Here is a 288,358-nt window from a genome sequence, read left to right as displayed (position 1 = left end):
GATGCTTAGCGTTCCACGATCGTACGATACAAGCCTGTACATTGATGAGAACGAATTGAATACCGGAGAACTATATCCCAGCTGCCCTTCCTGGCCGCGCTGAGCGAGCACAGCTCAAAAGAATGGCAACCTCGTATTCTACAACCGTGGAATGCTTAATTACCTCGAAATGTCGTGCGTTCCCCTCCGAAACAGAGTTACGAACTTCGATTGCCCGTAGGGGTGCAATTACTTCTAGTGGACATCTTTATCAAGGCAATAGCAGACAACGGACTCGATCAGGAACATGGTAAGCTGGCCTCAGAAATGGTAAGCAGCTAATCCCACTTGCATACCTGCGGAGAAATGAGCGGTTTGGTTGCGTATGTGCATTCTGGAAAAAAAAAATCACAGCAAAGCGAACACAATATTTCACAAAGACACGAAGACAGAATAAAAGGATGTCACCAACTGAACTCTTCAACTCGTTATGCGAACGGAGCTGAGGACATCCAGTCCTCGTTTGTCTGACTCCTCTCTCTGTTAAATTTGTGTCATTTTTTTTTCACAACTAAATGTCCTGTTTAACTAAGCGCTGGCTTAAGCCAATAAGCTACTTTATTGGACAGCTCTTTATCTGGCGTCTCTTCGACTATCGGGAGTGGACAGCCAGTGGAAGGTCGTCGACCGTGAGCCGATTATGCACATTAATCAGGTGACCACCTGTGTCACGTCATCTTCAGTCCTCCTCACACAGACTATTGCATTTTGCCAAACTTTCAATGAAATCAAACACACACTATGACGCATGTGAAATGAAAGACTACTATTACATTGCTTACGTTTAAGATTTCGAACGAGAGATGGGAGCTAGCTGGTGGCGCCACTGATGGCATCACCCACGACTTCCACTGCACCGAACTTTCACATAGCAAAAAGAAGTCAAATCTCGCAGCAGCCTATGAATAATTGAGTGGATTCGTAATCCAGTCCGAATTCGGTTCAGTATACGAGTATATTAACGAAGGTGTCCTTCAACCTGGACTGAAGCACATAGCACCAATCGTAAGTTGCCGTGGGATGGTCGTGCCCGAGCCTGCAGCTTTATACCTATGTATACATAAGTGTATATAGTTCGAATGAGACATGCACGTTACTAGGCTGATTTGGGATAATAGCACTAACACTACCAGTGTCATGTTGACTTAGGCCAGTGCTAAGTAACACTGGCGCATACAAAGCTACAGCTATTGTCTTTCGAATTAATGAGCAAATCAGTCTTATGCGCAGAGCGGAAATATAGAGCAGTGTCACGAGTAACGAATACCCTCATTGACAAGCTGACCGGGTATATGGTAACATGTACTCGTATATATATATATATATATATATATATATATATATATATATATTGTCACGTGCCACGGGGCGTCAGAAAGCAAAAGGAAGCTGGGGAGAAGAAGAAGAAACAGAAGACACAGTGGTGCGTGCTGGTGTTCCTTGGGGGACTCGCAGCACCCCCCCCCCCCCCACTCCAATATTTATATATATATATATATATTGTTAAAACACCAGACGCAATATTCGGAGACCGTGAGTTCGGTTCCCATTACAGTGGCCATTTCAGTGCTATGCAGTCTATGTGTAGCGCGGAATGAGGGCAGTGAGTGGACTGCGATTTCACACGCAAAATATATGCAGCGAAGCGAGTGCTGGGCGCATACGCAGATATGTGCTTTCAAGTACCACAATGTTGATTTAATAGATTTTGAACCAGCGGTTTACCTTCTGGTTATGCACGGTCCGGATCCTGAAAACCTCCCGGCGCTCAAAACCTCTGGGCTCTGAACACAACCTCTCTCCTGGCCGCTAGGGACCTTTATACGGATAATTAGTAGGGCTGCTGTTAATGAACCGTCAGCGCGTCTTATCAGCAGAAAATGTTTTTAGAGTACTCTGCGGAGGAGATACGTAATTTTCGCTATACGGGAGCGACGGTGGTCAAACGATGAATCCGGGAACTGAATTAATGGCTTGCTCAGTACTTATCCACCAATATGAACAATTACTCCCCCCTATTGCAAAACCCAGTGCCACTGGGTGCCAGCGCCCCAGCGCCATACCTGATTATGATCCCAGTATGACGCTGACGCTGGAAACTGGGCGCACTGGGACGCGGCATACTGGGACGCTCTGCACTGGCGACACTGTTCGCCCGGAGAAAAAAAGGCGTGGGATAAAAATTAAAAAGTAAAAAGTAACGAAACAAGTTAGGTACATAAAAAAAAACGAAAATTAGTGCACCAAGCCCGCCTGGAACTAAGTCCCTAGGCACATATCAATCACAAGCTCAGCACGCTAACCACTCGGCCACGCCGAGAACTGGATTTCTTTGAAACATTTTTGCATTTTATATCATGACCCGCACGCACAAAGTTGGGACTTCATGATTCGCAGTCTACAGACCCCCCCCCCCCCCCCCCCCCCATTGCTACTGCTCTAACAATTACAACTTTTTGATCATGGAGCTTGCTGTCCGCTCTCATGACTTGCAACTAATGTTCTGGGTGCCTATGCGCGCTATTTTGTGCACTGGAATCATTTTAACATGTGGAGTTTGACATCACTGGCAAATTTACCAACGCCGGCTCTTGGGTGGTGCTCTGCTACCATGGGCGTAATTTTCGCTGAACACAGAGCTTTAGTAGAAGCCGTCAAGGAAAAAAGTGCGACCAAGCTTCAATGCCGGCAAGCGCCGCAGCGATGACCCTAATTGCGTGTAACTAAACCTTATTTGTATGTAAACATTGCGGGAAGCGTTGCGATGACCGAGGGCTCGGCTGCTTGATACGCAGAGTAAGAAGGAGCGCAAAAGCTTGAAAAACACGTCAAATATTATGTATTACAAGCGCTGTATGTTGTTGCTTTTTCTCTCATGGGCCCATCGCTCGGTAAACTACTCTCTTCCTGGTTTTAGTTTTTCTTTCTGCTGTTTATACTGGGCCGTGGTGCAGGCTACGCTCGCCTGCGATTGAGCCCGCATTGAACATTTTGGCAGTAATCATTGTGTTAGAGTGCCCTTAAGATCAGCTGTGAAGTTGGTTATGCATGGTAGCCCACATTATTCAATTCCAGCTTTAGTTGTGCGTTAATCGCCAGTGTGTCATGAGATCGAGGCGCGGCGGTCGTTGTCTCTCTCGAAACACTCGAAACGACCTATGGAAACATAGAAACTCTAGAAAAAAGATACTGTCTTTGTTTTCTTACAAATGCGCAACGACTTCGCAGCAAAAAGCGCTTGCTTGAACCATATTTTTCATATGCCCCCGATGGTCGATTGAAAGTACGCTGTTGCCCTGTTGGCCCCTGAGGGATGCTACTCCGGCTGACGACGCAGGCCGCACCGGCTATACTGAAACACTGGGACCAGCGCGGCCCCAGCGCACATACAGCGCTTCTCCCAGTGCATCGCGGATGCCAGCGACACACCCAGCGTCAAAAGGCTAATCCCAGCTTTTTCTCCCATCGCGCCAGTGCAGCCAGTGTCTTCCCGTTACTGCTCCAGTGAATATCGCACACCTCCAGCGTGCCCAGCAGATCCAGTGCAAAACCAGCGCGAAAATCTTACTGGTTTCGCACTGGAGACGCTGGTTTTTGAAATAGGATATCAGGCTATCTCCTCCACACAACGAAGACATCAAGCGTTTTACGCTCTAGAAACTTTTTCGGGCCGCCTATATAGAAGCGCTTTTACTGTCAAGCCGAAATTCGAAGGTAACAGCGCATGTTGGTCACATCAGCGCTCCTCTGTGTGGGCATTTCGCGCGTTTCACGGGTCGACGTGAAAAGCCTACAAGGATTTTAAGAATTTGGTCTCTTAACAAACCCACATTACAGTCCTCAGTAATACCACACAAAGTGTAGTCGTTTGACGGTTTTGTTTTGGCACGTTGCTCACATATAAGTGCAAAAGCATAAAATTGCTTACTGCTCACCCGAAATGTCTACTACAGCATAATACCGAACCGAGCCCAGTTAAGAAGTAGGCGTCGAAATAAAAGAAAATAAGGAAAAAGAATGTACATCCTAGGCGCACTTGGAGACAAGAATAAAAAGAGAATGGCAAATAAAAAACGCACATACACACATATTTACCGACACGTCAAGAGAGCGTATAGTCACGAGGCTCGATTATTCCGCAAGGCAAGCACGGCGGAATGAAATTCAGTCACGATGTGGCTCCGCTTTCACGAAATGCGCTAGAGCCCGTTTCCGGGACAGCGGAGGTCTTCAATGCCAAGGTCTCGCGTTGGCGAGCTGAGCACACGGAGCCGTTTGCAACGCTTTCGCCTGGCACTAAAGCGACCATCCCTCGCACATTACGAGCAGGCGAAGAAGCCGACAATGCTGAGCAGACATTTCCTGATATTCTATCTCGCGATTATATCAGCTGATTCCTCCGAATATGACTCAACTATTGAAGTTTCGTCAAGCCACGCAAATCACTTAAAGAAAAGTAAAAACTGTAGAAAGAACGAGGAAGGATTACAGAGCAGCGACCACTATGAAGCAACCATTTCGCGCCTTGGGAAGCCCAACGGTCGCCACGAAGGAAATTCACTGCTGGATCACATGACGGTGCGAATGGCTTCCTGATTGTTGCAACCATTGACGCATCCTGAGTGCACGGCATCCAAACCACGATTTAACGTTCTGGCTTTCAAAGGGAGCTTTGTGAACGTCATTGATGGTTCGCTGAAACGTGCGTTGTAGAAAGGCATTTCGCGCTTATGTGCTTTTGATAGGCACCTGCTATTCAGAATACGAATACACTTAAGATGCAAGTCTGACAAAGTGAAGAAGAAAAGCAGTAGGCAGTACGATTGGGGCAGAAAACCTGAATTTGCACATATCATTAGTAAAGCAATGGGGCACACTACGGAGATGATTAAGAATCATGTTTTGTGACGCGCGCTTCTCTTCAATACGTCACTGTATGCCGCGCTATAAGGTGCTTGTGGTGATGATAAGGACAAATGGGCTCCTAGAAATGATGCATGATTGCGCAACACTAGGCACGCAATACGTGCTCCGTGAAATCCAGGCACTTGTGATCTTGATAATATAGTATTTCATGACAATTAGTAAGTAGCATTTGTCGTGAAAAAGTAATCACTTTATTGTCAGTTTGAGTCTAAGTAATAAACGAAATAAAGTACAGGTGTAGACACCACAGGCAATATGCGGCAAACCTTAAAACGGTTCCCAGAGCATGTTTTCTGCTGTCATTCACTTATAAGACGGTCATCACGCGCTGTACATATCAGCCTTGTCATCAGAAGTTTGCTCGGGGAGCGTGAAAAACATGCACCCAAGAGGGGCGTTCATAAAGCTCGTATTACTGGCCCATGGATAACGAAAACCAATCCACTTGTTGAAACGTTGGCTCAGCTTGCTAACTAGGCTCCCCCTCAGATCTTGTTCAGCGATATTTGTTACTCTGCAACCATCTGCTTTCTCCATCCCTACCCTGACATAAAGAAGGCAGATACAATAATGCGTCTTGAGAGAGAGTTCATTATCTGCCCAAGGCTGCGCACTTGTGCTATTGATGGACGAGCTGGCGCAGATCATCGCTATCTTCATTATCTGTGTTCTGGAAGAGCATTCACTTGAAAAATCAATTCCCCGTCACCGTGAAAGTGTGCCCCTTATTGAGGTCTACACAAAAACGCAGAGAAAGAAGTTATTTCCCGTGAGGTCGAGTTAATTTGGAGGGTAATTAAATATTTCGCAGCCTAAGGCGGCTGCGTGTGTGACCATCACCTACGCTGAGTAAAGCGGTGAATTTTCATGGAGCAGGAAAATGATTTTCGCAAGCGCTAAACAACCTTCATCTTGTGTATACAGATTGCTATATGGTGGTGAGCACTAATTCTGCACTCGCGGTATCTTTTTCACTATTTATACGCAGGCTATCCAGCGGTTAGATAGCGTTCCGCTCCCAACGCAATTGCTGGTACAGCAGCCAGGGACGGTCGGAACCTCTATTTTTGCTTGTCCAGGCTGATTTAAGTGACCTAAAACCTTCATTTACCAATAGTGTTGTAGGCTTGAACATTATCGTTATACAACGCCAGTAGCTGAGTATGAATCATCTCTGGATGGCCGCCATTCAAATAGAGAAATCTGATCATTGCGATTGAATCAGTTTCCCGACGGGTGCTGCCATTTTTAGTTTGATGTCATAGCTGCATTCTGTTGTGCTACATAGGACAGAGTTTTTACATTCCTAAATGTAAAACGATGTGCGTTCATTTTGATGGCTCTCATGTGCGACGTTTTTTAAATTTATGGTACTGAAAATATGAACTTTATGAACGCCCCTAGTATATTTAAATTACGGTTTCTCAGAAACAAATGCGTCGTTATTTTCTACAAAACAAACAAAACCTTAGCTACAAAAAGCCAAGCAATGAATTCTTCATTAAGAACAGAAGTTTTTGCGGGTGTGTCCCTCATGTCGCCTGGACTACAGCACGGTTTGCACCTCTGTGGCGAGCGCAGCAGAAAAGCAATTGTATGCGTTTTAGCATACAAAATAAGGAAGAAAGCTGTCATATAGACTATGGTAAAACATGACCCCGGCCCTTAATTACACAATAGTCATGCTATATCTAATCCCGGCGGAATACCTCTGAGGCAGTCAACAAAAATAGCGCACAGACAAAACAAGGAACAAGCAAGGACACACACGAGCGCTAACTTCCAACAGTTTATAACGAAACCCAGGGCGGTAAATATATATGGCGTGGCAATGCATTGCACAGACGCAGCACGCAAACAAGAGGAGCAACAATTTTCAATGGTTTCTCAGATAATTTAGTTCTTTCTGCAATAAATCTACAGATGGTTTTGCAATGCACATGTCACCAAAGCTATCTATGGCTTCAGCTTCGACGATTTCGCGGGTAAGTTTGCTAAGGAAGGTTGCTGGGATTGAAAGGGCTGCTCCGCAGAGGCGAGCAACGTATGGCCGGGGTTAAGCAAGAAAATTAAAAGACAGTCATTTGTGATAGTAGCCCGGGTCATGGTACGTGAGTTACCCAAAAAGTTTTGTGAAGTACGATGCCTTGAGATCGTTCGTATCTGCTGGTCACAACGGCCCCGCGAGAAGCACAACAACCTGAGTAGTGTCTTATTATGCGTCTGTAGGTTGCACGTGAGCATTGCCGGACTCTATAGTGGAGGACTGGGGACTAAATTAGGCCACCTAGGCTTCATTCACGTGCGTGTCACGTCGCCGCTTTCACACGAGCCACAACCTTTGCAACCGCTGTGCTCAGCCGCCGATTATTGCACCTACTAAGCCACTATAGTGGGTCTGATGGGTTCTTTATAATTATTCATATTACCGCACGTGCACATGTTCCCCCCACTTCCACCATAATAATTTCACTGGTTGCTCAACGCACGAGGGAAGTAATCAAATAAATCAGGATTGTGCAGAAAAGTGATGCATTCATCAGTGTTGGCTGCAACTCACTTCGCAGCAAGCAACAGCCATGCCTATCCGACGATTTGTAATTGCGAGTTATATGCGCGTTTTTATTTGTGTTACGTACGTTTGCTTTTGCTCGACGTCGATATACCGGAGCCGAGCTGAAAGTTGCAAGCGGCGTATATCGGGATTGTGCTTGTTCCCTTCTTGAGAGTAGTCCTGTGTATTGCTTTCATACAGTTAATTAAACACGTGACAGCCAGCAACAAATCATCTCGTCACGTCGAATACGGTTCATGTTGGCGAACCCTCACTTGAGAAGTGAGGTGAATTTGCAAAGGGGAGGTCGATTGAAAGACCATCCTGCTGCTCTCAACTAGAATAGGAGGTGGTAAAGTTTCCACTGCTCCTACGGGCCTGCGCGGTAGAGGAATCCTGCGTTATCATTTTTTTTTTCATTTCCATCGCTCTATAAAGCATTTATCCGGCACGGCCAATATCCACGTTCGAAGCTGGTGGCGCCCTGAAGAAAGAGTTGGGTGTATGTTCGTACTTCCTGCTGGCTCCACTGACCACCAGCGGAGTCCATTATGGCATGCCCTTTGCCATTGGCAAAAGCAAGCCCGACTCGATTCCTCCGCCTCGATCTTCTCCGTTGCGCTCACTTTCTGCTCGCGAATCGGCAGTCGATGAACACAGGAAACGCGCTCGGGGATATCCAACCTACATACAAGTTTCGCTTCTTGAGACATTTATGCTCACATCTGAAAACTGCTTTGGCACGACCCATGCTTGTTGCGTTGGGGACGAGCTTGCATACAGCGTGCAAAGCGCGCCACGGAAATGCTTTATGGCTGTCGGCAGAGCGGGTGCCCCGCTTGTTTTGTGTATGGGATGAGCTATACGCCTGTTCGCAAGCGGGGTAGTACGGATGTGTGTGATCAATGCCGGATAGCGTCGCTGTATGTTCTGGAATTTTTTTCCCGAAAGACATAAGAAATAACGCAGGTATCAAATATGGTTTGGTTTTGTTTCTGTAGTTAACGTCCCAAAGCAACTCAGGTTATGAGAGACGCTGTAGTGGATGTCTCCGGAAATTTCAACCACCTGAGGTTCTTTAACATGCACTGACATTGCAGAGCACACGGGCGCCTTACTTTTTGCCTCCATCGAAAAGCAGTTGCCACGGCTGGGATTCGATCCCGCATCCTTGAACGCAGAAGTCGAGCGCCAACAACTGCACCGCTGCGGCGGTCAGTTATCAAATACGGACGAGGCGATATGCTAAGCTACAAAACCCTTCGATAAGGGTGTACGCCTAATATGATGTTACACGGACATGGGTGCTTGAAATGGCGCAACGTCGCGATAGCGGTTGTTTGACGTGAGGCAGGTTGATTCAAATTTGTAAAGATTCGAAAGGAACCACGTGCTTTTCCGTATTTTGTACTAGCTGTTGGTAATTAAAATTCATTATCCCTCACAAACCTTCTTGCTTGATTAGCATTCAATGAGGGTCTTCATCTTGATTGTATTTGAGGGTACGTTAGTTTGCACACTTTTGATGGGAAATATGCACGAAAGATGAAGCGATTGAGAAAATGGTATGATCGTGAAACTGCAATAGCGCATTAGTGAGCGTATAAATTGTAAGATGGTATCAGTACAGCTAGCTTCCACGATGTTGAAATAGACTTAAATGCGTTAGGTCCGTGCTTTTTCCACATAATGTGGAGCAATAAGTAAAGTGAGTGACTGTATATACCAGCCGGCCGGCCCAAGTGGTTTTTTTTTTTTAACATTTTATCAATCGTTATTTTAAACGCTGGAAGAGATAAGTCGGTGCAGTCTCCACAGGTGGATTCTACATCAAGGCGGGCGTTATGTGTTACGTGATAGGGCTCAGTGATGAAACGAATAATTTAACTATAATTTAGGTAATCAACATTTTTACTCCTAATTTCAGACACTGAAGGCCATCACCGTAAAAGCTGACTACAGTTTTTAAAATTTCTTTACCGGCTATAAATCCGACATACTTAACGTCAAAAATGCGCGTTTTTAGAGCTTAAATCTAGCTTCCGCAATGCACATTTTAAAAATCACATCGCTTGCATTTGTAATACTGCATATATGAAATAAATTTGGCAATTTTATGACGTACAAGCTGTTAACATATTGCCACGAGAATAGTACTCCAATACAAACTTTTAAAGAAAAAAAATGGCACTGCAGGCAGCCAACATTGCGTTAAAACGCGTATTTTTGACGTTAAATATTTCGAAATTCTTTGCCAATAAAGAATGCTTTAAAACGGCAATTTGCTTTTATGTCGAAGTCCTCCAATTTCTTAATATAGTGTTAGTCTCCAAAATTAAAAGTAGCCTTGGTTTGATATATAGGGTTTAACACCCCAAAACGACTCGTGCGATTGGAGACATCGTAGAGGGGGGCTCTGGAAAGTGCGACCACCTAGGGTATTTTGATGTTGGCTGGCATCGCAGAACACGCGGGCGCCTTGCTTTTCGTCTGCATCGAAAAGCGGCCGCCGCGGCTGAGATTCGATTCTGTATCCTTGAGTGCAGCAGTGGAACGCCCTAGCCACTGCGCAACCGCGTCATGGCCAAAATTAAAAGTAAAAAAGTTATTAGTAAATTTTAGTACATTACCCGCTTTATAATATGAGCTTTGTCATGTACTCAATTCCTGCCTTGATACACAACCCGCCTGCACAGGCCACATTAATTTATCTCTCGCAGGGTTTAACACAATAATCTGTAAACACTAAAAAGAAAAACAAAAAACAAAACAAGACACTCGGTATATGAATGCACGTGTAGCAAGCAGATATCAAATTATCTCAGTTGAGGAAATGGCCCGAGTTTAGCGCAGGTCTAATGCTTAGGGCACATTTTTATTGCGTAAGCAATACTACGCCAGGCTTCAGCGCGTTGCGTAAACCCTGCCGGTAGCATCGTTTGACCCTTAGAGCGACCGCAGATGGGGCCCCTCTTCAAGCCGTCGGGTAAACCCGGTCGGTAGCCGCGCCGCGCCGCATAAGAAGAAGAAAAGAAGAAAAAGGAAAAGAAAAAGTTGCCGACGATTACGTTACTTCCCAGCGTAATAAGGAAGCAAACAGTGCTTGAAGATTGCATTGGCTACGACATTTTTGTTGCTGTCGTGCTGCTGGAGAAAGGCGCATGCCCTTGTTGCGGACTGGTCACACGTCTGATAACAAGCGTGTTTCGTTGCCTTTTCTTACCTACAAGAACTGGTTTATTTCCCTCGATGAAATCATACCCAGTCAGTGCTTCTCTCGGCTCTCCCTAACAATATGCACCTCATAGCTTAATGAAAAACCAATGCACAACAAGGAAGCAAACAAATAAATTAACAAAATTTAAAAGAGGCTTAATTTGGTCTGCCAATAGCAGAGTGTTTTTCTGAGAAACATTGGATTGTCTGATGGTTTATGTCAATTGGTCAAAACCAATGTCAGGTCCTCGTCTGCCAGGCGACTGGCTGTCAGTTATTGGTCAACCATAGGATAAGCTATGCCGGCCTTAGGTTGAACTTCACGAGTGAGGCCACGTGCTTGTGATGTCACCAACAGCTTAGCCGCACACAGCGATGGCACACGATGGCCGAAGGTGGTCGGTTTCCATGCCCCCTCCTCCATTTGGAAGGAACTCCCCGAGAGCTCATTTCAACTCAATAATGCCATCTTCTCCCGTCACGTCAGACAATTCGCTGACCAATGGGTACAAGGCCTTGTCACCTGTCAACTGACTGCCCCGGCCCTGCCAGATACATGCTCAAACGTTGCAGATGCTGATAGTTTCAAGCGGGGTTGCTAGTTTCCCGATATTTGTTAGGTTTCTATGACGATGGCTGATGACGTCATTCTCATTAATGATATCATGAAACAGCTTAGCCAATCAGAGAGATGGCACACACAATTCCGAGGCTGGGCTTGGATGGTTCACGAGAGCACTTCTCATCACACTAAAAATGACCATGCCGCAGCAATTCCTAGATCATGATATGCTGCAGCTCTCATCACAGGCGCAAAACATACTCCAGGTTATGCTGCGTGCGGAATGACAGGTAGTATATCTAATGATTTATAATTATTGACAAAATCATTTCCTTACGTGTGCAATGGAATCGCACACCTATGCAAGGGCATACGCACATAAACGAATGCCTAGAACACTTCAAAATTCTGTAATGAGGTTCAGAGTCATGCAAATATAGCTTATTAGTCTCTGTATATCTGACAGCTGAGTATATGGTTATCTTAGCAGTATTTTTCTGTTGCGATACTCGTAGCATCATCAGCCGTACTGAGTTCATCGCTACTCACAAACTTATTCCAGCGACAGCATTCTTTTAATTTTTTATCATCTATCTACTCTTAGTTAGAACCAAAATATACTGCGTCCTACGCCGAGCTATATTCTGGCACACAACCACATTCTCTGAACAAAGCGACACGTGTATGAAAGATGCAAAAACCTCCAGAAAGTCCTCATTGGGGCATTAATATGTCAATCAAATCCCTTCGAGCAGAGATGGCAATAACAGCGCAAGCAATAATCCTGCTCCCCACGGTGCCAAAGAATAAGCTACTGTGTCGTATTGCCTGTCCTCTTGAAAACGCCGTGCAGCGTTTTACCGCAGTAATAATTTGGGTAATAATGCGTATTAACAAGACGAAAGCCAACAGTCACGGAGAGGAAAGAAAGCAGAGGGGATATTTTCTTTCTTATTTTCAGTTCGTGGTGCTACTGAACGAGAATTCAGCTGTGTAAAAGGTGCTTAATACCCCCGTGACCAAAACAAATCGAAAAATATGCATAGAAACACTCATGTTAGTTGTTCGAGCCTCTCAATGCCTTGTCCTTCGGCGCTGGTGCCCAGTAAATATGAGCATTGTAATATCAGATCGTGCGTGTTCGCTCAACCTTGAGTAAATTTATGTTAAAACAGCGCTAGAACGCGGACAGATAGATAGAGATCAACAAACATTTTTTCTGCCTGTCTGTGTTCTAGCGCTGTTTTAACATAATGTTCAACCAACACCTCTAACAAGGCACTCTCGGTCTTGGTTCGAAAGCTACAAGGCGGCATCCTACCAGTATAATGAAGCAGTTGGGGAGAAATAAATTTGGCCGCCGTCAACTCCGTTACAATGAGGTTAAAGACGTAAGCGGCGAGTGGCACAAGCCGCTCCCTCCTCCTTTTCTCCTCCTAGTTTTATTGTTATTGTTATTTTGCAGCGAGTGCAGGATACGCGCAGAATGGTGACTCACCACCATCTCCCGCGGCGCACCGTCGTAAGGTCGCCAGTGGATGCCGTCGCTTCCGGAGCCGTCGGTGAGCTGGACGCAGACACGACTGTCGCTCGGTGCGTCCCTGACCTCAGGAGGGTCAGCCACAATGAGTGCGAGCTCTTCGGCCGCCTGTTGCTCGGAGCCAGACATGTCGATCTCGATGACCACTCGCAAATTCCGCGAATGATGGCGGACGGCGCAGCTGACGCTGAGACTGTAGGGTGCGTTGCAGTAGCAGCACTTGCAGCGACAGCCAGCGTCCGCCGGTGCGGCCACAGCTCTCCACCTGTGTCGACGCACTGTCACGCCCTGGTGCTGCTCCCCGCTTCACCCGATCACACACCGGTTGTGCCCTCGAAGAGGTTTGGTTCCCCGCGTGCAACACTGGTAATCTAGAAAGGCGACACCGGAGTTTTACCTGGGGCCCGCTAGTCCTGGTCTGGTTTGGCCAAGCTTCGGACCTACCTAAGCAGGTCCACTTGGATCTAGAAGCGCACGAGAAATTAGCCTAAATTCAGCGGTATTTCGGCTCGCTGTTAATGTCTCCGCATTGGCAGTATGTATAGGCCTTCGGTATGGGCGATGGGATACTAGTGTCTTTTACAGTTATTGTCGTTGTTTTTTAGACCTGAAAAAAAAAGAAGAGCTAGAATCCAATTTTTACGAGAGGTTGTGTACCTAGTGCACAAGTTTGAAAACTTTACCTCTGCTGCCCCCTTAACCTTCAGCGTTGACAAGCTTATCAAATTTGCTTTCTGCCCTCAAGCCTTACTTCAGTGACCATGCCTATCGTATGCCTGCCTGATACCCCTCGTGCTGCAATACTTCCTCTACGGGGTAAGAAAGAACTGGTGCTTTTGGTACGACTCTGCTGGGTCGATCCAAAATATGCACACTGCTTGCAAGAATACGTCAAGAAAACTCGTGGTTTAGTCTCACCGCTTAGCAGCCGCTTAGACCAACCAGCAAGAAACTTTGCCTTATTTTCTCAGCATGCTGCGTAGGTAACCATTATAAAATTATATACGGACAGGCTGTATAAAACTACCCCTACAGCTTACAAAAGCGCATGAGGGAATTACTGCTCTGTCTGCTTCCAAGAAAAGGTGCAAAAGTAGACCTTAATGGGGAGAGAGCGCAACGTGTTTTTCACTACTTCAAGGGGTTTTAATCCAACGATACTCCAAGCTTATGCCCGTTCTCCGCCGAGCCACGAACTTGATGAAGCCTGATAGAAACGGTGGAAAGAGAAGGTGCTAAATCATAGTCCTGTGGCCCGAGTGCTGAGATTAACAATGATCTGACCTAATTTACTGAGTGCTTCTCCTCTAGCGATGCGGAAACTGGAAGGCCCACAAAATGTGTCCTGATAGCCGAAACGTGTCTTTGCGGACGTTTATCGCCCACAGTTCTCAAACCGGTGCCCCAGCAATGAGGCTGCGTTGCGGATCGCAGATCTCTTTAGAAGAAAATGCTGGTCACGCACACTGTTGCAGTAGAGGTCTCGATTGTTCAACACTGTATGATGCAATGGTGAAGGGGCTGGCTAAGGTGTTGATCACTGCACACAGAATTTCCAGGAACAATATATATCTGTATGCCGACCACTTCTAGCCATCCGCAGCCAGCAGAAACAAGCACAGTTCTTGCCGTTGTCTGGGACACTCACACCAAGAACGAGCACACAGATGTTTTGTGGGAGCGCCTGCAGCGACACAAGCAGCGCACCTGGGCAGGAACGTTCTTAAGAGCGGATATGGGATCCGTCCAGAAGCGAGCAGAATCAATTAACCTGCGGTCCGCATCCTAGAAACTCAACTCTACGAACACCGAGTGGAATGGCAACTAGCGACCGCTGGTATCACAGATGAAAAGCCTGGTCACCACCTTGATGTTGAGAAACTGAATTATCCGGGTGTTCCACAGTCGGTTGGGATGCGGTCACCTCCGCCGGCGTCGTCGCTGTGTGGCGCCGAGAACGCTGGCGGCGTTAGGACTCCTTGGCGTACACGCGTTGTCTTGGCGCCTCGTCGTGCGCGACCGTGGACACTCGCGTGCGAGGCGCGACGGATGTGGCATTCACGACTCGACTCGGACCGCCGCCGTGCTGGCTGCCGCAGCAGCTACACGACGGGGAGAGGACGAGAGGGAGGAGAGACATGCTATGCCGACCGTCGTTGCACGCTGCGGCCGCAAAAGGTCGCCGTCATCATAACGCTGCTTTTGTTTGGCAGCGTCGGCGGAACGGAGATTTCGGTTTCCCTCTCGCCGCCGTTTCAAAAAAGGGCGAGGGCGAAGTGGAGGTGGGGGCAACAAGGTTTGTGGGAGAGACGGAGACCCCGTTGAGACGACAATGACGAGGAGGAAAGTAGGAAAGGGCTTTGAGAGAAAGGTGTACCATCATAAAGAGAACAAGAGACGTGCAGGCGTTGGACACGCCAGTTAACCGCTGTTATTGTTAGTGCGCCCGAGTCGTGAAGCTCTAACGACGATGGGCTACTCTAATGGAGCGTCATTAAAGGCCCGTGAAGGGTGCTTGCTGGTGGGTGTGCCCCTATGCGGACGATTAACGCAACAGATGCGTGGATTGGCCTCTGAGCGTTGCACCTGTTCTATGCACCGGGCATCTTGAGCGTCGTGACTCCCTAGTCAGAGCACAGTCGTAGCGTAAAGGAAGTGAAGCAAGTCATTTCGAAAGAAGCGATAGGTGCGAAGATATTGCGCAGCACTTTGGCCCTCATCAATTGGAGATACGTTCCTAGCTTCTGCCAGCCGGTTATATCTTGCAGTACGAAAGCATAGATGAGAAATCTGGTGTGACGAAGAGACATAAACAATTCGTTTGCATATGTAGGGGAACTATCGACATTTTTCGCACATTAATAACACACATACATGCCGCAAAACTTCTTCATTCTGACTTGATAGATGAGGAGGTATAAGAAGCGCTATGGTAAAGGAAAGAGTACACGTTTGAGAGCACATGCAGTAACGCACTAGACAAAAAGAAGTAAACTGACAGAACAAATGATTTGCGCTGCTCTCTAAAGCAGTATGAAGCAAGCAGTGGATGCGTGAACTGATGCCCAGAGTTATTCCCACCGGAAGTGCCGATGCGTGTGGCCGAATGATTGCGTTCCGATTTTGTAACAGTAAATGCCTTCCCTACCCATTGTCTTCTCACTCGCTGAACGCAATCACAACTGCAGCAGTACCAGATACAAACAAAAAGCGGAGTTCTAATTTTCAGCACTACTTGAATGAAGGACGTGTGGATATTCGCACATCTATAAGCGTGACACAAATTTCTACGAAGCGGGTGCTTACAGCCATCGCTCGTCATACAGTGAGGGAAGCATAGCCTCCAGAATTTGTGTTCATAGTATTAATTGCAGTTGCATTCTTATTTAGCGTTCTTCACAAAACTACAAAAGTGTGGCGACCTGAGGAAAGCATGCTTTCTGATGTGCTTATTTTGATGGAATGCTACAACATGCGTGCGCACATGTCGTGCAGTAGCAACTGATTCGTTTATGCCCCCTCCGACGCATGACGCCATGCTGACTCGCGCCAATCTACAGGCAAACCGAGTGGAGCTAGACAGTCGAGAAAAGAAGTTTATGACAAAAGGACTGTTGATCAGCGCGCTAACGCTAAAGCCCCCACTTTCAAATTCCGCCGGTGTTTCTGCCTGAGCTGCCTTCCCGACTTTGAAACTTGACAAAATTGTTGGGTTTCGAGTGTGCGGCGGCGCGAGCGCATCATATTTGCTGGCCACTGCATTAGTCCTTTACAATATCATCGTAGTCGTCATCCACACAACCTGCGCCTTCACTGCCGGCCTCCCGCGCTGTGTTCTGCATGTTAACATTTTCATCAACTTCCATATGTGCGCCGGGAATTAAAAATACATCACAATTGCACTGAACGTCTTAGGGGGCCTTAAGAGGTACCACAATTATATACAGTGCTGCTCCGCTACTGTCCGCGCAGTAACTGATTTCGGCAATATCTGCATAAAACGTCCTTGACCTTCAGAAACGAGTCTCGAACCGAAACCTGAGCAAAACCCGACATTCTGGCTCTCCAATTCTAATTTGATCTAACTAGGCTGAATCGCCCGTATATTTATTCATTTTTTTACTGAGACATTTTCTGTATAGGGAAGGCCTAATATTAAACAAAGAAATAATGGCAAAAATACAATGCCTGCTTGTAACCTGTTCCAATCTTTTGATAATCAATATAGAAATAATGAATGATAAAAGGAAATCGGTCCTACAATTTCACGTATTTTCCGCTGACGATTTTAAACCGCTGACCGAAATAAAATAAAAAGAGGTAAAAAGATGATCTCTTCATTCTCGGCTTTTGAAAATAAATGCGTAACCTTTAAACTGACCTAATGTAATTTCAGTATTTAAATAAGGGATTCCAACCAAGCTGATCTTTAAGATTCTTAGGAGACCTGGCAGTGGTTTACAGTTGGAGTCGCTGGGCTCAAATCTGGCACCACAGTTTTTTGTGCGTTAAAATATCTGAAATATAGACGTACACAAGGAGTCTGGTACTAAACAGACGTGTGCAAGAACAGGTCGTACGGGATTGAAACCGAAGATTGTTTGCATTATATATAGGGCACGTAACTGAAAGAGCCATTTGCAATTTGTTTGGATATAAAGCCATTTAGTAGAGTCAGTGAATTCAGTAGGTTTGTTGTATAGCATACAGGCAATTAGGGGCATCGCCGGAACCAATAACATCCGATTGTGCACCGAGGAGAAGCATACTTTTTTTTTCAGCAAACCGGCATCCAGTAAACGTTTTTTTCGGTGTTTGCAAATGTTGAGATGATGGCTGTTCGGCCGTTCGCTCAATCTCGGCAGAAGGTCAAGCTATATAAACCGGCGAACCGCTTGCAGGTGACCTGGCCTTGCTGGCAGAGGTTCGAATTTCGATGGAATGCCAAGCATTCAGGACATATGACAACTCGAATGGCACTCTCGTTTGTCTTGAGCGCGGCTCTGTATTTAATTCAGCTTTCAACGAATAGTGACTGCGTAGCGCGGCGCCATTCTTAGCGCACCGGTGATGCCGGCGGGTAAAATGATGGGCAGGACCTTCCTCGACCCCTTCTATACAACCTGATAATCAAAAGGCGACAACATACTCTGCGGGCCTGACTGAAGAGTACGGCCGTCAAGGTTTTCGCAATTTTGTGAGATAAGATTTGTCAGGAATTAGGCTAGAGTGTTAGCTCTACTGCGTTAATTTGCAAATTTCGCGTTATTCCTGGACCTAATACCTCATACGTTCCACAGATGGTGCCACGTACTCGAGCGCCACATGTTGCTTCGACTCGCGCGGCGCAGCAAACATCATCTTCAAGACGTTTCCTACGCGCCGCGTCTTCATTTAGCCAGCGCCTCTTATAGGAGGCGCTTATTTAGCCTCGCTACATACGACGTACACATAAGCCATCTCGCCAAAGACAGACACCGCATCGTGGCAGACAGGTTGCTGATACCATCGAAGCCAGACTAGCCCGTTGCTTAGACGCTTAACCTAGCGCAGAGGGGAGTCAAGATCGATAGTGCAACATTGACTGCGGCTGCGCCTGACCTCTAACGCGCGTGAAACACTGCCCATGCATAATTAAGCCTCTACAGTTTAAATTGAATACCCTTGCACACCCTGAATACTCGGGTGTGCCTAGAGGTAGGAGGGGGAGGGCGGCATGTGTAAAGAAGCGCCACAATGCAAACATGAAAGTACAGCAAGCAGAATCTTGCATGATAAAGAAAACTATAACTAATGCTATTGAAAAGCAAAACAAATGGATGGGTTGCAAGGATCAAAATATGGGATGGCTGTTTGTTTGTTTTGCAAGGTTTAACGTCCCAACGCAACTCAGGCTATGAGAGACGCCATAGTGGGGGGTTCCGGAAATTTCGACCATCTGAGCCTCTTTGACGTGCACTGACATCGCACAGCACACGGGTGCCTTGCTTTTCGCCTCCATCGAAAGTGGCCGCCACGGCCGGCATTCGATCCCATATTGTTGGGCACAGTAGAGAGCGCCCTGACCACAGTAGTAGAGCGCTTTAACACGGCGAGGCAAAGTGCCGGAAAGCTGCAGCACGCAAAATTGACGTGCTGAAAAAAGCAACATCATACAAATTAAGGAATAAGAGATCAACTATTCTCGCTACACATTTGCCGCTTATCTTAAGCGGGATGAAGACGGCGGCTCTGAAAGGGCGAAAGCACTTGTGTCCATAAGGCAGGCGCGTGCATGCATAAATATTTACAGACTGCTTTCGTGTGATGATCGCTGCTTACATGAATGCGTGAACAGCATTCCTCCGCGCACATTCCACGACGCTATGTTTTGCATGCACCAGTTCGAAAAAGGAAGCGCATGTGACAATGATCGTGTGAGGTGCTCAGACGCGGGATTTGTGTTCAAGAGAGCATGCCCTGCTCTTTCGTGGGCATCTCCCGAAGGAATGAACCAATCTGCTTTGAATGCCAAGGCGGCGGCAGCTAAGTTTTTGAGCCCTCGTATAAATTGAAAGTTCAAGACAACTTTATTGCCATCGATGTAGAGGCCCCTCAGTAAGACCCTAGGGGGCCTCCAAAGGAGAGGGAGCCCCGAAGGGGGACGTTTTTCGCAAAGCGTCTCGTGCCAGACGGATTACTCGAGCTTGCTGCTCCTGAAGGGGGCATCCCAGGTTCTTTCTCTCCGATTCTCTCAATATGCCCCGGAGAATTGGGGCATTCCCAAATGGAGATGATCCTGATTGGCTATTACCCTGCATTTGGTGCAGAACTTTTGAGGTTCCTCTCCCTCCCCGTATAGATAAGATGGAAAGAATCGCTTTGTCTGTACGTTTCTCCAGTCTCTGCGCTTTTTATGTGTGAGAGACCGATCTGGAGGTTGGAGGTCTAACCTTTCATTCCTGTGTGCAGCCGTGATTTTCGTGTACGTGATGAGCGGATCCTTCGACCCGGGCAAATTGATTCCACGGCAGCCCGGGTGTAAATATCTCTGGCGAAACTGTTAGCAGCCTCACTGCCTGGAATCCCCCCGTGAGCCGGGGCCCACATGATGGAAATCTCCCTATACAATACCGATTGTCCAAGTATCCTAACTGCTTCTTTCGAAACGATCCCCTTATTAAAATTTCTTACTGCTGTCTTGCTGTCGCAAAGTATGAATTTGACTTTTGTGCTCCTGCAGGTGAACGCTAGAGCAGCCTCTTCTGCTGTGAGCGAGTTTCTAGTGTTGAGGTATCCGGTCTCCATCGATTACTGCCATTACAGTCGCCCCTTCTAGGCCGCAGGCCGCATCGCAATACGCAATTTCGGTAGCTTTATTTGTATGTTAGGGGTTTGAAATTCCCGCGCGAAGTGAGCTAATTTTGACGTCACGAGGCTGCTGACCAATCTAGATTTTGTTTAGACCACCTCCTACTGTGGCGATGGCTTTTTGTCGAAATGAGCTCTGTACCCAATCGCATAAAATGAAGAAGCTCACAAGTGTATTGCACATCGCAGTTGCAAGCGCCGATCGAGTACGGCGCAGGGGCGCCAAATGAGGGCCTGAAAAAGCTGCGGTCGCTTGACAAGTCATCTCCATACATCTGACAGTGGTTGGGAAGCACCTTATTGGGAAATGCTAAAATATAAAGCTATTGGCATTTAATCCGGCGAAGTAAAATCAGGCGAACAATTTACCTCATGTCACTAAAACATCACTGCACAATAAAAAAAAAAAAAAGAAAAAACTTCATACTCAAAAGTTTGGGCATCTATTTCGGATTATTATTTATGCATAATATTTGTTGTCATTTTCACTTTCTTTATGAGTGTTGTCTGCACACTCTGAGGCCTTGCCCTTGAGGGCTTGACAAAGGAAAAGCATGCGACCATCAAGTTTCGTGCTGATGGGCAGGCGCGTGCTCGCCATGAACGCAACGAGTTGCCGGCGAAACCCGACGCCGTTGTTTTGAAGAGCGGGTGACGTTGAAAGGCTTATTGGGGAGGCCGAATGGCAGTCGGCTCCGCCGACGACAACTGAGCCAGCTCATCCCAGTGCCGCGCGCGTGTCTGTTTTTCGCTGGTGACGCTTTGCTTTCTATCTCCCTTGCACGCCTATTGCAAAACGGCAGCGGCCTCAAAGAGCGCTTCGTGTTCTCTCGAAAGGGTGCAAACACACAAAAGGTTGTACCGTATCAACGCGGCAAGTTGAGACACCCTGGTTTTCATTGGGGCTTTCTTCGGTCACGATTCATGTTTCAAGGGGAAGACCATTCCGTTTCTTAGCCTCATGTCCTGTTTCATTGCACTGTGTTGATCTGTGAAAAAAAAAAAAAAAAAAAAAAGGAATGGTCGTGTACAGGCGCCAGAACGCCGCGGGGGCAGATTAGTTAGGGCACTCGACTACTTAGCCGATGCACCCGGGTTCGAACTCGACCTCAGGGGCCACGTTTAGAAGGGGGAAACATGTAGGGAGCGCGTGTACTGTGTGATGCCAGTGCATGGTAAAGAACCACAACCGGTCGAATTATAAGGTGCCTTATACCACGGCGTACTTCATAGCCTGAGTCATTTCTGGGAGTTTAACCACGCAAGCCTAAGCAAGTCTATTCACTAGTACCCTAGTACAAGCTAGAAGACAAAAAAAAAATGCAATTAATTCCAAACCCTCGATTACGACGTTGATAATATAAACAGTTGTCACAATGGCAGGCAAAGATCAGTCGATGAGACTATGAACAGTCGATGACTCAGTCAATCACCCACTCACCTCAATCAATCACGACTCAATCATACGATCACTCAATAAAATGTCAAATAAATAATCAAAAAACAAGTTATTCACTCAAATGCTCGACGTTGGAATAAATAAGTTATAGGAAAGAATTTTCAAAGAAAATAGCCCTAAATGTCGCGGCCCCCCGGGAATACATCACTTCTTCATTTTCATTCCCACGAGTCCGCATTATTTACGCGGCTCTTCAACGTTCAACGCACTTAAAGTAATGCTTTAACCGGAGTGAACGCGGTACTCGTGATCTTGTGATGAAACGAGGGTGACGAGAGTGTAGAGGAAACTGTGGGTATCGATTTCGGCCCGTCGATTGTACGGGCGCTCCTCTTCCTGTTGCGCGGCACTCCCTTATTTACAGTCAAACACGAGCGCAGGGGCTGCCGATGCGTCACACTCGTCGGGGACGGGGAGGATGGCGGTGCTGGTTTCGGCGTCGCGGTTGAGTACGATGTTGCAACCGGCTCGGTAAACTCAAACGGCGTCCCCGCCCTGCTCCTCACGAACCGAAACGTGACAGAAGAAGGTGTGAGCGATTTGCATGGGAAGCGTTGTTTGCAGACAATGCACATACGAAGTGCTTGGCTAATAATTCAGACACGTTATAACAAGTGCGACTATGTTTAGGTAATACTGGTGCGTAGCAGGGGGCCCTTTAAGTGCAAAGAGAGAGGGAGCAAGCGTTAATGGAGAAAATGAGGAGAGAGGATGAGACATGCAGGTGAATGGCGGCATCTGCTTGGTCCGTGTCTCTAGTCCGGGATGCCGCAATATCTCGCCGCCTCGCGAGCCCGTTGCGTGCGAGGGCAGCTGGTGCCGCGTCGCGCTGCAATACACGAGGAGGAAGTTCTCCCAGGCCTCTCTAGTAGTGGGGTGGGGAAAGAAGTGGAGACTGTGTTCACAGGGCTATGCGGGCTCGAGAACAGAGCTCGTTGCAGTTTCTCACATTCAGGTTATGCTAAACTAGGAGGGGAGGAACGGAAAGGAAAGGCAATTACTGATCGAAGGGACCAAGGCCACGAAGGCTGAAAGAAGACATGTAGAACGAAAAAAGAAACAGTGTAAAAAGAAACAGTTCAACGCGTACAACTGCAGCCTGAAGTATCACTGTGGTCAGAGTCGCCTGGTGCGGTGGCACAGGGAGTCTTACCCATGCACCATATGCTCATGCACTGCTTCGTAATGGAAGAGGAGGAAAACTTTTATTTTGTTTCTCCTCCTCCTCAGTGGAGCCCATCTCTCTTGATCAGTCGGTGCTGACTGGCACACGTTGTTACAAATGGCGGCGGCTATGCGTTTCGGCTTTGACATTCGGGAGAAATGGCGCCAGGAGCGCGCGCCGCTAGAGCAGCACACTGCCCCGGCAGTGGAGCTGCTTACGAGGTACAACGACGACGATGAGAAACGCCTTAAAACGCCTCCTACCATTTCGCTTCCAAATTGTCATGTATCTGCTAGCCCAGTTAGCGATATGAATTCGAATTGAGCGAGTTATTGCGCCTCCAACTGCGTGCCCTAATCCCTTCGCTACACCGCAAAACGTAGAGTAGCGGTAGAGGAAGAAGAGCAGAGAGGGCGCCGTCATAGGATGGGGAGCAGGAAGAAGGCGTTTTGACAGAAGTGGAAAGGGCACAAAGGCATCACGTTACCAGTCGCTCGGTGGCGCACACCGCAGAAGGAACCGACAAAGCATGGGAATCGTGCGTCGCTGCGCGAGATAGCTTTCGCTTTCCTACACGCGTAGATGGTCCTAATGTCATGACTGTTTTTACAGCGGCCAAGATGTAACAGTCATGAAGCAGAACACACAACACTCAGGCGTTGTGTACCCTACGGCTGCACCTGTAACCGCAATCATAACTTAGTGGCTTGGGCGCTCGTCTCGGCTGCGGAAGGTGGTTGGTCCGAAACCCACCGCCGGACACTCACCGGTAAAAACAGGCCTAAGCGGCCCCCGGCGTGGCGCCCGACTCTCAAAGAGGCGTCCACTTGGAAGAGGCTCCGCAATCTCTACTGCGCCCTCTCGGGGCGAAAACCAGTTTCGCACACTACAGCATACAAAGGTGATTCGAGTTACCTGTTACAAGGGAGTCAAAACTCAGAGGTGACGCTTTGTTTCCGTGGAGGTTTATCAAGCGCGCCTATGCAGGACACAAAGATCATTGCTGCATCCTATGAAAGACTGATAAATCGGACTAAAATTTGTATTGCTAAAAGTAAAAAAGGAGGGTAAGTGCCCGACTTCTCGATGGGAGGGGGGGGGGGGGAGGGATAGAGAAATAGGGTGAGGGGACAAGAGCCTCTAGAGCCCAGCAGCTCGGATAATGCTGAACATGATTCACCCTGTATCGCGAAGTATAGGGTACTAATGTGCACCAAGACACCGGATCAATGTCGGTGAACTTCCATAGTCAACTCCAGAGACCTGCAGCCACCTAGCCCCCCTCCCCTTTGATTGCGGTCAATGCATGCTGATCCGCTCCGCGGCATCGTCCGCTTTTCATTCTCTAGTGTGTAAGCATGCTTCTAAAACCTCAGTTTCAATTTAGTTTATTTACCAGTAAATCTGGAATGCTTTCAGTCTTAAAGCTGCTCTGGGAAGCTTGGTGTGAAAATCGTATTAAGGATGAGGGATCAAATCCCGGACGCGGGGGCCACTTTTTGATGGAGGCGAAAAGCAAGACGTCCATGTGATCTGTAATGTCAGTGCATTGTGAAAGAATCCCAGATGGTCGAAATTTCCAGAGTCCTTGACTACGGCGTCTCTCATAGCCTTAGTCACTTTCGGATGTTAAACCCCACAAACCAATCGTAATTTTTAATTGAAGAATACATTCTACGGTCTTTGGAGAGCGCTAAGAACCTACGGAGTTGGCTTAGACGTATCGCGGGACTTGTAGTGCATCCTTTTACATTTCGAACTCCCCGAGTGAGCAGATGGTGGTTTTGATATTTAAATGGACGCCAGCTATTATGAGAACACTCCACGCGGCCACCCGGGAATTCGCAGCATCAGAACCACCCAGGACGCAGCGGGGTGGTGTTGCATGTCGGCAGCGTTGGCAGCAGCTGTTCCAGTTTGTCTCCGGGGACCCAGATGTGCTAACGAATTCGTCGAAGAGCGTAAGCGCCTGTTTGTAAACAGAGCACAGCTATGCCTGCGTGTTAGAGCCGAAGATAGAGCGTGTCATCTCTGTAGTAGGATGGCCATTTGGGCTAGTTGGTGTACATATTGGTGTGGGACGCTGTGCCCGCCTAGAGATAGACACAAAAGAACGGAGGACACCTGGCAAACACCTCTTGCCCCGGCGCTCTTCCTTTGTTCTCTAACCCTCGCGCTGGCGCCGCGCGCTCGTCTCGCGCTCGTCTCGCGCCTCTTCTTTTTCTGGCGCAGCGCTTCTCGGCGCGCTCCGTAACATCTTTTTTCCACCATGGGGGGGGGGGGGGGGGGGGAAGTGTCGGTGAGCTGCTGCAGGCTCTCCACTTATAGGGCGGCATTTCGTGGGGAAGGCAATGAGGCAGCAGGCGACGACAGTTGTGGTGATGACCCGGTATCCAAGTCGGATTCAATGCTGGCGCCGTTGACATATCGCTTCATGTTTGACACATACTCCGGGAAAATGTGGGTCACACCGCATGGTCGATACTCGGGGAGGTCTTCGAGGCGGTATGTCACGGGGCCGAGCCGTTCAACGTCACGGTAAGGGCCGCGGTATCGGGGCATGAGCTTCGTGGCACGGCCAGTCGCGCGAATGGTGCAGCGAACGAGGACCAAGTCACCGGACCGGAAGGAGGGAAGTGGTGGTGCTGCCGCATTGGCCACTTGCACACGCGCATGAGCCGTAAGAAGGTTGCGTTGAGCGTCGAGGCGGGCGTAACGAAGTTGTTGGGCGGAGTCAATTGGTGACGCAGACTGATGGGGAAGGCCCAACTGTGCGTCGAGAGGGATGGAGGGTGTTCTGCCATAGACGACTGAGAACGGTGTGACATGCATTGTTTCTTGCCTCGCAGTGTTGAGTGCAAAAGCTGCCGCAGAAACAAAACGATCCCAGTTTCTGTGGGACGGAGCCACGTAAGAGGCGAGTATATTCGTGAGGGTTCAGTTAACACGCTCCACGAGGCCATTGCACTGGGGATGATTGACGGATGTATAGTGGAATGCGCAATGCCGCAGGAGCGGAGGGCTTGTTCAAATTCATGGGACCTAAAGCAGCTCCCACGGTCCGTGATGAGGCGTCGGGGCACACCATGCCGAAGAACGAGATGCTGTTCCACAAACAAAACGGCATGAGCGCAAGAGGTGTCTGGAACTGGCAGTGCTTCGACCCACTTGGAAAAGTAGTAGATCGCAACCAGAATATACCTGCTTCCGGCTGGCGTCTTCGGGAATGAGCCCAAATGGTCCAGTCCAACCAGTTCGGAAGGTGAACTCGGCGGCGAAAAAGCCTGCGGGGGTGGCTTGGTTATTCCTGTGGACGATTTTCGGTATTGGCACGTCTGGCAGGACGCAACATGTTCTTAGACGTCTCTGGACATATTAGGCCACCAAAAGCGCTCCGACACTCGTGTGTAGGTCTTGCCGCGACCAAGGTGGCCAGCTGTGGGAGCGTCGTGTAGGCCGCGCAAGACTTGCGACCGCAATGTTGCTGGCACCACTGGCAACCACACGCGTGGTAGATCACGGAGCCGCCTCACATGACACAAGAGATTATCTTTAATTCTATAGACCCGGCGCAGTTTACGGATACCTGCGCCGGCGGCGGTGCAAAGGGATTGGACTATGGCCGCATTGTCGGGATCGTGCGTTTGTGCAGTCCTGAAATCCATCAAAGCCGTCACGGGACAAGGGTGGCGAGAAAGGAAATCGGCATCTTGATGGGCAGAACCGCGCCGATGCACTATGGTGAAATGGTACTCTTGAAGGTGCAGTGACCAGCGTGCAATCTTGGCATTTAAGTGTTTGGCAGACTGCAGCCAAGTGAGAGCGCTTTTGTCCGTGACTATGGTAAAATGACAGCCGTACAGGTAGGGACGGAACTTCTCGACAGCCAAGACAACGGCGAGACACTCGAGTTCTGAAGAGTGGCGGCGGCGCTCTACGTCGGAAAGCTGGTGGCTGCCATAAGCTAGAACTTTGTGGTCACCAGACTCGTCTTCCTGCTGAAGGACAGCGCCGAGCCCATCTTGGCTGGCATCCGTGTGGAGGACGATGGGGGCCGATTCGTCGTAGTGGGCCAATGTGGGAGGCTTGAGGAGGGCGTGCTTGACATCAAAGAACGTGAGCTGTTGGACCGGCGTCCAACTACACGCTGCATTCTTCTTCAGCAGGGCGGCCAACCGAGCACTTCGCTTGGCAAAGTCCGGAATGAAACGACGGAAATAAGAAGCAAATCCAAGGAAACTTTTGAGCTCCTTGGCGGTGGTGGGAGCTTCGTAAGATAAGCGCTTTTAGTTTTTTAGGGTCGGGACGGATGCCATGCCGCCTCACAACGTGACCCAAGTACGTCACCTCTGCAAAACCGAAGAAACATTTCTTTGGCTTTAAGCGAAGCCCAGCAGAGGTAAGGGCTTCGAGAACGAGTTTGAGTCGCGTTTGGTGTTCTTCAAACGTAGCCGCGTATACAATAACGACGTCCAGGTAGACCAACGCCGTAGTCCATTTCATATTGCCTAAGACGCGGTCCATGAGGCACTGAAAGGTAGCTGGAGCATTCGAGAGACCGAAGGGCATACGGTTGAACTGGTAAAGGCCGTTCGGGGTCACGAAAGCCGTCTTTTTCGCATCATCGGGGTGAACAGGCACCTGCTAGTAACCCGAGAGCAGATCTAGGGTGGAAAAATAACGGGCCCCCTTCAGGCGATCAAGTGCATCGTCGAGGCGGGGAATCGGGTACACGTCGAGGTGAGTAATAGCATTTAACTTGCGATAATCAACGCAGAAGCGAAGTGTTCCATCCTTCTTGCGCACAAGGACTACAGGTTAGGACCAAGGGCTACAAGACGGGGCAATGATTATCTGGTCAAGAATGTCGCATACGTGCTGCTGGATGACTCTCCGCTCGGCTGGCGCTACACGGCAAGGTTGGTGATGAATGGGCCCGCGGTTTTCGGTGTTGATTCGGTGTTGGGCCCAGGAAGTGCACCCGAGTTCACCGGCGCTTAGAGCAAAGCAACTGCGATGTTCGAGCAGCAAGGCCTTGAGAGAGCAAGCTCCGCGTCGGTGAGGGTGGGGCCAAAGTTAAATGTTTCCCATGGTAGGACCGCCGGCGCTGGAGGGTGCTGAGGCGGTGCTTCAGGTTGCAGAGACGCAACCGGTAATCCGGAGTTCAGGATTGAGGCTGTACCCAATTGAGTGCCAGGAGTAAGCACGATAGGTGCGCGGCTGATGTTAAGCATAAATACGTGGGCCTCTCCTTTGAGCACAGGCAGAAGGCTTCGAGGGGAGGTCATCTCACGGGCTGGAGCTGAACACCGGATGAGTTTGAAAAGCACTTCCGCTTTGATCGGACTGTCAAGCTTGGCATACACCTACATTGCCGCACCCGGTGGCAGAGTCGTGGCGGACACTACAGTCACGGTAGTGACGTCGATCGGCTTGACTCGACGTGGCCACTTCGTTGCGAGGTAACGCACAGATTCTGAGGCACGCTTGGTCGCCGACACCAGGGACTGCCGTAGGGCGACACCGAGACTGGAAATCCGGCTAAGCCAACCCGGCCCACGCAGAGTTAGGCTCGCCCGTGGTTCTGTTGTGGTAAAATTAAGGACGACTCCGACTCGCTGGCACCACCCGCACCCGAGGACCACTGGCCAAATATGGCTGTCTGCTACAACAATCTGGGTGGAGAGGGTCTTTCCGAGCGCTGTCAGATTGACGATGACACGTCCGACTTGCTCCACCGGGGCGCCGTTAAAAGCTAAGAGCCGGGTTTTGGCGGCTGGAAGAAGCCGGTGGGGCTCGTTAACAATAAACGATTTCTCCAGCACATTGACGGCCGCTCCGGTGTCGACCAAGGCCTCTACGTGCCGGTCAAGCAGAGCGACGTCGACGAGTACGTAGGGAGCTTCAGTCGTTATCGAAGCCGATGAAAGGAGGGGACAAGGAGAAGGAAGGAGTGTGGGGACGGACTTTATTTGGCGGAACGGTGCCCTCTGAGTTCCGCCAAATCGTTTTCCGACGTCGGAAGGCTAGTACAGTCTCTCTCGTAGTGCCCCCTCAGGCCGCAGCGGAAGCAGGTCGTGCGGGTGTCGTTACGCCCGCGTCAGTTAAAGGCCACTGTAGGGACTGTCAATCGAGGAGTCTGCACCGAGACGGTGCGCGCGGCAGACGGTGGCGACCCCCGCGTGGCCAACAAAGTGAATACCGCCTCGATGGCGAGCGCCATGGCGGCGCGGACGGACTCAGGACGCCCAAAACGGACCAAGCGCTGCACCTCAGGGAGTCGGATGGCGTCGACAAACGCCTCGGTGCCGACCAGGGCCACGACGTTCTGAGGTGCCCCCGGCAGCGACTGCAAAACCAGGCGCTCAATAGCGGCGGCGATGTCCTGGTATGTCTCCCCGGGCTCTTGACGGCGGGCTCGCAGGCGGTGGTACTGCGCACAGGATTGACCTGAAGCACTGTAGTGGTCGGACAGGAGGCCCACCAGGGCGGTGTAAGAGCCCAGCTGGTCTGGCGGCACGTTCTGCAGCGACTCAGTTGCGCGGCCTCTCAGTTTGGAGACGAGCATCCATGCCTTCATTTGCTCGTCCCAGCCTCTCGCCGTCGCAATACCTTCCAGTTGGATGCGGTAAGCATCCCACGTAATAGTGCCGTCAAATGTGGGTAATTCCACTACGTCCAATTATGTACCCGCGCCGAGCACGATATTGGCGGCTACGACAGCAGGCCGGCAGGGCTGGAGGCAGCGGTGGCGGTGACGCCTAAAGACTCATGACCTGCGTTCGGCTCGGCTGGAACAAGGCGATGGAAGTCGCGCCGTAGAGCTTCCATCTCCACAGCCTGGGCAGTCCGACGGGCCTCCCATGCGTCCATCCGCTGAGTAGCTATATCCAGGAGGCGCTCAATACCACCATCCAGCTGCTGCGAAAGACCGAGCCCCTCTGAGTGTCTAGGTCTAGCTGCGTCAGCCGCTGCGTCGTCGGTTCTATCGCCTGGTGGCAGAGTCCTGTCGTCTGGCACGTCGTGTCCTTGACTTTGGGAGTGGGTGAGCGGCATGATCCCACCGCTGCCACCAAATTGTTGTGGGACGCTGTGCCCGCCTAGAGATAGACACAGAAGAACGGAACCCCGCCGGAGTGGTGCAGTTGTTACGGCGCTCGACTACTGTTCCCAAGGACGCGGGATCGAATCCCGGTCTCGCAGGCAGCTTTTCGATGGAGACGAAAAGCAAGGCGCCCGTGTGCTGTGCGATCTCAGTGCACGTTAAAGAACACCAGGTGGTCGAAATTTCCGGAGTCCTCCACTACGGCGTCTCTCATAGCCTGAGTTGCTTTCGGACGTTAAACCCCACAAACCAAACCAAACCAAACAGAAGAACGGAGGACACCACGCAAACACCACTTGCCCCAGCACTCTTCTTTTGTTCTCTAACCCTCGCGCTGGCGCCGTGCGCTCGTCTCGCGCTCGTCCCGCGCCTCTTCTTTTTCTGGCGCAGCGCTCCTCGGCGCGCGCCCTAACAATGTATATGGGGAAGGGAAGAGCACAGCGCCACGGTACGACGGAGAGAGCACCAAGATGCACGCATAGACGCGCTATCTTCGTCCCTTTGCTCTGTGTTTTGCGCAGTACGTGTCATCTCTCCCCCCTTCCCCCCACCTCCCCACACCGCGTGGAGAAGAGAGGTCACTGGATTCCCTTCTCGCGGAGTGATCCTGCGCGAAGGGTGGGTGTGGGTCGCGCACGGTTTTCGGCCTTGGGCAGCCACCGAACCTCCTTATGGACCCCCATGCCTGTCATCACCCGGCAGAGTTGCCATATCGTGCCGTAAGAGTAGAAAACGTGTGCTGGGAGGATGTCTCTAGAGAGGTTCCCTAAATGTGGGCGTGTGACGAACTTCAGAGTGATTGGACTTGACAACAAAACTAAATTCCCCAACTAGGGATTTGGGGACAAGAAACCCTATTAAAAGAGAACTCGAGTGGTCACTTGAGAGCGAATTTTGTAATCATGTAAATAAACCTTCGTTAAGTTCTCTCTGATAATCAGCCCTTCTCTGTTTGGGCTACCACCGCCCGACGTTCAAATGCGTGCTGCCCGCCCGACGTCTGATTCGGCTCCTCGCTACCCGTCGCTACCGGACCAGACAAACACGCAACAGCTTGTTGCCAGCGTCGGGATGAACTCCGCTGTAATCATAGCACGTGAGTTGAAAGTGTGTAACGGAAACAGTTTTGTAAAAGGAAGAAATTTCAGCACACGACGCAACTATGAATTTGAAAGTTTTGAAAAATCTGCTTTTGCTGGAGTTGGCCAAAAGTTTGGGCTTAGATTTTGAAGACTGAACGACAAAGCTAGCTATTATTGAGGCTATTGAGGCACTTGATGCAGATGACGATAAGCACTTGGAATGTCTGCAGCTGACTGCATAAATAGAGAAAAATCAGAAGGAAGCAGAAGGCAAAACTGGGAAATGCATGGCTGAAGAGAGCAAGAGACCACTTCGAAGAGACCTTATTGAAAAGACGATGGCATTGGTCGGTTATTGGTGAACTTTGAACGTACGTGCGAGAAGGCAGGGTTTAACAAAGCAACATGACCACTGTGCTTGCTGACGCTGTTCTGATGTGAGGACGTTGATGAGATAGCCCGCTTGACTAAATAAGGCGCAGACGATTATGAAAAGATTAAGTCTAGTCTCTTGAAAAAGTACAGAATGTCAGCAGAAGCTTTCCGGCAAAAATTTCCCAAACGTAAAAAAAAAACAGACATTTGCGTTGTATCCGGAGTTCGCGTACAAGCTCATGGCTAACTTATGGGAATGGCTCAAATAAGCTAAGGCATACGATGAATGCGAAAGAATGATGCCATGATTCGGGCTCGAGCAATTTTACCCTTGCATGACTGCAGATGTAAGGCAAGCAAGGGTAAAAGAATGACATGTGAGAAGTTAAGACCGTTCCGAAGGCAGCAGAGTTGGTTGAAGAGTTTGTCTCGCGACGCGCGCTGGACCGAAAGGGAGGCCTTGAGAAAGAATGTCAGAATAGAAAAGCAGCTGGGCGGAGAGGGTAGCCTGTAAAAAGAAACAGGAACCACGAGGTGTAGACATCTCAGAAAAAAGTGCGATTGTAAGAGAGGAAGTACCTGAAGTAGAAGTCTGCCAAAAGAAAACTTTGTAAAAGAAGCAGCAATTGGTGTGTTACAACTGCCAAAGACCGGGACAGGTAGCGGCAAAGGGTCTGCGTGGATGGAGCAAGGTTTTGGACCTTATGCAGCCACCAAACCTCCTTTCGGACTCCCATACCTGTAATCACCCAGCTGAGTCACCATTACGCCGAAAGGGTGGAAAGGGTGTACGGGTTGGTGGTTCCCGAAATGTGTCGACGTGATGAACTCGGAAAAAATTCGATTTGACAAAAAGAACCGACTTTTCCAACTAGGAACTTAGGGACAAGGAACCTATTAAAAGGTGAACCCAACTGCTCATTCGGATGTGTCTTCTCTGATATAACAGTGTAAATAAACCTTCGTCAAGTTCTCTCTCATTCTCAGCCTGCCTCTGCATAGGCGACCAACCACCCTCGATGTTCCAGTGCCGAAAGCCCGACTTCTGACTCGTCTCCTAATTATCTGTGGATTGGCACGTGGATGCGCTATCGGAGCAGACGCAACGCAACACCCCTTCCCCTCCCCCTCCCCCTCATTCGAACCTTCATAAAGTAAGATGATCTCTGGCCCTGGTCCCCCATGTGGATGGGACTTCCACGAATGCAGGGCCACTGGTTGCTTCAGAATCAATCTACCTGGGCTGTAAACCTTTGATTGAGGACTGTACCTTCAAACTCTTGTGTTTTCACATCCTGCATAATGTTTTTTCTGCGCACTGCAGATTCCGTATACTAGCAAAAAGAAAAATGATCACTTGATTGGTTCTGCGAATTCATGTAGTATCGTGCAAAAGCTTCCAAATCTCTACGATCTATTCGTGTTTAGGGACTTCGCGCTAAACGTTTGCTTAGGCCATTCAAATTTCGGAGGTCGGCAAAGATTTGTTTCTATCTGGGGGCGCTACCAAATCGTTCGTGAATGAGAGTCAACTCAAGTTTCGTACTGTACAAGTAAATTTCAAATATAAATTTTTATTTACGTCATGCATATACGTTAGGGAGCAAACAAAAAGCTTATACTGTAGCTTCATTGTGTGCCTGCGCCCTCGTAGAAGGGTTCAAGTATTGGTGCTTAGCTGATATATTTAGAAAACGTAACAAAGTAATACAATTTGAGGAGACAATGAGCGAGACACTGTGGGCCATTTAAAATTGGGGTGAGCCAATCCTATTTGGGAAACCGTCTCTCACCTTCAATGCACCTTATGAAGGCTGTGCGAAAGCAGTGTGCTTGGATCCATTGTGCATCTATAAAAGGTGGAATAAGACTATGGCACCGCGCAGGAGAGTGGCAGTAAAACACGCGGGCTGATCGGCTACTGCGACAGGTACGAGGTTCCGTGCTCCCATCCCGCGATAAATTCCTGGGTTCTTTTATGTTCTGATCTCGCGGTTATTTTTACAGCGATAGTTCTAATTCTGCCGTGCCAGCCTTGCAGGTCATCTGGCTGGATGATATGACCTTCAAATGGGAGGAGCGCCCTTATTAGTCACATGACGCACCACGGGCCAGCTGTTCGTCTCGCCGCTATGAGGAGGAGTACTGAGGCGAGTGCTTTATGTTCTCCTCACAACTGCAACTGCAGCTGCGTTGGAAGATGTAGTATGTAACAATGCACGGTGAATAATCACGTGATAACGCCGTTTGGCATGAATATAAGGCATGGGCTGCCTAGCTCCTTCAGAAATCCATGGAGGTGGCGCCGGGTGCCAGGCCGCATCGCAGATCTGGGCTGTTTCAGACGATCCTTACGATAGAGAGCGGCCCGAAGCTGAGTTGGCGAAAAAAAAGGCAAGGCTCATGTCGCTGCTTAAACGTATGTGCTTCATCATTTGCTCAGGTTGCTGGGCAAGTAAAGTCTAGCCATGCTGAGCAATAAAGTTTAATAGTCCAGCCAAACCATTCATAAACATGTCAACCGAGATATCGGTCGTCACATTACAGATTCAGCCGAGTGTAATCCAAGAGATGTTTTCCCTGAGCTCGGCAGAGGCTTCCAACAAGATTCATGATTGGGTTTCACCATGGTAAGTAGGGTTCTCGCACTAAAAGTATGGATTTATTAAACCTCTACTTGGTCATGCATGTGAGCGCGTAGAAGAAAGAGGGGATGGTTTATAGGATTGTTTACCTTATCAAAGTAAACATCACCCCATTTCCCTTCCTAGCTAGAATAAACCGGAAAACGAGAGTGAGCCCCGGAATAAGTTGTTCTGTGCAGCAGTTGAGTAGAGTAATTGGCATGTGCATTAAAAAAATGGTTTCACCGCCCGTTTAAAAGCCTTTCTATATCAAGTATTCTCGTTGAGAAGCAAAGGCCGTCAGCTTTTCATCATATGCGTGGCATTCATAAGATACTTTCATCCACTGAGTGCCCCATCAACCTGCTAGTTTCCACTCGATAAGTATACGCTTCGCCTAACGATAGTGAACTTAATTTGTGTGCACATTTGTACCGACCAGTTTTGCACACAGTTCTCTCTCGCATGCTTTGATAACATATGACAGCATTGTGCTATAACCGGAGAATAACAGTCGGCTTTGTTTCCAACTAGCAAAGATTACAACAAAGAGGAAGTCCCTCTTTCCGCTATTTACTTACATCAATTACGTGTTTGCAATGTGTATAACAGCGTAAGTAAACTACTGGTCATAAAAATAGAAACGACCCCAGAGAAGCCGTAATAACTCCAGCGCTTGTCTCTGCTTCTTCTATCGACATCCCGTCGCTCTTAAGCGGTCACATAAAAACAGTGCACTTGTTTACTTCTCTAGCGCGGTTTAATGAGATGACACCAGTGCACGTGAACAGCTACGGAATATATTTCCTACGGGCTCTATATAATAAAGCTATGTCATTTAAGTGATAAAACATAAAACCAGCGTTTTCGCGCCGTTTCCTATCGCGTTACTGGTGTGCAGAAGTTTTTACCATCGCCTGCGTTTCCTGAGATTCCCTTTACGCAGCGATTGAAGCCGCATTTCGCTGCGAGTTCCTCTACAAGGCGAAGACGTCACCGCGAAAGTCTAATGCGGAGAGACAAACAGTAGCCACGTACAACAGCAGCACCGTCATTTTACACACCTCGCCGAGCGACGAGCTTATGTCACTTTCAGGTCGCGGCCACCATACAAGTTTGCCGCTGGCCCCGGATGCCTGAGCTCTACGCGGAAGCCCTCGCTTTAATCTGTCGAGAAGGAAGTGCAGTCAGCTCTTTCCCCCGGATATGCGCGTCCGTGCCGAGCTTTGTAGCGCTGTTATATGCGGAGGTCATTATTTCAGGATTCTGTTCTTTATTAAATTTTCCACCTTTACCGCCGGATGTAAGCGCCCCACTGTGGTGACCACATAGAGATGGCTCAACGGCGCTACTTCCGTAGGCTGAGTCCTTATCGTCTCTTTCTACTATCTGTTCCCCTCCTGGGAAATTTATTTACTGCCATGAAGCCAGAAACACTATCTCACTTGCGTTGTGCTGATTTCGACCATCCAGTCAAAAGCTTCGAACTGCATTGAGCATGAAATACGCTCCTATATTATACTGATATTCGACTGAATTGTGCATTCGGAAACCGAAATAAAAACAACAAGTGCAAAACGTGAATTATTCTTGAGGGAGGCAGTTGTTCGACCCAGAGAAACACCTTGAAAATGCACTACGCTGTAAATGCAGTGTCATTCGGGAAGAAGCAATCCACAATGTGCTATAGCAAAGAGAAAGGTATATAAAGGATATTGAAGTTTCTTTGGTTTTAATAAACACCATATTTTCTTCCGACCAACGTGCAATCTCCCCTTACCCTTCCCGTGACAACAGAGAGCACATACGGGTCACGTGGCACCTCATCACAGGATAAGCCGCTAATACGGGTACCATTTAGAGCAATTAACAGCTGAGTCAAAATCAGCTGCATCTTGAGGGCACGGCGTTACTATACCCAGCACAACTGGACAGTGCTCAGGGAGGAAGAATCGTGAGGATATGTTTGGATACGGTGTACCACAACGAAGAAAATGGCGTTTTGCCAGAAATAAACTTCTTGTGAAAATACGCAAAAATAAACAAAATATTTATATATGACATGCCATATTAATTTTTCTTTTTTTGCCAGCGTTTCAGCTTTTTTCCCGTGTGCAGGTGAAAAGATGGACTCTGACCGAGTGGCAAAGCAGGAGAGGAGCACACTGGTGATTAGGCAGTGGGTAAATTGGCTTAATGGCTGTAGATATAGTCGACAGTTGAGTTCGAGCAACACGTTAATTTTCCAATCATGAATACTTTCTTCAGAAAACGGAACAATGGAAAGCGGGCATAGCCCGGCATTGACGACGGCACGGAGGAAGCAATGCCTGAATACTGCTTCCTTTTCTGCAGGTTAGTCCTGGGACAGTCTTTCTAGAACCGTATCGTAGTTTTTGTCGTCGTTATTGACAAGTGGTTAAAAGGTGTTAAAGTCCGGCTGGGATTGTGAAAGGTCTGGCAAAGATAAATGAAGAAATAATAGTTTGCCCAGTTAAAGGAAGGTTTTCAGCAGGAAATAAAAATTGTCCGCATTTCGTTAGAAAGGGATACACGAAGTGGTATGCGAAAGCTTCGCAATGAACAAAAAAAAAAAAACATTGTCATAGAGCCTTGATTTTGCGCATGCAGAAATTGAAACGCTGAAAGAGTACCTCGCTAAAGAAGTAGGCAAAAATGCGAAACTGAGCTCTGAGAAAGCTAATGCTGAGGAAAAGTATGCGTTACTGGAAAAAACAAATGAAGGTCTTGAAAAACGAGTAGGTCTATTAGAAACAGTACTTGAGGAATGCAAATCTAGAGATTCATGGAGTTGTGCAGGAAGCTGAAAAAAGCTTACGGCTATTTTTTCCAGAATTGGAAATACTTAAATGAAGAAATCACTGAGAATGACATTGAAAGATATCACCGCACCCTACCCGTAACGACCGCAAAAAAGAGAACATAGTCATCCAATTTAAGCCCCGCTCTAAGCGTGACAGCGCACTCGCGAAAGCCAGAAGAATAAACTGACGAACAAAGATATTGGGATTGATATTAGTGAAACAGTGTATATTAATAAGCACATTTGCCCTGTCATGAAAACGTTGCTTAGCTTGGATACAAAACAGAAAAAAAAATATGACTAAAAATTTCTGAATGATCGTAATGAAAAGTATTCACTCGGAAACATGAACCATATAAAGTCGTTCCTGTGCAATGTGAAGACGGCATTAAATCAATACAGTAGGGCTAAAGAATGTTTTGAATGTACATCTCATCATTCAAAATGGCTTCAAAATCTGCTGAGATAAACGATTGTATAAAAGCTAGGAACGTCAAAAGGTCTCAAGTGTTTTCACTTGAACACACATTCAAGCTGTAACAAAACAGATACGCATCACTTTTTCTTGCAAATATTACCTTCACGTTTGATGTCATCTTGTTAACGGAAGCATGGTCTAAGCCACAACTGACGTAAGCTATAAGGCAGTTTAAAGTTTTAAACTTCACAAACGTTCCGGGTGGAGGAATACATCTGAACGTCAAAAAATCCACCCAGTCTGGCATACTAGAGCAATTTCCGTGATTAATGACTGCATTAAATGTCCTGCTGTTGCAAATAAGCCCTATGACCTGACTGTACCGTCTATATTCACTTGCATTCTATTACTGTACTCAGAATTGTACAATTGGAAAAGTGATGTGTGAATTATTTTATTGGGTTTGATTTGTGTGATTTAAAATATTGTTTTATACTGTACATGTAAATCAGCTCGCTGTTAAAGTACAGCCATGTTGTTACCGTATGCAATGTAAAGGGGGCTCGAACGCGATCAAGTGATCTTGTTTCAATTTTTTGTTCGAGCCCCTTTCGTAGTTTTTACAGAAATAAACTGAATTTGAATAAATTTTATTCAGGATTGGGATAGAGCGCATTTCGCAAGCACTCACAGATTATGACTAGCAGCATACCGGTATCGCTCAAGAGGAAAGTATACAACAGTTGCGTCTTACCTGTACTCACCTATGGGGCTGAAACGTGGAGGCCCGCCAAGAGGGTTCTACTCAAGTGGAAGACAACGCAGAGGGTTATGGAACGAAAAATGGTAGGGGTAACATTAAGAGGAAGCGGGCAGATTGGGTCAGAGAGATAACTCGTTACTGAAATTCTAGTGGAAATATGGAAGAAGAAATGGGCATGGGCAGGACATGTAGTGCGAAGAGAGGATAACCGATGGTCGCTTAGGGTAACAAACTGGATTCCAAGGGAAGGAAAGCGTAACAGGGGGCGGCAGAAAGTTAGGTGGGCGGACGAGGTTAAGAAGTTCGCAGGGGTCAAGTGGATGCAGCTAGCACTGAACCGGGTTAGTTGGAGAAATATGGGAGGGGCCTTCTCCCTGCACTGGGTATAGTCAGGCTGATGATGATAATTTGAATAGGGAGATTAAAAATGAAGAGATTTCATAATTTTCTCGAACTCTGGCATTTTGCAAGGTGTAGAGGCAATCGAAAAGGTGCAGTGATCATAGGATGCTAATGTCTCGCATTAGTCTAAATTTGATAAGTGAATGGAACAAGCTAGCAATCAAGAAGCCTATTAACGAATTAGCGCCCAGAGCTGTAGCAGAGGAGTTCAGTCTCCCTACAGAATAGGTATTAAGCTTCAATAAGGTATGACGAACTTAGTGCATAAGCATTTTCCAATAATTTCAGTTATATCACAGCTGTGTGCGCAGTGGAACTAGGCGGTTCGATGGTTAGAAAAGATACCGATAAATCCTCTGCGCAGAAGAAAGATCTGTTTAAAAACGCCAGAGGTTGAAGCCTCCAAACCGATAAAACTGGCAGAGCTATCACAGATCACTAACAAGTGTAAAGTGTCCGACATTAGAAAGTACAATATGGATGGAATCAAGCATGCTCTAAAGAACGGTGGCAGTCTAAAATCGATGAAGAGGAAAATAGGCATAGTGAAAAATTATATGTATGCCCTAGGACACAAGGCGGGTAATAAATTGGCCAAGCAGACTTACACTGATCTATACAATAACCGAGGTAATCAGGGTGATTACGGGAATGGCAGTAGTGCAGATCACATTCCGCCGGTAGCGAAAAACGAACAAAAAAGAAGTTTAGAAGATATGAAAACTGGAAACGGCTGGGGAGCATCAAGTGACTACCAATTTTTAAAGGTGTTGGAGAAATTGTGCTGCAAAAACTGTCCAGCCAGTACACGTAATGCCTCATCACATCGACTATATCGGAATCTTGGAAGAACGCTAGGTTACCTTAATTCATAAAATAAAGTACACGTATAAAGTACAACATTATACCCATCAGCTTACTTTTCGTTACATAGGAGGTATTTGCTAACGTAATCGTTAAAAGAATCAGGGCAACCTTAGACTTCGTTCAACCAAAAGGATTAAGTAGGTTTTCTTAAAGGATATTCGAAAGTACATCATATCCACACTATATCAACCAGGTTAAATAAAAATTCATGGAATTTAATCAACCCGTCATACATAGCATTCATCCAATAAAAAAAAAATCAACTAAGGGAATTGAAACCTCATCAGTGATGCAGCTATTGTGAAATCAGGGTGTGGATGTGTCATATGTGAACGCACTGGAAGATATCTATAGTGGCTGAGCAACAACTATCGTAATCGGTAAAGAAATGGTACTTAGTTAAGAAAGGTTGTTAGGCAAGGAAGTTTCCGCATGTGGGTTCAATGCACACTGTGAAATTACGGACCGATTTCTTCAGGGCCCTTGCTCTCTGCAGTGGCTGCCGCCAAGAGCAACTTTTAATATGAACTGAGCAGCGCTTAGACCGGGACCACTTGGCACCAGCAGGAAGTAAAAGGCGACATCGAAGCACGCTATGTTCTGCCGCAGGTTATCATTTAAGCCCTAGTGTGTTGCTGCTTCTTCTTTTAAATTGTCTAACTGCTGCTGCCAACTGTGCATTTCCTCAGTTGTCCATTTTTCTCAGTGAGCTGCTGATGCTCAAGAATTTTATCATCACCCGGACTATACTCACTGAAGGCCGAAAGCATCCTCCCATACTCCTCGAATTAACCCGGTTCTACCATGCGCTTCCTGCCTTCACTTGAATCTTGCAAACTTCTCAAGGAGGAATGAGGGGCTGAAATTAGTTTTCACTTAAAACAAAAACATGTTTTAACGTCGTTCTTGTTTTAGACTGTGCATTTATGAAAGAAGCTTCTCAGCACGCTTGGTTGTCATCTGCACAGTAGAAAAAGTTAATAAAATAGTTTTTTTTTTATTATTTTGCGAAATGGGGTGCACTCACCACCGAAAGTGCCTATGTACGCTCATTTCAAGACGCAGCTGCAATTCGAGCAAAATACTGAACTCGAGGTGTATCCGCAACTTAAACCTTGTTTTTCGCGCTCTCTGGCAAAAAAAAGCACCTGCTGTCGAGAGTACAGCAGATAGCTAAAACGAAAAACAGGAAGGAAAGAGAAATTTTGGGCCGCGGCAACAGCGGATTGGCTGGTAAATAGAAATAGAAGCTTGGATTGACTAAAACGCAGCACGTATCCTTCGAGAGCTCTTTTCTAACCACTGGGAGTCTGGATAACTAAAGGGCTGAACAACCTGGAGATAGAATATGGAGACCAGACGAAGAGGCTCGTCCAGAAGGCAACCAAGGAACGCATTTCACGAGCGCCTACAAAAGGTGCGGGATAGCTGTAAAGCTCAAAAATAGAGGTAGCGCTTAACGATCGCCAAAGAGCAGAGTCGTGTTGAAAAGGACGGCCCAATGTATACACCAAACTACTTTGATTGATTGATTTATGCCATCAATTTGAATAGCATGTTCTGAAATATTTTAACTCATTTTTTTTTTCAGTTTACACTTTTTGCAAGATCACAACGGTTAGGAAAACTACCATTTCCAAGCCCTTTCTCCAAAGTCCGATTTCAAGGCGGTTTCTGGACTAACACTTTGATGAGAAGAAGATAAGGTACTTCGATTTCTAATTATTCTCTAAGATAAACAGTGTCGAATATGTGACATACAATAGCAACAAAAACAAAAATGAAGCTCGTTTTAAAATCGTTCAGATTTTTACAAAAATCTAAAGAACCCGCAACTGACCTTATCCTGCACAATGAACTGGTTAGGCTATCTAAACACAAGCGGTTTGTAAATTTTCAAGATATTTCATTGAAATGATAATTTTTACTAAGCTGATACACCTAATTGCTCATTATGATAGTTGCAAAATTTTTTATGGGCTAAGATGCTAAGATAATATATGCTAATAAGAAGAAAATACACCATCCCTGAAAATTTTGTCGAAATTGGCGCAACAGCTCAAAAGTTTGCCCTTCAACACCATATCACCCCGTAACCTCAACATCCCACCTGACCTCCCACCTGACATGCCCTCTCCATGCCCATTTCTTCGGCTTGATTTCCAGTAGACTGTCATTAACGATCCAGTTATTTCTCTGACCAACTCTGCAAACGTACCCAGCACCTCCACCAGATGTCACGGTGTGAAGTCTCTGATCAGAAGTCACCGCGGGACACAGGAGTAACAGAAGTCACAGTGCGGCAGGAAACTAGCAGGCCCGCTTCGACAGAAGAACTTCAGTTTCTTCGGATGAGATCAAGAAGTTCGCAGGGGTCAAGTGGATGCAGCTAGCACAGAACCGGGTTATGTGGAGAAATATGGGAGAGGCCTTCGCCCTGCAGTGGGTATAATCAGGCTGATGATGATGATGATGATGATGACCACAATACTTTTGCTTGGACTCTTTAATCAGTACCTTACATTCCTGGCTAAGCGCAGTTTTCTGTGCTTGGCGTTCGTCGGTATTTCGTTTTACATCTTCCTAACTTTCTTTTCACGTGTAGAATGTTTCTTGTGATCCAAGGATTCAGAATACGTTTTGTTCTAATGTTTTCCGGAACGTAACGAGATATGCATTTTTGAACCAAGGTTTTGAACACGCCGAGAGAGCCCTTGGAGTCCTTCGAGTCCTTAATGTCCCTTTAACCAGAGCCGCTCCTGCACTCTGGTGTCGTCCACGTAAAAAGCGACTCGAACGTCATTCGCCCCGCACCTCGTTACCATTGTAAAGGCTGAGGCCAACATGTGTGGCGATCATCCACCGACGTAGCCAGGTGAAAGTCTGATAGCCTTCAATGGAGGACTCCTCCGAACAGCCCTGCCCGCTTCAGTAACCGCTATATAGAACGACCTCGCCCGGGATGCGGCCTCTGGTCAGTGCACTCGACGTGACTTAACCGGACCAGCAGCGGTGAGAGAGAAAGCCTCGCGGATCGGGCAGCATGCGGTACAAAGAGAAACTTGCCCCCACACGAGCCGCCACTTAGCCATTGGATTTGGTAATTTGCGTCCGGCCGTGATGACTCGCTGTCGTGACAGCCGAACAAGACGAATGCCGAGTCGTGGCTCGAAGAGAGAGGTGCGTCCGCCTGTGTGCGGACTGCTCGCTCGGCCCTATGCACACTCTTTCTCCGCCTCTTTCTTGCATCCACGTCTAGTACCGCCCGTTCTGCGGCAGCTTCGGTGAAGGTGCGTGTATAGCTTTCTTGCTTGCTTGTAGCTTCATGAGTCCGTGTACGTGAGTCTGTGCATGGCCGGGACAGAGAGGATGATCTGCCGTGTCGCGCCGTGTCGCTACATGCAGCGGCTTGCGTGGCAGGAAGCGTATAGAAATGCAGGGAAAAGAAACAAGTTGTATCCCCCCATAACGAATCGACATCCGCACGCCCCTGGAAGGACGAACGGCGACGTAATTTCCTGGTTCCGTGTGTGCAGACGTGAGGCGCGCTTCGCGCGCAGCCATCAATCGATCCGTCGTGTCTTTTCAAAAGGTCAAGGATCTGCATGGGCCACACCGAATTCCAGCAAATATCCATATTAAATTTCTTTCTTCTTCTCGGATCGAATACTAGTACAGATGAAGCACTGACAGTCCAGAGAAAGAGAGACGACCCCAAAACTGATAATCCACCGAATAACTTTGAGGGCTTCGCCCGGCGGCGTTTTCACTGCGCATGCGCGATAACAAGGAAATCTCTTCCGACATAGCTTGGTCAGATATTAGACACTCTAGCTGGGCCTACATGGCTACTCTGCAACTAACAAATGCGCATGCGCCGAGCACTATGCGCTTCTGCGAACGCTACTAATACGTAGCGTACTTACGTTACGAGCACGTCACGGAATACAGTTTTCGTTGGGTGTACGCAGAAGTCCACATACGCAACGTTCATTGCTAATTTCAGCTCTGTAATGCGGAAGCGCTTCTTGGCTCTTGAATGGCGTAGACAGAGCCTGTCGGCAGAAGTGTTCGCACGAACTGTCAATCGTCCACTGTATATGTATTGTCTCATTAGTGACGTCATCAGAGTGGTCTAATCTAATTCGAGCATGACTAATTCGGTGGTGAGCTCCAAATTGGGATGGGCCACCCCCAAAACATACCCTTCCTGCACACCCGAAATTTATTTTCGTGTGAATTTGACCGATAGGAACGGCAACTAAGCAACGGTACTGAGTGATGAAACGCGAAACTGGTAACGGAACTACGCATGAAACTGGCAATGCTTCCGGATTTCTGTACGTGAGCAGACTTAAGTGCACCGCTGTAATTCTGCAGTCGTCAACTTTAATTGTGAGGCAGCTGTTCAATATTGCACGATGATATTTTGAAAATATTTAAGAGAATTATCATTCCATGCGATGCAGTTTTTCTTTTTCCTTTGTCCTCCGCTCGCATCGAGTAGCTAATACTGTCCTAAAAAAACTAATAAGGAATGTTTCTGTCAGTAACGACAACGTTTATAACAAAAAGCTACGAGCCTCCTGATAGGTCATCTGTAGATATATTTATTGTACTGTACAATTTTGCGATGCGCGAAACAATCGCTCTCACGAACAAGTAGCCGTTCAAAAATAAGCTTGTCCAGAATTTCTGGGAATAGTTGCGCGCGCTGTAGACGGCGCAAACCAGACACTCTGTTTGTTGTTCCGTCGCATCCCTCCAGTGCACATAGTGGCGCCATCTCCTGACAAGACGTCAATGCAGATAAACGCTGGGTTGAAAAATATTTTATCCGTAATTATTGATGGTTAGGACGGTTACTTTAATTATTAGCCTTTTTTGTCGTTTTTCAAAGAAGAAAAAGTATGCGAACTGAATAAAATGTGAACGCCGGGTATAAAGTGACACTGAAAAGGTTTAACCTTACTTAAATCTTAGACCGTTTTCAGAGAGCAGTTCCACTCTCTCAAGCAAGTGGCGACACTAGGATGACCGTCATTTTTATCCTTAGAAACGCATCGGTGCGCAGTGCGGACTGCTGCTGCACAGTTTGTGCGAGAATGGCGACTCACTTTTAAACACCGCTTCTTTGTCTTGTCAAAGGAATCTGCGGGGAAGTAGAGCCTATGATCTTGTGGTTTAATGGCGGAAAAGTAGACGACGATTTCTACATATGGTGCACATCATTCTTAAGCCGCCGTTTTTCTCGGAGGTACATCACAAGTTCATGTTTCGGTTATGGGAAGAGAGCCGCCGTGTGTTGATGTGAAAGTACTGTCACAAACTTCATGCTTCTGTCCATTTCAGTGCCGGCAGCAGCTGCGTAAGGGTAAGAAAGACCATTATATTTCCGCTGGAGATCTTTTATACTGATGCCGAATCTTTTCGTAGGTGTTGAAAAGTATCATGGTGTGATGTCTGCGCATTCATAACGAATGCATTTTGTAGAGAGGGAATTTAGTGTACTCATATTTGTGAACCTACTTACTTTAGACAAGTACTGATACAATACATTTATAAGCGCTGCTTTTATTGAACTAATGCACGCACCAATGGTGAAATTTACCTGACTAGATTTTTTATATTTCCGCTCGTTCTGGCTAGCGGCATCTGTTGGTGCTCAACTCTGGTGCAGTTTTCAGTCTTTCTTCTCCCGGGCGCAGACGAACGTCGTTGAGCGCCTGACGCGGCCTTTGAGAAGCTTAATTCTTTCTAAGCCACGATGTTTACGGGAGGTAAAATAACGTCTGGCCAATTGTCGGGGGTCTGTATGATCATCGATATTCAATAGTAAATATTGTGCAGAATACTGAACGCTGAACATTCTTAATACATCTCAAACCACATGGTCTGAACACGCTTTCGCCTTTTAGGCAAGAGTATTGAAAAGGAAGTTTTTAGGCGATATTCGGCTTGTAATAGATTGTTGACAGTAAACTATGTTTTTCGCCAAGAGCTTAGAGATGCAATTAAGTAAAAAAAAAAAAAAATCTCGCCGACGGCCGGCGGGTTTGTTCGCACGTTCTAGCCGATGCAGGCAGTCAGAAGGACGCAGTAAATGAAATAGGTGGTTAAACCACACTTTTGAAGTACCTACAAATACTGTGCGCATTCACATGACGTTTCTGTGCTATCTACCAGCTAGTTGCCCCTAGCGATAGCGGGCACGCCGCACCTTTTAGCCGGGCGCCGGCGCGCCTTTAGCCTTCGAAACCAGAAGGCCCGAATGGCAACGATGGCGGAAGTGCCACATGACCGAATATTGCAGGGCCCATGCTCTCGTACTGTAAAGCGTCTTCATATGCCGTGTTGTTTCACTGTTCCTCCTAATATATTGGTTCGACTGGGCCTTGGTTCGGAAGATGGCCTACTTGCGCAGGGGAGAATGAGAAGGTGCCGCTGCCGCGCGGCCAGTTTGCTAGGCTCTGAAGTTCCGTTAGTACTTTCGCACTAAAATCGAGTGCGACTCTTCAAGTGTATTGATTCTGGGATATGCTGAGATAAAGATTAAGACAAGTATCTATAACACTTTAAAGAGGAAAATGACCGGGCGCCAGCGCGAGACGCGAGCAGCAGCATGGACAATCCCAGACCGCATGATGCCATTCACGTATACCGGTAGGAAGATCGAGGGGTTTTAGTAAGCTCCTCTGAGTAGCGTCGCCTACAGGGAAAGAAAATAGCAGAAATATTGTAAACCCGTATAGGAGTGCAATTAATCCAGCCGTTTCCGTTGCTTCTGCGGTGCACTGAGTTAACGCTGTATATCTGGAGGTCCGACTCCATTTCTTACAATTCTTCTTCTGTAGTTAACTTTTTTTTCCTTTCATTTTGCAACAGTGTATTATATTACCAGCCAATTATCTGCGGGTCTGTTCCCCTTTAGGTTGCTTCATGTGATGTTCTTTAATCTAAATAACCATAAGAAAAGTCATGAACACAGCTAGTTGTTGGGGTATTTCAGTGCTCGCACAATGCAATAATATTCACCTAATTTTGTTACACGTTCCATGGATGTGTGCTTTAGGTTGTGTTCAGACACACTTCCGAGCCGAGATTACCGTTCAACTCACTAAAAGAAAACCAGCAACGAGAAAGAAGTTGTGGGACCCTAGCACTGAGAAGGCCAAGATTTTCAGCAAGAAATGATTTCTCAAGTTAAAGCTTTGCAGCATCTGGGTGTCATTATGAGGATATTTTGACTTGGAGGGTTCACATCGGCTATGTTGAAGCAGCAGGGGCGCGTGCTGCGGGTATGTTGCGCAGGTTAAGCAATTACCTCTCTGGAATTCGGAGAGATGCGCTTTTAATTGTTCATTTAGTGTATGTCCGACTAATTTTAGAATTTGGATCTGTGTTATTTTGTGGTTCACCTGCAAACGAAATTGGCCCGCTCGTTCTCTTGAAGCGGGAAGCGCTTAGGTTGTGCCTTGGGCTCCCCATATGTACGGATAACAATATGTGCTTTACCTAGAAGCCCGTATTCCACCATTGTTAGATAGATTACAGCTTTTGACTGTCCAGACGTATCTGAAGATACACGAATCACATTTTCCATCACTCCCTGTCAGTGTTTTGGCCTAGATTTCATACCCTGCAGTGTGTACTGGTTCAAATTTTACTAGAACTGTTAAATGTACTCCTCTCTAACATCTTTTCTACAAAAATCAGTTTCTACAAAAATCAGTGAATCTTCGCTTCAAATTGTATATGATGGCATTTTCCCCAATAAAGCAAAACATTTATCCCCTCGCAATTTACATGAATTATTAGAAGACCACTACAAAGTCTTCCAACTAGCATAATGATAGAAACTGATGCTTCTCAATGTCATGAAAAGGCAGGCGTTGGAATATTGTTGCGTAAAGGAGGCCCCTCGTAGATGCGTCCGAGGCAGGGTTCAGAATCAAGAAAACAGCAAACAGCGTTCTAGCTCAGTCTAAGAGCTAGCACGCTTCTCGCCGTCACCACATGCTGTCCCCTTCTTGACTGGGCTTTTTGCTTTGTTTTACTTTCGTATCTCACCCTAATTTTCCAGGCGGAGTTTCTGGTAGTGGTGCTTGTTCTGCTCAAACTATACCCACCCAGCAGTGGCTGCAATTACAGACTCTTATTTCTTGCGCTCTTCGCTTTCTTCGAATATGGACGCTCCAAAGTTAAACACTTTTCTATCATTGCTCCCTTCACGTTTGAGCCTGATACATATGGTGTGGGTACAAGGCTAAGTAGTCTTTCAATGGCACCGTGTTGCCTATCCACCCGGCTACAGCGTACATAACCGCAGCGCGGTATCGTAGGCGCACCTTATTAAGCATGCAAAGTGGGTTCATTTTGAAACATCCGATGACTACCTGCATCTAAGGTATTCGTGGAGCAGGAGGCCATAGGGCCATTTTTTTTAACTTACACCAGCTACACTAGTGTAGAACATCTCCTATACTTCCAATGGCTTTCTGCTACACTAGTGTAGGTGGTGTAGGTTAAAAAAATGGCCCTCATGTCAATCGCGGCAGGTGGAGATTTCTCTAACACGGCTGCGCTGCCGTATCCCACCCCAAAATTTCTATATGCACAGGTCGTGTTTGGCGCTTTCTCCCGTACGCGCATTCTGCGGGGAACCCAAATCAATACAACATTTCTTTCTGTTTTGGCGCTGTTTCACCATGATGAGAAGACAGTATTTGGAGAAGCCGTTGCAACAGCTTGGAGTTAATTTGAGCAGTCAGGTCCTATGGTCGTTTGGTGCCACCATCCTTGGGTACAGCCACAGGTCTGTTTTCAACGCCATTCAAAACTTTTAATGGAGTCTAACGTCTGCCTTGCTAATATGCCATCAATTTACACAACTCACAGTGTTTACCTCCTGCATGCGTTATGATTTCTCCTTTTTATTTCGGTGTTTCATATTTTAGTTTATTTCTTCCCTAGTAATCTTTTTTGTCCTTGGCGATGTAATCATACATCTCAAAAACAGATATCTCTGCACCCCAATTATCGGCCCATCCCCCTGTGTGCGTATGTGCCAGCAATTCAGCGAACAACAGCATTGCAGATTTTCCTGGGCCTTCCTAGTTTCGTGGCAGTAAACGTCCTGCACTGTGAGGCTGGAACACTTCCTTTGGATTGCCGATTTCAACAACTTACGGTGCAGTTCATCCTAAAATTATGTATTTATTTCCCATCCTATTCACAAACATTTTTCATTATTTCACCTTATTTATTTTGTAGCGAGGACTCCACAGTCTCGCCATTTCGCCGTGCCTGTCCGTGCCTGTCCGGCGCCTGTCCGGCGCCTGTCCGGCGCCTGTCCGAAGAGCGAAGAAGAAGGAGAAGTAGTGGCAGTAGTAGTAGCAGTAGTAGTAGCAGTAGTAGTAGTAGTAGTAGTAGTAGTAGTAGTAGTAGTAGTAGTAGTAGTAGTAGTAGTAGTAGTAGTAGCAATAGTAGTAGTAGTAGTAGTAGTAGTAGTATTAGCAGCAGTAGTAGTATCAGTAGTAGTAGTAGTAATAGTAGTAGTAGCAGTAGTAGTAGTAGTAGAAGTAGTAGTAGTAGAAGTAGTAGTAGTAGTAGTACTAATAGTTTGATAGTTTATTTGGTTTCTTTCCTATACAGAAAAAAGCGAAGGGAAGGCTAAAGGCTGTTAGCCTGACGAGGCCTTCCCTCCGCATACAGTTTTGGCAGCATTATAGTGGGACACTTTTAAAATACAATCAAAAACACTTCTCTGTCATGCAGACTTTCGTCATGGGTATAATACAAATACAAGACTTATCGCCGTACAGGTGTTAAAAAAAAAAAAACACCAGAAGGATGAACACAGATGCAAAGCTCAGTCATCTGGACAGACGTGTGCAGATAAAACAAAAAGTACGAAAAGGTAACATCAAAATTCAGGGAAAAAAAAAATACGGTTTTACAGAGGTCATGCAAGAATGGCAAGTAAAAGTCACTGGTGTCGAATTTGTTTCTCCATAACCAGTGCTTTTACATATTTTTTTTCTTCATTTGTTTGCTCAAATAGACATCATGTGGCAGTTTATTCAAAAGGAGTGGAATTTGGTAATCTAAATGTTGCTTACCATAATTTGTGCGCATTCGAGGCTTTCTGTGCACTTGTCTGCGAAGGGTGAGCGTGTGTGTATGGGCAGGATTACCAGTTACGTGGAGTTTATGTTTTTGCACGTGCTGAAATAACCTGAAATAATAAACTTCATCAGCTCTTAGCAAAGAGTACTTTGCAAACAGGGAACCTGTTGACAAGTCTTGTGTGTGTCCAACATACCTTTCAATTAACCGAAGTACGCGCTTCTGTAATTTTAGTAACCGGAGGTAATTTGTACTATTTGTTGTGCCCCACGCCAAAATGCAGTACGAAAGTCTGGAATAAAAGAGAGTATAATACAGAGATTTTCAACCACAAAGGTATCATCATCATCATCATCATCATCATCAGCCTGACTATACCCACTGCAGGGCGAAGGCCTCTCCCATATTTCTCCACTTACCCCGGTTCTGTGCTAGCTGCATCCACTTGACCCCTGCGAACTTCTTATCTCATCCGCCCACCTAACTTTCTGCCGCCCCCTGCTACGCTTTCCTTCCCTTGGAATCCAGTCTGTTACCCTAAGCGACCATCGGTTATCCTCTCTTCGCACTACATGTCCTGCCCATGCCCATTTCTTCTTCTGAATTTCCACTAGTCGGTAACCTGAGTTATTTCTCTGACCCACTCTGCACGCTTCCTATCTCTTAATGTTACCCTTACCATTTTTCGTTCCATAGCCTTCTGGGTTGTCCTCAACTTAAGTAGAACTCTCTTGGTTAGCCTCCACGTTTCAGCCCCATAGGTGAGTACAGGTAAGATGCAACTATTATATCCTTTCCTCTTTAGCGATACCGGTAAGCTGCTAGTCATAACCTGCGAGTGCTTGCCAAATGCGCTCCATCCCAATCTTATTCTTCTTGTTATTTCCTTTTTATGGTCCGGACCAGCGGTTACTACCTGTCCTAAGCAGACATATTCGCCTAATACATCCAGTGCTTCGCTACCTAACGTAAACCGTTGTTCCTTCCCGAGGCTGTTGAACATTACCTTAGTCTTCTGCAAATTGATTTTAAAGCCTACCTTTCTACTTTTCCTGTCTAGGTCATCAATAATTATTTGCAGTTCATCCCACGGGTTGCTTAGCAAGGCAATGTCATCAGCACATCGCAGATTACTAAGGTATTCTCCATCTAGCCTTATCCCTAACTGCTCCCATTCCAAGTCTCTGAATACTTTCTCTAAGCAAGCTGTGAATAGTACTGGGGAGATTGTGTCTCCTTGCCTAACACCTTTCTTTATGGGAATTTTGTTACTTTCTTTATGCAGAACTATGGTTGCTGTGCAGCTACTATATATATCTTCCAGCACTTTCACGTACGGCTCGTATACCCCATGATTTCGCAATGCCTGCATCATCGCCGAGGTTTCAACTGAGTCAAATGCTTTTTCGTAATCAATGAATGCTATGTATAAGGGCTGGTTATATTCCGAGCATTTTTCTATCACCTGATGATGGTATGGATATGATAGATAGTAGCGTACCGTTTCCGAAAACCTGCTTGATCCCTTGCTTGATTGCAGTCTAAAGTTGTCCTAATTCTATTAGCGATTACCTTAGTAAATACCTTATACGTAACAGACAGTAAGCTGATTGGTCTGTAATTTTTAAGGTCCTTAGAGTCCCCTTTCTTATGAATGAGGATAATGTTTGCATTCTTCCATGGTTCCGGTACCGTCGATGACACCAGGCACTGCGTATACAGGGTGGCCAGCTTTTCTAACATGATATCCCCTCCGTCCTTCAGCAAATCTGTAGTTATCTGATCCTCTCCAGCTGATTTCCCCCTTTTCATAGCTTCTAATGCTTTCTTGACCTCGTCTTTCGGACTGTTTTTCCCTACCGCCAATCTCCTTACGGTCCTGACTACTTTGGTTACTGTAGAGATCTGTATAGAACTCCTCGGCTACTTTGACTATCTTGTCCATATTCGTGATGACGTTGCCCTCCTTGTCCCTTATCGCATGCATCTAGTTTTTGCCTGTGCCCAATTTCCTCTTTACCGCTTTAAGGCTTCCCCCGTTCTTTATAGCATGCTCAATTTTCTCCATGTTATACTTCCTTATATACCACCTTGCGCTTATTGATTAGCTTTGGCACCTCGGCCAATTGAATCTGGTCTGTTGGATTGGAAGCTTTCGGGCTCTGGCGTTTCTTAATCAAATCTTTCGTCTCCTTAGACAGCTTACCGGTATCCTCTCTAACTATCCTACCGCCTACTTCTACCGCACATTCAGTAATAACATCTCTGAAATTATTGTTGATTGCTTGTAGGGTAATATCGCCATTCTCGTTTAGAGCTTAATATCTATTCTGTAGTGAGATCCTGAACTCTTCTGCCCTCCCCCTCACCTCCAATTCGTTGATGGCCGGGTTTCTTTCTTACTGATTTGTTGCGTTCCTTCTTCAGATTTAGGCTAATTCAGGACCACCATCCTGTGGTCACTGCATCGCACTTTCCCGATTACCTCTACATCTTGCATAATGGCGGGCGTTGAACACATTATGAAGTCAATTTCATCTTGAGTCTCCCCGTTAGGACTTTTCCATGCCCATTTCCGGTTCTTCCGTTTGCTGAAGAAGGTGTTCATGAATCTTAAGTAATTGCACTCTGAAAACTAAACTAGTAACTCCCCCCTGCTATTCCTAGAACAATTGCCATAGTCACCTACTGCCTGGTCACCTGCCTGCATTTTCCCTACCTTGGCATTTAAGTCGCCCATTAGTACAGTATACTGCGTCTTTACTTTTCGCATTGCCGATTCTACATCTTCGTAGAAGCTTTCAACCTCCCGGTCATCATAACTACCTGTAGGTGCGTAGGCCTGTACAACCTTCAGTCTATATCGCTTATTAAGCCTAATAACGATGCCTGCCACCTTCTCATTAATACTATAGAACTCATCTATATTACCCGCTATATACTTATTGACAAAGAAACCTACTCCTTCGCCTCTCTGGTAAACCTCGATAACATGCCCATCCTTCAGTGCAGTATATGCCTCATTCGGCCTCCTAGCCTCACTAAGCCCTATGATATCCCATTTCATACCCTCTAGTTCCTCTAACAGCACTGCTAAACTAGCTTCACTAGCTAGGGTTCTAGCGTTAAACGTTGCCAGGGTCAGTTTCCAATGGCGGCCTGTCCAGCGGAGCCAGGTATTTTTAGCACCCCCTGCTGCGTCACAGGTCTGACCGCCGCCGTTGTCAGTTGTTCCGCAGCCGCTGGTGACTGAGGGTCGGGGTTTTATGGAACTTATAAGAGGTTGAGGCCAATTACTGCACCAGGGTGGCCAACTCCTGTTCTGGTGAGGGAGTGCGTTGCCGGAGGTGTTCACCAGCATCAGGTCGCGCCTCAACCCAATTCCATCGACACGCACATTTTTTTTTTTTTTTTATCCGGTGGAGAATTGCGCGGCACCGGGATTTGAGCCCCGGTCCTCTTGCACGCGAGGCAGCAGCGGTAGCTGGCTGCTGACATGACCTAGCACTAGCTGGACGTAGGGTTTCCTGACATTGTGGGATTGACGGACGTCTCCATCAGTGGAGAGCAAGCTACTTGAGGATGTGGGCAGTTTACATGGCTTCAGATCATCCTGTCACTGGTGATGTCCTTCAGGGAGGAGTGCTGAGTTCCATATTAGTTAATCTTGTGCTCGTCGGCTAATTCCAAGAACTACCCATCACACCTTCCGTAACTGCGTACGCTGACGACATCTGCATATGGGCATTCGGTGTCACGCGTCCCCAAGTACAAGCGAGATTGCAGCGTTCAGAGTCAATTGTGTCGGCGCACTTGTGTCGTCAGGGGCTTGGTCTATCGCCAACAAAAAGCGTCAACTTCGCTTTTACACGCAAGTTGATGGTGTGGTACCCTGTGACAATTGATAGTCAAGCCATATTACTTACGTGACACATCATAAATTCCTGGGTATCGCTATAGACCATGACCTGTCATGGTCGGAGCACATCTGTTTGCTGCGAAGGAAACTGGACAGTTTTACACAGGCAAATCCTGGGGTCCATCTGAGCGATCTTTACTTCGCCTGTACCAGGTGCTTGTGATTGGATATCTAATATACAGTTCGCCAGTTTTTACGGTGATGCGACTGAATGCCCTGCGAACACTGAAAAGCACTCAGGGACGTACATTAAGGGTGTGCTTGGGTGTGCTCGGGTGTACCCTGCAAGAATTCGCCGTGGGGCACATTTTATGAGGCCCGAGTCCGCCCTGCCGGCATTTATGTCAAACATGAGCCACTACGGGTGCATTTGCGACACATAACTCATAATCACCACTTCCTGACCAAGATTAGTAGCTTGCGTCCATATGCATCCTATTCAAAAGCTATCAGGACGCAATGGAAATGTAATACCTACAAACTGCATGACACACCAAATTTCGGCAGTGCCATTATGGACAAATCCAAGACCTAACGTGCGTGATCATAATCCAGGTATACCAAAAACGTCGCACATCACTACAGTTCGACTCCAACACTTGGCACTGTCGTATATCTCATCTATGCATGGTGACTCAGTGCATGGTTTTGTCGACGGCTTAGTGACAACTACCTCTTCAGCAGCGGCGTTCGTAGAGCATGGAAGAGCATACAACCACCGCTTTATACTTATGCATAAAACGTCGTCCACGGCAACTGAATTAGCAGGCATAAAAAAGGCCATCCGATACATTGGTCAGCAGAACGCAAACCGCGGAACAATATTCAGCGACTCGATACCTGCACTACAGACTACAAAAACGTGCGTAAAACCAAGTACATATGAGCAATGAGTCGGGCAAATTGTTTTTATTCTTGGTGAGGTCTTCCAGCGTAGCCACGTGGCCAAGTTTCAATCGATCTACAGCCATTGCGGTATCGCAGGCAATGAAAGTGCTGATGCGGAAGTTAAGTTAGCTCATGAAGACCAGGCTTCCATACACCTCTCATTCTCAAGAAGTGACGCCGCAGCCTTACTGGCTCATTCAATGCAGTCTGCTATGCGTCTACACTGAGACGATGCGAGCTATCAGCAGGACCACATCTTTTGGCTAGATGCAGGCTCGCGACTTCACGTGCCATCTAAAGTTATGTGATATCAGGAATCTACTCCATCGGTTACGGCTTGGAGTATTTCAAAGGCTACCTCCGGCCACAAGATTGGAGTTGAAGCAAACCCGAACTGCGCGAACGGCAACATTCCAGAGACAATTTTTCATATTATTTGTTAGTGCCCTCACTATAGTAACGCTAGGAGGGCCTTAGAAAATACTCTCAAGCAGTTGGACAGCCTCTGTCTCTCTGAAGAAACAACTCTAGGTGCCAGGGCGAAACAAACGTGTAACTGGAGCATGATGAAATCCCTGTTCAATTTTTTAAGTGAAACGGACCTATATTTCCTCCTGTGACATTTGCGTGTGCTGTGAAGTTAGTGAGTATCACACGTGCATACGCGCTGGTGCTGAAATATGTGTCAGTGCATTTTGAGCTTTTTCTGCTGAAGTGCTTCGTGTGCGTGCTTCCGCGTTTGTGTCGGCATGTGTGTTTAGTGACAAGTGGCGCGTGCCCAAGACACATGTGGCACGTTGTGTCCTACGAGTGTGCATGGCCTCCAAAAGTGCGCGAGTACCACACGTGTATGTGGTACTTGAGGTTTTCTGGTGCGTGTTCCTGCGTTCGTGCTGCCATGTGAGAGTGTTGAGTTATTTGCAATTGTGGCGTTGTTTGTTCAATGACAAGTGGTTTGTGTCCAAGATATATGCGGCATGTTGCGTTCCACGAGTTCGTTAAGTGTGTTCATGGGCTCCTCAATAACTCGGACCATAAGTGAAACCTCCCTGTACTATGACATCATCACCTTCATTCACACCCTAACTCTCCTCAAACTTCCTTTTCCTCCCTTCCCCAGTATGCAGTAGTAGGCCAGGGTCTCTATATATACTGCCGGCCGACCTCTCCACCTTTCTTCTCATTAAATTACTATCTCTCTACCTCTCTCTTGGCAGGAGCTGCCAACTCGAGCCTCTCCTTTCATATGGGAGGGTGATATCGTGATGAAGAAGACATTAGCGTTCCTGCTGACAGACGACGACGCTGAAGTGTGTGCAGTTAAGTGCAGCTGTGCTGTGCTGTGTCTCGCAGTTCTAGATAAGGCAGACTGGGTGAACTGGCCATATCAAGGCCCTCCGTAACATCTTGGTGGAGGCTGCAATTCGAACCCCTTACCCTACGCTGGACCTCCGCAGCTGTCGTCCCATTGGAACCATCAACATGTCTACTGCCGCCGACCCAGCAGCTACCGCTTCCTCTTCAACGGCCCTACAAGCCATCGTCATGGTCCAGCCTCGCAACCCTAGCCCATTCAGTGGCATTGACGACAACGTGGACGTAGACGACTGGCTCGACCTGTATGAGCGCGCCAGCGCGAATAATCGATGGGATGCCATTCTGATGGCAGCTAACCTTATCTTCTTTCTGACTGGTACGGCGCGCAAGTTGTACGTCACGCACGAGCCCGAACTAACTTCATGGGAAATATATACGCAAATATTGCATTATCTGTTCGGTAAGCCCATTAGGAACCTGCTCGCCGCCAAGAAACATCTGTCGTCAAGTGCACAAACTACGACGGAACCGCACGTTGCCTACATACAAAATGTCCTCGCTTTGTGCCGCACGGTTGACAAGGATATGACTGAAGAAGACAAAATAGGTCATATCCTCAAAGGTGTTGCCGACCAGCCTTGAATCTTCCATTATGTAAAGACAGTTTAACCGTCGATGCCGTGTTGCAGACTTGTCGGATTTTAGAACAAGCTAAACCTCGTGGAATATCACCTCGTTTTGACCGGCTACCAAACACTGCTGCTAGTTCCACCTGCGCTGATTCAGCGCAGGTGGAACTAGCAGCCGTCTGCAACAGATAATTCCATGCGCATTGTGCGCTGATAATTAGAGGCACTGGCACCTGTGGTACCCACTGCTCCTCCTGTACCTTCTGACTACGCTGCTACAGTTTCCTTGAAAAAAGTCGTCTGTTAAGAGGTTGTTAATATGGGGATCTCCACCTCCCACACCATGACCGAACGCGGCAGTGTTCCCGAACCTTCTGGTATTGCCTCTACCACTCCCCAGAATGGTTTCTACCTTCAATACGGCTTTCGAAATAAAGCGGAATGACGTACTTCTGACGACCGTCCCATATCATTTTTCTGTCATCGCGGCGGACATATCCACCACCACTGCCGTACCGCTAGCCGTTGGCACTCAGCACCCCGCTTCTTCAACAACCGGTACGAATATTACCTACCACGCCATTATAAATCGCATCCGTCTCCACCATCCGAGTAAGGCCCTCCCGCACCGCCCCGAAGTAGCTCACCATCGCCGCAATCCCGCCGCTCCCGCTCTCCCGTTCCTCGTCGCAGCTCGTCACCTTCCTACACCGGCCACTACGCGGAAAACTAGAAAAGGCAGCTCCCGGAGGTGACGCTGCATTCTCGACCCGGACTGCAAATCCTCTACCGACCTCTCCTGTACCAAGTAACGTGATCATTTTTTCTGTGGATGGTGTTTCAGTTTCTGCTCTTATGGACGCTGGTGCCCGGATATCTGATATGAGCTCCTCTTTTCGCCGTCGCCTTAAGAAAGAAATGATCCCAGCCGCGACATCCACCGTCCGCGTAGCCGACGGCAGTTGTTCTGCTGTAGCCGGAATGTGTACTGCCCGTGTAAGTGTCGCTGATCATCATACGTCTGTTCTTTTCACTGTTCTGCACAGCTGTCTTCAAAACATAATTCTTGGGCTCGACTTATCTGCTCATACCACCCTCAACGACTGTCCTGCTGGTCTTCTGCTCCTCGACCTGCCTATCTGCTCTGATGACCTATCAAGCCCACTTCGCCTTCACTCCACCACATTCTGCCGCCCAGTTCATGCTCCGGGGAGAAATCCTGTATCACCGCAATCACCGCCCGGATGGCTCCCAGTTCTTGTTGGTTGTGCCTCACCATCTTCACTTCACCGTCCTAGAACAAATGCATGCTGCACTCACAATTGACCACCTGGATGTTACCCGTACCTATGACAACGTACGTCGGTGTTTCTTCTCGTCTGGACTCTACCGATCTGTGTGGCGCCATATAGCAAGCGCTATATAGCTATATAGCTGTGTCAACGAATGAAGAAGCCCTTCGTATATCCCTCCGGCACTCTTCAACCCATTCCCATCCCGTCCACTCCATTTTCGTGCGTTGGTGCTGGCCTGCTCGGACCTTTTACAGTTTCTTTAATTAAGAAAGAAATGATTTGCTGTTGCAACGGAATATACGACGCGCTACGCAATCACCCGAGCCATAACAAGCTGTGCGACAGACATTGCCAACTTCCTGCTGAATGACTCATCCTGCACCATGGTGCTCCCCGACAGATGATAACCGACCATGGTCCCCGTTTCCTGGCAAGAGTGGTCCCCGTTTCCTGGCAATCTTTCATTCATGCTATGTTCGTCATAACTTCAGTATAGCTTACCACCCCAAGACTAACGGCCTCGCGGTACACTTCAACCGCACGCTCACGGAGATGCTCTTTATGTACGTCTCCGATTATCATCGCGATTGGGATGTGAGTCTACCTTTTGTGACCTTTGCATATAACTCCACTCGTCACGATACCGCTGGATACTCTCCTTTCTATCTTCTTTTTGGGCGAAATCCAGTGCTTCCCTTTGCCTCGGTCTTCCCTGCTCCAGATGCTGTCAGCCGTTACACCCGTGATACAATTGTCCGGGCTGAAGCTGCCCGTCGAATTGCCCGCAGCCGACTTTCTGCTTCTCAGGAAGCTCAGAAAAGCCGTTACGGCAGCCACCATCTTGACGTCAAATATGCACCTGGCTCCCTTGTTTTACTGCGGCTCCCGTCCCGTCGTGTCGGCCTAAGTGAAAAGCTCTTGCGACGGTACAAAGAGCCTTACCATGCTGTTCGCCAACTCACAGATGTTACTTAAGAGATCGAACCTTTGGAACCCAATTCCTCCCCACCCTCAGCACCATCTGAGATCGTTTACGTGACCCGCATCAAGCCCTACGAGCCGCCTTCCCCATTTCCGCCGTAGCAAGCACCGGGACGGTGCTTTAAAGAAGGAAAGGGGGGGGGGGGGGGGGGGGTACATGTGACAAAAAAGAAAAGAGCGTTCCTGCTGACAGACGATGACGCTGAAGTGTATGCAGTTAAGTGGTGCTTTGCTGTGCCCCGCTATGCTAGATAAGGCAGACTGTGTGAACTGTCCATATCAAGGCCCTCCGTAACAGTATCACAATCGGCCTGCCAAAGCCGTTGCATTCACGTTATTCCTATAGGCCACGCAGGCACGTTCATGTGGCTCGGTTAAGCAGGGCTTTACATGTTGTCTGGTAACTTGCTTTATCGCGTCATCGCGAAGGTGGGAGTGAGAACAGAGAGAAAGAGGGGCCGTAGTGGAGGGCTTCGGGCCACTGCACGATAGAGGCTTTCGCCTCATCGCACTTTAGTGGTCAAAAGTGCAGCTGTGGAATAAAGTTGAAACCATAGAGTAAACTACTATGCTTGAAAGTAAAGCCATGTCTTTACTTTGAAGCCAAGCCTAAGCGTAGCCGTGCAGATAGCGCTCGCGTAACTCTAGGGTTAACCACAAGCTAGCTAATTTTTTTTCACACTAACTGGTCTCGCTATCACAGACTATAGGTCATATATGTGGACTCCCCCCCCCCTCTCCTTCTCCTAGCTCCTCGCGTTTTAAGAACCGATCGAATCGTAACTTCTTTTTTACCTCCTCTGTTATCATGGTTTGCTTTGAAGTCAAGTTCACTCTGCACCCAACCACGCAGTGCTAGTGAAGGGGCATTTATTTCCTTTTTCTTTTTAACACTTAGCCGTAGCGATCGTGCCCCACGTGCGACTGATCATTTAGCAAAACATCACATCAAAAGCACACAACTCTGACAAAGGCACAAGCACCAGCACGTGTAAGTTGCGAGGAAATTCACGGAGCAAGAAGCTTAAGAAAGGTGATTGCCCAGGATGAGACCGCAAGAATAAGGAGTTCACAGAAAAACGCTATTTCAGCTCACTCTATAACCGGGCCCGTTCCTTAATACTTTCAATGCCAAGCGTTGTAGTTAGGTACCCGGCAGAGCTTCACATGCCACATATGCATATGTGAAAGCCTCTTACTTTGAGTTCTCTAGATTTAACTTTTCTTCTCTCCTTTTCTCCGAAAGGTGCAAGTTGACTTCTGCATCCAGACTGCAAAATTACCAACGCGCATTGATGTCATACCAACAGAAAAAATTAAGCGCAAAATGGCTTTTTGGAGCTGGGAGACGATGGACGTCTCCTGGCTCATTTCCTTTTCTTTTAACGCTTTCAGTTGCGTTTCTCATTTTAAAAATAATTTTGCCTTTTTCAGAGAAAAAATGGAAGAACTGCATAATCACTACGTGAGCACTCTTGGGTACATTCAATCTCAATTCCTCTTTGAAAGCACCTGGCCTTGCTAAAGGTGCCCTCCTCATTTTTTAGTTTCAAGTCAGCGCGTAGTGATCAGACTTGCCATCCCCTGAGCAACAGGCATTCCGTGCCTTTCGACGTTTTTAAAGTGTGAGGCGGATGTGTGACTGGGCCGAGGAGCGAAAAAGACACAGGAGATAAATGAACAAGTCAAAAGACTGCTGGAGAGATACTGCTTTTGGCAATGGAGCCAAAGCTACGGATCCGAAATACGTCATCTTCCTACGCAGCTGAATATAGTTCCTAGCTACATGAGCAATTTCTGCAAAAACAAATTGAAATTATAGCGCTCATTATTTACGGTATATTTTCATCATGGAACCGATTTTCTGAAATGAAGCTGTTATGCCTAAAACACTTTTCTTGGTTCCACCTGCTTTTCTCGTCTGATGTCTGTTGCGAGTTTTCGAGATGCACCGACTTTACAGACAAGATGGCGAGAGCCGCCTGTTCGGGTTGTTCCGGTTGTTCTGGTCGTCCACTCCACAAGGCTTGGAAGCGTTTTCACCAGACAAGATTCGAGTCAAGTTCAAGAGATGCGGGCTGTCGAAGCAATGAAGGAAATAACCTGCAACGTCAATGGAGACTGAAAGCCGCGCGGTCGAAATACATGGCGGAGTGACATGTTTAAAGACGCCCAGCCTCCCTACCTTTGCACCCATTGCCAAAAAAAGGAGAGTGATGTGCACATAAACAAGAAGAGGCGAAGCGGCGGCGCAGCCGCAGGTGGGAGTCGCCTAAAACGCTCCCGCGTAGGGGTTTCCGATGGGTATCGGGTTAATGCTGGTCTTTCAGCGCCGTAGTGATCAGACTTGCCACTCCACTGAGTAGCATGCATTTAGAGCACTCCGCCGTTTTGAAAGTGTGAGGAGGTTGTGTGACTTGACCAAGGGATGAGAAAGGCACAGGAGATAGACAAACAAGACAAAACACTACCGGAGGGCACTGCCAGCGGTCCTCGCTTGGGAAAGGAGAGTGAACTGCACATGCACGAAAAGAGGTCTTGCGGCGGGGCGGCCGCCGACGGGTGTCGTCTAGCTCTCGCGCAGGGGCTAGCCGACTCGCATAGGAGTGTCGCCAAATTTCCCTGATTCGCACGACTTAAACCCCTTCCCACTAGAAACACCGCCGCGACGACCATCATACGTTACACATATGGCACCCTTGACGCCCTCACCTGATCGCCGCCGACGCGGCCGAGAGACTGCCCACGCCCATCGCCTGAAGCAATACTACGACCCTGCCATCTTGCCTACGCCGTAAGTCGCCAGAGTGGCTCCTCGTCTCTCCAGGGGCCCTTGTAAAGATGAATATATACGTGCAAAGGTGGCAAAGAAGATTCCGCGCGCTCTCTTCAGTGGCATCACTATCGATGTGTATCGGTATTGGTTTGGTGGTACGCGGACGGTTCTTCCGTTGCTGCCATACCTCTAAAAAACCCCATCCTGAAATATATAGTATAAAGCGTAGACGTGTTCGGTTGCTAAATGTATGAACACGTAAAACATGCTTCATACTGCTTCTTGTTTAAGTTCTATTATTTCGTCGACGTTTCGGCAGGGCCCCGCCCGTCAACTAAAAATAAAACCTAAATAAGAAGCAGTACTCCCCAGTACTATTCACAGCTTGCTTAGAGGAAGTATTGAGACACTTGGAATGGGAGCCGTCAGGAGATGGAGAATACCTCAGTAATCTGCTATTTGCTGATGACATTGCCTTGCTAAGTAACTCAGGAGATGAACTGCAAAGAATGATTGATGACCTAGAGAGGAAAAGTAGAAATTTAGGCTTCAAAATCAATATGACAATGGCAATATTCAACAGCCTCGGGAAGCAATAGAAGTTTACGTTACGTAGCGAAGCACTGGAAGTAGTAGGCGAATATGTCTACTTAGGACAGGTAGTAACCGCAGATCCGGACCATGAAAGGGAAATAACAAGAAGAATAAGGTTGGGATGGAGCGCATTTGGTAAGCACTCGCAGATTATGACTAGCAGCTTACCGGTATCGCTCAAGAGGAAAGTATACAACAGTTGCATCTTACCTGTACACACCTATGGGGCTGAAACTTGAGGGCTAACCAAGAGGGTTCTACTTAAGTTGAGGACAACTCAGAGGGCTATAGAACGAAAAATGGAGGGGTAACTTTAAGAGATAGGAAGCGTGCAAAGTGGGTCAGAGAAATAACTCAAGTTACTGACATTCTAGTGGAAATTAAGAAGAAATGGGCATGGGCAGGACATGTAGTGCGAAGAGAGGATAACCGATGGTCGCTTAGGGTAACAAACTGGATTCCAAGGGAAGGAAAGCGTAGTAGGGGGCGGCAGAAAGTTAGGTGGGCGGATAAGGTTAAGACGTTCGCAGGGGTCAAGTGGATGCAGCTAGCACAGAACCGGGTTAATGGAGAAATATGGGAGAGGTCTTCGCCCTGCAGTGAATATAGTAAGGCTGATGATGATGAAGAAGAAGCAGTATGAAGCATATTTTACACACACACACACACACACACACACACACACACACACACACACACACACACACACACATATATATATATATATATATATATATATATATATATATATATATATATATATATATATATGTATGTATATATGTGCGTGTGTACAAACTATATATATATATATATATATATATATATATATATATATATATATATATATACATATATTGTCACGTACACGGTGTTTCAGGATACCTAGGATAGTAGACGGTTAGCCCAGACACAACGGCAGCAAGCAGCACAGACGCAAAACGCGCAAGCGACACTTCGTCGTCCTTTTAACTTCGTCTTCCTTCACTCAGGCCTGCGCCACCCGGCAACGCTAGATGGCATTACCCCCCACCCCTTCCGAAAAAAAAAATTGAAAATAAATGAAGACGGCTGGTAAGAACTGTGTGAAAGTTTGTGTAGTAGATTTGGCAGTCCACACTGAACCCTTGGCCAATCCCCCTTCGTGGGCATGTGCCATATATCAAGGCAGAAGAAGTACGAGCTATACAACATGTACTGGAGGGCTAGTTGGTCTGACATCTTCAAGTGGTGCAGCGCAACGGCATGAAGCCTAGAGAGGCTTCGTGCCGTTGCGCTGCACCACTTGAAGAAGTAAGAGATTGTAACAGGGGGTGGCCGTATGTTATCATTGGTAGTACGGCTTCAGCCGCAGGATGTGCACAATGTCTGAGCTGGGCTTTCGAAGTTTTGGGAGTGTGGCACAGTCTGGAATAATTTCATAACTGAGGTCACTCACACGACGCAAAACTTCGTACAGCCCGAAGTAGCGAGAAAGGAGTTTCTCTGACAAGCCTGGACGGCGAACTGGTGTCCACGCCTAGACTTGGTACCCAGGTTTGTAGTCAACCTGGCGGTACCGGAGGTTGTAGGGGTGTGCGTCAGAGGTCCGCTGCTGCCCGATGTGCACACGGGCGAGCTGGAGGGCTTCTTCAGCGTGGATAGCATATTGCTGGGGATCTGGGGAAAGCTGGTCATCGCCCCCACCGGGGTACAGTGGTTACTGCGTTCGACTACTGTTCCCAAGGAAGCAGGATCGAATGCCGGCCTCGGTGGCCGCTTTTCGATGGCAGCGAAAAGCAAGGCGCCCGTGTGCTGTGCGATGTCAGCGCACGTTAAAGAACCCCAGGTAGTCAAAATTTCCGGAGTACTTTTACTACGGAATCTCTCATAGCCTGAGTCGCTTTGGGACGTTAAAACCCAGAAACAAAAGCTGGTCATCATCTGGGCACGGGAAGAAGGAATCGAGCATGCTCTGAATTTCACGTCCGTAAACAAGTAGAAATGGTGTGGAGTGCGTTGTTTCTTGTAAGGCTGTATTATACGCAAATGTGACGTACGGCAGCACCTCGTCCCAGGTCTTGGGCTGCACACCGACGTATATTGACAACATGACCGCAATCGTCTTATTCAACTTTTCGGTAAGACCATTGCTCCGACGGACGGTGCGGCTCCAACTCGTTCACCGCCCGCAACAAAAGCAGCGCGCGTTGCAGCCCAACGCAGCAAAAAACTCCCATCTCTTCCTCCAGAAGCATTTCGTGTGATTTTCCGCCCACGCGGTGAGCTTCAATTAGATCGGATCCCAGGCATCAAAATACGAAACGCTATCCAGGAACAGCTGACGACTCTGCTTCCCTCAGATGCCTTCCTCCAGGTCCACCCTACCAACCACACATTCACGGTGGCCACCTCACAGACAGAACTTGCTCTGCGTCTCTCTCATATCACCACCTTTAATATTGATGGCAAACAACATCCCTGTGCGGCGTACATAGTCATCCCTCCTGGAGCCACCCGTGGCGTCATCTCATAGGCTTACTGCCAAGAAACGCCCGCGGAAGTCTACCACCACATCGTACAAGGCAACCCCAACTGCAAGATCTTGGCCGCTAGGCGGATGGCGAAGACTAGCTCTATACTCATTGCATTTGAAGAATATTACGTCCCTTATTGCGTCAACTACATGAGCAAAATATACCGCTGCACGCCCTACAGAGGCAGCCCGGACGCCTGTACCAACTGCAGGCAACCTTGACACAGATATGACGTCTGCCATCTGCCCAAGTTGAACCTCTGCCCGCGGTGCGGAAAAAGTCACCCCGTCCAAGACCCCCCCTGCATTCCCAAATGCATCTTGTGTGAAGGCCCACATCTAACTGGCACAGGCTCATGCAAGGCACGTTAAACTCTCTACATCCCGCAAACTGGCTCAAGAAAACAAACTGTGAAACCCATCAACTCTCAGTCCACAGGACTGGCCCGCACTACCTCCCCCGCAAGGCCCTCGCTTCCAGTCACAAACCTGGGCCCATGCAGCTGCTCAATCCAACGGCTGCCCATCACCACCATGCCACCATTCGCCCACTTTGTTCCAGTTCCGCCACGCCAAGACAACCTCAGCGCGGAAAACGCCCTACTACGCCAACGGATTGCGCAGTTGGAAGCCCCGATAAGTGCCACCTCTGGTGTAACTTACCCTTCCCAACCCACCATCTCCACACTGCCCACCACAGCTAACGCACTAAATGACCCCCTTTCACTCATTAGTGCTCTTAGCCCATCTGTTTTCTCTCATTTCGCTTCCAAGGAAACAGAAACAGATTCACCACAATATCACTGTTAAGTTAAAACAGCTCGCCCGAACTCACCTTTAACTGAAGCTGACCTGTAAATCCTTGTCGAAAAGTTAGAAGTTACCATAACAGAGAGGCTAGAAAGAAAGATAATCGAACGGTTTGAGACCAAGCTGGTAGAACGCTTAGAATCTGTCTTATGCGTAGGGCATGCTAACACATGTAGTCAATGTATTCAGCAGGCGCCTAGACGCCACAGAAGAGCAAACAACGCGACGCTTTGAGAATCTAGAGGAGCGTATTACTACAATCGACACTCACCAGTACAGATGTCGAAAGGCAAAAGCTCCGGAGAATCACAACACACCTCCCACTCCTGCTGCACAAGAACACCCCATTCCCACTCAAGACATACTCCATATTCCCACTGTACAGGATCATCCTCCTCCTGTTGCATATTTCTTTATGCCTATAATCCATAATGGCAAAACATAGCTCAGTGATAACTGTCTGGCAGTGGAACTGCCGGAGTTTTGTCCAAGAATGCAAAGTACTTCAACAACTTCATTGCGCAACCGGCCCTGGCGTCCTGGCTCTGCAGAAACCCACCAATCCTATAATCCTCCCAGGTTTTGTCCCATTACTTCCTCAATAAGCCACGCTATCCAAAGTTGCCTTTCTAATTAGACGCTCACCCCCTACTATAACTCATACGTTAACCATATCAGACCTCGACCATCTCCTCCTGGAATTGGTCCCTCAGCATTAGGGGCCAAGAGCCTTTTCATTCTCAATGTATAGTCACCCAAAACATCTACATACCAACTTCGAGCGTCTCTTCACGCTGGCGAAAAAAACTCAACAAGTGTCCTCTCCTGATTGTGGGTGATTTTAACGCACCGCATAGCATGGGGATACTCAAGTGATTCTCTAAAAGGCTGCAGAGTATGGCTAGCTGCGCAACAGGCAGGGCTCTCTCTCAGCACTGATCCGACTTACCCCACACGTATCGGCAATAGTGTGCGTAAAGACACCACACCAGATCTTACCTTCACTTGCCGGCTCCCAAAAGCTACTAGGTGCCACACCAGAGTGCTTAGGTAGTGATCACTAAATCCTTGAAATCCTTCTTAACACTCACCTCCCTCACCACCCACCTAGGGGATCCACTCTCACCAAGTGAGATTCATTTCGGAAATGCAGATCTAGCAGGACAGCTGCTCCAATCACCGAATTCGCTGCTTGTACTACATAATTACAGAATAATGTCCAGGCAGTCACACGAAAACTTCCGATTGACTGCCCCAGTGACACTGTTGATGCTCGCCTCCTACATCTCTGGGAAGCTAAAGCCAGTCTTGAAAGACGCTGGCAATATCAAAGATGGAACAGGACCCTCCGCCGCAGGCTGAGCCGACTAAACACAGAAACACGCAGCTACGCTTTCGAGGCAAAACTGGGAATCCATGTGCAATCGTCTTGATGGTAACATGAGCCTGCCTCAAACATGGAACCTCTTCGGACATCTCATAGACCCCTCAATCCATGACACCCTAGAGACATAACACAAAACTGATTCACACTTCCCGCATACCGCCATTACAGCTACTTGAGAACCTGAAGGATACATACTTTAAACCTTACCAACCAATGTTCCATCCGGAATATAAAGGGCTCCCTAATGACCTTTTAAGTCTTCCTATCACTGAAGTAGAAGTAATGACAGAACTTCAGAACCTAAATACCTCCTCAGCTCCCGGGTTAGACGGTATAACCAATAAAACTCTGCGCAACTTAGACATCCCCTCCATAACAGCCTTAACCAATTACTTTAATGAATGCTGGCAACAAGGAACTTTACCGGCCGAGTGGAAGGATGCAAAAGTGGTATTTATACCAAAACCAGGCAAACCGCTTCTCCCCACCAATCTTTGATATATTTCCCTGACTTCTTGTGTCGGAAAATTAATGGAGCATATCATTCATACACGACTAAGCAACTTTCTGGAGGACCGAGAGCTCCTGCCCAACTACATGTTTGGTTTCCGTCCGGGTCTGGCCACTTAAGATGTTTTCCTACAGCTAAAGCACCATATCCTTGATTCAAAAACTCGCGATACATGCGCCATTCTCGGAGTGGACCTCACTAAAGCATTAAATAATGTAACACACTCTGCCATTCTTAATAATCTACAAACGCTACAAGTAGGCTGCCACATGTATAACTACATAAGGGCCTTCCTCAGCAACCAAACAGCGACTCTCACACTGGGCCCTTATACGCTTCCAAACATTAAGCTCGGTGCTCGGGGAACACCTCAAGGAGCGGTCCTTTCACCGACACTCCTTAACATTGCCCTTATTCATCTCCCAAAAACACTTTCCAGACATACATTTTGCCCTTTATGCGGATGACATTACTGTCTGGGCATGTCGAGGTAGTGACGCCACCATAGAGACTCACCTCCAAACAGCCCTTAATACTATTGACAACTACGTGAAGGAGAGAGGCCTATCATGCTCACCGTCTAAATCTCAACTCTTCCTTTACCGACCCAAACCCACACATATTGATAGCCCACCTATCACTCTGACACTCGGAACACAACCGATTCCCATAGTAACTCAAATTAGAGTTCTACGAATGGCTCTCTACTCACCTGGAGCACATGGAGATGTAATCAAGGCAGTCCAGACTCATGCTCATCAAACTACTCGGCACATCCGTCGTGTAGCACCTCGGAAAACAGGTCTTCATGAAAGAAATACACTTCGCCTTACACAAGCACACGTTACCAGCAGAGTCGCATACGCTCTTCCATACTTACCCCTCACTAGCAAGGAACGTGATCGAGTGAACGCTTTACTCCGCAGTTGTAAAAAAAACAGCCCTGCGCCTTCCTCCCAGCACCTCAATACTCCGCTTCCTAAAACTTGGGGCCCATAATACGTATGAAGAACTCCGTGAAGCCACACTGACAGCCCAGACGGCTCGCCTTTTGCGTACAACAGCAGTCGCGCACTGCTCTCTTCTCTACACATATCCCCAATAGGACTCCCATCTAAAGACACCCCATTACCTCCTGCAATTCGCTCCAAAATTTTGATACCCTCCTCCCTTCTCAAAAACATGAACCCAGAACGGGATGGGAAACGTAGAACAGCCAGGGCGGAAGCCTTACACAGACAGTATGGAGAAGACCGCAGTGTTGCATATGTAGATGCAGCCACCTATGCAAACACCCATCGTAAGGTACTAGCAGTTACTAACAATCATGCAAAACTTCTCTCTGCTTGCTCAATTCTCACCCATTCTACAACAGAGGCTGAGGAGGCAGCCATTGCGCTAGCCGTGACATCCACACCCACTGCGAAAATAATTTCGGATTCCAAAACAGCTATCCTGAACTTTGCCAATGGTTTAGTGTCATCCAACACCCACCGCCTTTTGCGTTTTTGGCTACCCAGACAATCTGTCACCCTTATTTGGACACCCGTGCATGCGGGCCTTCCCGGTAATGAGGAGGCTCACTCCCTGGCCCGAGGTCTCACTTTCCAGGCTGGGGAGGAACAGTATTCCTCAGATGCCGGGGAGTGCCTGCTGTCCTTTCGTGACATCCTTACCAATCACCGCGAAAATAGGAGGACTTACGCACCCCCTGCCCCGAATCTTATAATGACACAAGCTGCCCATTGGCGCAAGCTACAAACGTGCACAGCCCCATACCCCATCCTTCTCCACGCCCGCTTTCCTGACCAGTTTTCTTCTTCCTGCAAGCTCCGTGGCAAACCTGGCGACTTTCTACACATATTACTCACCTGCCCCTCATTCCCTCATCCTGCTTCACCAGAGGGGGCCCTAGATTACTGGGAAAAGCTACTCACCAGTACCTTCTATAAGGACCAGCGCAAGATAATTACATGCGCTCTCGCTCGGATAGCCCTCCAAGGGCTTTCTATTGTTTTGTAAGAGGGCCCTCCATAGATGAAGAGGGCTCTCAAATGCCAAGAAGGGGGCAGCACCCCCACCCTTCGTAATATTGGCAGTGAATGTTTCTACCATCACCTGCGGATGGTATGCTGTGGTCTTGCGGTGGGTCGTGTAGCTCAGCTCAAATATGTGGTCAATGAGCTGCGAAGTGAAAGCTGTCCCTCTTCGGCAATGACGTACGAAGGGGAGCCATGGCGCAAGGCTGCGTTGTGCATGAAAAACTCAGCTACTTCGGAAGCTGTGGCATGAGGGATTGTCTTTGTCTCAGCGTATCGAGTCAAGTAGTCAGTAGCGACTACTATCCATTTGCTTCCCGCCTGAGACAAAGGGAAGGGGCCAAGGAGATCCATGCCGATTTGGTCGAACGGAATACGTGGTGCTCCAACGGGTTTGAGAAATCCGGCAGGCTTCAGGGGTGGTGTTTTACGGCGCTGGCATTCGCGACAGCTTCTTACATAGCGTGTCACAGTTGCGGAAAGTCCTGGCCAGTAATACATGTTGCGCCCTCGAGCAAGCGTTCATGAGAAACCCAAATGACCAGATGTCGGTTCGTCGTGACAAGCAAAAAGAATATCCGCACGGAGCTCGCATGGCACTACCAGAAGGTAAGCTCTTTCTTGGCCTCGGGAGTTCCTTTTATACAAGACGCCTCGCTGCATACAGAAGGAACCAAGGTGCCAAGATAGGTGTCGAGGGAGGGAGGGACAACTACGTTGTCAAAGTACACAAGAGAGATCTGCCGCTTGAGGCCAGTAAAAACGGTGTCCATCATCCTTTGGAATGTGGCTGGGGCAGAGCACAATCCAAATGGGAGTACTTTGAATTCATATAGGCCATTGGAGTGGCAAATGCGGTTTTTTCTCGGTCTATTTCGTCTACTTCGATGTGCCAACAGCCGCTTTTCAAATCAATAGATGAAAAATATTTAGCACGTCGCAATCTGTCCAGTGAGTCATCGATGCGCGCACCAACGGGTATACATCTCTCTTTGTCATATTATTCAGTTTCCAGTAGTCGACACAAAATCGGAGAGTGCCGTCCTTCTTCTTGACCAGGACTACTGGTGAAGACCACGGACTTTGTGAAAGCTGCAGAACACCATCATCCAGCATCTCCTGAACTTGCATCTGGATCATTTCCCGATCTATGGCAGACACACAATAAGGCTGCTGTCGTATTGGGCGAGCGCCGTCATAAGTAATGATGCGATGTTGCGTGATGGGCATTTGACGAGCCTTCCAGGAAGAAGCAAAACAGTGCTTGAAGTCCAGAAACAGTTGCTCTAAAGCCCGCCGTTTGTCCTTCGATTTGTGGCAGTTAATGTCGATGTTGTCAAGAGATGGCTCGTTAGTTTCGACTGCCGTGGATGCAAAACAGACCGGATCATGCGTATCAGGGTCAGCGAAATCGATAGCAGTTCGCGGAAACAAGTGCCGGTGTTCATTACAAAAATTTGTGACCAGGAGTGCAGCCCGGCCATTGTGAAGCGACAATAAACTTCGAGCAGCGCAGATGCCTTGAGTAAGCAGGAGTGAATAGTTCGCTTCCGCTACAGCATCGCCGTCACGGAAATTGTCACAGGTAACTTCCAAAAGAACACTGCTTCACGGCGGCAGCGAGACGCTCTCGGCGGAAACGCGAAGTGCGGCATTGAAATGACTGTTACTATCTTGTTCGGGAGATTGTCCCATCGAAAATGTGACAAGTTTATTTCGCAGGTAGATACCTGCTCCGTACTCCCGCAGAAAGTCAATGCCGAGGATAAGGTCACGGGAGCAGTCACTCAAAACGACGCAACTAACGACGAACGTACATCCGTTAATCTGAATACGAATCGTGCACATCCCCTTTGGAGCCAATATATGACGGCCGGCGGTTCGAAGGTACACATCTGGCCAAGTAGTGAGCACTTTCCACAAAACAGTCGCCATGCGACCACTCAAATTCGAATAATCGCACCGGTGTCCACTGATGCATTGACTGTAGTGCGACCGTTTAAAATAACAGGAATGTCCAGAGAAACGCTTTTGGCTTCTCTGGGCGACGGTACCAACAGCTCTCGGTCGAATCGAAGCGGGGATGACGGTAGGTCTTCAAAGTAGCGACTACCAGCGGCCACGCCCCCGAAGGTCGCTGTTTTCAGTTTTTCCGACGGAGGCTAGACGAGCGGCCTTGCCCCTCTCGCGAGGAATCGTGGGTGGACCTCGAGGAGCGCCTTGGAGAAGGGGAGCGGGACTGATGCTGCGAACGAGATGAAGAACGCTGCTCCGCCAGGTACTCTTCAATAACTCGGTGTCATTGATCAAATCGGGGAGGAGGCGAGTCGATGCGGAAGCCGTGAAGATCGAGGCGTCGATACCGACAATCCCGGTAGAGATGGCCTGGTTCACTGCAGTGGAAGCAGAGCGGACGGTGGTCAGGCGCGTGCCTAATGTCGGCCTTGCGTCGGGACAGGGGACGATCGTCGAAATACTGCACTGGCTGCACCGAGGGCAGCGGAACTGTAGGCGGCGTTGAAGGGGGAGCCTGACTCTGCAGAACTTCCGCATATGTTGGACGGTTTTCGGTCCCCGGCAGCAATGACGGGCTCGTAACTACAGGCGAGAGAGGGCTCTTGAGCGCGTGTCGCACCTCCTTCCGCACTATAGCAGAAACGGAAGCTGGCAATGGCTGCAGAGGGTTGCAGAACTTGCTGAGGTCTTCGCACCCGACGCTGCGAATCAGTTCGCGCAGAGCATCAGGATGCCGCTCAGAAGATACAAATGATTCCGCGATGGTGCCAGTATGGAAAGGTCAGTCATAAGTCACCTCAGCAAGGAATTCGTTTACAGTCGACGGTGGGTTGCGTACAAGGCCTGCGAACAGCTGCTCTTTCAAACCCCTCATCAAGTGCCTGACCTTTTTGTCCTCGGGCATGACGGAATCGGCTCGTCTGAAGAGGCGCGTCATGTCCTCGACGTACGCTTGGACACTCTCATTCGGCAACTGGAAGCAAGAGTGAATATCACGTTCTGTGTGTTCACGACGATCCACGCTAGTGTAAGCCTCGAGCAGTTGACGACGGAATTCCCGCCACGATGTTAACTCTTGCTCTCGGTTCTCAAACCAGGTACGGGCGCCATCCTCAAGGCTGAAGTAGACGTTCCTTAGTTTGGCAGCATCGTCCCACTGGTTACAAGCAGCGACACACTGAAGGAACCAGTCCTCCACATTTTCAAAGAGGTCCACATTTACTTGCTGCGCTGAAGCACCGGATGTCATGGTGGCCGCTAATGGCATGAAGCTCCGGAGACAATCCCTGGAGCTGTATACTGGAGCGATGCACTGGGTTGTCCAATGGCACAGGGCTGGCGCGACGTCTTTGAGATGGAGACGGTTGCATAGGTGATCGTTTTTCCCAGCACCTCCACCAGAATGTCACGTACACGGTGATTCAGGATATCAAGGGTAGCAGAAGGTTAGCCCAGACACAACGGCCGCAGGCAGCACAGACGCAAAACGCGCAAGCGACACTTCGTCATCCTTTTAACTTCGTCTTCCTTCACTCAGTCCTGCACCACCTGACAAAGCTCGGTGGCTATATATATATATATATATATATATATATATATATATATATATATATATAGTCACGCACTTTCCGCGGTCTTGTATAGGAAGATGATGAGGTATGAGGTTTGGCGGAATAAGCAGAAGAGGACGAGGAAGCTGGGTCTTTCCGCTCTGGTGTGCTAAACTCCAGCGCATCCTAACATCTGTGTAAATAAACCTCGTAACAAGTTCGTGATATGCTGCATAAGGGCATCATTCAGGAATCGTCTAGTCCGTGGGCTGCCCCTGTGATACTCGTCAAAAAGAAAGATGGCACATATTTTGTGTTGATTATCGACGGCTGAATACTGTTACCAAGAAAGCCGTGTATCCCCTGCCACGTATTGATGACGCCATTGATTTCTTACATTCGGCCTCCTATTTTTCCTCAGTTGACCTGCGATCAGGCTATTGGCAGATTCCCATGCACCCGAAAGATAAAAGAAAGACAGCATTTATCACCGAGACGGGCTGTATGAATTTAATGTGATGCCATTTGGATTATGTAACGCTCCAGCCACGTTCAAAAGATTAATGGATACAGTTTTGCGCGGACTGAAGTGGCATTTGTATGTGTTATTTGGATGATGTAGTAATATTCAAGACTACTTTTCGTGAACATAACAGTCGATTAGAGATTGTCTTGGAGTGTATTGACAAAGCTGGTCTGGTACTCAATTCCAAGAAATATTGTTTTGGAGAACGTCAGAAAGTGGTGCTTGGGCATCTCGTAGACAAGGATGGAGTCAGGCCTGATCCGAAAAAGATTGAAGCTGTCACTTGTTTTACACCGCCGAAATCGTTAAAACAGCTCAGGAGTTTTTTGGGGCTTTGCTCCTATTTCCGGTGTTTTGTTCCAAAGTTTGCTGACCTAGCGTATCCTGCAAAAAGATATGCATTTCAAGTGGACTGCCGATTGTAACTCCGCCTTTCGTCAGTTAAAATTTATTTTGACATCAGGACCTGTACTGCGCCAATTCTGTCCATCAGCTCCAACAGAACTTTGCACTGACGCCAGCGCAGCTGGAGGTGGTGCTGTGCTCGTACAGCGCCACAATGACGATGAACATGTTGCATATGCAAGCCATTCTTTGAGCAAGGCTTAGCGTAATTGCACTGTAACTGAACAGGAATGCTTAGTTGTATTTGGCGTCCAACGGTTTAGGTCATATCTCTATGGATGTGCATTTAAAATTGTGACGTACCATCATTCCTTATGTTAGCTTGTAAACTTTCGTGACCACTGTGGACGCCTTGCGCGGTGGATTTTGCGCCTTCAAGAATTCAATTTTACTGGGTCTTTTAAGAGTGATCGTAAGCTCGGTGGGGCTGACTGCCTGTCATGGTTGCCATTGAAACTACTGGTTGCGACAATGAGATCTTGGATTAATATATAGCTGCTACCTCTACAAGTTTCCTCGATGTTGGTGAATTCAAGATTGCGCAGTGGAACGACAACGAGTTGGTGCCGCTTCTTGGTGCAGCAAGATCCCGGAACCCTACGACCTAACTCTGCGTTCGTGACGGTCTACTATACAGGAAGAACTCCTCGTGAGTAGGTGCGCGGCTTCTTCTGTAGTTCTTACAACTCTTAGGTGTCAGGTTCTTCGGGTAATTCACGACGATACCACAGCTGGTCACTTGGGTTTCGTCAGGACATTGCAGAGGACGAAAGAATGTTTTTATTGGCCGAAGATGAGTCAAACTACTCAACGTTATGTGGCCAGCTGCCTCCAGTGCCAGCGTTTCAAGCACTTAACCTGCTCACCGCCGGATCATCTTCACCCTATAACACCTCCACGAACCCCATTCGAACAGGCGGGAATTGACCTTCTAGGACCGTTTCCCCGTTCCTCCAACGGAAACCGTTGGGTCATAGTGTGCGTAGACTACCTTACGCGGTACTGGGAAACAACTGCCATACCGTTAGCCACTGCTTCTGATGTCTCGGCTTTCCTCCTACGGTCCATCATTCTTCGACATGGGCCTCCTCGTGTTTAATAAGCAACCGTGGCCGACAGTTTACGGCAGAAGTTGTAGAAGGACTTCTTCGCCTCTGCTCATCCCACTTTACCATTCAAGTCCTTACCACCCACAAACAAACGGTCGTACCGAACGTACCAATCGGACGGCTCGGAATGTATGTCGACTCCCGCCACAAAACCTGGGATGAAGTGCTTCCGTTTATACATACGCATTTGACACTGCTAAGCACGAAACGACAGGCTACAGTCCTTTTTTTTCTTCTTTATGCACGACCTCCACGAAGCACTCTGAACACGTTTTTGCCTTTCTCACTCCCTGCTGAAACCTCACTAGCGCATACTACCTCTTTGGCTGAAGAAGCTCGTCGACTCGCTAGACTTCGCACTCTATAGCCTCCCAGGAACGCACAAGCAACGCTACGACAAGCATCCGTCATCAAGATGTTAATTATGTCCCTGGTGACTCGGTGTGGGTTTTGACGCTGTTGCGTAAGCGCGGCTCGTCCTAGAAACTGCTGCACCATTATACTGGCCCATTAGTTGTGCCGAAACGCCTCAGCGCAGTAAACTGTAGTCTCTCGCCTGACCACCAAGGGCGTCGTTCTCGGAAGACTCAGGTAGTCCACGTGGCCCGCATGAAGCCCTTCTATACACGTTGACAACCTTGACTCGCTCAGCAGGCATCGTCTGCGAAGGGGGCAGTGCCACACACTTCCCGCGGTCCTTTATTGGAGGAAGATGAGGTTTGGCGGGGTAAGCAGAAGAGTACGAGGAAGCTGGGTCTGTCCGCTCTTGCGTGCTAACCTCCAGCGCATCCTAACATCTGTGTAAATAAACCTCGTAACAATGTATATATATATATATATATATATATATATATATATATATATATATATATATATATATATATATTGTTACGTAGTGAGACGTAAGAAGACGGCACAACGTGACAACAGAATGAACGATGATTTAATGGCAGGACTAGCGAGAGGGCTCCTCTCGCGCCATGTGACGGTGAGGATGTTCAAGAAAAGATAGAAGAGAATGAGCGCTTGCCACCACGATGACGATGACCACGATGATTCTTAGGTGATCCGCCTCCCCTGGAGCTCTTCAGCCAGCCACCACCAAAGCATCCATGAGACCGATGGCTCGAGGTCGCGTCGGGCGGCTGGGCGGGGCGGGTTGCGTGTTTGTATCTTTCGGTTCTTAGGGTCCGTCGGGTCTTTTCTCCGATGTGGTCTCTGGTCAGTTCGTGTGTGCGCCTTTCCTCCAGATCCAGGCTGGGGGCCGGGCGGCAGTAGTTACGGGTGGTCCGGTCTGGGCAAGAAGGGCGGGGACGAAGCTGCGCGGCAATATCCCAGGGCTCTCGGTCGATGGTCGCGGCATAGGGACGGCGTCGATGCTCCAAAGCTAGGATGGGGATGACGCACCCCGCACCTCCACCAAAATGTTACGTGGTGACAAGGAAGAAGACGGCACAACATGGTGACAGGATGAACGATGATGTAATGGCTGGCTTAGCGCAAGGGCTCCTCTCGCGCCACTGCCGATCTTCTTCGCAACAATTTATATATATATATATATATATATATATATATATATATATATATATATATATATATATATATATATATATATATATATAATGAGAGAGAGCAGATAAATGAAGGGGAAATGAGGGTGCTCGTTATAATACATGAAGGAAAAAAGCCAACAGTCGGCGAGGCCAAGGAAAGCATTCGGGATTGTACTTCGTGTTTTTTTTTCTTGAGAGTGTTCACCAGCGCCACCATCAACCATAGCGGCGGACGTGGAACGTCTTGTATTACCGCCAGCGTCACATAGAACGTGACCAAGAGCGATCACTCTCAAGGTTCATATACAGGCAACATTAATACCCAAGAAAGTAGCAGGGGGGACAGCGGCCGATGTAGCTCAGTTGGAAGAGCACCGGACGCGATATTCGGAGGTCGTGGGTTCGGTTTCCCCCATCGGCACGTTGTTGTTTCTTCTACGTCGTGTTTAATTATCTTTCCGCTAAACTGACTGCATTACTAATTTATGTCATTATCGAAGTAAACATTAAAAAAAACATAACGTACAATCCCCAATGCTTTCCTTTGCCTCGCCGACTGTTGCCTTCTTCGCGTCGGCTTGGGAGGTCGCGCCGGGGTGCAGGACGACGTAATGCAGCAGCATAGTTCATCGCTGCTGATTCACGCACTGGAGCCGTCGGAGTCGTCGCTTGAGGAACGCCTAGTGCCTGCAGGACTTCTTCACGCACGACGTCCGCGAGCGTCGCCACCTGGGATTGTTGTGAAGATGGACAATCGGCGGAGGTCCACTAGTACGATCTCCCGGATGAGGTCCCGCAGATTCTCTCCGCTTGCAGATGCGCTGGGGTACTGACTTGAGTAATCTGGTTGAAGTGGTCGCTCGTAGTGGCGCATCCGGGAGTCGAACGTCTTCTTGACGGTAGACGCTTCCGTTTCAAATTCCGCCACGGTTTTTGGCGGATTTTGGACAAGGCCTGCAAAAAGCGATTCTTTAACGCGTCGAATTAAAAATTTGACTCTCTCACCTTCGGTCATGTTAGGGTCGGCGCGGCGAAAGAGGCGCTTCATCTCCTCAACCTATGCCAGGACAGGCTGGTTAGAGAGTTGAAGTCTTGACTGAAGGAGGGCCTGGGCTCTTTCTTTTCGGACGACGCTTGAAAATGCAGTCAAAAACATTTCCTTGAAAGCCTCCCAATCCTTCATAGTTGCCTCATGATTTTCGAACAAAGTAGACTTGCCTGAGTTTCGGGGCGTCGTTCCAGCCGGTGAAGTCTGCCACATGGTCGAAAAAGTCGATCCAGTCTTCCGCATCTTCACTGGGCAGTCCTTGGAATATGGGGGGCTCCCTGGGCTGCACGAAGACGACTGATGCTGTTGGCTGAGCCATTTCCAAAGTTGATGCCTTCCGGAGTCGAACGGGGTCAGACATCAGACCGTGTTCGCGTTGTAGGCCTTGGAGTCGGCGGCTGGCTCGGTGACCAGTAGGCTGGTCTTCCAGGGTGACAGGAACAAGGCTGAGGTCTTCGCTTGAAGGATCAAAGGCAGCACCTCCACCAGAGGTCACGTAGTGGTGACAAGGCCGTTGACACTAAAAGAAGACACAGGTTTGATGGTATAAAAATCAACTCATTATTGGGCTGACTTGCGCCCGCAAAACAACTAAGCAACTCGGCGGCGGCGATAGCAACAAACGTGCTTGTCAACCGTCGAACAAAGAACGCCCGTCGCGCTCGTCAACGCTCAATTAAAAGATGCTCCGAACAATCTAGATAACGTCGCAAATTGCTACTAGCACAACCCGGAACATTGTAGAAGCATACGCAAATGATCGGAATCTTCGAGACAGATCTCGGCGCATTGTTCGTGACAAAGCAAATGATAACGCGTCCTATCGCGACAACGAGTATGAACAAACACGGGATACAGAATTGATACGCGTGCCAGAATCACAGTGATAAGGCCGCATGCCAGCGGCTGTCAAAAAACAACAAATACAGTTTTGAAGGTTTTGCGGCAATATATATATATACTTGCAGGAAATTTGCAGGAAACGCTGAGAACGCCATGTTCCTGTACAGTGCAGCAGTCAACTGTGAAGCGGGCCGCGCGAAGTGTCAAAGCGATCTTATAGTGTGTGGTCGTGGGCTGTAATAGCCGAACAAAGACTGAAGGGCAAAATGTGATGTTCGGACAATACGACGGCGGGTTTTTAAAAATAACGAAGCTACGCTTGCACGAATGCGACAAGACCGGGAGCGATCGGAACTTCGCATACCGCGGAACGTCGCGGAACGTCTTGCGCGCTTTAATAGACGTGGCATTTAAAACAGTCCTGACAAATATAGAGTGTGTGCACGTCATTTTGTGTCAGCATAGCAGTCATCAAAACGTTTAGATGGTTGACCTGCAAAATGAACACGTGAAGCTAGATTGGTGAGCTCCTGCAGCAATCCGCGCCTCAATGTACGACATTCGAAGTCCACGCATAAGCCCCTCCCGTATGTATGTATGTATGTATGTATGTATGTATGTATGTATGTATGTATGTATGTATGTATGTATGTATGTATGTATGTATGTATGTATGTATGTATGTATGTATGTATGTATGTATGTATGTATGTATGTATGTATGTATGTATGTATGTATGTATGTATGTATGTATGTATGTATGTATGTATGTATGTATGTATGTATGTATGTATGTATGTATGTATGTATGTATGTATGTATGTATGTATGTATGTATGTATGTATGTATGTATGTATGTATGTATGTATGTATGTATGTATGTATGTATGTATGTATGTATGTATGTATGTATAACTATAAAGATGCCGGCAAACGACTGTTTAAAGCGTTCCAATCGCTAGTCTTGTCGTATTCGTGCAACCGCACCTTCGGTATTTTGAAAAACCCGCAGTCGTACTGTCCGGACTTCATAATTTGCCCTTCAGTCTGTGTTCGGCTATTACAGTCTACGACCACACAGTAGACCATCGCTTTGACACTATTTGCGCGGCCCGCTCCACGGTCGACTACGGCAATGTACAGGAAAATGGCGCTCTCAGTGCGTCGTACAAGCTCCCTATATATATATATATATATATATATATATATATATATATATATATATATATATATATATATATATATATATATATATATATATGTATATATATATATATTGATACAAACTATAGTCGACGATGAAGCGGAGACAATCAGAGGCTAGGTGGCGTAGACGATGAAGGGGTTGCTGGTTGGCGTGGAGGACGAAGTTGGTTTCCTGGAGCCGCGCTCAGACCGCTTCTCGGACCGCTCTCGGACTTCGGCAGTCCTCTAAGCTCAGGGCGTTGCCTGGACGTTTGGCGCAATACCCGCTACAGTCTGGTGAAGGTGCTGGGTGCGCTTTCCCACCTTTACACGCTTCACGACGGATCTGACTCAGGTCCACCAGCGACTCAGTCACCGCCTCCGCAGACAGTCGCCTGAGGTTGGGCCCCTTTCCACCCCTACGAGGATCACGCAGCCGCAACTCTCGAGCCACCTCGACATGGCCACTGATCCCAGGCTCTCAGCTCCGATCCTCTGCCACCCGCCGCGAACACCACCATCTTTTCACTGCGACGTCTTCGAAGACGCTGAGGATTGGCTGGCGACCTTCGAGCGAGTGGCTCGGTAAAACAGCTGGAGTGACGAGCGTAAGCTCAATAATGTTTACTTTGCCCTAGAAAAGTCAGCGCGTACGTTGGTCGAAAACCACGATAGCGTCCTTACCACCTGACAAGCGTTTTGTCGGGAACTTCTTACCACTTTCCCCAACGCCGACCGCCGCGAGAAAGCTGAAGCTGCACTTCAGTCCAGAAACCAGCGGCCAAATGAAAGTGCGCGCATGTACTGTGAAGACATGGCCCGTCTTTTCCAGCGCGCAGACTCCAATATTACAGAGAAGAAGCTTCGCCACCTCATGCGTGGAGTTAAGCAGGAGCTGTTTGTGGGCCTTGTTCGCAGTCCACCGCGTACCGTTGCTGAATTCCTCGCGGAGGCAACGACCATGGAAACGACGCTTCAACAACGGGCCCGGCAGTACAACCGAGATGTTAGCAGCCCGGCTGCAGATGTTTTTTCGTCGTGCCATGAAGGCGGTGCGGACGCCTTTCGTGACCTCATTCGGTTGGTTGTTCGGGAGGAACTCCAACGTTTCTGTCTGCCTCAGAGTGCGCCAGTGACATCACTGACGAAGTCGTCAGAGATGAAGTATGCCAGGCTGCTCATGAATTCCCAGTCACCAACATACTGCAGCGCGTCGATGAAATACCCAAACACACCTCCGTTGTTCGTCAGGCAGCTGCCTACGATACTGTCGCTACCATGCCTCCACGGGTCGACGACAAACGAACGTACGCGTCCGTTGCACGTCAGCTGCCTGTGGTCCTATTGACCCGACGCCTGTGGTAAGGCACATCAGTTCGTATGATGCATCGGCTCAAGCTGTGGCGCCTGTTCTACGCCCTCGCAAGTCGGACGTGTGGCGTACGCGGGACCGCAGGCCAATCTGCTACCACTGCGGGGAGGCCGGTCACCTTTACCGTGCATGCCCGTATCGCCGAGTGGGACTACGCGGCTTCGGACCCGATGCACCCTGTCCACGGAACGGCGAACGGCCGCTCGAAATCGAAGCTCATCTGTCGGCCCGTCAGAGGCCTGGTAGATACAGACGCTATGACTCAGGATCGTCATCTCCGCTGCGGCACCGTTCCCCAAGCCCTCGCAGAGACGCCAGCTATACTGAGCGGTGTTCTCCCAGTCCACGCCGGGAAAACTGATTCCAGCGGTCTCCGGAGGCAAGACCGCTGCTGTCGGAAAAATTGAAGATCCTCCGCCGCCGATACACTGATACGCTGATTTTTCACGGGGGAAGGGTAGCGACAGCATCCGACGCGCTACTTCTGATTTGTGCGTGACACTTGACAGAACTGACACGATCGCTTTACTTGACACCGGTGCAGACTATTCAGTGATGAGCCACGCCCTCGCCCAGGAATTGAGCAAAGTTGTGACGCCATGGTTGAGCCCCAGCATTTGCACGGCTGGAGGTCACCTCATTAGCCCGGCCGGAAGGTGCGAAGCCCGAATTGGCATCCGCGGTTTCGTCTACGTCGGGGAATTCGTCGTCTTGCGCGAATGTTTGAGAGATTTGATCCTGAGGCTCGACATTCTTGAGACAAACGGTGCTGTGATCAATCTACACGAAGCACGAGTCACATTCTCGACTAAACGGGCAGTGGCACGCTTCGACACCCGCGATCACTGTAGCCGTCCTCTGCGTATTGTGGAGGATGACGTCATGGTGCCACCACGGTGCAGTGTCGTAATGCGCGTGCAGAATGACCTACTTCATGACTTTGAGGGCATGGCGGAGGGTCATATCCCGCTGCTGCTTGATAAGTGTCTCATTGTTGCCCGAGGTCTCATCCACTCACGGGATGGCTGCACTACCATTCTGCTCACCAACTTTTCGAACGAATTTCAGCCCCTCGTCAAAGGCACGGTGATCTCTTTCCTCCAAGACGTCGCGGAGTGTCCACATTTGTGCACTGTGGAAGGAGCCCTTCAAGACGATACTGGACCTCGTCACGTTCTGCCACCTGCCGAAATAAACACCGAGTTATCACAGGCTCAGAAGGATCTGCTTTCGGCTGTCTTGGCAGACTATGCAGAAAGCTTGGTTGGTTTGTGGGGTTTAACGTCCCAAAGCGACTCAGGCTATGAGAGACGCCGTAGTGGAGGACTCCGGAAATTTTGACCACCTGGGGTTCTTTAACGTGCACTGACATCGCAAAGCACACGGGCGCCTTGCTTTTCGCCTCCATCGAAAAGCGGCCGCCGAGGCCAGGATATAGTGCTCTAGAAGATTGGGCAGTGTGACGACCGGCGCCGGAGAGCGGGCCGCTTTTGCGATGACAGGAACCGACTCCCGCGAGAGGGCGCGACCTGCAACAGGGGTGCCACGTTCGGCGCTCGGCGCGTAGCCGCTGCGGGGACAGCGGAGGTACAGATGAGCGGTGCGGTTCTGTTTGGAGCTATTTTCCAACGCTTCGCCATTGGTGCAGTATTTAATTAATAGGCTACTTATTCCAGGGGCTTAAACTGATCCATGCAATTCCTTTACATCTCTGTGGAGACGCCTTGCACGCTTTGGTATTCCTTCAGAGCTGCGTGCGATGTTTGAATCGCTATTTGAAACTCTTTCAACGTTTTTTATTCCTGCGGACAGCCACAAATCGTGAGATGAGATATTTGTACGCATTATTTCCAACGAAGCGTAGACTTTTGTATTCGTTCTTCCCGTAAGGAGCGGTATTATACGCGGAGGAAAACAGTATACGTGAGAATCAATGTTTAATTGAGCTTTATGAGGGCTCTTTGCGAATCTTTTACGAACACCTGCTTATATTTTGCAGCTTGCGCTTATCAATATATGACTGAACAATTATCTTAAATCATCAGCAATCTGTAATTTATCTCCTTAATTGGTGTTCTTTCTGCACCTTAATCACCGCTTACACAAATTACAGTGCGCGAGCAAAATATATTTATTCTTAACCATATGAATTGAAGCATTGCACTGGGTACCGGCGAAAATAAACGAACATATACGCCACTCAAGGATTTATTTTTTGTTAGCGATTAACAAATATATATGTCACGGACAATTGTTTACGTGCCGCTCACGAAAGGGTGAAACAGTTGTACAGATAAAAAAAAAAAGTCAAGTACAGCTAGGGCAATGCTTCAAATAAAATACGAAAAATTAAACCAGTCACTTACGAAGGAATGCGGTTGTAGTGGGCACTTGAGTGTGGACGTTTAATAGCATATCAATGGTAGATGTACAGAGCAAATAAAAAAAAAACACTTATAATTGCGTGCCACCTTGGCAAGTACTGCGGTTCTTGTCGCGCACCGAGAGAAAACGGAAAACTGCGAAACAAATGAGGAGCACCTAATAAGCAAGTAATTAATATAAGGTTAAATTCAAATTCGGACACTAATGCGTTTATTTTCGAGTGTGTGGTACGAAATATGAGTAATCGAATGTATTAGTTAAAGGACTATAATGGGGCGACTTGGCGACTACTCTTTACAGAACTAATCAGGCTATAATTGTTTCCCTAAGAAAATTATAACAAGGTTGATATTACACGTGAAATACTTCCAAGGAAATTTAATTATATTTTCCTTTGGGAACTGTTGTCGCGTTTCTTTGACTTCGCAAAAAGCGAAGCCGCAAAAGCACATGAAATTTCATTACTTCAAGTGTGAGCTTTCTGTTCCAAGCAGATAAAATGTTTCAGCTTCAACACTCTACAGGAATGTTGCAAAATATGAATTGCGCAGGAGTCCAGAAAGACCACCCGAGTCAAATTGTTGGGCAAACTGTGGCCTAGCTTCGAGCCTATTGCGCAGCTTTTGTTCATGGTGAGAAACCGAGTGCCGGTCTTACAACCTCTCTTTCGCAGCGTGTTAAAAGCTGATCGAAAATCCCGCCATATAGTAAACCAAACGTTTTGACGTTATAATAATGGTCTAGCGGCAGCGAATTACGCGCATAATATAGCATCTGCGTCTTCTATGCGTCGTTTTTTTTTTTTCAAAGCTATTCTTTTTCATTTTGTATGTGCACCAAAACATCCCTAGAGCGATTTTCTGGGAGTAAGAATCACTTGCATATTGCCTGTTGCTTGAGCACGCAGAATAAAAAAAAAACTACTTAGAATGAAAACATTTTCTGGGACAATTGAGTTACCGTCAAGCTATAACGCATTGAGATTAAATGTCTTAAGTAAACACGCAACTCCGGGTATTTAAAGCCATCCGTTACTAGAAATTCCAGTTTATTGAAAGAAAAAAAAAAGGTTTGTCCTTAGATTAACGTACACGTTCACTAAGTTGTTGACTCCTAAATATCGACAGTCATACCTCTACACGCGTTCAATTGCACGCCCGAATTGTAGCTTAATTGTTTGTGCACTGCTTTCGTCTTCCCATGACTTCAATTGGTTTTTAAGCTCGGCTGTTTCCGTTTTTCTTTATTGCCTTTCATATGTCTCTATATTTAATTGTCCCCTTTCTGAGTCGTACGTTTGCCGTGCCGCACAAAAATTTCAACCCTTTTTTCACCTTCACGGTCGCTCTATTCACGATGCCGCATGCCTCCCACACACCCCTTTCTCTCTCCCTGTTAGGCGACACTTTTTTTTTTTTTGCAGTCTTTACCTCCTACTTCTTCCACATTTCCAGACCCACTGTGTTCTGTTATTCAAATAGCCTGTTTACCTGCTTGTCGTTCGTTTTTCATCTCCTTGCTATCATCTACCTTCAGCGGGATACTCTATATTTAATTCAATCGATCTGCAATGCCGACTTTTCTAGTGTTTTCAGGTGACGCAATGTAGTCGGCATGGTTTGCATGTCAATCAACGGAATATACCATTTTGGACTTAATAATTGGTTACTGATGACCAGCTGTATTTATTCAGCGCTCGAACGCATGTGTTGCACGTTTTGACTTCTTCATACATCCTGGCTCCACACCGCCCTCTTTTCAAAACGACTACATTCTAAAACGCGAATTAGGTGTTTTAGGAATGCTAACTCAAGCTGTACGGCGAATGAACCGTGCTGTGCGAGTCTGAATTCGTGCGCGCGCCCCTCTCCAAGCTGTTTTCTTCGGAGCCCAAGAGCACTATAGCCCAACTACTGTCATGTTGCTTCTCCGAGGCGTTGCCGACGGCCAAAATGGAAAATATATTAGATGAGCGCTAACAGTACTGAGCCCCGTTAGTCGGCATATTTGTAAAATGTTGACACTAGCAGATCGAGACGAGGCACAAGCGAAAAAGAACGTACTGATCCGCCCCGCCGCGCAGCGCGCATACGCGGGCGCTCGGACGGCTGACACACCAGTTGCTGGTGGCGCCCTCTGCGCTGCGGCGCCTCCTTCATCGCAAAAGCGGCCCCCCGCTCCCATGCATTTCGCGCGCGGTCGTCACACTGCCCAATATTCTAGAGCACTATAGCCGGGATTCGATCTCGCGTCCTTGGGAACAGTAGTCGAGCGCCGTAACCACTGCGCCACCCCGGTGGGGCCTATGCAAACTGCTTCGCCACGTATTCCAAAGTGGGCCGAACTCCGGTAGCCAAGCACCGTATAATAACAGACGAGACCACGCGCCCCGTATGCCAACGCCCATAACGCGTTTCTCCAACGGAACGAGCAGTGATTCAGAGACAGGTCACCGAAATACTTGCCGGCGATGTCATTCAGCCGTCTACAAGCCCGTGGGCTTCGCCAGTTGTTCTCGTCAGAAAGAAGGACAAGACTCTGCGGTTCTGTGTCGATTACAGAAAACGTAATCTCGTCACTAAAAAGGACGTTTACCCACTTCTCCGCATAGACGCACTGGATCGACTGCGAGATGCCCGATACTTCTCATCGCTAGACTTAAAAGGTGGGTACTGGCAAATAGAGGTGGATGAGAGAGACCGGGAGAAGGCGGTTTTCGTGACTCCCGATGGCTTGTATGAGTTTAAGGTGCTACCGTTCGGCATAAGTTCGGCCCGGCCATGTTCCAACGCATGATGGATACCATTCTGTCCGGTTTGAAGTGGGAGTCCTGTTTGGTTTACCTGGACGATGTCGTCATATTTTCGACCACCTTCGACCAACACCTAGAAAGGTTACGCCTTGTGTTACGCCGTGTGGGCGTGGACACCTGTTCGTCTTCGCGGCCTATCTGAAAAGTTACTACGCCGATACCTCGGCCCTTACGAGGTTGTTCGCCGTATCAGTGACGTCACCTACGCCGTTGTTCCCGTAGCTTCAGCTCGATCCCGAAGGCCACAGCGTCCTGAAGTCGTGCACGTGGTTCGGCTGAAGCCCTATCATGATCGTGCATGACTGAACTTTTCGTCAACGCCGCTGGGTCCTTGTGACACTTTTGTGCACCATTTCGCTAACTTCTTCCTAGTAGCACCGCGTTGCATCGAGTCGATGCTACAGAAGAGGGGGACAGTGATACAAGCTATAGTCGACGACGAAGCGGAGACAATCAGTGGCTAGTTGGCGTAGACGACGAAGTGGTTGCTGGTAGAGGTAGACGACGAAGTTGGTTGCCTGGAACCACGCTCAGACCGCTCTCGGACTTCGGCAGTCCTCTAGGCTCAGGGCGCTGCCTGGACGCTTGGCGCAAATACTTGTTACAATATATATATATATATATATATATATATATATATATATATATATATATATATATATATATATATATATATATATATATATATATATATAGCGTAGCTTCGTTATTTTTAAAACCCCGCCGTCGTATTGTCCGAACATCACAATTTGCCCTTCAGTCTTTGTTCGGCTATTACAGCCCACGACCGCACACTATACTATAGCTTTGACACTTCGCGCGGCCCGCTTCACAGTCGACTGCTGCACTGTACAGGAACATGGCGCTCTCAGCGTTTCCTGCAAATTTCCTGCAAGTATATATTGCCACACCGCTGACCATCTTCTGGCGCCACCAAGTGGCCGAATGTCTTGGCACGTGGCTAAGCGTCATCCTCGTCTCTCTCGAGTTTTCGCTTGATTAAAAAGGGCCAGCTCGGTTGTTGTGCTGCTTGCTATGTGTGCTGGTGACATTTGGTGGATTGTGCAGGATAAGATCCCATGTACGTTGCCCCCGAAGACGTCAGTGACGCTGCTCATCAACGCGTGGACGCGACTCCTGTCCATAAAGCCAGCCGTCGCCTGCGAGGCCTACAACCTGAGTTTGAACCGCTGTCCACCCCGCTACGAACCATGACATCCACGACGAGCAGCCAGACAAGCCAGCCTTCCAGCAACGCCTCACCGTTCGTTCTTCTCGCACCGCGATCACCGCCATCATTTCATGGTGACCGGTTAGAGGATGTGGAAGACCGGCTGGCCAGTTTTGACCGTGTGGCTGCATTTAACCAATGGGACGACGAGCGGAAGCTAATGAATGTGTACTTCGCGCTGCAAGACTCGGCTAAGACGTTGTTCGAGAACCCCGAGGCGACCTTTGTCAACTGGGCAGCCTTTCGCCGTGAGTTACTTACAACATTCAGCTCGAGTGCACGCAAAGAAAATGCAGAGATTGCAATTCGTTCAAGGTCTCAACAGTCAAATGAGAGTGTGGCCATGTTTGTCGAGGACATGACGCGGCTTTTCAGTCGGGCCGACCTTACCATGCCTGAGGCAACGAAGGTACGGCACCTTATGCGCGGGGTGAAGGAGCAGTTGTTCGCTGACCTCATTCGCGACCCCCCAAGAACTGTCGCAGATTTCGCGAGAGAAGCTACCAGCATGGAACGTTCCCTGCAGGAACGGAGTACCCAATACGGCCGCCAGGCAAGCGTAGCGGCCACACCCTGCTGCGCGTCCGTGTCAGCATCCAGCGACGAGACATTGCGGGAGCTTGTGAGGAGCATTGTCCGCGAAGAGCTGCAAAACCTCCACTTGAATGCTCCCTCTGCAAATAATTATTCTACCGTGGACGTCATCCGTGATGAAATTCGGCGAGCGGTGCAGCCCCCACCACCAGCACCGCAACCGGAGCCATGCATCATGACTTATAGTGATGTCTTACGTCGACCTGCTCCCGAGCCAAATCCATTCCGTCCCGTTGTCGGACCACCGCCTCGCTACATGCGCCCCGTCGAGCAGCAACAAGATCTGCGCCCCGTCGAGCCACAGCAATACCAGCGTCCCGCTATCAGCAAGGCGCACTTGTGGCGCACGCCCAACAGACGGCCGCTCTGTTATCACTGCGGCGAACCTGGTCACATTCTTCGCAATTGCCCATACCGGAGAATAGGCTTGAGAGGATTTCCACCAAACGCGCCTCGGCCCCGCTATGGCGAAAGACTACAGGAGATTGAGGAGTACCTGGCTGCTAACGAGATGCAGCCAACGTCACCACAACGGTGGTCGCGATCGACATCTCCGAAGCGTTTCGCTTCGCCCAGTCGGTACTCTTCCTCTGGGCAATTCAGAGGCACGTCCCCTCACCGGGAAAACTAAACACGGCGACCTCCGGGGGTGGGGCCGCCGCTACGTTTCAGATTAAACAGCCTTCACCCGATGATTTGACGCGACGGCCCGAGCGGCGACGACCCGATCCGATGAACTTACCGACGTGCTGCGAACGCATTATTTCCGGGGAAATTTTTGTAACCGCCGACAGTTGTGATGTGACCGCACTTGTGGATACCGGCGCCGATTTCTCCGTCATGAGCAGCCAGCTAGCCACGGCACTCCGTAACGTTCTGACGCCTTGGTCTGGGCCAATGATGCGTTCCGCCGATGCTCATGTAATGACGCCGATTGGCATGTGCACTTGCCGCATAGAGATCTGCGGTTTTACTTTCACTGGCACATTTGCCGTATTACAAGAGTGCTGCAAAGATTGATTCTCGGCATGGATTTTCTTCAAGAGTATGGTGCGGTTATAGACCTTTGGGAGCAGCTCATGGTATCGTTTTCAACCAAGCGAGCCGTTGATAGCAACACGGACTTCCGGAAAACGATGTTGCGCGTCTGTGACGACCACATAACGATCCCTCCGCGTGCGAGCAAGTTCGTCACAGTCGAATGTGATCATAGCACCGGCACGAGTGGCATTGCTGAGGCTAACATGTCACTGCTTCTAACTCGACAAGATTGTGTAGCTCGGGGCCTTGTCGAACTTGTCCGTGGCCAAGCCAACGTGCTAGTGACAAACTTCACATGTGAACCCCAACATTTGACGGCGAACACGGCGGTCGCTTATTTTGAAGAACTTGGAGAATGTACAGGCCAGTACGCTTTAACCAACACGTCAGACCCCGACAATGCGACGCCTACAGCCATTCAGACTGATGTGAACTCGCACCTCTCGCCCAGTGAGAAACGCTGCATAGAGAATCTTGTCAATTCGTTTCCGAGATTGTTTTGCATCAACCTCCAAGGTCTGACAGACGCCACTAACGAAGCACCGAATTATAGTTGCCGATGACCAACGTCCACTATGTCAGCGTCCTTACCGGGTGTCTTCAAAAGAACGTGATGCCATCCGCCGCCAAGTAACAGAAATGCTCCAGGACGACGTTATCCAACCGTCGACGAGCCCCTGGTCTTCGCCTGTTGTCCTCGTCGCAAAGAAGGATGGAACCTTGAGGTTTTGCGTGGATTACAGACGCATCAACAACGTCACGAAAAAGGATGTGTACCCCCTGCCACGCATAGACGATTCCCTCGATCGCCTTCGCCATGCCACTTACTTTTCGTCCCTTGACCTCCGCAGTGGATATTGACAAATAGAGGTTGACGAGCGAGACCGTGAGAAGACCGCTTTTATTACGCCAGACGGTTTGTATGAATTTAAAGTGCTACCGTTTGGCCTGTGTTCGGCCCCTGCCACACTTCAGCGAATGATGGACACTGTACACTCTTGCCTGAAGTGGCAGTCATGCCTCGTATATCTCGACGACGTTGTGGTTTTCTCGGACACGTTCGACGAGCACCTGAAACGTTTGCGCGCAGTCTTCGAGGCCATCTGATCTGCCGGTCTCTCTCTAAAACCCGAAAAATGCCACTTTGCTTTTAACGAGCTGAAATTTCTCGGCCACATTGTCAGCGCTCGAGGTGTTAGCCCAGACCCAGAGAAGACGGCCGCTGTCGCTTCATTCCCCAAACCAGCGGATAAACGAAGCTTGCGTCGATTTCTCGGCCTCTGCGCGTACTATTGTCGCTTTCTTAACAATTTCTCCAAGATCGCTGAGCCTCTGACCCGCCTGACAAAAGACGCCGAGCCGTTCTTTTGGGGCCCCGACCAGGAAAACGCTTTCACGGAACTCAAGTCCCGTCTCCAATGTAGCCAATGTACGCCAATACTTGGCCACTTCGACGAAGAGGCGTACACGGAACTGCACACGGATGCCAGTAACGTTGGCCTCGGTGCGGTTCTTGTTCAGTGGCAGGACGGTGGAGAACGTGTCATTGCTTACGCCAGTCGCACTTTGTCCCGTTCCGAAGTTAATTATTCAACTACCGAAAAGGAGTGCCTCGCTGTTGTGTGGGCAGTCATGAAATTTCGTCCGTATTTGTACGGTCGTACGTTTCGTATCGTGAGCGACCATCACTCTCTGTGTTGGCTGGCAAACCTGAAAGATCCATCGGTTCGGCTTGCTCGATGGAGCCTTCGGTTGCAAGAATTTGACGTTACAATCGTGCACAAGTCCGGCAAGAAACACAGTGATGCTGACTGTCTGTCCCGCGCCCCTACTGCCTGCCACGCGGACGGCTCCGACGACGATTCCGTTTTTCTTGGTGTTATCGCGACGTCCACCTTATCCCGAAAGCAGCGGGCTGACTCTGAATTTTTGCCCCTCATTGAATACCTCGAAGGAACCGTGTCATCTCCTCCTCAGCTCTTCAGGCGCGGACTGTCGTCATTTTGCCTGCGTGATGGTGTGCTCTACAAGAAGAACTACGGTCCAACAGAAACTGCTTATCTGCTTGTAGTACCCACAACGCTACATGACGAAGTTCTTCGTGCGTGCCACGATGACCTTTCTTCCGGCCATATCGGGTTTTCTCGCACATTGGCACGGATACGCCGAAAGTACTACTGGCCCAGGCTAGCTGCCATTGTGCACCGCTACGTCCGTACCTGCCGTGAGTGCCAGCGGCGGAAAACACCACCCATTAAACCAGTTGGGCTCTTACAGCCTATCGATCCCCCGAAATTCCCATTTCAACAGGTCGGCATGGACTTACTGGGCCCATTTCCGAAGTCCTCCATGGGTAACAGGTATATAGCGGTTGCCACTGACTACCTTAGCCGCTACTGTGAGACCAAGGCCATTCCCCGTGGTACCGCAGATGAAGTTGCGCATTTCTTCATTCACAGCATTGTACTCCGTCATGGTGCGCCAACAGTCGTCTTAACTGACAGAGGAACCGCGTTTACGTCGGCACTCATGAGTGAGGTACTTCGACTTAGTGGCACCACCCACCGCAAGACAACAGCCTATCATCCTCAAACTAATGGACTGACTGAGCGGCTTAACAAGACAATTGCCGATATGATTTCTATGTATGTAGACGATGATCATGGGAACTGGGACCGAATTCTGCCGTACATCACGTTCTCATACAACACTGCACTCCAGGAAACAACACGCTTCACTCCATTTCATTTGGTTCATGGACGCGAACCCTTGACTATGCTGGATGCCATGCTTCTTCCAGATTCTGCTCCCTCCACTGTCGTGGGGGCTGACCAATTTATTCGTGACGCAGAAGCTGCACGCCAGCTTGCCCGACAGCGAATTTGGCACCAACAAGTACACGACGCCCAGCGCTACAACCTGCGACACCGAGAGGTGACTTACACGCCCGGCGACCAAGTCTGGGTATGGAGCCCAATGCGGTTGCGAGGGCGCTCTGAAAAGCTTCTGCGGCGATACTTTGGACCTTACGAGGTGCTCCGCCGCCTCAGCGCGGTGAACTACGAGGAGCTGGCACTGTACGCTCCTCTCGGCAGCCGAAATCTGAAATAGTTCACGTTGCCAGAATGAAGCTCTATTACAATCGGTAAACCAATTCAGGGTCCAAACCAGAGCCAGAGACTTTCCCGTATAACTTGCCCCGATTTCCGACTATTCCCCTACGCCTGTGGCATCGGGTCGATGCCCCTTGGAAGGGGGGCAATACCACACCGCTGACCATCTTCTGACGCCACCAAGTGGCCGAATGTCTTGGCACGTGGCTAAGCGTCATCCTCGTCTCTCTCGAGTTTTCGCTTGATTAAAAAGGGCCAGCTCGGTTGTTGTGCTGCTTGCTACGTGTGTTGGTGACAATATATATATATATATATATATATATATATATATATATATATATATATTGCCGCGAAGCTTTCAAAACTGTATTTGTTGTTTTTTGACAGCCGCTGGCATGCGGCCTTATCACTGTGATTCTGGCACACGTATCAATTCTGTACCCCGTTTTTGTTCATACTCGTTGTCGCGATAGGATGCGTTATTTTCTTTGTCACGAACGATGCGCCGAGATGTCTCGAAGATTCCGATCACTTGCGTATGCCTCTACAATGTTCCAGGTTGTGCTAGTAGCAATTTGCGACGTTATCTAGATTGTTCGGAGCAGCTTTTAATTGAGCGTAGATGAGTGCGACGGGCGTTCTTTGTTCGACGATCGACAAGCACGTTTGTTGCTATCGCCGCCGCCGAGTTGCTTAGTTCTTTTGCGGAAGTCAGCCCAATAAAGAGTTTAATTTCTATACCATCAAGCCTGTGTCTTCATTTAGTGTCAACAGCCTTGTCATTACTACGTGACCTCTGGTGGAGGTGCTGCCTTTGATCCTTCAAGCGAAGACCTCAGCCTTGTTCCTGTCACCCTGGAAGACCAGCCTACTGGTCACCGAGCCAGCCGCCGACTCCAAGGCCTACAACCCGAACACGGTCTGATGTCTGACCCCGTTCGACTCCGGAAGGCATCAACTTTGGAAATGGCTCAGCCAACAGCATCAGTCGTCTTCGTGCAGCCCAGGGAGCCCCCCATATTCCAAGAACTGCCCAGTGAAGATGCGGAAGACTGTATCGACTTTTTCGACCATATGGCAGACTTCACCGGCTGGAACGACGCCGCGAAACTCAGGCAAGTCTACTTTGTTCGAAAATCATGAGGCAACTATGAAGGATTGGAAGACTTTCAAGGAAGCGTTTTTGACTGCCTTTTCAAGCGTCGTCCAAAAGGAAAGAGCCCAGGCCCTCCTTCAGTCAAGACTTCAACTCTCTAACCAGCCTGTCCTGGCGTACGTGAAGGAGATGAAGCGCCTCTTTCGCCGCGCCTACCCTAACATGACCGAAGGTGAGTCAGATTTTTAATTCGACGCGTTAAAGAATCGCTTTTTGCAGGTCTTGTCCAAAATCCGCCAAATACCGTGGCGGAATTAGAAATGGAAGCGTCTACCGTCGAGAAGACGTTCGACACCCGGATGCGCCACTACGAGCGACCACTTCAACCGGACTACTCAAGCCACTACCCCAGCGCATCTGCAAGCGGAGAGAATCTGCGAGACCTCATCCGGGAGACCGTGCGAGTGGAGCTCCGTCGATTGCTGTCATATTCACAACAACCCCAGGTGGCGACGCTCGCGGACGTCGTACGTCAAGAAGTCCAGCAGGCACTAGGCGCTCCACAAGCGACGACTCCGACGGCTCCAGTGCATGAATCAGCAGCGATGAACTATGCTGCTGCATTACGTCGTCCTGCACCTCGGTGAGACCGCCCAAGCCGACGCGACCTCCCAAGCCGTCGTCGCTACCATCCTGCCCCCGAAAGCCGCCCCTTGGCCCCCGACCGCCAAGTCTACCAATGATCTCCAAGCCCCAGGAAATGCGACGCCTGGAGGACATCTAACAACCGACCGCTCGGCTTCTATTGCGGTGAGGCAGGATACATTCTCCGTCACTGCCCGTACAGGCGGATCGGCCCTCGTGGTTTCGATGTCGAGGCCCCACGGCCCCGTCCTGGCGAGCGATCACAGAAACTAAACGACTTCCTGCGCTGCGGAGAGCACTCGTCGCCAAGGCGTCTGTCACGCTCCCCATCGCCGTACAATGCACGATTTGCGTCGCCGGGCCGCGGTTACTTGCAAGGACGGTCTCCTAGCCCCCGTAGGGGAAACTAAAGGCAGCAACCTTTGAAGGTGAGGTTGCTCAACGGCGAAAAGACGAAGCTCCTCGGCCGCCAACGACCACTAACAACGACGCAACCATTTCATTGCCGCTCCACACGACGACATCGACGACAACACGACCAGAGTACAAGCCGACACCGCCGCCCAGCGAAGTAACAGCGGTATGCCCCGGCCATGACCTGAAGAAACGACGGAGCCAAGATCGACCCCCAAGGCCCACGTGCAATGCGAGGACGCGAACAAGCGACCTTGAAGTTGATGTCGACGGTCGCAGGGTCACTGGCCAAGTAGACACCGGAGCTGACTATTCATTCATCAGTGGACCGTTAGCCTCTCAGCTCAGGAAAGCTATACGACTGCTTGGGATGGCCCGCTGATTCGCACCGCAGATGGCAACCTGATTACTCCATCGGAACGATGCACTACAAGAGTAACCGTAATGGGCGTACTTACCTCACCAGCTTTGTGGTCTTGAGCAGTGCTCCGGAGACGTGATTTTAAGCATGGACTTCCTAAATGAACATAGGGCTATCATCGACCTCTGATCCAAGCTCATCAAGCTCTCTGCAGACAAAGCCATACCTGCTACGACGACTTCGATGAAACACGTCGCTCTGAACGTCCTCGACGGAGAATTGACCGTGCCGCTCCGATCGAGCGTCGCAGTCAGCGTAGGTAGCGCAGACATAGAAACCGCTGAAGGCATCGTCGAAGGAAATATCAAATTGCTCTTGAAACGAGGTGTCAGCATCGCAAGAGGCATCGCGAAATTCCGGAGAGGACAAGCTCAGGTGTTGGTTACAAACTTCACCGAAGAATATCGGCATCTCAACAAGGGCACAACGATCGCTTTTCTCGACGAATTAGCGGACTTCAAAGACGTATTCGCCCTCCACGACCAACCACTGGAAGACGCACCAGACCAATTCCGTCAGCCCAAATTTGGCATTAACCCGGCATTGATCCACAGCAGGAAAGACCAGATTCAGTCTTCTTCGAAGCTACAGGGAGTGCTTCATCATGGAAGGTACACCACTCGCCAAGCACCGCATTATAACGGACGAACACGCCCGACCTCTGCGCCAAAGCCTCTATCGTGTATCGCCGCGAGAACACCAGGCCATACGCGATCAACTTGAGGAAATGCTGCGTAATGACGTAATCCAGCCATCGAACAGCCCCTGGGCGGCACCAGTCGTTTTGGTGAAAGAAAGACGGCACACTACGCTTCTACGTTGATTACCGCCGCTTGAATAGCATAACTAAGAAGGATGTCTACCCGCTTCCCCGCATCAACGACACTCTCGACCGGCTCTTTAATGCAAGGTACTTCTCATCGATGGACCTGAAGAGCGGATATTGGCAAATTGAGATCGATGAAAGAGATCGCGAGAAGACCGCATTCATCACACCGGACGGCCTTTTTGAGTTCAAAGTGATGCCATTGGCCTCTGCTTCGCACCAGCCATGTTTCAACAAGTAATGGACACAGTCCTGGCAGGCTTGAAGTGGCAAATTTGTTTGGTATATTTGGACGACGTTGCTGTCTTCTCGTCAAGCTTTGAAGACCACCTAAAACGACTGCAGATAGTGCTGGAAGCCATCAAGTCATCGGAACTAACGCTAAAAGCAGAGAAGTGCCACTTCGCCTACGAAGAACTGCGGTTCCTAGGTCACATCGTTAGTAAGGATGGTGTTCGCTCAGACCCGGAGAAAACAGCTGCAATTACACAATTCCCACCGCCTGTCGACAAGAAAGCTGTGCGCCGATTCCTTGCTTGTGCGCTTATTATCGACGATTTGTCAGAAACTTTTCGCGCATCGCCGAACTGTTGACGCAGCTTACAAAGGCTGACATACCTTTTAAATGGGAAGCGCCGCAAGGAGAAGCCTTTGATAAACTCAAGCGCCGCCTGCAGTGCCCTCCTGTACTTGGCTACTTTGATGAAAACGCCGAGACCGGAATTCACACCGACGCGAGTAGTGTGGGCCTAGGAGCCGTTCTCGTCCAGAAGAGTGCCGGACAGGAGAACGTAATCGCCTTCGCTAGCAGGTCCCTCACAAAAGCCAAAGTCAATGACTCGACGACCGAGAAGGAGTGCGTCGCGATCATCTGTGCCGCTTCTAAGTTTCGTCCATACCTATACGGCCGATTATTCAAGGTGGTAGGCGACCATCACGGGCTCTGCTGGCTGGCTAATTTGAAAGATCCCTGCGGTCGCTTTGCCAGATGGATAAGTCGGCAATATATATATTGCCGACTTATCCCTGGCAAAGATCCCTGCGGTCGCTTTGCCAGATGGATAAGTCGGCAATATATATATATATATATATATATTGCCGACTTATCCATCTGGCAAAGCGACCGCAGGGATCTTTCAAACTAGCCAGCCAGCAGAGCCCGTATATATATATATATATATATATATATATATATATATGTATATATTGTCACGCACTTCCCGCGGTTGTATTTGCTCACCCAATTGTAGTGGGTGAGCCAGTCATCCACGTCTTCCCCGGGCTTGCCATAGAAGTGCCGGGGTTCCCGATAAGGCTGTGCGGTGGTCGGATGAGCTGCTGGTGTGGGCTGCGTTGAACCATCTGCTTGCGCCATCTCCGTCCGAAGGGGGGGTAGCCCACCAATTCTTCTGCTCCGGCGAAGTAGGAGAGGTTCCGTGGTGATCTGTAACCCGCAAACTCCACCACACTTTACGACGTTTATTTACACAGATGGTAGGATACGCTGGAGATTAGCACACCACAGCGGACAGACCCAGCTTCCTCGTCCTCTTCTGCTTATTCCACCAAACCTCATCTTCCTTCAATAAGGACCGCGGGAAGTGCGTGACAATATATATATATATATATATATATATATTTCCAGTACGTGACAATATATATACAAACTTGTATAAGGATAATAAATGAAGTTATAACGAGGAAAGAATAAATTAACCGACGGGGTATACGTCATGACCGGAGAAGCAAGCTAACACTGAAGCCACAAAATAAGATTTGTTACACACATGTGAGATGGTATGGCTTAAACTTTCAAATTTTGTGCAGAAAGCAAGGGAACATGAAAAATGATATTTGAAGATGTGTATAAATGGATGCAAAATGTGCTATGAATTTATACATTGTCTTGTCAGCGGTATATGTAATACCAGTAAGGGTAAGCATAAAACACAATCCTTAGCCATGCATGTGACTGTTAATTAAATTCTTTGAATGGGCAGTTACTGCAAAGCACCGGTCACACAACACCCCATCGCTGAAGGCAGTCCCGCATCAGCAACACATCCCATTCCATGTGTCACGAAATCAGGTGGGTTCCCCGGAAGGAAAGACACTGTCAATAGCAACTATGCGATAACTCGGCCCGCCTTCACCACTCTGGAGGCAACAAAGGCCTGAGAACCATGTCCACAGGTTCCACCTTTGTTCGCTGTGATCTGAACTCATTGGGGATTGTGATGATGAAACGCCACAGAGTAGCATATAACGGGCGATCGAAAAAATTGTGGACTTTATTAAGTCTAAGTTCCTGAGCCTTGTTATTTAATAAAATCGAAGGCAAATCATCCTCCCGCAATAAACGATGGCAACAGAGAACTACAACATGCAGTAGGTAGACACAGAAGGCAAGGCGGGCCCTGTCCTTGAAAGTGGCTGCTCAAGTGCCGCACGGCACACCTGCTCTGCGTCCCTAGCTCCCCCCGCCTTCCTGAAGAAGGAAATTACGATCGGGAAAATCGGAGAGACGGTTGCACTTTAATATAATAAAGGCAGCATAGCCGACAAAAACAACAACAAAGAAAAAGCGAGTAGTGCATCTAACAGCTCTCCAATATGGATACATTAAAGTCAATGGCCATCGCAAAAGTAGCATCGCACTTCGTCTAGGAGCTAGTCTCGCATTCAAGCTGCCCCAGTGCAAGAGTTGTATTCAATTCCCAGATTGCGTTTACTATTGTATACGTCCAGTTTGCAAAGCCCTACTGAGCCATTCATCAGGTCCGCCAGTAATCGGATGTTTGTTTTAGAGCGACCTACTCAAAGAATAAGCCGAGTTTCATGTCGTGCGGGGAATTTCACCTTCAGCCCACCTCAGTGTCCAACCTTCAAAGTCGAATTATGTGAGTGTTGGCTAATGACCTTAGCCTTTGACATTTGACCTTAAGTGCCAGAGATGCCTGCTACGTAGCAGTTGACAGATGACATGGCACACTAACCATAGTGCTGCATAAAGAAAGTAACAAAATTCCCATAAAGAAAGGTGTTACGCAAGGGGACACAATCTCCCCAGTACTATTCACAGCTTGCTTAGAGGAAATTCAGAGACTTGGAATGGGAGCAGTTAGGGATAAGGGTAGATGGAGAATACCTCAGTAATCTGCGATTTCCTGATGACATTGCCTTGCTAAGCAACTCGGGGGATGAACTGCAAATAGTGATTGATGACCTAGACAGGAAAAGTAGTAAGGTAGGCTTGAAAATCAATATGCAGAAGACTAAGGTAATGTTCAACAGCTTCGGGAAGGAACAGCAGTTTACATTAGGTAGCGAAATACTGGAAGTAGTCGGCGAATATATCTACTTAGGACAAGTAGTAACCGCAGATCCGGACCATGAAAAGGAAATAACAAGAAGAATAAGATTGGGGGGGAGCGCATTTGGCAAGCACTCGCAGATTATGACTAGCAGCTTGCCGGTATCGCTCAAGAGGAAAGTAAGCAACAGTTGCATCTTACCTGTACTCACCTATGGGGCTGAAACGTGGAGGCTAACCAAGAGGGTTCTACGTAAGTTGAGGACGACTCAGTGGGCTATGGAACGAAAAATGGTAGGAGTAACATTAAGAGATGGGAGCTGTGCAGAGTGGGTCAGAGAAATAACTCAAGTTACTGACATTCTAGTGGAAATTAAGAAGAAGAAATGGGCATGGGCAGGACATGTAGTGCGAAGAGAGGATAACTGATGGTCGCTGAGGCAAACCGGATTCCAAGGGAAGGAAAGCGTAGCAAGGGGCGGCAGAAAGTTAGGTGGCCGGATGAGGTTAAGAAGTTCGCAGGGGTCAAGTGGATGCAGCTAGCCCAGAACCGGGTTAAGTGGAGAAATAAGGAAGAGGCCTTCGCCCTGCAGTGGGTATAGTCAGGTTAATGATGATGATGATGGTGGAACACTGCTCAGTCAACGGGTTGGCCGACGTAACAATGCATGCTGTCACAAAATTAGGAAGAGCTGCCAACTCGGATTGCTCATTTGAGGTGCGAGGGTGGGATAGGGATCAACCTTTCGGAGATCTTGGGGCACGCTAATCCTATAGGGCACACCGGCGTGTTTGTACGGTTTGGTTAATGCGACACATAATATCCTTGCCGAATGGCTGCTTACGACTCGTAGCTGCAAGATAACGTGGGAGCTGATGACTGTATACGCTAACGCAAAAAGATCCCGTGACCAGATTGAATGATTGAATAATGAAGGTGCCGAGCACCAGTCAAGAATCAGAAGCCGAGCACGCCGAATTGTGAAGCTCACATTGGTGCTAATTGTCAACGTCACCAACTAATGACGTAAGGAGATCACCCAGCGGATAAAGCTCGTCGAGAAAACAAATTTTGGCGAAGCAATGACAGCGAAATCAAGCCGACAGGGAAAACAACCAAAGCGCATAACTTTCCTATCAGCTAATAGTCTCGAACCAGACTTCTCGATGGGAAAGTTGGACTTTAGCTTTTTCATGTGTGCTAGAGAAATAAGGCGATAATTCGTTTACATAGTGCCTATAGTCCAGAATAGGCAAATGTACGCTCTAGAGACGTTTGTCCCCGATAGTACTTTCTTGCTAGGTACTGCTGAGCATGCCTGTTTTCAGCTAACGAGATAGGCCCTTTCCAAAAGCTGACAGGAAAATCGGGAGGCTCAAAGCATGCAGTGAATAACACCGGTGAGAACAGGACCTACAACACACACCCAAGAACCTCAAATAGGCAGCCCACCGGCTTAGGCATTGGCCCAAGCTTCAATAAATCTAGAGCAGCTCCGCCCTTCTGTATAAAGACAATGTCCTGTAAAAAACTGCCCACATTACTCCTGTGTCGACCGCCCTACATCTACTGTATGCGGTATCTGAACATGCCAGTGCCTTGAACAGTGCCTGAAGACGCAAGCAGCCACGAAATTAAAAGGCCGCAGTAAAAAGGCTGGCTGCCTCGTCATAGCGCTGCACATCAGGGTGTGCACAGGGGACGCACATATATATGCCGCGCTTGGTCACAGGGCAAAAAAATGCGAAGTTTTAACCAGGTTCACCCTATATAGGTATCTCAACGTAAGAGACATTAAGTATGGCTACACGGAAACACTGACGTTTCTGATCTATGCGAGCTTCTCGCTCTCCGTCGCTTTCCCTTCGTTGCTGTTTTTCGGCGAGCTATATCGACTCGACAATCAGACAGCCTGCGCCGAAGCTTTTACTGACTCAGACTGGCACTCCATGGCAAGACTGAGCAACCAAGCTACAGTGAACGAGAGAGTCTCACAAGACTTTCTAGTTCACTTACAACTCTTACAAGACAAGGAAATTAGAAAGTAGATGCAAGAAAATCTAGTTCATCACATAAGCAAGCGCAGGCTAAGCACTTGCCAAGCCCCGCCTAGTCATGCAGTATCACAGCGGACAGCCTCCGCGTCCACGGTGCTCGGTGGCCTCGGGTAGTGCTGCAGACAAGGAAGACGAAGAAGCGGACTGGGGTTTACTCGCTCTAAACTAAAGTCACTACTCCATCCTCCTCGAGCAACGAGGAGATAAACATGACGGAGATTTCTACTTTTATGGAGAGTCGCCTCGTGACGCTGGAGACCGGGGTGACCGCGATTGAAACACAATTGGCTGATCTTCCCGTAATTATTCATGGCGCCATCGAGCGTCAGATGAAGTGTCTCAGGTGGCGCAAGCTGTAGCTCACATTATTCAAAATAGATACAAGAAATACCGGGTGTCCTTAAACATATATATATATAGGCACCATGAAATACGTTAACCGAGCCTCAAAATTTAACAGTGCCATTCCCGATGAGTTCAACTTCTCTGAAGACTCCTGCATGTCGGCGTCGGGCACCCTCCGTCTCCGACCACTGCCTCAAACGGCAAGCCGGGAGCCAGAATAACTTAGCCGCTTACACTAACAAAGTGGAACTGCAGAGGTCTGAAGAAGAACAAGAAGCGGGCTGAACTCTGCCTTTACCTTGAAACCTTTAAGTTCGTCGTGGTCGTGGTGGCTCTTCAGGAACCTGGCGCAGGCGTCAAGCTCACAAACACACTCAACACAGCCCGCTGACATGTATACCAGTTCACAAGCAAAATTCGAGGACGCTTAGGCGACTAAAGGGATGAAAAGCGAAAACCTAAGTGCTGCCTTCTGCTACGCGACTGTTGCGCATGTATCGATGAATGCTGCTGCGAGCGACTACTCTTTCACATTCTGCGAGTGAATTTATTCAGTGAATTCTGCTTGGCAGCGACGAGATCGCGCTCCTTGTATCTTCGCAGTTGTTCAACGTTTACTGTTGTGTGGTTGATTTTAGCAGGTGCGCGGCAATAATTAGTCAATAATTACGCAAGTGTCACTAATGGGTAATTATTGATTAATTCGTAAATAAGTAGTAATTATTAGTTCATTAGTAATTTCTTATTAGCCATTGATTAGTAATTGCCCATTGATTGGCATATGGACATATAAGGAACGCATTCGCGCATACTGTGGGGGTGCTCTATGATTGGTCGAGACCTCCAAGACGTTATCGCGTCTCGACCAATCAGAGCCGCCGCAAAAGCGTGACACTTTTACTGACATTGATGAGGCAATCAAAGGCTTTCGCCTATATACTGCGCAAGCGGCCACACTCCCCATCACCATTCATACGCGGTGCTGTCGGTAGTGCCTCTAAAGCGGTCTGACCTACCTATTCGCATTATAAACATTTACTACCCTCTCCCCTCTAAACCTAAGAACGTATACGTTCAGCGAAATGTTCACATAAGCTTTATGCAGGTGGGGAGAAGGGACCGCCTCTGATTGTCATGATTCCAACGCTCCGAACAGGTGTGGGGGAACCCCCGGGAGGACACACGTGGGAGCAAGAATTGCGGAACTTCTTTTCACATTTGGGCTTCCCGTCCACACTGGCCCGGGCAATCTAACAAAGCGTCGGAAATTCGATTTAGCAAAACATTTGCATGGACCTCAAATTTACAGGCAATATACGCCCTGCCGACTGGCTATAGTACAGAGGAAACTCTCGGTAGTGATCACTGTATAATGAACACACACACACCACCACGTGTATACATGCGTCCGCTGAAACGCGCACAACCACAAGCGTGTGTCCCGATCTGGGGGATTTTTCGTATCTCCCTATTCATCGTATACCCTCTGCATTCGGGATATGACACCTGGTACAAATCACTCATGTGTGCATTTGAGACAACACGAAAAACAGATATCGATCACAGAAACTAAAATGAACGTGGACTATAGCAATAACTAATATAACAGACACCGAACACGCTGACAAAATTTCAACACGTGAGCAGCACGGCTACAATCTTTTCGTTATATAAAATGGCAAAAAAAGGCGTTTTTCACCTGTGCTGGTATACGACTTTTTTTTTTTTTTTTTTACGAAAATTGTGGCGAATCTTGCAAAACTCCCATAAGATATAAAAGTTTTATTGAAAACAAGAAATGACCTCGATTACCTTTCTTTTCTGAGCGCGCACGCACGCACGCACGCACGCACGCACGCACACACACACACACACACACACACACACACACACACACACACACACACACACACACACACACACACACACACACACACACACACACACACACACACACACACACACACACACACACACACACAAACGCATTTCCGTGAACAATGCACCTGTAGAGGGCAAGAACTTGGCCATCACCATTCTTGAATACAGTTTTGATGGTTTCGCGGCAATATATATATGCTGGCTTTGCATTGTGTTAATTGGGTTATCCCTTTTTCTTTCAACCTGTGCGTAGCTCTGATGATGTTTTGTATACTGTACCGTCTAGAATTTGGATAAACGTGCTGTGGTTCTGAAAATCACACTCACATTTTGGAATTTTTGAAAGGACAGAGAAATTTTCCAACCACCCCCGGGAAAAAAAAAAAAAAAAAAACGTTCTTCTGTTTCGCATTCATGCTTGCATTCATGGAGGTTCGCATTCGCATTCATGGAGGTTGGTCTGGGACCCTTTTGCCTCTCCCTCCCCCACTCTTGACTTTTTTACCACTGAGGAGAAAACTTTATTGAGGAGAAATTGGTGTGCTCTTTCTTTGTGAGAGGACGCTTCTCCTCAAGCCGTCCCAGGGGTGGTCTTCGCTCGATGGAGCTCGAAGACCTCCTTGGCCCAGGACGTGATAGCGTGTTGCGGCCTGGATCAGAGCTAAGCAATGCGGGCTCTCACTGTTCCGAATTTGTAATCTGCAGGCCCTCCGGCGGTTGCATGCTTTCACATTTAAACATGATGTGTTTTAGATCTGCCCTTTGATCACCGCAAAGGGAGCATGAGGGGCTGTATTCGCCTGGAAAGCATTGTGCTAATTTATGCGGATTAAAGCAATTAAAGCACGTATTTGTCTGAAGTTTTCTGAGAAGTGTTGGTTGGGATTTTCTGAGTGTAAGGTGGGGGGTTCTGGACATTTCAGCATGTTGTTTTTGTACCAATTCGGAATTCCTCTTTTCGTGGAGTTTCTCTCGCGAGCCGATCTTCTTCTTCTTCTTCTTCTTCTTCCTTGATATTTGGCACATACCCACGAAGGGGGATTGGCCAGGGTTCAGTGTGGACTGCCAAATGTCCTACACAAACTGAATTAATGTAATAAAGTAATTGACAACTAAACAAAAACAAAAGGTTTTAGATCACAAAAGTTATTCAATGAAAAAATATGATGCAAAAATTTGTAGTTTTGTAAATTTGGAATGCAATTAGCAGGGGAATCTGTCCGTAGCTGTTATGTAGTTATGTAAGTACTGACAAATTTCAGGCGACGCAAATCCTTTCGCACTCGCACCGAAGGAGAGTAGAAGCGGGACCGATAACGTAAATCCCAAGCGTGCAATTGGACTTTCTAAATGCACCCTCCTCTGATTTGAAAACCTTCGGCAAGCGAGAAGGAAGTGATCGATATTTTCAATTTCACCGCAAGCCTCACAAAGGTTTGTGGGGATGATCCCGCATCTACATAAATAAAGATTTAAGCGAGGAATCCTGCATCTCAGAAGAGTCATCGTAACCTCACACTGCCGTGATTTACATGCTCGAACTTTCCATGAGTATATGAGATGCTGGTATTCGGCTGTAGATAGCAAAGAATCATTGCATGTAGCGGCTAGGTATTGATATCGCTGGAAACGGGACATTCCAAAAATGGTGATATTAGGAATGGTACAAGAAACAGATGCATCAAGAGCTGATTTAGCCAGGAAATCTGCAGTTTCGTTATGAAAAATACCGCTGTGTCCGGGGACCCAGATGAAGCGTATTTCTTTCACCCACCCCGGTATGAAATACTTTAGTGAGCGGTTCAACTGAGCATCCCGTGCTGACTCCAGTGACAACAAAACAGAAAGAGAGTCTGATAGAAAAATTATTTTTGATTGACTGCAGGGAACTTTTAGTAGCGCTAGCCCAATTGCCATAAACTCTGCTAGAAATATCGGTGTGTAATCCGGGACACGCACCGAATAACTCCAGGAAAGAGACTCCGAAAAAATTCCAATCGCAGCTTTGTGCGCAATCACAGACGCATCAGTGGCAATTACAGCGTGATCAGGGAACTTTTCAAGGTGTTCACATAGGAGACTGGATATTAAATTTGATGGCAAGTGCTTCACATTAGATGGAAATATAGAATCATAATTTATATCCACAAAGGACGTTGAGCAACCAATAGGACATATAGAAGCAAGGTCCACACCAATGTTTGTTAAAATGCTCTGCGTATAAACAACCTGGGGCTTGCAGACCCTTGGCCACTGGTGAGTGAGAAAGAGGGCGGGGTTTGACACAAAAATAGGTATAGCCACACCGGGAGTAGTCTCAAATGATCGCAAGAATGATCTGACAGTTAGAAGGTGGAAACGGGAGTTAAGGTCCGGAATGCGGGCCTCCAAGTACAGAACGGTGGTAGAGACTGACTGTGGAAGCCCTAGGCAGAGGCGCAGCGCCCGTCTTTCTAAAAGCAGCAAAGGATGTAGCTTATATTTTGGACACCCAGAAAAAAGAATGCAGCCGAATTCCAGAATCGGTCTCACATAGGCTTTGTACAAAAGTAGAAGGGTATCTCGACGCATACCAAATTTCCTGTTACTTATCCGTGTCAGCCTACCAAGGGCACGTTCACCTTTCCGAACATTAGACTTAATGTGAAGCCTCCAATCCATACTAGCATCATACGTAATGCCTAAATACCGCACAGATTCCACTTGAGGTACGACATCTGAGCGGTAGTTTAACGAAACATATAAGGGGGTTACGGTTTTAAAAACTAGCACACTACTTTTGGACACATTTAAAACCAATTTAATTTTGTCAAACCAGACCTCAAGTGCATTTAGGTAAGCCTGTAGTGAACGATATAGGTCATGAATATCTTTTGCCGAGGCGAAGAATGCTATGTCATCTGCATATACATATACAGTGACATCAGGATGAACCGGAATATCGCACATTAATATATTAAAAAGGAGTGGGGAGAGCACAGAACCCTGAGGCACCCCTCTTGTCTGTGCATAGGTGTCTGAGGTTAATGTGCCATAAGTGCAAAAAAATTCTCGTCCTTTCAAAAATTCCCTGATCCACGCATAAATGTAGAACTGAGGACGTAATAATGACAACTTGTTTAGTAGAATGGAATGTTCAATGCTGTCATAGGCCTTAGCAATATCGAGCGTCACTAACGCTGATACCTCCTTGTTGTACATTGCAAGGCGAATCCTACTTTCTAAATCTACATGTGCAGACCATATTGAGCATCCATTGCGGAAGCCTATTTGGGAAGAACTCAAAGCATTAACCTCTGAGATATGCTTTGAGAGGCGGCCATGCACAATTCTTTCTATTAATTTTACTAGATTCGAAGTCAAAGCTATCGGCCGAATGTTTTCAACATGAAATCCTTTACCAGGGTCTTTCAAGAGCAATATAATTTTCGCCACTTTCCAGACGTGAGGCAGCCATGCAGATTCTAATGATTCATTAACCAGATCCAGGAGATCCTGAGTGAAATCATTTGCTAAAATTTTGACCATACCTACCGTAACCCCGTCCCAACCTGGAGCCGAGTTTTTCATGGAAGAAATCACAGATAGTAATTCTGACCTATCAACCTCAACATACTCTGAGCAGGAAATGGGAGCGTGCAAGGGAACTCTGCACTGCTCCTGGAAACGTAATGCAAGTCCTTGCGCAATTTGTTCTAACTCATCCTTTGCCTCCTGTGGGGATAACACTACTGAACTTAATGACTGTGAAAGGTGCGAGTTTCTATTTTGTTCCATGAAACGATACAAAGCCTTCCTGTGCCTAGGGTTTGACAAATAAGTATTTAAATTTTCGTTGTACTCGTCCTTTGCCTGCGCTATGGCTCTTTTGAATGACGCCGAACAAAATTTGTAGTTTATCCAGTTTACAGGGCTCTGGTTATAAGAGAGGCTTTTCCATGCTGCTTTTCTACGGCGGAAGGCTTTCTCACACGCGTCATTCCACCATGGGGATGGCGACTTATTGTTTACTGTAGACCGCACAGTGAACTGGGAATCTACAGTAGCATTCGCGATTGAGGAAAATACCTTTTGTGCTTTGTCGGTCCTACATGAACAAAGGTTTGATTTGAGGGAGGAGCGTAGCGAAGCTGCATATTTGGCGTTGTTTACTAGTTTACGGTCCAAAGTTCTATCTCGTGTTGTGCTCATCATGATGGTAAATGTTATTGGAAAGTGGTCGCTAGACGTACCACTATCTACTGTGGACCATCCTCCTATACCTATCCCACCTGCTGCCAGGGATAAATCGACGACAGATTGTGAATTTCCGCGCATGAAGGTTATAGCCCGAGAATTGCAGCAGCGCACAGCATTTGACGACATCCACGTCCATAACAGCTGTCCACATGCGTCGGAGTAGTTATCCCAAAGAGTATGATGCGAGTTAAAATCACCTGCAATAACTACCCTATTAGAATTTGTAAGTAATCTGTCAAAATAGTCTGTGCTACGTACACCTGTGGGGCAGTAGACGTTAGCGACTGTGACAGGGCCACAATGCGGCAATGTGATATCTACAGCCAAAATCTCACACTCAGGATTCATTACTGTTTTGCTTATTTTTGCCCGGTGACATAATTTTGACGATATCAAAGTTAATAAACCACCGCCCCTACCGTTTACACGATCGGCGCGGAAAACATGATATTTCTTTAAGGTAAATGACTTTGCGGGGGAGAGCCAAGTTTCTTGCAAAAGCACTATGTCTGGTTTATGTGTTGAAAGGAGAAGATATAAATCTTGAAGTGAAGATATAATAGAGCGACAATTCCACTGCAGAACTTGTACACCTGCCATGATTACTTATCTAAAATTGAGGCCGCAATAGCCTCTTTTAACACATCGGTTTGCTGTGAAACTTTGGAAGGTCCTTTTTTAGTTTTGGTCTGAGAAATGGAGGACTTAGAGGGTGAGCTAGAAGCACGGCGCTTTTGAGTAGGGCAAGCCATTTCAACATCATTAGAGCAAAAACTTTTGCGAGAAATGCCTACAGGGACACTGTCGATTGTGTGCACTTGAGCCAGCACTAGAGGAGAATCTGCATTTGAACTTTCAGTACAGGTTTGAGATGAAATAGATGCTGGAGTCAGCACAGGTTGAGGTGGGCAAAGTGACTGGCTACCAACAATACTAGACAAAGCTTCAGTAAAGCTGGTAAGCATACGGTCAACCACGACAGAAAGGGCTTTTTCAACCGTTTTCACAATTGCGGTAGACAACGAGGTCTCAAAGTCTGGAGTAGAAGGGCGCACACAGTTGGCATAAGTGTGCCTTTTCCGATCAAGAAGGGCATAAGCATCTGCTCGAGAGCAACGATTCTCTTGAATTAATTCTAGTAACGCTTGCTCCTGGGATCGTTTCTCACAACTGGGGTCATCAGCCGAGTGCTCGTTACTGCACAGGCAACAGCTAGGTCTTGCAGCGGTACAGCTATTAGAAGAGTGTCCTTCCCCACACACCCTGCATCTTGTCGCAGACTTACACGCTCGTCCACTGTGTCCAAATCGCCAACAGTTGGTACATTGAAGGGGGCGAGGACGTAGCGGGTCAATGCGATAAATAATTGGCCAAATTTTTAACTCAGATGGCCACATGAGACCGGCAAAGGTTGTTATAACTGACTCTGTAGCAACACGCACCCCGGCCACTATGCGAGAGCAGCGATACACTGAAAGAACACCAGTTCCTGCGTCCTGAAATTCCTCCAAAATTTCTTGAGCAGTAGATGCAGGATCCACTCCACGCACAATACCCTTAGTGCAAGCCAGCTGTTCAGGAATAAAAGCTTTTACAGGAATCGATGTAAAAGAACTGCAGCGTAGCAGATCTGACACACAATTAATGTTTGCAGATTTGCAAACTATACCTCTTCTCCCGAAAGGTCGCACCTCAGAGATATCAAGGTAGTGATCCGTCAGAGTTTTGAGTTGCTGCTGAATAGCTTTCGGATTTTTCATTTTCAGCAGTCCATCGCCTATCGGTATGAGTGCGACAGGAATCACATCGACGCCATTTTTTGCAAATGATTCCAGAGGCAAGCTTTCATTCGGCAGGCTGGCGAACCAATCTGCCGAGCCCCCTCCCGGGGTGGTAAAAGACATGCCTGTGCGCAAGGTAATGACACCTTTACATTACCAAATCCTATAAAGCTAGCCTGAACCCTGATCAAAACCCCCCTGAACGTGGAAAGGCCTCACCACGAAGAAGCTCAGGCACCGAACACCTTGAGGACTCCCAGGACAGGCAGATCAGAAATCGATCAACTTCAACCTAGGTGGTGAAGATCGCTTTCCTTTCCTTTTCTATCCTTTTCCCAGATGAGGAAAAACGCGAACGTCGATAGGAGCGCGCTTTACTGGAAACATCTTTCCGGTCCTTCGTTTATTCGCTTCAAAAGCGCGCCGTACCCTTAGTTGAGCGCTCCGCCGACAGTGGTCAGGGCAGTCGCAGTCGTGTAAAGTCGTACCCGTCTCCGCGTCATTTTCCATGCAGCAACACTTGACAGATTTAAAAAATAATTCTTCTTACTTCCTTGTTTTAGCGTATTAAAGAAAAAGCAAATTGTATGTAAAATCTACGTTTTCAAAACAAGAACTGAAACAAAGAGTTATGCTTAATTATTTTGAAACAAAAAATAGATATGTAAAACATAAAATATTATGTGTATTTTTATGCAGGTATATTTAAAACATTGTTTGAAAGCGCAATCAAAAATTAATATTAGCGGATTGTTTGGTGCGGGGCTATAGTGTTCTAGCAGAGCGGCAGAGCCCTTGGCAGAGCTACGCAAGAGCCATTGCAGGGCTAGCAGAGCTACACAAACATCGAAAATGGCGTCTAAGAACAGCAGCTTTTTGGATACGAGAGCTGAACTCGCTGAACTTGTGAAGCGCAAGGCTGAAATTGCGGTGCGTAAGTCTGCTTAGTTTTGTACCAACTGTTGCTCTACCACTTTTTCATGCACAGATTGCCAAAGGTTTTGTGAGGTGGGAACAATCATTCGATCTTTCCCCTCTTTCAAAATGGCGCTAGCACTGGTGCAACATGGGGCTGCTACATGTGTGTAGCAGACCGCACGTGTTTTTGTTTACGTTTTGCCAACACGACTTTACTGCACTTATATTGCCGCTGGTATCACTTCGGTTGCATTTAAGTTTTTACTGCTTTCAAGCTGCTGTGCCGTGCTTGTGCTTACGACACAGTTGCTTTCAGAAACCATTTTTTCAAATACCCATTGCACATTTCGGCGCGAACTTACCATTATACTTCTCGTTTACAGGATACGTTAGCAAATCTCGAGCGACAGATTTATGCATTCGAAGGAAGTTACCTGGAAGACACACAGCTGTATGGAAACATTATACGTGGCTGGGATCGGTACCTGGCTCCGAACAAGTAAGTAATATCTGCTCGCGCTCTGTGCTCGTCGATCGGCTGCGAATTTCGATGAGGTTTCTGGGTGGGGTAATTGGAAATCAAAGAAGTGTCGCAAGCAGATATCTTCTTTCTCCTTCGACATGTCACAGTTTCTAGGTCTGACTTGTCAAAAAACATACACTCGTCAAAGGTGCGAGTGTATGTTTTTTGACAAGTGTGAATTTCCCTCGCCAAAAGGGATTCCGTCGAACCCCAAACCTCAGTTTCTAGATCTGTTAAGCAATGCTTTTCTACTGCCTGCATGGAACACGATTGCACTGTCGAATATTCGCATTTCACATTGGAGTTGGCTCAACTTTCTTCTATACAATAGTGAGTTGCACATCTTTCTTTTCTTTTTTTTTTTTTTTACTTAAGTGTGCGTTTTCACTCCACATGCATTTTTTAATATACGGTAGTTTTGTCTTCACTTGAGATTTGCTAATAAATTCAGAAAAAAAAAAAGCTAATTATGCAAGCAGCATGTGCGGGCGGCTGCACGTCTAGAACATGTCGCAATTGAAATGAGCACATATGTCTGGCCTTGCAAGCAATGAGGTTGACAGACTGTTGACTTGCTGCGGGCATTGTTGCAAAAGTGCAAGTCTCATGAGAGCAAACAAGCTGTTGACCAGAACGTATGGCTGTCCGCATAAGGATCAGTTGAGAATTAGCATTATTGAATAAAGTCTTATACTTCTGTCACACGGGCAAGTCCCAACTCCCTCGAACTTCTTTTCCATAAAGGACCACGCAGGGAGTTCAGCCCCAAAGGAGTTGTCACCGTGTCACATGGCTTAGAACGAGCTACTCAAAGACGCTGTCAGGGTCCCATTAGGCACTATTCGTTTTGTGGATGCATATAAAATAATCAAGTTAGAAACATGTAAAGTAATTTTTATCTGCTTTCTTTTCAACAGTTTGAATTGAATATAAAATATAAATGTTCCTTCATTCATATGAAAGGAATGCGCTGTTATACTGCTGTCACACGGGCACGGCTGAACTCCTTTTAACTCCCTTCAACCCAGGTAGTCTTTATCTCAATGGAGATACGCACCGTGCCACACGGCAGTCCTTTAGGAAAGGAAGTTCCTAGCGTAGGGAGTTCCAATCATCTCCCTCGAGCAGGTAAAGGGAGTTAAATATTTTAAGCTTCCGTGTCACAGGGCACTTTTTTAGGAAAGGAAGTTTAAGGAAGTTCCTAGTGTAAGGAGTTCTGATTATCTCCCTCGAGCAGGTAAAGGGAGTACTCTGGTTCCCTGTGAGCTTCAGTGCAGGTGTTAAAAAAAGCATAAGCATTAATTTTGAGTTTTTAACTAATTTTAATACTGTAGCACAACGCAAAGCATGGAAAAAAAAGTAAATGTGCAAATATCCAAGTATGCACGCAAGAATTTCGCAAGCACACTGTGGCCAGCAGAACAGACAAACCCGATATGCTAGTAAAAGTAACAGCGTATTCCTTTCACATGAATGGAGATACATTTATATTTTAAAGTCAATTCAAACTGTTGAAAAGAAAGCAGTTAACTTATTTTACATGTTTTTACCTTGATTATTTTATATGTATACACAAAATGAACAGCGCCTAATGGGACCCTGAAGGCGTCTCGGAGAAGCTGGTTCTTAGCCGTCTGACACGGTGACAACTCCTTTAGGGCTGAACTCCCTTTGTGGTCCTTTATGGAAAAGAAGTTCGAGGGAGTTGGGACTTGCCCATGTGACAGAAGTATTAGTCCCTCATCATTGAAGGTAGTTGGCAACCTTAGAAAAAACATTGTGATTGAAACTGCATGCTTCAGTCACAATACTTTGCTTACATCTATGGTTTACAGTTCACGCTTGGAAAGTGCACATGCCATTGAGTCGCAATTTTTTTAATAAAGTGTTTTCTTAATGGCTGCTTTTGATACAGCTCGAGGCTAGCACGGCTCAAGCCATCCCTATTTCATCCTGTGAGGATAGATGTAAACAGCCCAACCATGACTTGTTACTGTTAGTGTTTTACATGATTTGGCCCAAGGCAAGTAGGGCCGTTAGCCTATACATTTGTTTTATTTTGGCAAGATAGGTGTGTACCTAGCAATAAACACTAAGAGGCAATTGAAGGGCATATATTTGCAAGTGTAACTATGCTAAAAACATACATTGTCATTTGACAAGAAGTGCAAGAAAAGAAACACTAGAACAAGACAAGGACAGACAGATTAACAACTGGATTTATTCTGAAAAAAAAAAAAAAAAAGAAAGTGGGTAGTAAATAAAAATTCTACCACATGGTCGCATGATGATGATTATCATCTTAGATCATAGGCCGACGGAATCACTCACAGGCTGACTCTTGTGCTCATTCTCACTTAAATCTGAGTTGTGAGTGATTAGGGATTCCAGGCTCTTGTTCATGTGATCAGAGTCACGAGTGGTGGAACTTACATTCGGATCATGAAGCAAGTTGCAAGCCTGGACTCAAATACAGATCATGATCTCAGTCATGCGCCCGGCATCACGCTGAGATAATGGTCTTTGTCTTCCTGATAACAGTGTGTACCTTTTCTTTTCGTCATTTGCTGACATAGGAGGGAAAGACAGGTTTAAAAGAAAGATAAAGGATGTTTGAGGGTGCGGTAGCTTGGTACCATCTGTCGGCAAAACTGCTTTTGGTAATCGACATATGATATTAAACTTTGATTGTGCATAATGACAGAGTTAAAAATCACACGCAACACTTAACATACAGTATAAAAAGCGATCAGCCGTTTGAAGTACAAAAAAACAGCCTCCTACCTTGAAGGGACACTAAAGAGAGAAAGGAAGTGGGTTTGCATCGATAGAATGCCAGTTCCTGATTACAAAAAGACCACTCTTACTGAAAACAGAGCTCTTATAAGGTAGTAAAGAAGAATAACAGAAATACAAGTATCGCCACCACAGCCAAACGGCCGAGGCTCGCAACTACAAATCACGTGACGCGCTAGGGATCCCGGAGGCTGACAAATGCGAATTACGTTGCATGTTTGAATGCGGTAGTACGTTTTTTATTAAACATGATAACACGCTTTTTTCATATGTAAACGACGGCGAAAAGACAACGTAAACGTTGCAAGGCAAATACAAAAATATACTTGGAGACGCCACAGGCGCCCACTTCAGTTTCGGTTATGTTTCGGCTCAGGCATTTCGTGCGCACTCGGATAGTTTGTTTGAACCTGCAGCGCCTGAAGTACGAGCTTGGAGCAGCAGATGCGCCTTGATGGTTCCCATTTTAGCATTCGGAGGCACGAGCGAGCGAAATTCGCTACCGCCGACACACTCCTTCGTTCACACTTCTGCGCCAACAAATCGCCGCCATTGCCGCTTCGACTGCGACCTGACTGCTTGACTGCAGCTACGTACGCCACGAAAAGCATACATATGCTAAGTACCGAAGGAAAAATACATAATCATTCAATTGTTCACTAAATCATGGCACATCTGACCAACATATACTGCGTCAATAAGACCTTCAACGTGCTATTTGCAGGCGTCGTAAACAAAAGGGGCATACTTGCCGCTCATACCAAGGAGAGCGTCGATATATTGCGCTCGTCGCCCGGCAAAAAAAAGGGCCTGGGGTAAAAAGTAAAAACTAAAAATAACGAAGCACCAGAAATTCATTACAAAAGGTTAAAAAAAATCAATTTGTAAAAAAAAAAAAAAGGCCGCCAGAAGCGGTAAGACTCGAACTCACTACTGCTTGCTCCGTAACGTTCGGCGCTAACCGCTCGGCTACGCCGCGCCACAAATAACTTGGAAATATTTCTAGTTTTTATGTCATGGCCCCATTTACAATAAAGTGTTTCTGCTGCCGGTCTAAAAATTACAACTTCTTGATCATCGGCGCATGCTGCCTGCTCTCACGTCTTGCAACTAATGTTCTGGATGCCTATGCACACTATATTGTGCACTGGATCCATTTTAACATGTGGAATTTCACAGCGCTGGCAAATGTAGTGGCGCCGGCACTTCGGTCATGTTCTGCTACCGTGGACGTAATTTTCGCTGAACACGGAGCTGTAGCACAAATCTTGAAGGAAAAAAGTGCGACGAAGCTTCAAAACTGACAAGCGCAGCAGCGAGGACACTATTTTGCGGGTAACTAAATCTTATTTGTATGTAAACATGTCGGGAAGCGTTGCGATGACCAAGGGCTCGGTTTGTTTATACACAGTGCAAGGAGCGCAAAAGCTTGAGAAACATGTAAAGTATTGTGCATTACAAGCGCTCTATGCTTTTTTTTTCTTCCTTTATGGGCCCATCGCTCGGTAAATTACTCTCTTCATCGTTTTATTTATTTCGGCTGAGGCCGTCATTGCGAGTACGCTGTTGCCAAGTTGGCCCTTGAGGGATGCGACACCGCGGGCCGCGCCGGCTCGCTAGCTATCACGGAGTCTCCGCTTACGTCATAGTGTGCGTCACTCAACTCCAACTACGTAGTTGGAGGCTACAGTTTGAATTCGACCGGCGGGAACAAGAAAAAACCTCAACTTCTTATCGCAATATCTCAGTAATTATTCGATTTTTTGCTGCCGGATATGCGGCGACAGTGTCACCAAATGTAGTTTATTAGATTTTCATACCATCTTTGGCTGTCTTTAGTGTCCCTTTAAGACAACTGCCTTTGTCAGGCCACTGGGCTAAAGGAAGTGCTCAGCTTGATGAGAGCTCGAATGACTGGTGAGTCGAGATGAGCGAGTCCAAATGAGTTGTGAGCTGAGACGAGTGAGCGGGCCCAGGGGAGTCATGTGTTCAGATCAATGAGTCAATTGAGATGAGTCGTGAGTCAAAACGAATGTGTCCAGTCTAGATGCGTCGCAAGTCAAAATAAGTGAGTCAGCCCAGGTGGATTGTGAGTCGCAACGAGTGGTTGACGCCAGATGAGTCTTAAGTCGGAGTGAGTTATGAGTTTAAATGAGTTTCTGAGTCCAATGAGCCTGAGTTTGAGGGAGCCCGTAGGTTAACTGAAATTTGTGAGTGAGCCTGAGTGAGCACACTGAGTTCTGCTGATGTATGTTTTGCTTCTCTTTTGCCGAGGGCCCATCGAACAGCCTTGTTGAAAGGGTACTGCCCGGCAAGGCAAAAGGAGCTTAGTATGTGCCTGTAAAAGCCTTGCTTCCATATACATTGCATAGCATTTGGTGTTGCCACCTGATCACATGGTAAACAGGCATTTAAGAAAAAGTTCACTTGCACAGCACACCGAGTAGGCACAGGTCACTTGGGAAATGATAAGGAGCATCACTGTATGTTACAAAGCGACTTAGTGTTCCTTATTATAGCAAAAAGGCAGGTATTAGCGAGTTATATAGCAGAAGTGGCTTTACTTGCACTTGATTGTATCATATGTTTTTTTGCATTAGAGGCCATTTCGAATAATTCTTAATACTAATTTAACATTCCTGGAAATTTGTAATCATTTGTTGTGCCTGTGAGCTGTTAGCCCTTCTTGTAATGCATGCTCCTTCCCCGAGTTCATAACCACATTATGGATGTTTGTTTTCAGCAAGGAAACCATGTTACTCATGATTTGTTTTTGGAGTATATGCAGTAGTATTTTTGACAAAGCAATTAGTTTTATAGAAGATATCTTGTGTATGTTCAGTTTTCATGTGATATGCATTTCGTCATAGGGAGGATACATGTTTGTCAAACACTGCTGCCTTATGGTGAGAAACATGTTGCCTTTTCCTTTGCTTTAAACCTGTCATGAAATCAAGGAATTGTGCTTAGTTTGCTAGGTATTGTTGCAGATTTCAATCTGTTGGACATTTTAATTCAGATCGATCGATGAATTTTGGCTGGCAGTGGCTTGGTACAATATTTTCAGTAACCACAGCCTTTGATTTGTAATTCACCTGACTCTTTGTCTGGCAAGCTTTGCCTCCTGGTTATTGCGATGGAACGATAGCAAAGCCAACTTGTAAATACATAAAAAATCCTTTTCTAAGAGGTTGTAATGTGGAGAGAATTCCACGTTCACTGGATTCGCTTGCTGGCATCTTTTCTATACTTGGCCTGAACGTCTAAAAGTAATGAAACTGCCCATCTCGTGCACTTATCATTCCCAAGAGAAGACGCATTTTGTTGAGTGGAATCTTTTTGTAGTGCTCAGGGGAGGTAGGTGCCATTCTGTATTTTGTCTGAAATTCATGTATTCTAATTAGGCACCAATCTCGTGCGGGTCGAGCGTTTGTCACGACCATTTCCTACTGTTGCCGGTGCGAGGGGCTTCACTGTCGCGTAAGTGGACCCTGCATTTGGCGCTGTCATTATGTGCGTTGCATCTGCATTTCGCAGGAACACAAATAGCAAGGCGGACAAGCGGAACCGCAAATTCAAGGAAGCAGAGCGTCTTTTTTCCAAATCATCCATCACTTCCATGGCTGTAAGTGTGGCTTTGCAGCGCCATTCAGGCCCTCAACTCTTATCCTTTGCATTTTATTCTCGTACTACCATTTGGCAATTTGGGTCTTGTTGGGAACACCTGGCATGGCTGCTCTCTGCTTTAAACCGAATTAAGCTTAATTTTTTTTTTATCTTGTTTATGAGCGTATTTATGTTCTGTGTCAAGATATTTTTGTTCATTGACTTGCATTCTCTGAGTGCATGTTTGTTTTGCATTGTTTCTTTGCTCGTGGGAAGACCTTTCAAGGGCTGGTGGTATCAGTGAATGCATGCACTGATTAGCAAAATAATGCCCAATGTGCATTACTTTGTTTAACTAGTAGAGATTGCTTGTTAATAGTGGCATTCATTATGTGCTACTGCTCCCATTAAGCACGTTGCAGAAGGCTTAGATAATTCTAACTGGTTGTACTGTTGCGTCACCATGAATGAAGTTCTTGAGCCTGAGAGATAAGACACTGTGGCAGGCTTAGCCCTTTCAGTGTTGCATTTTTCGATTAGGGAGCTCTTTCAGGAATCTGGAAAGTAAAAATGGCATCTTGCGAGAGCAACATGAAAGAGCAGTGTAAAGGCCTTTGTTCGCTTCCCACTGGTAGTTATGAGCAAGACTGCGAAGAGGCAGCAGTGCGTGCTCCATCGTGAACTTTATAGGGCGTGGCGTGCATGGTAAGAGAATGATAAAACTTGCGCAAATTCACATTAGGAGGCTGAACCACCCTCGTGAATGTTTGAACGAGTAAGTTCAAGCATAAGGTCATTTGCACGTTGAGAAGCTTCCACTCCTTTTGAAAGTGATGTGTGCAGAGCTAGTAACCATGCCACTGGGAGGGAAAGGTGGTTGCCATGGCTCCCAGGCGCAGAATTTTGTGAATCGCTCTTGGAAGGGGAAGTTGGCTACAGAAGGGAAGGAGTGGGGAGCACTCCCATTAGGACCACGTATCTTTTGGACTTGGCCGGTAGAAGATAAATGGGCTTCAGTCGTGGTTTTCTGTAAAATTTTTGGCTTCAGCAATAGCCGGGCCATCCCCTCCTCCACTTAAATTTGCCCAGGGTGTTGCTCTATGGCATCTGCGTCCTTCAGCTGGCAGAGTCAGTGTGGAAGGATAGTACGTGCTTTGGCAAAGAGGCTACGAATGGTGGCATCATTCCCAGCTAGCCAGCTTTCAGTATCGGCGTGGATTTTTGATTGGGAGTAGAGAATGTGTCGGTAATTCATTAACACGGAAAGGGTTAAGAAACCAAACTTTGTGGGTGCCTGAGTGGTATCTGCTGTGATGTGAAAGATGTTGTATACTGTAGGCAGAGTTTATTGAAAGCAAACCAAAGGGCATTACGAAGTCTAACTGCGCTGGTAGGCCAGCCTTGCATGATAACAAATATATCGCTGCTTCTGAAAGAGTGCACTGATAAGCTGCAAAACAGCGTAAAATGAAGTACATATGTGTAACAGTACCACCCAGGGCATTACGAAGTCTAACTGCGCTGGTAGGCCAGCCTTGCATGATAACAAATATATCGCTGCTTCTGAAAGAGTGCACTGATAAGCTGCAAAACAGCGTAAAGTGAAGTACATATGTGTAACAGTACCACCCGTGGACTCCTTTAACTACATATGGTGAGACTATTTCTCCATCGGTCAAGATTGATTTACCACACTCTTGTGCTGTGCGATTTCAATGGCACCGGGCTAGTACCGTTGAAGGATTTTGTTAAACACTGCTGTGAAAAAGCTGGACATACCAGTAAGCAACGGCACCTTAATATGCGACTTCTCAGGGAATGCAGGTTTGTGCATTGTGTCCCATGGAACTAGTGGCCATGATGTACAGGTGATGTTAATTTTTTTTTTTTTTCGGTACAAACTCGTTAGCCTGGTGAAGTGGGCTGATGAAGTGGTGAACAGTTGTGATAATACATTGCCATAGCTCTACTGGCTCCGGAACAATTTTATTTAACCACTACATTGGAACCTCTATTATACGACTTTGAAGGGACCACGCGAAACCGTTGTATAATCTGGGCGTCATATAATCGAAAAATGTCAACAATTATTTTTAAAATGTCAACACTCGAGCATTTGTTTGGAGGAACTGTGAGCGACCCTTTATTCTCACCTTTAAAAGAAATCCGTTATGTTTTTCTGGACATTTGCCCAGCCATGACGCATTAGCTTTCTTTGAAGATTTGCGACATCTGACAACAGGTCGCAGTCTTCGTCGTGAGCGCAAACAAACCGCCGAATGTTGTTGATGCTGCGCAACACATCTGCGTAGGTTGGAACAGACACGCTGGCTTCCGTAGAATCGTCCGCTCCCTCCTCATCGAAGGTACCTGCAGCATCAGCACACACACACTGTCGATGATTTCGTCCAGCGACACTGCGCTACACACAGCGACATCGTCGTCGGCACCAATGTAATCAGCAAAGGTCACTGGCAGCTGTAGAGCGCCAAACTCGGGCTCTTCATTGACCGACGCGGCAGCTTCAATCATTGAGGCATCGCATCTCTTGAGTCCACAGTGCCAAAAGGAATTCGCGATCGTGTCTGAGGAGATCGCGTCACAAGCACTAGCTATGTAGTGCATAGCATCCAGGACAGATAGCTTCCTGTCTGCCTGGCCCCGGTCCATGCCCGCCAGCCGACGCTGCACCAAAAACTTGCGGTACTTCTGCTTCACGCACTTGATGATTCCGCCATCAAGTGGCTGCAGCTGGATGGTGCAAGTTGGCGGCAAGAACATTACTTCTACATTCCTCAACTGGGCAGTGTCCAATGGATGGCACGACGCATTGTCCAGCACAAGAATCTTCCAGTTCCTGGCGCCCATCCTTGAATCGAGCTGCCGCAGAAATGAAGAAAATATAGCAGAAGTCATCCAAGCCTTTCTGTTGAAATTGTATTGGCACGGCAGCCTCTTCAAATTCTTGAAGCACCGCGGCTTCTCAAATTTTTCAATTACAAGGGGAGCGAGTTTTTCTGAACCGTCTTTATTGGCGCAGAACAGCACGGTGAGACGCTCTTTGCTCCGCTTGCCGCCATGGCAGCTCTCTCCTTTAAATGTCAATGTCTGCTCGGGCTGCAGGTTATAGAAAAAACCCGTTTCGTCCGCGTTAAATACGTTGGACGGCTTGTACGTTCGTATCGATTCCGGCAACGATGCAGTCCACTCTGCAACGGTGGAGGGGCTGACCGAAGCGCTTTCTCCACAGCAGCGGCTGTAAACAATCCCATTACGTTTCTTAAAACATTCTAACCAGCCATTCGACATGCTGAAATCATCCATGTTGAAGCGCAGTGCAACTGCCAACGCCTTTTCTTTCAAGATTGCGCCATCCACGGCAATCCCCGAACTGCGTGCCTGGCGCAACCACTCCACGAGGGCGTTCTCCATGGCAACAAACTTTCCGTCCTTCGCAGCTTTTCTCTTGAGGCCGAACTTGCTTGCGTTGTGCAGAATGGCGTCCTTCTTGGCAAGGAGGGTTTTCAAAGACGACTCGGGAATATTGAGGTCACGGGCAATGCTGGCTTTCGTAGCTCCCTTCCGCTTTTCAGCTTCTTCTATTATTCGAAGTTTTTCTCCCAAGTTTAGTGGCTTTCGACTCCGCAACATCATGAGCCGCACCGGTCGCAGCCGAAAATACGCCAAATATACCACGCAGACCAAGAAGGAACACACGTTACCGGACCGGAATACTGTGCAGCACAAAAGAGAAGCAGCGGCCCATGCCGGATAAAGCAAGTGGTGGCGCATTCAGTCCATGTGTCAGTTTCGTACCTGATAATAATGTCTGTTTCGTATTTAATTTTTACTATTTGTAATATAATTTACTAAGGCGGTGATAAAGGTCCTTGCAGGATACATTTCTGACATCATAGATTTGATCCCACCTTTTTTTTTTTTTTTCTTTCATTTTTTCGTAGCTGAAATGCAGTAGTACAACATTCTTGCCGCCAGAGGTCTTGCCCTAAAAAAAAAATGAGAAAAGAAAAAAAAATTGGCCACGATGCGCGACAGCAGCTGCCGCTGTGGTTGACGGAAGCCGCCTTTCCGAGCGCCTTTGCTTCCTTTGGGAGATTACATGCTTCCCATTCATTATCAGCGGGCTACAATGTGCCTACGGGACAGCCTGCGTCTGCTCAGATTTTTTATTTTTTTTTCTGTGCTGTACCAGTGCCGTCGTACGAAGCGAGGTCGGCATAAAATTGCGTCGTATAATCGAGGATTTTAATACATTGTCTCTATGGTAGTTTTGCTGGGACCAAACCGATTCGGCGTAAAATGCGGGTCGCCGCGTAACCGAGGGACGTATAATCGAGGTTCCACTGTATGCCTGTTAAGGAATTGATAATTGATATTCATTTACAACTCCTGTGAATTCATTACCAAGAAATTGGCACAAGAAATATGGCGCGTTGACCGCAGTGCAAGGAGCCATGGAATTTATCCGCCAGAAAACAGGATGCATATTCTGTAAAAGGTGCATGAATTTCCTCTCCACAATGAATGGACTAGCGTGGCATACTCTTTGCATATATACATAGCAGCATTCACAATTCATGATTTCTTATTCTGGTTCACAAGAACATGTAATGGGCTGCAGTTTCTTTTCGAGTAGTACATATCCTCTTTATGAGTTCTTTTATCTTGCTAGCTGTATCATTGTCAAACATATTGCACAGAAATCTTTTTGCATGATCCACGTGTGCATTTTGCTAGCAGTCATGGTCGCCTTAGATCCATGCATGCATGTTCATGATCCCTTTGCACTGTGTTGTGCCATTCAGATGTGCCTTAGGTAATTCATTGCAGAGAGTGGGATGGTAAGAGAGTCAGATTTTTGGCTGCATTCTTCTTTGTCATGATTCATAAGACCTGGATCATCACAGGGTACTCATTTGTGAACACTAAATGATTGGATTTCTTCTCTCATGCTCTTTCAGTTTCAACATCCAAGTGATGATGGTGACACAGAAGTTCAGTACTGGTCACGTAAGGCACGAAAAAACAGTGACACAGTCTCTGTTTCGTCGTTTTAATTAGCAGCAATGCCTGTGAGGACTAAAATGGCAGTGAATGAAGAAGTAGCGATTGCACTGATGCGCAATCCTATGTTGTTTTTTGACGTCAGGGCCATCAGTGAGCTTTCTAAAATGAAACCACATCAGAAGATGAAATTAAACTGTACACATATTTACAGTAAAATCTTGTTAATTCGAATAATAAGGGCACGATCCCGGTTAATGTTCATGTAAATCTATGGCAGCAGACGCTCGTTCATTTGGACATGAGCGGGGCTCGCTCCTGTTAATTTGGACAGGGGATCACGTCCAGGTATGGTCGACGCAGCCAGTGCGGTCACTGAAGTAGACATCCCCGAGCCTCTGCTGTATGGAACATAGGAGTGGCCTTGTACTTTGTGCATGCTATGGCAGGCACAGTGACTATCAAAAGGTTCGTCTTTCCAGAAGGAAGCTGAGTCGCATAGTTTCGGTTTTGCTTTCTGTAACTTCATGCCATCTTGTCTGCAATTGGGCGCACGCATCGGTTAATCGGGCAGTTTGGAATTGTGCTTGCCACATCTGTGTGCTTTTATTTTCATTTTACAATGGTGTCATGGTTTTCTAATGCATGTGCATATATACCTTGCATGCATTCATGAATGTGCTGCCTCTGGTGTGCCGAAACTATGTCCTAGGCGCGTTCTATTTCATCGCTATGCTACACCACGTAGACTTTGCAGTCAAGCGTCCTCAATACGCGGCAGAGCAGTCCTGTGAAGGGCCCACCGTATAAACTGTAAATTCAACGTGTAGAACAATGCAAACAACTTGACACAACTCATCTCAAATGCAGTCTACCATCATGCAGGTATTCATTAGATAAAATTACGTGATGCATAGTGATCAGAGGTTTTTCCACGCCCATTCAATAATTAGAACTTTCAGTTAATTCGAACATTTCTCCCGACTCCTTGAAGGCCGAAATAATAAGAGTACACTGTATTGAGTGCTTGTGAGCGAATATTGCATGGTGGTCCATGTACACCGATGTTCTACCCGACGTTACATACATGAAAACATGTAAATGAATTTTAGTTTCTCTACTCTTTTGGCCAGCCTGTTTGAAGAAGCAAACACGAGGTAGCTTTGTTCGAATGTTTTGGTTTCTTGTTTGATGTACGTGAAAGCCGTAAGTGAACGGAGTTAAGTATCCAGTTATTCCTGTGAGTAGCAGTGTAAAAACAACTAACTTTATTGGAATGTAATTGCAGTTCTGACCACACAAACTGCTAAACATGCTTGTTCATGTTTAGAAGACTAGTTCCTGCTGGAGGGCGCTTGTTATAACAGGTATTGCACGGCGCTTTGTGCTGGATTTGCCCACCTTTTCAACATGCAGTGAACGTATGGAAACGCTACCGAGCATCAGTTGCATGCTTCTTGAAAAGTCTGTGGCCTTAATTTTAAGATAGGTGAACAAAAATTGCACTCTTTGTGGAGTTTAACCACTTTCAAAATATTTTCTCTTAGTGCATGAGCACTAGAGCTGTCATTCCACCATCAGCCGTCATCTGAAGTCTCTAGGCTCATGCAATAGCAACGCTCGTTTTACACGCTTGTCACAAAACAGTGCATGCTTGTGCAACTTCTGGTCATCGTAGTAAGCATGATAGAGCATTGTGGAATGGTTTTCCTTGTCTGTAGCGCTCCACTGTGTACAGTACAGTCCACTGTTAAAGGGAACATGAGACCACATGACTACCGGGCTTTACAAAGCATTCGCGAGAGAGCCGGTAACAAATGATCGCACATGGTGCATGTGCAGTGCTCTTCACGAGCATGCGCAGTGCTCTTCACGAGCATGCGCATAGTGCCGATCATTCTCGCCAGTTGTTGGCAGCAGCGCTTTTCAGAATGTGTTTAGGCCATATGATCGCACATTCCCTTTATCAGTGGACTGTACTGTACAATTGAGCAAATTGATACCACTTGCTTGGAATGCACCATTTTGAGATTCTTTTATGGTAACCGGTGTATCATTTTTAATCGCTGATGCCTGAACTTTTAGGAAGTTTCGAGTCTCAAAAATACTACTGATCGCGTTAACGTCTATATGCGTAGTTGCATTCTCCACGCTTTACAGATCGCGTGTGCCAGATTTGGTCTTGATACGGCTGAAGTATATGAGACACACGTGAGAGCCGCATCTGCCTAGGAGTGAAAATTTGTGAAAAACGCGATTGAAAGTCATGAAAGCGTCCTGTAAAAAAGATCATACTGGAAGTGAAAATGTTGTTACTTCCTGGGAGTGAAGCGGCACAGCAGGCCTCGAGGAGGAAAAAAGCGTAGTCCTACTGGCTTGCGCATGATTGCAGACAGCATCATGATTTGATGCATCACACGTTTAAAAAGGCAGATTCGATGTGCAGTCCTTGTGGCTGCTGTGAATGCATTAATCAATTTTTCCTCATCTTGTTTTTTTTTTCTGACAGTTTCCCAATTATTTCTGGCTTCAATTTTTTTTGTGTGCGAAAGAGGAATACTCTAATTGCTGAAACAGCGAAAAAAATATACCCCATTAATAAGACGAATTTCTTAAACAAAAATTGCTGTTTTTCAATATGCTTGACCCCTTGACAATGTCACCACAAACGTGAATGCAGTCTCCTTTGATATCGGAATGAAGAGTACAAGGGGGCACTTGCATTTAAACCGAGTGTGACCTTTGGTTTGCTAGTGGCTGCAGCCACTATGAGGCCAGCCTATTGCGTCAATCTGTAATCACATTTTTACAGTTGTCTGCTTTGGGAGCGTGAGGTGACGTTAGGCGAGCATCCTAAACATGAGAACAAAAAATAAGCATGCCTTATGACGGGCATCTCTTGGTGAGATGGCATTGGGCAGCATCGGGTGTTCTCTCTCGTTCAGTGCAGTTCTTTCCTAACATGGTACTTATTGCCCCCCCCCCCCCCCCCCCCCTTGTCTTTTTGTCATGCAGGCCGTGAGCGGGATCATCGAGAAGGATGAGAGAGGTAAGTCATTTGCACCTGAAGCCTGCAGCTGTGTGCGGACTTCTTGGCAGGAGACAACCATACCATTTATGTGTGCATGCAGTTTCTCGTGCTTTCGTACACTTGGCAAGCCTTCAATATCGTTGCCAGTATCAGAGTCACTTCTCTGCAGAGAAGCAGCAGCCTCAGTGATTTCAAAAAGCTTCGCTGTCATCTAAAGTTCTGCTTCACCAAAGAAGGCTTGTTTTCAGGTGCTGGAAAGTACCAGTGTTATTCTTGAAAACACTTCCCACCTTTTGTGTTCTTTTTTTTTTTTTTTTTCCATAAGGGCTTCCACTTTGCCGAAAAACTGCTCTCTGCCTGGCTGTCAGTCTGTGTGGTCCTCCTTATGATCATGCCTCTGGCAGGTGGCATGGCACTGGTTGATCGGCGGGTTGTATGACATTATGAGACCACATGTCATGTAATAGAGCTGCTGATTTAAACAGCTCATTCCAGATTTGTATCAGGCCCATTGGGACCCAGGGTCAGGCAATGTATTACTGGGCTTTGGAGGCAAGCTCGTGCATCTTGATTAAAGTGAAGCTTTGTATGTCTGTCGCTGATGCTAACTTGGGCAACATTCATCATATGTCAACTGAGTTAAGCCAATCAAGATCCACCCGAACCATGGAAAGTCAATGTAAACTATGCAAAAACTAGAACTAACCGTGCTGGTTCCCAATTGATGACTACCCTCAATTTCAACATCTTGGTATGATGGCGCATCACGCCGTCATCCTGCAGGGCACAGTGGCAAAGCAGCTACGTATCGTGGCATGCAGTCAAGGGAGGCACATGCGTTCGGTGAAGGCCAGGTATATTGCACGAAGGTCAGATGGTGTCATGTCTGGGGAAAGAGATCAAGCTGGGACATTGACCCTTCAAGGCCAAGTATCCTGCTTAGATGAGAGGTCGTGGCGAGAGCATACACAGTCATGGACAAAGCACAGAAAAGGAAGAATGATCATTGTGCTAAGAGAGAGGCACGTGGGGCTCCCAAGAAATCCTACTTTGCACCATTCCATTGCAGCTCTAAGTTTGAAATGTATGCTGGTTTTCGTGCACAACAAACTATGCCGACTGGACATCTCGCAAAAAGAACCTTATTTAAAGAAATACGGCCGCGCAAAATTGACGCTTTCGCTTTTCCACACGTAAGCAGTCTGAAAGTCTGTATGGATTTCTTTTTTTTTTCCTTTGTCCAGATTGCTCTCTCTCCAGACATTAATTAGGCTGTGCTGTTCCTGCCAAGAAAACCCTATGGCCAGTCACAATACCATTATCGATATGGCGCCGGAAGATGAGCCCCCCAGGTTGGAAGGCGTCCCACATGTTACTGGGGATGAACAAAGGGCGATTCCTAGTAGCTCCAGGACGAATGAAGCGGCTGGGCTAAAGCCAAAAGGACGCTCAGTTGTGGATGTGTCGGGAAGCGACCGGAAAGTCCGATGTTGCAAGGAGATATATCACATAGCAACATGGAATGTAAGATCTATGACGCAAGGTAAACTGGATATCGTCAAGCGAGAAATGGACAGATTGAACATTGATATCTTGGGTATCAGCGAGCTCAAGTGGACCGGAATGGGAGAATTTAACTCCGGCGACCATTATGTCTTTTATTGTGGGCACGAATCCAAGAGAAGGAATGGGGTCGCTCTCATAGTAAACAGAAGAATGGGCAAAGCAGTGCTAGGGTACAACCCCAAAAACGACCGAATGATTTCACTTCGGATCCAAGGTCACCCTTTCAACATAACAGTTATCCAAGTCTATGCACCGACCACTGCTGCTGAAGAAGCTGACGTTGAGAGATTTTATGCGGACCTACAATGCCTTTTAGACCGCACCCCATCATCAGACGTCGTTTTTCTCATAGGAGACTGGAATGCTAAGGTCGGGAGTGAAGAAATATCCGGAATTACAGGCAAGTTCGGTCTTGGTGAGCCAAATGAAGCTGGGCAGAGGCTAGTAGAGTTCTGTCAAGAAAACAACCTGACCATAGCGAATACTCATTTTCAACAGCACAAGAGGCGCCTGTACACATGGATTTCACCGGACGGTCTGTACAGGAATCAGATCGATTATATTATTTGCCGGCAGAGATGGAGAAGCGCTATACAAGCAGTAAAAACAAGGCCTGGGGCCGATTGTGGCACCGATCATCAGCTTCTTGTTGCCAAAATTAAGCTTCGATTGAGGAAAACGCAGAAAACTAGAAGGCCTTTCAGGTATGATCTGGATCAGATTCCATTAGAATATGCTGTGGAAGTGAGGAATCGATTTCAAGAATTAGATCTAGAAGACAAAGAGCCCGAAGAGATGTGGACTGATGTTCGTGATATAATACAAGAAGTTGCTACTAAGGTAGTTCCAAAGCAAAAGAAATGCAAAAAAGCAAACTGGTTATCTGAAGAGGCTTTGCAAATAGCTGAGGAAAGGAGGATGGCAAAAGGTATGGGGGAAAGAGAAAAATACAAGGTTCTCAATGCGGATTTTCAGAAAATAGCAAGGAGAGATAAGAATGCCTTCCTGAACATACAGTGTCAAGCAGTTGAGGACAACAGCCAATTAAGAAACACAAGAGCTCTGTATAAGACAATCAAAGATATCAAAGGAAGCTTCTGTGCTAAGCTGGGCGTGATAAAGGACAAACGAGGCAAGGACCTCACTGAAGCCTCAGAGATAAAGAAGAGGTGGCAGGAATACACAGAAGAACTGTACAAGAAGGACCCGGATGTGCAATCCCAACATAGGACGGTTGTGATTACTGATCTCGAGCCGGGCATCCTGAAGAGTGAAGTTGAATGGGCCTTAGCCAGCCTTGCTAAGAACAAAGCAAGCGGAATTGATGGTATTCCAGCTGAGTTGCTTCAAAACCTCAACCACGACGCTGTTAACACACTGCATACATTATGTCAAAAGATTTGGACAACCCTGCAGTGGCCACAGGATTGGAGGAGGTCAGTTTACATCCCCATTCCAAAGAAAGGCAGTGCCAAAGATTGTTCCAACTACCGCACGATCGCGCTTATTTCGCATGCTAGCAAGGTGATGTTAAAAATCCTGCAAGGTAGGCTGCAGCAGTATGTGGATCGGGAGCTTCCGGACGTGCAAGCTGGGTTTCGCAAGGGCAGAGGAACTAGAGACCAAATTGCCAACCTTCGCTGGATCATGGAAAAAGCAAGAGAGTTCCAGAAACCCATTTACTTCTGCTTTATTGATTATGCGAAAGCGTTTGACTGCGTAGATCACAGCAGATTGTGGCAAGCTCTCCGAGAGATGGGAGTTCCAATTCACCTCATCTGTCTCCTCAGGAACCTGTATGAAGGGCAAGAGGCCACAGTCAGAACTGGGCATGGTCTTACTGATTGGTTTCCGATTGAGAAAGGGGTGAGGCAAGGCTGCATACTGTCGCCCTGCCTATTTAACCTATATGCAGAGTGCATCATGAGGAAGGCCGGTCTGGACGAGTCTTCAGCTGGAGTGAAGATTGCTGGAAAACGTATCAACAACCTTAGATATGCGGATGATACCACTTTAATGGCAGAAAGTGAAGTGGAACTCAAGAGACTTCTGATGCGCGTACAAGAAGAGAGTGAGAAGTTTGGGCTTAAACTGAACATTAAAAAGACGAAGATCATGGCGTCTTGCCCTATCAAGTCCTGGAGCATCAATGGACAAGAAGTGGAAGCTGTGACAGATTTTCTGTTCTTGGGCGCCAAGATTACCTCGGAAGGAGACTGCAGCCATGAAATTAGGAGACGCCTGCTTCTGGGAAAGAGAGCAATGGTTAGCCTTGACCGCCTAGTAAAGAGCAGAGACATTAGTCTGCCAACCAAGATCCGTATAACCCGTGCTATGGTCTTTCCAGTTGTGATTTATGGATGCGAGAGTTGGACTGTGAAAAAGGCTGACCGCCGAAGAATTGACGCGTTTGAATTGTGGTGCTGGCGAAGACTCTTAAGAGTTCCTTGGACTGCCAGAAGATCAAATCAGTCGATATTGTCGACCATAAACCCTGACTGCTCATTGGAGGGTCAAATTCTAAAGTTAAAGCTCAGCTACTTTGGTCATCTGATGAGAAGAGAGGAGTCGCTGGAGAAAGATTTGATGTTGGGAAAGGTTGAGGGTCGCCGGAGAAGGGGTAGGCAGCGAACGCGATGGTTAGATGGCATTCTCGAGGCATTGCAGATGAAGCTATGTGATGTTAAGAAGATAGTGAGAGACCGGAAAGCGTGGCGTGACATGGTCCATAGGGTCACGAAAAGTCGGACACGACTGAACGCCTGAACTGAACTGTTCACATGACGATGGTAAACGCAGAGCACTTTTCACTTTTTCTTTTTCTCAAGTTTGCATTGAGCGACGAAGAAATTTTCAAATTTGTTTCTCTCTGCAATGAATTCGTCCTTAGCATTTGCATGAGCATTGATACAGTTAGTGTTAAAATTAAAAATTTCATGTCTCTCAAGTGTCTGCACCTGGGTTCTTTGCCTACTCTTCATTGGGCCATTTCTTGCTCACCATGTTGAAAGCAGAGATGTGAGAAATTGCATCATTGCTATTGCATGTGCCACTACTGTCACGAAGATTTCTCATTTAAGGGTGGCCCCATCATTGTTAGCAGCTTTGAATAGAGGAAAAATTTTGATGCACAGGGCCAAATGTTAAAATGCTCCTTACATCTGAGTTATATTTAAAAATTGACCGAAGGAAGGCACATCGCTCGTAGGGCACATCCTCACTGAGTTAAAGAGCATTCCCTGTCTGTGGTTCGTCTTGCATATGATCGTTCTCTTGCATGCACTTTGTTGCTCATTTAATTGCTAATCCCTTAATTAGTGCCTCTATTATCTCGCACTTATAAGCTGTCATATAGGTAATCTGAAAGACCACCCGACACAGATGTAAAGTCCAGCTTAAAGCAAGCCATGCGAGTGTGAGTGTTCCGACTTGGGATATAAAGGTCCCGAGTTTGATTCCCATCTCACCCTTCATAAAGAGTAGGAGGGATGCGCGAAATTCGGTATTTTGAATACTTTTCGAACAGTATTAGCGATTTGATTTGACTCGCCGGGCACTTTCACCATTCGAACTATTTGTGATTAGTTCGGATGGTGAAGTTGTGGTTGGCCACTGCCAGCACATAGCAAAAGCCCGCGTGGTAATGACGCTGACAGCCTTTCAGAGCCGCTGCCGCACGGCTTCTGGGCACTCGTGGGTTGGAAAACAAAATGCGACGTTACGTGGCATATCAGTGTGTCTAGCCGAACTGGCTGCGAGCTTGACCAAGGAGTGCCTTTACGGTTTGCGTCAGTGTTTGCGGAGTTGAGGACCATCACAGGGCTTATGGTCTGGTAAAATTGACATGAGAGAACTAGGCAGGTTATGTTTTGTCATGAATTCTAATTTTTGGGTAGGATTCCCCTACCGATGCTCGCCCCTCTTCTGCTCATCTCTTGAGCCACCTTGTTGCACTTTGCTAGTGGCTTGTTTCATCATTATTTGACCTCTGGCCTACTCCTCTAGTAAGAAGGTATCAATGCATCGGTACTCGTTAGCACTAGAATGCCTATAAATATTTCTTGTGAGCAACTAGTCATACAGTTAAAGCTCGAAGGAATTAAGTTGAGGGGAACCATTAAGGGGAGACACTGGTCTTAAAATGAAAATTTTCATTTTTAGAGATATAATAACGAAATTGGGTGTGTATATGTATTTCTTCCTCCTGTTTTCAAAAATGTAATTAGTTTTACTCTATCTCAATTAGTTCTAATGTTATTGGGAAATAACCAAAGCCTAATTTGGTAATTTCTTACGGGTCGTTAGGACAGTTTCCCTCAATATTTTTTCGTTCCGATTAAAATGTAGTTGTAGCCAAAGACCTGCGATGTGGAGCTATGCTATTTATATTATCATTTATGTACATCACAGTATAAAAATATTCAATTATGTAGATGCCCCACAATTCGAAAATATAGTTAGCTGACATTATTGTTCAATAAATTTGATATGTTCAACTTAGCAATATAAAAATAGCATAGCTCCACAGTTCAAACCTTTCTGAATTCAACGGTATAAGATTTATTAAAATTGCACCACAAAAACCCAATGAAAAGTTCCGTAAGGCTAGTCATGTCACCAAAAAACATGAAGCTGAGAAAAACTCATTTGAAGTTTTGACACTGAGTGCAGAAAATATTGGGAAGAATCTTCGACAACGGATGTTACTCAGATGTTTCCTATCAGTTTCCCTACAAAACAAAACAAAAAGTGTCTTATTCCATCCAAGGAAACATTAAAAAAAAAAATGTCGAATGTGTAAGTGTGATGAAATTATAGAGGTTACTTTCGAGAAGTTAGGAGTGACGACCGGAGCCAAGGAGACGAGAGCTCCGCCAGGCAAACAGTTGGGGAAGAGAACTGCTTCGCTTATTCTTGGGGAAGAGAACTGCTTCTGTTCGAAATCGCAGCTTTCGCAGACAAGCAGAAGCTTTACAGCAAGGCCGTACTCCTTATCTGTTGCCTTGCTCAAACGCAGACTTCCTGCGCCGCAGATTCCGCACTTCGCTTGCGCGAAAAAATTGTTCAAAACCTTCAAGTCCACAATCACGAACTGGGTACCGGCATCAGCTGTCTGGTAATCCGCACTGACGCCAAGAAGGTCAAACTTGCGCTGGGTTGCCGACTTTTCCGACAGAACGGACTTTGCTTGCGCCGATCGCTCAACACGCTGCTCCTGCTCGGTCGACGAATAGTACACAGCATCAACACGAAGTGTACCACGATCCGAGATACGATTCGTGCTGCAACTTGGTCCCGCGGTGTCGTCATCGGGCAGCGTGCTTGATGTACCCGGCGGATCCAACGAGTCTGGCACTGCAGGCCCCGGCGACGCACTGGTGGCCGCTGCCTGCCGTTTTTTGTTCCACGAACGTTTCTTCCGGCTTCCAAAAGCTCGTTGCGTGCTCGGTTTCAATCGACTGTCTCCCGGCATCTCGATCGCAAAGAGAAACTCCCGGCACAAGGCGGAAACACGGCTATAACACGGCGTGTAGAGAAACACGAGCGCAAAAACAGACGCGCACGAAGCGACAGCCACAGCGGCGAACGCAAGAGAAAGAAAAAAAAAATGACGTAGACGGTCACACCAGCCAATGGGAGGCGCAGAATGACGCGCGCTGCGAGCCAATCAGCGACCCGAAAACGGCCTTCGGGAAACCGGCCCGAACCGCCGCTCGGCTTGAGCGACGCCATTTTGAGATAGCTCAAATTGCGCACAAAGAAACCAGCTTCAAAACAAGCCCAAGATGGCGGCGATCGGCCGGCTGCAACGCCGGCGGCGCGCGCGGGAAGTTCGAACAAAGTCTCTCTTTTCGGGGCCATTTTGTCGCTGCCGTGGTGTTTTGAAAGCCGATTTTATCGCATTTCCCGACCGAATTCAGCGTTAATAATTTTACTGTAGATGCTCGAAAGGATAAACCTTCCGAAAATGAGTTTTTCCCAAAATCGACTTTTTGACCATTTTCGACCGTTTTAAGACCCGCGTCTCCCCTTAATTATGTGAGGTATATCTCGGTCACTTAATTCGATACATTCGATTACATGGTGTATCGGCGTCAAGAAAGCTTCTGCGGCATCATATTGGCAAAGATAATTGCTGCCAGCAGAAACAACCAACACCACTAGAGTGTATGAAAAGAAACAACGAAAACTGTTAGCTCAATAAGAAGAGGTTCGGGAGACTGCACTTCTATCGACCAGCAAAGTTGCTTGTGTGCTCTTGTAACGGCCGCACGAAGTGTCCAAAAATTTGAAGTGGCATGTCTTTCGTCTCCTCTTCTGTTCTGGAAAACTGCCGTAGCAGGTAATGGCAGTCCACAACTTCACCCGCCATCTTGTAAAGTTTAAATTTAGTTTTACACTTGGGCAAAAGTGGGAGGAAGGTGCTCAAAGGTGTTGGAATCGATAAATTTTTGTGCGTTCTCTACAAAACAGACTAAACATGAGCACTTTTCATCTTGTTTTGAGGAAAGGTTCATTTAATTGGAACAGATCACGAAATCGGTTTCTTAATTTCCATTTAGTCAAAGCATTGGACCCTGAGAGCATTTGAGGGGGAATTGGGATATCTTATTCAAGTCAGGAGTTTCGTCGATTCAGGTTTTGTTAAATTGAGTTTTGACTACTGTGATATCAGACTCACTCCCACTGATGGCAATCATTATCAAATAAATATAAACAAAATAGTACTGCATGATGCTGCTTTTCCTATTAGGCCCTACAAGTGTGACAAATTATGCTGATGGTTGAAAGCGAAATGTTTTTGTAATATCTGCATTTTTTTTTTTTTTTCAGTAGCTGTGTTTTGTGGAATAAGCTTCTTTTATTTTCAGCTATTTCTACCAGATTTTATTTGCAGCCAATTTTCATTATTCACAAAAATTGACTGTTAATACACATTTAATGAATTTTTTCTGGGCGTGCTTTGCAGGTGATAATATCTACAGCCATACTTGGCAATGTTAAAGAAAATATTCAAATTCGCTTCACACCCAACGTCTTGCTATTTGTACATCTCTGATAAAGTGCTTTTGCCAACACGGCCATGTCATGGGGTCTCTTGACATAACACAAGCTGTTGCCCAGCCTCTGTCCGGCCATGTCAACTGCCACCTGCGAGAGGCATGCTTATGGCTTTTTTGCTCATGATGCTATAACTGCAGTGTTTTTCAGCAGAATGCAAGCCTTCATGCTGCCGTGCTAAAAAGTGTAGACTATAGCACGTCACGAATGCATGAAAGTATTTTAAGGCAAAAGCCTTTAAGCACTCGTACTCTCTGTTGACCGTTTGTCCGTTACATCCAAAGGCTAGAACAGTGCCAGCTGTGACCCTACCCCTACCTGCCCACACCCTTCTTGCTCATTGGTGGCATAAAGCGTGAGAATTTTCAATTGGTGCATTTTCAATTCTGCGACCTCCCGCAGACAATCCTTGTGGACTTAAAAACTTTCAGTCGCTCAGAGACTAACTGCGCAATCAGCAGAGTATGTTCAGGGACGTATCTCTGTGCACAAGTGCTTAGTGAAGCATTATTAGTGATTTCTGGACCCTCGGTGATTGTCCCAGTCAATAGAGGACTGCTTGAAGCATATTCCCAAATGGGGGATCATAATTTGGCTACCAGTGCCCCCTTCCCCGAGGTGATTTGCCACTGTGTTTTTGTGCCATGCTTAGCTTCACTTAAGTATTGAAAGCAATGCTATAAAAGCTCTGATTCACTAATTTGAAAAATATTGCCGCTATCGGTTACTGTGCTGATGTTTACCAGCTAATTTTGGGTGTTCTCCGTGCCAGTATATAAAACTACAAATAAAGTGTGTGTGACAAGATGTCTAAAGAGGTGCTGCTACATTCCCAGCAAGAAAAAAAAAGAGTAGAGCCTGAAGGGACAATCGATCGGCTGTGCACAGCCCGTGACCACAATGTCTCTCCTCCACTTTCAAATGGGGCCCAGCTAGCAGCTGGCTATAATGTCATGCTCCAAGGCTTAGCAACGAGTTTCTTTGTTTGTGGTGATCATCTCTGAAGCGATAACCTTTGTAATTCTGAACGGGAGAGTTCACGACCCACAATTTTCGTACCCTCTTTGTCAAATTCTTCTCTCTCCTATGCTTCCAGATCGGAACAACAGTGAGTCGGAGTCCCAGAATCCGCACAGTGGCAGCGAAGAGAATGGGCCCGTGTCCTTGCTGTCGTCCCAAGGGGGCTCCACAGTGGCCGCAGGGGGCGGTGGTTCGAGTAGCAGCACATCTAGCAGCAGTTCGACAGGTGGCGCGGTCAATGGCGGGCCCCAGTCTCCCAACCCAGGTGGTGTGACGCTTCTACATGCTGTCCGCGTTTTTCACATGTGCCGTTAGTGGAATGCTCGGAACTTCGCTGCGACCCTCCTGCTCTGTTCTGTTTGTATTGCTAGTCAGCATCTGCTTTGTTTTGGTTTCCCAGTATGAATTAAAACTCCGACTTGTTTCCCGCACCGTGATTTGTTTGACCAAAGTTGATTTGCATTTGACGGTGAATGGGCAGCGCTGGGCAATAGCACATTCGTTGACAGACTAAATGTGAAAATGCCTGCACAGCTGTTGGGAGATGGGTAGAGAGAAATATTTCTCTTCTCTTCTTTGAGGAAAGGGTGATAGGTTGGTTTCCTAACCCATAGCCTCCTAATATTATCCATGCCCGGTCATTCGATCTGTCCTCGGTCATTTAAGGGCCGAGGACAGTACAGTCCAACTTCAGTACAGTCCAGCCCACTTATAACGAACTTGATTGTCACGTGGCATTTGTGCATTGTATCCAAAGTTAGTAGTAAGTGGACCACCTATAATACGGGCGAAAAGAGCAAGCGAGACGAAAGTTAACTTTATTTTTGAAAAAGTCAGTGATGCATGTCTGCTTCTTCAAACCTATCGCATCACTGCCGTTTCTAATTTTTCCAGCGCGGTAATATGTTCATCGCCAAGGCCTCTGCTGCACACGAGTTCCTTAAGGGGGGGTGAGGGTCTTAAAAACTTTTTTTTTATTTCTTAACCTATCTTGCTGAAAATTGCCATGGTGATATATCTTTGAATGGTGATTCCAAATATGTATTTAGATTTGAAATACCTCATCTAGACATGAAAATATGGCAAGATAATGTACTGCACATAGTGTCTTTTCTTACGGGCCATTACGGCAATTTCTTAATTAAAAAAACTGGTTTTAAATATATGCTGTCATTTCCAAGAGCCTACTGCACATCCTAAACCTAAGGAAATTTTTAAGAAGTCATTATATAGGTAATGAATGAATAACAAAGTTGGGAGAAAAAAGACAATGTGGCAGTAATTAGTTTACATCTGATCTAATTGCTAGTCTATCAGACTTTATCGAAAACGGAAAGCTTTAGGATGTAGCTGAGATTTTACTGAAAAAAATGATACCAAGTTCAATAAAATCCGTGCATGCAAACATTATGAAAAGTTCCGTAAGGCAAGGCTTTTTACCAAATAAACAAAGCTGAGAAAACTGCATTCAAAGTTTTACTCACTGTGCCACTTTTGTTTTCCAATCACATGGAAAGATTTAATGCTTTAGCATGCAGCCCAGTTATTGGTGAACAAAATGACACCAAATTTACATAAATCTGTTCATGTAATGGCTGTGAAAATCTATGTATGGCATTGGCACTTGACAAAAAAAAGATGCTCAGAAAGTCACTTGCTACAGTCTCATCTTAAATCAGTCACATAAGTCCTGGGCAGTAGTCTTGGGTTTTGTCAGGCCTGTGCCTCTTGGCCATCTTCTTCTTCTTCACCTTTTCACTATCGGTGTGACCCTTATCAGACCTGCACAGCCTCTGTTTATTTTTTTCAAGGCTCCTACGAATGAGGCACCTGCCAGGGCTATAACCAAGCTGCTCTGCAACAGCTCTGCTGGTTGCTGCCATCCCTTGATTGAAGCGAGAAACTGCTTCTGCAACAGCCCTTTGAACAGCCAGCAAAGAGTCATGCGTGTTTTTAGAGCATTGGCTCCAGATAACAGAGTGCAGGCACTCGATAGCATTCTGTGTCATGCCATCTTTGCAGCGCTTCAAAAGGGCCTCGTCGCCCAGCCTGGCAAAAACTGGCTCAAGCGCAGTGCGAACATGGCCTGGCAGAGGGTTTTTGTGTGGTGGAGGCTCCACCTGGTTTGCCAAAGCACGATTGAAGGCACACCATGAATCAACTCCTTTGAGGACAGCAACTGTGATCTGGGGCTTCATCTGTTGAGGTCAGGTGCAACAGCGTAGCTTGCACTGCCTTTTTCATGCCTGCGACGTCGTGGCTATGGCTCCGCAAGGCATACCCATAGTAATTGGTGATCTTTTTCATCTTTTCTTGGGTAAGGTTGCCCTTTCCACCAAGAGATTGCCCTTGTTGCCTTCTTTTTCTCAACCAAGTTGCGAAGAGCCGTCCCCAACCGCTTGTGGACATGATTGAGGCAGTCCTTCTTTTCGATGGATATATATCCATACACGCCTTCCTGGGTCAATGCATGAAATGTGCGGCTATCACCATCCGAAAGTATGGTTGTGTACCGCAACCCATTTTTTTCCAAGGACCTATAGAATAAAATCATAACTGCTTCGGTCTCCATTCGTCCGGCATTGCAGTCAATGTTCTTCATACACTTGTGGTTCACAGCCCAGTCACTGTAACCATCATCACTGGGATCAGGTGCCCCTTGGCACCCACGACAGTACCTCGAAAGCACAACATGGTCCAGTACAAGGCCAGTGTACAGTTCTATAATGCAGCCAACTGCAATATTTGAATTGTGGCCACGCGTTTTCCATGTGCCATCAAATATCACGTCTACATTTCCTGTTGGGTTCAGGAAGTCTTTGTATAAGTCCTTCACCACTTTGACACTTGCTGCTTCTGTAGCAGTAGCAACTGCCTGGCAAGCTTTCACCATGGTGTTGCCCCCTGAAAGTTTTGTGGTGAAGTCCTTGGTGGGAGAGGTTCATTGTTGCACAAAAATCCGCTAGAGCAGTCACTTCCTTCCCTATACTTTGTATGCCTTTCATCGCCCGCAGATTTACTTCAAAGGGTGTGATGCTAGATTTCCCGGGCACTCGTGGCGACGAAAAGTGCCGCTCGGCGAAATCGCAATTCGAACATGTGAGCACTAACTTCACAGCTAAGCCATACTCTCTTCCGCTGCATTTCGCGAGTTGAACACTGGCCATCCCACACTTGCTGCAGCTTGTGGATGCAAACAGCTTCTTCGCTCATATCAACAATTATATACTCAGTGCCGCGATCGTCGTCTACACTTACTGTGCTGACGTTCATCAGCTCGAACTTGCGGGAAGTCGCGGACTTCTTCGCCAATGACATCTTGGCATTATCTGCACATTTTTCGCGTCCCGCGCACTCCGCCTCCGTAAAAAACACTGTGTCCAAACGTTGAACACGCGAGCTCGGTTTAACCGCGTCCGTCGGCGCTGAAGCGACGTGCGGCGTTGTCGTCGTTAGGCTTAGCTCAGCCGGCTGGGCCGCTTCCGACGACACAGAATTTGAAGCGACTCGCAGAGCATCAAAAGTCGATATGTTCGACGGGCTAAGTCCAGGCACATCCACTGGAACCGCAGACACTTGCGGTAACACCGAAGTTGACGCCGATCGGCACGGTCCAGCCGCGGCGTCCACCAACGAAGCTGACATCGACGATGTCGGTCCAGCCGCGTCCATCGGCAAAACTGTGGTCGACGAGTTCAATCCAGCCGCATCCGCCGATGGCCCTGCAGCTTGCGGCAACACCGAAGCTGTAGTTCTCGATGTGGCACTCTTCTTATTCCACGCGCGTCTCCTTTTGCCGACTGCTTTTCGCGTGCTTGCTTTCAAGCGTCGTCCCGTGCCATCGAGACACACGGAACAGACACCAGGCAGGCAAATACACACGAAAACAATAACTTCGAAGCTAAGAGGAGCGAGTTAATAGTCAAAATATTTACAGGAACGATGAGAAAAAATGCAGAACGAGAAATGCTAGGAAACAAAGAGGAGCGCAAAAAATCACGTGCCAGCGGGCAAAAGCAGACGACGAAGAGTCGGCAACGCGGTCGCGGGAGGTGAGGCATGCGTCAGGGCCAATCAGAGGGCTGCGCCTCGGAGAGCGCGCGCTTTACCCAATCAGCGGCTGTCTCGCGACGATTCACCCCTTGCGGACGGATGCCGAAAGCTCCGCTGTGCGAACACCTACAGCGTGTTGAGAGACGCCAGGAGAGAGAGCGGGAAACGAGCTTTCAAACGAGACCAAGATGGCGCCTATCGGTTGGCGCCGCGCGGAGCTACGGCGGCTTGAAAATGGTGCAAATTTTCGCGTTTGGCATTCAATTTCGGCTCACCGACGTTTCTAAATTGCCGTTATTTTAATACTTTGAGTAGGAATTGAGCTATAATATTTTGTAGAGGCATAGTCGGGACATTGAAGACTTCAAAACAGCAATTTTTAAAAATTGCCATTTCTGACCACTTTTTGCGATTTTAAGACCTGCGTCCCCCCTTAAGCGACGCGATGTAACCTATTGCGGTTTAAGCGTTCACAGCAACCGGCGGTACAGCAGCATCCTCGTCATCGTCCTCGTCGGTCTCTGGGCAGTCACGAAGGGCTCGCACTTCACGACAATAGCTTCGTCAGTGTATGGCTCCGCAATGACGGAATGACGGCGTCGTCATCAGCAGAAACAAAATCGTCCCAGGCAACGTCAGGTCCGGTCAGCTGCGTGTCAACGATGTGTTGCCACAAGTCCTCGTGCGACCGGCCTTCCGGTGAGTGATCTATGGCGTCCTCGGTGCCTGGGCCCATAAAACCCGCCTTGCGGAAGCAATTTGCTATGCACTCCGCGGTGAGTTCCATCCATGCCGCTTTCAACATCTCCACGGTGGCAAGCAAGCTGATGCGAACTGGCATGGCAGCATCAATCGCGATCAACAAGCGTTGGATGACGCGCCGCTGGTAGCACACCTTGAACGCATGAATGATACCCATATCCAGCGGCTGAATTTTGCAGGTTGCATTGGGAAGCAAGAAGAGCACTGTCACCGCACTCAAGGAAGGCTGCACATGGTGCGCCGCACAGTTATCCAGCACGAGCAGGACCTTCCTGTTTTTTCGTGCCATGTTGCGGTCGAACTCGACAAGCCACTTTGCAGATAAGTCACGACTCATCCAGGCTTTTGTATTGTTCCTGTAGCGTACAGGCACGTAGCTTCCAAAGCATCACGGCTTACGTAACTTGCCAATGACAAAAGGCAGCTGCCGGTCACTGCGGTCCATATTGACACACAGAAGAACGGTTATGCGCAACTTGCTGTTCTTCCTTCCTGCGCACTTGTCACCTTTCAAGGCATGCGTTTTAGATGGCAACATCTGATAAAACAACGCAGTCTCGTCTGCATTGTAAACGTCCCGTGGAGCATAGCTCGTGATTGTTGGGAGGTTGTCGGAAAGCCACGCATCGACGTCCTCGTTCACAGACACGGCCTCGCCGACGACCGCCTTCTGAAGGCGCTTTCTAGTCGTCGGGTCGGCATTCACGGTAGCACCAAGAATCTTTTTCTTGCCCTTAGCAATGGTTGAAATGGTTGATTTCGACAGTCCGTACTTCTTGACCAGTTCGCAGTTTTTTGCACCTTGAGCAAGTTCATTAACAATGGCCATCTTCGTTGCGATGTCGACAGCTTTCCTTTTAGCACCTGAAGAGGTCGACGTACAGTCCTCCATCGCACCAGGCGCAAGTCAAGCCCTTGGGCTCTCCTGTTGAGGCAGCCTTCAACTCCCTGATCTGGGAAAGGCACGGATGCGGCAACGATGTCAACGCAGTGCCATCGCACAGAAAGAATCGACGGCGCAATGCCCTCAGCGTGGGGTGGCAATGGAGCAACAAATGGAGAACCGGTTTGAGCCCTAGAGCAGGCGCCTGACTGTCCGGATTGGCCGACGCAGATCACGTGGATGCATCACAGCGACGTGGGCGGCGCCACTTCTATAACCAGTCAAGTGGCTGGGTAACCAGCGAGTAAAACAAAAATAATTCGCATTCCAAGTGCTGCATGTCCAGATTTCTGTTCATTTCCAGAATATATTGCTGTTACGATGAACATATGCTGTCCCAATAACAAAAAAAATCCTTGCCGTATGTTCGATCTGTGAGAATGACAGTGTAGTTCGCTTATTAAACGAATAAATTGGTTGCAGGTTAATGCATGAACGTAACTACCAAAGCGAAAAATATTAGGCTCGTTTTGTGCAGTTGACATCACCCTTGTGTGGAGTGCTCGAACAAGACATATCGGGCTACAAAAGACGAAAATAGACTCCAGCTCCAGACTTCTAAGCTAGGTGCTAGTGTCTACCTTGGTTGCAGCTATCTGTGGCACCACTTTCATTAGAGTATTGCCGCAACAACCTACCAGCTGCGGCGATATCTGGCCTTATTTACAGGGACATGTGTCTCCCGAGCGCTCTACACAAGGATGACGTCGACTGTATGCTACCAAATGACGCGAAATACAGTATGTACCAAGAGTTTCACCTGAAATAGCTGGAAATATTCTCTCATTCTGTCCTCCAGCTTTACGAAGCGTCACAACTAAGCTGGTCGTCATCACAACCGATGACTGAGAACTACAGGAATAAGCGCATCGAGTTTTCTAAATCCATTTTCCATCTTACTTTCCCGACGATCCAGACGAGCAGAAAAGCAACTATTTACCCAGTCGATGCAATTACCGGAGCATTGTACTGATATTACATACGAAGGCATTCTAACGAAGAGTGCATCGTCACACGGACATCCAAAAAGAAGCGTTGAGCAAGTATAGCTGTGCGGAGCGCCTTTCGTGAGCACAGCGCTGCGAAGTAGAGAAATCGAATGCCAATACTCGTTTACTGTCTATCATCCCAAGAAGGAGAGCGAGGGAGCGTGCTTACGTCGGCCAGATTGCACTTTCCGCCGAAGAGCAGCGGTCAGCGATGGCGGTGGTTGTGCCGCCGCTTGGCCCCATGCCCGCTCCACCAGCTGCCGGGGCTGCTCGGTTACTTTTGACAAAGACGGTACATTGTGTCTATTTTCGTTGGTTTCTGAAGATGGTGTAAGGAAAGCTGAGGACACGGCGGCGCCGCGCGTTTGCTTCGCGTCGCAATGGATGAAGCGGGGCCTTCAGGCATTTCTTCCTCCATGCCGTCAGGCACTGCTGCGCAGGTTCACCGTGCTTGACGGGCTGAAGTACAACGGTTAGACAGTGCCATGCACCTACTTCGCATTTTATTAATTACTCAAATCAGCCGTTATATATTTTCTCTCCAATTTCTCCCTAACACGGAACGAAAGGCGAGATTTCATGTTTACACCAAGTTTTTAATTAAAAGATTCTGCGTTTTGGCACTTTTGTGTTGTCCATATTAGTGCACATTTTGTTAGCAAACTTGTTTACAGGAATTTTGGCGCACACTTTTATAATGAATATCGGATATAACACAAATTATCGCACCCCGTACTACTTCGTTATAATGAGGTTCGACTGTACCTCAAATTGCAATGATGGACAGAGCCATGTTAGTCCGTCCAAATGACTGCTTCGCCTAGCTTTGACGGCTGCATAAAACCGGTATTTTTGTGCCTATGATGTCAGCTCGCATCTGTGTCATGCCACAAAAATGAGACTGTGGCCACAAGAAATGAACTCCACAGCATTGCTGGTGCTAAATTTGGACCCAAAATTAGGACACCGTAGAGTCCGAAATATCATGGGAGTTAGAATTGTTGGAGTCCGAAAAATCGACTACTGTATTTTAGAATGTTCCATTTGATTTTGCAGCTGGTTGTAGCATTTTTTCGAAGATAGTTCATTTGTTATGATTTAATAATGTCTGCCTTCTGTTTTGCTTTTCTATCAAATAAACGAGACTCCTTATCATTCAATGGTTTATATTGTTTTCTTTTTTTAACATGCTTGCTAGAGAGTGATAGCATAGAGTGATGTTGTGTCAGCCCATTTTAGCAGAAAGCAAAGCACTGTGTCAGTCGGGAAATTTTATAAATGTACTCATGGAAAAAACCTGGAAAACTCTGGAAATTTGGAAAAGTTGGTGGGTACATATTGCATGTGTAGAAATATGCAAAGCAAGCGCACTCCAGGTGACAAAAAGGTGGCACTGGGTATATGTACTGAGACCAGACCACAAAAGTGGCAGCAACGCTGAACAGTGTGATATGAACAATCGGAAACCAGGGAGGTGGATTGGGTTAGTTCATGAGGCGTGGTGAATGAGAGAAAACCAAGGAATGAGATTAGGCAATGTAATGTTCACTTCGCGTACAAGGGGAGCACACCTACAAGGGGAACACACGAAAGGGAAAACTGGGAATTGAGTGAAAGTGCAGCCCACAGAAGAAAAGAGAACAGACAAAGACTCGAAATGTCATTTTATTTATTTGAGATACTATATCGGCTCATTCAGGACCAAGATAGGACCGGTGTGAAGGTAACACAGGCAACAAAGGGTGACCACAATAAACAAAACACGAGCACCATCAAGATGATGGTGAAAAGTTCAGACACTTCAAGAATGAAACTGATCTGTTGTTGAATTTCTTGCCATTCTTCAGGTGTTTTAGTCTCTGATAGCGTCAGTTAGTAGCCAATCCTAGCATGGCATTAATTGCTCTCATCCATTGTCTCGCCTCTACTGGGTACATTTTCGGAAAAAAAAAGAAAAGACTGTGATAGCAAAAGGGGAGAAGGGTAAGAAGTGAACGGGGCACGTGAGAAGTTCCCAGGCAGGAAAATTGGAGTTTTGGTAGTAGTAGAAAGGAAAAGGAAAGTAAGGAGAAAAATATAGAAACAGAAGTTTGCTGCACCCTTGAATCAAGAAGAAATGAAACCATCTGACTTCCCTATGATTTGACACGCTATAAATTGTCAGAAGTGACATTGTATTATTTATTAGCATGAGAAGATCCTGTCTCCATTTAATACTATCCAATTAGTATGGTCATGGTCATCACAGCTCTTATCTCGCCGTGATATGATTTAGGGGAGATATAAACTTAGAAACTATGCAACATGGAAATGCAGACGTTAGAAATGGATGCAGAATATGAGGCAAGAACAAAAAATTAAGTCCGCAGTCATTAACATATGTCTTTTATATGCTTTGAAAAAAAAAAAAAAAAGCTGGGAAAGGCGTGACTGTGGACAGTAATTGTTCTCCAACGCTTTACTTAATCTGATAATACTTTGTAATAGCACAAGTTTAGGTCTGAAACACAGGAGCTTAGAAGTTGTCTACAAGATTTTAATGGTCTGTTGCTAGCTTTACCTCGACAAAACAGGTCATCGCATAAATGACTGCGTGAGGATGATTATAATGTGCAATTCCAGTTAGTCATTTCAGGATTTGTTGGCATGCCTTTTGCTGCCAACTCACCTTTGAGAGACTTGCTGAGGGCTCACCAGCAGGAAATCGCTGTTTCTTTCCTCAAAAGTTGGCCTAATATGACAGGGAACTTCCTGGTGACTTATAGGGTTTCCACCATTCCAGTCGAGCCCAGATATATTGCAGCTGAATATTTGCAATTTATTGATTTTGTTTTCTCCCTGAAAATTGCGTGTAAATCTGCAGGAAATTAGTGCAGTACATCAAACTTCAGTTTTGCTTGTTCAGTATACTACTGAACCGTGCACCTCCAAGTGGTGCGTGTCTTAAACTGCGTGTTACACACTACAAAATATGGTATTTGTTTTGCTTTCATCAATTGATATCTTTATTCTCTTTGTATCTCTTCTCCTTTTCTAATTTTCGCTTCATCGTTTTCTTTGCAACAACAAGGCCTAAAATACTTGCAGGCAAACAAAACAAACGGGAAAATTTCTGGGGAAGGGCCAGTGTTACGAGGAAAATATGTGGTACAGTCGAACCCGGATATATCGAACTCGAAGGGGATCGCGAAATAGTTCGATATATCGATAATTCGATATACAAAAATCGGCTTGTGATGGCTCTTACGATGCGAAAAAACGATACCGTATTTGTCGCGTAATCAACCCACTCGCATAATGAACCCACCCTTCACTTTTGCGCCCGAGAATTTGGAAAGCGAAAAAAGCGTTAAGGCCAGCTCGCTCACATGCAAGCGATTGAGCGATCTCAGCCACGAGCGGCAGCGACAGAGCGAAAAATTTCCAACTTGTTGGGACTGCGTCCCTCTCACCGCTCGAGCCACCGCGGCAGCGGCAGCGGAACAAGGTATCTGTGTTGCCCCGGCAGAAATTGCGAGCGCGCACTCAGTTTTGGTCGTCTCATCCACAGCTCATTTCTTGGCAGCGTGCCAAGATGCTGCGCAGCGATATAGTCGCGGTGGCGTTTATCTTCTGATAGCTCCTGCTGTGGCAGGGAGTGAACTTGGCAGAGTACCCGCGATGGCTTGATTGCGTAAGCCTGGTTCCATTTATCACACCGCGCTTGGGGCGGGTGTCATGATCGCAGCTGACCGCGTGCTTTTTCGTTGATTCATAGGTGCAAGAACAAACGACCCCCCCCCCCCCCCCAAAAAAAAAAAAGCTTTTTAACGTCCGCAGCCGGCCATATCTTACGCTGCGCCCCGCGTACAGCACAGCGATAAGAATGGATAACTCTCGCAAAAAAAAAAAAAAAAAACACGAAGAGAAAGGGAGAGATCTGCTGCTTCTTAACGTCCGCAGGCGCCATAGCCGCGTCAGCCGCCGCGCGCAGAGTGTTCGCAACACACGCTGGAGAAAGCGTCCGACCTCTGTCTGAAAACGGGCTGAGCTGGCTTGACGCATGCGTAAGCGTGTGCTGAAGGAAAGAGATAGCTCGGCAAAAGAATGGGCACACCCACGCACATGTCTTGCAAACGTCATGTACTGGCGCGCGGGAAAGGATAACTGCAGATGCGCGCGCGCCTTTGGGGTATGGGCGCGGGGCTGCCCAGACCAGCCGTCGCCGAACTGTCCCCTCATTCCTTCGGCGCATGGCTTGAAAACGTCACGCGGCAAAGGGCCAAGTGTGATGCGATCGTCTTTGGGGAAGGCACACTTTCCAGTGTGTGGTGCGGAGTTCGATATATCGAATGGCCGGTGAAATTGAGTTCGATATATGGCGCGGCTTTCCTATACTTTTACATGGGATTTTCAAGGGGATATTCCGTGAGTTCGATATAACCAAAATTCTATATATCCGGGTTCGATATAACCGGGTTCGGCTGTATCACTAATGGCGATGTGGATGCGTGATGGTGTATGTCTGTCTCTCAGGTGGCGCCCGGTCTCACAAGGGTTCCCTGCCTGCCTCAGCCCTTGGGTCGCAGCAGCATCACCACCACCACCAGAGGGTGACACCCTCAGCCACTTCCTCGGCAGGTGGCATCAAGAAGTCTGCAAAGAAGTTCCGCAGGTGAGGAAATGATACCTGTCCAGTTCCTGCTCTCCCGCTGGCATGTTCCAGTATGAAAGAAGCGGACTGTAAAACAACTGGTTTTGAAATACAGTCAAATCTCCACATAACGAACTCCGCGGGACCGCAAAGAAATTGTACGCTATTTTGAAATATTGTTGTAATGAAAAATCTGCGTTTATAAGCCAGTACAGTTAAACCTCGATATAACGAAGTCGTAAAAATCGGCACTTTACTTCGTTATAATGAAATTTCGTTGCATCGAAATTTCGTACCTAGCATGCGGAAACATTACCAAATCACTTGCCAGTTGTAAGCACTCATCCTTTATTTTCTCTGAAAGTAATCAGTGACTTTCTTTTGCGTCTGCATTGCAATCAGAGATGGCCTCACACTGCGTTCATAGGCCCACAAGGATTGCATTGCATCTTGCTGCCCAATCGAACTCGCGTGGCGCCGCAGAACATCAATTGCGTCAAGCACTTCGCGGCTGCTCGGGGCATCGTCGTCTTCAGCATCGATATCGCTGCCTGGGTCCTCCTGCGTGCTTCCTAGCACATCCTGCACGATGGAGTCGTCGGTAACTTCCTCGGTGGCAACGACGCAAGAGTCTGCGTAGAGGAAGTCTTCCAGAGCGACATCGTCAGGAACGGCCCCGTCACTCTCCAGGCACCTCCATGCTTCTTCAAGGCCGGCTTGATCGCCTTCCTCGCCATCGAACGGAGCCCTTTCATTAGCCTCCGTGCTGTTGTCTTCGGAGGCACTCGCTGCTGCTGCCACGCCGTTCTCAAACCCGGCTTTCCGGAAGCAGTTCTTGATAATTTCCTTTGATGTCGCCTTCCACGATATGGAAAACATCTCTAAGGCTTGAAAAATATCCACCTTAGTGGGGCGTTTTAAGCGGAGATTGAGCAGCAGCTTGTCGATCAACCGGTGACGATACGCACACTTCACGCTGTTGATGACTCCTTGGTCGAGCGGCTGAAGCAGCGACGTGCAGTTCGGTGGAAAAAACCGTAGCTCGACATTGGTAAGCTCTAGGTTGTCGACGTGATGGGCGGAACAATTGTCCACTAAGAGGCACACGCTGCGGCCGCCATTCTTCATATCCTTGTCGAACGCCCGGAGCCAGTCACGGAAGATGTCGCGGGACATCCACGCTTTCGTGTTAGAAGTGTACTCCACTTCCAGCTTCCGAGCGTTTCTGAAGCACTGCGGCTTCTTGCTCTTGCCAATCACAAGCGGCATTCTCTTATCACTGCCATCCATGTTGGCGCACAGCAGAGCAGTTATGCGCAGTTTACTCTGTTTGCCACCATGGCAGCGATCACCTTTCAGTGCTAGCGTCCGATTCGGTAGCATCTGATAAAAAAATCCAGTTTCGTCCGCGTTGTAAACGTCCGATGGCTGGTATCGCGTCAGTATTGCTGGCATTTCCTTCTCCAGCCAACTAGCGGCTTCAGGCACGTCAGCCGACGTTAACTCCCCGCACAGCAGCCGTCCGACGATCCCGTACCGGGCCTTAAGGGGGGACATGGGTCTTGAGCAAAATTTTCTTAATATTTGTCCTGTCAGTATGAAATTTGCAGGGTTTATGTAAATTCTTGTGCTGGTTTCAAATATGTTGTTAGTTTTCTTCTACATAAATTTGCTGAGTAGTTACAGCAACTTTGCTGTTGCAGACTTGCGGGAAGCTTGTAAAAATATCTACTGAAGGGAAATTGCTAAAATGCACATGGATCTGTTCCTGAATGTCTAAGGAACACAATAAAACAAGTTTTGTGCTCCTGCCTTACTACAAGCCAATGTTATGGAAGTTTTAAGTTTCAGCTTCACAAGTGCAACCACCCCCTTTCTACATCTTCGTATGTTTAAAAATTTTTCATGCAGTTGAGACCTTGTATAATAGCTTTATTGTGTTCCTTTAACACTCACGAGCCAGTAAAAATAAAAATCATTACAATCTAAGGAGTAGGAGAGCCACAATGCCACCCGCAAAATAGAAGGGTAGGCAAAATTTTCATTTTGAGAAAAATGGAAAAAACGAATTGCAATGTCAAACACTAATTTAATCAAACAAAAACTGTAGAAATGCAGGCCACTGTGGCCTAGAAGGCTCCTGGACAGTAATCTGCATTGGGTTTGCCCTTCTGCTTTCGTTTTGCTGCAGTCTGAAAAGCTGCAGAGGAAGCACGCTTCCTCTCTGCTCTCAGACATTCACTGGTGCAATGCACACGTTTACAATTTAAAATGGCTATAAACCTCCAGGAATGTAGTCTCTTTGCTTTCCAACGTCCAAGTGTCGCCTCTTTCATTTTGATTTGCAGTTGCAGCACATTCAGTTGTCACTTTTTCGTTTCGTTTTGTTTCGTTTTTTTTTTTTTTTTTTTTTTTTTTTTTTTTTTTTTTACGTACGTCGTTTGGCTACGTCCTCGCATCAAGACCGCGGTGAGGAACGTTTATTGCGGAAAAGAAATGTCATTTGGAGCTGTTTGCTGCTTCCCAGTGCTCTGCATTGCACTGGAAGCAAGTGAATTCCCTAAGGACTATGAACGAGGTCCGATCGGCGCAAACGCGCGGCGAGCTCTACGAAGACGACGTGTCCCGCAGTTTACGCATTGGAGAATAAGTTTGACGGCGATTCCTTATCCCCGTTCACTTTTTTAAATGCCAATATCGCTGCCGTATGTTTTACGCTTCGCCAATCTCGGCAAACTGTTTAGATCTGACGATCGTGAACTCCGCATCGCCAAGCGGACTGTCCGCCGCGCTGCCGTCATCGTTACGAACACAATCCGTCTACCGCTTCGTTGCTGGAGTTGGCGCGAGTTCAAGCTTTTCCTGTTTTGAGCTTATCTTTCTGGTCATCTGCGGCCAGCGTTATCACTGTCGCGGCGGGTGCGACCGCTGGCAGTAGCAGTCCCCCGTGCTGGGGAACACGCTAGGCCTACTTCAGGCTCGTACACACGATCGTTCGGCGCACGATTTCCGTCGGCCTGAGCGCGCACAGCCGGGGCAGGGCATCACTTGAGATGATTATTCAACTATTTTTTTTTACTTTTTTCACAAATTCTTGCCATGAACGCACCTCGCGGTTCGGAACCAAGCGCGGCCGGCGTCACGTCTCCGCCGTCTCCCCGCGGCTCGGGCGCGCCGAGCAGACGCCGTCAGCCAGCTCCACCAATGCGGGGACGCCTTATCGTCACGTGCACCCCGAAAGCCAATGGGATTGCAAATGCCACGTTTTCTTTTTTGCTATTTTTTATGCGACCAATGGGCGAATGTAAACAGCAGAGGCGGCAATTTGAAGACGAAAGGCGGCTCTTTCGAATGAAACCAAGATGGCTACGGTGCCGCGCACAAAATGGGAGCTACGCCTCGCGGAAAATGGTTGTTTCGGGGTCGTTTTCGGCCCAAATTTGGGCGACATCGATTATATAAATTGGCATTGTGACTAAAATACCGACCCTAGAGATGAAAAACTTAGCAGATAGGTAGATAAAGAGCTACTGATTTCGCAAATCACATTTTCTAAAAAGTGATTTTTTCGCGATTTTTTGGTCCGCAAGACCCGTGTCCCCCCTTAAAACGGTGGAGCCAACCACTGCTTGCCTTGAAGGAATCCTTCTCGAGCAGGCAACCGAAATCCTTTGCTTTTTGCTGCAAAATTGTGCCACTTACCGGCACATTCTGCGCTCTGGCGTCCATGAACCAGGCGAACACAGCCTTATCTACGTCTTGATACGTAGCAGGCTTCAATCGTTTATGTTGGGCGCTCGTTCCACACTTCACTGAGCTGAGGATAGACTCCTTGGCTTTCAAAATTGTTGAAAGCGTACTCATGGATATGCTGAATCGAGCCGCTACATCCTTCTTCTTTTCGCCTTTCGAAACTGCGTCCAGAATCGCCTCTTTTTGCTCAAGCGAAAGGGCTTTCCGCTTGCCACTCATGGCGGCGACGCGCGCGGGCATACACGAGGGCAACCAAAGCAACGCTGCGATGTATCCAGTACGTGTGGCAGCAGCGAGTGAACAACGCGACAACGCGGACAAAGGAGTACGGCGGCGACGGCGGCCGCGCAAGTGCGCAAGCAATCACATGGGTTGGCAGATCCAATGAGAGACGGGCGTGTAAGCTGACGCATGCACAGCAAAGAAGCCTGGGAGGAGTAAGGGGGGGGGGGGGGGGGAGACGAGTGCGCAGTCGCCGGCGACCGAGCAAAAAAAAAATAAAGACGGGCCCGGACGGGGGGAAGAGAGAGGGTTGCTCTCTCTCTCCCGCTTGCGCCCCATGAGGCCCATCAGCGTGGGTTACCCAAGTCACTCACGCTAGCACCGCTTTCCCCGCGGCCGTCAACGTCACGGCGACATTTTCCTTCCGGGTAATTTTTTTTAGGATACGCGACTTCGTTGTAATGAAATTGCAGCAATGTTACTTCGTTATGTCGAGGCAAAATATACATGGTTTCCAATGGGGAATAAGTTGAATATGCCTTGTAACTTCGTTATATTGAGGATTTCGTTATATTGAAGTTCGTTATATCGAGGTTTAACTGTAATCAAGCCTAGGTATGAAAATGACGTACTTTCGCAGTAGGCACCTGTGTAGACAAGCAAAACCTCAAATGAAAATGTTGCACTAATTTCGAAGCTGATTTATTTGAAAAAATCTACTATTTTCTTCAGTTATGTGATGTTAGAAAGATAGTGAGAGACCGGAAAGCGTGGCGTGACATGGTCCATGGGGTCACGAAGAGTCGGACACGACTGAACTGAACTGAACTATTTTCTTCTGCCATGCGGCAAACACAACCACGCACTACATTAGACCACTACAGCCCATGCACCTTCCACTTTGCACACCTCATCGGGTGCATGATTGCACCGAGCGATGAAAGTACGGACTTTGTCCATGTGCAAAAAAACATCAGAGTTCGATATGACCCCATTTTCAGTGCTCCCTGAAGTTTGAAAATCTTATTTCGGTCTGCCAAATTATCACGGTGGTTGAGGGGGCAATGCTAGCTGTTTGCAGAGGCAGATTCGCTTTGTCCTTGCATCGATTTCTTGCATTGAAAGCTGCATTCCTACCCTCTTGGCACTTCGCTGGCTGCAATCCATCACAGATCTCGCAGAAACTTCGCAATAAGATAATCCATCACAAAAAAAAAACTGTCCCACACACGTGCATGAACGGCACGAACGATCGACAGGCTAACGACACACAACATCGGAAGAAATAAGGCAGGCGGCTAGGCCTGCTGGCTACTGCATATTAAACCACACCTTTGTGGCAGCGCTAGATATGCTTATGATGATAGCTACATCCCACGGGCCATTTTAACAGAAGCGGTGGTTTCTGTTTCATGCGAGAGTTGCGAGCTGAGGCGCTCTAAATTTTAGCTGATTTCGTAATATTGATGTGTCTAGATTATAGAAAAAAAAAAAATGTACGCTGTTCTGAAATACACACTAGAGCAGAACCCCTTTATACAGTGGACGGGCACTAAACGAACCCGCATAAACGAAAACTCCTTTTAAATGAAACAATTTCAAAAAAGTAATTGGTTTCATACACAATCTGTGCAGAGTCGCGCTCGACAGTCGAAACCCCATTTTGCTAGCAACTCGGATAAACGAAACCGAAACTGTGCATGAGTCGTCTTTGTTGATGTCGATATCCAGAATCCAATCCAATCCAGTACCTTGCATGCCTTGTTTTTTGTTGTGAGGGTGCCATTTTCCTCTGTTCCGTGACTGTGTTTCGTGGCTTCTTTCCGACGTGCAGTATGGAAGAAGCTGCTAGAAAGTGTCCCCATAATGCGTTGTCTTTAAAAGCCAAGGTGAAAATTTTTGATGATGTGAAGTGTGCTAAGGAGTCGAAAACTGCTATCGCGAAAAGGCATGGCATCCCAAAGTGCACGTTTTCAAGGATTCTGAAGGATCTGACAAGATTGAAAAAGCATATAACAGTGGCGCTTTCGCCCCCGATAGGAAAAGGATGCGTCTGGCCGAACATGAGGACCTCGAGAAGGCACTTCTCCTGTGGTTCAAGCGTGCTCGAAGTTCCAATCTTCCAGTGACCGGGCCTCTTTTGGAGGAGAAGGCGAGAGACATTGCACTGCAGATGGAAATCGAAGACTTTAAATTCAGCGATGGCTGGTTAAGCCGTTTCAAGAAGCGCCACGGCCTTGTTTTCCGCACAATAGCAGGTGAAAGTGCCATGGTAGATAATGATGTTTGCCCTGACTGGCAGCAGCAGAAGTTTCAAGACGTACTTGCAGATTACGAGCCGAGCGGCGTCTTCAACGTGGACGAAATGGTGCTTTTTTTTAAGCTTCTGCCGAACAAAACTCTCAGCTTCAAAGGTGAGAGGTGCACGGGGGGTAAGCACAGTAAGGACCATGTCACTGTTCTTGTGGGAGCGAACATGGTCGTGTCCGAGAAGTTGAAGCTTCTCGTTATCGGGAAAGCAAAGAAACCGCGAGTTTTTAAGGGTGTCAAACACCTGCCGGTTTTGTATGAAGCGAATACCAAGGCCTGGATGGCCTTGGTATTCGAGGTATAGGCGCACGAAAATTGACGATTTGCGCGGAAAATAGCACTTTCTCGAGCCACCGTGGTTGAATAAAATGGACTTTTTACTAACATCAGGATCGAATTTTGCCTTGATCTTTTAGAAAGTTGTAGCTAAATGTTTAAAGATAATTTTACGGGCAAAAACTCAAAACTGAAAAATTACTCGGAAAACTCGCTTTTTCGACGCGAAAAAAAAAACACACTCTAAAATAGCTTCCATCTCTTTCTTATCATCTCTTCATGCAATTTTTTTCAGTTACACTAGTGGAAGTAACTCTTAAGAAGATAGTGAGAGACCGGAAAGCGTGGCGTGACATGGTCCATAGGGTCACGAAGAGTCGGACACGACTGAACGCCTGAACTGAACTGTAACTCTGGAGCTCAGGGCTCCCTCGGTGCCATTTTGGTCTTGTTCGAAACTGCGCATTTCAGACTTTTTTTCGAGTCAAGCGGCAACACTGTGCATACGATGGTTGCGATAAAAAGCAACCGCAAAAAGAACACACAACGCGCGTTCCCATTAGCCAAGCAGGGCACGTGACCAGTATGGTGGGTGATGATTGGCTCAAATGGAGTGGGTAGTCATCTCAACAAAGACGCCATTTTGTCAAGGCTTCTCTGACGTGCATTTCGGCATGCCTGGAGGCCCGACGAAGTTTTGCTCGAAAAAACCGTTACGGACATAAGCAAAGGAAAATGAAGTGTGCAAATGTATCGAGCCCACCGGAACGCGCAACGGATGCTCGGCAACTCAGTGTGGACTTGGAATCGTCGCAAGAACCCAACGCTTCGCCAGCTCTGCAGGACCACGTCGACAGCGCATCGTTTCGTGGCGACTCCGGCCGCCTAAGAATGGATACAGCACTCGGGACAGCCAGCGAACTGGAAGAAGTGCCCGTGAAAAAGCTGCACTCGGACAGCTGGATTCGACGCCTGCCACAGAAAGGAAGCTCCAGTGCTTTCAGGCTTCTACCGCGGAAGCGTCGATCACGTCAGCTACGCAGTATACTGTTGTGGACCTTGCCGCAGTGAACGTTCTCCTTCGTGTTGCGGCGTGCAAAATGTGCCGTAGTGACTTGAAGTTAGTGTGGGGCGACCGTGACTTTGGCCTCGCTAATTACTTGATATTGGTTTGCGAGACTTGCGGTGAAGTTGCCTCAGAATGGAGCTCGCGGAGGGTGGAGACCGAGAAGCGGGGCAACCCCTTCGAAATTAATATACTTGCAGTACGAGCAATGCTCTCGACTGGCAATGGCCAAGCAGCCATGAACAATATATTTTCCACTATGGGATTGTCCGGCCACTGCATGCATAAAAAAAACGTTTTAGGGCCACCTCAAAAACATGCTTAGACCTGTTGCAGTGCGAGCGGCCGAGGCTGCTATGGAGCAGAGCGCACGCGAAGTGACTAAGCTCTATGAGGAACTGTGCTTTGGGCACTGCAACAACATCGCCATTTGTTACGATGGAAGTTGGATGACGCGCGGCCACTCTTCACACATTGTTGTTGGTGCCGTCATCGAGTTATTTACGGGCTACGTGCTCGACTACGTAGTTCTGAGCAATTTTTGTTTGGGATGCGAAGTTGGCCCGAAACCTGGCACAGAATGCTATGAGGAACGGAAAAATGACCACCAGTGCCAAAAAAACACTGACTGTAAGTCAGGACAAATGTAAGGGGAAGCAGGCCTGATTTTATTTCAAAGGTCAATTGAGACGCAACCTCCGGCACACAACTGTCCTTTGTGATGGGGATAGCCGGACTTATGATGCCATTACCCAGGCTGAAGTGTATGGTTTTATGCAAGTTAAGAAAGAGGACTGCATAAATCATGTTCAGAAAAGGATGGAGACGACGCTCAGAAACCTGCTGCAAAAGCACAGGACTGAACATGGACGAAACCTGGGAGGAAAAGGGCGATTGACAGCGGACCTCATCACAAAGCTGAGTGCATATTATGGTCGTGCGCTAAAATCCCATGAAGGTGATGTGGAAGCCATAAAGAGGGCAGTAATGGCTACTTATTGCCATGTTACTTCGACTAATGAGGAACCTAATCATTCACTGTGCCCAACTGGTGAAGAATCATGGTGCAGGTACAATGCTGCGAAAGCAAAGGAAGAGCCAGTCCCTGGGCACAAATGAATAATTTGCCAAAGGATGTTAACGCCATGGTCCTGTTGCCGGATTATCAGCGGCTTTCCGAAAGAAAGCTGCTTGAAAGGTGTTCTCGAGGAAAGACTCAGAACTCCAGTGAGAGTTTGCACTCAGTCATCTGGAGCCTTGTGCCCAAAGCACGACTCTCTTCGCTTTTTGCTGTTGAAGCAGCTGTTGCTGAGGCAGTGTTGCGCTTCAATACAGGGAGCCGACATGCAGTGGCAGCAATCTTGGGGGAACTAAGCACAAACTTGCCAAAAACTTGCCTCAAGAGGAGTCGAGAGAGAGATGTACGCCGCAGCCGCATGTCCGGCAAGACACTTCAAGTTTCACATCTCCTGAAGAAGAGAGTTAAGCACAGACACCAGGACTCCATGCACCCTGATTATTCTCGTGGAGCATATTGAGTGGTTTTGACTGGGTTTTTTTAACTTTCCAGTGAATAAACATGTTGTAAAAAGTTTTTCTTCGTTTTTTCAAAATCAAAATATTGGTAACTCTACACGTTTGGAGGTGCAATATCTCTGGTTCTACTTATGATATTGCTATACCATTTTTACTCGCATAATGATCGCACTTTTTTTTTTTTAAATACTGACGCAAATTTCGGGGTGCGATCATTACGCGGGGTAAATTTTCTACAAAAAATTTTTGAGCACCGAAAACGCAAACAAGTTGCAGGTCAGACGTCTTAGAACATATATCTTGATTACAACCAAAAATAAAAGCTGAGTAAGGCTTACCTTCGCAATAAACACGCACATTAAGCATCACATGGAGTGCACAATGCCCACTTATTTTTTTTCGTCAGTACTCTAATGAAAGTCTGAATCCTCGCCATCCTCGCTTTCACTGCTGCACCACTCATCGGAAACGGCAGTGTCGTCGCTGGGAGCATCTTCACAATCCCACAGGAAGTCATCTTCCGTTCCATCCAAAGCGTTAGATATGCCTGTCTTCTTAAAACTCTTAGCCACTACCTCGTCGGGGATACTGCTCCACGCTTCTGTGATCCACGAGCACAGCATCTCCACGGATGGCCTTCTAATCTTTCCGCTCGGTGTCAAATCATGCTGGCCCATTGCCATCCACTCAGCATAAAGTTGTCGAACGTGGTCCTTGAACGGTTTGTTCAAAGACACGTCGAGAGGCTGCAGCAGCGAAGTCAGGCCGCCAGGAATGACTGCAATGTCCGTGCGCAGCTCTTTCAGCTTGGCACGCACGCTGTCCACAAGGTGACCCCTAAAACTGTCCAAAACCAGAAGCGAGGGAAGCAGAAATGCTCCTGGTCTTCTTCCCCAAACAGTCTTGATCCAGTCGACCATCAGGTCTGCAGTCATCCACCCTTTCTGGTCTTCTTCCCCAAACAGTCTTGATCCAGTCGACCATCAGGTCTGCAGTCATCCACCCTTTCATCTGTGCACGTATATGGATGCCACGGGTAAAGTTTCCCTTCGGAATAGTCGTCCGTTTGAAGATCACGTATGGTGGCAGCTTCCGCCCGTCAGCCGTCACAGCAAGCATGACTGTGCATCGCTGTTTTTCTGCGCCAGACGTCGTCACGAGGACGCTCCGAGCACCCTTCTCGTTCACAGTTGTATTCCGGGGCATGTCGAACGTCGGTGGAGTTTGATCGGCTTTTCCAATTTGTGACATGAGGTAACCGCATTTTTCGCGAAGCCTAGTGACGAAGTGATGGAAGTCTATCACTTTGCTTTCATACGCGGCTGGGAGCCGCTGGCACAACGACGTCCGCTGCCTCAGGGAAAGTCCATTCCGTCGCATAAAGTGAGTCGTCCAACCGGAGCTAGCGCGGAAATCCTTTGCGGCGATTCCCACCTTCCTAGTAGTTGTGCGCGCCTGCGTCTGTATCATTTATAATGAGACTGCACAACCATCCTTGCGCAGGTCCCTCACGTATTCTAGGACCGCCTCCTCAACACGAGGGAACTTGCCCGTTTTGGGTCCACGGAAAGCCCGCCGTGTCTTGTTCGTAGCCATCAGCTTCTCGCGCTGCTTCTTCCAATAGCGTATCCTCATTTCGTCCACGCCGAAATGCCTACCAGCAGCGCGGTTGCCATGCTCCAGTGCATAGTCGACAGCCTTGAGCTTGAACGTGGCGGTGTAACTGGCATACCGCCCCATGGTGAAATGGCGTAAACTCGCACAAAAACACAAAGCACGCTACGACGCTGCCGAATTGCAAAATGCCGAACGCCGCAAAACATGGAATCATGGGAACTCCAACGTTACTAGACTAGGTTGGGAACTCGTCGGAATGCATTCGCTGCGATCAACCACCAGGCGGCTCCATGTTCGGGGTGCGGTCATTATGCGGGGAATTTAAAAAATGGAATTTTGACTTCAAAATTCAGGGGTGCGATCATTACGCGAGTGCGATCATTATGCGAGTAAATACGGTACAGTCGAACCTCGTTATAACGAACACGGATACAGTGAATTATCGGATATAACGAAGTAAAAGCAAAGTTTGGTTGGCTGTGCTTTATTTCTATGGGAGTTCTATCTGTATAACGAAATGAAAAACTGAAAATTTGACACTAAATCAGTTATAACGAAGCATATTTCGTATTCACACGGCTCAAAATCCGCAAAGAAGCAAAAAAAAAAAAATTTTCAAAACTCTAAATTTCAGTTTTAATCAATCGCCTCCACCTAAAATGTGTTTGAATCACCCGCACTTTCGCACGCCATGCCATCTAGGGACCGTGAATGAATCTAGCATCAACGGCTGCCTGGCATGTGACCGGCACGTGATCGAACCACCGTCCGCATTGCCTCCACCTAAAATGTGTTTGAATCACCTGCGCTTTCACATGCTACGCCACCTAGGGACCGCGAGTGAATCTAGCATCAACAGCTGCCTGGCATGTGACCTGCATGTAATCGAACCACCGCCCGCGTGCCCCTGCCCCTACTTTTTGCCGACCCGCGCGTGTGCTCACTTTCCTCAAGGTCGTGCCGTCGTCTTGCAGCATGGCGGCGCCGAAACGCAAAGCAGTTTCTCTTGAAACAAAGATAAAAATATTCAGGGCGGTCGACAGCGGACGCAAGAAGAAAGAGATTGCCGCAGACTTTGGCGTTGCGCCTAGCACTCTGTCAACCATACTGAGCGCAAGGCAGAAGATAGAAAACGTGCACTCTGCAGGCGCCGTGAAGAACGACAGGAAGCGCGTCAGGTATTGTCACCACCAGGATGTTGAAGATGCCTTGTTCGCGTGGTTCAAGGGCGTTAGAGCGCGCAACCTGCCTGTGTCTGGTGCCGTGCTTCAAATGAAGGCAAGAAGTATTGCTTGCGTCTTAGGCCATGATGACTTCTATGCAAGCAGTGGCTGGCAGCAGCGATTTAAAGATCGCCACCAGATTGTTTGCCACACCTTGTCGGGCGAAGAAGCAGCCGTCGATGTAGAGAACTGCGAGAAGTGGGCAGAAAGCTTCCGCATGCAACTGGATGGCTACGAGATGCGCGATGTCTACAACGTGGACGAGACTGCGCTTTTTTTTTAAGCTGCTCCCAGAAAGGTCACTCGTTGCGAAGAACGAACTGTGCCGAGGAGGCAAGAAAAGCAAAGACCGCGTCACCGTTGTTTGTGTCAACATGGATGGGTCAGATAAAAGGCGGCTAACTGTTATTGGTAGATCTGCTCGCCCCAGGTGCCTGCGCAACGCCCGGAATGTCCAAGCGGACTATCGCTTGATCAAAAAAGCGTGGATGACGTCATCACTCTTTGAACATGGCTGAAGGCCTTCGACAAAGACATGACAGAGCAGCGCAGGAAAATGCTCCTTATATTGGACAACTGCTCTGCCCATAAGGTGTCTGTACCACTTGAAGCGGTCCGCCTAGTTTTTTTGTCGCCAAACTCGACCTCAGTGCTGCAGCCATTAGACAGGGGCATCATTCGCTCACTAATATGCTGCTACCGAAAGTGATTGGTTACGCAGCTCGTATTTGACATAGACAGGGGCATATCAACGGCCATAAACCTCAAAACTACGCTGGACATGCTGTACGGTGCATGGAACGAAGTGGCACAGTCGACAATAAGAAATTACTTTGTTGATGCTGGCCTAGCCCCATCCACCAGCGAGACTGAGCCCAACGACGCCCACGATTCTGAAGCTGAAGCGGACAATTTCGACGAGACGACATGGCGTCAACTGGCGGTTCCGAATGTTACGTTCGAGGACTTTATTGCTGCCGATGACAACTTGGCTGTGGCGCCCGAATTGACCGACCAAGAAATTGTCGATCAGCTGCTTCCTACAGATGATGCTACGAGCAGCGATGAGAGTGAGGAAGAAGGCGAAGAGCGAGCTCTCAGCAGCACCGAGGCCGCCGATATGGCGAGGAAATTGAGAAGGTACCTTGAGAACCTCAGTTCAGTTCAGTTCAGTCGCTCAGTCGTGTCCGACTCTTCGTGACCCTATGGACCATATCACGCCACGCTTTCCGGTCTCTCACTATCTTCCTAACATCACATAACTTCATCTGCAGTGCCTCGAGGATGCCATCTAACCATCGCGTTCGCTACCTACCCCTTCTCCGGCGACCCTCAACCTTTCCCAACATCAAATCTTTCTCCAGCGACTCCTCTCTTCTCATCAGATGACCAAAGTAGCTGAGCTTTAACTTTAGAATTTGACCCTCCAATGAGCAGTCAGGGTTTATGGTCGACAATATCGACTGATTTGATCTTCTGGCAGTCCAAGGAACTGCCAGCCTGTGGCCAAATCAGCTGACATTGGGAAAGCGCTGCACAGTGTCGATTTCGTTGAGAAATTTATTCTATTGAATAGTGTGAAGTGCCGCCAAATGAAGATTACGTCGTTTTTTAAATAAATCAGTTCTGCATGGCCTAAATCCTGATTTGTGTGCTCATTTTTGCTTGGCAGCGCAAAATGAAAAGTAAGGTTTCGCGTGCTTATACCACGCATTAAAGAAAAAAAAATGCTTTTTTTTCAGCTCTGTGCTTTCCATTTTAGGGTAGCCTTTACTTGGGTTTATGAACAGAATTTTTTTTTGTAGGAATTTGTGTGTACTTTTACAACGAATATCGGATATAACGAACAAATTTCCGCGCAAAATGAGACTTCGTTATAACAATGTTTGACTGTATCGAACTCACGGAATATCCCCTTGAAAATTCCGTGTAAAGGTGTAGGAAAGCTACGTCGTATATCGAACTCAATTTCACCGGTCATTCGATATATCGATCTCCGCACCACGCATTGGACGGTGCGCCTCCCCCAAAGATGATCGCATCACCTCGGCCGTTTGCCGCTTGACGTTTTCAAGCCATGCGCGGAAGGAATGAGAGGGCACAGTTCCACGATGGCTGGTCTAGGGCAGCGCCGCACCCTTCCCCCAAAGGCGCGCGCATCTGCGGTGATCGCTGCCGCACTAGCACGTGACGTTTGCAAACCATGTGTATGAAGGAACGAGAGGGAACCAATGCATCCGTGGTGATCGGGAGAGGGGAAAAACGCGATAGAGCGAAGCACAAGGGTGTGCCCACTCTTCTTCTGTTGAGCTTTTTCTCTTCCCTTTCTCTCCCTTTCCCGGTCTTTGTTTGCAGCAGCACGCACTACGCATGCACGGACAAGCCAGCTCGGCCCGTGGCAGATGCTTCTCAAGTCTGTGTTGTGAACACTCTGCGCATGGCGCTGACGTGAGATGAGCGTCTCGTGTCGTCGTGCTAAATGCGCGTGAGCTACGGCGGCCGCGGATGCTAAAAAGCGGCATATCTTCCTTTTGTTTCTTTTTTTTGCGAGTCGTTTATTCTTGCAGTTGTGCTGAACGTATGCTATGGCGGCTGCAGAGGTTAAAAAGCAGCATTTCTTTTTTCTTTTGTGAGAATTGTTCTTGTCGGACTGAACATGCAGCACAGCGTAAGCTATGGCGGCTGCGGACGTTAAGAAGCGGCAGATTTTTTTTTTTTGCGAGAGTCGTTCACTCTCACATCTATGAATGAACGAAAGCATATGGTTGGCTGCGATCATGACACCGGCTTTTAGCATCGTTCACTCCAGACGGCATTTGCAGCTATCACGCTTGCCAATGATTTTGTAGCAGTGAGCTACGCCCTCCCCACCCCAAGCGTGGCGGGATAAATCGAACCAGGCTTGTGCAATCAAGCCATGACGCGGGCACTCTGCTAAGTTCGCTCCCTGCCACCGCAGGATTTATGACAAGTATAGTCAAAAGATAAATACTTTGTGGCGTTATTGCTGTGCAGCATCTTGGCGCGCTGCCAATAAATAAGCTGTGGATGCGACAGTCGAAATGAAGGGAAGCGCCACTGAACGCTTTTTTCTTTTTTTTTTCAAAATCTCAGCCGCAAAAATACGGAATGGGTTCATTTTGCGAGTGGGTTGACAATGCGCACGCAAGTGGCTTTTCAAGCCGATTTCTCTATATCGAATTATCGATATATCCAACTATTTCGCGATCCCCTTCGAGTTCGATATATCCGGCTTCGACTGTATCCGAGATTTTACTATATCCAAGTGTACTATAGCGGGGTTCTGCTGTATTTTTACATTCGTAATTCTGAAACAGTTTTACTATAAAAACAGGAAATCTACTGTGGATTCTTCAAAGATTCGTTAATTTGAAAAGTTTGCCCATCTATTGTTCACAGTTACGAGATTTCACTCTATTATGCGTGGTTGGTTTCAAAGATTCTGACAGGGGAGGAAAAGGAGTCTATGCCTGTGGAAAGTGTCTATACAGGCCTTTCACACACGTGCAAAGCGGTTTGGCTGTTCGCAGAGTGTGTTCTGCTGACAGAAATGGATTTATGTTTTTCCTGCACAAAACAGTAGCTGTGCTCTTCTCAGTAAGGTGCCTGTAGATTGACCCCATTATATGCCTAAACGAAACCCTTTTACCTGTAACAAAAGATAATAAATTTTTGGGAATAACATTTGACAAAAAACTTGCCTTTCTGCCACTCATAAATAATTTCAAAAAGAAAGCTTTGCAATATGTTAATATACTGAAAGGGCTGTGAGGCAATCTGAATAAATAAATAAATAGATTTGATCGGATATGCCTACTACAGATCTACCGCTCTCTGATGTGCTCTACTCTAGACTATAGATGGATAATGTACAGTTCAGCAAGACCATCGTACTTGGAGAAACTGGATCCAATACATAACACAGCGCTTAGCCTTTCATGCAGAGCCTACAGAACATCTCCTATACCAGCATGTAGGAATGAATGAACCCCCTCTTGAACATAACCTCCTCGCTGTAGAGAAAATAGTATGATAAACAGTATTTATTTACACAGACTCCCTTAGCGTACTTACAGCCCCCTACCCCAGTAATGCAGTCACACCGCTGCTTGGAGACATCATACACAACATAGCAGCTGCCACTGCGCAGGGACTATAAACGTCAAATTCTGTTGTGTCCCAAGTTATGTTCAAATCAAAAGAAATGAGAGAGCAGATGTATGTGTGGCTCAAGCTCGAGAGAGACAAATAAAGAAAGTAAATGTACCATTTAAAGACTGCATGATGAATAAGTTGGCACATTGTAAACAGAGAAATAAATGGCAGTTGACTTGGGGTAATGCAGTAAGTAAATAACAAACTTCACTTGATAAAGAGTGGGTTGGGAAAATGGAAATCAAGTACTGACCAGGAATGTTTTAAGGAAGCGATTATATGCTGCCTTCGTATCTCACACACAACTTCCTACTCGCAAAACAACATAAACCCACCATTATGTGATGCGTGTAGTGACAACCTCACGTTTTATAGCCATGCAAAAAATTTGGAACACTGGGGAGAAAACATTTCATAAAGTTTTACAGCAAACACATTCCTTTACGCCCGGCATTGGTTTTAGGTGAACAGGCCCATTTTTGACTTCCCTGCATTGTTAGTTTTTTAAAATAAGCAAACATCATACACGAACTATAGCTCAGAACAGTTGCTGTAGAAGAAGGAAGACACACCAGCCAATTCTAGCCGATCTTTTGCCAAGGTCCCAATATGGCTCTCACACTGCTGCCCGAACCCCACGCTCTCGTGCTTCTTCCTTTTCCTCTTTCTGAAGCATCAGGCACCAATCTTCAATAGTTGCAATCTACAAATACACCAAACTGGTATTTAAGGGGGGAGGTGGCGATCAGAGCTAACTTTTTTGTTCTTTGACCTAGAGCAATGAAATTTGGTAACCACACTCAAAAGTGCCTTAAATAAAGAAATATGGAGTTTAATTATGATACCTTGAATAGTTTTCAAGTTACAAAATGTTGCATGTGTGCCGCTGGTGGAAAACCTGGCACTGTAATGCAACATGCCAGGGAGCTGCCTTCAGTTTTAATCTTTGCTTAAAAGAGCCTTACAGGGTACAACAGTTCCAAAATTTTTTTAAACCCTTTATTTTTTTTTACACAGAACATCATGTTCATCTTTACTAATTGTGGCAGAAATTGTCATTCAAAAATTAGCTGTAGAAAAAAAAACTAAGTCCTCAACCAGATATTGAAGACTGTCATACCCTCAAGCACACTTCAGGGAATACATAAAAACAAACAGAATCAAAATTGGTTCAGGCATTCCCACGCTACCCTCTCCACAGACAAAACAGAATGCCCAAAACACACTTTTGAGAAAACGGCTCTCAAAGTTTTCGGAGCAGTTCACGACTCTCAAAAGGAACCAGGACTGTAGTTTTCACTGTCTTTGGTTACACGTGACTTTTTGGGTCTCTGCCCTTTGAGTTCATGCACACGAGATGATTTTTTGGCTCGCTGTTGGTCTTTTTCCGCAGCCCTCCGAAGGGCAAGGGCACCAGGTTTTACGCCCAGTGTAGTGCAAAGCTCGGTATAGGCTCTTAAGTTGCCTGCATTGTACCTAGCAACTGCCTCGTATACTGCTGCTTCTACAGTGAAGAGGAAGGCATGCTGCTGCTTTGATATCAATGTCCAAATCACTGAATGAAGACTTTCAGCAGCGTTCTGTGTCTTTTTGCCACTACACCGAGCCAGTAAATGAGGGTCGGACAAACGTTGGTAGACTGGTAGCAGCGCTTGCACAACTCTGCTTGAAATACTGTACTTGTGTGGAGGTTGTGGCTTGCCTTCTGCCTCAGCTGCACGGTGCCTGCACCAGCTGTGGGCACCAGGTGGGCACAGATCGTGATGGGGCTCAGCATCTGTGGATGCGATGTGATGTAGTGTTGCCATCACTGCCCTCTGCATTTCTTCCACATTTGTACTGCTTCTCAGGGCTAGGCCATAATAAGTAGTCAGTCTCTTTATCAGCTCCTGTGTCAAGCCACCTTTCCCACCGAGTGCCTCTCCCTTCTTGGCTTTGCTCACAAGAGAGCGGAGTGCTGTGCCCATCCTTTTTTGAACGTGGTTCACACAGTCCTCCTTTGTGAGAGGTATGAAACCATATGTTTGTTCATTGCACAAGGCCAGGTAGGTGCGGCTGTCTCCATCACAGATTACATTTGTATACCTGAGGTCGTTTCTGTCAAGGGAGCGCCCAAAAAGCTGCAGTGCGGCTTCAACTTCCATTCGTCCTGCGCTGACAGTGATGTTTTTTTGGCACTGGTGAGTCTTCTTCCATTCATGGAATGCAGGGTCATTTTCAGGTGGCCCTATTTCACACCCAAGGCAGAAGTTTGATAAAACTGTACAGTCAAGCACAAGTCCCGTGTAAAATTCTATTACACAGCCTACACCAATGTGCGAGCTGTGCCCACGCGTCAGCCACATGCCATCGTATACAACTGTAATGTTCTTAGTGAAGTTGACTTCCATTTCTTCATATACATTCTTGACAGCTTTTACAGCACCTGCAAAAACTGTTTGTGCAGCCACTTCAGCAGCTGGCTTGAGCACTTTCTTCAAATGCTTTTGGTATGTCTTCTGGTGCAGTCCTCGGTGTGGGCCCTTTGCCAATGCTCCTGATTGCTTGCATTGATCTGAGGTTTACGTCGAAAACCCTCGCACCTTGCTTTCTTTGCGAGGACCACTGGGAACTGATAACACCGCAAGAACACTTCAGCACCATTTTCACAGCAAGTCCAAGTCTGGTGTCCCGGTCTACTGCTAGGCTTGGCTTCCGGCAAATCGGGCAGAGGGCATCCCTAATCAGCGAATTTAGAGCGCCCATTTGAATTACTACGAACTCATCTTCTGATGCCGGCGTTGTATCGGATTCCGGCAGCGCGGCTAGCGTGAACTTCCACTCAGTTGCCAACATCGCACTGAGCGACTCGCGAACAGTGGTTGCGTGCGCTTGCGCTGTTTCCGCGGGCACAAAACTTGGCTCTCGGTGTTCTAGAATGGTACGACGACCACCGCATGGAACGTCGGCACAGCTGCGCTGATTGAAGGCATCCGCTGACGCGCCGTTTGTCACTTCCGAAATGGCTTGAGTGTCGCGTCGAAGAGCCTCACGCTGAGCACTAGCATCAAGAAAACAGTCCTCTTCTGATAAATCTGACCTGCGTTGCAACTTCGTTGCATTGTCCGGTAAGCTGCCGTAGCTTGTCGATGTCCCAGGATCCAGGGCGACATCGCTGTCACTGCTTGGCGGCTGACATGATGAGGCACCGTACGGCACGCTGGCGTCCGATGCCGGCGCCCGCATACCACCATTCGACGAGTCCGGCTCCTCGGCGATCACTTTCAGTGACTTCCGTGCAGTAGGGGGTCGGCGCTTTCGCTTTCCGAACGCAGTCTCAGTCTTGCGTTTCTTTGGAAACGTGCGACCCATGACTACTGACCATGTGCAATGTGCACGACTTGCGCAACAAAACCGGCCTCGGTATCGAGAGCAGCGTTGGTCCTCTGCCCGGCAGCCCGCAACTGTTCAAGCAGAAGACGTAGCGACGGATCGTAAAAGCTAGGACTCCACGACAAAGAATGATGAACGATAGCAAAAATGGCGAAAGGCAAAAACGAAACGCAAAGACGTCCGCGACGATGAAGCCGCGGCAGACGACAAGCCTAGCAGCAGCCGGAGGTGACCACGTGACCGCACGCGCAGCAGCCAATAGTGGACGCGCGACCTCCCGCGCGCAAGCCTTGTCCAATCGCAGCTGCGCTTTTGAGCCGCGGGCAATTCGAAAGGTCTCGCGAGCCTTCCATACACAAGCAAGCCACGCCTATACCGCGCCGCCTCTGCTGCCGGTGGTGTTGGAAAAAAAAAGCGCAAGAATTCACAAACAAAACAAGGCCAAGATGGCGGCGCTCGCTTCAGCGACTGGGAAATGGCGCTCGCGCGAAATACAGTTGTTTTCAGCTCTCGCTCGCTGCGCAGGAGCTGCCGCGGCGTGTTATGTATTTAATTTGAAGCACTTTTACGATGAATTACGCGCTGATAATTACAGGAAAGATAGTTTATAACACGTTCTACCCAAATACGTGATTTTCCAAAACGCGATTTTTTCGCAATTTTTTGGCTTTCGAAGGCCGCGTCCCCCCTTAACCTTGCTCTTGGTGCATGATAGCCTCAGCTGCTTATGCGCCGCTAAACACAACACCTTCCGTTGCGAAGCACGACTCGGACGGCTGCCTTCTGCCAGTCTCTCCCATAGGCTATATTTCAAAATGGTCTGATTGGCAACACTGCCCATTTGTAGTTTCTCCGCTCTTGTCTCTCTCGGCCGCATTCTTTTTTTTTCTTAGCTGCAGAAAGGGCACAGTTGGTAGTAGAGAGAAAGGGAACCCCACTTGGTGCTGCTGGGTGCAGCCAACTAAGCCATCATCACTCCCCTTTACTGCCAGCTGTCATGATTCTCTCATTCGTGTCACCCATACCAGCACGCATGGGCCTTCAAAACACCCAAATTTGGCCAGGGAATCGTACGAATTCCTTTCATCACGAAATTCGTACCAGCTGTGTTCGTATCACACTGGTTTTACTGTATCTGGTTTACTTTTATGTAGAGACATCGTAAACCCAGCTTGGAGAGAAAACAGTTTTGTGCTCTTATCTTGTTCTATGTTCTGTTTTCCGGGTGGTTTTAACCCTTTTGCTGTCACGAGCGTACTGGTACGTTTTCGCGCTTTCCCCCCGCAGTGTCACCGACGTACCGGTACGTTCCCTATCATCCGCTCAAAACTACGAGCCTGAGTGTGAAGCTGGTGCATTTGAACAGGCTGCGCCATCTGTAATATCTTTCTGCAAGTTCGTATTTTCGCCCCGCATTGTGTTGGTACGTATGTACTGAAGAGTATGGAGCGGCCGTGCCCACCCGCCACTTCTTTGCTGGGGGGCACGGTCGCTCCGAGCGCGCTACTCTATCGCGTTAAGTGATCATGCAGCACGTGCGTTTCGTGATGCGTGTATGCAGTTACAGGTTCAAGGGTTGTGCTGCCATCTGCCGCAGGTTTGCAGTTTCTATTTTTATTCTGTTGGCGTGTCTGCTGCACATGCGTCACATTCTGGAGCTTGCGCCGTTGCTTCTCCATCGCTGACACAACTTGATTGCTGCTTTCGCTCTCTCTTGCCACTACCTTGCTTGCGACTAGCAGCAGCAAGGAGGTTGTTTTAGTTCCTTCTACCTACCTCTGTCCTCTTGATTTCACAGCGTGCCATTCTCTCCGTTGTGCGGACCACCAAAAGTGCGCCTCCATGTGCACAGTTACTTTTGGATGGCTGACTACGAGAGACCTTTGACTGCGCACTGGAGCGATGGCTCTTTCATTATAATACGAGCCGAGTTCGGAATCAGACTCTCAAGAATTATTGAGCAGTTTTTTCGTATATTATTCTCATTTATCTTATTTATATTCAGGCTGATGATGATGATAATGTTAATTAACAATACCTGTAGAACACTGAAATGTGCATATTCCAAGGACTATGTTATATTTGTAAAGCAATCATAATAAAAAATAAATCGCTATGCTCATTCCCTGAAACCAAGCCGACACTATTGGTGCGTCAGGGCTAGAAACGCCCAACAACGCAAGGGTAAAGTTGAAGCAACACCAACTCGCCCAGTCATCAGCCTTGTTGAAATACATAGGGGCACTATGACATTGTTAAAAGCAATATTGCAATGTTATACTTCGATTACACTGTGTGGGTTACGCAGTTTTTTTGGCCAACTAATTTTTTTCTCAAGTTACTGGCCGCCGAATTAAGGTGCAGCCTTTACAGCCTTTTCAGGATATGCAATAAAACATCACTGATAACATATTTCAAACAGTGAGAGAAAAAAAAAATGTGTTATCCGGGAAAACGTATGATCTGAACTGCATGATTTTGAAAATTTTAGATGCTGAATGAGGCACAAAGGCATTTAGAATTGAGATTTTCACTGCATAAAAATGTAGATTAGCATTTATAGACATGAGGTATATAAAATTCCTTATTTAGCTTTCGCAAAATTCAGTCCATATTTGTGTTGTCCTAAGCGCAGAGGAGATTAGTAACACATGTGGTTCATAGAAGGCAGTAATGAGCCCAGATCGCTTCCGTGACAAATGGAGAAGCCATCGCGAGACTGGCCGAAAAAGGGGACTGGCCGAGAAGATGGCTCGCGGCCTGAATGATTTTGAAGCTGCTGTTGTCGCTGCTAGAGCACTGCGGCGCGAAACTAAGACTACCGACTTTTGCAGTGCAAAATAAAGGCTGCATTTTTTTTTTTTTTTTTTTTTTCAGCCTACTGCTCGTTTCCACTTGTTTTTTGGCAGGTAAGTGGGTAATTTCACGCTACTCCTGTTAAGCCGTAGTACCGTTTAGTACATACTTTTTCTGAGTTCCGGCCAACTGCGGCTTAACAAGGTTTTACTGTACTGCCCAAAAATGCGTCAAGTCATTCAGTGCTATGTTGCCAGTTGCGTGCAATGCCAGCGTTACAAACTTCCTACATCATGCCTGCCGGGGTCGCTTTAAGGGGGGACGCGGGCTTTGAAAGTCGAAAAATCGCGAAAAAATCGGCTTTTCAAAAAGTACATATCTCGGCTGTATATGTTATAAACTACCTTTCCTATCATTATAAACGCCTAATTCATCGTAGAACTGCTTTAAATTAAATATAAAACTGGGCGCGGCAGCCCCAGAGTCGCGAGCGAACGGCAAAAGTACCCAAACTTCGCGCGCGCGCCATTTCTCTGCCGTTGAACCGAGCGCCGTCATCTTGGTCTTGTTTTGTTTGTGAATGCTTGCCCTTTTCCATATTGCCTTCGCTGGCAGCGTCCGCGGCGTAGCAGAAGCATGGCTTGCTTGTGATTGGGGGCCTCACAGGGATTGTTGAGCTTCCCGCGTCTCGAATTCGGGCTGTGAATGGACAAAGCGCGCGCTCCGTGAGAATGCGGGGGATCACGCGACTGCTATTGGCTGCTGCGCGCGCTGACGCGGTGCCCCCTCCCCGGCGCGTCGTCTGCTCCGGCTGCCTACTGAGCTGGCGTTCTTTGTGCGCTCGCTGAATCGCTTCACGTTTCACCATTTTGAGATCGCCGTGATCATCGCTCGTTAAGAATTCTGGTGGTGTGTTTTGAACGGTTATGTGCACTTTGTGGATTATTGCACGGTCGGCCACAATGCGCGCTAAGAAGTTCAAAACACTGCATACGTCGTCGTTCTGTGAATGCCGTCCGAATCGCGAAGTTAGCGAAAAGCGTTGCCAACGGGCGCAGAGACACTTCTATTAGTGCCAAGGTATATGTACTATGGTAGCGAAAGCTCCATAGAAGCCCATACGTACAAAACATGGCGGCTCATGGGCTCCAGCGACCAATGAAAATTGGGGGGCCATGACGTCAAATGACGTCATGCATATGTTCACTTCGGCGCGAATTATAGAGTTTAAAAAAAAAAAAACTGCCGCGTTGCATTGACGAGCCTGCATCTTTTGAAGGTTGTTGCCTTCCAGTGCGTGCCAACCTTTGCCATCTAAAAGAACCCGAGTTTCTGTTTACGCCCTTTTTTATAAGCAGTTGCTCCAGCACAATCAAAGTGGTTGGCAAAGGTAGCGACATTGAAAGGCAGCAATATTTCCAAATAGAGACCACGCATGCAAATTCATAATACAAATACTGCTGCAAGTCATGCAAGTACTTTGGCCATTTACTTTGTCCCTCAGCACAGTAAGGTGCGGTCCACAAACACTGGTGCAACGGGGCAGTCGTGCCCAGTTCTCAACAGAATGTACCAAGTGAACAATTATGGTTTTCATATCCATGGTTTATTGCATCAACCAATAAAATACGCCAACAAATCACAACAATAAAAGTGCATGTCGCAGACAGCACAAACAGTAGCGCTGTTTAGGTGGGCTAATCATCTCAATGATCACAGCCGAGGCATGGAAAACGTTTGAAGTGCCTGCCACAGAACGAAACATGCATGCACAGAAAACAAAGCTATGAAAGCTGCAGTTGAAATAAAAATGCCATCAATTAGTAGGTGCATCAAAACATACGTGGAGCATAGAGCACTGGATCACTCTTCACATTTAAATGCTTCAGCAGAAAGTATACAGCAGTTTTCAAGGCAATTTCAAGGTTGCACCAGTTCAGACAGCTTTAGCATCAACAAACATGCTTAACACAGGAGCATTAGAGCATACACTGAGTCTGTGTGCAACCTCCAGATCTGCTCACCGGTGAAAGTCAGCCGGGAAGCGGTAAGACACAGACGGTTGAGTCCACGCTGTCGCAACGTGCCACAGAGCATCGTTTCCTCACTTTGTGCAGGCTCATCTTGCGATAAAAGCTAGGCGCAATACAATGCTGCAAAAAGACTTCGAACTGCCCGCACCACGAAGGGGCCGAAAGCAAAAAAACACTGCTGCAGGGGATATTAAATCTCACCAAACGGCGACAGAGCAGGACCAGCAAGAACGTCGAAATCTTTGCAAAAAGGGCATTTTAAGACTTGCGAACTAAATTACGCTTTCCCGGGCGCACCAAGGCCCGCACCACAGCAGACGAATAGCAGACAGTGATAACAAACCGTTTCGTGCTTCGTCAGCTTCGTTATCTCCGTTGCCTTGGTTACCTCTGGCAGCGCCTCCTGACCGATGCAACATCAAGGGGGTGGGGTGATAAGAGTGTTGCAAGATTTTAAAAAAATTAAGAATGTATTTATAAAATACCTTACCTCATTCACAAGCGAAGTTATCAAAATGCCTATTCTTTTTATGTTGATTGATACTTCTTAATCTGAGTGGTTGGCCCTCCGACCTGTGGCTATGCTGCGGTACCGCTGAACCGCTTTTGGGCCCAGCCTTCGCCACCATTCTACTTCCGCCATGTTAGTGCTGCTTCTGCTACATCACTACTAGACCGACTGCGCTGCCATTTCCAACTGCGTATCTTTCGCGTCAACGTAAGGAGCCGCCGTTTGAAGCGTGCCTGCTGTGCCGACCATATCAACCTCGGCGATCTCGGCCTCCCGTATCGCGTCTGTCATCGCAAGCGATAACGCGTCGTCCGCTGTTCGCATGAAAATGCACTTTCCGAGGGAATCGGGGAGGTGGAGGCACAACGTGCTGCAGTGAAAAACAAACTTTAGACTTGAAAATGCTGTTTTAAACTTCAAGGGCCATTTTCTCAGGATGAATTTTTTTCATGGTATGGTTGCTTATTCCCGCAGTATTTCTGGAACCGCTAATCGGATTCCCACCTGTTTTTTTTATTGTGTGCCTGAATAAATTTCCGAGGGCAAGACAAGCTCATTTTTTCAAATTATTGAGTCTGGAATTTATAATAAACACTCAAAATTAGGCTAATGCAAGTCCAGTTAGTGGCACTAACCTCAGTGCACTGCTAAAATTTTTCGGCAGGGAAATTAAAAAAAAGGGCTCTGTCTTGCCCTGTGGTACCTATTCAGGAACCTTCATAATGAATTTCATAGTGCCAACGCATTTTGCAAGTTCACCAGGCATGGTACAAGGAACCCATGTGAACCATTCTGATATACTTCTCTAACTTGAGTACCAATGTGCGCAGCTCCATGAAACTTTGCAGTTATTCAAATGGCTGTGCCATGAGTCTACCCTGAAAATTTCATTCAATTATCTCAAGAAACAACGAAGTTGGTATTCAAAGGTAGCCTCCCCCCTTAACCTGTCGCACCTCCGACCGCACCTATAGAGGAGATGGGCATCCACCTCTTGAGCCTTTTTCCACAGTCTCCCAGTGATAACCGATGGATGATTGTGTCTATCGATCACCTCACCCGATACTCTGAGACAGCTGCAGTACCATCAGCCACTGCTTTTGAGGTTTTCAGATTTCTTCTGCTGTTCCTCTTCTTCGACGCTGTCCGCCTCTATTTCTGATCAGTCACCATGGACGACAGTTTACAGCTGATGTTATTAAAGACCTTTTTCACCTTTGTGCATGTGATTTTTGTCATTCAGTGCTATGCCATCAACAAACGAACAGCCCCATTGAACGCACCATTCACGCTCTCACCACTATGCTAGCAGTTTACGTCGATTCTGACCAAGGAACTGGGATGACATCCTCTCTTTTATCACGTACACATACAATACAGCACAACATGAGATTACTGGTTACAGTCCATTCTATCTCCTCTATGCTCGCGTTCCTCATAGCTGTCTGGATACCCTCCTATCTATCATCTTCTACGACAACCTTTCTATCGCCGCTACTTTCTGTCGAGCTGAAGAAGCCCACTGCTTTGCTTGTCTCCACATTACTAACACACATTACTAACAGTTGTCGCAACGCTCCTTGGAGCGTTGCGACAACTGATGCGCGTATCTGCTATGCACCTGGCGATTTAGTGCGGCTGTGGATGCCACTGTGCAAGCGTGGGTTATCCCAGAAGCTCCTGTGCCACTGTACTGGCCCTTTTGTTGTCTTGGAGCACCTGAGTGACGAACTATCTCATACCCCGCCGGGGTGGCGCAGTGGTTACGACGCTCGACTACTGTTCCCAAGGACGCGGGATCGAATCCCGGCCTCAGCGGCAGCTTTTCGGTGGAGGCGAAAAGCAAGGCGTCCATGTGCTGTGCGATGTCAGTGCACGTTAAAGAACCCCAGGTGGTCGAAATTTCCGGAGTCCTCCACTACGGCGTCTCTCATAGCCTGAGTTGCTTTGGGACGTTAAACCCCACAAACCAACCAACCAACCAACGAACTATCTCATATCATGCCGCACTCAAAGTGGCCGATGCTCACGGAAGATGGAAACATTTCATGTTGCTTGGCTCAAAACGTTTCATCCCAGACAGCGTGACTAACCCGCCCTGAGAGCTTCGTCTGTGAGAGGGGAGGTGTCACGGGCTAAGGATCAGAAGCGAAGAGGAGTCAAAGGAGGTGTAAAAGAAAGAAGTGGAAGCTGTTGGAGTCTTGGACTCTCAGTTCCTCTAACTGAAAATAAACACCTTGTTGCCTACTCAGTACGTTACAATATGAAGGCCTTCTATGTGGCATTTTTGCAAGAGACTATACCGTACCATGAAGAGGCAAAATGCCACCACCAATAGAAAGCACCTTAGCCTGACTAGGTTGCATGATCTTTCGTGGCTTAGGGGCAGACCTTTATTTTGCGTTTTCAACTGTTGCACTTTAGGGAGGGCGTTATTTTTTGCACTAAAGAGCACTGCACAAAAGCAGTTTTACTCAGTGATGCTTTCAAAATAAATGAAGCGCTCAGTTTTGTCCTGACCTGAGGAAGTTTTTCACGCGTCCTTTTCAACCATTTGAAGGTCTGATCTGCCCTTTCATAGTGCCCTGCAAATTGAAGTTCTCATTGTGATGATATTGGAAGCCTCAGAAATTTGGTCATTAACTGGAGTGAAATGCGGTCACCGGATCGGAAGTAATAACCATACATTTCAACGAAATATCTCCATTGTGTTCATGCTGCCACCTCCGGACATCTTACCGTGCAAGGCATCAGCTTACTATGTAAAGGCATCAGCTATCTCATTGCCAATACATAATATACTAATTAGGTGCCTGCATCTGGGAATTTCTTTTACAGTGGTACATTAGTGATGTTATGTAAAGTGTATCTACAAACCTCAAATGAAAGATCTTCTACCTTTGCTTTAGAAAAAAATATCTGGAATTTGTGCATGTGTCGGGAAATATTATGGACGATAGGCCATAGATCGTGCCTGACCGGCAATAAAACAGATACCGTGACCGGAATGCACTGCATCTATGAAGATCTGACATGAGTTTTTTTCCCTCACTTCATTGGTTTCAAAGTGCACCTCGTGTTATGTTTGGAACCGAGAATTTTTTTTTCTTCTCGCTGCTGAAGGTGGTTGCGGTGAATTTAACCATGAGACTATTTCTTTGATGACCTTTGGAGGTGTTAGGCATGCTTGGGGAATGTAGAGGGTGGCCATAAACGTGGAAGAAGTAGTTTGTAAAGCATTCAAAAATTAGTTGAAGTACAGGAAAGGACAAAGGCAAACAGGTACAGGACTGAGAATGTGAAGCACTGGTATCCACTGCTGCAACGCCTTTGCAATGCTTTGCTATGCTGAATAATGTTGCGGGTATTTCTACAGCGTTGCCTATAAAGTAATGCCTGTGCACCCATTGTTGCCATATATTTACTTGCTGTTCTTCTGTGCCGGGTTGTGCCTGGTTTGAACCAGCTGAAATGTCGTTATATATTCTTATGTTGCTTTTTTTTTTCATTTTCATGCAGCCTGAAAATTCCTCCTATAATTTTTGTTCTCACATTACATACACTTAAATATGGTAAAGTAAGAACACTGGCTGCTTTCTTGTTCATGCAGATGGTTCAACTGATCCAATTTCTGCTTCTAGGTTTCGTGCTACACGTAGGTTGGGACAACTGAACGTGCCTATTCTAACAATGTTTTTGTGTGTGCGTGTGGGCTACTTGTGCAGAACTGCCTAAAAAAGGAAGGGGGGGGGTGTCTAAAATTTTACAGCAGAGTTTTTCACAACTCTTTTTCCACCTGAAACAGTGCCATTGACAGTATTTGTGGTGAAAAGTTTGCACGAGTATAATGCTTAATTCTTTTTTTGGTCTGTTTTTGGCAGGGCTGCCGATGAGTGAAGACAAGTCGTGCAGTTATCCTAGTAACATCACCATGGATACATCATTCTTCTTACTGGCCTTTTGAGCTACCGTTTGCGACATCATGCTGGCAAGATGGCGTACTGCTACAATTCACACAATGCTTTGTTGTGATTGCAGTGGTTGGATGTGGTGTAAATCTAATGTCACTTTGTACAGTGCAGATCATGTTCAGTGTAGTTGTTACCGCATTAAAGTTATCACCCCATCACAACTCTTTGTGGCATTTCAGTATTAACATCTGTTACTATGAAATGCTGGGTGTATGAATGAAAGAGGTGAATGCATACCTGTTATAGTCTCTGTGGCTAGCCTTTCAGTGTGTCTGGTGCTCCTAGCTGTGTGGATGCATTGAGAAACATTCTCTATTGCTTTTCTTTGTGAACATGGAAGCTACTTCGCCTTTGGCATGCTGTTTTGGCAAAATGACGGATAATGAATCTAAGCAACACTGAGCACAGGCCCAGACCTAATTAGGCCTACTTATCTGCCGGGCCTTGGCTTTCAGGTAGGCCCAGACCAGACATAGCATGCAAGCTCGATGTGCATAATTGTTTTAAGCCTAATTGCGTCTCGCAAACGTCAGAGTGGAAATCAGTGGCTATAACATTATGTGTTGTATGCTAATCCAGTTTGCATCATGCTTGAAAATTTTAAACCTGTAACTTTTCCTTTTTAGTTTATTTTCCTAAATGGACCTAAATAAATATTTCCAGTTAACTTTTTCTCTATACCTTGATGCAAGTTGCATTTAACAGCGGCTGTTGTGATGCTAGTAGTGCCCATTTCAGACCAGGGTTATGCTGTGCATGAGAAGAGATGTTTAGCTCAGTAGCTTGCCTTATCACTACTGGGTGTTGTGAGCAGGTACACCTGCAGAAAGCTTATTCCACATCTTTGTGGCTTGTCACAAACAGTCAGTAGGTAAACTGCCATGAACTTGTTTTCTATTTATTATGCTGTGGATAGTCGAACCCGGTTGTCTTGGATTCCAGTTTGTTACCCTAAGCGACCATCGGTTATCCTCTCTTCGCACTACATGTCCTGCCCATGCCCATTTCATCTTCTTAATTTCCACTATAACTGTTAGGTCAACCAGCATTAAAGGTGGAGGTGAGGCCTTGAACTACATGTCTCGGGCCCCTCGCAGCCGCTCATCGAGTCCCAACCGGCTTCCGCTCCTCTGTACACCCGTTCATCGTTGCAGCCGTCGCCTCCGGGGTCTGGCGCTGAACCGACGCCAGCTGGCCAGCAGTTCGAGACTTCTGCAATGGCCCAGGCAAGTCAGAATCAGTTGCTGCTTCAGCAGCCTCGTACGCCCCCCCCCCCCCCCCCCCCCCCAGTTTCTATGGCGGTACTGGGGAAGATGACGACTGGATCGACCAGTTCGAGCGAGTGGCGCAATTTAATCAGTGGAGCCCGGCTCAGAAGCTGCGCAATGTATATTTCGCGCTTGAAGACTGTGCTAAAACGTGGTATGAGAATAGCAAGGCCAGTCTTCAAAACTGGGATTCCTTTCGCCAGCAGCTGCGGGAAACCTTTGCCAGCCACGACCGCCGTGATCGCGCACGCCGCCTCCTAGAAGCTCGTGTCCAACTACCTAACGAAAGCGTGGCCATGTTCGCTGAAGACGTGACCTGTCTTTGCCGACGGGCGGATTCTGACATGACGGAATCAGCGAAGTTGCGCCACCTGATGCAGGGCGTAAAAAAAACCCCTCTTCGCTGGTCTGGTTCGCAGTCCACCTTAAACCGTCGTGGGCTTCATCAATGAAGCTACCCTCATTGAGCGAGCCCTGCAGCAACGATACCGGCGCACGGAGTCTGCCTGTGATCAGCCCTTCAGCTTGTGGCCACATTGTACGGGTCCGCTGAAAATCACTCTCTGCGTGAGCTGATCCGCGAGGTAGTTCGCGAGGAGCTCCTTAAGCTTAATCTTGGATCGCCTAACCCGACTGCCGCTGCTGTCACCGAAGCCGTACGTGAAGAAATCCGTCCAACATTTTCACCGCCTGAGTCGCTGTCAGAGCGCCGTTCTATGAACTACGCAGCGGCTCTTCGTCGGCCTGCCGTGCCTCCAACGCAAGAGCTTCGTTTCGAATCACAGCCGCCACCTTCCTACCAGCCACCATCCCACCAGAGCATCGTCATGCAGACGTCCGCTCCTCAGCCACTACTCTACCAGCCTTCCTACCAGCCGCCACCCCAGCAAAGCCTCGTCATGCAGCCACCGGTTCGGAAGGCAGACGTCTGGCGCACTCCTCGCCAACGACCGCTATGCTACCACTGCGGCGAACCCGGCCACTTGTACCGTCGTTGTCCATACCATGAGCTCGGTCTTCGCGGTTTTTCTCGTGAATCCCCTCGTCCCCGGGTCGGCGAACGCCCTCCAGAAATCGAGGAATACCCCGCACATCCACCAGTGTCACGTAGCCTTTAGGCCCGTAACCAGAAGGTTGGGTTTGAATGGGGGGTTGACCTAGCAGGCGCAGGAGAGCAGGTCTGGAGCACCGAGAGACAGCAGCCAACTTCAGCTTCTTGTCATCGAACGCCACGGGGCCACTTCTTCCGAGTCCGCGCACGAGACTCGATGAGCAGCCGCCTAGCGGCTGCTGTTGCACACGCTACAATATTATTCATTATTAGTCATTAGCAATAATCTTTAACTATACTGATGTCTATTGATAGCTTTTATTCACTAATTATCACAGTCAGTCGTTTTCATTCTCCATTGCCTTCTCACACGTCGCTGTTTGCCAGCGACACATTAGCGCACAGATTCGACACACAGATGACGCGCACACATTTTCGCTAAACCAGCCTAGAAAAAAAACATTTTTGCCGGAGCCATGCAGGTTGATGCAGCCGAAAGCACTGTAGCCCGGCATTCTGCTGCTAAATACTTCTTACAAGAAAAAAAAAGCCGAGCAACAAAACCCAGACGTAAAATACAGCAATCTCCGCACACGCACTGCGGTCAAATGCGTCCACCCTGTGGATGTTTGGAAGCTTGATTGGCTTGATGGCGAGAGCGGACCGCGGCGCACCACGTGACCCATGCTGACCAATCGGTCGCGGGGAAAAGAATTGCGATACTCAAAAAATTATCGAGTAAATCTACCGAAATGGTGGAGTTATCCAAGGGTTTTGGACCTTGGCGTGTAGAACAGCGCGGTCCTTGCCCGGTCCTGCAACTGGCTTGGAGCCAGTAGCATGCCAATGCATTGTCTTATCCTTTTTCCTACAGTCGCAACAACAACGAAGCCGCGCCATGGGATCTAAGAGTTCGACCCCGCCGCAGTCGGGTTCGAGCCCAGTAATTCCGTACCTATAGCCGAACGTCTTAACCACTGACCCACCACGATGGTTTGTAACATACCATGCTAAACAGAACTTTCACGCGTGTAACTAGGTTCAAGTCATGCCTTTTATGGCCACGCGATATTTCGCGTTCGCTCGTGTTTCCCTGAAATCGTTACGCTGCAGTGGTGCTCAAAATGATATTTTAGAAAAACTGGTATCTTTTGGCTATACATCTGATTAATGAGCAATTTAGCATAAATGGTTAAAGTCACCTCTTCATTATTATAGTCGCCATCCTGCGAATTAACACGTCGTAGCTATACTGTACTGCTCTCCGCAGCTTACAGTTATGCTGGGAAAAGATTCTAGCTAAAAACTTTCCTAAAAATTGCTTAGTCGTAGGCAAAAATTCTTGTGTAGAGTACAAGGCCCGAATAGGAATCACAGGCCGCAGTGCATCGATGCGGAATCAAGAGCCGGAAGTCGATGTCTTGTTTCTTTGGTACAAGTCCATGTAGGATATCATTTCGCTATACAGGAGGGCTGCCTCTTCGCCGGTGCCCACGACGAAGTCGTAGTGCGTGAACCGCCGGTCTGGCACTCTGTACTGATGCACCACGTTGGCCAGCTCGGCCCGCAGCCGGGCCACGTCCCACGGATCGGCGTACCAGTCGCCGGCACTGTGGTACAGGGCCACGGGCGTCCTCACGCGTGACAGCTCGTACCTCGGTGGTCGCCACTGCATACCAGAAATATATGTCGAGTAGCTCTTTCGCGCAGCAAGCGATAGAAGTGGCAATTGATCAATTAGCTGTCTCAAAAACGCCTGGTCCTGATGGCATTTCCTCTGAATTTTACAAAGCTTTTAAACTATTCTTGCTCCTATCCTGCTAGATGTCTTTGTGAGGAGTTTTGATCTAGAAGCCCTTGCTGACACTTTTAAATGCCACACAGTCATAATCCCAAAAAGTGCTGATAAAGAAAAATTACACTCAGTGGAAGGCTATAGACTAATCACACTGTCAAATGTGGATTACAAGATTTTCGCCAAAATTTTATCAAATCGCCTACAGTTCGCAATGTCGGTTCTCATTGGCCCTCACCAGACGTGCAGCTTGAGGGGCCGTGCAAACAAAGTAATGTACATATCCTCAAATCGTGCCCCTGCTCTCATGATCAGGTTGCTTTATTTCAGGTCGACCTCGCAAAAGCATTTGATCGAGTTCGTCATTTTTTCCTGTTTCCTCTTCTGGAACAAGCGAATGTTGGTACTGTAGTACTGAAGGGGGTGAAACTTTACTATAGAAATTGTTTGACTCGCCTAATTTATAAATGGCCACCTATCAAGCCCCGTACCAATCAACTCTTGTGTGAAGCAAGGCTGTCCGATGTCTCCGCTGCTTTTTGCTCTTTACTTGGAATCTTAGCGTTTTACATAACAGTAGTATCCATGGCTTCCCTCTCCTTGGAAATGCTGTTGAAGTGTTTACATATGCGGAATATCTTGCGTTTTTCTGCACTGAGAAACCAAGCATGGAAAAAGTTATATCCAGCATAGACCAATTTGGCATTGTTTCTGGCGCTCAGATGAATCACTCCAAGAGTTCCGGCCTGTGGTTTGATTCGTGGGGCTCAACATCGCCCCTATATGCAGGGGATGAATGGTCACGTGTGCCCTCTAAATATCTGGGCGTTCCACTGCATGCATTTAAGTCAAGTGCAAATTACTGGGAAGAGCGCGTTCCAGTCGTTCAGCGTTATGCTAATACACTTGTCCCCTATCGGCTTTCAATATTCGGTCGGGCTCAGGCCTGCAACATGTTTTTGGTGACAAAACTTTATCATGTGCTTCAGGTCTCCCACTGTGCTAGACATTACATCTAGCGTTTTCACCGAATATTTGCTACGTTTATTTGGTCATCCAATTTTGAACCGATCCGACGTGATAACCTATTCAGACCTGTTTGTGCTGGGGGCTCGGCTTAGTGCATCTGTATACATGTAAGGCAGTTAGTTGCCCGTTTCTTCTTTTTTCGTGATTGTTCACATCCGATTATTAGAGCATTCCTACAAGTTAATTTCATGAATTTGCTTCCTGACTTAGTGGTTTCCTCAGATTATACTGACCGCCCACAGTTACTAGGGTTTGTGCAGGAAGTTTATGCTTCGGTGAGGTTTTTGACAGCACGATTCTCGAAGGAGTACTTATAATCTTTTTTGCGCAAGGGACTATACAATGAATTGATAGCAATGCTTTTTCCGCCACCACTGTACCGTTCTTTATACTTTGGTCTTAAGGGTCATGATGTGTTAAAGAGGGTGCGCAAAATGCAGATTTCTTCTTGCTCGAAAACATTTTTCTTTAAATTACACACCGAAGCTCTGCCTGTTAACATATGGCTCCATAGTAAAAATAGGTTTGTATCTTCTGTAAACTGCCGTCTGTGTGATGTGCCTGAAACAATTGAGCACTGTTTCATTAATTGCAAAGACGTAATTCGTTTTTGGGATGTGCTGCAAAGAACTCTAAAGAAAGACTTTGTTCTAAATTCGTACAGTTCGCGGTATCTTGCTGTTACACAATCTGATTACGAACCATATGACATGTTTTTCCTATTGGAAGAGACGCTTTTTCTATTGAGAGAGACACGCATGTTGGATCGCAACGCTGAACCCGTTGTTCCACCTAGACTCCATTCTAGCAGAATTATGCTGCAACTAAAGGACATTTATGATGAAAATGACTTTCAACCTGATTGGTTTCCGCTGGTGACACGGTGCTTATTATCTTTGCCTGCCTTTTAGTTGTGTTTTCTGTTGTGCATCTCAGCAACTGCTGAGTGCATTGTAAATAGTCTGTGTACATAACCCTTTATGTACATAACCACGTGTAATAAATACCATGTCAGAAAAAAAAGTCCGGGTGGTGCAGTGGTAAGACGTCAACTACTGTGCCGGAGTTCCCGGGTTCGAACCCGACCACGGCGGCTGCGTTTCGATGGAGGCGAAACAAAGTGGCGTCTGTGTGCTGTGCAATGTCAGCGCACGTTAATGATCCCCAGGTGGTCGAAATTACTCTGTAGCCCTCCACTATGGGCCCCTTTCTCTATTTCCACTTTCACTCCCACCTTCCCTTCCCTTACCGCGCGGTTCAGCTGCCCACAGAGCGCGTGACAGATACTGCACCTTTTCCTTCCTCTGAACCAATTAATTATTACTATTATTATTCCGAAAGCAATACTACTTTCACTTTTCAGCCCTTCGCGTAGCGAGATGGTAGCTACCATTGACCTTAAGCGTGACCTTTGGCGCGCCGCCAAGCACAGCTGCGCAAGAACAGGTGCCCCAACTCGCGCCGTCAACTCGCGAGGCGGTAGATACCAAACGCGACCTAACTCCCGCTCCCTCCGTGAGGGAGCGCTACAGCTGGAGTGACGTCATCCCATCTGCGGCAAGAACAGGGCCCCCAACTCGCGCCGTCAACTAGCGAGGCGGTAGCTACCAACCGCGGCCTAACTCCCGCTCCTACCACAGCTACCGCCGGGGGTGCAACGTCGGATACTATAGGAGGTGGCCTAGCGGCAGGTGGAACCAACGCAGTCTCCAGGGATGCTTTCATTTCTGCTGGTGTAAAGAATGCCGTTGCAAACGAAGTGGCGTCCGTGTGCTGTGCGATGTCAGCGCACGTTAAAGATCCCCAGGTGGTCGAAATTACTCCGTAGCCCTTCACTACTGCTACTCTTTCTCTCTTTCCACTTTCACTCCCACCTACCTTTCGTGCCTTACGGCGCGGTTCAGGTGTCCACAGAGCGTGTGACAGATACTGTGCCTTTTGCTTCCTCTGAACAAAATTATTATTATTGCGAAAGCAATACTACTTTCACTTTTCAGCCCTTCGCGTAGCGAGGTGGTAGCTACCATTGACCTTTAGCGTGACCTTTGGCGCGTCGCCAAGCGCAGCTGCGCTAAAACAGGGGCCCCAACTCGCGCCTTGAACTCGCGAGGTGGTAGCTACCAACCGCGGCCTAACTCCCGCTCCCTCCGTGAGGGAGCGCTACAGCCGGAGGGACGAATTCCCATCTGCCGCAAAACAGGGGCACCAACTCGCGCCGTCGGCTCGCGAGGCCGTAGCTACCAGCCGCGGCCTAACTCCCGCTCCCTCGTGAGGGAGCGCTACAGGCGGAGTGACGTCATCCCATCGACCGCAAAAACAGGGGCCCCAACTCGCGCCGTCTGCTCGCGAAGCGGTAGCTATTAACCGCGGAGCTGCAGTTGTGCCACATGCTCCTAAAGCTAAGAATTATGGGGCTGCAGCCGCAGCTACTGCCGGGGTGCAACGTTGCATACTATAGGAGGTGTCCTAGCGGCAGGTGGAACCAACGCAGTCTCCAGGGATCCTTTCATTTTTGCTGGCGTAAAGAATGCCGGTTAAGTGGAGAAATATGGGAGAGGCCTTCGCCTTGCAGTGGGTATAATCAGGCTGATAATGATGATGATGAAAGATTGCCGTTGGAGCCGGTGCCGGAGCGGCAGTTGTACATTCTGCTTTAACCTCACCCACAACCGAGCATATCGTTGCAGCCACGGCACTCCTTGTCTCGCTACTAGTTATACATAGAATAACCAGGTAGCACCCCGCAATAAACAATTGTTGAACCATATGCCGTGGCCAGAATGAATCACTGCATAACTATTAGCATAACCACAAGCACCACAATCAGCTACGCCACCAGCTGAACCTAGGCGTAGCCATAGCTATTGAATTACCAGGCTTAATCAAGCTAAGCCACTGCCAATTTTTTTTCTCCGCTTTCTCCATTCTGTTCACACGAGGCAGCTGAGAGGGCTCAGTTACAGAGCCACAAGCAGGCCCGTGCATTTTAACGCGGTAGCGTTAAGGAGCTCGTGTCTCAGAAAAGCCGGTGTCGTCGGCGTCCAGTGAGCGATAAATCCCGGCATGCACTTCATAAATAAACATGCACTTCATAAATAAAAAGCAAGTTCTAAGATGGGCTGGGTGGCAATCGAACCAGGGTCTCCGGAGTGTGAGACGGAGACGCTACCACTCAGCCACGAGTTTTTTTTTTCTTTATTTCCTGGCTTTGGTTCATACCATTTCACAAGAACACAACACGAATAACACAAAACAAAGTACATATTGGAAGGTCATCATCAGCCAATGTCAGGCTGGCTTCGTCTCAGTACATTAAAACTCCCGCAACGACAGCAAAGGCTCTACCCTTGAGAGCCATTCGGGAGGTTCAGCAGCCACTTTCTGTATGGCAATAAACCAATTCACACTTTCTCGAAAGTATATTCTAGCGGGTAGAGCATCCCTGTCGCAGTGATAGCCCGCCATTCTGGAGCGCCATATAGAGTGGAGGCCCATGAGCATGATTAAATCATACGGAACGCCATCTTCATTATCAATGCTTAAATACCGGATGCCGTGGGAGTCTAGTGGAAATTCTTTCTTTATCGTACGCAAAACATCCCAGAAATAAACCCCTTCCCAACAATGCAAAAAAACATGGTCTATTGTTTCCGGCTGCTTGCAGATTAAACAGTGCGCCCCCCACGGTAACAAAAAATCCCTTTCCTCCAAAAACTTCTTTACTGATAATGTTCCGGTGTGTAATTTAAAGAAAAATGTCTTAGCTCCTGGCGACACCTGCATTTTCTTTACTCTCTTCAAGACATCTCTGCCCGGACCTCCACTGTATAAGGTTCTGTACCAGGGTTGTGGCAAAACAATGTCACATAAATCGCGATACAGCTTTTTTCGTTTTACAGTGGACAAATATTCATTAGAAAAACGCACTGAAAGAAATCTTACACTAGCGACGACCTCCCTGTAATAACCAAAAATCCCACCCGTAGCTTGTTCGGTGGAGACAACAAACTCCGGCAGTAGGCGCCGTAGCCTAACTTGGCAGACGGTGCGTAAGAAAGGGTCCGAAGCATCCCGAAAAAACAAAAACCGGTTGACCACCTGCCGTAAAAACAGATGGCCGAGTCCCAAACCGCCGTCTTTTACCCGACGGAACAAATTCGTCCTGCTGCAGCGTTCCCATTTACCTGCCCAAACAAAAACGGCGAAAATCCTGTGTAACTTCTGTACGTTTACGCGCGAACAACTCAAAACTTGCATTGCGAACCAAAGTTTGCTGATAAAAAAAAGATTGCATACAGTAGCTCTGGCAAAAATCGACATGTTTGCGCCTTTCCACTTCTCGGCTCTCTCCCGTAGTTCGGTCATTTGCCCTTTCCAATAATGCTCGCTTTCGCGGTAGGCATCCAGCTCGACGCCCAAGTACTTGGTCGGTATGTCTGTCCACGTAACATTGGCAAAGCGATCTGGTTTCGACGGCCACTGTCCATGCCAGAGCCCAAGGCACTTGGCCCAGTTCACCCCGCTACCGGTAACTTGAGAGAACTCACGGATACATTTGACAGCCTCGGTGATACTCTCCTGGTCAACCGTAAAAATAACGATGTCGTCTGCATACGCGAGCAGCTTCACTTCGGCTGCTTGTAACCTAAACGCACTAATGTTGACATTATTCATAAGTTTCATGCACAATGTTTCAATATAAATGCAAAACAAAAGAGGGCTGAGGGGACAGCCCTGTGGCACCGAACGCTGCAGTCGAATGGGGGCTCCCAGACTCTTATTAATAATCACTCTCGTCGTGCAGTTACGGTACGCCAGGGCCACACCCTTACATATAACTGAACCAACATTCACATGTTCTAAAAGGGAAAACAAAATTTCGTGATCGACGCAGTCGAATGCTTTTTCGAGGTCGATCTGAAGCATGGCGACCCGACCATCCCAGTCATCACAACACTCAAGGACACTTCGCGCCTTTTGAATGTTGGTCACTATTGACCTCCCTTTTATCCCACACGTTTGGTGTCGTCCTACTATATCCTTAATAACCGTTTGCAACCTTCGGGCCAAAACCTTCATAAAAATTTTATATTCAACGTTTGTAAGTGCTATGGGTCTGTAAGATGTTACCAGGCGTAATTTGTCTATTTCATCAGTTTTAGGAATGAGTACGGTGTGGGATGACCCATATGACGGAGGCAGGGCATTTACTGTGTAGGCATCGTTATAAATTGCGTTCAAAATAGGTGTGATTTCGTACTTAAATTCTTTGTAAAAACCCGCGCTGAACCCATCCGGTCCAGGCGATTTACCGGCATTTAAACTGTCAATAGCGTGCTCCACTTCTGTTTCAGTTATCTTTAGTTCTAATCTCTCTTTCACTTCATCGTCCAGACGCGGTATCGTCGCCAGAAACTTATTCTTAAAAGTGATAGCGTCTACCGTGTGGGATGCGAAGAGGGTTTGGTAATGGGCGTTGAACGCTGCTTTGATGTGGTCGTTGTCCGCCGCCAAGATACCGCCCCAATCTATTTGGTCGATGTGGTTCCGTTGAGCGTTTGCTTTTTCGAACCCCAGCGCTCGTTTTGATGGCGCCTCCCCTGCAGCTGTGTCTTCTGCCCTTGCCCTCACTAACGCACCTCGATAACGATCTTCGTCTATCAATTCTAGTTTTTGCTTTGTTTTCCGTATATCTTCAATCCATTTCCCCGGCGCTCGAGCTTCCTGTTTAAGCAACGTACGGAGCAGTGTCTTTAACTCCGTCTCTTTCTGTTTTTCCTCAAACCGTATACAGGTTGCCCTCTCTATTGCTTTAATTTTTATAGTTTCTTTACACAGCTCCCACTGTTGCCAAAGGTGCATATTTTTACTTGGGTTTATTTTTTCAATTTCTTCTTTTACTATGCGGGTAAAATGTTCATCCTGCAAGAGTTTATTATTGAATTTCCACATTTCCCACGAAAAAGAATTCCCTCTCTTTACCCATCCAAAAGAACATTTAACTAAACAATGGTCTGAAAACGATACCGGCTCTACTTCATAACTATTGCATTCAGGTAAGATGTCGAGGGATGCATAAATGCGGTCCAGCCTTGCATGGCTCGAACCCTGGAAGTGCGTGAGCTTTACGGTGCGGGCTCCCTCGAGACACTCTGCCACATCCTCGAGGTTACACTCCTCAACAATTCGCGATAGCACTTCAGTGCTTGCGTCTCGGTATGGCCGCCGGCTTGTCTTGTCTCGCGCACTAAGGACGCAATTAAAATCACCTAGAACGATCAGTTGTCTATCGGTGCAGAGACGCTGCTGGATGCCTTGGAAAAACTGCGCCCTTTCATCTGCTACATTAGGCGCGTAGAGACAGACAATCCGCCAATCCGTGCTATTCAGCGAAAAATCTAGAAGTGCACACCGGCCCGACTCACAAGAAAAATGACCAAGCACTTCAAGCCCCGGCAACTTCTTCACAAAAAGAACACAGCCAGCCGATGTGCCTACAGCGTGGCTAACCACAGCAAAAAACCTAGGCGTGAAACGTTGCACCATGCTCTCGGTCTCTTCCTCACCGTCAACTTTCGTCTCCTGCACAGCTAATACATCAATATCATGCTCCGTTAAAAGTCGGTACACCTGGCCTTGTTTTCTCTTTCCTGCCAGACCTCTAACATTTAGCGTGGCGACCTTCAACGGTGATGCAGGAGCCATTTTTTAAATAAGAAGAAGAGACCGAAAGCACGGTGCTTACCTCTCGCGCCTAGCACAAGGCTAGACGCCTCCGTCGCTGCTGGCGCCGTCCTCCTCGAGCTTCTGGCCGTGCTCGAGAGGCGCCGTGTCGCCGGTCCGCCTCTCGCTCGCAAGGTTTGGGCGAAGCTTCAACGTGGGCCTCCTTGTTTGAGGCGCCTTTGCTGGTGGTTCCTCGGAAGTGGGCGTTGCCTCCTTGTCGTCGCCGGTGCTGGTGTCGGCATGTGGGCGTTTCCCGGGGGTAGCGGCCGTGGTCGTCCGACCACCGCAGTTGTGCCGGTGAACCTCGCTCACTTCCTTTGCTTCTGCGTCCTTGGGAGCCGGCAGGCTCTCCGCGTCCGCTGAGGTCTCCTCGCTTGGCTGTGGCAAATTCACCGTAGCTGGCGCGAGCTCTGGCTTATCGGCAAGGGGGGCGTCGCCACTCGGAGTCACCGAGGTGCCCTGCGACACGGGAACCTTGTCCAGCACGTCGGCACCCTTTGCTGCTTCCTCAGCCTCGGCGACGTCCATCAGCTCCCTGTTGTCGTCCTTCGCACCGAGCCCGGTCGCTGACGCGTAGGTGCGGACGCAGTCCTCGTCCGCGTGTCCATAGCGCCTGCACTTGGAGCACCTGGGCACCTTGCAGTCACGGCGAACGTGGCCTGCGCCGTGACACCGCAGGCACTGCATCGGCCGCCCGGGAACCACCACGAGAGCCAACTCGCCGGCGACGCGAAGCTGGTGGGGCAGGTCGTCCACCTTCATACCTGGCTTCAACTTGAGCAGCACTGTTCTCGTGGTGGATCCCTTTTCCTTCATTACAACGACGCGCCAACGCTCCCGCGTCACCTCGGTCACGTTTCCGAACGCCGCGAATGCAGTCCGGATGTCCTCGTCTTGGACACCGTGTAGCATCCAGTGCAGGCGTAGCTTCACCTGCTGGTCTTCAGGGTCGAATATGAGGCAGCGGCGTCCCTTGACTTCCAGCTCCTTTAAGGCGGCCAGCTTCTTCGCGGCTTCCGTGCTGTTCATGGTTACCGCCCACACATGGTTGATTTGGTACGCCCCCAACGCCACGACGTCGTGGAGCGCACCGACGTTAGCGAGGGCATCCCTGAAGTCCTCGACCCTGTAGGGCCTCATACGCACGTCACCGTGCAAAAACATCGTGTTTAACACAACACGTCCGGTGGGCAGGGTAGGCAAAACGATCTCGTAGTCCTTGTCTTCTTCGGCGCTAAACCTGTTTCCGCGGCCAGCAACGGCCGCTATCGCCGCTCCGACGGAGTTCATGATTCTGCGACCGTTCGCTATCGCGGCAGGAAGTAGAATGCCTTGAGAGCGGTACAAAAGCGCTTCTAGTGAATGCGGTGTTGCCTTAGAAACATGCCGTAGAGCGTTATACTGCAGTGTATATCGGTAATTATGAGCATGTTACTTACAGAAGTCGCAGTTACACGAGTAGCGAAGTATGTTTCCGCTACATTTCTTCTGCGCTCTGCGCACATGCAGAGCCATCTTGCGGCAAACACAGAACCCCTCCTCGCAATGTGCGGCGCTGCCCCCACACGTGGCGCGCCACTCGCCCCTGACGTTTCGCCGTGCACCCTCACAGGTTGTAGAATCAAGCGTCTTTCCTTTCTTTAGATCACTATCTTCGCTCACCCGCTTCTCCCCTTCGGGCCGCGCGGGTACCGGTGCGAGGATGCCCCAATACCCTTGCGTTTAGTAAGTTTTCTCGACGAGGTGCAATAACGCTATCGCGTTCCACTCTTGAAGGCGAAGCTTAAGCGTCCTCCAATTTTTTTCCTTCTTCCTACAGCCACAAATAAAATTAGCTGTGGCTTAGCTCTGGTTAAGCCTGAGTGATTGCGAAAGCAATACCTCCCTGGCTGAGCTTGGCTCTGCTGGTGGTTTGGCATGGTTTTGCCTTTTGTGCAACTAAAGGATTTACTCTGGAGACAACATGGTTTCTACTGTTTGTTTATTCCAATAACACACTCTTCTACATGGCGCTTTCTTCTGTGGTAATTATATCGCTCTGCACTACTCATAGACGATTCTTCGGCATTCAGAGTCCATGAAACTACTCTCGCTCACCGAACTTGTAGAAAGCCGTCGGACTCGCCATACTGCGGCATAGGCGCGTTGCTTAGCCAACCGCTCTTGCCTTTCTTCATCTGTCTCCTCGTCATGGCGCCGGCGTTTGCGCGCAGCACGTCGCTCCAGCGACGCCTTGTACCACTCCTCAGACATGACTAAGCGGAGCGCGCCTGCGGCGCCCCTTTATCCTCTCCTAGCGAGCGCCCTCACGCTGCGGGCCGAGGAGGCCGTCACGTGATAGCCGTCGCGCCGAGCGAAGGACGATTACGGCTGAAGAGACGATCGAGTTGGGGTCCCTGCTCTCCTCTGGTCGTGACGTCACGAAGCGAACGAACGACCTCCACCGACGGCAGAAAAGCGCTAGCAGTATTGCTTTCGCAATAAAACAACGACACCGCACAGCACACGGATGCTCTTCGTTTCGCCTCCATTGAAACGCACCCGCCGGCAGTCAGGTACTCCAGCACAGCAGTCGCGCGTCTTACCACTGTATCACCGCGGCGGGTAATACTTACGTGATGCCGAACCTTCGACGTCATCAAAAGGTTGGGGCTCAGCCCTGAGGCCGGCTATATGACTGCCTCTCCGTTAATAAAAATAATAATGATAATAATATTAATAACAGAGTCATAGGAAGGGAAAGGCGCTGTATCTGTCACACTTGTTTTTGTGGATACCTGAACCGCGTCGTAAGGTAAGGGTAAGGAAAGGAAGGAAGGTAGGTGGGAGTGAAAGTAGGAAGAGGAGCCGTAGTGGAGACCTGCGGAGCAATTTCCACCGGGCTTTAATTTCCACTACCTGGTGATCTTTAGAGTGCGCTGACATCGCACAGCAGACGGACTCGTCTTAGTAACGAAGCCGCCGCCGGTCGGGATCGAACCCGGGTACTCCGGCACAGTAGTTGGGCATCTTAACCACTGCCTCTTCGTTTAAGCTAGGTTTTGGGGGAAGGAAGGCGTAGTATACAAAATCAGATGGGCACTAGGAAATCGTGGACACCACACGTAATTTGGTCAAGGTCTCTTGAAGGTTAAATTTAGTGCCACACCACGGTGTGCCACACGAAGCCGTACGCTGCCTAGTGTAGTGAAGATTTTGTTTGAATTGTAAATTGATTTATAAGAAAGAAATGGCGCTGCATTTATAAAAAAAGGTGGGAGAGGTGGTGAAGGATGGCAGTTCCTGGCCCTACGGAGCTGGGACGGTAGGTCAGCGCAGCTTGCGGCGGGGGCTAGTCAGCCACTGAATTTTATCTGTTGTAGGCCGTCATTGCACACACCCATGCTTCGGTGGTGGACGACGGCGCGTCTTTCTCTCCCTCTTCTGTTTCCTTTTTTCTCTATTTTCTCCTCTGTCCGCACGAGGGAGCGGTTGGTTGGTTGTAGAACGTTTAATTCCATCGGAAATGGGCATTTTCTCCGCCACCGGCACGCGTGCCGGGGAAGACGGGGAGCCGTGCACCCGTGGATTAGAGGCTGGCAGGCAGCCCTTGGCTTGTTGCGGCCTCTACCGCCAGATGGACGGTGCGGTGCTGGATCACAGGGTCCGCGCTTCGCAGCGGGGTATCCCATGGCTACTCTACTTGCAATATTTTGTCCTATCTATGGAGATTGTGGGCACTCACAAAATATGTGGTCGAGGGTCCGTCTCGCCCCACATTGTTTACACAGATCATTGTGGCTAAGGTCTGGTAGCGCGTGAAACGCCCAGACTGGGTTCATGGACGTATTAGTTTGTAGCCGCCTCCACGCGACAGCTTCTCTATTATTTAGGCTAACATCTAAAGGGGGGGGGGGGGGGAGTCTAAGTCTCAATTTATAATGGTCGATGATTTCCCCATAATTTTGCACACGCTCGTCGTATGCGAAATGTTCGGGGGGCTCGACGGCTGCTAGCTCGGGCCAGCTCGTGAGTCACCTCCTTTACCAGGGACGGCAGCGAGAGCCGGTGTCAAAACTAACCGAATTTTCCTATTCAGCGTGCTTTGGGTGAGGATTTTGGCCGCCTCCGGCGATATCCTCCCCTTCCCAAAATTTTGAATGGCAGTTTTGCTGTCGCAAATTATGAACATGGCTTCCATTCCTACGCAAGCTAGCGCTATCGCATCTTCCTCCGCAGTCTCTATGTTGCGTCCTCTGATGGCTGCCGTGGATACCGGCGCCCCTCGACCATCGACTACCGAAGCTACCGCCGCACATGTTCTGCCACTTGCCGCATCAACATAGACTACTTCCTTCGCTCCCATGTTTTTGAACCGTCGCTCTAGAGCTTCGGCTCGTTTGGCCCTTCTTTTGGACAATAAATTCTGTATGCATATTTCTAGGGAAGGGCATTCCTGATTTCACTAATAATTGGGACATTTTTTTGAACTCCTCTGATTGGGTTGAGGCCTACTTTTGCAAGGATTACCCTGCTCGTCTCGGTCGTGCTTAGTCTTTCTAATTGGGAGATTCGTACTGCCTCCGCCAATTCTGCCCGAGTTTGAGCAGTCGTTCGCTCAAGGTACCATGGGCAGTCCTAGCGCCTTCTTAACGCATCTTCGAATCAGGCAGTCTAACTTCACTTTTTCGCCGGCCTTGATGTCCAGGTAGGGCGTGGCGTAACTGATTCTGCTTAATACGCATGCTTGAATTAGTTTTAGCACCTTGAGGCCTCTTCTTTTAGTGGCGACCCTCCTCAAGAGCCCGAGGGTTTACATCGCGTAACTTTCTAATTTTTTCAGAACCTCTCCTATATGGCCATGGGATTGGATGACCATCCCCAAAATCCTGACCTGATCTACTTTTGGCACCGAGTTTGCCCCTCCACCTAATATGAAACTCCCCGCTATTCTTGCAGCGGAGGTACTTTGGGGGATAAACAAACAACTCAGATTTATGCGGGGAGCACGAAAGTCCCCTTTTAGCCGCGTAATCGACAATGATGTCAGTCGCTGCCTGCAGGCGTTCATCCGTACTCGTATCGCTTGCATGGTTAATCCAGAGGTTGATATCGTGCGCATACATGCTAAAATTTAGCCCCTTTATTTGGTTAAGTTTACCCGGGAGGCCTCTCACTGCCACTTTGAATAGGAAAAGCGATAGCACTGAGCCCTGCGGTGTCCCTTTGCTTCCTAACTCTATCGTAGGAGATTCTAAATTTTGAAATATCATGCAGGCTTTTCTGCCCGATAAGAAGTCTTTTATGTAGTTGTACGTTCTCTCCCCTACTCCGAGCACTTCGAGCCCTTCGAGGATTGCCTCGTGCCTGACATTGTCGAAGGCCTTGGTGAGGTTTAGGCCCAGGATCACTTTGGCGTCTCTCGATCGCGAGTCTATGATATCATGCTTTTGTCGGAGCATTACGTCCTGCGTGCACAGGTGTGGTCGGAAACGGACCATTTCGTGCGTCCACAGGTTGTTTTTTTCCATGAAGCACGTTAATCTAGTCTGTATTACGTGCTCCAGCAACTTCCCTACGCATGAGGTTAGGGAAATTGGTCTTAAATTTTCCAATTGCGGGGGTTTTTTCGGTTTGGGTATTAGTATTATGTTAGCCGTTTTCCATTGATCTGGCAACTGGCTCGTTTCCCAAACGTTTGCAATGAATTCCGTTAGAGGACTAATAGAGTCATCGTCCAGATTCCTTAGCATTTTATTGGTGATCCCATCGGGGCCCGGGGCTGATTTAGTTTTTAGTATTACAATTTCCGCCCTTACTTCGGCCTCTTGCCCCGCCGGGGTGGTGCAGTGGTAAGACGCCCGACTACTGTGCCGGAGTTCCCGGGATCGAATCCCGGCCTCGGCGGCTGCGTTTCGATGGAGGCGAAACGAAGTGGCGTCCGTGTGCTGTGCGATGTCAGCGCACGTTAAAGATCCCCAGGTGGTCGAAATTACTCCGTAGCCCTCCACTACGGCTCCTCTTTCTCTCTTTCCACTTTCATTCCACCTTCCTCCCTTCCCTTCGGCGCGGTTCGGGTGTCCACAGAGCAAGTGTGACAGTTACTGCGCCTTTCCCTTCCTGTGAACCAATTCAACAACTTCGGCCTCCGTGATGGAGGCGTCAAGCGCCTCGTTGGGCGTGCCACCGTAGCTCGCGTAGCTCGGGAGTGGGGAACGCTGGTTGTCTGCAACGTACGTTTTTACTAACTTATTCATAAACGTCGCATCGTCTCCTTCAAAGGCGTGTCTGATTTTTGCCAATCTTATTCCCGATTGAGTTTTTGAATTCGCTGGGTTCAGCAGATGCCGGAGCATGCCCCACGTTTTGGAGAGATTCATGCCTCCCTCCATTTCATCGCATCTGCTGAGCCAGTTTTGTTCGCACAATTTAATCGCGTAGCTTTCAATTTCCTTGTTATGCCTCGCGATTCGCCTTCTAAGATTCTTGTTCCACTTTCGCTTTTTCAGCCTGCGTTCCATGCTTTGTTTAGCGTCCCACATGTGGAGCAGTCGGCTATCTGCTATACCAGGAGCGTCGTCTCTTACCAGCGTCCTTGTAGCCTCACCAACGTGGCGTTTGAGTGTCTCCGTCCATTCCTCAATGTTCTCAATCCGTTCTAATTGCGCGGTTGCCCTGATTTCTCTAAATGGATCCCTTTCCGTAACGGCCAGTTGGCTCTCTCTGTGCGTCTTGACGCCCTCTTTCAGGACCGAAACGACAATGAAATGGTCACTGCCAAGTTTGCTCCGAATTTTGCCAGTCTAAACCCTGCAAGTTTTTTGAAAATGTCAGGTCTGGGGATGTATCCGCGCATACGTTGTTACCCGCCCTCGTTGGATGATCGGGATCCGTATGGAGGGTCAGACCTAGCTCGTGCGTGTCCTCCCATAGCTGCCTACAGTAGTAGTTGCGCGCCTACTTGTCTTGTGCGCCACGCCCCTCAGTGATAACGGCTATATATGCCGCAGCGCCGCGTGCTACTGCGCACGTCGCCCTGGCTTATCACGGACAGCGCCCAGCTCTGCTGGCGCTCGCCAGTAACTTGTTTCCGGGAATAAAGAAATTCCCACCGCGTGCTTCACAGCTGCTGTCTTCGTTTCCTGCCTGCACAGAAAAACACCACATAATGGCGACGAGAATCAACGCATCGACTGCGGGACCCTGGAGCTAAGCCCTGGTGCCGATACTGCAAGATGGCCTCCCAGCTCGGACTAATGGAACCTTTTGACGACTCGACGAGTGACTGGACGTCATATGACGAACGCCTCGCATCTTACTTGAAGGCGAACAAGGTTCCGGACGACCTTCAAGTCGACGTATTCGTGAGTCTCATCGGTCCCAAAACTTACCAACTCATAAAGTCTTTGACTGCTACTGATAAGCCTACTTCGATGCCACTAACCCAGTTGAGGGAAATTTTGAGCAAGTATCTGTCACCGAAGCCATCCGTTATTGCTGAGAGAGCGAAGTTTTATCGCGCCGTGTAGCGTGAAACGCAGACGATAGCCCAGTTTGTGGAAGACATACGCAGGCTGGCTCAAACTTGCGAATTCGGCTCTTTTCTGGACGATGCGCTTCGCGACAAATTTGTCTGTGGCTTGCGGCGAATTGGCATTCAGAGGCAGCTGTTTGTTGAGGACAAGCACCTAACATTTCATAAGGCAACTGACCGTGCTTTGGCCGCCGAGGCTGCAATGAGCAATGCAGCGACAGAACATGACTTATCGGATAGCGCTGAAAACGTTCACCGAATGCAGGGTGGGAAACAGAAACCTAAGTACGCTAGCAAAAGTGGCAAATCCCAGCCGTGTTATCGTTGTGGTTCTTTCAAGCATGATGCACAAGCATGCCCGCACGTATGAGCTACTTGCTTCGAATGCAACCGACAAGGGCACATACGAAGAATGTGCAAAGCTAGAACAGAACAGAAAAAACAGAAGCAGTGCATGCGCACGCTTGAGTGCAAGGCTCAGCTCGACCTAACTAAGCTAAATAGTGTCGACGTGTCCAGAACGTCACCCATAATGGTTGGAGTGAATGTAGAAGGAACCACCATACGAATGGAGCTTGACACAGGAGCAGCAGTGTCGGTTATGTCGCACCATCAGGCTAAAGGGTGCTTTCCCGGTATCCGTTTGCAACGTACAACAATGCAATTGAAAACATACACAGGGGAAACTGTAAAACCTGTTGGCGTAAGGGATGTGCTCGTCCGCCACAACAACCAAGAGGCACGTCTGCCGCTGTACATTCTTCCGCAAAACGGGACACCGCTCTTAGGTCGCAACTGGCTACATCATACCAGACTAGACTGGAGTGGAATTCAAGGTCTTTGTAAAGTGTCCGCTACACCAGGTAGTCCGCCGGCAGCATTGGAAGCGCTGCTACGGAGAAACGCAGACTTGTTCAGTGACGAGCTAGGAACCATACAGGGAGAAAAGGCAAGTCTCCAGTTCAAAGATGACCAAATACCACGTTTTCTGAAAGCACGAAGTGTACCTTTTGCTGTTTTGGAACGGGTAGAGGCAGAGCTAGAAAAGCTCGAGAGGTTGAGAATCATTTCTCGCGTCGCCAGTAGCAGGTACGCTACACCAATTGTTCCTGTCATAAAGCGTGACGGATCAATTAGAATTTGTGGCGATTACAAGCTCACTTTTAATCCGATTCTAGACGTCGAGACATACCCGCTTCCTAAGTTGGATGAGCTTTTGGCAGCATTAGCCGGAGGTCCGAAATTCTCAAAAATTGATCTTAATGGGGCTTATCAACAAGTCGAGATGGACGAGGAGTCAAAAGCCTACCTAATCTTGAACACGCACAACTTACCGGTTGCCTTTTGGCATCGCCTCAGCACCGGCGATCTTTCAGAAAATCATGGACAATATATTGAAAGGACTTGAAGGCGTTACTTGCTACGTCGACTACATAATGGTCACCGGAAAGACTGAAGAGGAGCATCTAAGAAATTTAGAGGCAGTATTGAAAAGATTGTCTGAGAGAGGCATGAAAATAAAGAAGGGAAAATGCGAATTTTTCAAAGACAAGCTGCAGTACTTGGGACATGTCATTAGCGCGCACGGAATTGAGCCGGCTACTGACAAGCTAGAAGCTATAGCACAGGCTCCGCGTCCTACAGACAAGCAGCAATTGCATTCGCTGCTGGGCTTGATCAACTACTACGGGAAGTTTGTTCCCAACCTGTCAAGAGTTGTTTTGCCCCTCAACAGGTTGCTACGTCTCCATGTTCTCTGGTCCTGGAATGACGAGTGCGAAGGAGCATCCTCGAACATCAAGGAGCTGCTGTCCCAGCCACCAGTTCTCACTCACTACGACCCCGGTGCGCACCTGCAGCTGTCGTGTGATGCATCGGCATACGGTATAGGAGCTGTCATCTCTCATGTGCAGCCAACGGTCAGTGTCATCCTGTGGCGTACGCATCTCGCACCTTATCTGCAGCAGAAGTCAATTATAGTCGGCTAGAAAAAGAGGCACTAGCTTTAGTTTTTGGCGTGGAACGCTTCCACTACTACCTTTTTGGTCGTTCTTTTGTTTTAGTTACGGACCACAAGCCCTTGCAGACAATATTTGGTCCCAAGACGGGCATACCAACTATCGCCGCAGCACGACTGCAACGCTGGGCTTTAGTTTTGTCAGCATACAACTTCACTCTGAAGTATAAGCCGTCGTGTCAAAACGCCGACGCAGACTGCTTATCTCGACTGCCTCTGCAAAGTGAAAGCGAAGAATGCTCGGATGATCAATTTTATCTCCTACGCTTGCAGTCCTTGCCAATCAACTATCGTGACGTTGCACGCGAAACGTCCAGAGATCCGATCCTTAGACGCGTCATGCAGCACGTAATGAACGGGTGGCCTGAGCGCGTTGACAGTGAAGAATGAAACAGTTTTTTCACAGACGCTGCTAACTTTCGTCACAGCTAGGATGTCTCGTTCTTGGTATGCGTGTCGTTGCTAAACACCAGCCTCGGATGCTCGATGAATTGCATCAGGGACACCCTGGAATCGTGAAAATGAAAGAGCTAGCACGCAGTTACGTCTGGTGGCCAGGAATTGATCGCGACGTTGAGACTGAAGTCCGTTCGTGCAATGCTTGTTTAACGCAAAGCGCAATGCCTTGTCCTGCCCCTTTGCACCCATGGGCATGGCCAACCAAACCATGGTAGCGCCTGCACATCGATTTTGCAGGACCTTTCAAGGGAACCATGTTCTTGGTGGTTGTTGACGCTCACTCCAAGTGGCCGGAGGTGTGCCAGATGCGCGACACATCTGCGGAAAGCACAGTCAATCGACTCCACGAACTCTTCTGCAGGTTTGGTTACCCTGAAGTCTTGGTATCTGATAATGGGCCGCAATTTACCTCAGCGGTGTTTTCAGAGTATCTTAAGAGCATTGGCACGCGGCATGTACGAACATCAGCCTACCATCCTAGTAGTAATGGACAAGCTGAACGATTTGTCCAAAGTTTGAAAGTGGCACTACGGAAAAGTACTGCTGCAAGTTTAACCACAACATTGGGAGAGTTTTTGTTGTCTTACAGAAACACCCCACACCGGACGACGGGCGCGGCGCCGGCTACTCTTCTGCTTAACAGGCGACTGCGCACCCGGCTGGACGCAGTCAAGCCCTCGCTGCAGCAGACTGTTTCGACAAGGCAGTCCGTGCAGACAGTGTGTCGCAAGCAGCGCACACGTGAATTTTCTGTTGGTGACAGTGTCCTAGTGCGCAATTTTAGGCGGGGTGAAAAGTGGTTGCCTGCTGTCGTGTTAGAGCGAACGGGACCTGTTTCGTACCGACTTCAAGTGGAAACCGGTCAAGGAGTGTTCATCTGGAAGCGCCACCAGAACCACATCATTCAGGCTGTGGGCTTGGACTCTCGCTACACTCCTGAACAGCAGGGTAACTCTGAGTAGCCACGTCCAGCGACGACGCCGGTTCAGCCAACTTCGTCCCGTCCTCCATCCACGACACAACGGCGGTATCCGGAAAGGCAGCGCCGCCCTCCAGACCGCTATGTGCCTTGAACTAGTCTGTGTTGATTTTTCTTTATTGACTGTATGCACCCTATTCAAAATAAGACTGGGAGAGTGTAGTAGTTGCGCGCCTACTTGTCTTGTGCGCCACGCCCCTCAATGATAACGGCTATATATGCCGCAACGCCGCGTGCTGCTGCTCACTTCGCCCTGGCTCATTACGGACAGCGCCAAGCTCTGCTGGCGCTCGCCAGTACCTTGTTTCCGGGAATAAAGAAATTCCCACCGCGTGCTTCACGGCTGCTGTCTTCGTTTCCTGCCTGCACGGAAAAACACCACACCTACCTTTGGTGTCCTGTAGCATAGCCCCATTCTTGATGTCTGGCGTTAAAGTCACCAACGATCAGCAAGGGATTATTCCCGGCCGCCTTGATGGCTTTGCGCATAAAGGCCCTAAATCTAATTTTCTTTTGCTTGGGTGAGCTATAAATGTTAAGAAGGAATGGACTGGGATCCTTCTTTCGCCCCGTTAATATCTCGAGAAATATGTTCTCGATATCTCTCGAATTCAAATCGTGTTCTATTACCGCTACGTTGCGCTTGAAAAAGGTCGCCACCGTCGATTTCGCGCCTCTATCGCTGTAGAACGCCTGGTACCTAATTTGTTTGGCTCCCTTCCCTATTTTTTTGAAGGGCAATTGCGAGGGAGGGGTTCTCAGTTATGAGTGGAAGGTATTGCTGCAGCAGCGCGCTTTTGCGCTGGAAGCCGCTACAGTTCCACTGCCAAATTTGGTTTTCATTTACGCGCCTGGCCATTTTGCAGCTGGGCTAGGGTTTGCTCAACATTCTGCTTCCACGTGTTGACGGCTGATCTCGGTTCGAACTCTTTGCACTTACCCTGCAAGTGCCTGTACCTGGCTCTGAATTTAGTTCATGAATTGGGTCATTTGGCTCATGAATGTATGCAATTTTTCGTCAAGCCTATTTTCAAGTGCTTGGAACGGGTCTGTTTTATTAATTTTGCGCTTCACCGGGGGCAGGCGAGACGCCTCAGTCACCATTTGCGCGTCCCCTTTCGCCGGTGGCGCCGCTTGTGGCGGTGCGACTGGCTGAGCAGGTTGCAGGTGCTTCGCGGGAGTGGGAGGCTCTTGCTTTTCCGTCTGCTGTTTCGAACTATGATTTTGTGTTAGCTTTTTATTTACCCCCTTAAGCTCCTCAATTTCTTTTTTAAGAATTTCGACTCCCTCGTCTTTCTTATCTTTCCTAGGTTTAGCCTGGGAGGCCCCGCTGTTGAAGCTTATATTTTTCCGGTCTCCGCTGGCGTTCCGCTTGGTCCATGGGTTAGCCGCGTCCCTCGAACTCGAGCGTCTCCTGGACCCAGACCTGGAGCGTCCCGTGGTGCGAGAACTGGAACGCCGTCGCTGCTGCGGTGGCGTCTCGTTGGTGGTAGATTCCAGCCTTTGGGAAGTCTCCTCCTCCTTCTTGCTTGACTTTCGGTCGCCCTCTGTTGTCGTCGTGCGCTGGCTTCTTGACTTTTCGCTCCCATTGCTTCTTCACCTCCTACGGAGTCCTGTATATTTCCTAACATTTTCGGTCACCAAACAGATGGCCCTTGCCGCATAGCTGGAATTTTGCCTCGCACTGGTGACCTTGCCGTGGCCTCTCCATTCCGCAGCTCCTGCACTTGAGGTTGCTCGGGTCCGGGCAGACGTTCTACCTGTGACCGAGTCTTCCGCAGGCATTGCATACTTCATATTGTTACGGACGATATCAAGGAAGAAGAAGCGGGCAGTGGCGCGGACAGAAGCTCGCGCTAGGCCCGGCAACATATTCATTAAACGTCATCTCGCTATCATCGACCATCTCTCTGTCCTCTGTTCTCCTGTTTTCATCGGCTTGCCGTATCGTAACATTTGGTGGAGGTGCTGAGTACTTCATCATCACCCCCTCATCCTGGTCCGGAGCATCAGCGCCCTGCGACTTCTTGCGCCGTCGGCAAAAGGTTAGGAGGCACTGCATGGCTGGTCCCCAGCCTGCCGGACCCAGCAAGACCTTGCCGTTCCTCCGCCCCGTCCTCCCCCCCCCCCCCCCCCCCCGCCCCGACCACAAGACACGACGAAGGAGAGACTGACCCGAGACGCCACACATGACCACAAGACACAAGGAGAGACCCGAATGACCTAATGTGACCCCACTGACCTGATGTGCCGACCAAGGACCCTACGACCCAAGACACCGCTACACTTCAAGACATTCTCCCCTGCCTATGCCATGCGGTGCGTGCCTTGGCCTCCGCCATCGAGTCGCGGCAACGTGTGGCCCGAGAGTGTCCTGTCAAGGCTCATCGCGAATCATCGTGCCGGCAAGCCATTCTATTCTTTCTTCTTCCTCTTCTTTTTCAAGCATCTAGACACGCCCATCATCATGCCATGGAATCATCAACATCGTGCATTTCCTCGTCCACGATCGGGACGATCGCTCGGTGGCCCCGGGTCATGTTACGGACGACATCAAAGAAGAAGAAGCGGGCAGTGGCGCGGACAGGAGCGCTCGCGCTAGACCCGGCAACATTTTCATTAAACGGTTTTCATCGGCTTGCCGTATCGTAACAATATTTTTTGCGGTAAAGTTGACACCGCTGCGCCATCGGAGTCAGGCGAACCCATCGTGGTACTTCTCTCTCTTCAAAGAGAGTAGTACAGTTCTGAAATTTTTGCCGAGTCTCCGCACACCCAAAACTGGTGGGTTGCCGTTGATTCTCAGCCTCTCCATGATGATCTCGTCGGTATAAGTAAGCGGCACGTCATGTACGACGCCCTTGCCCAATCTTCCGGCGTCGCCACGTAGGCACTCAATTCAATCTTCTCCTGCTCGAACACGAGGTGGGTTAGGCTCGCGTAGCGTCTCTTCCTTTCGGCGCTTGTAGTTGCCACGAAGATCGAGTGCTGCTTAATATTCGTCATGATGACGTCCTCCCCGGCTTCGCCCGGGGGGTACCAGCTGCCACGATTATTGCGTCAGCCAAGATTGCGTTGCCAAACTTGAGCAGACGCACGAGGCCGCCACGTGGCCTCAGAATGATCTTCTCGGCGCCATCGGGTAGGCGGGCATGCTGCTTTTCCACCGATTTCGCAGCCATTTTTCTTCCAGCATGCTTCTCAGCAGCTCGCTGCTTCTCAACTTGTTGCACGGTCTTCTCGAGCGGCACATACCTCTTCTTCTTGTTGGTATACCATTGGCCAGGCACTTGAAATTCCTCCGGATCTACCGGCGTTCCTTCGACAATTTCCGTGTTTTTAGCTTTAGTCGGCTTCGCGAGGCTAGTGGTGGGTCCCCGACGGTGCCGCCGCGATCCCAGGCTGCCGCGAGACGCTAGTCTACGTTAAGCCTAGCTTCACCACGTAGTCCCCCGAACAAAAGTCCGAAAAAGTCGGAAACGAGAGTCCTACCTTGGAAAAACTGGTATTCCTGTGGTCCTCTTGATGCGTTCCGTCGATTCGATACAAAATTCAAAGACGCCGAGCCGATTCAGGCCCCCCACGAGGGAGCGGAGGTGGCTCAGCTACAGAGCCAGTAGCAGGCCCGTGCATTTTCTTTTCCGTCTTCCTACAGACGCAACAACAACAACATCATACTCCAGCACTTGTCCAACCCTGAGCAACTATATCGCCGCCCCGATAGCTCATTCCGGAGAGTGGAGGCAGTACTCCTTCGCCGAGCCCAAACTGGTCAGCTTCTGTCACCCGCGAAGCTGCACCTCATAAACCCGCAGGTATACCCTTCTCCTCAGTGCCCGACATGCCCGGCCAGAGGCACGGCTGAACATCTCCTGTGGAGCTGCCCTACTTTTGACGCAGTACGGGAGAGAGCACTCAAGTCCCTGAGCGGGCTTCGACCTGCAACCCTGCAGGCATGGGTCGATCCCCCATCGCACATCGGGCTATCAGACGCAACCCGGCTCTGGCGAACTTTTCTTTCTTACTTCAAGGAAGAAGAAGGACCAGGCCATTACTTCGCGGAGCCGACCTCGGGACGACCCTACCTCGAGGAAGAAGTGGACACCGGTTCCTCATATCTATCCCAACCTTCACCCCCCCTCTCCACCCATACCCTTACCCCCACCCTTAACCGCTCCCCCACCCCTACATCCATGAAGCAACTTAGTTCTGCCGCAAGGTAAACGCCTACCGTAAGCAGAAACAAAGACGTAATAAAAAAAAAAACAAAAAAAAAAACATCTCCCGCCGGGGTGGCGCAGTGGTTACGGCGCTCGACTACTGTTTCCAAGGGTGCGGGATCGCATCCCAGCCTCGGCGGCCGCTTTTCGAAGGAGGCGAAAAGCAAGGCGCCCGTGTGCTGTGCTATGTCAGTGCACGTTAAAGAACCCCAGGTGGTCGAAATTTCCGGAGTACTCTACTACGGCGTCTCTCATAGACTGAGTTGCTTTGGGATGGTAAACCCCCCAAACCAACCAACAACAATATCTATAAACGTCATTTGAAGGTCAAATTATCAGACGCGAAGCACGGCTCCACCTATCGCGTAGTGAAGCTTTCGCTTCGAGACAGATAGTGAAGAGGATATCGCGGTTGAGAGTCCAGTGGTGGATGGTAGTGGCTGATGCCACTGCTTTCATTCTTCGGCGCTCTCTCAAACGGTCGAGTCTGTACTGAGAGTTCTCACTTTGATTGTTGCCGGTAATTTCACTTCCGCAGAAATCGAATATGCACCTACATCACATACTCCGTCGCCTGAATTGCATTAATAGTCCGTAAAGGGCCTCACTCTGCAGAAAATCGGACGCCGGCTTTGATAGTGGAAAATCACGACCGTGCCTCTGGCAAGCGCTAATGGGCAGAAGACATGGCTCGGCACTGAATGGTTGTGTGACGTCTCGACACCAAAAAACGTAATAAGGTATCTGTCGACCAGCGTGCTGTCGACCGTATGCTGTTTCTGCGTGAGATAATAGAGGCACAATTCACGAGTTTGGGGACTGAAGGACGCCCCGCCGCTGTGGCTCAGGCGTTATGACGCTCGACTGGTGAACCGAAGAGCCAAGGCTAGAACCAGACAGCAGGCGTCTACGTTTAGACGGAGGAGAAATAGTGAGCCATCCGTGTGCTGTGCGGTATCAGTGCTCGTTAACGATTTCCCAGTAGCTCGATACGCGGAACCTCCTGTATTTGTATGGCGATATATGTGAAACCACCACCATCCAGGTGGACGAAGTTCCTCTGCTACGGCACTTACTTCTCTCTTTCCGATTTCACTTCCCCTTTCCTTCCTTTCATTACGGCCTGGCTCAGGTGTCCAGGGAGAAAGTGTGACAGATAGCGTACCATTTCTTTCCTGCAAACCAATCTACATTTATAATGAAACACCAGCGACCAGCTTTAAAAACATGCTTGCTCTCAAAACTCTCTTACGGAGCAAGAATGTTTTATTAAAGGTTCCGCCATCCACACTGCCTAGCCCGCATCATTACAATGCGAATTTCCCTCATAGGCCGACAGATTAAAACAGTTTTAGGAAAGGAATATTCTTCTCAAAATTGATGTAACCAGGTGCCTCGGTACATGTGCAGTGAATGCGCGGATATGAAGATCTTTTCAAAAGCCATTCAAACCTAACAGTTAGGGAGTACTGACATCCGCTAGACCATGTATACTAGCTGTGGTACTGCGCTGAGCAGAGCGAACTTGAGGTCATTTGCATTCTGTTTCAGCGTGGTAAATGTTGGTGTATTGACCGACACGACCAGATCTTCACGGGGCACTCGTAACGGCACTTCAAATGAAGCCCGACATGAAACGTACCCTAATGAGCACGTCATTCCTACTTCGCAAAATTTCTGATCTTCGTTTCTAATCTCCCGGGTTCGAACCCGACCTCGGCGCCTGCGTTTCGATGGAGGCGAAACGAAGTGGCGCCCGTGTGCTGTGTGATGTCAGCTCACGTTAAAGATCCCCAGGTGGTCGAAATTACTCCGTAGCCCTCCACTACGGCTCCCCTTTCTCTCTTTCCACTTTCACTCCCACCACTATCCCTTCCCTTACGGCGCGGTTCAGGTGTCCACAGAGCAAGTGTGACAGATACTGCGCCTTTCCCTTCCTGTGAACCAACCAACCAACCAATCGTTTCTAATCTGACTCATGAAAGCAGGTGTAGAGTAAATATATCGATGCCAATGTCAGAGAGCTATCTGTTAGGTTTGCTGAGATTTCGGCACTCACCGTTCTGTACGCCAGCAAATTAATCAACAATCCGTGGTCGTATTTCCGGAAGCAGTTGCAGCGTATGAGCTGAAGAAAAGGAAAGAAAGGAGCAAGAATTTCATTAATGCATGCACAATGGTGCTGGCAAAAAACATGGGTGAGGAGAAAGCAATGCCAAAAGGAGGGGGTAGGGGGACTGGGCTACGCTCTCGTATCTCGTGGTGCTGTCGGGGTCCTTGGTGAGGCGCAGCGCTCACCCGCTATCGCATGACTTCCCCTTGACCGCTTTTCATTGCCTTTTTGCATAAGGTCAGGACGATATCTGTAATTTCATCGATATCCACTGTTGTAACTTGCCAGGTAGCTTTAGATAATATATAGACCGTGAAAGGTCAAACTATTTATACGGTAAACACATCGACTGTGCCATTGGGGGAGGGGGTGTTGAAAGGAGAGGGTGAAATGACATTTACACATGAAGGAAAGGTTAATAGCGCAAAAAGACACTCACAAATAGGCACAAATAGACACACAGGACAGGTGCTGACTCCAACTATATTTTGTCGGAACACCACATACAAACTTCTCTAACGTCCAAATGCTCCCACAAAGTCAGCAACAAAGTCATCACTGCATTTTAGGCCAACCCTGACTACCGACATTTAACAGTCGATCTTCATTACTATACAACGAGAGAGATTATTCGCTAATACATTTTGAACCGTCTTTTTATATACAAGGCTTCTAGCAGCTAACGGGCAAGATTATCCCTGCTCCTGCCTACAATCTTATATTCTTTTAACTTCGTTCTCGGAACACCAAATACAAACTTCTTCAACATCCACATGCTGCCACAAAGTCCGCAACAAAGTCATCATAGCATTTTAGGCCAACCCTGTTCCGAGAAAGGAGTTGGAGTCAGCGTCAATCCTGTGTGTGTGTCTTTTTGCGTTAACCTTTCCTTTATGTGACGAGGCACCAACTAGCCCCGCAATCAGTTTTAAGTGACATTGAGTTTATGAACTAACAACAATTACGCAAACCATCACTGAAGTTTCGATTTAATATAGCGATATTTGATTTAAAAGAAACGAAAGGCGCAGTATCTACCAGACGTGTATTCTGCGGACACCTGAACCGAGCTTAGGCTCGGCGGTGCTGGCAAAAGAGTGCCAAATCTACGAGTTCGAGTTTAGTCTGCCTAAAAATTACAACACCAAGCGCTGACTGGTACGTCACAGTGAAAGTACGAAGATTCCTTTTCTGGGGTCGTTCCTCTAAAGAGAGATGTCGTGCGAAAGAATTTCGACGAGAAGTATTGAGACCTGCGCTGCAATGGTCGGAACTCGGTGCACAGACTTCAAGAGCGCTCCAGCATCCACAGTGTCGGCGTTGTCGTCTTCAAGAACACACCACTTCGTCGCACACGCGTTCCCCGGTAAGACTATCCCTCTCGGCAAAAACAACGCCCCGGTGCGTCTTAAGCGTGCAGTGCGGAGTGGGAACGATACGGATTAGGGGTCATATTTCGAGTGCAATCCCCTAGGTTTTCGCACAGTGCCCATGGGGATGTCGTCGAAACTCCTGCAATATTCGCCAACTCTACTTTCTCAAAGAGACCGCACTCCCTGATGAGGCCGTCTACGGTGTCACATTCCTTGCAGATGAGCAAGTAGAAAGTGTCGTCCGCAATCCATTTCAAGATGTTGCCCCTCTTGCCCTATTCGAATATGGTGGTATAAACTCGGTGGCATAAGATTATCACGTCTTGAATAACATAGCTTTCAGTGGAGGATTGCGAACTCGACGAAACGTGTTTTCTGGCTACAGCTAGGATTCGAAGCATCTGGTGGTCCGAAGAGAACTTTTCGTTGAAGATGTCTTAATTCGTTACGTCATCCTGATGGGTGTTAGGTCATCCTCACGGAGATGAGCCATAACCATGAATGTGGGGCAATAGGGCTGGGTCGAGTTATAGTGGGCGTTCCGTGCTGAGCTCCAGGATGTGAAGAGGGGGAAGTCCGCACCTCCACCGAGATGTTACATTGCAGGGAGCGTCCACAGCACGAGAAACACTGATGCACAGACAAAATCGAAGGCATAAGCATAGGCCGCTTCTAAGGATTCGGGCCCAGAGCACGCACGTACCCCCCCCCCCCCCCCCCCCACACACACACACAAACACACACACAAAGACGAAAGTGGAGCGAGACACTTGTAGCGAAAGCGCGCACTCGCATTTTCTCGCACCTTTGAATATCCTTCTACTCACCGCGGTGTGGGCAGAGCGTGCAATATTTTTCATCATTGTAGATACAGCTCTAAGATTACAATACTCGTATGACGCGAACATACATTTAACGCAGTAATCCGCGAATTATGCCCCAGGCTACGAAATCAGACTGTGTGCCACGCATGAAATAGTTTGTATATGCCGTGCTTGCTTGCTGTGCATAAATATGGCTCAATTGTTATCGTTAAATATCTTACCTGCGTCAGATGGTAGACGTTGCGAATTGATGTCCCTGAAGGGTCATGACTGAAATACACCGACAGCCGGCTCTGAGAACGAAAAAAAGAAACGGAATGTTCACATGCATTTGCTACTGAAAGTTTCTGAAAAAATATGTTTGGGCAACCGCGGACACAGTGAATTGTGCTGATGTTCGGTCACACTATAGCTGTCAATTATCTTGACAGCTACGCCGGGCACGCGAGAAACATAATTTATTTCTTGTCCAGTGTCATGCCAGTGCGGTTGCCATGGAGAGTGCCGCCGCTAGTTAGTGGTAGATAGTGATCGATAATGATAGAGGCAGGCGTATTGCCATTCCCTGAAAACTGCAGCAATGGAAGTGCTGGGTGGCATCACTAAAAAAATAAAACACAACAAAAAGGAAGTCAATAAAGCTATATGGTTTTTCAGTATACATTGCAGTGCATAAACTAAAATGCATACACAATGAAATAGTTTGCTGTATTACAATTCCTTGCAGTAATCCTCTGATAATTCCACTTGCGTCCGTCGCGCCATCTTTAGTACGTTAATTAAAATGAATAAGAGCGCATTTAAAGACCGCATTACCCGTCGCTTCTGTGGAGCGATGGATTAACACTGCGTACCTGATTGTAAGACATGTGTTCGATTCCTGTAGGTACAATATCTATTTTAAAATTCACATTTAAATAAATTACGACCGTATTTCCTGAGAAAAGTTCCCCTTTAGGTTGCGTCATCATCATCATCATCCTGACTATACCCACTGCAGGGCGAATTCCTCTCCCATATTTCTGCAATTAACCCGGTTCTGTGCTAGCGGCATCCACTTGACCCCTGCCAACTTCTTAACCTCATCCGCCCACCTAACTTTCTGCCGTCCCCTGCTACGCTTTCCTTCCCTTGGAATCCAGTTAAGTTGAAGCTAAGTTGAAAGTTTATTTTTTTTTGCATCAAAAAACAAGGTACAATAATATACAGCGAGAGGTCTCATGGTACAAGACCGCAGGTAGGACCTCCCATGGTAATAGATTTTGATAGGCAACTTAAAGAATAATAATATTGTAAGAAAGTTTATGAAGCAACACTGAAAGTAAATAACGAAATATATTGTAAAGAGTGCATTGGCAACAGATTTAGATATAGAAACAGAATACAAAAAAAAATACAAAAACACTTATGAATTCCGCGACACAAAAGGTAAATAAAGAAATCACAAATTAGGAAGAAAAATTTTTAATTTCAACTTGAACAAAGAAAGTGTATTAGTTTGCTTAATGTCGAAATTCAAAGAATTCTAGAATGATATGGACAAGGCCTTGTTTCCCGTAGTTAGTACTGACCTTAGGTAGTAGAAAATTAAAATTAAAAAAACCGTGTAACGCTGTTGCTTTTGATCATGCCGGGAGGAAAAATGCTAAATGGGAACTGATGGTAAGGAATCTTAAAGAATGGAATACCGATATTATAAACATAAAGAGCCGACAGGGGTAAATAATTCAAATTCATGAATAAAATGTGTGACGGTGACATTCTAGGGGAGGAGATTATGATGCGTATGGCTTGCTTTTTCAGTTTTATTAATGGCCGAAGATGAACATGATAGGCGTTACCCCAGGATAAAATGCCATAGTTTAAGTGGGTATGGATGAAAGCGCAGTAAAGTGATAGTAACGTGTGGATTGGGAAGGAGGATCGGGCTTTGATTAGTGCGCGTAACCCAAATGAAAATTTCTTGCAAGTTTCCGCGATCTGATAATGGAATTTTAGGTGAGGGTCAATAACAACACCTAGAAACGAAATTCGGTCTTGCGACGCGATGGCAGTGGAATTGAAGTATGGTAGTGGTGAGACAGGCAATGTCTTCTGAGGGGGATGAAAAATCTGAAAGCAACTCTTAGTAACATTCAGAGTAAGGTGGTTAATATGACACCAATGCTCAAGAAAATTAATGTCATTTTGAAGGTTAGATATGAGCTGGTAAATGTCATGGTGCGATGTTAACATAGTAGAGTCATCTGCGTATAATATACTATTACAATGCCTAAAACAGGATGGTAAATCGTTAATGTAGAGTAAAATCAATACAGGGCCAAGAATAGAACCCTGTGGAACCCCAATGTTAGTGAGAGCTTTATTAGATGCATGGTTATTAATACAGACTATGTGCTCTCGGTCACGAAGAAAGCTCTTCAAAAGCATTAGTGGAGGTCCTGATATGCCGTACAACTCAAGTTTCTGAAACAAGATGTGATCGATGGAATCAAATTCTTTGATAAAATCAATGAAAACTGCGCCTGAAAACTTTTCTTTATCGATAGCAAGCCTGATATAATCTATGAGAGAAGCTATAGCAGTATCTGTAGATAGTCCGCGTCGAAAACCGTGTTGAGTATCAGCCAATATGTTGTATTTTTTAATATATCCTGACAGCCTTATTTCAAATAATTTTTCTAAAATTTTGTCAAAAAAAGGAAGAATGGCAATTGGTCGATAACTATTTGGCATAGCGGGATCGCCTTTTTTGAACACTGGTATTATTTTCGCTATCTTGAGTTGCCGCGGATAACAGGCACCTAAAAAAAACAGATTGAAGATGTGAGTCAGAACAGGTGCGAGCATAGATCGTATAATTTTCACGTGTTTTCTATGGATGTTGTCAATGCCGGGACCGGTCATCTTTAAGTTATTGATTACGGATATAATTTCTTCCGGGCAAGTGGGGGTAAGAAAGAAGGAATGGGGGCAGCGCTCAAGAGAAGGTGTGCACGACGAAGAGGAAGGGTAATAAGGTGAGTTAAAAAAATAATTACAAAATGGGTTCGCTATTACTTCAGGATTAGTTAAAAGAACCCCATCGTGGAAAATAGATTTAACTACATTGGGTGAGTTTCCAATGTTCAAAAATTCATAAAGAGGGTGCCATTTTCGTTTAGAATTATTAGATTGCTTGGATAATTGGTTTTCATAATAGCTTCGTTTAGCTTATTTAGAAGAGATGATAGTATACTAGAATACCTGATGTATCGTGACTTAAGACGAAGATTAAATAGCTGGCGTTTAGTTTTCTTATACATGTTTTCTTTTTCCGCTGTGAGTTTAAGAGAGCAGTAGTTATAAATTGGGAAAGAGAGGGGGGGGGGGGGTATCATACTTTCGCGAGGATGAACGAAGTGACGAGCATATATTAATTGCTGATACGATTATAGTCGACAGCTCGTGGAGAGCCACATTCGAGATACCCAAAATGAGTGAAAGATCGGTGTTAGATATGGTTTCAATGTATTTATCACCATTGAAAACTAATTTCTGTGTAGACTTGCGGTTAATACCATGAGATGATAGTGCACAAAGAAATACCGGAAAATGATCAGTGATATCACACTCTATCGTGCCAGCCTGAGGAGCGGTGAGAAAATTGGAGAGAATATGATCAAGTATAGGAATGCGAGCCGTGGTCAGTACAACGTGTAGGAGTGTTAATCAAATTTGTGTAACCATAACTGTAGAAACAGATCGTGTAGTCGATACTGATAGGATTGGTAATGTCAAGCAAATTCATGTTAAAGTCACCTATGATGAATACGTTATTATTTTCGAGGGATAGTTTATGAAGTGTTTGGTCAAAACTCGGCAGAATTCAGACGCAATGTTGGAAGGGGATCTGTAAACAGCGCCGCATATAATATTCTTTGTGTGGCCAGTCGATCGACAATCAAGTTCGATCCAAACAGATTCGCATTTGGGAACATTCAAGCACAAATCAAGGCGTCGTTTGTAGGCGATGTGCTTTGAAACGTAGATAGCAGAGCCGTCACAGGCATTATCAACACGATTTTCATATACGCATAATAACCAGGAAAAGCATAAAAGTCTTATCAAGGGAAGATAGGCAATTTTCAGAAAATGATATGGTGGAAAATTGATGTTGAATGGAAGTAAGCAAATCAATTATGCTATCGTAATTCTTCCGTAAACTACGGGCATTGAATTGGATGGCAGATAGACCGCTTGATTCGGACAGGATCGAGGAAATGTCCTTCGGTGAAAATGAAGCCATGATGGTTTGAAAAAGTGTAGAAAGTCAGCAGCGGTAGGAGTGTTCATTCACGGAAAATGTTTAGATCGTCTACCTTACTTATGCGGTAGATCATGCTGTTCTGTTCCTTCCTAGCCGGAATAGCGCCATTTGATGTCCACAAGAAGGACCACTTTTTTTCCTTCTTGAGCGTATGCGCCTTAGACAAAAATGTCTTTGTTGTCGGGGGAAAGATGCTCATTGACATCAACGGGAGCATCATGCGCTTCAGGGAAACCCAAGCATGCCGTAGTAGGGTGAGTTTTCCTAGCCTTAGCAAGCAATTCCGCCTTCTTGTTTCGCGAGAGGAAACGAACAATTATGTTTTTTTCATTCTTGTTGCTGGTGGGAACTCTGTGCACTGTATCTAGATGCTCTAAGTTCACGGGGCAGTCAATCTCACTGCCGAGAGCCTCAACGATCTTGGTGCAATCCTCGCCCTGCGTCACCGGGACACCTCTGATTTCAAGGTTGTTCAGGCGCGAATATTGTTCAAGGTGGGCAACCTTGCGCACGAGGACCTCATTGCTCTCCAAGAGTTTCTTGTTCTCGGCAGCAAGACCGGCGTTCCGATCCTTTATGATTTCTAGAGATTTTTTTAACTCAACGACCTCATTTTGAAGTTCCCTGATGACATCAATGCTACATAAGGCCACGGAAGATTTCACAGTAGCAAGAGTATCAGTGAGCGTTTGAAGTTTTGCTTCAAAAGACAATTTAAGTTCTTCTAGTTCCTTAGCAACAACAGCAACAGTTGGAGCCATAGCGCAAGGAGCGATCTGAGACTAGCAGCCCAAAATTGGTAAGTGCTGAAAAATGAGTACGAAGATATGCCTTTTACCCTAAGCGACCATCGATTATCCTCTCTTGGCACTACATGTCATGCCCATGCCAATTTCTTCTTTTTAATTTCCACTAGAATGTCAGTAACTTGAGTTATTTCTCTGACCCACTCTGCACGCTTCCTAGCTCTTAATGTTACCCCTATCACTTTTCGTTCCATAGCCCTCTGAGTTGTCCTCAACTGAAGTAGAACCCTCTTGGTTAGCCTCCACGTTTCAGCCCCATAGGTGAGTACAGGTAAGATGCAACTGTTATATACTTTCCTCTTTAGCGATACCGGTAAGCTGCTAATCATAATCTGTGAGTGCTTGACAAATGCGCTCCATCACAATCTTATTCTTCTTGTTATTTCCTTTTCATGGTCCGGATCTGCAGTTACTACCGCGATAGACATATTCGCCTACAACTTCCAGTACTTCGCTACCTAATGTAAACTGCTGTTCCTTTCCGAGGCTGTTGAACATTACCTTAGTCTTCTGCATATTGATTTTCAAGCTTACCGTTCTACTTTTCCTGTCTAGGTCACCAATCATTATTTGCAGTTCATCCCCCGAGTTGCTTAGCAAGGCAATGTCATCAGAAAATCGCAGATTACTGAGGTATTCTCCATCTACCCTTATCCCTAACTTCTCCCATTCCAAGTCTCTGAATACTTCCTCTAAGCAAGCTGTGAATAGTACTGGGGAGATTGTGTCTCCTTGCCTAACACTTTTTTATGGGAATTTTGTTACTTTCTTTATGCAGAACTATGGTTGCTATGCAGCCACTATATATATCTTCCAGAACTTTCACGTACGGCTCGTCTACCCCATGATTTCGCAGTGCCTGCATCACCGCCGATGTTTCAACTGAGTCAAATGCTTTTTCGTAATCAATGAATGCTATGTATAAGGGCTGGTTATATTCTGAGCATTTTTCTATCACCTGGTTGATGGTATGGATATGATCGATAGTAGAGTACCGTTTCCGAAAACCTGCTTGATCCTTTGTTTGATTGCAGTCTAAGGTTGTCCGAATTCTATTAGCGATTACCTTAGTAAATACCTTATACGTAACTGACAGTAGGCTGATTGGTCTGTAATTTTTAAGGTCCTTAGAGGCCCCTTTCTTATGAATGAAGATAATGTTTGCATTCTTCCATGGCTCCGATACCGTCGATGACACCAGGCCCTGCGTATACAGGGTGGCCAGTTTTTCTAGCACGATATCCCCCCCCCCCCCCGTCCTTTAGCAAATGTGTAGTTATCTGATCCTCTGCAGCCTATTTCCCCCTTTTCATAGTTTCTAATGCTTTCTTGACCTCGTCCTTCGTCACTGGTGGAACGTCTGACTGTTTTTCCCTGCCGCTAATCTAATTACGGTCCTGACTACTTTGGCTGCTGTAGAGATCTGTATAGAACTCCTCGGCTACTTTGACTATCTTGTCCATATTCGTGATGATGTTGCCCGCCTTGTCCCTTATCGTTTACATCTGGTTTTTGTCTATGCCCAATTTCTTCTTTACCGCTTTGAGGCTATCCCCGTTCATTACAGCATGCTCGATTTTTTCCATGTTATACTTAATTCTATTGACCACCTTGCGCTTGTTGATTAGCTTTGATATCTCGGCAAATTCTATCTGGTTTGTTGGATTGGAAGCTTTCATACTCTGGCGTTCCTTAATCAAACTTTTCGACTCCTTAGACAGCTTACCGGTATCCTCTCTAACTATCCTACCGCCTACCTCTAGAGCGCAATCAATAATGATATCTCTAAAATTATTGTTCATTGCTTCTGGGGTAATGTCGCCACCCTCGGTTATTAGAGCTGAATATCTATTCTGTAGAGAGATCCTGAATTCTTCTGCCCTCCCCCTCACCGCTAATTTGGTTGATAGGTTTCTTTCTTGCTAATGTGTTGCGTTCCTTCTTCAGATTTAGGCTGATTCGACCTCACCATCCTGCGGTCACTGCATCGCACTTTCCCGATTACCTCTACATCTTGCATAATGGCGGAGGTTGAACACAGTATGAAGTCAATTTCATTTTTAGTCTCCCCGTTAGGACTTCTCCATGTCCATTTCCGGTTCTTCCGTTTGCTGAAAAAAGTATTGATGATTCTTAAGTTATTGCGCTCTGCAAACTGCTATTCCTAGAGCCTGGTCTCCTGCCTGCTTTTTCCCTACCTTGGCATTGAAGTCGCCCATTAGTACAGTATACTGCGCCTTTACTTTTCGCATTGCCGACTCTATATCTTCGTAGAAGCTTTCAACTGCCTGGTCATCATAACTACATGTAGGTGCATAGGCCTGTACAACCTTCAGTTTATACCGCTTATTAGGCCTAATTACGATGCCTGCCACCCTCTTATTAATACTATAGAATTAATCTATATTGCCCGCTATATCCTTATTGACCAGAATGCCTACTCCTAGTTCTCGCCTCTCTGGTAAACCTCTATAAAACAGTGCATGCCCATCAATCAGTACAGTATATGCCTCATTCGGCCTCCTGACCTCACCAAGCCCTATGACATCCCATTTCATACCCTCTAGTTCCTCTAACAGTACTGCTAAGCTAGCTTCACTAGATAGGGTTCTAGCGATAAACGTTGCCAGGGTCAGACTAGCGGAGCCAGGAATTCAATTAGCACCCCCAGCTGCGTCACAGGTCTGATCGCCGCCGTGGTTAGTTGTTCCGCAGCCGCTGGCGACTGAAGGCCGGGGTTTTATGGAGCTTATCATGAGAGGTTGCGGCCAATTACTGCACCAGGGTGGCTGATTCCTGTTCTGGTGAGGGAGTGCGTTGCCGGAGGTGATCACCGGCATCAGGTCGCACCCCAAGCCTGTTTATGCAATTCCATCGACACGCGGATGTTTTTATTTATTTATTTTCACCCGGTGGAGAATTGCGCGGCACCGGGATTTGAATCCCGGTCTTCTTGCATGCGAGGCGGATGTTCTACCGCAACGCCACCGCTGCACCGATGCATTTGGGTGCATAATACAATGTTTTTTTTTTGTTCTTAATAGCAGCAAAACCAGCCGCGACCACAGCCAGGATGTGACGACATGACAGAATGTAGATGAGTCTGATAGAGTAGATTCCCCGCACCATGTGATGATATGACAACGGTTACATCATACAACTACCTTCACCGTAATCAAATCCTCTCTTCAGTGAGTGTATGTTACCTTTAGGTTGCGTTCAGAGACCGCTCTCAGCAACAATCGCCTTTTAACATGCTTTAAACTGTTTTTTTTTACGGATTTACGCCGCGGCAATGTTTCTAGTTTTTCAACGTAGCAAAGATGGCGCGACGAACGCCACCGATGTATTAAGCTCTCTACAGTAAGTAATGTGAACCCATAAAACTATTTTATTAATATTGCATTTCAATTTCCGTACTGGGCTTCATGTCCGAACAAAACGTAAGGTTGTGTTTTATTTTTGAGTGACGCACCCGACACTTCCGTTGCTGCAGTTTTCGGGGAACGGCAATACGCTAGAGGCAGTTAGTCATAGTGACAGTGATGGTGACAATGACAGAGATGACTAAGTACGACGTCATCGCCTGGTTACGCCATTACCGGATGTGACGTCATGATGGCGTCACATACGACCATCTCTGATAAGCTACCATCATCATCATGACTCATCAGCATTGTCATGCCTGTCATCGTGACTGATGTCATGATGACGCCACATCCAGTTATGCCTTCACGACTGATCACCAGGCGATTCAGGGCGATCTCTGCAAAAGTAGAACACAGCCCGGACAGAGGAATTAAAAAAAAGCCACAATTAGTAGGAAAAACAAGAACGCCTTGGTAATCCCCCCATTCCCTAGAAACATGAATCCAGAATTAAATGTTGAAAGAAGGGCCAAATGAGCCGAAGCTCTAGTGCGAGAGTTAAAGAACATGGTAGCGAAGGAAGTAGTCTATGTTGATGCGGCAAATGGCAGGACAGGCGCGGCGGTAGCCTCGGTAGTCGATGGCCGAGGGGCGCCGGTATCCGCGGCAGCCATCAGAGGACGCAACATAGAGACTGCGGAGGAAGTTGCGATAGCGCTAGCTTGCGTAGGAACGAAAGCAAAGCCCATAATTAGTGACAGCAAAGTGCCATTCAAAATTTTGAAAGGGGAGGATATCGCCGCAGGCAGCCAAAATCCTCACCCAAAGTACGCTGAATAGGAAAATTCGGTTAGTTTTGACACCCGCTCCCGCTGCCGTCCCTGGTAACGAGGTGACTCACAAGCTGGCCCCAGCTAGCCGTCGAGCCCCCAGAACACTTCGCATACGACGAGCGTGTGCAAAATTATTTGGAGATCATCGACCATTATAAATTGAAACTTAGACTCCCCCCCCCCCCCCCCCCTCCAGATGTTCGCCTAAATAATAGAGAAGCTGTCGCGTGGATGCTGCTACAAACTAATACCTTCATGAACCCGGCCTGGCTGTTTCACGCGCTACCATACCTTAAGGACTATGATCAGTGCAAACACTGTAGGATGAGAGGGACCCTCGACCACATAATTTGGGACGTTTTTCTAAAAACGTTGATTTGGGAGTGCCCACAATCCCCAGGGATAGGACTAAATATAGCAAGTAGAGAAGCCTGGGATACTTTGCTGCGAAGCGCGGACCCTGCGATCCAGCACCGCATCATCCATTTGGCGGAAGAGGCCTCAAAAGAAAGTCCTTGAAGCGCAATCCTCCTCATAGCACTGAAGGGGATCCTGCGTAAACTGCTTTGAGAGGAAAGCAATCCGCGGGTGCACGACTTCCTGTCTTCCCCCGGGCACGCGTGCCGGGGGCGGGGAAGAGGACGGCCATTTCTGATGGAAATAAAAGTTGTGCAACCAACCAACTACGCATTACGAAGCTGACACCGTCAGGTGTCCGATCAAGGCGTCCGTGCAGCTCCTTTCATTTGGCGTAGGGTGCCTGGATGCGCGCCCGCTAGCGGGCGCGCATCGAGGCACCCTAATTTGGCGCTTCCCAGACGCCACACCACACAGCATACAGACGTAGTACAGCAGGCATTAGCGACGTTTTCAATTGGTTTATAGGAAGAAAAGGCGCTGCATCTGTCAAAATTTTCTGCGATGTGATCCCCAAGAAGCCAGAAACCATAGACCATGATTTTTTACACTGTTGGGAAGGGGTATATTTTTGGGATGTATTGCAAAGAACGCTAATGAAAGATTTTCTGCTAGACCCGCATAGAATTCGGTATTTATGCGTAGAAAGCGAGGATGGGGCACCATTTGATTTAATTATGCTATGGGCCTCTACTGTATATGGCGGTCAAGAATTGCTGGTTACCATTGCGATAAAGATGCACGGCCTGTCAGAATTAATTTTCGGGAAAGCGTGGACAGGTTTTTGGCAAACAAGAAAGCTGCAGCAGAACCTTCCGAGTGGCTCTCAAGGCTAGAGAGTTTGTTTTGTATGCGTGATTTATAGTGTGTCATATGCAAATAGCATTTGAGTGCTTTTTGTTGATTTCGTTCTGGTGAAATGCAATGTGTCAAGACCAGGCAATAAAGAAAAAAAAAAAGCAACGTTGAACGAGCCGAAGGAAACGAGGAAGGTTGGAAGTGAAAATAGAGAAAGAGGTGCCGTAATGGAGGGCCCGGTCCACCGCGCTATACAGGCTTTCACCTTGCTTTCGTCTCATCGCAGTTTACGCAGGATCACCTTCAGTGCTATGAGGAGGATTGCGCTTCATGGACTTTCTTTTGCCTTGTAAGGGCGTCTCAGTTTTTTAAGGGAGCACCCGAGTGCCACGCAGGGGGCTTCGCCCCCAGTCTTTTGTTCATATGCATGGCAAAGAAGAAATGTTTATACGAACCAACCAGCTAGTGGTCCAAAGTGCCCCCTCTAATTTTTTGTCTGTGATGAATGCTACCGAACGCATAGAGAAACCCTTCGGCGCATTTGTAACTTTCAAAGATTGGCGTTCTCGGTGTTCTGTTCTTTTTCACAAGCCTGAGTGCAAAGTACGACGCGAAACATTTGGCGGGTCCTTTCCTTTTTTCTTTTAACATCATTCAGCTACCTCGTAATACTTCTAGAATTATTTTTCAGTTTATTGCGAAAGCATTAAATGCCCCATTCCCGAAATAATAAGGCGTCGGCATTGTGAGTGAAAAATCACGGGCTTGGCTCTGGCATGCTGTAGCTCGCAGGCTGCATGCATTGACTGATCGTCGGCAGACCTTCTGACTTTAATCTCCAACAGATGCAGGATAGGCGTCAACTTATCCGCCTGTACGACGGCTTGAAGCCCTTGGACCAGATGGAAAACTGCTTCAAAATGTGACTAGCTCTAGCACGAACTCTTCGGAGGCTTATAGATTGTGGCACCATCTAGAAGCGGTCAGTAAAAGCCTGTTCTTATTGCCGTGATTGACTTCTGAAAATCGCCTTTATTCGTTCTTCTCTACCATCTAAACTGTGCAACTTTTGTGACTAAGAATTTTCGCTACTGCAACTCTTGAATTGGTTTTAATTTCCAGGGGATTATTGCATTTATCAACAATCTGAAAGTTTGCAAATTAGTTAGTGCGCCACCTCTATTCGTGCACACCCAAATTTTGAAGAATTAAAACTGCCGTTTTGTGTTACAACTGCCCAGAGCTCTTAAATACCACAAGTTGCGAAACTTCCCATAGGGCACATGTATCAAAAAACGGCGGTTTCGATTGGTCGAAATTTGAGTGTTTATAGATAGTAGCGGCGCCTGCAGCCATGGAAGGAATGAACGATCACCTGAAAAATAAAATCAGCTGAAGGGATGCAGCAGCAACAAATATTAAATGTAACAGCCGCAGAGGGAGTTAAGAGGGAAAAAAAAAAAGAAGCGATTTGTACGGGCCTTTTGAGAATTGTTGATTTTTATTTTCCCCTCTTCGCTCCCTCTACGGCTGTTACATTTATTATGTTTTGCGGAAATAGCGGAAATTGCAGATAGCTTTTATTGGCAACTTCTAGATACTTCTAGATACTCCGGAAATTTCGTCCACCTCAGTTATTTAACGTGCACTGACGCACGTGTGCTGTGCGGTGTCAGTGCACGTTAAAGAACCCCAGGTGGTCGAAATTTCCGAAGTCCTCCACTACGGCGTCTCATAGCCTGAGTCGCTTTGGGACGTTAAACCCCACAAACCAAACCAAACCATCTTCCTGAAGCTCTAGGGTTTAGAGATACCAGTGGCTGGGATAATAAACCGGCGGTGGAAGCTAGCAAAAAACGACTGGAAGATTGGTGACTTAAAAGCAGAAAAGTGACATAATGTTAGTAATGTAGAAACAAAAATTCAATGAATCGAATGATGGTATAGTTAACCAATCTAAAACAATAATTAGATATAGGGGGGATAAATGAGCATGATAGCAACTGCTACCACCTATATTCCATCCTTTCATGCATATGTAGTGAACGAAGAGCGGATTCACGAAGACGAGAAAGAGGACGACGAAGTGCCGTTGCGCAGCTCGAGCTCTCTGGTTTTGTGCCTTGACGGACTGTGTGCTTGTGCTGTTCGCCGTGCAGCTTACAGAGGGCTATATTCCCTGTTGAACCATCAGTAAAACCCCTTTCACTTGGTGGAGGTGAGGATTTCCGTCTGCCCTGGAGCTTCGCAGCCGCACACTACCAACAACAGCCATGACCGACACTACCACCCCTAGTACAACCAGCTCCTCGTACCCCGTCTTCTGCGCTGGAGCTTTGCGCCAACGGGACACTCCAATCTTCAGCGGAACCGGCGACCACGACGTCTAAGATTGGCTTTCTTCCTATGAGCAGGTCAGTACTCATAAAAAATGGGACGACGGCCTCAAATTAAATAACGTCATATTCTACTTAACGGACGTTGCCAATCTGTGGTTCCGCAACCACGAGGCCGATATCTTATCGTGGTCTGCTTTCAAGACCACTTTTTCCGATATCTTTGGCAGGCCTGCAGTGCGCAAGCTGCGCGCTGAGCAACGCTTGCGCGGCCGTGCCCAGCTACCTGGCGAGAACTTCACAAGCTATATTGAAGATGTTGTAGACCTCTGCGAGCGCGTGGACACCTCAATGCCAGAACATGCCAAAATTGGTCACATTTTACAAGGAATAGACGACGACGCGTTGCAGATGCTTGTGGCCAGAAATCCAGCAGCCGTCGTCGACGTAATCACGGCTTGCTAAAACTTTGAGGAATTACGCAAGCGCCGTAAAATCACTCGTTCCTCGCTCTCACACCAGGATCCTCTTGCAGCTGCTCTAACACCTGACGCAGAACAGTCCTCATTGCTGCTCCAAATAAAGCAGTTTGTTAGAGAAGAAGTTGCCCGTTAACTGTCCCTCGTTCCCCATCGTCCTGATGATTCCTCTCCTTTGGTGCCAAAGTTGCAGCAAGGTATCCGCGAACAAGTCGCAGAAGCACTTCTCAGGCTTCCTGGAGCTCCTGCTGTCGCTCTTTGACATATGTCGGAGCACCAGAACAGTATAGCCAACCTTCTGTACCAGCCCCTTTGACCTACGCGGCAGTGGCTGCGCGGCCCCTGCCTGAGCCGTTACCACCCATGCAGCCTGCCCTACGCCACGCACCGCCTCCTCAAACGGCTCCGCTTCCCCATCCTGCAACTCCGCGCTATTACAACCCGTGGCGCACTTCGGACAATCGCCCAATTTGCTACTACTGTGGTTTCGCTGGACGTGTGGCCCGTCGATGTCGTCGTCGCATGGCTGCGCCTCCCGAGCCTGCGTCTTCTGATTACTCCCCACCGCTGCTTCGTTCTGCCCACTCTCCGCCTGCGTACGCCACAGAACAGCGTTCGTGTACAACCCATCGTTCTCCTTCTCCGCGGCGCCGGTCACTGTCACCAATGCGCCGGCGTCCATTACCTGCTGTAGAGGGAAACTAAGCTCCGCGGTTCCTGAGGCAAGAACTGCGTGCTCTGCGAAAAGCTAAAGGCTTCATATTTTGCCCACGAACGTTATAGTGATCTCTATTGATGGTCTTTCCGTATATGCGCTGGTCGATACGGGTGCTGCAGTGTCAGTGATTCATGAGCGACTCTGCCGAAGATTACGAAAAAGTACGACGTCATTTGATGGTTTGTCGCTCCGCACTACCAGTGAAGAGAGGATTGCACCTTTAGCAGCATGTACAGCACGTGTCGTCATTGAAGATGTTTTGTACAGTGTTGAGTTCGTAGTTTTGTCGTCTTGCTCCCACGACGTGATCCTCGGATGGGACTTGTCTAAAATAACGCCGTGATCGATTGCGCCCGAGCTCAAGTGGTATTTTCTGCACTGTACGACGCACTGCTCGACGACAACAGTTCAGTGTGTCCTCAAAAGCTCACCATCGCTGAAGATGTCCACGCAACACCAGAGTCTTGTGCCCTTGTGCTTCGTTCGTGTCCTGCTGTGTCAGCCGTTTTTATTTACGCCGTCTCCATCCTTCATCAACCGCAAGCACCTGCCGCTGCTTCGTTCGTGTCCTGCTGTGTCAGCCGTGTTTATTTACGCCGTCTCCATCCTTCATCCACCGCAAGCACCTGCCGCTGCCGTCTGCTGTTCTCGATGTTCACGCTGGCTTCACAAAGCTACTCATCTACAATCCGTCTCCGCGCCCGATTACTCTGCTACGTGGGAAATCTCCCGGTTCTATTCAATAAGCCAACCTTCTCTCTGACCTGAAAGCCTGTGAGACCAACCGTAGTAACTACATCGATGCTCTGCAGCCCGATCCGACGTCTGATTCGTTGCCAGAGGACTTCTTCCGAACCGCTATCGATGACGCTTTTCCTTCCACCTACCGGACGCAGCTTCTGGCCCTTTTACAGACGTTTCACTCCGCATTCGACGCCGCCCACACACCTCTCGGCCGCACTTCCACAGTCGCGCATCACATTCAGACCGGCTCTAACACGCCTTTTCGACAGCGCCCCGTCAGCGGCAGAGCGTCGCGTGATCAATGAGCAAGTTGAGGACATGCTACAACGTGGTGTAATCCGTCCATCTCAAAGCCCCTGGTCTTCACCAGTGGTGCTAATAAAGAAGAAAGATGGTTCGTTTCGCTTTTATATCGATTACCGGTGCCTCAATAAAATTGTCCACAAGAACAATTACCCCCTTCCGCGTATAGACGACGCTCTTGATTGCCTCCAAGGTGCCGAATACTTTTCGTCTCTTGATACATCCATTTATCACCCGGAAAATGCTTACTAAGGCTAATCGCTTTTTTTGAAGCGGAGATTCCCAACTCGTATGATCATAAAAAATTCTGAAATGGACCAGAATGGAATGTTTCGCATCTGGTAATATTAGAACAGCCCTTGTCCCCGCTTTGTGCGGTGTCACGAGACCGTATCACATGGCCGAACTGACAGGCGGTGCGAACGAGTTCGGCAAGTGATTTAAAAAGGTGTATGTAAGATAATAAAAGCACAAAAAATAAGTGTTCACCTCATAAGTAAGCCGCATGATCGCGAACGAGGATCCGGCAAGGAAGCTGGTAAGTGGGAGCCATTAATGCTGTCGTGTACGAACAATAAGCGCCCCTTCCCTTACTTCCCAATTTTTAATGCAGGTATTTTGTACGTCGAACACCATTAAGCATCAATGCATACCACATATTAAGCGTTTTTACAAAGTTTAAGCGTTTTTCTACAAACTCAAATTTGCCTGAAAGTGATGTCATTTTCCTTCCAGGGCAATTAGAAGTGCAGTTGTACTATATTCACGCCAGTGAGAAAGTCATGCTGCCCGTATAGACCTTTGCAACCAGAGCCTCCTGGGCGTCCCCATATTGTTCGCTGGGCTGTTGTGTGCGTCTGACGTCAACACAGTGCAGGCGGCAGCGGAACTGGTTTCCAACAGTCCAGAGAGGAGGCGTTTCAATAACCTCCTCGCCCGATGCAAAGGTCTATACAGATATGGAATACGAACTAGCTCGTCACATCGCTCTTGAGAAAGTTATGCTGCTTAGGCCACAGGTAATACTACTGTGACGAAAGTGCCGATGGACAGAGCCTTTTGAATATAAAAGGAAGTAAACATATAATATGCAGATAGGGGAGAGAGAAAGAATAATTTTAGGTTCAGTAATACAATATGCAGAGGTGCGGTGCATCAGATGTCGAGTCGATGAAAGGCTGATCTTATTCAGTCCAGATTCCATAATTGCTTCTAAAACAACCGTATACGTGTCCCTCAAATGTGAAAGAGAACAAAGCTTGGAAATTCAATCAGTGAATACTCCACAAATTCGTACTCAAACCTGAAACTGAGAATCTACTGCTTCCAGGTTCTCACCAGTTATGGTTGCCGCATTACTGCTTTATTAGCAAAGGGATCACTAGGTGCCCGAGTAGTACTTAAATTTAAACAAATTCTCTTTGACTGGATAAACAATTTGTAGAAGGATCTTTTTGATTTATACCTTCTTGAAATATTTCAATGAAATACTAACGTAACAATATTTTATAAATGCTAAGGTCAGAATCAATAGTTACAGGAAATGCTCGCAACCAATAATACGGCAAAAAGTTGGTGACCGTACAAGACCATGCAGATCTGCCTGTATACAGAGAGCCCACATAGAGGTTCAAACACCAGTCATTAGGCAGATATAAATGAATACAATTCGCGCAAATTACGTGTGAAATTTATACATTCACCCTCACATTAATGAACCTTCAGTCAAGGCCATATTATAGGTCTCAGGGAATAAATCTTGATGAGCAAAGCTTTCATTAAGCTCTTATCTTAATGCAATTTAGAGCGGGACCAATTCAAGAAATTTAGCTCGACATGTTTGTCAGGTGAAAAAAGAAATACTAATTACGGTTCAAAGAACGGATAGTTCTGAGCCATAACCGATAGATCCCAATTCATAACCAGCGAGTTCCAGCTCGCGACCTGCTGCTTCCTGTTAGAGTGTGTTCGGCTAGTACAAAACCAGCAACTCCTGCTGTTTGGACCAGTCGGCTCAGTACAAGGAGCCTTACTGGTTCCAAAAGAAAATTATGTCTCTGTAGAAAACCATGAGTTGTTCTACCTGAGGCTAGTTGCTGAGTAGAAACCCAACAAGTTCTGGCGCCGGGACCAGATGGCTCACTACGAAACCAGAAAGTTTACATTTTGTAGCAACTGAAACCCGCATAGATGCGCACATTCGCAATTAGCAAGTTCTACGTGAAAAATATGCGAAAAGGATACTTATCCTTAGCGGTGCAAACGTTTTCCTCTTGGCTTATAGTAACAAACCTCTAAGAAAGAACTAACAGAAAAGTAATTGTTTGTATAAACTGGCTAAATATTCCCGTTCATAATTGGGGAACTTGCACAGGCGAATTATTTCGGTTGCAGATATTTTGGTAGGAGAAGCCTAAAACATTCTACTTGGCCTAGCGGGGAAACTGCAGAATTCTTGGGGTTTTAATCATGCGTGGACAGTTGTCGACAAGTTCGGCAACCGTACTTCCATATTCCTACAATGCTATGACCAAATTGTTAGGCGGGGCTTCAGTATATATATAACGTTGCCATCATTTTCTAGCGATTTCTTGCACTTGGACATTCGGCCAAAAATTGCTTCAGGGAGGGAGCGCTTGAAACGACCGCATTTTTTCTTTTTTTTTATTAGCCGTGTTCGAACTTATTTTTTTAGTGACAAACACGCTTGGACTTACGACGTTCATCTCCTTCCAATTGACGCCGTTAAAGACGGCGAGTGCAGCGATGCAGATGTCCAAGCCGACGTCACTTCCGCATATGTACGTTGCGCCAAGCTTCGTCAGCGCCGTGTTCACCATAACTCCCCCGCTTCCAGCCAGTCTCAGAGCGTTCTGCAAAACAAGAAACATTAAAAACAGAGTTCGGAAGATGATCAAGAAAGCTTCGAGAAACAGGTAAACAGACTCTAAAGCCACATTACGTATACAGTTTATTATGCTGATGACAGATTGAAACGCCCGTATGGAGGTCGATTCCACTAGATTTGTAGGGAAGCTCATTGGTGGAATTGTATGCCAACTCCCTGCAGTTATGTTTATAAAAATACAATTTAGTTGAAATATTGCGTAGCATGAGACCATAGCGCCTGTAGTTTTGTTAATCGTCGACCGGATTGTGTTTTCATCTAAGGCGACAATGTAAACAAGTTCAGATGTGGTACCGCCCCAAAGCGCGACAGGCCCCCTGCACTGATGATTTCCGCTGCGGCACCACCGTCATAAAGAGGCAGATGAAGCGAGTGGAAAATTCGGAGATTCAGCTTCTGCCTAAACTTGTTGTGTTTTTGTGAATTCAACCGTTATGAGCTCAAAGTGCAGTGAGGACATGTCAGTTCATGTTTTGTTATGGTAACATTGGATTGCTTGGTATTCTATTTGACATTCTTTTCCTCAGAAACGCACTCTTCTAATTGGTCGGAATCTAGCGCAGAAAGTAAAAATATTTTTTTTTTCTCGTCACGCAGTTAGGTCACAATAGTGACGCTGTTGATGACAGCAGGCGGAGCTTCGCATCTACCCCAATGCATTCTGTACTTCTCCCAGTGTCTGTTATCTCGGTATGGCCGGCTGCTGTATGGGGAAAAAGTCCCGACTGCACTGTGGAACCTGCACGGTGGAACCTGCACTGAATACGAACGCGTGAGAATTGTTGCTGCTATTGGTGTGACAATAGACGCGCCGTCATTTTTTTAAATTTTAAATAGCATTTTTAATTTATTTAAGCTTTTCCCATTGTTTTTATATTTTATTTTACTTGGATTATTTTTATATGTAATCTTTTGATTATTTCGCTCAAGACTCTCCAGCGTCGACCTTACACTACACAAGATAAGTGGGTACGTTCGCTTAAAATAGTGGCTTATGGCATCCTGTAGAGACACGGAACGATATGGTGGTTCGATTCTCGGTGGGGACATGATTAATTTTTTTTTAAATGTCGGTTTGTGCCCACAACCTCTGCGCACACACTTTTTGCATAGATTCTGATGACGTCATTCATGAGGCAAGAAATGCTTTCGCATAAAATATTGTATCGTGAAGGAATCTGTTCGCACTGCCTAGATGTTATTATTCGGACCTCTCTTCGCAGTTCATTTGTTCCCTCTCCAGGCGATTGCAGGCTGACGACGACGAGATCGGCCCATTTATACCTGGCTGTGAGGACAGCGCATCGCCCTTCCCATGCCTTCATCGCTAAGCCCTTCGTCTGGCGAATGTGAGTGTGGCGGTGCCTCTTGAAGCTATGCTACAAAAGCAGCAAAGAATGCTGCGCTCATCGCAGTGGAGTGGCGGCGCTATGTGTTAGCGTTCGTCTCGCAGCGAAGACATTTTACTCGACATCATATGGGGGAACCCCCTACACTCTACCATGTTACATGGGCATGTCAAAAACAGACAGCGCCAATAAACACCACACCAACACCGGAGCAGTGGGAGGCTGCGCTGTCCTGCTCGACGTTTGATGACCAGCTCAAACTGATTGACAGGGCGGGCAAGACAGCAAAGGCCACTGGGGCCCTGGACTGAGGGCCTCACCCATGCCGGGATAATTCCGTTTGTCTGAATAAAGTTTTTCTTTAATTCATTCGACATCATATAATGCTCATTCGGCCGAAAAACTGCCGGGTACCCTGTTTTGAGAAGGTTTTGGGACAAGGTTATTCGCGCGCGGATCAAAATTTTGACGCAACCTTTCTTTTGTAACTTGAGGGTGGTGTGATACATTATTTCGCTTCCAATTCAGCATCCATATGGTGATCAAGTTGGAGGTTAGTTTCTTATAAGGATTCGGACATCTAGTACCTTCAGTCGTATGCTTTTAACAAGTCTTCACCCCAAAACCATCTTAAACAAACAAAAGATTAAAAACCCAGAATATTAAAGGTACTATCGCATCGACCCTTAAGTGGGAGCTAGAGCGTCCTTCTAATTTTTTCTCAACGAGCTATTGCGGAGGCCCGCCCGATGTGCCAAATGCTCAGTGACTTAAGACATTTGCGAGTGGACTTCAAGTAAACTACTGTATACTGTACCATAGTGTATATATTTCTTTTATTTTTACCAACCCTCTTCTTTCTCCCTATCGCTCACCTCTTTGATTTCCTCCACCTTTTCCTCGCTATCCCTTTATTTCCGCCGCCCCAGTTCAGGTGCTTCAAATATGAGATAGCAGATACCGGGGTTGGCAAACATCTTTTCTTTCCTTTTGTATATACAATAAATAACCACCACCACCACCACCACCACCGATATTTACCAACATCCACAATGCACTTGATGAGGTCGGGGATGTGCTCCAATGTGATTCTTTTGCGTTGTTCCAAAAAAGCTAAACTGACGCTGCACTACGTAAGGAATTTAACCACAGGGGTGCCAGCGGAAACACAAGTTCAACATGTACCAACTGGCCCAAGAGATAACGTTATTGTACGTAAGGAATGTTTCCTTTCGTAGTGCCAAGCATCGTTGGGGCTTCATCACGCAAAAAAGCGCAGCATCTGCTCTTTAAAAACAGAAAGATCCGAAGGACGGAAACCCCTCGCTCCACTGAATGCCACTTACTGCGATAATCTCGGCGTATGGTTGGAGCGCCAATAGGGGAGTCCTCATGCGTCCCATGTATGCCACTGGAGCCATGGCGGTGAAGAGAATGATCTGGAAGAACGCAAAGTATCTATCATTCTTTCAACAGGCTAATACTCTACTCTTGGTAGCGCATGCTATATGTGCCCAGCGATTACAAGGGAATATAGTGCACCTACCCCAAAGCAAATTTAACGTGGGCTGAGAGGAAAGCTCAGTGAGCTAGTTAGCCTTCCGACAAAAGGTACGTAAAGCTTTGAAATTTGCCAAGTGGGACAAAATTTCGCTGCGAGATTAGTTTTGGTGTCGTGATAGCTTCGTATGGACACATTAACCACCCCCTAGACATGACGCGGAGAAATTCAAAACGACAGTGGCTAGTGTAGCCCCTCGGGAAGTTCAGTTCCTGCTGTAGAGGTGGTTTATTGGCCGCTTGCGCTGTCCGGTCTATTGTCAGACAACTCATTGCGATTCAATACCGTCGCCAGTGTCGTGTGTAGGCGTGTGAAACCAAAAGAAAACAAAACAGGAAAGTAATGGTCTCCTTTACACAGTTCGTATATTTAATTTTAACCGTTAAGACTGTTGTCACGTTTCAGTTCTTAAGCTAATTATTATGCCGATAGAGATTGGGCGCTAAAATCTGGAGTACATTTAATATAAAATTTTAGGGGCGTGATGCGAAACCATTATTGGCTCCCTTAAGCGGCGCTTGTTGTGAATCGCTCGCGTGTAGTTCATCCCGAGTGCCAGCGATAACTTAAGCTGCTGGACCACAATTTGCTGCATATTAGCGAGGAATGTACTCACTTCAGTGTGCAGCATTGTGCAAATAATACATTCAGGAAGCTACCCACTTTAGTGAGTACGCCCCTGAATGAATCTGCTCACTTCACTGGGTAGATTCATGCTCGTATAGGAGTAGCTGGCGCTGCGTTCGGCCGCTTGGTTTCGCTTTCGTCTGAGTGGTAAGGCCCCGAAAATTGACACGTCCAGCACCGACGCAAAGGGCATTTTGGAAGTACTTCCAAAATGCCCTTTGCGTCGGTATTGGACGTGTCAATTTTCGGGGCTAAAAAAAAAATTGATATTTATATTGCTCATCATAGACTACGAGTGCAAGCCTCTAAAAATAATTACCTTCAAAGTAATAGTTGACGACGTAAGCATTAAATATTAGTAAGCTTTTCAGTTCGCTATATAGTGGGTATGTTATATAGAAAAAAGTAGTTTTTTGACTAAAACCCATAATTTGGAAATTACAGGAATTCATAGGTAGAACATCCTGATAACTCCTCTACCACGTGTTTCGAGAAATCTGAGCTCTGCTTCTTTTTTTAAGCGATAGCCTCACTACGCAAGGTAGAGCCGATTTTCGTGTGAGCTTCAGTTTACCGTCATTTGAACTTCAAGGAGCAGGAGGACTAAACTGTTCGCTACAGGTGTCCAGAGAAAAATGTGAAAGATGCGCCTTTCCTTATCTGTCACACTTGTTTCTGTGGACACCTGAACCGTTCCGTAAGGAAAGGGAGGAAGGTGGGAGTGAAAGCGGAAAGAGAGAAAGAGGAGCCGTAGAGGAGCCGTCCGCGGTACAGGTGTCCACAGAAGCAAGTGTGGCAGATACTGCGCCTTCCCCTGCCTGTGGACCAATTATTATTAGTATTCCGTTCTTATAAACCAACAATGTCAGCCCGGGCTAGCCACTGAGCTTCAAGGAGCCACAAGACAGAGTGTGGCTGTAAATATACTACGCCTTAGGAGACCGGCTCCCAATGAGGAGATGGAGGTCCCTACCAGTAAGAAAAAGAATGAATATGCTCCCAGGGGAGTGCCCCAAAAGTCCCGCAACCTGAAAGAATGAATGAGATAGAAGAGCGCTTAAATGGCAAAGTGTCAGCACTTGGGAACCTCATTGCTGGCCTCAGACGTTAGCAGCACGAGGCCACTCATATTCTGCAAGAACTTAAGATTGCGCATGACATCACAGATCAGCAGGTTAAGCACATAGGACCGGTAGTGGTAAAATATTGTAATGAAAATGTTTAGGAGGCTGTAGAGGCAGTTGGAGTCCTCAGTCCGGAACCCCATTGGCATAGGCTGCTGTCCGCGGTCTTTTGACGAGTCCTTTTGACCCCCTGCGTCCGAGCTGGTCAGAGCTGCCTCCCACCCCTCCTGCGTTGGCTGGTTATTAATAGTGACAATCTGATTTCGCTGGCATGCCCATCCACTTTCACTCCCACCTTCATCCCTTCCCTTACGGCGCGGTTCAGGTGTCCACAGAAACAAGTGTGACAGATACTGCGCCTTTCCCTTCCTATGAACCAACCAACCAACCAACCACACCCAATGGTACAGGTCCGCCTTCTCCCTACAGAATTTGCATTGTTAGTCAAATGACTGGATCTATTGCGTGTAGTCTTCGTGGGTTGTTAAAAGTATTGGTGTACCTCCTCCCCTTTGTCTAGGGTCTTTGCCGGCGGAGGGCAGACCCGGCGAGATAATCTTAAGTGTTGAAGTATTTCAGTGTAGGTTAGCTATGGGGTATGAGGTTCCACGTGATCCGTATTGGGTGCCCGGGGGGAGAAATTCTCGGGCTGAGGCATGTCCGCTCTCGTTCCCTGGGATTCCCTGGTGACCTGGTACCCATACTAAGTGTATATGCATGGGTTGGTAGCCACGGGTGTAACTATCTTGCAGGATTTTAGCTAGTAGCGGTGCAATCCTGCTTCTGAGGTAATTGTGATATGCTGTCTGTGAATATGTAAGAATGAGGATCGGTACTGCATGGTGTGATGGGGCAGCAGCAAATTACCGTATCTCCATCCGGCGCGGAGGCGACAAACCAAAGTAAAACATGGACAGCGCCAAATGGAAAATAACTACAGTCTGTCTGTGGAACTTTTGGGGGCACGCAAGCAAGAAGCCCAACCTTAAGATCTACATCCAGAACACCTCTGTCAAACCAGCCATTACCGCACTACAAGAACCCTCCAGAGTGGCTACTCTGTCAGGATATGCTACCGTTACGCAACTGAGAACTAGCCGCAGATACCCAGCAACGACTGTCCTTGTCAAAAGGGACATCAGCTATGTGCAGCACGAAATTGAGGACATAAACGTAGATTACGCCCTTGTTGAAATCATTCCCGCCGGGAAGGGACAGAGGAGCACCTACGTCCTCAACGTGTACAGCTCTGCCGAGGATCACACCCAGGAAACAAGTAAAATCCTAGACAAAATGTGAGGAAGGCCAGAAGAAATCTGCTTGTGATAGTTGGGGACTTCAACGCCCATCACCCTGAATGGGGTCACCCAACAACCAATGGTAAAGGGACGTCAGTACTAGGCAAGATTCAGGCGGTGAGCCTCACGCTACTCAAAGTTACTACCAAACTCACGAGAACCGGCAACAGTATATATCGAAGGACACTAATCCTGATCTGTCACTAGCTCGAAACGCGATCAATCCCACGTGGCTCAACATCGGGGAAGACCTTAACAGCGATCATTTCATTCTCGCCATTACAATAGAAACAAACTTCCTTAATAAGAGGGCATGGAACTCCTGAGCACACCGACTGGGATAAATTCAGGAAAAGCAGGGAGAGAAATGTGCCGTTTATTATCTCGGACTTGAATATATGCGCAGACACCCTTAAGCACACCAGTCGCATAGAAACAGACGGGGAGAAAATCATCATAGACTCCGTCTGTTTTTATCCGTCTGCTTTTTTTCCTGTGTGCGTCTTCTTGTCTGGTTAGTCTCTTCAAACAATTGATATCGTCGATACAAGATAAATATGTAAACTCCAGCAAACATGGAGATTTGTACCCGAACCACACGGGATGCGGCAACTCAACCCCTGACGAGACTTTCATGGACGCAGAGATCTGGGCTTCACTGTCTCAGCCAAAATAAAATCTGCGCCTGGACCAGATAAATCAATAATAAGATGCTGCGGAACCTAGATCTGAAGTCGGTCACAGCACTCATGGATTACTTGAATGAGTGCTGGGAGAGTGGTAGCATACCGCAATCCTCAAAGCACGCCAAGATGCCTTTTATTCCAAACCCTAACAAGATGAAAACCCTCTATAACCTATAAAGCCAATCTAGCTTACCACATGTTTAGGTAAGCTAATGGAGCACGTTGTGCCTAATAGAGTGCAAGACTATGCCGAAGAATACTCGTTTCTACCACACACCATGGTGGGCTTCAGAAGGGGACTTTCTGCACAGGATGTCATGCTTCGGTAACATGACATCATTAACAGACCTAACAAGGTAAATACGCAGGCCATCCTGGCTATCGACCTAAAGAGAGCATTTCACAATGTCTCCCATAATAGTATACTAAAACAGCTAAACAAAATTAACCCTGGACGAAAGGCTTACAGCTACATCAAGGCCTTTCTCCGTGAGCGATCGGTGGAACTGCACGTGGGCAACTCGATAAAGCTGGGAAACAATAAAGGCGCCCCTCAGGGGGGCTGTTTTCTCTCCGTTCCTCTTTAATCTGGCATTATTCAAGATCCCAGATAGAACCCAGAAATGTGGCGCAACAAACACAATCACATGAGAAGAAACACAACACAGGCGCACACTACCAACTGTAATATGGATCTGAACACACATTCCTCTTCACCACTCATCCTCTGCTACACCCAAGTGCATCTTCTTCACACACCTCTTCTTTGCCAAGCAAATAGTAGCACAGTTCGTAGTGTGCGCCTGTGCCGTGTTTCTTCTCATGTGATTGTGTTTGTTGCGACACATTTCTGGGTACTATGCAGCACCAACTTGCCCCTCAAGCTGTTATTTTGAGATCCCAGATAGGCTCGTCAAAATACCAGGAGTACAGCACAGACTGTGCGCGGTCGATCCTACGGTGTGGGTAACAAAGGGCTCTCATGGTGAAATAGAGGCCGCTGTTCAAGCAGCCGAAGACGTCATCGATGAAGAGGCCAGGACAGCGAGCCTCGAATGCTCCTCTGAAAAATCGGAGCTTGTAGTGTTTCATAAAGGCAAATTAAATGCGCCCTTGACGACAGTCATTATAGAGGGCGTGGAAGTAACAGAAGTCCAAGAGATGAAGATCTTGGGGCTCAGGCTGCAAACAAACTCTAGAAACGCGCCAACAATCGTCAAACTCAAATGGGTGGTTCACCGAACAGCCAGACTAATACAAATAATTACTAATAGAAAACGAGGCATGAAAGAACACGACCTCTTCATACTCATAGACGCCTTCATCATAAGCATAATTACATACTCCCCCCCGTACTTAAAACTCCCGAAGAAACGAAATTGAGAAAGTCGACGCCATCATTAATGGCTTACAAAACAACAATCGGCCTGGTTCGCTCGACTCCAAAGAATTAGCGTCTCAAACTCGGGGTCCACAATATCTACGACGAACTCAAAGAATCACAACGAAGTGCCCAGATAAGGCGCCTGTCTAGCACACCCGCCGGTAGGACAATACTCGAGAGACTAGGTATTGAGGGCGAACCCCTACAGGACCTCCCTCAAATTATTCTACGCGATATCCAAAATAGGATCGCCATCAAACCTCTTCGTCGAAACTTGAACCCACACGCACATCAAGGCCGAAGAAAAGCATGAGAAGAGCCTGCATGCACAAGACCCGGCTCAGTTCAGTTCAGGCGTTCAGTCGTGTCCGACTCTTCGTGACCCTATGGACCATGTCACGCCACGCTTCCCGGTCTCTCACTATCTTCTTAACATCACATATCTTCATCTGCAATGCCTCGAGAATGCCATCTAACCATCGCGTTCGCTGCCTACCCCTTCTCCGGCGACCCTCAACCTTTCCCAACATCAAATCTTTCTCCAGCGACTCCTCTCTTCTCATCAGATGACCAAAGTAGCTGAGCTTTAACTTTAGAATTTGACCCTCCAATGAGCAGTCAGGGTTTATGGTCGACAATATCGACTGATTTGATCTTCTGGCAGTCCAAGGAACTCTTAAGAGTCTTCGCCAGCACCAGAATTCAAACGCGTCAATTCTTCGGCGGTCAGCCTTTTTCACAGTCCAACTCTCGCATCCATACATCACAACTGGAAAGACCATAGCACGGGTTATACGGATCTTGGTTGGCAGACTAATGTCTCTGCTCTTTACTAGGCGGTCAAGGCTAACCATTGCTCTCTTTCCCAGAAGCAGGCGTCTCCTAATCTCATGGCTGCAGTCTCCTTCCGAGGTAATCTTGGCGCCCAAGAACAGAAAATCTGTCACAGCTTCCACTTCTTGTCCATTGATGCTCCAGGACTTGATAGGGCAAGACGCCATGATCTTCGTCTTTTTAATGTTCAGTTTAAGCCCAAACTTCTCACTTTCTTCTTGTACGCGCATCAGAAGTCTCTTGAGTTCCACTTCACTTTCTGCCATTAAAGTGGTATCATCCGCATATCTAAGGTTGTTGATACGTTTTCCAGCAATCTTCACTCCAGCTGAAGACTCGTCCAGACCGGCCTTCCTCATGATGCACTCTGCATATAGGTTAAATAGGCAGGGCGACAGTATGCAGCCTTGCCCCACCCCTTTCTCAATCGGAAACCAATCAGTAAGACCATGCCCAGTTCTGACTGTGGCCTCTTGCCCTTCATAAAGGTTCCTGAGGAGACAGATGAGGTGAATTGGAACTCCCATCTCTTGGAGAGCTTGCCACAATCTGCTGTGATCTACGCAGTCAAACGCTTTCGCATAATCAATAAAGCAGAAGTAAATGGGTTTCTGGAACTCTCTTGCTTTTTCCATGATCCAGCGAAGGTTGGCAATTTGGTCTCTAGTTCCTCTGCCCTTGCGGAACCCAGCTTGCACGTCCGGAAGCTCCCGATCCACATACTGCTGCAGCCTACCTTGCAGGATTTTTAACATCACCTTGCTAGCATGCGAAATAAGCGCGATCGTGCGGTAGTTGGAACAATCTTTGGCACTGCCTTTCTTTGGAATGGGGATGTAAACTGACCTCCTCCAAACCTGTGGCCACTGCAGGGTTGTCCAAATCTTTTGACATAATGTATGCAGTGTGTTAACAGCGTCGTGGTTGAGGTTTTGAAGCAACTCAGCTGGAATACCATCAATTCCGCTAGCTTTGTTCTTAGCAAGGCGGGCTAAGGCCCATTCAACTTCACTCTTCAGGATGCCCGGCTCGAGATCAGTAATCACAACCGTCCTATGTTGGGTTTGCACATTCGGGTCCTTCTTGTACAGTTCTTCTGTGTATTCCTGCCACCTGTTCTTTATCTCTGAGACTGCAGTGAGGTCCTTGCCTCGTTTGTCCTTTATCACGCCCAGCTTAGCACAGAAGCTTCCTTTGATATCTTTGATTGTCTTATACAGAGCTCTTGTGTTCCTTAATTGGCTGTTGTCCTCAACTGCTTGACACTATGTTCAGGAAGGCATTCTTATCTCTCCTTGCTATTTTCTGAAAATCCGCATTGAGAACCTTGTATCTTTCTCTTTCCCCCATACCTTTTGCCATCCTCCTTTCCTCAGCTATTTGCAAAGCCTCTTCAGATAACCAGTTTGCTTTTTTGCATTTCTTTTGCTTTGGAACTACCTTAGTAGCAACTTCTTGTATTATATCACGAACATCAGTCCACATCTCTTCGGGCTCTTTGTCTTCTAGATCTAATTCTTGAAATCGATTCCTCACTTCCACAGCATATTCTAATGGAATCTGATCCAGATCATACCTGAAAGGCCTTCTAGCTTTCTGCGTTTTCCTCAATCGAAGCTTAATTTTGGCAACAAGAAGCTGATGATCGGTGCCACAATCGGCCCCAGGCCTTGTTTTTACTGCTTGTATAGCGCTTGTCCATCTCTGCCGGTAAATAATATAATCGATCTGATTCCTGTACAGACCGTCCGGTGAAATCCATGTGTACAGGCGCCTCTTGTGCTGTTGAAAATGAGTATTCGCTATGGTCAGGTTGTTTTCTTGACAGAACTCTACTAGCCTCTGCCCAGCTTCATTTGGCTCACCAAGACCGAACTTGCCTATAATTCCGGATATTTCTTCACTCCCGACCTTAGCATTCCAGTCTCCTATGAGAAAAACGACGTCTGATGATGGGGTGTGGTCTAAAAGGCATTGTAGGTCCGCATAAAATCTCTCAACGTCAGCTTCTTCAGCAGCAGTGGTCGGTGCACAGACTTGGATAACTGTTATGTTGAAAGGGTGACCTTGGATCCGAAGTGAAATCATTCGGTCGTTTTTGGGGTTGTACCCTAGTACTGCTTTGCCCATTCTTCTGTTTACTATGAGAGCGACCCCATTCCTTCTCTTGGATTCGTGCCCACAATAAAAGACATAATGGTCGCCGGAGTTAAATTCTCCCATTCCGGTCCACTTGAGATCGCTGATACCCAAGATATCAATGTTCAATCTGTCCATTTCTCGCTTGACGATATCCAGTTTACCTTGCGTCATAGATCTTACATTCCATGTTGCTATGTGATATATCTCCTTGCAACATCGGACTTTCCGCTCGCTTCCCGACACATCCACTACTGAGCGTCCTTTTGGCTTTAGCCCAGCCGCTTCATTCGTCCTGGAGCTACTAGGAATCGCCCTTTGTTCATCCCCAGTAACATGTGGGACGCCTTCCAACCTGGGGGGCTCATCGTCCGGCGCCATATCGATAATGGTATTGTGACTGGCCATAGGGTTTTCTTGGCAGGAAATAGGAGTGGGTTGCCATTACCTTCTCCAGTGAATCACATTTTGTCAGAACTCTCTGCCGTGACCTGTCTATCTTGGGTGGCCCTACACAGCTGAGCTCACGACTTCATCGAGTTTCGCAAGCCCCTCCGCCACGACAAGGCAGTGATCCATGAAGGGGCAAGACCCGGCTAGAGGATGTTATCTAGGTTGACGCCGCAGAAGACGCGGAAGACTCCGTAAATAATCGATATGTGGAGTCGCACACCCCAGCATTAACCCAGCGAGACTCGTTATGGCGGAGACGGCTTCTAAATCCGCCTTTACTATGCAACAACCACAGTAAGCGACTCCAAACTGGCCATCAGTAACTTTGCTAGAGGTGGAGTCTGCAATCCCGCCCCACAATTACTCATTGAAATGAGAGAATCTCCTCGCTTGAGAGAGGTCGAATTATAGTGGACCTTAGCTCATGCGGGGAATCCGGAAAATGAGGCTGCCCAGCAATACTCTCGTGAATTCGCCGGCCGAGTGGTGGCGCAAAATCAGGAACCAGAACTGTTCGGTGAGCCAGTTGTATCATATCACGAACTCAAAGCACATTACAAAGCATTAGGAACACTTCCACCAGCCCATAAAAGACTGACTAGAGAACAAGCAATATGAAAACAGCTACAGACGAGGACCCTACCCAACCCAAACTACAGATCGAAATTCGTAAATACGGGTTTGAATTCCTTCTGCCGGTTTGGCGGGAGGAAGACAACTTTGATCACATGATCTGGGAGTGCAAAGCCTATACCTCACCTTCAGAACTCTTACCTGATCTCCTTAAAGAAACTTGGGACAAACTAAGGTCCAGCGAAGACCCTGGCATTCAGTTCAATGCCGTCGAATGGGCCGGCGTTGTCAACGGTCTCCACGGCCTGCGGCACGCTAGCTGACTTCCCCTATTCCTCCCACTTATTGTGAATAAAGTTTTATCAGCCTCAGCCCAAAATATCTGACTGTTTGAAGTGCAAATTTCCGCAATGAAGTGCGGAAATTTCGACCACCTGGAGTTCTTTACGTGCACTGACATCGCACAGCACACGGACGCCTTGATTTTCGGCTCCATCGAAAAGCTGCCGCCGAGGCCGGGATTCGATCCCGCGTCCTTGGGAACAGTAGTCGAGCGCCGTAACCACTGCGCCACCCCGGCGGGGTAACGTGGTACGTATATATGGTGAAGGGTGGCTGCTCCTGGCTCTGATGGGGCTGGGGCAGGTAGGTCACCGCCGCTTGCGGCAGGGGCTAGCCACCGAATATTTATCTGTTGTAGGCCGTCATTGCACCCGCCACCGCTTCGGCGTTGGACGACGGCTGTTGCGGCGTGCGTCTTCCTCTTCCTCTCCCTCTTCTTTTTCTTTTTGCTCTATTTTCTCTTTTGTCCGTACGAGGCAGCGTAGGTGGCTGAGCTACAGAGTTAGTAGCAGGCCCTTGCATTTTCGTTTCCTTCTTACAGCCACAACAACTTAGAGTGCAATTAGAAGGCGAGACAAAGTAATTGAAGTTTCGAAAAAAAAAATGCAATGGCTATTGATAATTAACGACTTTATTTAATAAACTGGTGGGTGAGCTGGTGCTTAATTTATTCAAACGGAGCGCACGAGGTTGTACAGGAACAATGAGACTGTGTCCGTGTCTATTAGGGCTGTGTCAGTTTGTGTCTTTGTTATAGTACCAAATCGCGCGCGGAAAGTCAAGTCCAACACACCAGGACGCTCAGGTTGAACTTGACGTCACGTTTGGAATAACTGTCTTCTGTCTTCTGTAAATAAAGGTAAACGTACGTAACAAACTATGTAACTTAGTTAATACACCACATTTGGTCAAAGAAAACGAGTTATGAACTTTCTTGGTACTAAACCTACGTGTTGCTAGCCAGACACGCTGTCGATTGCGTCACGAAAAAAATTACAATGGTTCAACGCTGCTGAACCAAATATTGGGCGAAAGCATTAGGTCATTAGGTGCGGGTGACCGAGCGTTCTTCTTCTCTTTTTCGTCTTCCTCAGTCCACATTTAAAGCGCCGCTTTAACCAACCCATATGAACGTGCCATAGTGGCCTATAGGGGCAACCTGAATGCAAGGGTCCTAGCGGGCTTAAGGCCCGTTCACACTTGCGACTAGCAGCAATCGCGCGACCGTTTTGGTCGAAAAGCGACAGTCGCAAATGGTCGCATCGGTCGAAAAGCGACTGCCGCGGGCCGATCGGGCACTGCTCGAATTTCCAGTCGCGCGACTACTAGTCGCAAACCATTTCACCAATCAGCGAGGTCCCGGAGTACTCGATCGAGCACCTTCTCAATACAATTAAAGAATACCCCTACCTTTTCAACAAAGGGCACCCGGAATTCAAAGGCAGCGAGAGGGGTATGGCCTGGGAGGAGACCGGAAAGATATTCAGACTATCCGGTAAGTACCATGAACTTTTGAGAAACAGATTTTTCACGCAGGCGCAACATTTTATATTCACACCACGGTAATTGACACCGTCTATTCGTCGTCGGCGTTCTCCTGGAAACACGAGAGCGCGGCATGCGCACGGGCTCGCCTGAAAAAGCTGAAATGTCTGGTAAGCGGCTGCTACCGGCGTTCGCTGTCATCACCCAGCAGCTCTCCTACTCCCAACTGTGCCTGACGTACTGAAAGGTGAACCTGAGGCAGGTGGCGCTGATAGCGCTCAAAAAGAGTTTTTCCAGGACCGTCGTCGTTGTTTCTGCGCCGAGTGCGCTGCAACTGCTCGCGCGGCCGCAGCGTACATCAAAACGGCGACGACGTCCTCCTCCTCCTCCTCATTGGAATCTTCAAACATGATGTTTTGCGGGCAAAGTTAGAAATATGCGGGACTAGAGCAAGAATGGCGCAAGAATGAAGCAGACGGAAAAAGCGTCATTCCCAGTGGTTCTCGTTCGGAACGAAAACAACGAAAGGCGACAGTCGTGTGAACTTCGGTAGTAGCGAGCTCCTCTCCTCTGGTCGCGCGACTGGTAGTCGCGCGATCTCATCTAGTCGCAAGTGTGAATAGACCTTTATTCTTACATAACCGTCCCATGTGAAACGAGAGACCCAAGTTGGCAGCTCCTGCCAGCCCGTGTGTCACGTGGGGTGTGACGTCACAGCGTCACGTGGGTAAGACGTGACTTCGGCAGGGTCACGCGAAGGCTTGAAAGTGCGAGTAGTATTGCTTTCGTAATAAAATATAGATGTGGTTCAGCTGTGGTTAAACCTGGATGGAAGCGGAAGCCCCTTTTGCCTGCTAAATTACTGCCCTATCAAGCCCGTAAGCTACCAGCCCATATATAAAGTCCTAAGGACAACGGGAATACAAAGGTGGTAGGCTGATTCGTAACACCCTCCCATATGAAAGGAGAGACCCGAGTTGGCAGCTCCCGCCTGTGGCATAGGGGTGCTGTGAATTCAAATATCATGGCAGGCTGACTATAATGCCCCCAGCACACATGAAAGGAGAGGCCCGAATTGGTGTTCTTTCAAGTACCCACCGACACTGACGCTGAAGGCTCCAGCTAGCTGGCATAGTGAAGCTTCCGCTTCGAAAGACGTATGGTACGGGTTAAGAGCAAGTGAAATTTACGCGCATACCGCTTGGTCCTGCACTAAAGTAATATCTTTCGACCACGCTCCAAGCTTAGCGCGTATGTGCAGTCAGAATGGTAGTAATTAAGAAAGTAAAATCATTCAGCGAGCATAAAGTGCATGCGGTCGTTTCTAGTAGTATGTTGGCGCCTGCATGCGGCTGCTACAGGAACCTCGCGTGATTGATACGCGATGTTGCTCAAACAGATGGCGCGTGCATGTAGTTTGAATTAAACCTTAGTTAGAATTGCATCGTGACCAGCACAGTGCACAGGCTGCTATCACCTCATACACTTAAGGCGGAGCTTAATTGCCTTCCTTTTATTGCGAAAGCAATACTACGCTCATGAACGGCCTTTCGCGTAGCGGCTGCTCGTAGCCACGTTTGACCTTTAGAATGGCCTCTGACGTCATACTAGGGTGAGAGACGGGCTACCAAGTCGAGTCGTCGCGTAGCGGCGATCGGTAGCCATGGCGCGCCGCGCTCCTTCCGCTAGAGGCGCTGCGCACTAGACCTATGACGTCATACCAGAAGCGAGAGACGGGCTACCAAGTCGAGTCGTCACGTAGCGGCGGCCGGTAGCCACGCGTGAAGACGGCGAGCAACGGAGACAGATGAAGAACGGGAACGGCGTCTCGCTCGATGGCGCGCTCAAGATGCAGCTAGACGAGCGCGTCGCGGTTATCTTGAATCGTCCTCAACCGGTGACGCCTCCGAATGGAATGTACTGTACGCTTTGAACAGTCAAGACTTTTCGTCGACGTGTACACTCAGCAGTCAGAAACGTACGAATGCAACTAGGCGGCAACGACGCGTTAAGAAAACTGAAGAAGAACGGCAACGACGGCTTGAAAAGGAGCGTGTTGGTGTGTGTCCTGTGCTAGTTGTACGGTCAACATGGTACACCACAATTGGCTACACTACGAGCTGAACTATAGCGTAGCGATGCTATATTGCTTTCGCAACTTACCGGGCTTAACTGAAGCTAAGCCCCAGCTAATTTTACAGGGTTGCGCGATAACCACTGTTATCGCACAGGAGTACGATGGGTTGGGGAACAACTGTAGGCAAAGATGCCGGAACCGGGAGGGTTGGGAAGGCTGGAGCCTCCCTTACCTCACTTTAGTTACGATGGGGATTCGGAATATGAAAATGGTCATTCACATCAACTATGTAAATTTGACCGCACGCAGCGGGTGTTGACCTTCTCCTTAGAAGTGTACTTGTACCTGCTATGAGCCATGCAGCCAACCTGGCTCATGCGTCCCTGTATGATGATAATGCCATGTATTACTGAGTCATTCCAATCGGCGATTCGAAATCGGTGCTGAATCCGCGAAGAAGTACAAAATCCATGCGGCCAATAACAATCTGATTTCAAACAGTCTATTGAAGCATGTTTTAGGTTCGTGGAACATGAACATCCGCCCCGGACCACCGAATGGAAAGCGTCATAAACGCGCTTGACGTTCATTTCCTTCGAACATGTGCTCTCAGTTCAGTGCTCTGGGATGAATTGGTGCTTGGTTTATTCTCACACAAATATTATCGGCATGTAGCATTTCCAGGATTAATATTACTTTATGTTCATTTGTCCGTCGCAGACTGCATATAATTTGACAAGAGAGAAACGCATTGCGACCTACGGAAGTGCTCAGAAAGACTTCTGGCGAGTGCGATACCATTGTCATTAAAGAGCTTGTAACAGTTTAAAGGGCGAGCTGCCGCCATAGCAGTAGAACGTACACATTTATTTATTACATAATCCCAGTCCTTTCCTGGACTGCGTGAGCGTCTAAAAAGCGCCTATAAGAACAGTAATCTAAGCATGGCCATTTCGCTGTAAAAATGGGAACATAATGAGCTCGCCAGTCGCAGGCGTACGATTCATAGCGTTAGCTCGAGGTTTACAGAATTTATTCCTACGTCCTGAATTTCAATACCAAAGTGTACGTGGCGAAACAGCAATTCGTTTGGTGCCACCCGCACCTTCCGAAGGCCACTGGTTCGCACGCCATGGTCCCCAGAAAGTTGCATCCCATCACGGTTTTGAGGAAGAAAGGTCGGCTGTGCGAATTACTAGCACATGTTAAGATTTAGTTCGAAAAAGTTATGGGCGCCTTGCGGTGCTAATACATTTGAAATAAATTAGGACCCTGTAAATGGTGACAGTAGCGCGCGCACACACACACACACACACACACACACACACACACACACACACACACACACACACACACACACACACACACACACACACACACACACACACACACACACACACACACACACACACACACACACACACACACACACACACACACACACACACACACACACACACACACGCACGCACACACGCACGCACGCACGCACGCACGCACGCACGCACGCACGCACGCACGCACGCACGCACACACACACACACACACACACACACACACACACACACACACACACACACACACACACACACACACACACACACACACACACACACACACGCACACACACACACAAAGTCGCCCATGCCCGGTGGAGTATATAGAACCGGTCGATAGTATAGTATGTAATGAAGTGGGGGGGGACATCGCTCACGTGACTTTAGGGAATCATGAGGTCACACATGGTGGACGAGGTGGTTGAGCTCATTGTATGGGTGGTCACGTGGTAGCTTAGCAATTATGTGTAATGCTATAGGTATTATCACGTGACTTTGCCGTCATCCCAAATCTGAGAGCGATGGAGAAACGGACCATAAACCTGAAATGCAAGCAGTAAGAGCTAACATTCTTAAATACACTCACCTTTCGGTTAAATTCAGGCCTCTCGGACAGCAGACCGAAGAGAACTTGGGCTCCTTGTGACCAGCCAACGTACTGAAGACTGTCTTGCTCTGTGATGTTCAACACTGTGTCTATCATGGTGGGCAGGTCATGCCTAATCATTTCGTCGAAACTGAAGAGAAAGACAAAGTGCGCATCCTTAAAGAGTTTGCGGATATGTTGCCAATTAATGTCCGCCTCGCCGCGGTAGTTCGTTGGTTACGGCGCTCGACTGCTGTACCCAAAGATGCGGGTTCGAATCTAGGCCACAGCGGCAGCTTTTCGTTGGGGGCGGAAAACAAGGCGCTTGTATGCTGTACGATGTCAGTGCACGTGAAAGAGCCCTAGGTGGCAAAAATGTCCGGAGGCCTACTCACGTTGTCCCTCAAATTTTGAGTCGCTGGGAAGTTAAAGGCTATGAAACCAAACAAAACTATAAAATGTCAAGTTAAGAAGGCAAAGATGACCGTGCTGGCGCCAAACATTCAAAAAACATCGCTCTAATGCTATTTGCCGCTATATGTCTCTGCGCAGCACACGTTTATATGCTTGACAAAAGCGGCTATGAGAAACGTCGTAATGGAGGATTCAGTAAATATCGACCACATGGGGTACTTTAAAGTGTGCTGCCACCCAGGCATGATTGAAACTGTTTTCATCAAAATTCAGTAGTCAAGCGCCTAAACCACTGAACTGCCGGCTTGGAGCTCGACTACTGTCAGCACAATGATTAACTTTACATTGTCTCTCAGTAGAACGGAAAAGAAAATGAGTTGCGTCTAAAATTAATACATAGGTTAGCAGTCTTAACAACATTCTCAAGATAGTTAATAGGCTCGTTGATAGCCTCGTGCGTAGGATGCGATTAGAATGTTCAAGAGCGGTTGAATGTGTCCGTTGGTGTGCTAAAAATTAGCTCGTATCTTAACTGAATCGTAAGTACAAAAGGACTAAATCGGGGGTGTTTGCACGTCGTGCCATCAAAGGTTTGGGTGCAAGATAATTGGCGGGAGTGACCTGAAGTTCCAGAAGGCCGGGTTGAACTTTGGGTATAAAATGTGGCTGGTGTAGACGTTCCCGCGGAAATTGCCCAGCCAAACGTCGTAGCCTGCGTCGGCGAGTAGAAAACCTGCGGGGACAAACGACGGTTGGAGTAAGGGAATCACTCGCGTAACGGCGAAAAATTATTATCGAAAGAATGTCTCGCAAGCGCTGCACACAGCCTGTCTTTCACAACATTGCATCATTCAATTGAATCGAAGTTTTATTCTGGTTACCGGCCCATGTATACCGCTTTGCATGTTAAAAACGTAGTGAGGTACTGTATTTTTGTTCTAAATCGATATGTTCCAGTTTTAAAACAACCGGTCTTCTTTTAAAACAACAGACTTTCTTATTTGCAGCATTATTTTACCTCAACGAAAGACGTTACGCGGCCATAGGCAAGGTATTTGCGTAAATGCTTGTTTAGTGGTGCTCACCCTGTCGCAAAGGCAGGAACGTTCGCTGCACTGTCCGAGTTCGAAAGAGTATACACGCGACGCTCACCCAAACTTTGATGTGGGAAGTTGAGGACAAAGGCAGCGGAAGACATGGCCGTTCCATGCATCAAAAGCACCGGTGTCCTATCGCCAGAGGCCTGGGAAGTCGTTCCTCTGTCGCTGCGCCTTCCATGGGGAATTCGCTGGATGCGCAGCACGTAGCCGTCTTCGGTGCTCACCTTGTGCTCTTCTACAGGGTAGCCCTTGCTTGTTATCAGCTCCGACTACGCGGAATAAATATCAATTAAGCATTAAATAATAAAACAACGAGCAATGTAAGGAGACCTTCAAGGACTGCCAGTGTAGTGCGAATGTTGCTGTCTGAGGGGCCATCAATAAAACTTGTTGCTGGGCTAGTTGGTGATACATTCTTAGAATAAAAAAGTAGCTCAAAAGGACGAGGACAGAGGAAGGGACATAAACACGAACGCGTACGAACGCTTACGACTCCGCGCGCTCTTCCTCGCTGATGCTGAGGATGAATAGGGCGAAAATATTGTGCCTCAATTTACGATAACTACTGATAACTGAAAACCTCTTGAACCGTTCGTTGTAGAAGACATGAGGGGCTCATGATGAGATACACACGAAGGAAGCCGATAGCCATTGACATCAGATATAGGTTACATGTAACGAACACCTGAGTAGGGTACTGAACAACAGCTGTTGTAGCTCAGTGGAAGAGTATCAGACACAAAATTAGGAGGTCTTGCCTTCCTACGTCACCGGCGGCACGTGGTCGTATTTTTTCAATATGATTCAAATATTTTTTTTTTACATTGATGAACACCAGAATTGGGGGGGGGGGGGGGGGAGGGGGTGCACGTAATCTTGTTTCGAACCTAGCAATGCGAGCGAAAGCTTTCAGGCATTGGTTTTGCAGGCGTTTACACGGGTTGACTTCGATTTAAACTTAGTTTTGCTATTCGTAGTCTTCATCTGTAAGATCCTTGTCGGCGTTGCCATTTTCGCAGTCAAGGACCAGATGTTCGTCGGCAGCAGCCGCCATGTATATGGTATCCCTCGACCTCGTGTCACTTATGTCACATTTTCTCCTTCTTTCGCTTCCGGTATTTCTCATAATGGGCCCGCTTTCATTGCAGCGTCTCGGGCTAGCTGTTGAGCACGTCCAGAGCGCTGCTCGATCGGTTACGACGAGAACTCTGCTAGTAGATAACGATGCTCTCTTCGCACGTCTGGCAGCATTCTTGCGGTCGTGTGCATCTCGACGTCATTGCTGTGCTTCTTAGGAGGTGACACAAGTGCGATGCCTACCCCATGGAGCCCTGCTTTCAGATGGTTAACATTCTAGCGCGCACATAACTGTCTGCAGATAACTGACATGGCAGAGGGACTTTGCGACCCCGCTTAAAACCTCATCTCTAGCAACGCCACTCGGTGCGTAGCCTTCGCGAAAGCAATTTGTTGACGGCCATCATACATCAGTGCGCCGTTACCTGTCACCATCAATAATCCCTCTGCTGCACTCCCATCCGCATAATGCGTCGGCCGACAGCGTGAAGTTGCCGCCCGGCATCAGTGAACCGAGACCTGGCATGAACTGCGCTGCGCTGCTTTCTCCATGCGGTGCCGGCCTCCTGAGTGAAGACACTGCACCGCTACAGCACGCTCCTCCGCTTCCCCCCCCCCCCCACGTGCCGGCCGTGTGAATGAAGATAGTAATTTGCCCTTGCTAATCCCTGTAAGGTCATTCGGTTTCAGCCAGGCGAAACCTGAAGTTGCAGCCAGAGTATGGAGCTTCCGCTTATAAAACTTCCTCTGTGATTCCCTTGGTATTAGTGGGTATTGGTGGGAATCTTGTAAGAGCGCGTTATTTTCTTTGCATGAGCTGGCTGATTAGCCTGAGTAGGAACTCGAATTTGGCAGCCTTGATATCAAAGGCACCATAAGAGGGTTGTCGCACATTTCCAGCTCTTCTCGTTGGACCCACTTCTACGTGATACACGTGACAACCCAGCACAGTCCACGTCTGTCGCTATGAATGAGGGCGATACAGGGGAACACTAAAAACATACATACGTTACACGCAACATAAATACCTAAGCAAGTAGACTGGGCAGTCGTCGTCGTTGTTCGGTGGCAGAGGACCTAAAGCGAAATACGGTGGTCATCGGTTTGTATTTCACCGGCGGCATGCGGTTGCTTTTTTATTACTTTGAAATTGGCACCACGATTACATTATTACTTCACTTTGACTGACGCGGAACATCTCGTATGCATTCTGTGGTGTTGTGAGTGAACGGAGAAGCGCGACTTCTGACAGGACGTAAGACGATATGCGGATAAGAGGTTCTTTGCAACGCCTCTTTTGCTGCTTGTGTGCTTTTCTATTAAATTTCAATTACTGGTTCCTACTCATCCATTCCACATCTCGTCTTATGTCCTATACAAAGTCACGTTTTTTCAATCGCAAAAACGTTGAACCAACTGGCCCAAAACTTCCCTTTCTTTAACCTTCGACGGTGTTAGAAGCTGTTGGCTCTCCTCTTATGCACCTTATAACGAAGCACTCATTTTCTCCACATGTGCTTGCGGATTGGGTATAAAATCGTCTTCATTAGCTGTACTATACTCAGTGCAGGGCAAGGCCTCTCCCATATTCCTCCAAATAACCCGCTCTTGCGGTAGCTGCATCCACTTGACCCATGCGAACTTTTTAATTTCACGCACCCATCTAATTGTCCGCTACCTCCTGCTACGCTTTCGTTCCTTTGCAGTCCAATTTGTTACCCTGAGCGACCCTGCCTACTTACCTACCGGCCCTACCCATGCCCGTTTACTCTTGATTTACATTAGATTTCCACTCCAGTTATTTCTCCCATCCATTCTGCACAATTCTTATCTCTTAACGTTGCACCTATGCGGTCCATAGCTCTCTTCGTTGTCCTCATCTTAAATAGAATACTTTTCGTGAGCATCCACGTTTAAGCCCCATAGGTGAGTACAGGTAAGATGCAACTGTTATATACTTTCCTCTTGAGGTATAGCAGTGAGCAGCTAGCCATAAACTTCAAGTACTTGTCAAATAAGCTCTATCTCACTCTTGGTCTCCTGTTTATTTCTCCGTCATGGTCAGGATCTGGCGAATGGTCCGCATGGGTAAAATATAAGGCGGAGAAATGCTGCCATCAGTCTGCCTGTTGCATACAAATTAGGCAAGTCCAGCAAAAACTCACCACGTTTCGAAACGCATCCGGATCCACGTGTACCCTGCCGATAGTCCAGTGAATGTTCCCCAAGATGAATGCTGCAGCGCCGCAGAGCTGCCGCAACCTCATAACCTGCACATTCGAAGTAAACACGCTCTTGTCGCCTTTGTGCCGTAATGTCTTCTTCGCTAACGCTGGGTTGTTAATGTGAGCATGTCGCGAATTACTTTTCGTATGTTCATAACAAGGTTCAACCGGCGCCCAAAAGTCCCGCCTTCTTGCTCACTGGTTGCCTGAAGCTGTTTGCAGAATGGAGCGGGCAGTGGCATCTTTGCTAAAAGACATCGAAAGTCAACGAAGATGGAGTCAAAATGGCCAGCCCTAATTACGCCCATGCTGCATCTTTCATACAACACAAAATATATACTTAAAACACGATATTGGTGCTTTTAGCGCTAAGTAGTCTGGTATGCTCTTTGACATGGCTAAATTCTCCAAGCTAAAAGGCTGTCTGCTGAGATATGTAATATGTGGGGCGCTTGAAAGACCGTTTTAGCCAGGATAGGAAGCTTTTGCTTTCACCTGAAAAACATTTGATGCTTCACAAGCCCAGGTAAATAAAGCTCCACAGCACAACTCAGTGGCAGACCTGGTAGTTTTGAGGCTTTTGACGGCAGCGGTATGATGAGCCTTGTGCTGTATCACTCGTAAGAATGCCCAATAAAGTGGAATCCATTCCTCCTGCACACGACTTCTTCTTCTTCTCCCTCGTTATCATAAGAGATAGGTATTCTTCTTCCTCGTCTTTTTTTTCTCTCTTCTGTACAGATCGCGCATACCAATAGTGAGGGACAGGCCAGGGCTTAGTGTAGACACAAGATATGAATTTATAATTCGAACCTAATTTGAGTCATATATAATTTATTAATTAGGAATCATGCTGTGCTGATTGAAAACTTAAACTTGTTATAAAAGATGTGAGGTCTTAGGAATAGTAATAATGAATTAAAATGCAAATAACGCAAATAAAACTTGCGCGTAAAATCAAGACAGAGAAACGCTAACAAATAATCCGGTAGCAGCATTATAACTATTGAGTAACAACAGTAGCACCAAAGGAGAGGATGGCAGGAATTGTAAAAGACTAAGAGGCAGTCAAAGAGTATGAATACGCGAGTAAAGTTGTAGAGAAAGTTTTGTAGGGCTAAACAAATTGCAAGCATTTTAGCAGTAAATATTGATGTATAATCTGGGATCCGGAAAAAAAATAAAAATAAGCTACAATCGAGTGTCTGGGAATAAATACTTATTGCTGCTTGTTCGCTCAAGGGAAGCTGAAACGGTTTTCAAATGACATAAATTTCGGTGTTTGGAAAGATGTTTTTTTTTTTTTAAATCATGTGTGTAAACTTTTATTGCTAAAGCAATACTACTCTAGGTCTAACCGTTCGTCGCTGTTTGCCGTGTCCATGTCCGTATACGTTTCCGTGTCCGTGATCCCTTGGCAGGAGCTGCAAACTTGGGTCCCTCGTTTCCCATGGGTCGGTAATGCCAGAATCAGCCTGCCAGGACCCTGGTATTCAGGCTACCACTATAGGCCCCTAAGACACGTAAACACGGCTTGGTTAGAGCGGGACTTTATATGTGGGGTGGAGGAGACGAAGAATAAAAAAAAAACGCTCGGTCACCCGCAGCTAATGCTTTCGTCCATACTTGGTTGAGCAGCGTCGAAACTTTTCAATTTTCTTTATAAGAATCATCATCATCATCATCTGCCTGACTATACCCACTGCAGGGCGAAGGCCTCTCCCATATTTCTCCACTTAACCCGGTTCTGTGCTAGCTGCATCCACTTGACCCCCACGAACTTCTTAACCTCATCCACCCACCTAACTTTCTGCCGCCCCCTGCTACGCTTATAGGAATGTTGTTTCTGAATTCTGTCGATAAGAAATAGCGAAATATCTTGTCAAAAACGCACCACGGTCACGCCCTCATCGCTGCCGGGAGCGGCGGGGGCGGGGCGCCGAAACTGAAGACCAGGTGGATGTGACGTCAATCTCGGATTGCCGACCGGTCGTGGCTAAAGGTTCCGCGTGTTCAAAGCTTCCACGGGGTCAACCAGCAGATACGCAGTTGTTCCGGAGTTGCGGGCCGCGCGCTTCGACACCCTCCGACTAGTGAGCCGCTTTTGCTCAGTTGCAAAATAAACGTCGCTCGATGTTCAAAAATTATCTTCTAAGTGTTATTACAAAACATACATTCTTGTGAGTGCGTGAAGCGACTAGTGGCTATCAGCATGGCTTTTCGTTGTAGGGACATCGGTGGTTCAGGCAACATGCTGCTTCATAGTTTCCCAGGGGATAAGAAACTTTCGGCGCAGTGGGTCTCTGTCATGAAAAGGAAAAATTTATTGCTTTTGGAATCAGATGTGTTTTCCAATGACGATTTTCGTGCCGATGACGATAATCGAATCTTGGCAGCGATTGCGGCCCCTTGGGATTTCAATTAAATCAGCGCAAATGAAGTCCGGTGCCGTTCTGTCAATGTTCCCGCACCTAATTAGGTTAATACCGTTGTTGCACGGCTAGCTTCACCGTCATTATACGCTTAACCGAGGATACTGAACGTTAAACGCGATTTGCGGCTCACTGTTGTTATGCAGCTGGCCGCCGTTCTCGGCTACATCAACAACCAACAACAATCACCAATTAGGCACAGCAAACGAAATGCATGATCGGTAGAACGAGACTGCATTTGCAATAGTCATCTATAACTCGGTGTCTGGAATGCCGTGCTGCTCGCGCGGTCTTGCGCTAGCGTTAGGAAGCGTGCTCAAACGTATCTTTATCTTCAATAATATGCCCAGGAGTAAAGGAATGTTAAAAAAATTAACCCTCATTGATGATCGCTAACCCGTACGGAGGTGCTGGTAGGATAACTGCGATACAAGTAAGTTTCTCTTCACAGATGTGTAGCGTCAGTCAGTCGCCGGTGCACCGAGTCTCATTTTGATCTTCCTCTGATAAGGCGACGTCGTAGTAAATGATATATTAATTTCCTTGTGATACAAAGTGATTTGCAGTGGGCAGTTCTAGAATAGCCCGTTTACTACAACGCTGCTCAATCCCCAAGCGTCGTCGCTTTGTCGCCGATGCTAAATAATATAGGCGTAGCGACGACCAAGGAGTGCACTCGGCCAGAGCGCCCGCCCGCCGCTCTCGCTGCCGGCATCGTTCAGGCAAGCTCGTTTCATCTGGCGCTGCAGGTGCTGCGAACTTGTCTGATTTCATGGTGCGGCCGAAGTCGGGCACTTTTGGCGTTGCGTTGAAAAGCGCACCGCACAAACTAAGTTGCAAAGACGGCACAGGCAGCAGCTGCCGTACGCGTGCGTTTGTCGTTGCGCCGCTGGCCGGTACTCGAAGGTTGTGTAAACGCGCTGCTGGCCAAGATTGCACCCTATAAAATGGCTATTCCATTTATTGCTATCGAAATGTGCTTCAATGAGTAAAGGGTAGTTGTTAAAGCGGGCTAGCTTTTCGCACTCGGCGGCCGATTTTCGATTCGCGCCAACGTGCTTACTTCCCTTTCGCTGTCGACGTACTCGACAGTGTCTTTCCTAGCGACGTATTTTGGTATTTTGGAAGTGCTGGTTGTTGGAGGACGCACGGTGAGTGTCCAAGGTGTTTTACGTTCTTCAAATAACCAATAACATTTTGAATCGAGCTGTTAATTCACCTAAAGCAGTACGCACACAGCAACATCGCCGGCGCTCGCCTGGCAGCCCGATAATGACGTCATGATGGACCCAATGAAATACGGACAGCAGCCGCGTTTCCTTCAAGGGCGAACCCACTGGTACTCGTTTTCTTGTAAAAGCTACCGTTTGCGTTAATTTCTGCCAGTTTTAATTATGATAGCCTTGTTCAGCGGTCAAAAACTATAAAATGCCGCACAGAACTCAGTTTTTGCGAAAAACGTTTCAGCTGACCTTTAAGTTGGGAGGAACCTGTGAAAATAGCCACATGCCGTGTGTACTGCAACAGGTAAACGTCCGCGAGGGCGTTTATTCTATTGGTATTGCGGTGCTTTGCGTTAGACGCCAATGACTGGTCCCACAACAGTGCAGACGTAGCCTGAGCATTGCTAACAGGCTGTATCGATCTCAGAGCAACGGTAGTTTTAGACTAGATGAACACAGTAAATACGAATTGTGGTTGCTTGTACAGCGGCGAATGGCTATCGAGAAACAAACCTTGGCGCGTCATAAAAATGAGAGAACCCACTCCAGGCAGAAGCGCAGGTGCCCGTAAAACGGTTCGTAGAGTGAGTAGCTCAAATCGAGTCTCGTACGCGGCCTTCAAATAGAGGACTACATTTTCAACACATATTGACAAACCAAGACATAGCCGTAAAGCGCACCTCTCCAAAAGCAACAAAGTTCGTACTTTGTATCTAGGACTACCAGAAAAAAAAAAAAAAACGCAACCAAACTGCCAAACTTGTCTCGAAAAACGGTTTGTAGAGAAATAAGGGAGTTTCTGCGTATACCGAATTTCTTATTTGCTAAGCTTTATTGATTTTATCTATTGGTAGCTTAATGTCCCATTCAAGGGGTATTGTAATCAAACAAATAAAGGGCATGCTCCCCATCAGGCAATTGATTTTGATTTGAAGTTCCCGGCTAATTTGTTTTAGTATATTGACTAGGTATGTAAAACAGTCAACTTGTAGGATTGGTGAACGGCAATACAAAAGAAAGATATAAAGAGGGCATGAGGATAGGAGAACAAAACCGGAGGGTTCGCTCATGTCGAGAGTGAAGTTTACCTTACTCAGCCAAACTTAAAGGGCATTGAGGTGGGCTTGCAGTTACTGGTAAAGCGAATGAACATCATTCTAAGTGCTCAAAAAGCAATATCATCTGCATAGACGTACACGTTTGTGTCAGGATGAACATTGTGGTACCAGCAAGACGTTCTTTCTGTATTTTTTCTGGTTTTGAGTGCGCGTGTACGTGTGCCGCGCGTTTCACCATCTTGTACTTCCTCTTCAAATACTTTCGTCAGAGCTTAAAAACAACGGGAATGTCCCGACATCGGTTCTCACTCAGAACTATATTTGTTAGCTGTAAGACTTGAGCTATAGTGCCAGGGCACAAACTCTCCCAAGATTAATTGAGCAGCTGCTTTCAGTTGATCTCGCCGTATAACTCAGCGTAGTAGAGTGGACTGACACGTTAGCTTTTGTGCTAACACAGAGATTTGAGCTAGTGGGTTCATCTTCGATATTTTACCGGCGCTGCGATAGGGGACGAGGAACAAGAAGAGACGACAAGACAAGTGTGGACAGCTTTTGTGCTTATCACACAATGCCTGACGCAGGGTATAACTAGAAGGTGTCCACACAGCATGAAAGAGCACCTAGCCAGAGTTGGGGCGGAGCCTCAATTCACAAGCTGACATTGCGATAAGGGAGTAGTCTTCGTCTGGGCAGTGGGATTATCACTGGTCTGGCAGGGTTTATTTACGCGTTTGCTTCCAAAGAAAAGCCTTGGGATCACGGCCAAATGCTTGAGGTAGCGGTCTCTCTCTCTCTCTCTCTCACACACACACACACACACACACACACACACACACACACACACACACACACACACACACACACACACACACACACACACACACACACACACACACACACACACACACACACACACACACACACACACACACACACACACACACACACACACACACACACACACACACACACACACACACACACACACACACACACACACACACACACGCACGCACGCACGCACGCACGCACGCACGCACGCACACACACACACACACACACACACAACGGTTATATAACATAATAACAAGGGCAGATGCGTGTATATATTCATTGACGTGATGCAGAGAGGCAGAACCCTTAATTCTGAAGCTCATGTGAAGACATTAACCAAATTCGTGAAGCGCTTCCAGCGATTTTGGCGCCATAACAACCCATGTAAATGTTTAATTCAACATTATAACGCTTACCCTCACACAAGGTTGAGGATTTCGGAACTTATCGCAAAGCATAGTTGGTCTCCCTGAGGCAGCTCTGTGGCTTCATGGGAAGCTTCCCCGCACTGTCGAGCAAAGGCCATGGCGCATGAGAAGATTCCAAGAGGCGTTCACAACAATAATAAAATGAATAGCATGCTGTCAGTCGGCAGCTCTTGCCGATATCAATCACGAAGCTTCATGCAGGGAACAACTGAATTATGTCTTGAGACAATCCCTGAGAATGATATAAAAAATTAAGTTGAAATGCATGTCGCCCTGACGAACTCCCTTGCAAATTCACTGCTGCACGTTACACCTGTACGCTCAACTCGTTTCAGGGATTGGGTTGGTATACATCTGAAATATTCGAAACATCCAGAAACAAAGAAACAGATACCCTGGTATGGAATTAGGTGCGAGTATGTTTAAGTGTTATTTCGATACGCCAAGAACAATGGGGGCCCTGAAGTCTTGCAATCTGTTGTTTGCAAGCGCATTTAGGGCTCCGGAACAGGGGTAAGGACTCGCGCACGTCTTTGGAATAGTCAGGTGTCTAAAGCAAAAGCTGGCTAGATACAACACTTCTTTACCATGAGGTGTAAGCTCGGGTAAAGTTCTGGTTCTTTAGGGCGCCTTCAGTGGCAGTACATGAGAAGATGTACTTAACCGTAAGATGTCCGTAACCAGAAAGGAATATTACCTTAACTAGTCACCCTATTTAGGGTGTAGCAGAGGGCGGCAGAAATATTCGTAAGTGGATGAGGTTAGAAAGTATGCAGGGTTCAAATGGATGCAGCTAGCACAGAAGCGGGTTAATTGGAGAAACAAAATTCCTTAAAGTCGTTTTATAAGGGCGAATCACAACTATTTGTAATGCATGAAGGCGTTCTGATGAAGCTATAGGAACTTGAAAACCAGTGCAGGCTTCTATTTAGGAAACTTCGGTGGCTGTCATTCGTATGAAACACAGTCATACCGTCGTACCATACACGACGCCATTTTGATGCGGCAAATTATTTACCCTTTTCATACAGCAAACTGTTTACTTGCGACGATTCGTGGGAATAGAAGTTTTAAGAAAATAGCTGCACACAAATCTGCAAATAGTTGCGAGTGTGTGATGCCACAGCAGATTTGCTGGCTATCACGACCTTTAGAGGGTCTCATCAGGGCGAAACGTGTCAGTCGGAGTCTCCGTGTCGCCGCTGGTTTTTCGACAATTCATGGGCAGTGTTCCAGTGGTTTGAATGGGGCTGCCGCTTACTTGGCTGATTTCCTCACCTCTTCGCTGGGATAATTGAGACTCAACATTTCCGATCAGTCTCTGCTGTATACCCAGACGTCTGAAACACATCTGTTTGAAAGCAAGTGAAGCCATATGTTTGTTCGCTGACCTAGGCTACTGTATTTCCTCTTCTGGATCTCCGCTAGGGTGTGGAGGCTACGAAAGACAAGATTTGGGCTGTCTTTGAGGCACCTCTGCCAACGAACAAGGATGAAGTGAAAGTGTTGTTGCGGTTATTCGCATTCTACTGCCTTTTCATGATGGACCACGCTACGATTGCCGAGAGTCTTGACCCTTTTTTGATTAAGAAATTAACCGAAGGAAGACCACCGAATACCTCATTTTGGTGAAACCAGACGCGCGCAAAAAAAAAAAAAAGCCAGGGACGTGAGAAAAACCCAGGAAATAACGTGGGAAAAGTGCCTTACTTGACAATAGTGCGTCCTCAATTAGAATTTGCTTCACCTACGGATTCCCCATATCAAAAGTACCTAATCGACTAGCTTGAATCCGTGCAAAATAGAGCCGCTCGTTTTATCACTTCAAAGTTGAGTCCCCATTTCAGAATAACTACTATCAAACTCGCTATATCCCTCGAACCTTTAGAAATTCGTCGCTCCATCGCTCTTTAATGCTTACTTCACAAATATCGTCACAGCACCAGGCTATTTCCCTTGCCCACCGAAGAACCTATACGCATTTCCCGCCACCTACATAACCATTACAGTATTAAACGCATACACGGTAGAACTCAAGCCTTCGATTCATCTGCCCTTCCAAGTACCATTGTTCTTTAGAATGATCTTCCCGACAATATCGCATCCATCAGCAATCACAGACCATTCTAAGACCAGCTGCATAAACATTTTCTTCTTTGACTTTGTGTCATTTTATAGGATTTACTGCCCTATAATTTCTTTTTCTCATCGTTACTAATATATTATGGTTACGTGTCTTGTTCAGTTTCATTATATCGATTTTTTGTTATGGCTTCTGCTTATTCTTTAGATGTGTACTGAGCACATGCGATGCAAACTTCGCACTTATGTACCCTTTACTAAACTGTTTCTCGCGGTGATGTATGTCTTGCATTATATTTACCCTGTATAATCTTAATTGTTCTTACTCTGTCTTGTACTGCGCGCTGTATTGTTCCTATTGTACTTTGCAGTTTTGCCCCCCTTACTCAATGCCCTTCTGGGCCCTGTAAGGTATTTTGAATAAATAAATTAAAAAAAAAGCGCACTCTTACGTCCCTGTCTGCTTTGCTCCTCAGGCTTCGCCAAAATGAACAAGCACCAACTAGCCCAAGAAATCGTTCATAGTCGAACCCTTTTCGTAAGCGTTTATGTTTATGCCTTTTCGGTGAGTACCAGTAAAATGCAGCTGTCCATGCTTTTGTGTATATACTGGTGATCTGCTGGCCATACCTTTGAGCGCTTGCCAGATGCTCTCCATCTCGTCATATTCTTCTGGCTATTTCATTTTGGCGGTTCGGATCTGCTGCTTCTGGCTAAGTAAATTGCTCCCTTGCCAATGCTTTGCTGCCTGTTGTAAACTCATGGCGTTTTCTGAGACTGTTGAATATTGCTTCAGTTTTTTCCACACTAAATTTCAGATCCATCATATTCCTCTGCCTGTCTTGCTTTGAAGTTCGTCAGGTGACCTACTCGGAAGTCCATGTCATCGCGAATCATAGGTTGCTAGGATATTCTGCATAGTCGTATCCCCACTCTTCCCATTCTATCAATTTGAAATGTTTTGGTGAACAAGCGGTGCATTTCACTGGGGCTATCTTGATTGGGATTTTATTATTTATAGTTAGGATGGTGGTATGTTGAGGGCCTTCATTCACTTGTAATAGCCTTCATTCACTTGTAGCACATTTGGGGTGAAATCGCAGGAGTGTGTTTAATATTCACAGCCAGCCCACATCTGTGCTATACAATGATTCAATAAAACAAAGGAAAGCCAACAGCACCAGCTGCGTTAATTCGTGGTTCGGCGGGAGCTCTAGTGCTCTCCTGAATTGTCTTCCAATAAAATCAGCACTAGAATTTCATACTGAGGGGCAGAGATACTGCCGCGCTTAAAAATTTCTTTTAATTTCTCGCTGAGGGGCAAGAAAGGTCTCACTATGACGGGCTCTTAAGATCTTTAGAGGTGTGGAATGCAGAAAGCTGGGCTTGTAGGTGTTTAAATTTCAAAAATGTGGCATGACTTCGAACTGGTGGCATTCGTGGCCGAGAGCTTTATAAAACAAATAACTGGTAAACGAAGGTGACTGTTGAGCGACCAGCCCAAGAATGGGCTGCGCGTAACATTGCCCTATGTTCACAAGCTCATGCATAGCCTTAAAGGTAGTAGATAAAGCCAACTTCAGTGTACTTACGGCAGCTGAAAAACTCGGAAAATTCTGTAAGGGGCTTAAAGATGTCACCAACACACACATACGCACAAATATGCTCAGCAAAACATGGCAAGCTGTTTAAGACTGCAGGGCAAATTGTAACGAATTCCTTTGTCATGCGGAAAATCTTACGTTGGCCAAACTGGCCACTGTGTAAATGTTCGGCTAATGGAGCACAAATCAGTTATTGGAGCAGTATCAGAATCGGGACATTTGCCGGCACACTGCGAGCGGTGCACACAATTTTAACAAGAGTTAACACCCACCCCCCAACCCCCCTTTATGAACAAACACACGCGATACCTGTGAATATCGACCAGAAGATACGAGATATATGGGAAGCCTTTCTCATGTACCTGGAAAGACAGTCGGGCGTCAATCAGCTGAGCGTGATCCTTTCCAACAAATAACTGAATTTCTTAAGCGGAGGGCACCATGGTGCATGCGCGTTGGCTGAGGAAACAAAAAACGGCTGCGCGTATACTTCACCTGCACAAGATGTGTGTTCTATCTCAATGAATTCAGTTGATGTCCAGCGCCTGTGGTGTCTTTTTCTCGTTCTTAGTACGCGTCGTTCGCGGTAATACACTGCTGTACGAAATTTAGACGTCGCAGAACTGCGTTGGCGACACTGAATGTGGGCGGGGCTTTGCTGCTGGCTTAAGCTCTATGCCACTATAATAATATTAATAATAATTTTTATTTGCAGTACGAAGAAAGTATACTTGATGCTGGAGGCCTGCATTAAATGCAGTCATGAAGACCGCTTGACGAGGCCGCTGACCCCCTCTACATGTTTTACGCAAATACAGATTATTCGGGATCTAAAAACTGTAAACAGGATGTGAGGAGGAAGCATACGTATAAAATATATTTTTCATAAAACGAAAAAAGGTATGTTATTTACCATCAATAGTAATTGATGTTCGCAAATTGCAATTCTTGTGCTCGTTTGTTACTATTAAATTACTTATGCGACTCCAAACGTATTGCTTTATACAACCTGTCCACATAACAGGTGTCCGCTGCGCACTGACTCTATCGCTCATAACAGCTAAAGACAACGTGGTCACGCAGAGGATGCGGACGAAGTATGCGGCGGAGATAGGTCGGCGGGTTACCTCTTTGCGGCGTCCCAGAGGAGCCCGCTGAGCTGTTGACCCGAAGAACAGCTTCGCCCAGGAAGTGACTGAGGCCGCCGGTAGCGGCACCCGGTCCGCAGCTTCCATGCCCGCAGGGCGTCTGAAAACTGCCCCCCCCCCCCCCCCCCTTCCCGCCTCCCGCGACAGCTCGCCGCTTCTCAGCCACCCGTTGCTCCGCTCATGAGATGGTCCTTTATAGCGGGGGTGTGCAATCGGGGTTATAGAAAGCGCATTAAGGAAGCAAGTGCAAAAATATTTGAGAAATTCTTCCCAAGCGTAAGCTGCTTAGTAAGTTGTATGTCGAAGCTGCTGCGTGGGTGCAGTGGTTTGGTTTGCTTCGTTGATATAAACTTGTTTCAACGAAAACAGCTCTGACATGTAACGAATACGTCACGAAAAGATGTTGGTAGGTGCCAAAATACAAACATAAATAGAAATATAAATGGCTTTGAAAAGATATGGCGACTGTTTGATGTTTGTTTTGGGATGCCATATCCGTCGAAATGTGTGTATATTTCCTAGATCATAACTGATGAAATAAATGTGCTTTCGGTGACCCTTTTGTCTCTGTGGCAAAGAATGTCGTAGCCCGCACAAAAAAGGGAACAACATCACAAGAGAGAACATTATTCGAAAATGTTGTTTGGGCGCATATTATGCGTAAACAACCATACAACTGTTCTAGTTCAGAGGTTTCTGCGCGTGGATAAGAATCATCTTTCGGTCCACGATCTCTCCTGCAAGCGCGGCGTCCCAGATCTTCTCTGTGAACTGTGCTATAAACTTGCGAAGCTCTTCTTTCCCCTCAGAATTCAGGAAAGGCTTGACGTGGTTGAATAGATAAAGGTCATCTGAAAAATAAACACAGATGTGAATGACCAAAAATTGCCGTTAAAACTTCGCTTGCAGTTTAACGTATTGGAATCACGCGTGGGTCCTCTTCTAAATAATCGAAACTGTTTCCCATGAAGCAGCGAAAGCTATTTCCCTTATTCTTCAGAGGGTACAAAATGCCCTGTAAGCGCTGTGCTCGCGGCAGCCCCGTTATAGCTACATATTCAGTTCTAAGTGGTCATATTCCTCACAGTGCTCTGGTAACATAAACACTTGCTAGTAGTGAAAAAATTAACCCACATTATCTAGCTTTTTGAGGTAGACATTGAAGCCAAGTAAAGCTGGCTCGTAATGAAGCACACAATATACACTATTTAAGGGTTGCGTTAAATATATATCTCAGCTCCGATTGTGGCCCGAGTTCTAGAATAGCGTATTCGGAAATAAGTATTTAGCTGCCACTTTTCGCATGGATAGCTGCGTTAAACTGCACCAACAGGTGTACAGTGTTTCACATAGCTGAGAGTTAGAGCATTTAATGCGTTGCAAACAAGGCGCGATGTTTTTCTTGAGAAGATGGTGGTGGGTGCCAGCTGCTTTGACGGCCGGATGTTACCTCATAGTTGTCCCCTAATATTCATTCATGGTGCTTGGTGACATTCGTAACTTGAGGAGCTGTCGACATCGGTTGTTTTTATTCGGGCTGGCAAGTGCGATATTTGTCGCTGCAGTTTACTTCTTTGGTATAAGCTGCGGTAGCTTGTCTCCATTAAACTAAGATAATGCAATAAATAGCAATGTAATTGGGCGTCTTCATAAACACTTCCCCTAAGAAGGGTTACGACAGCATAAGGGTATGCCTGAGACAACTTTCACCAGTGTCCTACGAACTACTATTGGATTAACCAGACGAATTATAATAACCCGAGAACTTAATCTACCGGCTGATTTGACGTAACGGCCAAATTTCTAGGTGGCCCAATTGTTTGATGGGTCAGGTATGGAATTTTCGGGGCAGGCCAACGTTTTTTGTGGAGTGGGCCAAATGACATATTTAGGGGTTCCACCCAATTTTTTGGACGTCGTCGGCCTGTATCATAATTTGGCCCCATCGTGTCATTAGTTCCTTTATATCATGTGACCTGAATGAGATCAGAAATGCCAGGAATTATCAAATAATTTTCTGAAAATAATCAAGTCGCGCCCCCCCCCCCCTCCCCCTTCCCGCGAACACAATTGCGACGACAGCATAGAAGCGACACATAATGGTGGTAAAGTAAGTCGTGACCCTGTAGACACATGAAGAATTGGGTGGTGACGTCATCACTGTTTTACAGTGTGATCATAGCGAAGTGTTTGGATTGCCCGCATAGAGTAACGCGGTTTTAACGTCACACCTCACATCCTTTCCGATCAGCAAAGGCGCTTATGACATAGAACTTGAGATTTCCTCCTCGAGCAGTGCTTAAAAGCTATCGCTTTAAAAAATTCGCGAGAACATCATGTAAGCAAGTTATGCGTGTTTGGTCGGTGTAAAAAATCAGTTTGCAGAATAATTTTAATTCTTAACGTCCAAAGCATTCAGCAGCTTCTACGTTTCGTTCCGGGCAGCGCGCTCCGTACTGCCAGCCGCTGCCGCCTGCCTGACACGCGAAAACACGCGTCTCTATTTCGCAGTAGACTTGTTTCGATGTCCTTGCGGCCTTTTCCCTTAAGGTTTCTAAAAGCTTAAAGGTGGCATACGTACTCCTCTGTGTTTTGAGTCATCTGGAACCACTGTACAGACTAGGCTATATAGACAGATCCATGTACTGTCTTAAATGCACACCCTCGTATAATCAGGTATCGGGAAACAAAGCTGATTTGTTTGCTTCCGCACTGGTTGAAATCGCAATCGGGGACATGGTACGCGAGAATTTTCACAGCGCGAGCATTTATTAGCGCTTTCCTCGATATTTTTGCCCCGCCGGGGTGGCGCAGTGGTAAGACGCTCGACTACTGTGCCGGAGTTCCCGGGTTCGAACCCGACCTCGGCGGCTGCGTTTCGATGGAGGCGATACGAAGTGGTGTCCGTGTGCTGTGCGATGTCAGCGCACATTAAAGATCCCCAGGTGGTCAAAATTACTCCGTAACCCTCCACTACGGCTCCCCTTTCTCTCTTTCCACTTTCACTCCCACCTTCCTCCCTTCCCTTACGGCGCGGTTCAGGTGTCCACAGAGCAAGTGTGACAGATACTGCGCCTTTCCCTTCCTGTGAACCAACCAACCAACCAACCAACCAACCAACCAACCAACCAACCAACCAACCAACCAACCAACCAACCAACCAACCAACCAACCAACCAACCAACCAACCAACCAACCAACCAACTTCCTCGATATTACGAGTTTTTCGGAGGCAAGCACGTAAATGGATGGATGGACGGACGGACAGACGGACGGACGGACGGACGGACGGACGGACGGACGGGCGGAAGGAGGTATGGAAGAAGGGGCGGACGGAAGGAGGGATCGATGGACGGACAGACGAAAGGAGGGATCAATGGATAGATGGATGGTCTGCTTTTTATTGTGGTGCGCCCTATTGGGCAGCAGCCAACCTAAACACTGATATATACAAAATTCGCATAGAAAACGTGTTCATGCTTATGAAATCTCTTTTATATTCGCGTGCACTTTTTCTTTTGCTTCGTACTCCTCATCAGTGAGTCTTCTATAAAACGGCATTTGTTTATATGTATCTCTTGATTTGCACTTTGAATACGTTTGGTTCTTGTTGCAACCTAATATATATATGTAACAGACTGTAATTGAAATGAAATTATTTTTGGCCAATAAGCCAAGTACAACAAGCCTCATGTCGGACTTGACGGGCGCTCCTCTTTCTGAAATTAAGTGCGAATTCATTGCAATAAACATTATTATTATTATTCATGATGCTTCCTCTGTGGCCAAGAGCTCTCCTTTTCTTCTTTATGCTGATGGCATGAATATTCAAGATAATACATTCCTTTCAAGATTGCTTGCCATTATAAACGGACATATCTGCGCTCTTTAAAGGGCCACTGTCCAGGGAAGGCCCTTTTAAGCAAAGGAGCCCAGTGTTTCGATCAGGTACCGGAGATAGTCTGTGCAAAATGCTACAGTGACACGCGCGCCGCAAAGCGTCGAAAATACAATTCAAAGCTCTCTCATGCTCTCCTTCGGCAAGGCAGATTCCCCGTTTCCTGCGCTGGCCCGACGGGCCACAGTAATGACGTACGTACCGCGAACGACGTCCATTGGTCCGTCTCGCTGACTGACGGGTGAAGGATGGGTGTCTACCGCTCGCTGCGCGCTTTTCCCTCGCCACGGCCAGACTGAATCCAGCGGCGCGCGCTCCCTCGGCCGTTTTTTTTTTTTTTCGCGCTCGCGGTGTGCCACGCCCCACCTGGGGAAGGGGAATTTGTCTTGCGGAGGCTAGACGACCTCGGGCGGGAGAGTGAAAAACCTTTGCCAGGGAACGGAAGGAGAGAAACATGACAGAATCGGGTGATTGCGGTGGCTGTAACTGCGTTATTAGTTACTCTTTTCAAAAACATTTTGCGGCCTTGCGTTCTAGGGGCGAAGTCTCACAGTCACTGGGGAAGAAAATATTTTCGACCGGAGGGTGGACAGTGGGCCTTTAATTGGGGCAGGAAAAATGGGCTTACTTTCTTTTCTTCCAAGACTAGGATTGTCTCATTTACACGTAAAACACACAACCTTATCGCCCCTTGCTCGGTGAATTGTATGCTGTTGGCCAGGGTTGATGGAATGATTCACGTCGGTCTACTTTTCGACCATTCCCTCAGCTTCTCCTTTCATTTTAAATGGATTCGTCTGATAGCTATGCACACACTCGAATTCATCTATGGGTTTTCGAGAGAGTTCCGTATCCCACTTCCATTCTTAAATCTCTACTTGTCCTTGTGCGGGATGCTTCAGGATTATGTGTCTGTTGTTTGGAATGGAACTTGAAAATCGGAGTGTGACAAAGTTGACAGAGTGCAGAAAAATATTTAGGGATATTCCAATATAGTTTTTCTTGCGCAATTCCCCGCTCATGCTTCACAGAGAGTAACTCGCTTCACTTTCTTTCTCTTAACTGTAGTCATGCCAGGGTAGATATAATTTTCTTCCACAAACTTCTTCATGGCCACATTCTGCGCCCTCAGCTCCTAGAGTGCGTCCTACCGACGCACTCTAGGAATTTAGCACGAGGGAATTTAGACTGTTTCACTGCTTTTGCATTCCCACTGCTTTCTGCATAAAATGCAAATGTTTATTATTTCTTTGTGTCCTCACCTTGATGTCTACCGAAGCTCGCTCTCTTCGCCTATATTGGATGGTCGTATAGTTTATGAGGGCGTTTCTTTTCTTTTCCAAAGCAGTAATTTTAGTAAGGCACTGGAAGATCATTTGCTTGGTTAGGCTGTTCAAGTTTTACTATTATTATTAGTACTTTATATTTCTTTCCTTTGTTCATGCCGAATTGTGCTGTGTGTTGTATTAATTGTCTATTTTTATTTTTTAGTCTGTCCAATTTTGTATAATTACTTTAGTTTTAAGATTCCTTTCTTCTCGCCGAATTGTGATGTGTATTGTATTTTTTGTTTTTCTGTGTGTGATTGTCACCTGGTATGCCCCTCTTTCTTGGGCCATAAGGCATGCAGTATTTTGAAATAGATAAATAAATGAATAAATAAATAAATAAATAAATAAATAAATAAATAAATAAATAAATAAATAAATAAATAAATAAATAAATAAATTATTAATAAATAAATAAATAAATAAATAAATTCCACTGTCAAGCAGTTTGTATTTACTTCACCTGTTTTCTGCTTTACTTTTGTCTGTCTCCTCGACTGTTTACCGCCATGACGGTGCAGTGGTTAGCCGCTAGACTGGTGTGCTCAGGGATGCCGGATTGAATCCTGACTACGGCGACCGCTTTTCAATGGAGGCAAAAAGCAAGGCGCCCGTGTACTGTGCTATGTCAGTGCACAATAAAGAAGCCCAGGTGGTCGACATTTCCGGAGACCTCCACTATAGGCCTCTCTCATAGCCCAAGTCGCTTTGAAACTTTAAACCCATAAACTAGGCCTTAACTGTGCCTTGCTTATTTAAACGTGAAAGCGGTACTTCGCCATGTTGACAGATTTTTGTGCGCAGACCAGGCCGCAGACCGCGTCGGCAAAATCGTGTCCGCAGCAGTTGCGGGTTATTGAGAAGTGGTAGAGGTTAATGAGTGGTGTCAATCGATAGAGGGTGACGTAATGCTGTGTTCGATATAATAATTAGGCCAATAAGGTAATTAGGTAGTTAAAGGCAAAACACGCAAAATTGTGTCTGCAGCAGTTGTAATTGGCAAGTCATAGAAGTTAATGAGTGGTGTTAATCGATAGATGGTGATGTAAGGTTGTGTGCGAAATAATAATTAGTCCAATATGTTAATTAGGTAATTAATTAAAGGCAAAAAATGAAAAAAGTAAAGGCAGAAATGGTCTCATTAGCGAATTGCTTGGCGCCACATTTGTATGTATCAAATACTTAAATAGTTCATTAAATCAGTCAACTAGGGTGACGTCAAAGATGTGACGTCACGCAACGAAAGTAGGGCCGAAAAAGGGCATAGGAATGAATGGCGTGCAATTTGAAAGTACTGAAGACCAAGAAAAGGGGAAGCAAGTGAATCAATGTGGTGTCAAAGATGTGACGTCACGCAACCGGAAGTAGAGCCGAAAAAGGGTATAGGAAGGGATTGGCGCTCTATTTGAAAGTACCAAAAACTAAAGTTGTTATTTAAGTTAGTCAATTAGGGTGAGGTCAGGAATGTGACGTCACGCAACCGGAAATAGAGCCGAAGAAGGGCTTAGGAAGGGATTGGCGCGGAATTTGAAAGTACCAAGGACTAAAATGGGTAAATAAGAAGTGAATTAAGCAATCAGAAGCAACCAACAGAAGCATCCATGATTTCGCATTACTCCAATGCAGATTCTGCAGTGCTCTTTAATTTATTTTATTTATATTTTAACTTCGCACTGTGCTTTTTCATTTGATTGCTTCTACCACGTTCTACGATTGTATTTCTTTATTGTAGTTGACTGTATTTATTTTATTTTATTTTAGAGACTACATATTCATTGCCACTTGGCATGGTGTATTTTGCGTTATTATGATCAACGACTGCTCTGTTCTTTTTCTCTTTTGGCTGTTTTTTGTAATGTGTTCTGCAGGACATGTTCCTCATCTAATTCATTGTCTACGAAAGTACGCTCGATCTAAATTCCTCTTTTTATGTTATTTTGTTCTTGTCTTTTCTATCCTTGTGTGTGAAGGTTTTCTGTGCAGGTTTACTGTAGTTTGCGCTACAGCACCAAGGCCACACGGTGTTTTCAGCGCAAGTGAAATAAATATTTATTCATTTATTGATATCATTACTACCGGTACTAATATTTTGTGGTGCTTGTTATATTATCAAAGCTCTGATATTATCTGAGCTCAAAATTTTGCAATCACTAGCGACCACTTACTACGAGGTAGGCCTACTGCTTCACAACCTGCGAAAGTGAGGGGGTTGTTCCAAACCGACGCTAAACATAGACGAAAAGGAAGCTTTCAGCTGCATAGCCATTTTTCCTAATTTTAGCTGACGAGTACTCGTTCCATGCAAAACAAATAAACATTTCGTAAAAATTTCATCTTGGAAATTACATAAAGCATATCGCGATTCGACACAACTCAGCAGAACTCTGTACGCTGTCGGGAGGCTTGGCTTTATTAATTTAAGAAATCTAGCACTGTGCTAAAACAAAAAACAGAAATTTATCCATTCAGGATGCATGTATAGGGATTACCGATCAGGAGTTGCAGAGATTTGCACTAGAATAAGTAGACATGATGCACAGTAGTTTACCAGCAATCAGTTCAGTTCAGTTCAGTCGTTCAGTCGTGTCAGAGTCTTCGTGACCCGATGGACCATGTCACGCCACGCTTTCCGGTCTCTCACTATCTTCCTAACATCACATAACTTCATCTGCAGTGCCTCGAGGATGCCATCTAACCATCGCGTTCGCTGCCTACCCCTTCTCCGGCGACCCTCAACCTTTTTCAACATCAAATCTTTCTCCAGCGACTCCTCTCTTCTCATCAGATGACCAAAGTAGCTGAGCTTTAACTTTAGAATTTGACCCTCCAATGAGCAGTCAGGGTTTATGGTCGACAATATCGACTGATTTGATCTTCTGGCAGTCCAAGGAACTCTTAAGAGTCTTCGCCAGCACCAGAATTCAAACGCGTCAATTCTTCGGCGGTCAGCCTTTTTCACAGTCCAACTCTCGCATCGATACATCACAACTGGAAAGACCATAGCACGAGTTATACGGATCTTGGTTGGCAGACTAATGTCTCTGCTCTTTACTAGGCGGTCAAGGCTAAACATTGCTCTCTTTTCCAGAAGCAGGCTTCTCCTAATTTCATGGCTGCAGTATCTCCTTCCGAGGTAATTTTGGAGCCCAAGAAGAAAAAATCTGTCACAGCTTCCACTTCTTGTCCCTTGATGCTCCAGGGCTTGATAGGGCAAGACGCCATGATCTTCGTCTTTTTAGTGTTCAGTTTCAGCCCAAACTTCTCACTCTCTTCTTGTACGCGCATCAGAAGTCTCTTGAGTTCCACTTCCGGCAATATGTCATGTGAAATCAGACCTTCCGAGAAAGCGTGCAAAAGAAATACATGCTGGCCACAAGGATGCTTACTTCCGGTCGGAGCCCAGATGCATATGTAACATGAGAGGCATATGTCATTGCCGGAAGAAAAAGCTGATGATAAAAGAAATGGAGGCGCAGATGGTGAAACCGACAGAAGCATGCGGAGAAAGCTTGCAAGCTGGGAGTAAGCAACTACATTTTATCTCGAAACCGGAGGAGGTGCCCATGTAAAGGCAGTCAAGTATAAAAACAGATACCGAGAAATGTAATAGAAGACTGAGCAGACATAGAGACGCAATGAATGTGTACAGCAGGCTTACGGCGGTCCATATGAGTGCAATCGGGAACAGGAGAGAAGAGGATTTCGAGAGCCTAATGTCCTTGAGACAAGACCTGTGCGAACATAAGAAGCTCGGCTTTTCAAACGTAATTGTTAAATAGCTGCAGTCAGAGAATAACTTGATAAGCTTAGGTCTGAATATTAACAAAAAATGGCAGGGGGACGACGGGGAATCTTCCAACTAGGATTTTCCAAATAGGTTGGCTCCCGAAGGTTGGAAGGGCGACCGCGTTACCTGTCTGGGTAGCAAAGATGACCTTACAGTTTTGTAAGATGGTCCAGTAGGCGATAAAGACTGGAAGGGAATTGTGACCGTACGATATGTTGCCCCAAAGCGCGTCAAAGACTCAAACCAGCCTTTAAAATCAGCAAGAAAAGCAGTATCAGCGCAATTTCAACACGGAAAGGAAAAAATATGCATTATCGAAGATTTGAACGAGATTGGAGCAGATAAGGAACGCGTAAAAATAAACTTAATGGACGTTGAAGGTTGTGACTAGTATATAAAAAGCAGCAGAATCGTATAGAAGCAACTTTTCGGGTATGTTGACAAAAATTGAATCTATGCAGACGACGTGTTCTTTGGATGATGGTTTGGATATATGGAATAGAAATGATGCAACGGCGACGCCAGGGACGAAGGGAATGTCCCTGCTGCACCGACGCGTTCAAAAAAATACAAAAGAAAGAAGGGTGAGCAAAACGAATTTTTGATAAGCATTGGCGCTTTAATATTAACTGTATTATCTGGTCCTGGAGCTGTACTAAGATCAGTGGCAGAAATCGGTCTTCAAATTCCAAAGAACAGAAAGCAAACATCATTCCCAGAATAAGTATATTTGTGTTTACTAAGGCTCTCGAATAAACGGTGTTCGTGGTTTCAATATTCCGAGCCTCCTGTGTTCATGGGAGATGTGGTGCTAAACGTGTCGTTCGTGAAAGAGCCACGCGGAAAGCCCAAACGCGAGATCATTATCGATGGGCGAATTTCACCAAACACAGGGCGCAGAGGTGCACCGAACAGATTCTTCTTTGTGCAGGAGGAACAAAGAGTCCGCAGCGTTGACTGCTTAGCTTCAGGAATGATCTTGGTAGGTGCAATGAACGGCGTAATACTGGCCCTTAAAATAGTTCGCGACGACACTGACAAAAAGTGAATTAGTTGACAACGTCGGCGCATCCCAGGGACGCTGCACTGTTCCAGCGCGAGTTCAAGTGTTCACCTGGTATTGCCATTCCGGACGCCGCATTTTTCAGTGGATGTTGATGGCTCGTAAGTTGATCTAAATATCGCCGCGAACTGTTTAAATCTTTATTTGTTCCTGTTCGACAGTCGCTGGCATGCGGCCTTATCATTGTTATTCTGGTGCGCTTATCAATACTGTATCCCGTGTTTGTTCATGCTCATTGTCGCGATACGACGCGTTATAATTTTCTTTGTCGCGACCGATGCGCCTAGATCTGTCTCGAAGATTCCGATCACTCGCGTATGTTTCTACAATTTTCCAGGTTGTGCTACTAGCAGTTTGCGACGTTATCTAGTATGTTCTGAGCAGCCTTTAAATTGAGCTTTGACGAGTGTGACGGGCATTCTTTGTTCGACGATCGATGAGCACGTTTGTTCCTAGCGCCGCCACCGAGTTGCTTACTTTTTTGCGGGCTCAAGTCAGCCCAATAAAGAGTTCAGTGCAATCACCGACTCTTCATTTGTGAAATCGACCTTGTCACCACCACGTGTCATCTGGTGGAGGGGCGGGGTGGAGGCGAAATGGCATCACTTTGAACTCGAAAAGGCCGTCCGGTGTGATGAATGCTGTCTTCTCGCGACCTCTTTCGTCGACCTCAATTTGCCAACATCCGCTGTTCAGGTCCATCGATGAGAAGTACCTTGCATTGCAGAGCCGGTCCAGTGTGTCGTCGATGTGGGGAAGTGGGTAGACATCCTTCTTAGTTATGCCATTCTAGCGGCGGTAATCGACGCAGAAGGGAAGTGTGCGTCTTTCTTCTTCACCAAAACGACTGGTGCCGCCCAGGGGCTGTTGGATGGCTGGATCACGTCATCACTCATGAATTACTCGGCGACCGGAAAGGAGTGTCTCGCGATAACCTCGGCCATTTCTAATTTCCGTCCATACCTATACGGTCGAGCATTCAAGGTGGTAAGCGATCACCACGCGCTCTGCTGCCTGGCTAATTTGAAAGACCCCTCCGGCCGCCTTGCCCTATGGAGCCTAAGACTTCAAGAATTTTACGTTACAGTAGTCTATAAGTCGGGCCGCAAGCACTGAGACGCAGACTGCTTGTCCCGTGCTCCCGTCTACGTTCCTCCGAAGGACGATGCCGACGATGCCTTTCTGAGACCAGTAAGCGCCAGCAGCTTTGCACAACAACAGTAATCAGATCCTCAGCTGAAAGACCTAGCAGATTACTTGGAAGGCAAGACCGCTTCTCCTCCTGCTGTGTTTAGGCGTCAGTTGTCGTCATTGGCCTTAAGCAATAACGTCATCGCAAACAACTTCGCTCCCAACAAGACAGCGCAGCTTGTTGTCGTGCCTAAAACCCTCAGACAGGAAATTATTCATGCGTTGCACGACGAGCCAAAGCAGGGCACCTCGCATTTGCGCACACTTTGCATCGAATCCAAGAGTACTACTGGCCGCGACTGCCTGCCAACGTTGCCCAATAATAAAAACGTGCGCGAGTGCCAGCGACGCAAGACGCCGCCGATCAGGACAGCTGGGCTACTAAACCCGATACCGCCCTCAACCCTGCCCTTTGAAGACATTGGGATGGATATTCTCGGCCCCTTTCCATCTTAATCTGCGGGTAACAAGTGGATCATCGTGGCCATCGACTACCTTACCTGATACGCCGAAACAAAAGCACTGCCCAATGGTACTGCGGTAGAAGTCGCAAAGTTTTTTCTCGAACAAATTCTCTGGCGACACGGCGCCCCAGAAGTCCTCGTCATGGACAGGGGAACGGCATTTACGGCAGAGCTGACGCAAGCCATCCAAGAATACAGTCATACAAGGCATCGACGAACTACTGCGTACCATCCCCAGACAAATGGACTTACGGAGCGTCTCAACAAAACTATTGCAGATATCATTGCAATGTACGTCGACACCGAGCACAAGACATGAGACGCCATTCTACCCTACGTCATCTTCGCTTATAATACCACCATCCAGGAGATAACCAGGTCGGCCCCGTTCAGCCTTGTGTACGGCAGGGAGCTCACGACGCTTGACGCAATGCTGCCACACGTAACCGATGAGGATAACCTGGACGTCGCCGCCTACCTTCAACGTGCAGAGGAAGCCGGAAGACTCGCCCAAATGCGCATTAAAGATCAGCAATGAACCGACGCTCGACGTTACAACTTACGACGACGCGATGTTCAGTTCAAGCCGGGAGATCAAGTCTGGGTTTGGACGCCGATTCGCCGCCGCTGACTGAGCGGAAAACTTTTACGCCGAAGCTTCGGCCCCTACAACTCAACTACGAGGTCGTTCCCGATGGCGCGGCAGCGGCGCCGAGTGCATCCATAAATTGTGCATGTTGTACGCCATAAGCCATATCATGCGCGCTAAAGGCTATTCATAATTGCTTTGCAATGCTTAGGTTAATTAATGTCTGTTTATTTGAAACATCGAGGCGATGTTTTTCAAGGGGGGAGTAATGCCGCCAACTGTTTACATCTTTATTTGTTCCTGTTCGACAGCCGCTGGCATGCGCCATTACATTGTTATTCTGGCGCGCTTATCAGTTCTGTATCTAGTGTTTGTTCATGGTCGCTGTCGCGATACGACGCGTTATCATTTTCTTGGTCGCGAACGATGCGCCGAGATCTGTCTCGAAGATTTCGATCACTCGCGTATGTTTCTACAACGTTCCAGGTTGTGCTACTAGCAGTTTGCAACGTTATCTAGATTGTTCTGAGCAGCCTTTAAATTGAGTTTTGACGAGTGCGATGGGCATTCTTTGTTCGACGATCGACGAGCACGTTTGTTGCTATCGCCGCCGCCGAGTTGCTTAGTTCTTTTGCGGGCGCAAGTCAGCCCAATAATCAGTGCAATCACCGACTCATCATTTGTATCATCGACCTTGTCACCACCACATGACAATTTTCAACAAAAGGCGTCAAGGCGGGCATGAACAGGAGAACTAGGGCCGATGTCCGCTCCTGGAGTGTAATAAAACCGAAGTGTTCTGGATAAGTACCTGGTTAGTCGATATTTGCCAGCCATGTTTATGTTCTGTCACATGGGCATGGCTAAATTCTTGTCAACTCTTTTCATCCAAAGTCGTTCTTGGCTCGAATGGGATGCGTGCCGTGTCAGATGGCACTCGTTTAGGGAAACTGCTTCTGTTTTAGATTTCGATGAGTTCTGAACGGTTGAATGACTATAGCTTGCCCTTAAGGCGTGCGAAATATTGCCGCGAAACCTGCAAAACAGTATTTGTTGTTTTTTAACAGCCGCCGGCATACAGGCTTATCACTCTGATTCTGGACCGCGTATCAGTTCTGTAATCTTTGTTTGTTACTGCTCGATGTCGCGAGTCACACCTTTATCAGTTTTGTCGTAGCGCAAGACGCACCGAGATCTGTCTGGAAGGTTCCGGCCACTCGGGTGTCTTTCCACAATGTTCCAGCCCGTGCTGGTAGCAGTTTTCGACGTTATCTAGATTGTTCTGTGCAGCCTTTAAATTGAGCGTTGCCGATTGTGACGGGCATTCTTTGTTCGACGATCGACGAGCACGTTTGTTTCTATCGCCGCCGCCGAGTTGCTTAGTTCTTTTGCGGGCGCAAGTCAGCCCAAATAAAGAGTTTCTTTAGTGCAATCATCGACCCTTCATTTGTGTCGTCGCCCTCGTCACCACTACGTGACATCTGGTGGAGGTGCTGCCTTTGATCCTTCAAGCGAAGACCCAAGCCGTGTTCCTGTCGCCCTGGAAAACCATCGTACAGGTCAACGAGCCAGCCGCCGACTTCAAGGCCTACAACCCGAACACGGTCTGCTGCCTGACCCCACTCGATCTCGGAAGACATCGACGCTCACAATGGCCCAGCCTACAGCACCGGTTGTTTTCGTTCAACCCCGTGAGCCCCCCTGCTTCCATGGACCACCGGATGAAGATGCAGAAGACTGGGCGGACCTTTTCGACCGTGTGGCAGAATTCAATGGCTGGAACGACGCCACGAAACTCAGGCAAGTCTACTTCGTTCTTCAAGGACATGCCCGAGTTTGGTTCGAAAATCATGAGGCAGCTATGAAGGATTGGGACATTTTTAAGGAAGCGTTTTTGACTGCCTTTTCAAGCGTCGTCCGAAAAGAAAGAGCCCAGGACCTCCTTCAGTCAAGACTTCAACTTCCTAACGAGCCTTTGCTGGCGTACGTTGAAGAGATGAAGCGCCTCTTTCGCCGCGCTAACCCTAACATGACTGAAGGTGAGAAAGTCAAATTTTTAATGCGAGGCGTCAAAGAATCGCTTTTTGCAAATCTTGTCCGAAATCCGCCAACAACAGTGGCGGAATTTGAAACGGAAGCGTCTGCCATCGAGAAGACGTTGTACACCCGGATGCGCCACTACGAGCGACCACTTCAACCAGACTACTCATGCCACTACCCCAGCGCATCTGCAAGCGGAGAGAACCTTCGGGACATCATCCGGGAGATCGTGCGAGAAGAGCTCCGCAGAATGCAGCCATCATCGCAACAACCCCAGGTGGCGACGCTCGCGGACGTCGTCCGTGAAGAAGTCCAGCAGGCGCTGGGCGTTCCTGAAGCGACGGCTGCGACTGTTCCAGCACAAGAGGCAACAGCGATGAACTACGCTGGTGCATTACGTCGCCCTCCGCCCCGACGTGATGACTTTCCGAGCCCTCGCCGCTACCGGCCTGTTCCTGAAAACCGCCCCTTGGCTCCCGCCCGCCAAGCCTACCAACGACCAACAAGCCCCAGGAAGTGCGACGCATGGAGGACAGCGAACAACCGCCCATTATGCTTCCACTGCGGTGAGGCCGGCCACATTCTGCGGCACTGCCCGTACCGACGAATCGGTCTCCGCGGATTTGCAGTCGACGCTCCACGACCACGCCCAAGTGAACGGCCGCAAGAAATCGACAACTATCTGCGTAGCGGTGAGATTGCGCCACCAAGCCGTCGATTCAGGTCTCCATCGCCGTACAGGGCCCGCTTTGCGTCGCCTGGACGTAACTATGATGATAGTGTGCGCGGAAGGTCCCCAAGTCCCCGTAGGGGAAACTAAAGGCAGCAACCTTTGGAGGTAAGGTTGCTCAACGGCGAAAAGAAGAAGATCCTCCGCCGCCGACGACCACTAACGACGACGCAACCATTTCATCGCCGCTCCACACGACGACATCGCCGACAACACGACCAGAGTGCAAGCAGACACCGCCGCCCAGCGAAGTAACAACGGTATGCCCCGGCCATGACCTGAAGAAACGACGGAGCCGAGATCGGACACTAAGGCCCACGTGCAATGCGAGGACGCGAACAAGTGACCTTGAAGTTGATATCGACGGTCGCAGAGTCACTGCCCTTGTAGACACCGGAGCTGACTATTCAGTCATCAGTGGACCGTTAGCCTCCCATCTCAAGAAAGTTACAATCGCTTGGGATGGCCCGCTGATTCGCACCGCAGGTGGCAACCTGATTACTCCATCGGGACGATGCACTGCAAGAATAACCGTAAATGGGCGTACTTACCCCACCAGCTTTGTGGTCTTGCAGCAGTGCTCCCGCGACGTGATTTTAGGCATGGACTTCTTAAATGAACATAGGGCTATCATCGACCTGCGATCCAAGCTCATCAAGCTCTCTGCCGACAAAGCCATTCCTGCTACGACGACGTCGATGCAACACATCGCTCTAAACGTCCTCGATGAAGAATTGACCGTCCCGCCCCGATCAAGCATCGCAGTCTGCGTAGGTAGCGCAAACATCGAAACCGCTGAAGGCATCGTCGAAGGAAATATACAATTGCTCTTAGAACGAGGTGTCGGTATCGCAAGAGGCATCGCGAAATTCCGGAGAGGTCAAACTCAGGTGCTAGTAACAAACTTCACCGAAGAATACCGGCATCTCAACAAGGGCACGACGATCGCTTTTCTCAACGAATTAGCCGACCTCAAAGATGTATTCGCCCTCCACGACCAAACGCTGGAAGACTCACCGGACCAATTCCGTCAGCCCAAATTTGACATCAACCCGGCATTGACCCACAGCAGGAAAGACCAGATTCTTAGTCTTCTTCGAAGCTACGGGGAGTGCTTCTCGTCATCATCGAAGGTACGACAAACACCACTGGCCAAGCACCGCATTATAACGGACGAACACGCCCGACCTCTGCGCCAAAGCCCTTATCGTGTATCGCCGCGAGAACGCCAGGCCATTCGCGATCAAGTTGAGGAAATGCTACGTGATGACGTAATCCAGCCCTCGAACAGCCCCTGGGCGGCACCAGTCGTTTTGGTCAAGAAGAAAGACAGCACACTTCGCTTCTGCGTTGATTACCGCCGCTTGAATAGCATAACGAAGAAAGATGTCTACCCGCTTCCCCGCATCGACGACACTCTCGACCGGCTCTGCAATGCAAGGTACTTCTCATCGATGGACCTGAAGAGCGGATATTGGCAAATTGAGGTCGACGAAAGAGATCGCGAAAAGACCGCATTCATCACACCGGACGGCCTTTATGAGTTCAAGGTCATGCCATTTGGCCTCTGCTCCGCACCAGCCACGTTTCAACGAGTAATGGACACAGTCCTGGCAGGCTTGAAGTGGCAAATTTGTTTGGTATATTTGGACGACGTTGTTGTCTTCTCGTCAAACTTTGAAGACCACCTAAAACGACTACAGACAGTGCTGGAAGCCATCAAGTCATCGGGACTAACGCTAAAAGCAGAGAAGTGTCACTTCGCCTACGAAGAACTCCGGTTTCTAGGTCACATCGTTAGCAAGGACGGTATTCGCCCAGACCCGGAGAAAACAGCTGCAATCGCACAATTCCCACAGCCTGCGGAGAAGAAAGCTGTGCGCCGATTCCTTGGGCTGTGCGCTTATTATCGACGATTTGTCAGAAACTTTTCGCGGATCGCCGAACCGTTGACGCAGCTTACAAAGGCTGACGTACCTTTTAAATGGGAAGCGCCGCACGGAGAAGCCTTCGACGAACTCAAGCGCCGCCTGCAATGCCCTCCTGTACTTGGCCACTTTGATGAAAACGCCGAGACCGAAATTCACACCGACGCGAGCAGTGTGGGCCTAGGAGCCGTTCTCGTCCAGAAGAGTGCCGGACAGGAGAAAGTAATCGCCTACGCTAGCAGGTCACTCACAAAAGCCGAAGTCAATTACTCGACGACCGAGAAGGAGTGCCTTGCAATCATCTGGGCCACTTCTAAGTTTCGTCCATACCTATACGGCCGACCATTCAAGGTGGTAAGCGACCATCACGCGCTCTGCTGGCTGGCTAATTTGAAAGATCCTTCCGGCCGCCTTGCCAGATGGAGCCTACGACTTCAAGAATTTGACATGACTGTAATCTATAAGTCGGGCCGGAAGCATTCAGACGCAGACTGCTTATCCCGCGCTCCGGTCGATGCTCCCCCGAATGACGATGACGACGACGCCTTTTTGGGACCGGTAAGCGCCAGCAGTTTCGCAGAACAACAGCGATCAGACCCTGAGCTGAAAGCGCTAGCCGATTACTTGGAAGGAAAGACCGCTTCCCCTCCTGGTGTGTTCAGACGACATTTATCATCCTTCACGTTAAGCAATGGCCTCCTCGTGAAGAAGAACTTCGCACCTAACAAGACCGCGCAGCTTCTCGTAGTGCCTAAAACCCTTCGGCAAGAAATTCTGCAGGCGTTTCACGATGAGCCAACAGCAGGCCACCTCGGATTTGCGCGCACGTTGCGTCGAATCCAGGAGAAGTATTACTGGCCGCGACTGCCTGCCGAAGTTGCCCACTACGTGAAGACGTGTCGTGAGTGCCAACGACGCAAGACGCCGCCGAACAGACCAGCAGGACTACTAAACCCGATTCCGCCCCCAATCCTGCCCTTTCAACAAATTGGGATGGATCTCCTCGGCCCCTTTCCATCTTCGTCTATGGGTAACAAGTGGATCATCGTGGCCACTGACTACCTTACCCGTTACGCCGAAGCAAGAGCACTACCAAATGGTACCGCGGCAGAAGTCGCCAAATTTTTTGTCGAACAAATTCTCTTGCGACACGGCGCCCCAGAAGTGCTCATCACGGACAGGGGAACGGCGTTTACGGCAGAGTTGACGCAAGCCATCCTGGAATACAGTCACACAAGCCATCGACGAACAACTGCGTACCATCCCCAGACCAATGGCCTTACGGAGCGCCTGAACAAAACGATCGCGGACATGATCGCTATGTACGTCGACGCTGAACACAAGACCTGGGACACCATCTTGCCGTACGTGATCTTCGCGTATAACACGGCAGTCCAGGAGACGACCAGAGCGACCCCGTTTAAGCTTGTGTACGGCAGGGAGCCCACGACGACGCTCGATGCAATGCTGCCGCACGTAACCAGCGAAGACAACCTTGACGTTGCCGCCTACCTGCAGCGTGCAGAGGAAGCCCGACGACTCGCACGGCTGCGTATTAAAGACCAACAGCGCACCGACAGTCGACGATACAATTTACGACGACGCCATGCAGAGTACAATCCAGGAGACCAAGTGTGGGTTTGGACACCAATTCGCCGTCGCGGATTAAGTGAAAAGTTGTTGCGTCGATACTTTGGGCCATACAAAATCCTTCGCCGCGTCGGACCACTGGACTATGAAGTCATTCCCGACGGAACGTCAGCATCACAACGGCGACGCGCACGCCCAGAAATTGTACATGTTGTACGACTGAAGCCATATTACGCGCGCTGAAGAATCTGTGGTGTTTAAACTTTGCAGTGTTTATGTTTAAGTTTCTTTGTTTTGGAACATCGAGGCGATGTTTTTTTTAAGGGGGGAGTAATGCCGCGAAACCTGCAAAACAGTATTTGTTGTTTTTTAACAGCCGCCGGCATACAGGCTTATCACTCCGAGTCTGGACCGCGTATCAGTTCTGTAATCTTTGTTTGTTACTGCTCGATGTCGCGAGTCACACCTTTATCAGTTTTGTCGTAGCGCAAGACGCACCGAGATCTGTCTGGAAGGTTCCGGCCACTCGGGTGTCTTTCCACAATGTTCCAGCCCGTGCTGGTAGCAGTTTTCGACGTTATCTAGATTGTTCTGTGCAGCCTTTAAATTGAGCGTTGCCGATTGTGACGGGCATTCTTTGTTCGACGATCGACGAGCACGTTTGTTTCTATCGCCGCCGCCGAGTTGCTTAGTTCTTTTGCGGGCGCAAGTCAGCCCAAATAAAGAGTTTCTTTAGTGCAATCATCGACCCTTCATTTGTGTCGTCGCCCTCGTCACCACTACGTGACAATATCTTGGCGTTAGCATTTGGGGGGGGGGGGGGGGGGGGGGGAGGGAGTTTAACAATGCCACAATTCGCAATTTATTCTGCGACGGCTATCGGGCTTCACCGAACTGCACAGCGACGGGTGGGGGATGCATGATGACGTCATTGGCGGTACCGGTTCGTTTCCTGCATAGGCACACTTTGTTTCGAGAAATAAAAACAAAGCTGTCGTAAACAAAGCCCTAGATATGTTGAATAGCACCATTAGAAAAGGCGCAGCAGGACGTGGGCGATGACGACGAACATCAGAAATATTGCCGTCCGTAACGTAATCACCGAGCTTGTCCGCAGAAATTCAGTGCCGTGAGGAGAAGCTTGAAGTTTAATCGTCGATCACGTCTCGAGTTTGAATGCTAGCGCAAAAAACACTTTGCATGCATTACCTACAGCCAATTTAAATTTGAATCCTTGAATATCGCAAAATTCTCGAAAAGTGATGCAGCTGCTCTTCAAGGAAGTTTCCAGCTAAAGAGCTCGGTCATCTCCGTTTAAGGTAGTAGCGAGTACTCCCGATTATAATGCGCTTTACATCCGAGTCACTAAATAAAAATTTCGTAAATAATTTTACTTTTACTCTCAAATATATTACCTTTTATTGCAAAATATTAGTATTCCCGTTCAATATCCTTGCTTGACGGCGCCTGCATCACTTGTGTTTTGAACTTTTCCGCGCATGCGCACACGCATGCTTGCAGCACGCAAGTGTAGAAGACAGGCATAACTGTAGCACGGTACGGTTATCTCTCGGTTACGACCAAAATACACGAAAACGTGAGCTCGCTAATAACCGTTGTTGACAGAATGATGTAAGAGCGAGGCGGCGGAGACGCTGACCCGTGAACGCCTCACATGGTGTCCAGCAGAGTGGAGAAAATCGCGGTGTTTAGAACGTGCTCGTGGTGCCTTCATGTCTTTCATTTTAAATTATATATCCAGATAACTGCATTGTGAGAAGACCAGAGATGTGTAAAAATGTATCAGTTGTTCTGAATGTTATTTTGTTACGTGTCTGTACACAAGTACCGCCAGCGCCGAGTGGTGTCCTGGCGGCTTCTCTCAAAAGCTCGCTGCAGACAATGTGACATGGCGACGACTTACTTTGAAGCGAAACTCCCTCTGACTCCCTTGTCCTCTTTTAGCGCAAAGAGTTCAGAGATCAGCACTCAGCAGTTCTGAGTCTGAGTGTGGTCCCTTTCAAAACCTCCTTGCATGGTAGCCACCCTGTGGGCTTCATTGGTGGCAGTCTCCTTCTGGATTTTCGGTGGGGCTTCGGTGGCACAGGCGGGCAATATTATTTTTTCTCTCTATTCTACCCAGAATAATTTACCTCGACACTCGACACTTCTAGTGCCTCCAAGCCATTAGACAACCCGTTGTATCTCTCCCTCCTCCAGCTCCCTGAAATGCGGGAAAGGGCTTTCCATCATTCCACTCTGCCATCTCTTAAGTCATGACAGGTGGCGGTTCTCTGTACTGCTATTTAGTGTGGCTCGCAGGTGGATAATGACGCCGACGATGACTACGACATACAATGTGAGCAGGCTTCCAAAAAATGTTTCATGCTTAAAAACAAGACTCTAGGGCACAAACTGCTCCAAGAAACTGCGCTTATGGTTTGAGTTAATTTATTTTACTCACCAGCCATTTGTTGTTTGGTCAGGTTTTTAGAAGGATACGAAAAAACTTCACAGGTCAGGGGAATGAGCTTGGTGAACTTGAGGAGATCTGCGGCGTATTTTCGTAGGGACTCTTTATCCTGAGCTGCGTTTATCACAGGCATGCATTCTTCCATAATCTGCACGGTAGAAATAAATCAGGTCAGGAATTGTACAGCGAGCCGTTTTCTTCGTAATTCACAGAACCTAAGGCATCAGCATATCATGTACATAAACTTTAAGCGTGAGCCCAAGAGACCATGTCTGAAAAAGCGCCCCGTTCCTCTGCCTGAATGAGGTGGAAACTTTATTTCACCTGAAAAGTAGAGGGGTAAGGAAAGGTGAAGAACGATTAGAAAGTAGCGGGAGCAATATGAAAAAAAAAGGAAAATTATCGCCTTCCTCTGTCAGGGGAGAAGGCAAGCAGTAGCGTATACAACCGAGGGGGAGACGGCAATTGGCAGGTAGGGGCAGTAGTGAGGGTCAATACAAACGTGTAAAACAGGAAATTCTCCTGACACTAATTCATTTCTGCGACGTTAGTCGCATTGATCACCTCTGTTCTTTACGCATATTCAAAGTTGAATAAAATGATTTCTTCACTATTAGAGAACCTATAGCGCGCTAAAAAACTTCGACGGTGTTTCCCGGACATTTGTCGACTGGTTACGTTGGTACAGCTATGGAGCTTTTTTCACATACGAGTTGACGTTTGCCATTTAATATGTCAACGTTCCTGTAACATAGACAATTTCTGTTCTCGATTGGGTGCTAAAATCTAGTGCGTCAAACTTTTGATTGTGTGGGTATGCTGCGTGAGCGCAAAAACACCCAGAAGGCAACCTAAAGAAAACCTTCTAAATGCAGTTACCAAAGCTCGAGTAGTTTATAGCACACTTGTAAGGTGAGGTGAAAAACTACACGCATGGTGAGGTACACGCGTCATCGTAATCTTTGTGCAATATTTTTTTTTTACATTTCGCATCTTTCTTGTTTTAAAACGTTTATAACAGTATTTAGAACAAAACAGGGACTATGGTTTCTTGATAGTCTTAACAAGGCTCTTCTTTGAATGAGATAAATTAGGAGTTCATTGAATATTTTATTCTCCGACTGCAGTCCGAGACAAAATAGAGCAAAGGGTAGTTCCTTAACCATTAGTTTTCAGACCGCGCCTACGACTTACCTGGGTATACTCTGCGAAACGCGGAGATTTGGTCATCTCCTTGTAGAGATAATGTATCTGGGATCCTCCCAGCATGACCAGGAAGAACGCTCCACCAGGAGCGAGCAGGGTTTCGAAATTGTGCATGGCCAGACGCTTGTCCTTGACCCAATGCAACATGGAGAATGAGTAGACTCTCTGGAACTGGCCCTGGTCACGGACGAATCCTTCCACATCTCCTACGATGTCCAGGACCTAGTATTCAATCTTTGGATGCGGGTACTTCTGGGAGGCAAGCTGCATCAAGTGTTCCGAGCGGTCAACCGCAACAAGCCGCCGGCACGGAGTGCAGTGAGGGAGCAAGTGCCTGCTTGGACATGGGACCATTTAAGCGAATCTACATCTCTTTAGTCTTTGGTTGATTATACAAAACTGTTTCAGCGATAACAAATGACACGTAGATATACAGCTTGTCCCGCCAGAAAGTGCACCTGAAATTCACGTGTTAGGGCATGCCAATGCTGCATCTCCAATCGCGCTATATTGCAGAGAATAGAACGAGCGCGCTCTGAAGGTGTTTTTGTAGTGCACAAACTTTTGTGAGAGGCCGAACGCACAAGTGTGGTATAAATTTTGAGAGCAAACATATTCACAAGAGCGCGCTCTGAAGGTGTTTTTGTAGTGCACAAACATTTGTGAGAGGCCGAACGCACAAGTGTGGTATAAATTTTGAGAGCAAACATATTCACAAAATTTAAGAATACTGGAAATTGTTATTATTGATTTACGTTTCACAATACTGCATTCATAAATCATGCTAGCATAATAATATACCTTAATTTTTTTCATAAAGATCTCCTACACAAATGTACTTTCTGGCAAACTTGATCTCAGGTATAGACGTTTTTGTTATCAAAGTACAAAGTTAGGAAGAATAATAAAATGGAAAAATTCTTTCGAAAAACAAAAAAACAAACTAAGGTTAAGCTTCTAAACATGACAGCCTTTATCTATTTCCGGAATGTATATTACATTTCGTCGGTGGTTGTGGAAGTCGAGAATATGCATAATTCGAGTCTACAAAACAGGAACAGCTCATTACAGAGCTGGATTGGAGAACACTTATCTCTTTACGGGGTAATGTCTAGGCTATCGGCGTATAAAAATGCTTGCGACTAGAAAGTGACGTAATATTGTCGTTACATTCAGTGATGTCATAAGAAAGGAGACCGAAATCTTCACTTTTCTTCAACGTTCTCAAAATGTTTATAGACATTTTGATAAAGGGTTTTCGATCATAGTGCTTTTACATTATTGTTAGGATCATGACAATACCCAATATATCCGCAGATTATCCTTCAGGTGGCTTCCGGTTTTATGGCAATAATTTTAAAAACCCAACCTATTTGTTTTTTGTGACAATCTGACTTAATTTTTTGAGCGCAGATAACCTTCAGAAGCAACGTTGTGTACGTCTCGGAAGCTTATGTAAGTTGTACTATAAGCTCAGAGAAATATCTTTCTATTTTTCATACCTGCTTTAAGGTTATTTAAAAACACACCGACCGGTTTTTTAGGGAGGCTGAGTTACGCACTGTGAGCACAGGAACAGGATCAGAAGCAAACATTTGCCATGTGTTCGATGCTTAGACCATATATATCCATATGCTACTAAAGATAGCTACTAAAAGATATAAAGATACGAACGATATAGATACTGAGATAGAAGATAAGGATGATAAAGATATCCAGGTGAAGACAAGTTCACTTGTCGAAACGTTGGCTCGACCTGCGAACTGGGGCTTCCCTCAATCTCTTCCCTCGCTCAGTGCTCTTTCATACCGTGTAGCCATCTTCTTCCTTTCGTTCTACTAAAGATATTGCCAGGGGCGCTCAGAGCAAAACGACATCGATGTGAAACGGCTCCGCACTCGCAGGACGTACCTAAAACTCGGACTGTGGAATTCCACATGTACCGGCTCTGTTAAACTAGCCCCAGTCGCCAACACCGTGACAATATCTTGAAATATTCCACGCTTACCGCACAACTATTTAAACTGAATGACCCCCATTGGTTTGTACAGAAGTTTTAACTATTCACTATACATGCAGGAAAAACTTTCAAAATCAGAATCTTTAAGCGCATTGAAACCATAGTCCGTCCCAAGAAGCAGGTGGTTAGCAGTATTATCTCTTTCATCTGCATCGGAATGTAAAAATATTCCAGAATCATGGGCCTTAATAGGTCTCGCAAGGCCGGTTTCTGTTCGTTGCGGTCTCTCAAGTATCGAATGTTAATAAGGAAATGCAGGAGTCAGTCTGTAGTCTCGCAGAGTGAAGACGTTCATCGCACCCCTTCTACTTGGGTGCTGCCTACAGATCGAACGCCCCTTTTGATACATTGGCTACACCGTCTACTTTTACTCTTCAGGAGCTTATTTTAATCAGTCACCCTCAAAGATCTGCTTTGAGAAACCACCACCCACTCCAGCCCAGGTGCCTTGACACTGCACAAGGCGTCACCCACTAGGAGCTCACGAAGCCGCTAAAGGAGAAAATTACGTAAGCACCTAAATATCCTTGTGCGATGAAAATGCTTGAGCATCGTATTTTATCATAGCTTTTAGTACTATGTCGTTGATTATCTTGTGATAAATTTATTCTTTTGGGAGGAAAACGAGGCGCCACTTAGGTTGTCGCCCCAAAAAACTGCCCGCCGGCAACCACCTGCCACAATCGCTATAATGGATGCGAAAACAACACAGTCTTCATTGGAAGTGAAAGGCGGCATCCAATGCAAAAACCTTGGGTGATTTAGTTTGGGGCTAATCTCGAATTACCCCGTATTGTCTTGGCATTCTATGGTATTGCTTACTTTTAAATAGAAGTGATTGAGACGTTAGTCGTTGGACAGTATAAAATACTGGGGAGAGAGCATTGCGATAGCGGTGTACTCTGGATCCATTGCACTGATGAAAGTAGAGGAGACTACGAGATTATCTGACGCAGATAGAAAGCTTCACTTTAATCCAGTTCGTAAAAACGTGACCGCTTGGCCTATGGGTAGTGCATCTGAATCCGGGTTCCAAGAGGTGCCTCGGGAATCCACCTCTTCTTCTGGCAGGCTGCCCGTCGTCCCACAAGAGTTTCAATGTGGATGGGAGTTTCGAAGCAGCGCTGTACTGTAAGCTGATGCTGCTGACCGTACACAGCTTCATAAGGTACTGTTTCATAGCCCGTTGGCCTGAGATACCAGTCTCAACAGGATTCACTTTGTCTGCTATTGCTGCCGCTCCGTGAGGCTATTTGATTGCTGAATATACGCCAATGCAAAGGGATGCTCAACTTCCGCCCGGTATAAAAAGACGCAGAGTTCATGGCTCCGGAAGCTGGCTGAACGATTGGAGATTTATTTTCAGGAAAGCTCGTCTATTCCTACGAACGGATCTTACAAAATACCAGCGACATACTTCACTGCGAGATTGGGAACTGCGACAATCTCTATAAATTTGAGAAGATAATTAATCGCGGGCAGTATATTCCGGTCGCCTTCTGCTGCACGCATGCGTATTTTTGGAGCTTTGTTGCTTAACGGGCATACGTTTGCTTCGTATGTTCCTTTGTGAATATAGTATATGCAAGTTATTGCGGAAATATTCGTTGCAACAGTGAGTTTCCACCGAAATAGGTACTGGATAAATTTCAAGGCATTTTATACCATCGCAAAACACTCCAATTCGATGGAGGATTAACTTTCTGCAGCTGTGAACTTTCTGCAGTTGACAAATTCAGATAGCGTAGGTAACAATGTGTTATGCACCTTGTATGTCACGATAAGCACGACCGCAAGAAGGCTGCCATCTGTGTGCACGTCTGTGTGTAGGCATTGTGGAAGCGACAATAGATCGCACACAGTCAGTTATTTTATGAATGTCTTGAAATCTTGTTGCTAACCTTTTACCCCCCTTATTTATGAGAAGGCCTCTGTACAAGCAAAGTCAGCAACAAATTTGCGTAGATAGGAAGTCATGCCAAGAGAAGTCTGTAGTTGCTCTTTGTATCGGCAAGTATGAGGTAGTCTGTGGCGGCTACTATTCGCGGAGGAATCGGGGGAAGGTTATCTGCAGAAACCCTTCAATCCGACTACGAGATCTCAGATAGACAAGCTGGTGTTTCTCGTGGCTAATTCGGAAGCCAGCTTCATACAATCTCCCATAGACGTCACCTAGGATCTTGAGATAGCCAGTTCCGCACTTGTGGCAACTAAGATGCCACCCAGTAAGACAACACGGGCGCAGTCGTTGAGAGAGTCGATCGCCATGTTCGCCATGTTAGAAGCGCTGGAAGGAGTGCATAGTCCGAAAGACATGCTGCTAAATGGGCTTAGCACAGAAGGACTACAGGAAGTCGTCATGTCTTTATCATCGACGGGAATGTTTATCTGTCAATATCCGGAGCGCATATCGAGAAACAAGAAGGATTGAGATTGTCGGAGGAGGCCTATTGCGTCATCTTTACACAGAAGTAGTTAAAGAGGTGGACAGAGTGAGCTTATGAGCCCCCTTTACTTTAAGAAAACGCTCAGAATGCCTTTTGGTTCCGTGCAAAAGCAACCCGCGCGGCCCTAGATCTAGAGAATGACTTCACAGCTGCAGTGGCCAGAATATCGCGTACCCGGGCAGCGCTAAGTCTGCTTTGCTTAGCGACACAGCCTTAAAGTTATAGGGGGGGGGGGGGGGGCATGGTCGGCCGGTATACGGTGAACAGTGCCTGGAAGCTGGGATTATTTATGCTAAAATGAAAATGTGTCGCTGTTTTAGGGCAGCAAATTTTGTAGGATCGACGGGCTCGCCTTTAGAAAGTTAGGCCGTGGCAATACTCTAGACAAGAGGACACGCCCCTCTGGTAAATGGCAAGAGCCTTGTTGACCGATAGCACATCCAAGATGAGGCGCGCATCCAAGGCGAGGTCGGAGGGCAAATCTCTAAAGACCGGAAAGGCGTTGAGGACTTTGCTGTCCGCTTCTATTCGTGCGCTGAAATGAACTGCGTCAGCGGGAACAGTGCGTCCTTCGAAGGCACAAGTTATAAGGGAAGGCGCTTGATGTTGAAGCAGTGCCGTACGTGCAGAGTCGGTGTAGATGAGGGCGAACAATGTAAAATGCCATCGAGATGAATTAGTAGGGATAGAACATGTTTCTGGAAGCGGATTCGTGGACAGGTAATTTGAAGATAGTCTTCGTAAGTGTTGACCTGTAGCCTGTATAAAAACCTGTTATATCAGCACACTTGCCTCACTTCACTGCGATGTTTATCGAAGTGTCTAATCCACGTAATAATGTACAGGAGCGCGACAGCGAAAAGTGATTGGTGCGTGCTGAATAAAAGAGGACACAGCGAATACGCGCTGCAGTAAGTAGTCAGGAATTTAAGACCCAGGAAATGAGAAATTAAAAATACAAAAACAAGAAAAGACAAAATCATGACTGCGCATTCATGCTTCCTCTTTCAAGAACGTAAACTGGCTATTGTGCTCCTTGTCACGCTTTTCTTACATGCCTTGTAAAGTATTTATGGCTCATTTAAAGTTGTTTTTCCACCCTTTTAGGTGAGGACGACGTGTTCGGCCCATGCAGGTAAATCGTATAGCTCCCAGCGTCCCTAGCGGACGCCGGCAGGTTAGAAAAGCTTCCGGGCGTGAAGGTGCAACGTCCTGTGGGTCAACCTGGGGGCACCTGCCAATTTCTGCAGTCTTCAGTCACAGGAAGGACCATGTTTGACTCCGTGTAACGGCTCTTCCACTAACAGCGCCAGGAAAATTGAATTCGAGGACGCAGCAAAGCAACCGGCAATCCAGAAACACCACACTCCAGACACATAACCACACTACACCTCACTTTATGTTTGGAAGCGTTTTGCATAACCTCCGTCGCCCTCAACGTAAATCCGCGACCCATCTCCACTTTCCCGATGCGCCACAAGCAACCCACTCACTTACTCATTTTCGCCCTTATTCAACGTTAGTTAGATAAGTGTTTGCTCTTTATCTCACAATGAACGAGGTTGTTTTTTGTGCTGGAGTTGTGGCCATTATTATGGCGATTCTTGTTAGTTGGTGCGGTGAGGCATAGCAACTACAGGTTTAGAGGATTCTGAGCCTTACACTGGCTTTTGATTTGTTCCCACTGCATTACTCTGACTTCCTGTTTGAATTGTGGCATTTAAGACGTGGTTTTGCTGTCGTGTAACCATAAAATGTGTGCCATACTTGAACGTCAGATCTCCGATTCCGCATCCGACGTCGATGAATTGTTGCTGCTCCTGGTCGTCGTGCATCATGAACGCACCGTGGAACGCGTCGAGGATGGCTGCGTTGGCAGAGGTGTAGCGCTCGGAACGAGCCTCGAACACTTCGGCTTCATTTAGCTCGAGCAGGGCTCTCGCCTCTGAAGACTGATTGTTTACCTGTGACAGAGACATTCTGAAAACGAGAAGATGCAACTGATCAATTATTGTCAGGCTATGATCAATATGCAGCCTTTTTTTGCTCACGCGAAGTATGCAGACCCCTGGAAAACATTTAGGTTCCGCTACGTTATTCTGTCTTGCTGCCCATTCGTAAATTCTATAAGATTTTACAAGTTCTATTTGTATGCGTCTGAGAGACATGCAGATTTATATGGCCCCGATCTGGAACTGTACTGTCTCGTGTGTGGTGCGAAAGTCCAACTGTTTCGAAACGTTTACAGCATAGCTGCTCGAATCATTCTTGAGTTAGGAGATCAAGCTAAACAATGAGAGCTACACGTACGTGCTCAATTTGGACTTCTCTCAACTAACAGTAAAACCTAACCGCTTATTGTGATCTATTAATATACATGCAAATAATGGCCTTTTAATTAAACGTTTACTGTCTTCGCGATAAGGTTTTACGTAAGTAGTGATTGTCACTAGGTCACGACTCTTTTTGCTAACATCACCCTTGGCAATGAAAGTATGCCTAATAATACCACGTGAGTAAGAAGCTCGCTTATTTGCCTGGATTATTAAAATACCTCACATGACGGTTCCGCGTGGGATTCAATAATGTTTAAGTCTTAGCTTTGGTGCAACTGCAAGTAATATTTAGAGATAACTATTTTTTTCTTACCGTCAAGTAGACGGGGATTAATCTTGTATTTTGTAGGAATCTAGCGTTTCTCTACAGTGAAGTTTTCTCAAATATCACTTACAGCACTGATAGCTAACCGACAGTTTAGACAAGATGGTGTAAGCGTACGAAATTAAACACAGTAAACACAGTATGAAATACTAGTGCAGGTTGAGGTGTTCGTAACTTGTCTTGCCCCCATGTGAACCCAGCGAAAGTTATGAAGCCTGTTACAAATGCCTAACCTTAACCCTAAGCCAGACGCTGGAATTGGAGATGGCTGCACCCATCCTTATTTGACGATGGCTTATGAATTGACGTCCAGCGACCGATGCGAATGCTACAACTCAAGTCCCAACGTTGCCTCTGAGTTTGTCACACTTACCTCGCTCCCTTCTCCCCTCTAAATATGAAGAGGGACTGCTGTGTTTTGGGCGCTGCCACCGCCAACCGAGGCAGGTGCCACTGCGGACCCCGACGGCGAAGAAGCTGAAGAACGAGATTGTAAAGCCTAATACTACTGAACAGCGCCAAATTTCACTATTCCGGAAGGAATGTCGCATTGAAACTGGATTTTCAGATGGTCCGTAATGCGTGAGGAGTAATTTAGCATTGACACCTAGCGAAAATTTGAAGAATCAGTGAGAAACCGGTGTCATATGTGACAGTCGTTTGCTGAACAAGACGGGCAGCGTATTTGTACCGGGAAAAACTAAACTGATGCGAAAGGAGATTCATTGTGTAGGCGGGATCCATGGTTACTTCTGCTACTTCCCATTGATTTTTTTATTTCGCTTTTAGTATTTTTCAATATTCTTTCATTATTATTGTTTCCTTTGTATCTAGCATTTTTCCTATATAAGCGCAAGTAGAGTGAACTGGATGGTGAGATGTATCGCCGAGAAACGGAGGCCCACACTGGAACAAGGACAAAAATGCGATGCACAGATGGAGGTGCTGACTCTGTAGTAAAGTGCCCCGCCCCACTCCATCTCGTTTTCGACGAATATGGGCAGTGGGCGCATTTGACTCTCAAGCCAGGTAGGCGAAGAATGGGATTGCTCATTTCGCCGAAGACTGAAGCGCAAAAATGCACAAAGACGAGAGAGAGACAGAACAAAGTGCTCACGTCCTGTCATGTCTGTCTTTTTCTGCGCTTCAGCCTTTGCCAAAATGAGCAAGCTCTATCAACTAGTCCAAGAAACAGCCTTGCTCTAGAAGGGGAGACCATCGGCAGTGCATCTATCAGTCCTCAAAAGCGGCCTCGTGTTACAATGTTTTTATTATAGCGAACAGACCTGGGGTGACCACTCTTTGTTTTACTCAAAAAGCATAATGTACTAATTTTCGTATCGCGTGCGTTTTTTAACGTTTTTCCTGGAGTGTTCGAGATGGAAAGAAACCACACAAGTGACCAAGGGAGTTCACCGAAGAAC

At 47.4% G+C, this 288,358-nt stretch overlaps 3 protein-coding genes and 2 pseudogenes across 5 annotated transcripts; 2 read left to right on the top strand and 3 right to left on the bottom strand.

Annotated features, from left to right (window-relative positions):
• Positions 1-109,650: 109,650 nt before the first annotated feature.
• LOC146209625 (uncharacterized) lies at positions 109,651-175,555 on the top strand. 3 transcript variants are annotated; one of them, XM_084602583.1, is made up of 9 exons: positions 109,651-109,794; positions 110,166-110,281; positions 116,639-116,726; positions 121,690-121,743; positions 124,748-124,781; positions 134,488-134,676; positions 145,674-145,812; positions 168,220-168,251; positions 174,564-175,555. In XM_084602583.1, exons 1-9 carry the CDS (start codon positions 109,717-109,719, stop codon positions 174,644-174,646), a joined length of 813 nt encoding a protein of 270 aa, XP_084458709.1. In that variant the 5' UTR covers positions 109,651-109,716; the 3' UTR covers positions 174,647-175,555. The 3 variants fall into 3 exon arrangements, with proteins under 3 accessions (XP_084458709.1, XP_084458717.1, XP_084458724.1); XM_084602591.1 differs by lacking the exon at positions 121,690-121,743 and having other exon boundaries at positions 174,564-175,546; XM_084602598.1 differs by lacking the exon at positions 168,220-168,251 and having other exon boundaries at positions 174,564-175,545.
• On the bottom strand, positions 162,986-165,321 carry LOC146209626 (uncharacterized; annotated as a pseudogene).
• A 2,764-nt stretch (positions 175,556-178,319) lies between the features above and the next one.
• Positions 178,320-257,606, bottom strand: LOC146209623 (gastric triacylglycerol lipase-like). The gene is made up of 10 exons (XM_084580723.1): positions 257,499-257,606; positions 246,648-246,752; positions 243,458-243,674; positions 242,927-243,038; positions 241,892-242,042; positions 226,732-226,824; positions 223,846-224,001; positions 206,239-206,310; positions 203,767-203,835; positions 178,320-178,641 (listed from the first exon to the last, which is right to left on the bottom strand). Exons 1-10 carry the CDS (start codon positions 257,604-257,606, stop codon positions 178,372-178,374), a joined length of 1,353 nt encoding a protein of 450 aa, XP_084436849.1. The 3' UTR covers positions 178,320-178,371.
• On the top strand, positions 178,686-180,834 carry LOC146209624 (uncharacterized; annotated as a pseudogene).
• Positions 257,607-258,200: 594 nt separating the features above from the next.
• LOC146209622 (juvenile hormone acid O-methyltransferase-like) lies at positions 258,201-287,212 on the bottom strand. Its single transcript, XM_084580717.1, has 6 exons — positions 287,168-287,212; positions 286,041-286,237; positions 284,028-284,113; positions 279,795-280,012; positions 278,592-278,748; positions 258,201-258,370 (listed from the first exon to the last, which is right to left on the bottom strand). Exons 1-6 carry the CDS (start codon positions 287,210-287,212, stop codon positions 258,201-258,203), a joined length of 873 nt encoding a protein of 290 aa, XP_084436843.1.
• Between the last annotated feature and the right edge of the window lie 1,146 nt (positions 287,213-288,358).

The sequence above is a fragment of the Amblyomma maculatum genome, chromosome 1 (assembly GCF_055883805.1).
Source record: "Amblyomma maculatum isolate TAMU_Amacu chromosome 1, ASM5588380v1, whole genome shotgun sequence".
Lineage (NCBI taxonomy): Eukaryota > Metazoa > Arthropoda > Arachnida > Ixodida > Ixodidae > Amblyomma > Amblyomma maculatum.
This window is presented reverse-complemented; position numbering and strand designations above follow the sequence as displayed.

What these genes read in the sequence shown, in the direction of transcription:
- LOC146209625 (XM_084602583.1), top strand. Translation starts at nt 109,717, where the DNA reads ATGGCGTCTAAGAACAGCAGCTTTTTGGATACGAGAGCTGAACTCGCT. An exon ending in AGCGCAAGGCTGAAATTGCG is followed by an intron (nt 109,795 to 110,165) that starts GTGCGTAAGTCT and finishes TCTCGTTTACAG; the next exon opens with GATACGTTAGCAAATCTCGA. An exon ending in GCCCCAGTCTCCCAACCCAG is followed by an intron (nt 134,677 to 145,673) that starts GTGGTGTGACGC and finishes TCTGTCTCTCAG; the next exon opens with GTGGCGCCCGGTCTCACAAG.
- LOC146209623 (XM_084580723.1), bottom strand. Translation starts at nt 257,606, where the DNA reads ATGGAAGCTGCGGACCGGGTGCCGCTACCGGCGGCCTCAGTCACTTCC. An exon ending in CGGATGCGTTTCGAAACGTG is followed by an intron (nt 243,675 to 246,647) that starts GTGAGTTTTTGC and finishes TATTCCGCGTAG; the next exon opens with TCGGAGCTGATAACAAGCAA. An exon ending in ACGTCTACCATCTGACGCAG is followed by an intron (nt 203,836 to 206,238) that starts GTAAGATATTTA and finishes CCTTTTCTTCAG; the next exon opens with CTCATACGCTGCAACTGCTT.
- LOC146209622 (XM_084580717.1), bottom strand. Translation starts at nt 287,212, where the DNA reads ATGGGTGCAGCCATCTCCAATTCCAGCGTCTGGCTTAGGGTTAAG. An exon ending in TGGCATCTTAGTTGCCACAA is followed by an intron (nt 280,013 to 284,027) that starts GTGCGGAACTGG and finishes TGGACATCGTAG; the next exon opens with GAGATGTGGAAGGATTCGTC. An exon ending in GACCAAACAACAAATGGCTG is followed by an intron (nt 258,371 to 278,591) that starts GTGAGTAAAATA and finishes TTTATTTTTCAG; the next exon opens with ATGACCTTTATCTATTCAAC.